The sequence below is a fragment of the Martes martes genome (assembly GCF_963455335.1).
Source record: "Martes martes genome assembly, chromosome: 5".
Taxonomy (NCBI): Eukaryota; Metazoa; Chordata; class Mammalia; order Carnivora; family Mustelidae; genus Martes; species Martes martes.
In genome coordinates, this window is record NC_137892.1 from 154683136 (window position 1) to 154971493 (window position 288358).

General features: G+C 40.8%; 1 protein-coding gene across 2 annotated transcripts; it reads left to right on the forward strand.

The window, feature by feature from the left end:
* Positions 1-2251: 2251 nt before the first annotated feature.
* DNAH5 (dynein axonemal heavy chain 5) lies at positions 2252-218168 on the forward strand (the record flags this gene model as incomplete). 2 transcript variants are annotated; one of them, XM_080804575.1, is made up of 79 exons in its annotated part: positions 2252-2308; positions 12984-13118; positions 15915-15999; positions 19040-19200; positions 20349-20570; positions 22986-23123; positions 23896-24072; positions 25024-25137; positions 26181-26288; positions 28801-28923; positions 29470-29685; positions 32724-32831; positions 38371-38456; positions 39258-39579; positions 40741-40947; positions 46340-46511; positions 48274-48419; positions 53452-53617; positions 54245-54484; positions 55693-55883; positions 55980-56067; positions 58961-59094; positions 63362-63563; positions 64117-64352; positions 67104-67322; positions 68334-68396; positions 68896-69134; positions 69870-70110; positions 72258-72457; positions 75217-75370; positions 77093-77256; positions 80261-80417; positions 84300-84512; positions 85271-85495; positions 86882-87054; positions 94699-94877; positions 95253-95440; positions 95772-95966; positions 100082-100216; positions 101045-101152; positions 103250-103403; positions 108759-108905; positions 111322-111563; positions 114691-114867; positions 115274-115475; positions 116705-116847; positions 117795-117929; positions 126961-127083; positions 127274-127487; positions 129214-129437; positions 131212-131410; positions 134005-134177; positions 138715-138845; positions 142914-143067; positions 145111-145378; positions 156608-156839; positions 157981-158095; positions 158364-158540; positions 162219-162422; positions 167931-168110; positions 171480-171617; positions 175353-175488; positions 176041-176357; positions 176934-177089; positions 178039-178221; positions 184718-184961; positions 185944-186058; positions 186546-186736; positions 190896-191017; positions 192782-192931; positions 196476-196721; positions 200323-200542; positions 202039-202244; positions 202851-203054; positions 205290-205505; positions 207100-207312; positions 209462-209614; positions 210034-210265; positions 218017-218168. In XM_080804575.1, 79 exons carry the CDS (start codon positions 2252-2254, stop codon positions 218166-218168), a joined length of 13875 nt encoding a protein of 4624 aa, XP_080660701.1. The 2 variants fall into 2 exon arrangements, with proteins under 2 accessions (XP_080660701.1, XP_080660702.1); XM_080804576.1 differs by having other exon boundaries at positions 53452-53611.
* Between the last annotated feature and the right edge of the window lie 70190 nt (positions 218169-288358).

Here is a 288358-nt window from a genome sequence, read left to right on the forward strand (position 1 = left end):
ACACAGCCAGAGAGGGAACACAAGCAGGGGGAGTGGGGGAGGGAGAAGCAGGCTCCCCCACCCAGCAGGGAGCCCGATGTGGGGCTCCATCCCAGGGCCCTAAGATCCTGACCTGACCTGGGCCGAAGGCAGCCGCTTAATGGCTGAGACCCAGGCACCCTGAAAGTGGAACTTCAAACCTTGCCTGAAGGTATTTGGATTTCTGGATGAAGTCTCCTGCCTCTGTGAGGCCCACTGTCCACTCTCATTTTCTCATCATGTCTGATTTAAGATCTGTTTATAGCCCGTGTTCTCAGCCTGGAAGACTGCCTTGTCCACCCAGCTAGGGCTGGAGAGACCGTGGCCTAGGAGTTCCTGTAGGAGGAGTCTTGCCCACTGCTGCCTGGTGGAAACTACTCATACGGAAACCCTTGAGTCTCCCTCCAAGTAATGTTGGGTAACTCTTCTCCGGAAATCAATTTTGTTTCAGGCCAGCAGTGAAGGGGCAGATGGTCAGATGGAGATTCAGGCTGGTGCTTTGCCTTGTTTGTGCTGCTAATGACAATTCTCAGGGAGCCTCCTTCATTGGAGGGAAGCCCTTAAGACACCTGTCTCTGCCGTGCCCAAGGGGGTTGGAATTGAGCCACAGAGGTTGGAAGACTTTGCAGTTTACCACGAAGCCTCGAGAGAGCCTGCCAAACACAAAATGAATGCCATCAGCCATGTGTGGAAATTTTTCCAGAAAGTAACTCTCCCCGAAGAGTTACTGTTGTAAATGGGCTGTTGGAATGAGGACGGAGCCTGACATCCCATTAGGGAAGTGCCATGTAATGTACCTAACGTAAGGTAAGCGGACACATAAGGAAGTACGACCACCGTCCAGAGGTCACACGGTGACTGAGGATTCTTGGGACTAAGATGCTGAGCCAGGGGGATGGGAAAATGCTGTTATTTGCCGGTGACCTTCTAACACGACGCAGAGGAGAATGACTTGTAGTCTGGATACCATTTCATTCACGATTAGAACAGGGAATAGACGCTCATCAACACCCAGAGGCTGATTTTTTAAAATGTCCCATAAACAAACTCACCTTCTTATGCTCTAGTTTTTTGCTTACCAAATGCTCTTCAGGTTTGAGTCCTGTCTCTCGTGTTAACCCTACATGTGGAGGCTGCTCCCGAGTGGCTGGTGGTGATGTTGATGAGGTGAATCTCCCAAGGTCAAGTACCAAACCAGTCTCCAAATTAGCAGTAGGTGTTTTAAAACCAAATTAGCATCTTCGCTTTCCTGTTAGTCTTATAAGGTTAGTTAGCGGCGTATTAGCAGGATGAGTCCCCTATTTCCTGATTGTCCTTGGGATTTGAGTTCCCGAAACTTGAACTCCAGGGTCTAAATCCTAGATTTGACATGCCTAACCTTAAGTGTTCTGCCTTGTGTTCTTCTCGATGACAGAAACCATCCATATTGGATCTCTCAAATCACGCCGGCTGTGGTTTCCCATCCCTGTCCTCCCAGTAAGGATGATCAAGATGTTTAGTCACACAGAATAAATTACCTCGGTTTATTTGTATGTGCAACTGGGTGAGCAAAAGTAATTTATGGACATCATTTGCTATTTGCATATGAAAGAGGCTTCCGTTCTTTATGGAGAGAAAATGGCTCCTTTGGGTCACAATTAGCCTATCTGACAATTAGTCACAATTAGTCACAATGCTGGCAGTTAATCGTGCACACAAAGTTGTTGAGGCAAAGTACTCCTGAATTTCTTGACTTGAGCAATTTATTCAGAGTGGCGTTCTCTGCTTTGTATTTTGATACGGTTTAAAGTTTCTCAGTGTTCAAAGAAATTATTCAAATATCTCTATTGACTCCAAGCTTACTGTTAGGCAGCATCTAGAATTAAAGGAACCTCGAGAGTGTTGTAACCGAGCAGTTCAGATGCTTTGATTGGCTTATAAACACACCTGAGAGTCACGGTCAACCTGCACGGCTGTCAACAGTATCTCCCTAACAACACAGGCTTTGGAACCGAGGGGAGGCCCCGGGGGAGAGACTCTAGAAGGAGACCTTGACTAGTATAGGTGTGCTCGGAATTTTTATTCTGTGCGTACGGCGAGCGGTACATGCAGAGTGGAAAGGGGAGGCTGAATTTCTGGTCCTTCAGAGAAGCTTGCGCTCGAAAGCCTGTTGGACGAGGAGTAGGCTTCCCTGAGTTAGAGCATCCCTTCAGGAAGAGCTCTGGCCCCCGCGTGCCCTGAACAGACCTAGGTGATGTTTCGGATCGGTAGGAGACAGCTCTGGAAGCAGAGCGTCACCCGCATTTTATCGGTAAGGAGCGGTGGTCCTTAGACTTGCAAGGGGGTCTCGGAGGATCATATTTCGCGCCCCAGGGGGGAGGGGAATACCTAAAAACAATTCAAAGTCATGTTCCCATGAATTTGTGAGAAACGGGTTTGTTTACTAGTTTTTGGATAGTTCATAATGCCACGGGGTGACATTTCAAATACAGAAAAAAAGGGGACTGTGTCTTTCGGTTCTCGTGCACGTTGCCGCCCCAACGGTAACTACTTGTAGGGATGCCCGCTACTTCTTTGGGGCCGATGCTCCTCCAGAGGCTCCAGACACCTTCAGGACACGTTGGTGACTTTGCATTCTTTCACACTTGGAAGGTTTTGTTGGTAATTGGAGATAGTTAAGGCCGATTCTGGGCGGCAAGTCTTCTAGGCTCTTTGGAATCATTCCCCCTTTTCTGTAGGTCTGGAAATGAGGTCACAGACCGTGAGAGAGGCAAGGCTGTGCCTTTGGAATCACATTGAAGAATGAGCTTCCCTGGCGAAGGGCTCAGCTCAGCAGTTTTTATTATGCAAATGCAGAGGGGGATTTGGAACCTCTTCGCTGCCAATTGATGTCCAGAGAAAGTGGAGGTTGCTCTAAGACTCTGTTCTCGACATTAACCCATGCTTCCTGAGGGCAGGATCTCTGGGTCTGCTGTGCAGCCCCAGGAGCCCCAGATGGTTCTGGCCAGCCTTGCAACCTCCTCTTTCACCACCAGACAGCAGGGATTCGGTCTCTGATTGTTCAGCAGTCCGCCACCAGCCGCCCTCCACTTCCCCGGCCCCCCCCCCCCCCCTCGCCCATTCTGGTACATCCTTGCCAAGGTCAACATCTTCCAGCTGAGCTCTGGAACTTGTTCGCCTGCGCTCATTCTTTAAGACCAAATGCCAGCGGTGCCTCCTCTGAGAAGCCCGCCCAGCACTTTGCTTCTGCATCTGCCAGTGCCCTTGTCCTATCACTGCAGGGAAGTGACATTGGTCTACATATCCCCTTCTCTCACTAGACTGTGAGTTCCTGGAGGATAGCGGTGACGGGCTTTCCAGTTTTAGATAGCCTTCCCCAGCACAGAGCCTGCACTGATAAGTCTTAATTTTATGCTCAGTTAATAAAGTGAACGAGTTAAACTTCTTACATGTCTGAATCCTTTTCCTGTATCTTACTACCAAGTTGTAAACATTAAAATTGATGATTTTGTATCTTGACTATATATGGTTTAAAGAATTATATTCTTTGGCACGAGCTACTATTTTATTTGGGAGCAAGCTTTTGGGGGGTCTTTTATATATAAAGACTTTATTTATTTGACAGAGAGAGACACAGCAAGAGAGGGAACAGAAGCAGGGGGAGTGGGAGAGGGAGAAGCAGGCTTCCCACCGAGCAGGGAGCCCGATGGGGGGCTCGATCTCAGGACCCTGGGATCATGACCTGAGCTGAAGGCAGACACTTAACGACTGAGCCACCCAGGTGCCCCTCATTTATATATTTTGGGTGCTGTTCTGTTCTCCACACTGACGAATGAGATTAATAGAATTACCTCAAATAAGGTTGCAGTGTATTTTGTAAATAATTACACATTTTCTATATAGTGCACTGGTATGACAATTTATTAAATTATAACTTTGTGACCTAAAATAATCAATGACCAAGATTCCAAGACTACTTAACATGAAAACTATAAATCTCTATGTTCAGAACCTTGGTCTGGAACTATTACTGCAATGATGCTATCTTATAACAAGGGTATTGTAATATAATAACTGACTTTATCCAGATTATACATACAAATAACAACAAAAGGTACCAAAAGCTCCTTGGTTTAGAAAAGTGAAGCCATACATCCTTTCTGTTGTATGATAAACGCAAATGCTCTCCATGAAAAAAACCTGAAGTAATTCTGTATAGATTCACTCATTTACAAAAATATGGCCCAGATAGTCTGCCTTCTTTCTGCCTTTCTCATAGATGAACAGTGTTCAGTACAAACTTACAAGTGTACAATGGGCATGAGCTCCAGACTTTTGGATTCTGTTTTCTTTCCTTCTTTAAAATGAAACTGAAATATGTAATTTTGCTGGCTGGCTTTGTTGACTTTTAGAAGAAAACTCGAAAGATTTGTGATGGTCCTCTTGACTTAAATTCACCTGCTTGCAAGGCTGATTTAAAATGGAAAGGAGTTCTCTCCTATCTGCAAGGATGTGTATCATTCATGTTTTGCCCTGTATGCACTTGTGTGAGGGAATACTGTTGCTTATCGAATTTCAGATTGCTAGGCTTCTCCAAACAGTGATTCTCTGTCGTAGAGACTTGGGGGGGTGTGGGGAAGAGCAGGGGCAGCCCCTGGGGGAGGCACAGTGCCTTCCCCTGCTGAGAAACTCTGCAGGTGGGGGCCATCTCTGTTCCCTTGGGAGTGCGTGGGTAGAAACCAAGACAGAAAAGCTTTGCGCTCATATATCTTTTGAAAGCTCAAAGGGTGTGGGTTTTGTTATCCTCTGGCAAAACAGCCAAACAGGTCTCAGTGTCCTCTGTTCGTCAGGCCCAGACATGTTTGGCTGGTGAACCCATTTCACACATACAATACGGTATACAATATGAAAACAATTCTCTTGCAGCTGGGGGAGGTAAACGGCTCTAGGATTCAGCTGGGGAGGGGGGAGGGGACAGGTGCCGCTTGCTAATACTCGAGCCTGAAGGAGTGAATGCTCAAGATGCCCACATCTTCACGATGCCATAGCTAGACCCTGGGAAGGTGCGGCCGAGTGGAAAATCCATCCATTCCACAAACACCTGTTGATGCCTACTTTGTGCCAGTGCTGCTGTGCTCCATAAACCAGCCTGAAGTTCAGAGCTGAAACTAGCGCTAATGATCCGTGTGGGCATCATGCCAGTAACGAAGAAGGGAGAAAACTCGGTCTAGAGTTGGTGAGATTCCAAGTTAGTGCTCCTGGACTTTCTCTGTTAAGGTCCTACCTCAAGTGAGAACCTGGTCATACTCATCGATCATGATCAATTCATAAAATGATTTCCTTTGGAGCAGTGTTCTCAGGCTGAGCTGTGGGTTAGAATTGCTTGAGAGATACCAGTGCTCAGGCCCCCCTTGGGACAAGGCCAAGAGTTTTGGGGTAAAGGCAGGCATCAGTAGTTTAAAGCTACCCATGATTCTAATGAGCAGCCAGCTCTAAGTACTCTAGTGTATTGCGATACAAAAGGGAATTTTTGAATTTTGTTCCTGTGCCATAGGTAAAGTGAATGGCGGCATCATATATATTTTAGCTTGTGGGTGAAATTACGTGGCTACTTGAATTATATGGCCCCTGCAGGCAGAGGGAACTCTTGGAATTTCACAAGAGAGGTATTCCTGATTCAGAGTAAAACCACTGTGGGATGGGAGGGAAGATAGAATCTGTGGCCTTGTGCAGGTCCACGAAGGACCTTTGATCAGATCCCAAAGTGTAGTGTACAGAAAACAGACTAAGAGTGTGGATGATGGAATGTTGGCGGCAGAGATGGTTGTGGATCCCTCCAGCAGGTTTTGGGTCGATTTGGGTGAAAACTCCACATATAGTAAAAGGTAAAGAGGGGATCTTTTTTTTTTTTTTTAAGATTTTATTTATTTATTTGACATACAGAGATCACAAGTAGGCAGAGAGGCAGGCAGAGAGAGAGGAGGAAGCAGGCTCCCCGTTGAGCAGAGAGCCCGATGCGGGACTCGATCCCAGGACCCTGGGATCATGACCTGGGCTGAAGTAAGAGGCTTTAACCCACTGAGCTACCCAGGCATCCCAAGAGGAGATCTTTTACTGGCCTGGAAAGAATGATAGATAAGGGAATGAGTAAATGGGAGCAAAAATAGACAAGATTCCAGAACTTACTTTTAGGACAAGAAGATCGATGGGATCTTCTCAGTTTAAGTGCGGTCTCTTGGCAGTGGAGTGGAGCGCGGCTCTCGCTGAATAGAAGACTTCACTGTAGCACCTGCTGTGAGTGGAATTAACCACTGTGGAGTGTCTTTCCTTCCAGAAACCACTTTGCTGGAGTGCTCTTCGTGTGGGAAGGCTGTGCTGCCCTTCCTCTGCGCGCGTGGCCCTTCAGCAGGAGAGATGAGAGGAAGGGGTAAGAGAAGGCAGGACGTGAAAAGCACAGTTAGGAGTGGGGCGTTCCTGGGCCCTGGGTCTCCCAGCCAGTTAACGATCAGGTTTGGATGCTCCAGGAATCACCACGGAGTAGCCGCTCCCGGAGGAAATAGGGCCCTGTGGGTCAAAAAGAAAATGCTGGAAAAGAGGAAGGCTTTTCTTTGTTGGGAGACGTGGAAAGTGGGTTGACTTTGTAGAAAGATCTCTACATGGAAGTAAGCAGGAGGACCACTGCCTCCGTTTTCATCACTCAACACTTTGAAGTAGGCTGTAGGCAAAGTGAGCTTAGTAATATTTGCTGTAAACTGAGGGAGAGCATAATCCACACTCATGGTGGGGTTTTGTGCAGTGGTTTATACCCGGGACACAATAGCATTGAAGACCTAGGATCTCATTCACTGAATTCCGAGCCTGCAATCACGGGCTCAGACTGCACTAGAATAAAGTGTTCCAGCTCTTAATTACTTGAGAGTGGCTTGTAAATGATTGATTTGGTTAATTTATCCTCTCATTAGACATCAGTTGACGCTCTACTATGTGCCAGGGACCATTCTAGGCACCAGGGATATCGCAAAAATTAAAATAGAAAACATCCCACTTTGTGGAGCTGCTACTCTTACGAGAATGATGAAATTCAGTTGATATTTATTTTATTTTAACCCTCAAGAGCTAAGATGGAACAAGTTATACACGTGGCAGATTACCAATAATGAGGCGTTTCAGCTGGGCTACGCTTCGAATAATTTCTTCATCTCTTCATGGATTTGCCCTGATTCATCCACAGTTGGGGGAAGATGATAGAAAGCGAAGCTAACTGGCCTGAGATGATCAAATCCATGTTCTTGGCCTCCTTAGTACTGTTTCATCAAGGGATTAATTATCTGTGGACTTGAGGTTGATATTGAGAGCCAAAGCAGAACCAGTCTCAGAGGTACTTACTTTGTGATTTAAGATGAGGGGTTTCACTTGTAATTCCTGGACTCACCTTCTTTGCAGTTATCTCCAGTGAGGATTTTGATCTAGTTTTTATGCTCCTTTACCATATTTGTTACATTGCTGCATGCGTCTGTATACATCAAAGAACAAAACACCCAAATCAAGAAAGTAGAAATACATTCATTCAAAAGTATGCAACTGACTTTCAGTAAAACAGATCTCTTTCTCACGTTCAGACTTGCGACAAGGCTGATCATGTCACCTGGAAAAACTTTTTCTTTTTTAAACAAATATTTTTTTTGGCTGCAGAATCCATTCTGTTGCCCATACATTTCTCTGTGCAATGACATCCTATGAAGACCTGGGATATATAGGATGGCATAGATAAGAGTGAAGTTGTTCAGACAAAACCAGCAACAGCAGGGAAAGCATAGAGTCCAGCCTACTGGCCGCCCAAGCAGGGAGCCCACCTTAGAGTGTAGACACTCTTAGGAGTTGAGGATGGAGGTTACCATTTGTTTGGACACAGGAGGGCAATGGGAGAGCTGGACTCAGGGCATACCAGCTGGAAGCCAACTGGAACCAGTCTATAGTGGCACTAAATGTCTCTGGTGTAACTCAGAAAATGGTGCCAGTTAACCCCAGTTTACATGCACACAGCTCCTTCTCTAATCCATGCAATGTATATGGGGACCCCCCCCCAAGAGTGCTGTAGATAATCCTTGAGTGGAAATTTAAAGAAATAATGTTTATGGAATAGCAGTTTGAATGGATGCAAAACTCTAAGTTGCCTGGGACAACCATGTATTGGCTTGGTCCTGCAAACACGACAGAGCTTGGTTTCCCAGCCCTGCCCCTTACTGAGCTGTGTGCTCTTGAGAAATTGGTAATGGTCTGTAGTCTCAGTTTCCTTGTGTGGAGATAGGAATGTCTGCTTCATAGGGCTTTTGTGACAATGAAATCAAACCACAGTACGTGAATGATGACTAGCAGAGCCATAGTTAGCAGTGTCACCAGGGCAAACAGAGCAAAATGTACTCTGACATTGTCAGGAGGGGTGGGGAAAAGGCTGTCACTGCTCAGCCACAAGGGGGCTCCTAGACCTGACATTCGCTTCCGTCTGCCAATGATGTCAGTGGGATAGATCTGAGTCTGAGATATACCTGCCAATGGATCTGGGCTTTCTAAGGGTGGAGGGAGTTTAAACATTTGTATAATTAAGACATCATTATTGAAACAATTTCTTCCTCCTGAATTTTGATGTCCAGGGTCAATGCCTTGGTCATACCATTTTGATTCAAGTGCTGGTTGACTTAATATTATCTCAAGACTGCTCCCAATTTAATCTTCACAGTTACCTTTCAGGTTTGGACCTGTATCTTCATTTTACTACGTATAGTTGGAAATTGTCAACCTGGAGCCAAAATGAAATGTGTGTGGTCTATATACAGGCACGCAGACTTATGCTTAACTGTAGAGTCAAAGGCAAAAGTCAGTATATTAAAAAAATTGAATGGGTAGGTTTGTCATGAAAAAATATCATAGAGCTTTGTTATGGAAGTTTGGGTCTTTGTTGGGATTTATATTTTAAAATCTCAAGTCTCTTGTCTGTGTTAACTTTTGATCCAATGAGAAGGAGCTCATGGTAGATGGTGGATCGTGGAGAAGGATTGGTGCTTAGTTGTCAGCTCGTCTAATGCTTGGAGTCTAGAGTTAAGGAAATGGAAGTCTAGAGGTGTTGACTGACAGATGCAAGTGGCATAGCTGGGACTGGAACCTGGGACTCTTCTGACAACCAGGACTCATTGGTCCACATGAAGTCGGTGGCCTTAAAGCTGTGCTTGTTTCCTGTGAGCTAGTGTATTAGCTACCTTTTTCTTCTAGGCTGGCCACAACATACCTTGTCACCAAATGGCAGAAATGTTTGACTACTTTCTAGATTTCTTTGGACATCAATCAGATAGGTTTCTGGGCTCCTCCCTGCCTCTATCCACTGGTGCTTGCTTACACAACACGGAACAATTTTAATGTGATTCTTGAAAAAAAAAAAATTCCATCATCTACCTCTTGCTGTTTTCATCCCCCCTCCACCCTCCCACTCCAAGTGTCCTCCATGTTGAAACATGGCGGCCGACAGGATAGTCACCTCCAGATAGCCAATCACCTGACTGCCGGTTGCTGCCATACCCTAGTAGCCAGAGAGCTGCAGGCTCAAGTGTATGGGCTGGCAGTGCTCCCATCTGGCCACTCAATACTCGTTCGATGTTACTGACTTCTTGTGGTAGGAAAACCCCAATTCCCTCATTGTACCAGGATACCTTAGGATACGGCAATGAGAGTTGAGATCAACAGACATGTGGTCTTTCCTCTCCATGGCTCCGGGGGCTTGCTTTCATGTTACTTGTCTTTAGAGAGACAACAGTCATTTTATGCAAGAACATACTTGTTGCTTAACATGCTTTTTAGTGTAGCTCTGAGAAATTTACTTTAAGAACACATTGATAATTTTCTTTGTACACATGACACTTCTCTGGAATTTTTCTTCCTGTGGGATACTTAAGTAAAAATAGAATAATTAGCGTTTTGTTTTAGGGAGCAATCTCTCCTTTCCGCCACTAGAATATATATACTTTTTTTTCCTTTGGAGTCTTATAAAACCAGGTCATAGAGAATGTGTTGTCATGGTAGAGTCTTATTTCAGTTTCTCTATTCTTCGGAAGCCTTCAGTTACTTCACATCCAGACTCTTCTAGTTCTCCAGTTCTTTTCTTTCTTTGTCGCTACCCAGCATTGGCCATCTTGTTTTGATGCCTGATTCCCAGCTCCCCTGGTTGCCCACCATGTTCTCAAGCCGCTGAAGCCATTTAGTACAAACCCTGAGAGTTCACTTTGAAAAGCATTTTATTTCTCCCTGCCAAGATGGAAGAAAACAGTTGAAACAACAGGACATCGTCCTTGTTTTAGCCACATTTGAAAAGAGATTTAGAATTCTTTCTGTTTGATATTTATGGAATGTGTACTTTGTGTCAGGACCTGTGTTGGTTCCTTTAGGGAGAAATAGCAAGAAAATAGGTTTATTGTTTATTATTTTTTAAACTTAATCCCTCCCCCCTCCCCAGTTCTTCTTTGGAGCAGTCCCTTCAGGTTCTGAAAGGCAAATGTTAATTGCGTGGGTCCAGGGATGGCCTTTCAATGCCTCTGAAATCCCCAACTTTTTCTCATCACTGTTTTTTAAATTCCTTTTTGTGTGTTAAAAATTTCTTTCTTTTTTTTTTTTTTATTTTAAGAAAGAGAGAGAGAAAGAGAGAGAGAGTGTACATGCAAATTGGGGAGGAGGGGCAGAGACAGAAGGGGAGAAAGAGAATCTTTTTTTTTTTTTTTTTAAGATTTTATTTATTTAGGTGTGCCTGGGTGGCTCACTGGGCTAAGCCTCTGCCTTTGGCTCAGGTCACAATCTCAGGGTCTTGCAATCAAGCCCCGAATCAGGCTCTCTGCTCAGCAGGGAGCCTGCTTCCCCCACCCCCCTCTGCCTGCCTCTCTGCCTACTTGTGATCTCTCTCTCTCTCTTTATCTCTCTGTCAAATAAATAAATAAAAAAAATCTTTAAATATTCTATTTATTTATCTGACAGAGAGAGAGCTTGGGGGTGGGGGGGAGGATCAGAGGGAGAAGCTTGCTTCCTGCCGAGCAGGGAGCCGGATGCGGGACTCAATCCTGGGACTCCAGGATCATTACTGAAGCCGAAGGCAGTTGCTCAACCAACTGAGCCACCCAGGCACCCAGAGGAAGAGAATCTTTTTTTTTTTTTTTAAATAAATTTTTTTATTTTAATAAACATATAATGTATTTTTATCCCCAGGGGTACAGGTCTGTGAATCGTCAGGTTTACACATTTCACAGCACTCATCATAGCCCATACCCTCCCCAATGTCCATTTCCCCACCACCCTCTCCCGTCCCCCCTCCCCCCCGCAACCCTCAGTCTGTTTCTTGAGATTGAGTCTTTTATGGTTTGTCTCCCTCCCAATCCCATCTTTTCATTTTTTCTTTGAGGAAGAGAATCTTAAGCAGGCTCCATATCAGTGCAGAGCCTGATGGGGGGATCCATCTCATGAACCTGAGATCATGACCTGAATTCTTTCTTGACTGTAAATTCCTCTCTATCTACTAGTGCCACACCTCTTTCCTTTATTGTCAAGCTTCTGGAAAGAATAGTTTATATTCAGTATCTTTGTACTTCTCTTTTCTCAATTATCTTTTCTCAAGCCTACATCCATTTGCTTTCTGTCCAATCAGTGAAATTATTCTACAAGGATTACTCTGTTATGCTACTTCTGCATAACAAACCACACCAGAACATAATGGCTCACAGTAGCAACCACAATCTATTATTATCTCTCTTGAGTATGTGGGTGATTGGGCTCAACTGGGTGGTGGTTCTGCTTCACATGGTGTTGGGCTGGGTTGCAGTCATTTGCAGACTTGACTAGGTTGGAATGTCTAAGATAGCTTATTCACCCCAGAACCAAGAAAGTTGGTTCTGGGGTGTTGGCTAGGTTGGCTGGGGCTGTTGGCCAGAACACCTTGGTTTTTTCTTCCCTGTGGTCTCCCCATGTGACTTGGACTTCTCACAGCATGGTAGCTGGGTTCCCAGGGGGGAATTCCCAAGCACAAAGGCAGAAACTGAAGATCTAAGGATCAGCCTAGACAGGTGTGTAGTCTGCACTTTATTTATTTATTTATTTATTTATTTATTTTTGGTGAAAACTGATCATAGGGCAGCCAAATTCAAGAGGAGGGGAGGTTCATGTCATGGTCATATTGCCAAAGAGCTGTGGGATGCTGCAGCTACAAACACAGTTAGTTACTAAGGATGTCCTAACTGGTGTATCCATATTGTTGAATATTTTGCAGCTATCACACAGATAGGAATAACCTATATTCAAGTAGAAAAAGGTCTGTGGTGTATTATTAAAAGAAAATACACGACAAATTTTAATAGTGGACTATAGAGATGTGTGTATACATCTGCATATGTGAGTATGAGCATGGTGCAAATGGAAGGATATGCTTCAAACTGCCCACATTGGTTCTATTGAATATGCCTTAATATTATAATGACTAATCAGTTTAAAGATAAGCAGTGGTACTCAGAAATCGATTTCAAGACCAGATAAAATCTGTAGACAAACAATAAAGGTAGGAGGTAATGTAGGAGAATATTACTTTAAAGGCTTAGGGAGTGTTTATAAAAAATAGGGATCCCTTTTTGTATGTCTGTTGAATGTTTATATATGCATGGAAATAAATCTGTAAAGATTTAGAACAAAATAATTGGCACAATAATTTCTGGATGACAGATGATTTTTTTTCCTTTTAGCTTCTCTGTATTATACAATTTTAAAGACAATGAGCACATTTTATTTTCATGATAGAATAACAGTATTTCTGAAAATGGAAGATAGTACAGAAAAACTGGTACCATTCAGGGGTCTGTTATCCAAATACTTAAGACTTGAAAAAGCAATAGTGACATGAAATTATCATAAAATGAATCCATTGAGAACAGCAGTTGTCATGTAACATTTTTGGTCCTTTCTTACAGCAAAGACTGAGGGAAGAGAAGGAAGCCAGACGGGCACGTTTGGATGGTAGGCACGCCTACTTATTTGCAATTGTAGCTTCCTGCATAGACCTGGACAAAACTGAAGTGGAAGATGCCATTCTTGAGGGGAATCAGGTGAGATGCATTTGAGTTCTCACTGACTTAATTATGGAGGGCACAGAGAGTCTATGGACTCAGTCCTATGGCATGATCTGTGCTGGGCTGTGGGGGGGGGTGTCTGTTCTAAATGGGCAGGACTCCATTCTGATGGTAACAGGTGATGGCAGATTGACTTTATTGAAGTCCCATGGTTCTGACAGCAATTCTGCATATTTCTGAATCCAGTGAAGCTGGGTTCAAGTGCCATCTTGGAACCTGAATTTGGAGAATAGAATCTTCTCTCCGCTTCTGATTCATCATGTTTTGCATTTATCCTGTTCTAACCTGGGTGGTTGAATTGTGCCATAGTTCCTTGGCTTTGACTTTGGTTTGGCAGCTGACTCCGGTTTCTTTTGTTCCTGAACTTAACTTCCATTTTCTACCATGATTTCTTTCCAAAATCTGGGGTATAATTTGATTTTGGAGAGGGAAGATCAAAATATGGGAGGATATAATTTCCTGAGCACCAAGGAAGGCATATCAGGAGCCCTGTAATAGTTGCTGAATGTTTTTATTGTTGTTTTTGTTTGTTTGTTTTTTAGGCACAAAAATAGAGAGGGTGAGTCCTTTCTGTTGATAGAGATGTCACAGTATTGATAATGTTATTTTGGTGGTACGCTTTTAAATGTTTAACAACCAGCTTTGAGCAAGAGGGTAGAGGGAAGCACCATTTTGAGTGTTTGCTGATTTCTGTGGTGTTAATACTTCCACCATGGCTGATTCCAGACTATCAACACGATGTTACTAAAGGCCTAGTTGGAAAGAGCTGTGATCAGTTGGCTGTCAGGACGAGTATGAGCTGGCCCCAGCACTCCGCTGGCTGTGTTCCTTCCTGCCATGTCACTTTGGTGGGGTCACTAGGAGTCAGTGGAACAGTTAGGGGTGGTGAGCACTAAACAGCCCCCCAAAATGGAGGCATAAAAGGAGACAGAGTCTACCTAATTCAATCTTGAAGAGATTGTTCCATGGGTGCAACGCTTAACTCTGCCCCACTCCCCAATTCAGACATCTGGATTTGGGATTATGCAACTGGAATGAATGAGTAGAAGTTCTGAACTGTAAGAAGCCCAGTTTAAGCTGCTGTGTCATATTTAGGACCAGGAAGGTCAAAACCTGGGGACTGAAATAAAACATCCCGGCTTGGGCTCACAAGCAACGTAGAGGGGCAGAAGTTTCAATTGGAAGTACCTCCTTCACATTCTTGGCTTGGAAGTTCATCTCAATGAGGACCTCCGACTTGGCCCCAAAGCATCCTCTATCAAGGAAGTCTAATGAAGGAAACAGGGCAGCTTGCTCTTCCTTATTTATTATAGTTTTGTCTATAATATGGTAGAAATCGAAGGGGGCTTATTTATTTCCACAGTAAAATTTTCAGGCTAGAGTTTTTCATTTGGAAACATTTTATTTTAAATTGTGATAATGCCATAGGATATAGAATTTACCATCTTAAACTTTTTTTTTTTTTTAAGTAGGCTCCACACCCTTTAACACTGAGATTAAGACCTGAGCTGAAATCAAGAGTCAGATGCTTAACCGACTGAGTCACCCAGGTGCCCCATTAATCATTTCTAAGTACACAGTTCAGTAGGGTGAAGTATGTTCACATCGTTGGGTAACGAATCTTCAGAACTCTTTGTCTTGTGAAATTGAAACTCGATATCATCAAAAAACCCATTTCCCTAGCCCCTGAATACCACTATTCTATTTTCTGTCTCTATGAATTTGACTACTTTAGATACCTCCTATAAGTATAATCATACAGTATTTGTCTTTTTGTGACTGGCTTGTTTTATTTAGCAAAATGTCCTCAAGGTTCATCTGTGTTGTAGCATGGGTCAGAATTTCCTTCATTTTTAAAGGCTGAATAATATTCCATCATTGAATATGCCACATTTTGCTTATCCATTCATCTGTTAATGAACAAGTTGGTCGCTTTTGCCTGCTGTGGATAATGCTGGGGTCAGCAAGGTAAACAAATATCTCTGCAAGACCCTGTTTTCAGTCCTTTTGGGTGTATACCCAAGAGTGGAGTTTCTGGATCATAGAGTAAGTCCATTAATATTTTGAGAAATCACCATACTGTTTTCTATAGTGACTGTACCATTTTTACAGTCTCACCAAAAGTGTACAAGGGTTCCAATTTCTCCACATCCTTGACAACATTTATTTTCTAGGTTTTTTTTTTTTTCTAACAGTAGCCATCCTAATGGACATGTAGATTTTTATCCTTTTTCATCTAATATGAATTTAAAACTGTGCCATTGGTAGTAGGCCATCTGGCAGACTTCTAGTTGTACGGCGAAGCTCACGGAAAGTTCCGGACTGCTCTTGGATGGCGTGTAATCATGTGTGTTCTTCTGGCATTTATCAGTGATTACTACAATTTAATATTAATTGTCTCTAGTGCATTATACTGGGTTTTAAAAGGTGTTCTCTCTTTCTGATCTGCAATTGAGTGAAAACAAAGCACCTCTATATCTGCTTTCAACAGCTTAGCACTTTCAGAAATTAGCAAAACTGGAGAGACAGTCTCTTTTCAAATGTGTATATGTAGCAAATATTTTCATGATTAATTGAATTCCTTCATTGAATTACATTTTTACTATGGTGAGGCACTTACTCTCTTTATTTTTATGTTGCAAAAAATATGCCTTCTCTATGGCTTGCATTAGATGTAGTTTTATCTGAGAAAGGAGGATGACAGCCACTGCTGATTCAAGTGTGGTTTCTAATTCAGCACCAAGTTGCGACCTTGCCTTTTCTTTTTCGCAGATTGAAAGAATCGATCAGCTTTTCACTGCTGGAGGTCTTCGTCACCTCATATTTTATTATCAGGACGTGGATGTGGCAGAAACAGGTATCCAGACTTGGTGTTATGTTACCCACAAATGTGTTGCTAGGTTCATCCAAGGATGGCATGAAGCCGAAGGCCACCCTTGGAGGTGACATTTCCACCTTGACCCATGGGACGAATGGGCCACCTACACTTCCACCTACATTTCCACCTTGGCCCATGGGACAAATGGGCCTCTGTGAGGTGAGGCCCGGGTTCCATTTTCCCTTGAAGGAGAAGGGACAGAGAATGATAGGTATGTAGCCTGGTTGTTCTAACTTTATTTGAGATATTTGGTTTCCCGTTTCAGGTTGTGCTGATGACTGAGGAATAACGAAGTACTTTACATTTTGAGGCTTCTTTTCTGTCCATGCTAGTCCTTCTATGCAGTTATGTTCTAGAACTTTTTATGGGCATCTGCTTCTTTTCTATATAGACACCATTTATTTTTAACATAAGAATTGTTGCCAATGAGCATAATGAGTTTTCTGGTTAAATACCACATTATGTTTATTTTCTACTGTCGATGATTCAAACGAGTAATATGGAATGACAAGTTTAGTTATTTTCACTTAAGAAAAATTTGCAAATCTTTGTGTGGATTCAACTGGCATAACCCATTCCACTTTTATGTGAATTCATATAATTTTAAAGCCAAACTAGGGACATAAACAAAAATATTATTATATTAAAGTATTATATTCATCCTTTTATGACCTTTTTGAAGAAAGGGAAAGTAGTTATTGCTGTTGGCATATAGTAAGGTTAATGCTTTTTTGTTTAAAAACTGAGAAAATTATGAATATATACTCAAAGTGATTGGCATTTTTCTAGAATTATTCATCTGAAATTTTGTGGTCAGAAAGTTTATGGCACTTTGAGTGAAAAGTCGAAATACGGACGTTTCGAATTCTATCCCAGATTGCAAAACATAAAGTCAAATGAAATGTTGAGTTTGTCCGTGAAATGTGTGGTGGGTGAAGTAGGCCTTTGTGATTATGCTGAGTGAAGTAAGTCAAGCAGAGAGAGTCAATTATCATATGGTTTCACTTATTTGTGGAGCATAACAAATAACATGGAGGACATGGGGAGATGGAGAGGAGAAGGGAGTTGAGGGAAATTGGAAGGGGAGGTGAACCATGAGAGACTATGGACTCTGAAAAACAACCTGAGGGTTTTGAAGGGGCGGGGGATGGGAGGTTGGGGGAGCCAGGTGTGGGTATTAAGGAGGGCACGTATTGCATGGAGCACCGGGTGTGGTGCAAAAACAATGAATTCTGTTACGCTGAAAAGAAATTAAAAAAAAAAAAAGAGAGAAAAAAAAAAGTAGGCCTTTGTGTATAAATATGACATTGAACAAGAAGGGTTCATAGGATGTAGACACGATGCAAGCTTATTTTCGTTTCCCACTCTCCCTCTAAATGTTTTTGGTGGGACTGTCTTTAATCTTTTGACCTTGGGTTAGAATTCAGACCATTCCATGACTTTCCTGGATATTCTTGGGTACGAAAAATTCCTATTGTTGCTTCCTGTTGTAAGTACTATCTCAATTCGGAAACTAAAAAAAAAATCCAGTTGATCAAAATTAATTGGTCTAAAGTTCAGTCTTCTTCACTCCTGGTCCTCTCCCTTCCTTCCACCCCGGCAGGGATCTGAGAAGGTCAGTATTTGCTGCAGGAGAGAAGCATTTGGTCCTCTTCTGCTTCTTCAGCTTATCCTTCTGGAAACTCCTGTCCACACTGTGTAAACCGCAGTTGCTGACTGTGTCGAGCTTGAAGTAGGGCAGGGACAAGAGCGGACAGGTGGCAGGAGAGCTTTGACTTGACTGACATTGTCACTGTCACAGTTGGCCGAACTTGATTCTCTGGATCTTTGCTCTTGTGGGCAGTAGGTGGATTCTCCAGAGATGGTCACTTGTGGCTGTGCATCCCATGGTGATATCCTCTGGTTATCTTTATTGGACATGTTCACCGTCAAAGCCTCAGTCCAAGTCCCCAGCCCAGTGCTGTTGGGGGAGAGCCTAGGAAAGGGTTCCTCTAAGAGGTTCTAATCTGAGGGTTTTAGGATTCAACTTCCAGTCCATGTCCTTCCCCAGATCTCTCCCTTTGGCACTGTCCTCCTCCTGCCCCAGTAATCTTGCTTGAGCTATTGCATCAGATGAAGAGCTAAAACTTTTGTGGGCAGATAAGAGCACAGCGGACTAGCTCTGCATACTTAAATGGTCCACTCAATGAGCTGCGTGCTTAGATGACCAAAAATGAATTTTAAAATAACAATAATGAAAATACTTAGTGAGCAACGATTTTTATGTCCTTTTCTAAGGTCTTCACACGTATTAACTCCTTTAATCCAGATGCTGGGATCTAGTATTAGTATTTGAATTTTTCAGATGAGAAAACTGAGGCACAGAAAGATTAAGTAACTTGCCCAAGGTCACATGGCTGGGAACTGCAGCCCAAGACTCAAACCTTGGGAGTCTGGCTCCATTCATCACGACGTTCTCCTGGGTTAACAGTGTCCTGACTCTAGCGCCATACTGACGGGGCAGCAGGGGTCTGGAGTTTTACAGTCAGAGCTGGTTTCTGATCTTGGCTCTGCCACCTGTTGGCTGGGACTCAGAGCAGGTCACAGCTGCCTTTAGGGTTGTACTGACTTCAGTAACGTCGTCAGGGTACCAAGTAGGGGAACTGACACACAGCACGTGCAGTAGATGCTGTCCCCTCCCTTACCCCTTCTCAATGGCTCTACTGTGTGACCTGTTGTGGGTGGAAATGACTTTTGTAGCTTTGGCAAGAATCTACTACGGACCAAATTCTCACTTCTGGACCTCTCATTCCTGTTTTTTGCTAGAGCAATAATTTTGAAATAAACCTGTGATCTGGAATCACTTAGCTCCTTTTAGATCCCTTCAGGCCTTCGGCTAGAGATTGTCCAAGCAGTGGACCTTCCAGGGCACATGGATGAGTCAGCATGACAACATTTTCATGAGGAGGCTTCATTCTAAGAGGCAGGCATGTGGACTATAGATAGTATTGGTGAAACTAAAATTCTTCTGCCCTTGTAGGACAGCTTGGCGCTCCAGGGGGAGTAAATCCTCTTTCTGAGAAGATTAAAAAACCCAAGGTGTTTGTGACCGAGGGAAAAGATGTTGCTCTTACCGGAGTATGTGTGTTCTTCATCAGGACTGACCCTTCCAGAGCCATCACCCCTGAGAACATCCATCAGGTAAGGGCAAGAGCAGTCCTTTACCCCAAATAGCCAAAACTCACATAAATTCTGCAAAAAAAAAAAAAAAATCCCTCCCTAGAGAGTTAACCACTGTGTTCATCAGCTATCTAAAACTACTTTCAAAGAAGTCTTTCTAAAAGCCTTCACAGCAAACAAGAGGATGTTTCCTTTAAATCTGTTGAGTCAGAGGACTTCATGTTATTATCAAAAATGGATATAATATTATATGTATGCCTGTGCATGCATGTGTGTATGTGTGAGTAAAACAGGGGAGTCTTGCCTTTTAAACATAATTTCCCATACATTACTTACTTAATGGCAAATTTCACACATTTAAAATAAGATTTACAATGATGGATATATAATTTTATTTTTTGTGCGAAGTAAAGTGTAAATCTCCTCTGCCCACATTGGGTGCATTACCAGTTTGGAGCAAATGAGCTGGTAACATCTCGGGTTCTGTTTAGTTTGTGATTTTATTTTGAGGATTGCAATTTAGAATCGTATAAAGCTTACATCTTAACCACGGTATCAGAAAAGTAATTTCCTGGACTTAGAGACTGAATCTACACACAATTCAAGGCCAGTCCGTGTAGAAGACAGAATGTTGACCTCCAGCTGGCAGCAACCTGCCCAGAAACCAAACCCCTTCTCTAGGAAACAGCCCGGGTAGCCGGCCTGCAGTGTGAGACTTGCAGGAGGCCAGCGGGAAGGCAAGCGATAGTCGCGCTAACGATGGGCCAGCACGGTCAGGACCTGGTTCATGACTGCCAGCCTCCTTCCCTAGGTCCGTATTCCCAGCATACTTCCCTGGGGCCATCCAGAGATGCGCCCCTCACCCATCCCACAGGATGGCCCGCTTCTCGGAGCTGCCTCCAGCTCCCCCACAGCTGAAGCTGTCCCTTTCCACCACCAGGAGGCTTTCCCGCTCCCCTGCCTGCCTCTGAGCGTCTGCGGACGGACATGCCCGAGATGGTCACCAACTCTTGCTGTGACCGGCTCAGAGCTTTTGCTCTTCTCTTCCGGTCCATCTTCATTTACTTCTGCAGAGAGGGGATGAATGAACAGCATTCAGAAACGACTCAGGAGCCCTGCTGCCGTTGCAGGTGATTGTGACAGCAGAGGGTCTCCTAACTGTTTTGCAGGAGGTGAGCTTTAATATGCTGGACACCGCGGATGGGGGCCTGCTTAACAGCATGAGGCGTTTGCTGTCCGAGATCTTCATTCCCGCTCTCAGGGCCACGAGCCAGAGCTGGGGCGAGCTCGAGGGTCTTCAGGAAGTAGCCAGCATCCGGCAGGAGTTCTTGAGCTCTCTGGAAGGCTTTGTGAGCGTCCTGTCAGGCGCCCAGGAGAGCTTGAAGGAGAAGGTGAGAGGGAATAAGTTATTCCTTCAAAAGTTATCAGATGGTGAAGAAATCAGCATGTAAGTATGTAATGCATCCCTTAGGTAGTCTTAATTCCGTTGCCCAGCAAATCTGGAAAAACATTTTGTGGGCGTTTTTATTGCCCCTTCAAGAGGTGGTGGTGACTCGATTTAAGGGATTAATGCATTAGGGGGTCCCTTAGAAGGGTTGGCCATGATGGAGGGTTTTATTCAGTAATATCAAACATTTGACTACAAAGAGGAGCATATGAAATGCTTGTGGCATCGCTCTGCATCCTAGAAGGAAAGGAATTTGGAACCAGGGTGTGTGGCATGTGTCTGTGTGTGTCCATGTGTATGCACGTGTGTGTGGGGTGAGTGGTGGATGGTGGGTTGGGATGGAGGAAATCCCGAAGATGAGACAGAAAGGAGAGAGGAGTTGACACAACTGGAGGGAGCGGATTGGGTCCTGTGGTTCAACCTGTGACCAAAAGGGCCTTTAAGAATAAGTTTGGCAAAGGTCAGGTTTAGCTTCCATAAAATTTGTGTGATCTAAGGTAAGCCTGTGTTACCGGTTCCTTGGGGAAGAAGGTGTTAGATGCAAAACCATGGCGACAACAGCCCAGATCAGGCATGTATGGGAGACAGAGAAATGCAGCCTATGATACCAATGACAATGTATTTTTTTAAAGTTTTTTTTTTTTTTTTTTTTTTTTTTTTTTTTTTTTTTTTTTTTGAGAGAGAGAGAACGAGCAAGGGGAGGGGCAGAGGGAGAAGCAGACTCCTTGCTGAGCAGTTTGTCCAACGTGGGGTTCATTCTAGAACCCTGAGGTCATGACCTGAGCCAAAGGCAGATGCTTAACTGGCTGAGCCACCCAGGCGGCCCCACCAATGTATTACTCACTTTTCTCCAGAGAATACTGAGAGTTTTGGACTTAGTGAAATAGTGGGTAAGGGAGGCATTGGGCTTTCCGAAGGATGTGGAATGCGGAAGGGGAGTTACTTTCATCCAGACAGGAGTGGGATGATTCCTTGTAATACCCGAGTTCTGTCTGCAGTGAATGCTGATGCAGGCCACAGTGAGATGCAAGTTGAAGCGAGTTAAATTGCTATTCTACCTAAAAAAGCAGTGCTTTCATAGGGTTCCACCTCCTCCTGTAGAGATCTTCGAAAGGGTGGGTGGATCGCCACCTAGTGGGGAGATTGTGCCACTTCATGAAGTATGGAGCCCGCCCCTAGGAAACCAAGGATCACTCCTGGAGATGCTGCACGTGGCAGGTGCTGAGCGGGAGAGGTCAGGGATGGAGGCGTGCTGGGGAGGTTCTTCCAGACTGGGGGCAGTGTGAGCACAAGCCCAGGGGAGTGGGGGCAGGTGCCTGCCCTGGTGGGTTTTCAGAACTCTGCTGGAGTGAAGCCAAGTGAAAAACACAGAGTGGGGAGGCTAGGTTCTGGGAGAACAGAGTGGTGTCTCTGAGCCCCACGTAGATGGGACAGACATAGAGCTTCTGAGCATGGGAGCCAGGGCTGGAGGCCATCAGATAAGGTTAGAGCTGGCAGGGCTGTAGTAGGAAGCAAGTGAAGGAAATGGGAAAACTCTGGTTCTGCCTTGGTTACCAACAAGCCCTTAGGGCCTAGGCTTTGTCATGTGGCTCCTTGGCCATATTGGCATTTGAGGGTGACAAACAACCACATGCCTTCCTGCTGGTTCTGAACCAGTTGAGAGAAATGTACTTGTTCTGTGGTTGGTAAAAGCCAATTGGGCCTGACACCTGTATTTAGGCATTTCCAGTGGCAGGTGCACCTTTGCCAGAAGGAAATGCCCTTCTCAAATACTGATGTCCATTTATGTGTGCTGGAAAATGCACCAGGTTTCTTTGTGAAGTCAAAACCTAACACACCTCCTTCCCTAACCTCACCCTCCTCCCTCCCGTGAAACGAACCCATGTACTTGCCATTGAACTTGCTAACTATAAGGATGTTAATGGGTAAGGACACGAGAGTCTTTTCATCTGGTTAGTGTCAAAAAAGAATGTAATGGATTAGAAATTACTCCCCCTCCAGTCAATTTCCTTGAAGCTCTCTCTCCCGTAATTCTTTGGTTTTGTGAGTTGACTCTTTAATTTCTAAGTAATTTCCAAGTTCCTTGTTAATTCCCAAATTTTGTGATGTTATGATGATTCTCTCTTTCTCTAGTACATCCCCCCCCCTTTTTTTGGACCCAGAGTCTGCTCTCTGTCATCTTGAGTGGCACGTCAGTTCGTAAAGGAGGATTGACCTGCCAAGGGAACAGGGTAGTTTAGAGAAAACCTTGAGACCTTTCTAAGCCTAGGGGTCGACGAAAGAGTGTGTGTGTGTGTGTGTGTGTGTGTGTGTTTTAAAATTAACATCATCTTATTATTTAACTTTCATTCTAAATTAGGTGAACCTTCAAAAGTGTGACATATTTGAACTGAAAACCCTGAAGGAACCAAAAGACTATATGACTCTAGCTAATAATCCTGAGACTTTGGAGAAAATAGAAGGTTATGTGAGAATATGGATCAAACAGACAGAACAGGTAATTTCCAGAAACCAGAAAGAACAGGTAATTTCCAAAAAATCATCAGTTTCAGATGCCACACTACTGAAGTAGTCAATGGAAGAGCATATCGTATGCTCTTCCCTTTTTCTTGAGTATTTAACCTCAAGCCCCTAAAAAGGTGAGTTCAATGTAATTTAATTTATAGTCATTAGTTAAGAAGATAAGAGTAAGAATTTGAAGAGATGAAAGCAAATGGCTTTAAATACTTATGTCCAAGAAGACTGCACTTTGCCAGTTGTTTTCTCAAGGTGTATTTTACTTGAGATAGGACCTCTGTAGAAGAACAAGGAGTTTTCCAAACACTGTGCCCTCTGAAAGGGAGCTTGAGAATTAACTTAAAAAAAAATTTTTTTTCAGAAAAATCCTTAGTGAAGGTGGACATTGAACTGGAAAGTAAGCACAATGAAAATTAACCAACTTAGAGCATGGGGGCTTTCCAAGGTTCTCTTGCTCCAAGATTAAACAGTATGGGGATAGTCAAGGAAACTTTGTGAAGTCAGGTCCTGCAAAAGTTCATTCAACCTTTTTAAGTAAGTAGTTTTCAGTTAGAACAAGTCAAGTAAATTTTTGTCAAAGCATTAAAAATGGATACAAGTAGAAGGCTGTCATTTGAAGCATGCACGTGAATGAAAATATATCGTGATTCCAATAGCATAATTGACTTATTTCCTTATTTTTCTTTGTCTACGTGTAACTTTCGTACTGCCAGTCCTAGTCAGAGGTCCAAGGCTCTGCTGTGTCTTTTCAGGTCCTTGCGGAAAACAACCAGCTGCGGAAGGAAGCGGATGACCTTGGGCCCCGAGCAGAGCTGGAGCACTGGAAAAGAAGACTGTCCAAATTTAACTACCTCTTGGATCAGTTAAAAAGCCCGGATGTGAGGGGTGTGTTGGTCGTGCTTGCTGCCGCCAGGTCGAAGCTCCTGAAGGTTGTCAGCCATTTCTTTTTGCTTTGTGCCACGGGAGTGAAAGCTCTGTGTGCGTTTTCATGTTGTAGAGTAACTAGGCACAGGAAAATGTTATTATACCTTTAGGAACAAACTTTAAGATTGGATAATGTTGCCCTTTTATAATTCTGTGGAAATAGCCTTTAAACCAACGGTATCTGTTGGCCGCCGTCCATGTAAGTATACGTATTATTAGAGGGCATTGCATGTAATTAAGATGTAGCACAATATCACGATTATATATTTTTTTTGAATTTGGACCAAGCAGGAGTAGTAAAATAAGAACTTAACTTGAATTTGGGTTTTAAAAAAAAAATTTTTTTTTTTTTTTGCCCTAGAGTATTGCTTTTCTATCCCTGTGTAACAAATTACCCTACAACTTAGCGACTTAACACTGCAGACATATATTATGTCACAGTCTGTGGGTCAGGAGTTGGGATACAGCTCAGATGGCTGCCTATGACTCAGCATCTCCCCTGAGATTGTGGTCAGGGTATCGTCTCATCTGAGGCTCGCCCGGGGAAGGACCTGCCTCCACGTTGCTCGTGGGCATCTTGCTGGACTCTGTTCCTTGCTGGCTCTTGGCTGTTACCATAGAAAATGTGGGAGTGAGGCGCAAAATGGATCCAGGAGCTGGGGGAGGAGAGGAGGAGTGGATTCAAATGGGGCGCTGCCCTCTTGATGCTGTTCTAGTTACTGAGGAGATTTTGCAAGAGAAGGCCGTGAGGAGATCCCTTTAAAACTTCAGTCAAAAAATCTACTTTGCTCTTCAATGTGGCAATACCCCTCGGTCCTGTGGCTTCAGCTTCCTGCAGGGTACAGAGGATAAACTGGATGTCTGACACAGGGGACTTGTGGTGACCTTTAGCAGCTGTCCTGTTGGAAGTTCCTCTGTAATCAATGCATTAACAGTGCTTTCCTGTCTTGCCTCAGACGTGGCGGGAGATGGATATTCGAGTCACTGATGCAGCGAATGAAGCCAAGGACAATGTCAAATACCTGTACACACTTGAAAAATGCTGCGACCCCTTGTACGGTAGTGACCCTGTGAGTTAAAGGTCTCTACTTGCTTAGTCTGCTGGTGGCCCTTTTGCCCTGGCTGATTTGAGTGTGGAGTTTGGTTCATTAATATTACAGTCTGTTGGAAAAGTCTTTGAAACCTCTTTTTACTCTGAAGAAAATTATATATGTATACAGTTGACCCTCGAGCAACACTGGTTTGGACTTTGCAGGTCCACTTATGTGTGGATTTTTTTTCAATAAACACAGTATAGGGCTGTAAATATAGTTTATCTTTCTTAACTATTTTCTTTTCTCTGGTGTACCTTATTGTAAGAATATAGTATATAATACACATAAAAAACAAAATATGTGTTAATGAACTTTTTATGTTATTGGTAGGACTTCTGGTCGACAGTAGGCTATTAGTAGTTAAGTTTTTGGGGAGTCAGAAGTTATGCCTGGATTTTCAACTACATGGGGGCTGGTGCCCCTAACCCCTGTGTTGTTCAGGGGTCAGCTGTACTCATGTCTATCTAGATCTGTCTGTCTGTCTGTCTGTCTATGATGGATAAGAAATATTATATTTTAAAAACTTTTATTGTATATTCCAGTTTCCATTAAGTATTGTAATTGATATTCTGGATGATATTCAAAGAAGTGTGGGAAGCGTTTTTGGCTGGTGTTTTATCTTTTAACTTTAGGGAGTGCCTGTTTTTATTTATTCCAAATTCACCATTAACCTTATCATTAACAGAAAGTTAATGTTTCTTGCATTGAAACAAAAGTTGATTAACTGCATCTGACTAAATAATACAAATAAAACTACCCTTGAATACATTTATGTGAAATGTCGCTTAATATGTTAGTGGGAGTGTTAATAGTGTTGTTAGTTGTTTGTTAGTAAGTGGCTCATTAGTAAGTGTTTAATAGTAGTTCGTTAGTAACTAGTTAGTAGTGTTAGTTAATATTTTAAAAATTAAAAAAGCCTCTTAGCTGATTTTATTCTAATGAAGATTGAATGGTTAGAGTATTAGAATTTTGCTGAATTTGATACTTGTTTCTTTGAAAACTTTTGTGGTGTCTTCCAGATATCCATGATTGATGCTATTCCTACACTTATAAATGCAATTAAAATGATCTATAGTATCTCTCATTACTATAACACCTCTGAGAAGATCACATCTCTGTTTGTGAAGGTGAGTGGATGGCATAGAGTCTGTCCGTGATAACATACATATTTTTGGCAATGGCTAATTTTTTAATAATTAGAAGTTACTACATTGGCATAATTCAGCGTGTATGTATCCTACAATGAAAGAAAAAATTTTAATCTCTCAATAGAGATACAATTTAAGTGTATTTGCAAGGCTGACTCTCACAAATCATAAAGCATTATTTCCAAAGATAATAAATATGGTGTTATTTATATAATAAAATGAAAAAATAAAGATTCTCTTTGAATTTCTTTCCCTATGTTATTTAGCAACATTATTTATTCCTATTGGGTAAATTTTAATTAAGAAAAACTATATTTAACTGGATTTCTCCTGCTTTTTATTTTATGTGCCACTTTTCCAAATTTATCTGATGCCACAGTTGTTTACTTGGTGTTATTAGAACAGTAATCATGATAATAAAAGCCACTTGCAACGTTTCAGTAATCCATAAAGCAATTATAATGATTCTGCCAAAAAACATAATGATCTTTAAACCTTATGTCCTAACTCATAACTGTTTATGGTGAGCACTGTTGTTTTTCCCATTTTGAACAGTCTCTAAGAAGTAAATGACTTTCATTCCCAAGGTGAAATTTTTTTTTTAAAGGTGAGTAGCAATTTTTTAAAAAAGATTTTATTTATTTATTTGACAGACAGAGATCACAAGTAGGCAGGGAGGCAGATAGAGGGAGGGGGGAAGCAAGCTCCCCGCTGAGCAGAGAGCCCGATGTGGGGCTTGATCCCAGGGTCCTGGGATCATGACCTGAGCTGAAGGCAGAGGCTTTAACCCACTGAGCCACCCAGGTGCCCCACCCCCAAGGTGAAAATTTTAAGTGTTGTATTAAGACAGAGGCATTTTCGCCTCATCTGGGCTTGTGTTGCGAATGTTAACATAGTAGGAGGCACAGGTCTTGCTGGGAAAGGGGGACGTCCCCTCCAAGAGCTGGACGGGAGACTCCCTTTCTTCTGTTCTCAGTCAGGCACTTGGGTAGAAAAAGGAGGGAAATCCACGAGCTTCTTGCCGCACTTCCTTCCACGTTAAAAGGACTTGTTAGGGTCATGAGGGATATTCCCTGGAGTAGGAAACTCAAAAGTCAGTTTGTGTCATCACGCCAGGCTTCATGCATCTTATCCACAAGGCCTATTTTTGAACAAAATTGTGAAATCATTTATCTAATTTTGAAAAACCTTTCCCTATGTAAATTTTGAGGCAGGTACAAAAGGAAAGAGAATGGTACACCAAACCCCCAGGTACTGGTCCCCCAGGTTCTGCCCACACGCCGTCCATCCTGTTTCATGCGCACTCCTGACCTTTGCACTACACGTCGCAGACGTCATGTCTTTCTACATATACTGTGTGGTCATCTGATTTCCCTTTTAATCTGTTAAAAAAATTCACAAGAAAATTCTGAAGAAGTTTTTTACAGTTTGGAGGGATGGATAAAATGTGAGTGGAAGCGGGTGTCAGCTTGACTCTCTGCTGCTTCTCCTTTTGACATTTCTGCTCCAGCTCCTGGTGTCATGAAATGACCAGGGTGGACGGTCCTTCTCATGGCACTTGGAGACTGTGAGTGACATGTTCTAGCAGGCCACCTAAGGAGACTGGGGGAACCCGTAACAGATAGGAAGTGAATCCCTTCCTGGCTGGTTAAGGTGTTCACCCTGTACCCATGAGGGGGCCCGAACTGTTGATCTGCCGTAGTGCTTCCAACTCTGTGATTCGATAAATGATTTCGACAGTACATACTGGAATCTAACAAAGTCAAACAAATAGAAGCAGCGAGTAGAAGGATAGTGACCAGGGGCCAGAGAGTGTGGGAAGTGGGGAGATACTGGTCAAAAGGTACAACTTTCAGTTATAAGATGAATAAGTTCTGGGATGCCTGGGTGGCTCAGTGGGTTAAAGCCTCTGCCTTCAGCTCAGGTCATGATCCCAGGGTCCTGGGATCGAGCCCTGCTTCGGGCCCCATGCTCAGTGGGGAGCCTGCTTCCTCCTCTCTCTCTGCCTGCCTCTCTGCCTACTTGTGATCTCTGTCTGTCAAATAAATAAATAAAATCTTTAAAAAAAATTAAAAAAAAGATGAATAAGTTCTGGGGGTCTAATGCACAGCATGGTGACTATAGTTAATAATACTGTATTGTGTACTCAGCAGTCACTAAGAGAGCAGATCTTAAGTCTTTTCAACACACAGTAACTGTGAAGGGGTAGATGTGTTAACTTGACTGTGGGAATCATTTCACTCTGTCAATGAATATCAGGCATCGTGTTGTGAATCTTAAATATATACCATTTTTGTTTGTCATTTATACCTCCAAAAGGCTGGGGCAAAAAAATGTTGGTGCTGGATCATAGTTGTGGTGGAAAAAAGTAAACCTGATGTCAAGTTCACAGACTACACTCGGAGACGTAGAGGAGTCAAGGACCCTCTAGCCCAGCTGGTGACTGATCACTGTTTTATGTACTTAACGCCATTTTATTGGGACATTCCAGGTGACTAATCAGATGATATCTGCATGTAAAGCCTATATTACCAACAATGGAACTGCTTCCATCTGGAGCCAGCCACAGGATGTCGTGGTGGAGAAAATACTATCCGCAATTAAGCTTAAGGAGGTAATGGTCAGCTTAATAACATATTTAGGCAACGTTTTATCACTTGTGTGTTGTTTTTGCTGATCACTTGGCAGTTACCATATTATTGGTTGCTCAAGAGTCATTCTTTTCGTAAAAACAGTAATTCTTTATTGTTAAGAAAACTGGATGTTAGCAAATCTGCTCTCACAATTTATTCACTTACTCTACTGTTTTGGGGGCCTGTTATGTCCCGACGCCATACTCGGTAGGAGAGATGCAAAGATGCGGTAGTATCTTCAGTTTCTTAGGACGAAGGGGGAGCTAGGCATGGAGTGAGGCTACTGTTGGCTGGGGTGACCAAGTGGAAAGGTTCTGCCATTGAGTTAAATCATGAATAATTAGGAATTTGTTAGATTGGGATTTGGGAAACGATGACATTCCCAGCTGAGAAATGGGTACACACAAAGGCATGAAACTTGAAGGGTTTGCAATTCTGCTCTAAATTTGTGGCTGTCTCCACTTAAGAGAATAAGGTTGATACCTCCGTTATGTTTCCTGCCTAATATTTTGATTTTTGATTTTAAGGAATACCAGCACTGCTTTCACAAGACGAAACAAAAGCTTAAACAAGACCCAAGTGAAAAGCAATTTGAATTTAGTGAGATGTATATTTTTGGAAAATTTGAAACTTTTCACCGACGTCTCGCCAAGATAATAGACATCTTTACAACCTTCCGGACATATTCAGTCCTGCAAGATTCTAAAATTGAAGGGCTGGAAGACATGGTCACTAAATACCAGGTTCTAGTCTTTCTTTCTTTTTTATTATTTTTTTTTAAGATTTTATTTTTTATTTTTATTTTTAAAAATTTTTTTATTTACTTGAGAGAGAAAGAGTGGGAGAGGAGCAGAGGGAGAGGGAGAAGCAGACTCCTTGCTGAGCAGGGAGCCCTGATCTGGGGCTTGATCCCAGGACCCTGGGATCATGACCTGAGCTGATGGCAGATGCTTAATCAACTGAGCCACCCAGGTGCCCTAAAGATTTTGTTTTTTTTTAAAGTCATCTCTACACCCAGCATGAGACTGAACTTAACGACCCAGAGATCAAGAGTCCTGTACTCCACCAACTGAACCAGTCAGGGCTCCCCACCTCACCACCCCACCCTGCCCAGGTTCTCTACCTTAAACTAAATTTGCTACCCTCAACCATAACTAAATCTTTAATATTTTGTGCAAATATCTATATTTAGAATGACTCAAATAATCCATCTGTAATGTTAGATGGAAGCTCATGGCCCTTGAACAATAAAGAAATTAAATCTATTTGAGAATTGTGTAATGGTGCTAATATGTTCTTTTCAGGTATGTGATTTTGAGAATGACCTCTCAATACTCTAAAATTAATCATCATTAGTAAGAGCATTTTCATTAGTAGCACAAGAAAAATGTTTGACTATAACTTATTATTTCATTTATTCATGCAAGAAATATTTAATGAAGCATATACTGTGTGTCAGGCACTAACTAACACCAGGCTCTGAGTGTATCTAATTGTGGCCACACTTAGCATTTTATTTGGAACTATGTCAACCAAATAAAGGGACCAGATTTTAATTTAGCTCGACCGCTCCCAATTATTTTGATTTTTAACTGCTTTATCATATAAAGGTCTATCTTAGTTTTTAAAGTGGGCACAGTGATCTAATACTGTTTTGAAGATTAAAAAAAAAACAATTTACAAACAAAATGGGTTTTAGATTCTTAGTCTAGATATAGTCAAGTCTCTCTTGTTTGGGGACGGGAATATGAAAAGCTCAGTGTTTTTTTTGTACTTGCATTTGAAAAGGATCATAACATTTACTGTCGCGCATTGGTTTTTGTCCTCTAACTGTTTAGGCTAATATCAGGAATCTTTTTCATTTCCTGAGTAGACCAGATTTTAGGAAAAGAAGAAAATAGACCTTTGTTATATAGCAGGAAACGTTTTAGGTGGGTTGGGTGTTATCTGCCGGGTGGGTAATCTGTATCGGAAACGACAGTTTTTCAAGACAAAGACAGAATGTGTTCATTTACTTTTCAGTTTGGAATTTATTTATTTTCTATTCTTAATGAAAAAATAACTTTGGAGCATATGTCAAAGTTTATTTTTGAGGGAGAAGTTGAACTATACATCTAAATGCAGATAAAGACTGTTCTAACTTGATAAAAATACTGGGAAGAGAAATAGTTTTGAAACTCTGAAGTGATATATGGAGAAAAGGATGTTCCAGAGGGTAGTGACATAAAATGCAGACGGTGTATGAAAGCATCAGGTGAGATTTTTGTGTTGGGACCAGTGTCAGAAGTTCAAAATGGTCACCATGGAGGTGAAACTCAGGCTCCTTGCCTACCTATTAGGGTCCTGTCCACGCCTCCCACCTTCTTGCCTGCCTCTGTACTTTGATGTTCTCCAGACACAGGTCAGTTCAGTTCAGTCACGCTAGGACTTATAGAACTTTTTTTTTCTGGAAAGCTCTGCCTCTGGATCTTCACATGGTTATTCCTTCTTGGCTTCTAGATTTTCATTTAAACGACCCTCTGAGTAGAGTTTTCCTTGATCTCTGTTCCTCTCAATCACTCCATGTCGCATTGCTCATTTTATCACGGTGTGAAATTATCATGGTATGAAATTATTTGTGCTTTACATAGCTCTGCCGCCAAGGATGGACATCCTCTGAGGGCAGAGTTGTTTGTTCCGTTCCTTCCTGTGTCTTTAGCGTTCACTAGTGTATGATAGGGGTGCACTAAGTATCCGCCAAGTAAATGATTAAGTAGATCGAGTTTGATGAGTTGGTTTTAGGTCATGATTAATCAGTTTATTAACTTAATACTCTCAAGTGACCATTTATGTACAGGGCACATAACATGATGGGCGGCATTATATGGATGCAGTGTCTTCATGGAACTAATTTTGTAGCTATACAGCGCGGGAAGTGTAGGTTCTAATTAATAAACTCGATTCAAGAAGTTACGCAGTTTATATACTTTTGTCTACTGAGAGATTTGAATTGATGTTTAAATGGAAATGACTTTGAAGAAGAGATGATGGAAAGAGGCTCAACTTTCTTCATAAAAATTATATGCCTGTGTCAACAATGTGGGCACCTGAGTTTGGGAATGGCTTAGTACTTGGTTAAGAATGATCATAGAGCACGATAGCTCATTATTCTGAGCAAACAAAACGTAGGATAATAGTATTCTCAAGGAGATGAGCTGCCAGATTTGTACTTTTGTCGTCACAGACTGTGGCTTTGCAGGGTGGGAGGAAGCAGCAGTTAATTCTGGAAAGTCTTTAAATGGCAGGTTGTGGTTTGATGTTTTATTTAAGGCATGTGAGGCCCGGAAGATAGTTTTTCATCTCTAGATATCACAAGTATTTTCTTCCTAGGCTGTTTGGGTTCTGTTTATGTTATTTATTTTCTGAGAAGACTTAAACTTTTCAATGAAAAATGTTTTAGTAAATTCTACTCTGGGCTTTTAAAAAATGTTTAGATGTCATTAGTAAGAAATTTTTAGAGAAAACATCTCTCCTACTTTTCAGATGTGGTTTTACTCTCTATTTTTCTTTAGGAATACGTAAAACCTCATGAAAATGCTTTCGAAATGATTTCTTTGAATGCACTAGGCAACATTATATTGCCTCTGATAAGCATGAAGCAATGCAAATAATTAAAGAAATAAGGCTCCTTTTAAGTTGATTTTTGGGGAATGATTATACAGGTTCTACATTTAAAGGTTGTATTTAATTAAATAATGCAAGAATATTGAAATATTGTCTTATTTCTCTCATAACATTTCAGAGTATGGTTGCTACCATAAAGAAAAAGGATTATAATTTCTTAGACCAGAGGAAGATGGATTTTGACCAGGATTATGAAGAGTTTTGCAAGCAGACTAATGACCTTCATGTAAGTCATGTAATAAAATTCCTGTTGACAGTTGTGTGTTTATTTTTTCCATTCTGTGTAATGCTGCTAATCATTAACCATTCAGAAGGGAGAGGCATCTTTGTCACAGAGGTGACCGATTGTAACCTCAGTCTGCATTTTGTGATTTCACATTAATAATTGAAGGCTCTTTTTCATGGATTAAAGGGTCATAAATATAGCTTTGGATAATGATCTGTAATCACAGACTTCTGCATGTCTTCCATCTTAGTTCTTAGAAAATTAACTTTCATCTTCTGTTGAAATGTGGGCTTATTAGAATATAGAAATTTGTTTCCATTTGTTTGTTACTTTATAGCTATGATTCTGACCAGCTGTCTGGTAGATTGCAAAGGCCGGGTTGCAGCTGGCCTTAGAAACAGTGATACCAGGACCCACTCAGTGGTACCAGGACCCCACCTGGGTCCCTCTAGGTCTGGAGCCTCTTTCTCTTTTCCTTCTCCCCCCAGCCCCCACCCCTACTCAGCACAGACCAGCCATCTTTACTTCCAGTCCATATGGGCAATGAATGCCCATTAGCAACTTCTGAGAATTTATGTCAGGACCAGCCGCAGCTTCAAATCCCCAAGGAATGGGTTGGGTTGGCCAGTTCTAGTGGAGTGTCTAGCCCTGGACCTGTCACCTGTGGGTTCTGTGGTAAAAGTAGGGGGTTGGGACCCCTGGGTGGGGAGGGGGAGAGGTTGGGAATGCTTGTCATTGGAGGAGGAGAATCAAGGAGGGTGAAGGGGAGATGACCCCGTAGCTGCCTATCATAGTTCATATTCAAACTTCTTTTCATCCTAGTGAAGTGCTAAGTGTATGCCTTTCTGATTATAAAAGGAATATGGCCATTCTGTTACTTCTTTCCCAAAATTTTTGATTTGAAGTCAATTTCTGCACTTGAAGAAAAAAGAGCTCTGAGGGGGTGGTTTCAGTGGTAAAAGGAATTATAATAGAATGAGCTAATTCTGTATGTTAGGTATTGTCCTAGCACTTTATGGGTGTTGACCATGTAATATTCACAATAATCCTATAAAGTGGGTGCTGTTATTACCCTCATGCGCAGAAGAAGAGAAAGGCATGAGAGGTTACATGACTTGCCCAAAGTCATAGGGATAACAATTGGGAGAGTCAGAATTAAACCCAGGGAGTCTGGCTCAAGGATTCAAGTTTTTAACTATTATGTTGGAAGACATCTTTCAGTTGATGGGGAGATACAGTGCCTATGATAACTTATGCAGTCACCTCTTTTGGGGCCTGATTCAGACATTAGGATATTGAATCTTTTTTTTTTTTTTTAAAGATTTTATTTATTTATTTGACAGAGAGAGAGCGAGAGCGAGCGTAAGAGAGAGTGAGAGTGCACAAGCAGGTGGAGGGGCAGAGGGACGGGGAGAAGCAGATTCCCTGCTGAGCAGGGAGCTCAATGTGGGGCTTGATCCCAGGACCCTGGAATCATGACCTGAACCAAAGGCAGAGGCTTAACCCCAGCTGAGCCACCCAAGGGCCCAAGGACAGTGGAACTTGATCTCTTTGGAAAATGATGGGCAGTGGCAGTCTTGATTCTCTGTTCCCTCTGCACTTCCCAGCAGTTTGGGATCACGTGGTAGTTCATCCAGTGCCTTGTATGTGGGATAGAGGAGGACGGTGAACACCTTGAGGGCAGAAATTGTCTTCATTCCTGTTTCTGTCTCCAGGGCACCTCACATAACTGGAGAGCAAAGAATGTTTGCCAAATTATTGTGTGAGTCATGAATTAATAGCAACTAGATCTGCTGCAATTAAACAAGTATTTACTGCATATCAGTTAGGCATTGTGCTTCTATGCTGTGGGTTACGAGGACAGAAATAAGTTATGTAGATTTGCCCTCAGAGCTCGCAGACAGAGGCAGCCATGTGACATGACTAAAACGTACATATATGTTTCAACAATGAGCACGTCATTTTAAAAAGGGTGAATAGTGGCTAAAATAGGGTGAATAGTGGCTAACATGACCAACTATAACTGTATAATATTCTGATCTTGTCCTGAAAGTGAAGACTCAAAGATAAAAGGACATATTCCAAAGAAGTCCCAAGGAAGCTTTCAGGGAGGACAAGCTGTAACACAGGATAGGATCATTGCAACAGCAGGTGACGGTAGGATGGGAGCCTAGTCTACCCTCTGCTTGGCTGGGATTAGTAAAGGCTTCGGAAAGGAGGCTATCCCTGATGCTAGAACAATACGTTGTCCAAGTGCAAGGATGGGGGTTGTGAGAGGAGTGGGGAGAACTTTTCAAGACTGTGCCCACTTTGTATAATACCAAGAATACAACTTTATACATGCCCTACAGCCTGGTTTTAAGACATTAGTTACAGATGCTAGTTCCTATTCTCACTAATCTTTTATTTTTTTAATTCAGCCCTATTGTTTATCTCATCTTACACCTCAAACATGGCCACCATGTCTCTTTGGTTGGATAACCAATGTTCCTTTGACTTCTTTGTCGCTTTCTCCATTCTCTCTCTCTCTCTCTCTCTCTCTCTCTTTTTCTTTTAAGATTTATTCAGTTATTTGAGAGAGAGAGTACACAAACTGGGGGGAGGGACAGAGGGAGAGAGAGAGAGAAGCAGACTCCCTGCTGAGCACGGAGCCCAATGCAGGGCTTGATCTCATGACCCCAAGATTATGACCTGAGTCAAAATCAAGAGTACAGTGCTTAACCTTCTGAGGCTCCCATGTGCTGCTTCTGCTGCTGCTGCTGCTGCTTCTGCTTCTTTTTAAAAGATTTTTATTTTTAGGTAATCTCTACACCCAATGTGGGGCTTGAACTCACAACCCTGAGATCAAGAGTCATACGCTCCACTGACTGCAACAGTCAGGTGCCCCTCCATTCTCTTTCTCTTAATCAGCCCCTTTCTCCTTTAAATTACTCACCCACTCTCATGAATTCAGCCCTTGTCTCTCTAAAATCAGGGTGAAAATACTGATCTTTCCATAGCTCTGGTTGGTGTTCAGGGCAGAGGTGGTGAAACTTGGAGACAAGGGATGGAGGGAACCGGTAACTGTGGTGTCTCCAAGACAGAGACTGGAGGGCTTGGGGGTGGGGTAGGGGTAGATGAGTGGTTTGGATCAGGGCTGTGTCCAGCACTCTACTGTCCAGGGGATCAGAACCAGGAATCCTATCCAGGTTGAGGGTTCCTGCTGGTGCTGATTGGTCAAAGAGAGGGAGTGCCTTGGAACTAGGAGAGTGCTGGAAGTCTAGAAGCATACTTACTCCAGAAGGCAGATAAGGCAGTATGTGGTAAAGTATGAGCTGTTGAGATGTCAAGCTGAGAGGAGAAAAAACTGAGTAGGATCTGAGAGCCCAGAACTTATAAGAGGAGTAGTATGAAGATTCCAAGACCAGACTCAAGACTAAAACAGGACCTAAGGATGAGGGAAAAGAAGACGAATTCAGTGTCTTAGACGTTCATACAGAGCTTAGCACAGGCCTTTGTGAAGCCACAAGGTAGAATAACAAGGAAAACCAGGTACAAGTGTTAGGGTTCAATAAAGTTGCTGGTGTCTGAAGTTTGAGGGAGGGAATGGAAACATTGCATATGTTCTAGTTGTGCATAGTTTATACACAATTTTTTTCTGTGAATGTGGTGGCAACATTCGAGTGTTTATTTAGGTAGGGTAACTCTACTGTCCTTTAATGCAAGACAATTTCTGAGTCTTAGGATGTGGTCTTTGCAGAAATAACATCAATCAGCCAATATATACATATTTATACATTTCATATATATAGTTTCAGCGGGAATAGTGAGAATCAAAAGTGTATTGTTATAAGTATAGTGATCCTTCAACTTTGGGGCTCTGCTGAATGGGGCAGGGACCATTCCTACTTCCCCCGGGTAGCAATGTCTCTTCAAATGTTGAGTGTTTCCAGTGGTGTCCTGGATATTTCTAACTGGTTGTCTTGCCAAATTACTTGTGTACTATATGCTCATCTTGGTACTAATTTTCACTGCATATGAAACTGGCTTTCTGGTTTTATCACTACGTAAGTTAATGCTTCCTTTAGAATAGTAGAGGCTCAAAACTTTTGTGTGGTAAAATTGACAAAAAAAAAAAAAAGGATTGATTGGAACTTTATAATGTTCCAGAAAATAATGAAATAATTTTTCTGTCTCTGATTAACTCAGTTTAGATTTTTTAAAAAAGATTTTATTTATTTATTTGACAGACAGAGATCACAAGTAGGCAGAGAGGCAGGCAGAGAGAGGGGGAAGCAGGCTCCCCCTTGAACAGAGATCCTGATGTGGGGCTCGATCCCAGGACCCTGAGATCATGACCTGAGCTGAAGGTATAGGCTTAACCCACTGAGCCACCCAGGTGCCCCCTCAGTTTAGATTTTAATGACAACTGTACTAAGTCTTACAGTGAACAAAGAAGTAATCACATGCTTCATTTTTTGGGTGCAATTTTATTTTTGGACAATTTTATTTTTGGAAAATTGATTTGAGGGTTGTATGAAAGAGGTATTTCTTAAAACTTTGATATATTATTTAAGTCATTTCTTCTGAAATTCTCAGGAGTTATTTACCGGTTTTTCTGTACTGGTCTTACGGTCCTGGCTATGGATGTGTTTCCATAGATTAGCTTTCTTTTCCTTCTGCTGGGGCCTCAGTGCTTTTGGCACTCCAGACTACCTGTTAAATTAATTTCTTAGGTTAGACCCTCCCATCTCATGCATAGTCTAAACTCAGACTCCTCTCCCAGCTACGGCACAGACACAGGATTTCATTTGCTCTAGGGCAGAGGTCAGCAAACTATGCCCAAGGGCCAAATCTTGCTCTGTGTCTTTTTTATGGATTGTCTGTGGCTGCCTCTGCATATAGTGAGTAGTTGTGAAAGGTACCTGCTGCACAAAGCTGAAAATAGTGGCTGCATGGCCCTTTCTGTTTCATCCATTCACAGCTCTGGGCAGTTGGCAAGCCCCCTCGCTGCTTTCCCCACCTTGTGGGCAGAATCACTGCTTGGGCTGGGCTGCCTTTAAAGGGCCCTGGCTTTCTGCAGGGATCTCTCGAGAGTGTTAAGACCCCACAGCTTCTCTGCCTACCCTGTGATAAAACCCCAGTGCGTGGTGCCAGCTCCGGCTCCCGTGACTCCTCTGGCTTTCAAGTCCCTCTTTGTTCTGGCTTCTGGGCATTTATCTTTCAAGCTCAGGTGACTATTAAATTTCCTGTTGTATTTTGTCCTATATTGTATGTGTTCATAGAGCATGGGGGAGCTCTTTTGTCTTGCTGCTCAATAAGACTTTTTTCTCCATAATATTGTAATAATTTATGGTGACAGATGGTGACTACACTTATGTGGTGAGCACTGAGGAATGTGTAGAGTTGTCACATCAACGTGTTGTACCTGAAACTGACGTGACATTGGATGTCAATTTCACTTTGATATAAAAGGCATACTCTAAAATTTTTTTTTTTTAAATAGGGCATTTCTCAATGCAGATTCACTATTTACAATCAGACTTTATTCTATTTTTAGAATGAGTTACAGAAGTTCATGGATGTTACATTTGAAACAATTCAAAACACAAATCAAGCTCTAAGTATGTTAAAGAAATTCGAAAGGTAAAAATTTGAAACAAATTCTGTTCTGTCTTCTAAAATGGGGGTCATATGAGCATAGTTTAGTTTATTTCATTATTATTATTTTTTCATATTCTAACGGAAAGAAAATCCTTTCTTGTCGTTCTGCATAACAAGGTCTCAGTTTTTAAGTTCTTAAGATGATTAAGAATTTGTTTTATTTCCTGTTAGCTTTGAAGTACCTTGTGACTGCTTATCATATTAATGTTTAAGTAATTTGAAAGAATTCTTACTGGGTTAATGGTTTTGCCTAGATTTTAAGGATTGACACTATTTTTTTTTTTTTTTTTTTTTTTTTAAGTAAGCTCTATGCCTAACATGGGGCTTGGAACTCACAACTCTGAGATCAAGAGTCACATACTCTACTGCCTGAGCCAGTCAGGCACCCCAATCCTACTTTTTAAAACCACTTTATTGAGATATAATGGATGGATTGATGCTCTTTTGGTTTTTTAAAAATGCCAAATAAATACTTCATTCTTTTCCACTACCTTATATTTTTTAAAGGTTTTATTTATTTGAGAGAGAACGAGAGTGAGTGAGTGGGGGGAAGGAATAGAGGGAGAGGAACAACAGACTCCATGCTGAGTGTGGAGCCCAGAGCAGGGCTTGATCTCGTGACCTTGATCATGACCTGAGCCGGAACCAGGAAGTCAGACACTTAACCAACTGTGCCACCCAGGCGCCCCTCCATTACCATAAGTTTTAAAATAACTCTTAATAAAGAAGGTTGCTAGGTATCTGCTCATTAATTCAAAACATTCACTTTTAAAAAAATATCAGATTGAACATACCTAATCTTGGTATCGAAGACAAATACCGGCGTATTCTTGAGAACTATGGGGCTGACATTGACATGATCTCCAAGCTGTATACAAAGCAGAAATGTGATCCTCCTTTGGCTCGAGATCAGCCTCCCATCGCCGGGAAGATTCTGTGGGCCCGCCAGCTCTTCCATAGGATTCAGCAACCAATGCAGCTTTTCCAGCAGCACCCGACTGTGCTCCAGACGCCTGAAGCCAAGCCCGTGATTCGTAGTTACAACAGGGTAGCCCGAGTGCTCCTGGAGTTCGAGGTTCTGTACCACAGGGCATGGCTTCAGCAGGTGAGTCTCTCCATGTGTGCTCTTCCGAGACGTCTTCACTGTCAAAGGTGGGGACTCCTCTGCTAGCACTGGACAGTTTCATTCCTGTAGGAAGTTGGATTTGTGGGTAGATCCTAAGGCAGGTTTGATTGAATGTAGATAAAGAGTATAATATGTCCATGAAGAAAAATAAGGATCAATTTTGAGAAAATAATTATAAGCCAGATAACAGAAACTCATTTTTTTTTTTTTTTTTTTTTTTTTTTTTTTTAAAGATTTTATTTATTTATTTAACAGAGAGAGAGAGAGATCACAAGTAGGCAGAGAGGCAGGCAGAGAGAGAGGGGGAAGCAGGCTCCCCGCTGAGCAGAGAGCCTGATGCGGGACTTGATCCCAGGACCCTGAGATCATGACCTGAGCTGAAGGCAGAGGCTTAACCCACTGAGCCACCCAGGCGCCCCAGAAACTCATTTTTATTTAACTTGCAGCCTCCTAAGGGAGAAAGAAGATCCTGTTTATTGGTTCTTTTACCTAGTTGATTAGGTTTTCTGACTTTTTTCTATCCATTAGATTCTGTAATGTGTCAGTGAATACTAGTATGTCCCTGTTAAGTGAAGTCTTAAGTTTTCTTTGGTTATACTAGGTTCGTCAAATTGTATTTCATACCCTCCCAACAATCTCTTTGTAGATTGGCAGGAAGTATTTTGGAGGATAAAATTCAGACCGACAAGGCCTCTAAAATGGTGTCTCATTTTCCTGGTTCAGCTTTTGGTGCCTGAGCCTATAACAGACATGTCTCCGTAGTGGTATTCACTGTTTTTCTAGATAACTGAAAACGGAGGTTAGTAGATTTTATGAGGAAAAATAACTGAGTAGGCATGAAGGTACCACAGAGCTAAATGGCTTTTGAGAAGCCGTCACTATTTCCGTGTCTACTTACCTGTTGGGTGTGAGAGGGTCACAGCCCAGCTGTTCTGTCAGATTGACTGCGTGGCCTCACTGCCAAGAGCTTGAAGGCCCTTTTCTGAAAGTGACCTTAGAAGAAGAGTGTTGTCTTTAATTTGAGAAGAATTCATCCATGAAACAATACTTACTGGTCAATGTTCCCAGAAATGGCTGAGCTAGATACCCTGTGTAGGCATTGAACTTTCTACTAGTAAAAATGTTGATCTCTTCACACAGATTGAGGAAATTCACAGAGGACTCAAGGCGTCTTTATTGGTGAAGGCTCCACGTACAGGGGAATTGTTCGTAAACTTTGACCCTCAGATATTAACCTTGCTTAGAGAAACAGAGTGTATGTCACAGATGGGTCTAGAAGTTTCACCATTTGCAGCCGCCCTGTTCCAGAAACGAGATGTATACAAAAAGAACTTCAGTAACATGAAGGTATGGTACTTTAATTTTTTCCCCTCCTTTCTGGCTAGCCCCAGTTTGTAATAAAAACAAAAATGTGGGGGCGCTTGGGTGGCTCAGTGGGTTAAGCCTCTGCCTTTGGCTCAGGTCATGATCTCAGGGTTCTGGGATCGAGCCCCACATCGGTCTCTCTGCTCGGCGGGGAGCCTGCTTCCCCCTCTCTCTCTGCCTGCCTCTGTGCCTACTTGTGATCTCTGTCTGTCAAATAAATAAATAAAATCTTTAAAAAAAAAATGTGGTGGTGTGTCGCTGTTGAGGGGCAGCAAGTACCCAGGATGGCCGGACTGGAGACTGAGAGGAAATGAGATGGTATGGTCGACAAGGGCCAGGTCGTCACCGATCTCATAAACCCAGGGTGTAAGTCTGAATGCACCAGGAAGCCATTGTAGGAATTGAAGCAGGAGAAAGAGGGAGGCTGCTTTTTTTTTTTTTTTTTTTTTTTAAAGTAATAAAATTTGTTCTTGTTCCTGGTAGAGAATAGATGTTAGGGGGACAAGAGTGTCAGAGTGAAGGTGGCGTGCAGGCTGATGTAGTGGCTCAGGTTGGAGATGAAGGTGGATTAAAATAGGGTGGCAGCTGAGTAGATCAGCAGGTCGGAGAATAATGCCAATAGCAGGTTATGAGGGAACTCAAGGATAATTCCTTTGTTTTTGGTGTGAGCGATTCAACGGATTTACTAAAGTAGGGTGATTATGTATTACTGTGTAGGTCATTTTTCTGTACAATGTGCAGTGGCCCAGAATGAAAGTTCCATTTACAGAGATGGCAAAGACTGGGTCTACTGTATTTTGGAAGACAGGAGGGAATCAGTAATTTCCATCTGAAGCATAAGATGATGTTTAGAGCTGCCTGGTGTTATCCAGGCAGATAGATATGTTAAGTCTGGAGTTGAGTGGAGAAGTCAAAGTGGAAGGCATAGTTTGAGAGTTTAATTTTATTTTTTATTTTTAAGATTTTATTTATTCGAGGGGGAGGGCAGAGGCAGAGGGAGAAGCAAACTCCCTGCTGAGCAGGGAGCCTGATGCGGGACTTGATCCCAGGACTCTGGGATCATGACTTGAGCCTAATGCAGACACTTGACCATCTGAGCCACCCAGGCGCCCCAGTTTGAGGGTTTTAAAAATATAGTTGGTATTTAGGGGTACCTGCCTGGCTCAGTCAGAAGATTGTGCAACTCTCTCTCTCTCTTTTTAAGATTATTTATTTGAGACAGAGAAGGAGAGAGAGAGAGAGCATGAGAGGGGGAAAGGGCTGAGGAAGAGAACATCCAAACAGACTCCTGCTGAGCACGGAGCCTGATGTGGGACCCGAATCTGTGACCCAGGAGTTCAGGACCTGGCCTGAAGGCAAGAGTCAGATGCTCAACCAACTGAGCCACCCAGACATCCCATGAGCATACAACTCTTGATCGTGGGGTCATGAGTTTGAGCCTCACATTGGGTACAGAGATTACTAAAAAAAATAAACTTGGAACATACTTGGTATTTAGTCATGGTCCTGGGTGAAATCACCAAAGAAGGAAATAGAGGTAAGGAAGAGTAGAGGGTCTCGGCAAAACTCGGGGTTGTCTCAGTATTAACAAGTCTGATAGAGGAGGATGATTACGCTAACAAAGTTAAGGATTGGTCATTGAGGTGGGAGGAAAGGGTAAGAAAATCCTCGTGCAGGAGGGGATGATCACCAGGGACAAAGGCAGCTTGAAGGATGGCAAGATGAGTGCAGAGATGCCACTGTGATATTTGACGTGGAAACCCTCGTTACCATCTTATAGTGGATAACCTCATAGCATAAGACCAGTGAAGCCATGCCTTTGCGTAACACTTTACATTTTAACTATTCGTTATTCCATGTGATCTTATCCATAGCCATGGTAGGTAATTGAGATAGAATACTATTATATTATCTTATGACAAAACCATGACTCAGAGTAGTTAAATGACTTAGCCAGGGTTTTATATCTAATAACTGGCAGAAGTAAAACCTGAACCAGACCTGGAGTCTATTGTTTTCCACTCCTTCATGTTATATTAAAAAACTAATATTGCCAGTGGACCAACATTCCTCAAATGTGGCACCATCAAATACAGGTCAGCATGTTGAGATTCCCCTTTAGTCTTTTCTTGCCTGTTAGGAAAACCACTTAGTCAACTTACAGATTTGCAAAGAAACTAGTATTTTTTACTAAGAAATAATATTTATCAGAATATAAAGTTGCTAAAAATAATTTGGTACATAGAATGATTATTTCAGTGTTCTGTTGCAGGTGACAGCCAACCTCAAAATATAGTGCCTTAAAACAACCATTTCATTAGATTTCATAATTTTGTGGATAAAGAATTAAGCAAGCCTTGACTAGGTGATTCTTCTGTTCCTTGTGGCATTGACTAAGGTTATTTAGTTTGGCTTGCAGGTGTGTGATCTGGAAGGTCCAAAGTGACCTCATTCTCATGTCTAGTTCTTTGGTGGGTACAACTGGAAGTTTCACTCAGTTGGGATTAAGGACGGGAGCATCTTTGTGTGGTCTTTCAGGATGGAGGTCTCAGGGTAGTAGAATTTCTTATGTGTTCATTCAGGGTCCTAAGAGAGGGCATTGCAGTAAACACAGAGGAAGGTGCATGGCTTTTAGGAGAGCCTCATAGGTCTTAGCATCACTTCTGTTGTAATCAGATGGGCTCCATAAGTCGACCCAGATTCAAGGAGAGGACATAGATCCTATACCATGAGGGAAGGAGGGTCAAAAAAATGTTTTAAAATGTTAAAATGTCATATAAATGATAATTTGAGCAAGTAAATTGTCATCTGATTGACATTTATTATATCTTGGAGGTTGAAAGAGTGAACGGTCCCTACCCAACATGAGTGGCTGATAAGAACAGATCTTTTGGCACGTTTGGGGGACCACCTCCCATGTTGCAGAATTATTGTGTGGACTATTTAACAGAACTGTCAGGCTCCCGCAGATATACCAAAGTAGCTGAGAGATTGTTTTCTTCATCTTTTCCTTGGAATGTAGTTCAAAAAGCAATGAGCCTGCCTAGACTAATAGTTACGAGTATACATTCTACAGCCAAATTGAACTGGATACAAACCATTATCTTTGGGCAAATTATTTTACTCTTCTAAGCCTCAGTTTCTCATCTATAAAATGAAAAATATCTCATGGGGTTAAAAAGGATTAAGGGGAGAAGTAGAAGGCCTGCTGATATGCTTCCCAGGTAGAATAAGTGATGGACATTGAAAAAAGCTAAGCCGTGGATAAACGCTTCAGCACGTGTGTCAGTAGGTGCTCATAGAACCACCCAACGTAGGCTTTTCCAAAGTGGCTTTCATGGAAATTGAAAGCATATAGAGAAATTGTGGAAAAGAATTGTATGAGGAAAGGATTATGTGGTCCATCTGGGAAATATTGGGTTTAATAAAACTCACAAACATCCACTGGGCTTCTTACTTCCTTCTTGCAGTTTTCTGAGAATCATTAATATCAATTGTGATTGCCAAAGAAGGGAGATAGTGTATACAGTGCTTTTCCCAAACTTTCCCATCCAGGGACCGTTTTTCTTGTAGAATCTCTTAGGGCTAGTATTTCAGGGAAAACGCTTGGCTAACCATTGATTTAATGACAAAGTAATATCAACATGCGCATTACAAATATAAACTTAAAAAGAATTGTATTTGAGAAGTGTGTTAAAGTTACTTTCTTATAATTAATTATTATTAATATGAACATTACCAAAAAAGGTAGGCTGGAAGTGCTTTTAGTCTTATTTAAAATGATAACATATGAAAAAAATACTGACACAGTTCAATATTATACAACCCGTAAATTTCAGTGTAGGAAGAGAATCCATGAGTTTCTAATCACAAATGCTCCTGATAACAGTTAATTAATAAATGAGGGAAATATTGATTGATCATCTCCTGTGTGCCAGGTACTGTTTGAGGCACATTGAACAAAACACACAAAATTCTTGTTCTTACAGAAACTCTTATTCTTATATTCTAGTTGGCTAAGATAGCAAATAAACCATGAACATTGCAAATATGTAAGTTACATAGTCTATTAGAAACTGATAAGTATACGGAAAAAATAGAACAGAGCAAAGAGGATAGATAGAGTGTGTAGGTGGTTTTTGGTGATGGTTTACAAACTTACAAACTTAAATAGATATTCAGGATAGGCCTAATTGAGAAGAAGGCATTTGAGTAATTGTTTGAAGGGGATGCAAAGTCCCTGAAGCTAGGGACCAGCAAGGAAGATGGTAGGGCAGGAGTAGGTAAGGGATGAGAAGAGTGATTACAGATGAGATCAGAGACGTAATAGGGACCAGATCTTTGCAGCCTCACAGAAGAACTTGTAGCCCTAAACGTGATGGGAAGGCATATGGCCATGTAAGCAATGGGGTTAATAGTCTGATTTACATTTTGAAAGGATCCCTCTTACCGCTAAATTGAGCATAGACTGTAGGGGGCATTGAAGGAAGCAGGGAGACAATGGTAGACCATTAAAATAATTAAAATAATTTAGAGGAAAGTTGTTGGTGAGAGCAGTGCATATGGTAAGCAGGTCAGATACAGATCTCTTGAATATGGAGCAAACAAGATATCCTGATGGATTGCCTGTGGGTGTGAAAGACAGGAGCCACCAGTGGATGGGATGGAGAGTGCTGTGGGCAGAGAAGGTTTGGAGATGCTAAGTTTGAAATGTCTTTTATATTCAGTCGGAGATACTAAATACTCTTTCACCATATATGAATCTAGACTTTAGGAGTGAGATATGGGCTGAGACGTGAATTTGGTTGTCTTTGGCGTATGCATGATACCTAAAGCCATGACATTTGCTGACCTCAGCGCTGGCTCCTGACTCCTTTTATGCTTTGGGTCTTACATCAAAACTTGGCCTTCGATTTCAGCAGTAGCTGAGGTGGACTTCTGGTGACCCCAACACTTCAGGTGATGAGTATGGTCCCAGGAAGTGCCCAGAGGAGCAGGCAGGGCATGGTGCCCGCGTGCAAAGCTGAATGAATGAGCCTCGTAATGCACAGGCTAAGGCACTGGTAACTTGGTGTAGAAAACTCACTTGACCTTAGAACTTTTCTCCCCTTTTGGACTGGGTAAGGGGTGAGAAACTCCTACTCTTAAGTTCTTTTTTTCCTCTTCTTCAACTGTATTTTATTGGATTAGAAATTTATGTTTAGGGAGCGATTTCTCGTCTTCTATTCTTGTTTTGTTTTTGCCCTTGTAGCTGCCAGGCTGCTCTTGGAGCCCTATAGCTGGACCCTAAATAGAGGCCATCTTTTTGGACTAAAAAACCCAAGATATTAAAAGTGTGACATTAATTGATCATTTAACCTCCATTTCATTACAGATGATGCTGGCTGAATATCAGAGAGTGAAGTCAAAAATGCCTCCCACCGTAGAGCCACTGATGGCCCCTCATTTGGCTAAAGTGGACGAAGCTCTCCGGCCTGGCCTGGCTGCCCTTACCTGGACCTCACTGAACATTGAGATGTACTTAAAAAACACTTTTGCAAAGATCAGTAAGTCTGTCTGAATGGTAATTATTTCTCATTTTGAAAGGCTGAGTTCTTAATGTCTACTGTATAATTTCTTCTAGAGAACTGTGATGTAAATAATACAATGGGAGGGTTATTCTTAAAGTGTTCCCAAGGGAATTTTATCAAAATACATGAATTTGTTGATTTCCTGGAAACTATGTATATTCACCATTTAATTTTATCCCCAGAGATAAACTACATTTAAAAATTATTATTATTGGACAATGGACTTTAAATAAGATGGGCAATTTAAAGGTGGAAAACTGTGATCTAGAGATGCTGAGTGACTTCTGATGTGACAGAGATGTAAGCAGAAAGGATGAGTTTAGAACCCAGCTCTCTTGCCTCTAAACCAATAGTCTTCCCAAAATACATCTCCCTGGGAACTAAAACAGGAGGAAATAGGCTAACATTCTAGAAGGAGGTATTTATGAAAGGCATAAAAACTTCATAGAGAGAGTTTTCCAAACCAGATTAGAATAGGCTACCAAGGTAGACTTCAGTAACTATTCTCCCTAGAGAATATTAGGATTAGAATGTTTACACTTGGATGTTTTATTATAATGTTAGTTGGAGACAGGAGCTAGTTTCTAAAGTTCTCCTTAGTTCTCTGATTTTGTTTTCTTTTTGTGATTTAAGTGAAAGATCCAAGATGGAGGTCAGAAGTCCAAAATGACTCTTTGGGAGTTAAAAATTAAGGTGTCAGCAGAGATAGTTCCTTCTGGGGGCTCTAGAGGAGAATCTTTTCCAGTGTCCAGAGGCCGTCTACATCCTCTGGACTCATGGTCACTCCATCCTCAAAGCTAGCAACATATTATCCTCAAATCTCTTTCTCTCTGTTTCTTTGCTTTCACGGGGAAATTGTCTTCTGTCTGACTCCAACTCTTCTACCTCTCTTACAAGGACGCTTTTGGCTGCAGTGGCCCCACCTAGTGTAGATAATTCCCACCTAGATAATTAAGCATGGTCTCTACATCTCACATCTGCAAAGTCCCCTTTGCCATATCAGGTAGCATTTGCGGGGGATTAGGATGTGGACATCTTGCGGGGGTGTGGTGGGTCACAGATGTCCTTGAAGGAGCTTTTAAGAATCAGAAGAGTGAAGAATTATGTTGAGCACACATGCTCGCATAGAAGTCTGGCTCTCTTTTAGTAGGAAATAAGCTTACCAGGCAGAACTTTTTGGTATCTTGGTATTAGCTTAGAGATGACTGAAAACTTTTAGGGCCTTATTCTTTAGGAAGCAAAGGTATTTATTTAAGGGAGTGTTTTATGCCTTTGATACATTATGAGTATATAACATGGATTCAATTTTAACTTCATTCTCCAGACAAAAGCCGTATCAGAATGAAAGAGAACTCACTCTATGGTATCTGTTGAAATGGTATCATCCCTTAGCTGGAGCTTTATTAACCATCATTCCGACCTTTGATGTAAAAGTGTTAATTTCCTCTAGAATTGACCTTTCTGTCCATGGAACTTAGTGTTCAGTATTACTTCAGCACAATTCTAAAAAAGGTACCTTACGATAGTAACTGTAAAGGAAAAATTGAAGAAATTTCACTTCAATAGTATCTCAAGCAGAGCCTGGTGCGGGGCTTGATCTCATGACCCTGAGATCACCACCTGAACTAAAACCAAAAAGAAGGCTTAACCAACTGCCTCCCAGGCCCCCCAGTTGTGTGCATTTTTTTTTTTAAACAAAATGCTTAATCTCCTTTATTCACTTTTATTTTTTCCAAAGAGGACCTGGAATTGCTGCTTGACAGGGTCAACGATCTGATGGAGTTCCGCATTGATGCTGTTCTGGAAGAAATGAGCAGCATGCCGCTTTGCCAGCTCCCCCAGGAGGAGCCACTTACCTGTGCAGAGTTCCTCCAAATGACAAAGGTTATTAGGAAATTGATGTTTTTGTTAATTTTTTTTTTTTTTTGAGAGAGTGAGAGGTGGGGGAGGGGCAGAGGGAGAGGGAGAGAGAGAATCTTGAGCAGGATCCACACCTAGCATGGAGCCATGACCTGAGCCAAAATCAAGAGTTGGAAGCTTAACCAACCCAGGCACCCCTTTATTAAAATTTTTTAAATAAAGGGCATTTTTCGATGCATAAATTACATTTTTTTCTGTCTGTGATTGGTTTGTGATAGATGTGATCAAACGCTGAGCCTTCTGACAGTAATTTGAAACTGAAGAGGAACGTATCTAAGGCATCACCTAGACATGAGGAACAGACCGTTTCTTTTCACTCAGTAGGAGAGAAATTGCCATGAGACACATTTCTCGTTTTTCCATATTTTTTGAAGAATTGAGCTATTTTGTTGAATTTTCCAGTAAGCTAGTGTTAATTAATAAGACATTTGTTTTTAATCTCTTCGGGACAGCATTTCTTCTTTAAATATTTCTGGAGAACACCACTTCCCAAACTGGTGTTCTGCGGTACACAGTCCTGCAGCCACTGCCAGGAGACCAGGAAGACTGGGTCTGTGTTCAAACTGCTCAGGGTAAAGGCTGGACCCTCCTTTCCCCTTGCAGAGTCTTTACATATTAACAGTTAAAATAAAGGCCGTCAGAAAGTCTCTTATGTAAGAGCCCATTTAACTTTCTTTGGCCCACTATTTCTCAAACTTTTTTTGCAAAACAAACCCTTTCTCCCCTATGCTGGGATTAAGATCCTAGAAACCATGCTCTCTCCATGAAGCAGCCTTTTGGGAATGTCATTTTGGCATCATCATTTGCAGTGTTCCTGATGGGCATCCTGAGTATAAGAATTCATCAGGGATGATTTTAATATGGCATGTCAGGAGTCCCCAAGACAATCACCACTAGAAGGATAATTTATGAGAATGGTAGATTAAGATTTAAGATAACATTTTTTTAAAAAAGATTTTATTTATTTACCCGACAGATCACAAGTAGGTAGAGAGGCAGGCAGAGAGAGAGAGGAGGAAGCAGGCTTCCTGCTGAGCAGAGAGCCCGATGCGGGGCTTGATCCCAGGACCCTGGGATCATGACCTGAGCCGACGGCAGAGGCTTTAACCCACTGAGCCACCTAGGTACCCCTAAGATAACATTTAATCTTAGATTAATCTTTAAGATAATCTTTAAGGTAACATTTAATCTTAAGACACAAGATTTGTAAGAAAGACTCCTGGAACTCAGCATTTAGTTGCACTGAGGATTGAGATTTACTACAGGGCTGTGGTAAAGATACTCAGTCAGACCCTAAGAGAAAAGAGGTGGGAGTTTGGAGGACTGCTTATGTAAGCTTCCTTATGCTGTCTCGCTATCATGAGGGGCCACAGAGAGTTTACTCTCACCCCAGCAACAAAAATGCAGCAACGTGTTTGCAACATTTCTGCACAGGGAAGCCCATGGGAAACTCAGTGCTGGGGGTTTCTAATGGGTCTGGCCACATAGGCACCCTCTGCCTAGGATGGACCCAAATTCCAGATACCCAGAAGGAAGACAGGTGGGCAGCATTAGCCGCACTGTTTGCACAGGCTGCGTGAGGCAGAGTGGGAACCTTCATGACATCCAGGCCCCCAGATACCAGCCAGAGACCAACCTGGCATGCAGAGTTTCAGTCACAGGCCTGTCCTGATAACCCTTTTCTGGATATGCAGTAATCTTCAGTTTACATTAAATTACTGTTAGATAATCAAAATTAAATGTCTACATTTTAGAAATTCCCATTTCCTCCTTTATTCAGATTTACAAACTCTGTCCCGACCCCCAAATCCCCATCTCCCCTGCTCATTTGTCATGATCTTGCCCTCTGGGCAAAACTTGGGTCCATGGTTTTAATATTACCCCTATTCTTAGTATTATTTTAGAAAAATGTTCCTTTTCAATGTAAGCCCAAGTTTTAGAATATTTTTAAAAATGGAAAGAAGTAGGATTTTTTTTTTATCAGTTAGACCGCCACTGTTGTAATTTTGGTGTATTGCCTATTTATATGCCTCTTAATAAAGTTGCAAAAAGTGTTTTTCTCTTCCACTTAACATCTTTTCAAGAAATATTTTTCATGTTGCTATGTGGCTTTTTGTAGTCAACCTTTTCAGTGATGCCTTCAGAATATTCTATTGAGCTTATGTACCTTAATTTACTTACTCGTTCCTCATTGCTGGACATTTGGATGGTTTCCAGAGTTTTGCTGTTTTTGCCAAGAGCTATAATGAATATATTTATATGTACCATGTTTTTCCCCTCTGGGAGTATTTCCTTCTTCAAAGTAAAATTATTGCATCAAAGAATGTGGGTTCATATAATAGCTCTTAATATTTGTAGCCAAATTGCTTTTCAAAAGGATGGCATCAACTTACAATGCCATCAGCAATATGATAGTACCTATTTCACTATCTTCTAACAGATACTGTTTTATTGTAATTGTAATAAATTGTAATAAAGATTGTTTAATGAGGTATATAAGAAAACAACAAATTTGTTATAAACTATAGTAAATTTATTGTAATAAATAATCAGAAATTCTAATTTATTAATTTTAGTTTAAGTAGCAAAATCATAGAACCTAATTTTAATTTGCATTTTGATTACCAAAATCAGTGATTACCGATTAAGTGACTGCTTTCCCTTGAATTTGTTTACTTTTTATAATTCATTTATTCTTCAACAATTTTTATGGTGCTTCTATGCAAACCACTGCTTGGGGATACAGCTGTGAACAAAACAGATGAAATTCCTGCTTTCACGGAGCCCTTTTCAAGTGCAGCAAACAGAAGAGCAAATAAACAAAAATGGCAAAAAACCAACAATAAGTCAGGTGGTAATAAGCTCAATGGAGAAAAATTAAGAGGGTAATGAAGAAAAGACATAACTGACAGAGAGTTGTGATTTATGTTGATGGACAGGGATGACTTCTGTGATTACATTTGAGCAGAGGAAGTGAAGAAGCAAGCCATGTGAATAACTTTGGGGAAGAGAATTCCAGGCAAAGGGAACAGTAAGTGCAAAGGCCCTGAGGCAGAAACTTGTTATGATAGTTGGAGGAAGAGGGAGATGTTGCGTTGAAGTTCATCTAGTATGTTCTTATGCTGAGGGGGAAGGAGAAAAGGAATGGTTAGTAAGCATGGTATTTGGGGAAGTAGAGGAGTCCCTGATTTAGAACTCAGGTTATGTGATAATTCTTAAAGAGAAGGGGAAATACTGCATTCACTGAAAAGGGGTTAATGATAGAAGCCAGTTTGTCTTCAGGGTGAGGGCATGGGGTCAGGGAGTTGGGTGAGTCCCTGCGTCATTTGCTTTGTGCTGTAGAAATCAAGGCTATTAGCTGAGTATGTGGAAGAGGATGGTGTAAAGATTTGAGGATACAAGGATTTGAGGATACAGCTGATATGGGGCCTAGTAGAGGAACGTGACTGTAGTCATGTAGAATCATTCTGGGGTAGTGTTGGGGGCCTGACTGAATTTGGGGAGCACGAATTCCCAGTACAACACCTGCATTGCCTTGACTTGTGTATGCAGGTGGAGAGGGTTGATTATCTGGTTCATGTGGTTTGGGCTTCTCCTGAGTGGGGTAGTGGAAGGCTGAGGGAGTGATAGAAGTAAGGATATTTGCAAAAGAATGGTTGAACTGAGAAACCAAGTCATTAGGAAACAGTGTGTAGAGTGAGGGATTTGTGATACAGATTTTAAAAAATATAGAGCGACTCTCAGAGGACAAGGAACTGGTTTCTGTGGCACGAGATGAACAAACCTGGGCAAATGTAGGTCTTGTGATTATGTATAATTTGCTGACAAAACAAATACTTTCTGACTACTTACCAGTCTCTGTTCTAGTATTTTATGTACATTATCTTATGGAATATTCCCAACAACTTAGGTAGGTTCTACCATAGTCACCACTTTTCAGATTGGGAACCAAGGATTTCCCAAATCATGCAGAGCTAGGATTTGAACCCAGGAATTTTGGTGCCAGAGTCTATACTTATTACTGGATGGTGCTAACTCTATCCCATGTCTTACCCAGTCTCCAACCCACCTTTTTTTCATGATGGTCTCAAGGCTAGGGATGGAGTTTGGTAGTTGGGTGAAGTTCTGAGTTGGGAGTAAAGTTCTTATTTTATATTTTATTTAATGATGAAGTTTAATAGTTTATTTCAGGACACATCAGAATGTTCCTATGTCAGTGGTATCAAAATGCCATGTGCCCTGCAGTAGTAGAGTGGAGGTGTAAGTCATTGGTGATGAGGAGGTAAATGCGCCATGAAGTTGACGTTTGGAGTAGATGGTCCATGAGCACATTATAAGAGTCTCAAGATGAGTGATGGTGGGGCTTGGAAAGGAACTGGGGGCTGTGACCAACTAACAGAATCTATTCTTGCATGGGCTTATTGTCCAGCCAGGTGGTAAATTGCTGACTGTCTGTATCATCTGTCTCTATCTCCATCCACCCGTCCATCCGTCCATCCATTATTTATCTGTCTATCTGTCTGTACAGATTTGATTCCAGTCCCCCAGTCATATTAGTTTATATTTGTTAAATATCATTCTTGAAAAAAATGGACTCTCCGGGAGGGGAGAGGAATCTGAAATTAATTAGGGGCTGATTGTGGCTTGTTGCCAAAGGTAAGGAGAGAAGGAAGGCTGGTTAGAGCAGACTGATGTGAAATAAAGGACACTTCATGGAAAAAGAGGCTGCTGATAAACTTTCAGAGGTATTTCCCCCACTGTTGGAGAAGTAAGTGTAATTTTGGTCTGTCTGTGCTGTTCAGTTGGTTCCCTATCTTTGATGTGTTCCTTTACAGGATGCCTGGCCCAGGTTCATATGAGGGGTGTGATCAAGCATCATTGGAGGCCAAAATCCCATCTAGAAGCTGAATCTGTGACATTACTATTGTTACTGTTGTGGTCTCAAGAGGTAGACAGATATGACACCATGTTCTTTTTTTTTTTTTTTTTTTGATAGGACCTTTGTGTAAAGGGTGCTCAGATACTAAATTTTAAAAGCTCATTAGTGGAGGAAGCAGTGAATGAGCTAATAAATATGTTGCTGGATGTAGAAGTTCTATCCAAAGAAGAAAGTGACGTAGTGTCTAATATGAATAGTGCTGACTCAAAAAACGAAAGTTCAGGTAAGAGATGGGGTCATGGAAGGGTCTTATTTTTCTAGGACATTACTGAAAACTAAAATTTCACTTTCTATGTAGTGATTAATTTCACCCTTCTGTAAACACTCTCCTAATTTTATAAGGATATTTATAAATCTGAAATTATGATTCTGGGCATATTGTCATTCATCCCATTATTTTTGGTTAAACTACACACATGTACCTTATCAATAGAGTAGGATGATTGATGGGTTGGAATTACCATCGGAGTACCTCTGCCTATACTAAAGCAGAACTTCTGTAGGACAGATGAGGACACTGAGAGGCAGGGAAGGAAAGTGATTCTCCCAAGGCTTTATGGCTATTGATGGGGGAGAGAGAGCATCAGTACGCAGGTCCCTGAGGTCTGGCCTTGCCTTTACAGCCATAGCTCCTGTCTCTCCTCTGTTTCCTCACACCAAGTAGGAGAGGCCTTCATCAGCCCATCACGTGCCCCAATTTCTTCTTCCTATTCTTTGGGCTCACCTTCTAGGAAACCTGACATTTAAGTATTATTCAACTTGCATATAATTATCTTAGTTTTCTTCTCTTTAATTACAGTAGATGGTTCTCTCTTTCTCCATCTCTCTCAATCTTCTCATCTCGTAATAGCAAAGAGAGAAGAAGGAAGGTCAGACACCTCGGCACCATCCTGCGAGGCCCTGGCAGGCCTCCTGCCTTTGGCGACAATCCTGAGGAAGAAGAAGGAGACTGAGCTGTTAGAGGAGGAAGCCTGTGGGTTGCTTTCCCATTTCAACCACCAGAACATGGATGCGCTTCTGAAAGTTACAAGGAACACACTAGAGGCCATCCGGAGGCGTATTCATTCTTCCAACACGACCAACTTCCGGGGTAATAATTCCGCACAGTTTGCCTACTGGCAGCCCAGGTTGCTGCTTGTGTGTGTGTGTGTGTGTGTGTGTGTGTGTGTGTGTTCCTGTTATTTTTAAATAATTTTAAAAATCCACCATTTATTGAGAGCCTCCTTGTAAGTTTATACTTTATGAACTTTGATTATCCCAACACTTCTGTGAAGTAGATCTTATTAATCCGTACCCTCCAAAGCAGAACATTTCTTTACTACTTTTGTGTCAATTTAGTACTTTCCAGCTGGTTTGTTCCTTCTTAATACAATCATTTTCTCGACAGCAAAATTCAGAAATGGGTGTTGCGTCTCCCAGATGAGCCACAAAAATCCATCAAATCTAGAGACATTCTGAAATTAAATTTTCAATTAAAAATGAAAATACATTATTAATTCAAATTGCAAAATGATAGGGTAATAAACCCTATTTATTTTGAATATTGGCATTTAAGGGGAAGTGTCCCTAATATTTAATTAAAAGTAGAATAAAAGTGGATACATTGAAGAGATTTTTGATTGGTGGCATGGAATAGAAGATAGTGCTTTTATCTAACAAAGGGATATTATTAGAACTTGTCAAACATTGGTTGATGTGCTGAATATTAAATCACACGTCTTTCCCAACTTTATATATTGCAGGTATTTTCAACTATATAAAGTTACACGCACATGCATGCATGTGGACAGACACACACACACACACATTTATGTATTTATGCCTATACCAATAGTTAAACCTATATGCAACTTGAAAAGCCCCTTGGATGTAGATGGTGAGTTACCTTTATTTCATCTTCACTCTTTAACTGCTCCCAGTTTGGGTTATAGACACTGTGGTAGAAAAGTCTTATGTTTTATGTGAAACTCCAAACTGGTCCTTATTCTGACAACTCTTGTTGTTCTTCACACCTCGCTTCCTTACTCCACATGTAACTAATTCGTTGGGAGGCTGGTGCGTGGACAGTCTCATTTGAGGTGTTTTAGATCAGCAGAAACTCTGTCGAGTTCCCCTGAACTGCGTTACATTGAACAAAATGAGATTCCTCTGTAGCTTTCATTCATCCCCCAAATATTTGTCTGATAATGTATGTCCTATGTGTTGTTCCAAGTGCTTTAATTTTCCTGGCTTAAAAGGAAATAAACCCCATTTTAAATAAAAAAAATTGTAAGCCTTCCCTCTTTTGTGTTAACCCAGACAGTAAGAGTGCATCTAGGCTGAAGCAGAACAGCCTGCCCATTTTCCGGGCAGGCATCACTCTGGCCATCCCCAACATCGCCATGGTCCCTGCCCTGGAGGACATACAGCAGACACTGAACAAAGCCGTGGACTGCATCGTCAGTGTCACCAAGGGGGTTAGACAGTGGAGCAGTGAGCTGCTGTCCAAGGTGGGTGTGGGGTGAAGGCATCATTGCATATGGAAGGTGCCGCTTTTATGGATGGGACCGAGCTGAAAAATATAAAAATATCCTTTTACTTTGTAGAAAAAGATGCAGGAGAGAAAAATGGCTGCTTTGCAGAATAATGAAGACAGTGATTCTGATGTTGAAATGGGAGAAAACGAACCTCAAGGTGAATGTTCCTTTGGCTCTTTTGAGCCATTCATTGAAAACCAACATTGAAGGAGCTCAAATGGATTTTTCCCTCCATGCAATTCTTAAATCAGTGTTGATTGGAATATTAATTTACGAGCCAATTTTAAGTTAATGTAATATAAAAATCCGTGTGTTTTAATGACTCCATTATAAATTGTGTTTCTGTAGTGTGTATGTCCCAGATGTGGCTGCCTCACTGACTTCTGGTCCAATGTAATGCTCGGAACAGGGGGATAAGAAGGACTTTAGTCTCACAGTTTTAAGAGAAACTTGTCATCCTCACAATGAATATTTTCTGAGATTTAAGACACATTTTGTATCTTAACCCATTATGTGTCCTGTTGTGCTGACATGTTGTGATTTTTGTTGTATATCTCACGGTTTTCATTTGTAGTCTGTAGAATTAGAGAACATATGCTATCCAAGTCGCTGATGACATTAGATGTTGCCCTTAGTCCTGCAAACTCTAAGGCAACCCTGCAAAAGGCAGACCCCGTGTAATTTTCCATTTTTGTTTATCTCCCTGTATGATAAATCAACGAACCATGAGAAGAAACTGAAGCAGGTTTCTCTTTAAAATTGTCTGTTACTGAGGAGGATGAAAATAGGTCAAAGCAACTTTGCCCACAACTTATGGAATTATTTATTTAACCCAAAAAAGCATATGTTATTGTGTTCATTTCAATTTTTATATTATTTGGAAACATAGCTTTATGTCCTAGAATAGTTTAAAATTCAGAATTTTCTAAGCTCAAACTATGCTCAGTCATGAGTTATATCTGAGATTACAAAGAAAAAATATTTAATGAGACTCTGTATGTATATTTTTGTCATGACAAAAGAGAGTTAAAAAGAGAAATTGTCAAAATTTATGAAATGCAGTTAAAGCAGCACTTAGCGGGAAATTTATAACGTTAAGCATGGAAATCACAAAAGAGGAAATACCTCAAATCGATAATTTCATCTTCTATCTTAAATTATCTTCAAGGTTACTAATTTTTTTTTTCTAGTGACAAATCTGTTGAGGTCCTCTCGAGAATTCCATTTATGTTCTCCACCTCAGAATTTGCAGTTGACTCTTGTTTTTCTGTTTCATTACCAGTATTCTCTATTTTGTGAGACACAATTCTCACACTCTCCTTTAATTCTTTAGAATGGGTTTTCATTCATTCTCTGAACATTTTATAAAAGCTGATATAAATTTTGTCTAGTAATTCCCATAGTTGGGTTTTCTCATGTATAGTTTTATTGAATGCTGCTGTTACGTGTGGGCACTGCTTTTCTTTATCTTTGCATGGCTTACTGGTTTTATTTTTGTTGAAAACTTGATATTTATTTATAAGGATTTTATTTATTTGTGTGTGTGAGAGAGAGAGAGAGAGAGAAGGCACACAGGAGCAGGGAGAGTAGCAGAGGGAGAGGGAGAAGCAGACTTCCCACCGAGCAGGGAGCCCAATGTGGGGCTCCATCCCAGGACCCCAAGATCATGACCAGAGCTGAAGGCAGATGCTTAACCGATGGAGCCACTTAGGTGCCCCCCAAATTTGGTATTTTTTAAGAAGATTTTATTTATTTATTTATTTGACAGAGATCACAAATAGTCAGAGAGGCAGGCAGAGAGAGAAGGGGAAGCAGGCTCCCCGCTGAGTAGAGAGCCCAACATGGGGTTCGATCCCAGGACCCTGAGATCATGACCCGAGCTGAAGGTAGAGGCTTTAACCCACTGAGCCACACAGGTGCCCCCCAGATTTGGTATTTTAAAGAATATAATGTGGCAGCTCTGAAAATCTGCTTGTATATAGCACCACCCCCCCCCAACCCCACCCCGCCCCAAGAGTCTGTTGTTACTGTTTCGTTACTGACTGTATTGACTTTCCTGGCCTAGTTCTGTAAGACTGGTCTTTCTTGTGGTGTGCACTACTGTAGACTCTGGCTGGTTCGTTTGAAGATCAGCTAATGATTGCGCAGAGACTTCCTAATCCTTTCAGCTGCTAAGGCTTACACCCTTTGCCTGGAAACTGTATGGGTGCTGGAGCACCCTGAAAACTCAGTAAGTTTTCAACACTGCCTTAGCTTCTATTTACTTGATTGTGAAAGGCCCAAGTAAAAGACTGGGGCATTTTAGGGCTTTCCTGGGCATGTGGATAGCTCTGTACAAGAGGCATGACTTTCTAGAGCCCCAGGAGATAAGTCAAGGCTTTCCAGTGCCCTCTGTGGATCTCTCATTCCCCAGATCTTTAATTTTTTTGGTCAGCCTCTTCTTTGGCTCAGCTAATATCAATGTCACAGTCGTCTGTGAAGTTAATTGTTGCTGATGTTTTCTAACAAATGCCTTGGTGATAGGGATTCTTTCCCACCCCCCCCCCCCTTACTCAGTGAGTTCTGAGTCAGGTCAAGTAACAATAAACTCTGAATGGGTCTTTTCCAGAGAACCTCCCAGTGGGTCAAAGAGTGACAATTCTCCCAATGCAGTCTGGCCCCTCCGGTGACTGCTAGGTTGTCTAGGTTGTGGCTGTGTTTCTCAAGCCTACCACATTGCCAGGGAGGGGGCTGTGGGCCTAAGGAAGTTAAAACACCTCAAAACTCGCCATTGTTACTCCGATTTTAGCATTTTTTTCTTGAATAAAGAAGCACCACTTGGCTTGTTGCCAGCTTTGGTTAATGTCCAGAGTTCTGAAAAACTGATATTGACAAATGTTCCCCATTTTCAGTTGCTTTTGCAAAGAAACGGACTGTCAGAGGTCCTTCCTTTACGGAAGTGTCTTCCTTTCAGAAATCCCCTCACTGTTTTAAAGCATATTCTCTTTGCTGTTGAGATAAACTTTTCTCTTTCTCTCTCTCTTTCTCTTTTGCTTTTTTTTTGCTTTTAGATACCTTTGAGGTAGCTTCTGTAAACTTACCCATTCCTGTACAAACCAGGAACTATTATAAGAATGTGTCCGACAACAAAGAGATTGTGAAATTAGTCTCCGTGCTGAGCACAATCATCAACTCCACCAAAAAGGTATGTCAAGAGGGCTTGACGTCAGAGCCCTGTGCTTTACAATGTGTGCCTGTGTGCGGTCAAAGGTCACAGGCTTGTCCTACACACAGCCTGGGGATTAACCACTATGCCTTCAGGGCCGGCAGTGGGGGAAGCTACGGAACCTGGGATGTGGTCAGCGAATGTTCGTTTTAACTTAAGATTTTTCCTCCTAGATTGCAAACCGAAAAAGAGCGATTATTCCTACATTTCACATTGTGTTCTGTCTCATGCTGTAAACCTATGTATTCACTGATTTAGTACACATAGACCTAATTGTTAAACAATTTGGTATGTTTCAAAGCAAACTGGTGTTGCAATTCACTTTCAGAGAATCAGTGATACCAGCAGTGACTAGTATCATTTGAAACCTAGTAAGATTTATAGTCAGTTTTTCAGATGTGTATAGTCAGGTGAATCTCATAAGCCATCAGCTGAAAATTAATGTGTGTTTCCACGTGGAAATAAGATAATACAGAGGACAGAGCAAATAGTAGTGCTGTCGGTACAAACTTAGACTCAACAGGGGTGTAAATTCAGGTTAACTTTCTTCCATCCTGCTCTTCTCCCAGCTGCCCTGTTTTTATTCAGGCGAATCAGTTCTTGTCAGAAGGGTTCAAAACCCTGAAGTCAATTTCCACTTAAAAACAATCTATATTCACATTACCCCCAAGACCTGTTGACTCTTTAAAAATGTCTCTCAGCATTGAGGGAATGGTTGTCAGTCAGCAAATACATCTTTTCTGTTAGTCAGTTCGGAGAGAATGAGCTTCGTTTGTTTGGAAACATTTTGAAAAGCTGCCGTTGCTGTAACCATGTGAAGAAATATTATTAAGTTTAATTTTAATGTGTTCCTGAGGGAACTGGAAGCTTTTACATGTATGCATTTTCAATTTTCCCTTCTTAATATATCGTTGATCCTTATATTTAATTTTGCCCTAGGGACAGTGTTCACATAATTCAATTTAACAAATATTTATCTAGCATTTACTTTGTCAAGCTCCACAGAAATGATAAAAGTAAGTAGTCTGTGATGATAAGAAACTTTCAGATATATTTTCGAATGTTGCAGCAATCATGGAAAATACAATAAAATAAATCAATAATGAAGCTCATTACTTTCACTGAATATAAGCAGCCATATTATGAAAGTCGCAGGGTAAGTCAAAGCAGTTGAAATTAGCGTACTGCTGGCAACAAAATGGTTATCTTTGTGTTATTTCTGTTGTGTTGGCTTTTCTATTATATAAAGGAAGTGCAAATCGTAAGCACTTGGAATAACTCGAAGGACTTTTTCTGGATTGACGAGATGGATGAATTGCTTCCGGAAGAGTAAATACACATTTAGTCATCGTACTAGACGTGGCCGTTCCCCGGCAGCCAAGGACCCTTCTGGGTGATTCTGCCTCAACTGGGAAAATCCCATGATCCCAGCCCTTTACTTCTTGCCACAGCTGATTGGATCAGAATGTAAATCTGATCTACTTTCAGCAGATCCATAAGCTAGCCATCAACTTACAACCCTGCCTGCCTTGAAAGGATGAGCAGGACTGAACCATCGAAATAACCTTGGCAGGAAAAATAAGCAGAACAGCCGTACACATGCAGTGCAGGCAATTCTTCCTTATAGTGCCAGGTTACCTCCACTTTATTTTATTTTTTATTTTTTTAGAACTTTGGAAATTAAGTTTTTATTTTAATTCCCGTATTGTTAACATAGAGTGGGTTACTGCCACTTTAAAAACTTCTGATTTAATAACGAGTGACTCTGTGAGAAAAGATAAGTGAGAGTCTAAAACTTATTTAGTTAGGGTATATTCTTAATATTGTAAAGATTATAGAATGTTGAAAGAAGTCTGGGTTCTGGAATTTCTACTCATATTCAGGCATCTTTGATAATCTGTAATTCATTCGCCAAGACATCATATGGTTGTGAAGTCCCCGTGCTGTGGTACTTCTTCCTGGGTATGCATGTCAACATCTCAGCCCGTGCTGGGGGACTGGTTTGGTGGCGATATGTAGTGGCAGGCTTAGCTTTGTGTATTTCCATGAGTGGGGAGTCTCAGTAGTGGTTAAACCTGAAGCTGACATTTTAGCGGCCTTTGGGGAGTGGTGGGGTGAAGCTGCTTGGTTTTCTTACAGGTTGGTAAAATTTGCTGAAGTGATTGGGCCATTGAGAATGCTGTTGGTTATGTCATGTTTTTTTCCAAATAATGACATTTAAAAAAAAAGATTTTATTTATTTATTTGACAGAGAGAGAGAGCACAAGCAGGGGGAGCAGGAAAGAGATGGGGAGACTCCTCTGCTGAGCAGGGAGCCTGATGCGGGGATCGAACCCAGGGCTCTGGGATTGTGACCTGAGCTGAAGGCAGACGCTTAACTGAGTGAGCCACCCAGGTGTCCCAGTAATGGCATTTTTAATTCCATCTCAGTTTAGAAAATTTTTTCTCATGTAGATGTAATTCTGAAATTTTAAGTCAGTAGGAAAAGTTGACTCCCAACAGGTATAAACAGTAGCAATGAGGAGCCAAATCTTTAATTATTTATAGATAATGATTTTCTGTTATGTAAATCTGCGAGGCTAATCTGAAAAAAAAATATGGCTCAATGAGAGTTAAGTTAGCTGTTAATTGAAATTATAGGCATTTCTGCTGTAATACAATGAGCGTATTCCTGAAAATCCTCTTTTGCAAGGTTGCACGTTTAATTTAACGGGATTATGAGAAAAACAGGCTTGAGGCAGACCGTCGAAACCAGGAAATTTTGTTTATCACTGTTGGTACAAAACTATGACAATCACAGTAAAATAGCCACCCATTTAATAAGGGTAAAATAAGTAAAGAACTTCATTATCAGAAAGTGAAAGAAACTTGGTGAATGGGTGGGTTTGAGAAAGGTTGAAGCTGCTGTTATAGAAACAAGGATATGATATAGAAAGACCATGTTGGACTGTGCAAAGGATATTGTTGAAATGAAGTCGTGACCAAATTGGCCTCAAAGGAAAACGTGGTGTAAGACTGTGGCTCACAAGATTGTGCCCCTCCTTGGCTGCTGCTTTGGCTGGTACAGAACAAAGTGCTGGGAAAAATAGCATTTGATGTGACCTCTTCATTACGTCGGCCTCTTCTCTGGTTACCAAATGTGAGTGAGCCGGTTCATCTCACAGAGGCACACTTTATAGCAAAGAGGACTGTTTATTAAAAAATGAATTTTTGGGGTGCCTGGGTGGCTCAGTGGGTTAAAGCCTCTGCCTTCGGCTCGGGTCATGATCTCAGGGTCCTGGGATCGAGCCCCGCATCGGGCTCTCTGCTCAGCGGGGAGCCTGCTTCCCCTCCACTCTGTGCCTGCCTCTCTGCCTACTTGTGATCTCTGTCTGTCAAATAAATAAATAAAATCTTTAAAAAAAATAAAAATAAAAAACGAATTTTTAAAACTTATATGCCATCCATAGTCAGTTATAAAAATAGTGGAAAAAGCTCCTGTTTGCAATAATTATTTCATTGAAAAATACCTAGGAACATACCTGATAAAGAGTATGTGAAGTCTCTATGAAGATTCCTGTAACAGTTAACAAGTATTAAAAAAAATAGAATATTTGGAAATATATACTATGTTCCTGGATGGGAAGATTTAATATTGTACAGATGCCAGTCCTAATCCAATGGGTGTATACATTTTATGTGATTCCATGCAAACTTCCAGTGGAATTTGATGCTGGATATATTCTGTTTGCCTCTCCAGACCTTATCTCTGCTCTCTGACCTTGGGGAACAGATTCATAGATTTCCATTGAGGCTTCCGGTAGACTTGACCAATGAGAGAGTCATGGTCTGATGCTGGTGGTGGTATGGAGGAAGAGGGAGTGGAAAAGAGTGACCTCAGGGTGATTTTTCCCATAGCACCCTTGGTGTGGCATGATTTCCAACTGTGGTTTCTGAACAGAAGGCCAGCTCCAATCAAGAGGCTCTTATCCAAAAGAGTCTTCATGGACTCTCTTTTTCTAGTTTCTAGAAACGATCCCCCTCTCCTTTCGGCTAGGAAACCTAATAGTTCTGTCATTGCTGCTCTTGACTTACTGTGTCCTTGATGTACCTAGTTCCAGTTCCGTGGCATTTCTAACTACTCACACAGCTCACTAATTAAGGATTGCAACAGACCTGTGGGAGCCAACAGCAGTTGACCAACATTCATGTATATGTCCATTTCCACATCTTTTCTCTCAACACAAATCTGTTATTTGTATTCTAGGAAGTTATTACATCTATGGATTGCTTTAAATGCTACAATCATATTTGGCAAAAAGAGAAAGAAGAAATGGTTATGATGTTTATTACGAAAAACCCCTTGCTCTCTGAATTTGAATCTCAGATTCTCTATTTCCAAAAGCTAGAGCAGGAAATTAATGCTGAGCCAGAGTGCATCTGTGTGGGTGCTGTTGCTCTGTACACAGGTTGGTTCATTTTCTCTCATAAAAATTCAACAGTATTGTTGTCTCTTTACCTAGATTAGTATTCCAGAGAGTTCTAGCTATCTTTAAGATTGACTTTCCTTTTATGGGCTTTAAGTTTAAGACCAATTTGTAGATTTGTTTTTAATTCCCTTCTGCATAATTATATATTCTGCACTATTTTGAACACATTGCTGCTAAACCTTGAAAATAAATGCTAATTCAGAGAAAGAGGGTGTGCATGTTGTATTTGGAATCAAAATTTACCCTTCCTTTAATAAATAATTATAAACATTTGAGGCTTATCTCCAGTGGTTTTGATAATGTACTTTTTTCTTTAGCATTTCAAAATATGTTCCGAATTGTTGTAAGACAAGATTTATAAAATGAATGAATACGTAATGAGTGGAAAAATCTGATTTTTTTTTTCAGTTTGATTTTCTTATGTACTACAAGGTAAATTGCAAAGTATTTGTTATTGGTGAACAACAGCACTCTGTCTTTTCTTACTGGTTTAAATTTTTCAAACTGATCTGTGGACATTTGGGTTTTGCAGCTGACTTGAAGTTCACTCTGACTACCGAGACAAAGGCCTGGATGGTTTTCATTGGCCGTCACTGTAACAAAAAATACAGGAGTGAGATGGAAAACATTTTTACACTTGTTGAAGAATTCAATAAGAAACTGAATCGTCAGATTAAAGACCTAGATGATATTCGGATTACTATGGCGGCACTGAAAGAAATCAGGGAGCAGCAAATCTCCATTGACTTTGAAGTGGGACCTATTGAGGTAACTGATAATCATTTGCTCATTTTGGAAATATCTTCACATGTTGAGTGATATTAGCTGAAGTATTGTCTAGGTCTGGACTATAGTTACAAACAGAAGTCTAACTGAAGACAGTTTCAGTAATGATGATATCGAACTTTATAGGGTACCTTCTGTGGGTCAGTTCTGGTCCTTTATGTGACATCTAAGCTTCCTAAGTGCAGAGCCTGGGATGGGGACTTCTGCACAAGTAATCTGTTGATGAGCGCTCACAGGAAAAGGGGGTGAGAGAAACAGGAATGATGAGGTTGGGTGAGGGGTGGGGTAGCTAAGTGAGAGTGTGATATTAGCTGTAGACTGATTTCTGCTTGATCCCATGGGGTGCTCTAGAGCATGAGTTCTATCACACAGTCCTACCTTGAGGGAAGGAAGGCTGCCTTTATACCCATAAGTCAATTCATCATTGACCATAATTTTCCCCTGAGGAGGCTCCCATTTAGTGGAGAACAATTTTGCAGGGAAAGAGGCAGCTATGATCTCCACAGACAGCACTCCTAGCAGCTGTGATAGGAATACCAGCTGGTTAACAGGACCTGGATGCAGCTGGTGGGGAGGAAAAATTCATCCTCTACCCTTCATGGTGTTCTAGCTGATTTTAGAATTAAATTGAATGAGATATCATCAGGAGAAAAACCAAAGTTTTATTATTTATATGCAGAGGCACAATAATGAAATTATTAGTAATGAAATTACTTAAAAAAGTAAGCAAGACAGGCAGTTTTTATGCTTTTTAGGCAAAGAGACAATAAATCTGTGAGGAATTGACAGATCAAAGAAAACTTCACTTTGGGAGCTTCAGTTAGTAAGGAATTCTAAATGGAATTTGGTCTGTGGTAGTAAACCAGTAAGAAGTAACAAGGGTTGTTTACATAGTTTTTTCAGCTCTAACTGTCCTATTTTGGTGATTAGGATGTCTCTTTACCTCCTGGTTCAGAGAGGGTACCTTTCACACAGAAGAGTGATTTTCTGCTTTCTGGAGACAAATTGGGACAGGGGTTAGAGTGTTCTTTTTGGATTAGCTGATTCTTAAGTGATTCCTCTTTAAAATAATAAATGTGGCAAAGTGGCACATTTTGGGGTAGCCTGCTCTTGGTCCCTACAGGTGCTAACAGTGTCTGTTCATGTATTTATTTTGTATAGTCTCATTTAATCCCTACCGAACACCTTTAACATAATTCCCTTTAACATTAATCCCTACCGAACACCTTTAACATAAGGAAACTGAGGGTCAAAGAAGTGATGCAGATTAGTGTTACACATTACTTTGGTAGTTTTACTGTATCATATTTTCTCTTCTGTATGAATATGTTTGCTCAGGAATGGTTACTGTGTTATTCTTTTTAAAGGAGACCAATATGATTGTAGCATTAAAATAATTCCAGAAAAAAATATCTCTTTATCACACCATAACTTAAATGTCTGGACTTAAATTCTGGTGGTGAGGATTGTATACTAGTCTCACATTTTCTGCATCCCTCTTTGAATTTTGGAAAATTTCAAATTAGTATGAAAATGAGTCAGATGACCATGTGTTTGCACCATTGCTGTGTTGGGTCAGGAAAATCATATGGTCCACTGTGCCCTTTTTGGGAATTGAAACATAAGGTAAAGGATCCCTGCTTTGGGTAGAACCAGGAGCATTGCTGGGGGTTTGAAGGGGAGGCAAAGTAACTGACACCCCTGTTTGCCCCTCTCTGTGAATTTAGACAAAACTATAGTCAAGTCAAGATCAAACAAACACCTAACTGTCATCAAGATCAAAATACAACCTTTATTCCTGATAGAATTATTTGGAAGAAGATGTGACTTAGTGTATAACTCCCATATTCCCATTACCACCCAAATCCACACACATGCACGATGGGCTTATGAACACTATATACCAGAATTGTTGAAGAAACTCCCACGTCGGAGGCAGAATTGGAAAGCTGCAGGCCCCTCTGTTACCCTGCTTTACTTTAAGGGTCCTAGGGTGCAGACCGTGGGGATGCATTCAAGGAAGAAGAAGAAAGAGGGAGAAAGGCACTGGGCTAGGTTTGTCCAAATCAACAGTCTCTTCCCCAAATTAATGATTAGCTATTCATTCCACCTCTATAGTGAGAACTAATGGTGGGAGAGTAGGGCAGGGAGATTTAGGGAAAACCCTTTCTCATGAAAACCAGTTTTAATCTTTTGCCAAGAGAGTAGTTTAGTGTTTTGCATCTTGAGGGCAATGACTTGGCTCAGGCTTTGATGCACAAGTTCCTTCTTGTGTCTTAATATTGGAACCTCTTGCCAACACAATGAAATGGGATAGAGTTAAAACCCTGATTTATTTTATTATCCTCATATTAGCAGTTGGATTAATTTATATTTTTTATTTACTTGATATAATTTTGAAATCTTGAAATACAATTTAGGGGCCTAAGTAAACATACCCTTTATTTGTATAATGATTTATAGTTTTTATAGTGTTTGAAATTCATTTAAAATGCTGTTTTTTGATATTTGCAAAAATCCTGTGAAGCAGTCAGGGAATTCTCCCATTTTACAGATGAGGAAACTGAAGCTTAGGGGCTCAGTTGCTCATTTAAGCTTTTATCGTTTGCAAGAGGAATTGAAGAACTTTTGGGGCAGTTTCCCAAGCACTCTGGTCTTTTCCATTTTAATGTTTTAAATGAGTGTGTGTGCGCATCTGACTGGTAGAAATTAAATTTTCCTTCTTTTTTGTAGGAATCCTATGCCCTGCTTAACAAATACGGGCTTCTGATAGAAAAGGAAGAGATGGACAAAGTTGATACTCTGCGTTATTCTTGGGAGAAGCTTCTGGCTCGTGCCAGAGAAGTTCAGAATGAGTTAGTCTCACTGCAGCCTGGTTTCAGGAAGGAACTTATCAGCACCGTGGAGGTCTTCCTCCAGGACTGTCACCAGTTCTACTTGGACTATGATTTGGTACAACTCCAGCTTTTTCTGTTTGTATTTTTGGGGAAGAGCGAACAGAGCATGCAAAATGTTCAAAGATTTATGTCAAGTTTAATGAAATTCCCTAGGAGTGGGAATTTTATTTTAATGAGAGCAATCTAAGAAATGAGAATTTAAAAAGTGCTGTCCATGTTATATCATTGGTCTGTTCCTGAGGTTGTCTGATAACTTTCTAAACTTGTGTAGACAAATGCTATTCACATATAGTTAAAACAGACCTATAGCTTTCCTTGGTTCTACAAATACTGCAGAGTTCCACGCATGTGCCAGGCACTGTCCTTGGTGCTGAAGACAGTGCACAAGACAGATGGAGTTCATGTTTTAGTCATTCAAGAGTTTCAGTGCCAACTCTCCTACTGGGAATATGCTGTATAATAAGACACGTTTCTAGCCAATTATAATATACTACAGAAAGGAAATATGTAGAGTAAAGGGTACAGTTTGTGCCCACTATATAGGAAAAACACACCAAACCACAGTTTGTGGAGTTATGAGATTGGATCCATGGACTAACTTCATGGATGAAGAAATGCAGAAATCCATTGTAGGTGTTTAATGTAGGAAAACCTGTTGGGAATGTTAAGGTTATAGGTCACTTTGCAAATAGATATGAGAATGGTTAAAACACATTAGGGTTTTAGTTGAAAACCAGACATCTGGCCTTCTTATCAAGTGCTTATTGACATTTCTTTGCCTGTGTCACCTAAGAAATGAATAGTACTAGTTTTTAATTTTCAAAATTTCTTGAAATTTAGAAGTTGTGGTATTTGTCGTGGTATTATTTAGAAGTTGTGATTTTTTTAGACTTGAAAATATTTCCAAATGAGACACTTTCCTGAGTCCTTTTCTACAATTAAAAAATGAAGTTTTCTGTCATTGATGTGACATGCATGAAAGCTAACTTTGATGCACAAATACTTTGAGCTCATAAAACCCATAGGCAACACTTCATTCTATTTTATATTTAACTTTTTGTTTCAGAATGGTCCAATGGCCAGTGGCTTGAAACCCCAGGAAGCCAGTGATAGGCTTATCATGTTTCAGGTAATCTTTTTAGTTTCTATGCCCTTCTAAACAACCAAAACCTTAAGGTGTTTTGGACACATACATTTCCCCCCTTAATATAGAAAGGCCTATTGTGGCATATTTTTAAAAATGTGATTTGGGGGGCGCCTGGGTGGCTCAGTGGGTTAAGCCGCTGCCTTCGGCTCAGGTCATGATCTCAGGGTCCTGGGTTCGAGTCCCGCATTGAGCTCTCTGCTCAGCAGGGAGCCTGCTTCCCTCTCTCCCTCTCTCTCCGCCTGCCTCTCTGTCTACTGTGATCTCTCTCTGTCAAATAAATAAATAAAATCTTTTAAAAAAATGTGATTTGGGATGATTATAATTGGAGTTAGTTTCTATGTAATTAGCTATAGTTATTTACTATTCTTACTTGTCTGTGCTCAGAGATCATACATGTTTGCTTCTTTGACAAGCTTTTGAAATTTACATGTTTATTCATGTGTCAGTCTTCTCGATGAGTTTCCTCTTATGTTTTCTTTAGAATCAATTTGATAATATCTATCGGAAATACATCACCTATACTGGAGGAGAGGAGCTTTTTGGGCTGCCGGTTACTCAGTATCCTCAGCTTCTTGAAATAAAGAAGCAATTAAATCTTCTACAGAAAATATATACTCTATACAACACTGTCATAGAAACTGTAAATAGCTATCATGATATCCTTTGGTCAGAAGTGAATATTGAAAAAATCAACAGTGAACTTTCAGAGTTCCAGAACAGGTGAGAAATTAAATGTTTAGCACGCCCAGAGCTATTGAATCTCAAATGCTTTCTTTTTTGATAGGCTGTCAAGTTCTCTTCTCACCCCCAGATGTTTTGCAAGCACATCTCGTGCTGCCTTGCTGTTGTCTGTTGACATCACCCCTGTCAGACACTATTTATTAATTACTCCTGTGTGTGCGTGGTGAGACAAGCACATCCTTTAAACCTGGGTGAATCTGGTCAAGGGCTTTTCTGCATCTTGGAGGGAGATGATCTCTATTTATGTTACACTTACCAACATTTGAAGTTTATGTGAGATGACTTCCTGTAATAAAAACAGGAGCCCTCTGATTTTTCTTTATTCTTTTAAGTGTTGAACCCAATGAAAATAGAGGGTCATTTGTTACATTTTTTTGGTTGACAGCCCGATACACTCTGTTGTGCTTTGTACTTAGAATACCTGTTAGTAGAATTGAGTTGAATTGGGAGGTACCTCTATCCTTTAAAACAATGCCTTTTTTTTCTAGTTAATTTTTATGAGGAAGTTGAAGAAAATCTTTCCTCATTGGGAGGAGCAATCTTCTATAAGGTATAAGTTTGTTATATTAACAGATATCCTCTCAGTCATGAGATTTAAAAATGCGGTAAATATTCAAAATGGCTGTTTTTGATAGAAATGCTAGGAGAGAGTCTTGGATGAGATACAGCCAGGCTCATCTTTGAATAACTGCTCATGGTGACTTCACTTCGCAGGTGTCGGAAGCTGCCCCGAGCCTTGAAAGACTGGCAGGCTTTCTTGGATCTGAAGAAGACCATTGATGATTTCAGTGAATGTTGCCCACTCCTGGAGCACATGGCCAGTAAGGCTATGATGGAGAGGCACTGGAAAAGGATAGCTGCTCTCACTGGGCATAGTCTGGATGTGGGGAATGAAGCCTTTAAATTAAGAAATATCATGGAGGCACCGCTTCTGAAATACAAGGAGGAAATAGAGGTACAGTTGATAGAAAGCATGATGCAGTGGGGGGATTGGAAGGTCCCATAGGATTTATTTTGATAGTATTCCTACATTACAGAATGTTGGATCAGTAAACCATATTAAGTCAATTAAAATGCTTTTCAGTGCATTCAGCTCTTCATTCCTTCAACAAATGTTTACATGACAGGTTCTGTGTTAAGTGCTGGGAACATAAGGATGCATTCCTGCATTCATAGATCATTAAATAATTTGTGTAGTGAAATAATTATCCAAATAAAGGTATAGTTACAAGATGTGGTAAATACCATTGAAGTAAAAGTATCTGCACTAGGACAGCCTATAATAATAAGCGTAACCTCTTTGGGGGTGGGGGGTGTTAAAGTAGTGAATGCTGGGGTGCATATCCATGACTGCTGGGGAGTACATGTCCACGTGCTTGCTTGGTAGGGCAGGGAGAGGTTTGGAAAGTGCCAGAAGTCAGTGTCAGGCAGGTGAGGCAGCATGTGTAAAAGGTCTGAAGTATGTTTGGGAAACCAGAGGAAAACCAGCATAATGAAGGTGTGTTACCAATTTTGGTCTTTGGACCAATGGGGAGCCATCTGAGAGACATATTTTGAACAGAGATGACATGGTTGGGTTTGCATTTTGTAAAGATCGTTGTGGTAAATGCATGGAGAAAGGATTGGGGGAGGGCCAGTGGGAATGATGGGACAGTCAACTGAGGGTTATAAGAATATCTCAGACAAGAGATAATGGTATCTTGGATGAGAGGGCAGGTAGTGAAGCTGGAGAGGAGAGAGAAGATTGAGAAGATCTTTAGAAGGCAAAGCTGGGTAGAATTTGGTGAGCGGGGGAACATGGTAGGAGAAAAAAGGGGAAGGGTTAAGGAGGAGCCCTAGATTTCCTGCTGAGAAATCTCAGTGGATGAACATGCTAATCAGTGAGATAGGGAATTATTGGAAGGGAATCAGTTGGATGACAAGGTGCAAAGAACTTAGGGCATGAATTTGATATTTTACAGACCGTGTTTGGGATTCTCTTGATAGATCCAAGTACAGAGGCCCAGTTGGCAAATGGATATGGGTCTTATATGGAGACACAAAAGGTTACAGGCTATGGGCATAGATGAGTTCACCCAGAGAGGGAGTGCATTATGAGAGGAGAAGAGGGCAAGGACAGGGCTTGACTCATAGTCCAGAAATAAATGTGGCTGCAGAGGAGCCTGGGATAGTCAGGTTTCTGTTGATTCCTCCTCTCATACTGCATTGATTTGGCTCTAGAGTTAAATCAGATACACAGTAAACTTTGAGTCTTTGATTAGAGTTTCAGAATTTAAAAGGTTAAAATTAAAGGTTAAAATTAAAGGTTAAAATTTAAAAACATGATCTGTTTTTATCCAAATGGAGATATAATTGACATATAACATCATTTAAGTTTAAGGTATATAATGTATTGAGTGGATACACTGATACTGCTGCATGATTGTCACTGTGGTGTTAGCTAACACCTCTGCTGGCCACATAGTTACCATTTCGTCTAGCAGTGGTAGCAGTTAAGCTCTAGTCTATTAGGAAGTTTAATATTTGCAATATAGTTTTGTTCTCTATAATCCCTATTGTATGTATTGGATCTCCAGGCCTTATTCATCTACTGGTTGCAAGTATGTACCCTTAAACATCTGTCCTATTGCCCCTCTCCCAGCCTCTGGTAACTACCATTCCCCTTGGTTCTTTTTTGAGTTTGGTGTTTTCGGATTCCACATGTAAGGGATATCATAGAGTATTTGTCTCTGTCTGACTTGTCTCACCCTAATGCCCTCAAGTTCTGTCCATGTTGTTGCCAGTGGCAGGATGTCCTTTCTCATGGCTGAATAGCATTCCATTGTGGCATGTCTTTTCTGTCGTCTTTCTTTCTGGTAGAGTTTGGTGGGAAGTTTTCCAACTTAAGGTTCTGTTATTTAGTAATAGCTCCACCTTCGTCTCTTTCCCTAATTGTATATCTTCATACACATGCGCCATTTCTTATATTGCCTTTTATAGCTGGAAAAAATGTAGAGGAACGTATGAGGCAAATAGTGAGGTCAGGACCTTTGCTGAATCTGGACTGTTGACGAAGGATGTGTGACTTTCGTGTGATCCAACGAGAGCTTGCAATTTTAATAGGACATCTGCATCAGTGCAGTGAAAGAGAAGGACATTGAGCAGAAGCTGAAGCAGGTGACGAACGAGTGGGACAGCAAAGCATTCACCTTTGGCAGCTTTAAAGCCCGGGGAGAGCTCCTCTTACGGGGAGACAGCACCTCCGAAATCATCGCCAGCATGGAGGACAGCTTGATGCTGCTGGGCTCCCTACTGAGCAACAGGTAAGAAGTCCATCCGTCTCTCCCCTGAGATTCGGGAAACATGATAATGAACATTTTTAAGGGAAATTCATTTTTAAGATGCAGCAGTAGCCCCCATATCATTTAAATGTTAAAAATCCTTGTTGTAATTTTCGCCTCTGCCACAGCACGTATAATCCTGTTTTTATTTCATTATCCCCTGTTTGTGGGATGTGTCTGAGACCATCAACTGGACAAAATAACACAACATGTAATTAGCCACTCGGATCTTGCGGAACGTTTCAGCTTTGCTGCTGACAAGCCTCGCCACACAGCTGACAGCTCGACCGGCTCCGGAGTCCAGGGGAAATTAGGCTGAGTTTCAGAATAATCATCTACTTGGGAAATCATTGTGCCAACTTATGTGGACTAGAAACTCTTAGTTGTGTCCATACTTTAATGAGATGACAGATTAAGATGGAGAAGAAATTTAATTCATAAAGAAAAGTAAAACAGCGCAGTCAGATACTAGTCTAACACCTCTACCTGACACTTCCCAGCAAAGCCTTCACGCTTTGGACACAGGAGCGTTAGACTCATGAACTGAACGTTTCCTTGGTTGATTGCTTGCTTTGGCTCCTTCGGAAATAATTTATTGTTCTCCAGCATCTTCTCAAATATTTGGTGATAGGGTAACAAGTGGGTATCATTGAGATATGAGTTTTTTGCATTCTGTCTTTCAAATATCACTCTACTCTGTGTACATATGTGTTTCAGTAATTTTCGTGTAAGGATTAATAACCCCTTAATACTGTTTGCATAAAAATTTATCTCCTTCATATTTACTTGGTTCACTTGAGTGTTTGAAGTGAGTAATCTGGAATATACAATTAGATCTTAGAGATTTAGACCATTGGTAATCTTGACTCTGAACTGCTCAGGATTTGAGAGTTTTAATGAATTTGGTTGTGATTCATACCCAAGTAGGGTAAAGGATAGATGGAAAATAACACTCCTTAGGGAGGTAGAAAATGTAGACTTATAAATTAAGTAAAAATTGTTTATGTTAAGGATCGGTCAACTCTCCTTACAATGACATTGAATTCACAGACAGGAGTTGTGTGAGGAACACATATTCAGTACAAATTTGTTGAACATCTACTATGTGCCCTGTGCTCTTCTAGGTGCTATGGAAAGAAGAGTGAATAAATCAAAGACCTCCGTTGCTGTAGAACTGCATTCTAGTGAAAAACATAAATAACCCCCCCTGTAAATGTGCAATATTAAAACAGTTTATTAACAATTAAGACTATGGGAATGAAAATTTCATTCACAAATATGACTCATATTTGAGAAGACTTCAAGTCCATAGTCTGTTGGAATAGGGGTGTCAATAGGGAGAAGAAGAAGAGGCAGTACTGTAACAGGCAATGGAATCATTTAGAATTTTATCTGTGAATAATAGAGGCACCACATACAACATTGTGTGCATCAGACTGAGGTTTGCATGTCTCTCACATAAAGGAATCTCTAAGGTTGATGAGAAGCGCCACCTCATCATCAGGGATCTAGGCCTTGTCTGGCTTCCTTTTCTGTCTCGTCCAAGTGTGGTCCTCTACCGTAATTCCCCTTCTGTCCCGTGCTGCTACTGCTCATCCAGGAGAGTGGTTCTCAGAGTTGGCTATAAGCTGGACACACCTAGGGAACTTACATCCCAGTGCCTGGGCCACATCTCAGACCGGTCGAATCAGAGTCTCTTGGAGGTGGGGTCCGGGAGGGCATGAGTAGTTTTTAAGGTCTGCGGGATGATCCCAGACTGCAGCCAAGGTTAAGAACTACTGATGTGGAACTTAGTCCTGGGACTGCACGCTGCTGCAGAGGGGGCTGGGAAATTCTTTACTGTAACTGGGCAGCTCTGTGTCCAGGGAGAAATGGAGTTCTCTATCCAAAGAGAAGGAGAAAAGACGTTGCAAGACCACGCCAGTTTCTGTCCCAAGGAAGAAAAAGGGAAGCTATAGGTTAACTATAAAAAGTGGCTTTCAGAGTGTACACGTACAGATGTATAAGCCTTAACACATGCATACTTGTGTGTGCGCACGCACACACACACACACGCACACACACAATCATGAGTGGGTGGATATGAGTGAGTGGGAAGTTGGAAAGAGACCCAGAAAAGGGGAGGCTAGAGAGATCGCAGAGGTTGTCATATTTGAAAATTGAATTAGTTGTTTGGTCTCCACCAGTGTCTCTGTAATTACTCCATTTTATATGAAAACCCAGAGAGTTCCTGGAATAAGCACAGAAGGTCAGCAGAAAGAATGTGATGCTCTTGGTTGTAGCAACACTGACTCGGATTTTTATTTCTCTAGAAGTTGGGTGGAGTCAAGTCTAAGTTGCTAACAAGTTGAGCAATGTCCAATAAATAGTGATGAATTCATCCCTTAGTAGCATCATTTTAAAAGCCAGGAACAGGGGGCAGCTGGCTGGCTCAGTCTGAAGAGCATGTGACTCTTGATCTCAGGGTTGTGAGTTCAAGCCCCACGTTGGATGTAGAGATCACTTAAATAAAACTTAAAAAAAAAAAAAAGCCAGCAACATAAAGTCCTAAAGATCACTTAAATAAAACTTAAAAAAAAAAAAAAAACAAAGCCAGCAACATAAAGTCCTAAAGAAATGGGTAAAAATTAGGTTAAAAAAATCTTTCAGTTTGAAAACAACAACAATAAAAAGAAAACACTAAAAAAACAACAACAACAACAACAAACCCACCCAAATGCTGAACATATTTTCCATTTTAGGTACAATATGCCATTCAAGGCCCAGATTCAAAAGTGGGTGCAATGCCTTTCCAACTCAACAGACATCATTGAGAACTGGATGATGGTACAGAACTTGTGGATTTACCTAGAAGCTGTCTTTGTCGGAGGAGATATTGCTAAGCAGCTGCCCAAGGTTTGAATATTGTCCTTAGGAATTCATCAGAGGTTTAGCTTAGAAAATTGTCCAATAATTGTCCAATTGTCAATCTTTTTGTCGCCTTTGAACTGTTTTTTAAAGAGTAATTGTGGAGAAGAAGGGATGCGATTGCTAGAGAACTGGGCCATTTTGTAGGAAGCGGAGGGTTAAGAAAACAAAGGACAGATGCCTGCATAATTGATACATTTCTTCAGGTAATTTGAAGGTAGAATTTGGAACAGTGTGGAACTATGGAATTGTTATCTCAACAATGGTAGGATAATTTCTTCTGCTATTACTGACAGTTTTAAACAACCATGCTGAACGGTATACCCAATTATATCTGCACTGGAAAACTGGGGGTTGGAAACAGGCAGGAAAAATCTCCAGAACAAAAAAAGGACTTCTCAGGATTGTGGATCATGTTTCTGTCACCAGATTAAATCATCTCACGGGGAAGATGGAGGGTAGTATTTTGAGATTTTTATAAAAAAACGTTTCTACCAAATCTCAAGGATTCTTATTCAATTACCTTAAATTGTTTGCAAAATTGCGATGTTTTAACAATATGCTTGGGTTTTAGAAGCATGATTATGTTGAGCGCTCTCTGTGCTCGGCCTTCCAACCTTTCCGCGTGACAAGTTTTCAGTGTCGTTATAGAGGACGGATCTGTTGGCCTATGTATTTTTTACCTACCACTGAAATGTTTCCACACACTGAAATTTTAAGTATTTATATTTATTTTTGCTTTTATATTTGGGCATGAGTTTCTTCTTGCTGGGTGGAGGTGAATCTCAAATTGGACTTAATAGTGGAAACTTGTCACATACAATATTGAAGGAGCTGGGTGGGGTGTCTGGGTCTCCTATTTGATATTACATGCTTATTGGTAAATTATAGAAAGTTTAAGGGAAGAAAACAAAAATTATTTCTACTCTCTCAAAGTAATCTCTGTATTTTCCACTTTTTTCTTCTGAAAAAAAATCTATGTTTAAAAATTTTATAGCATTAGGGTTATACTGTAATTAATTTTGTTTTATTTATTTATTAAAGATTTATTTATTTGAGAGAGTGCACACATGTGGGGAGGGGCAGAGGGAATCTTTTTTTTTTTTTTTTAAAGACTTTATTTATTTGAGAGAGAGCAAGAGCGGGGTTAGGGGTAGAGGAAGATGGAGAGGCAGACTCCCTGCTAAACAGGGAGACTGATGTGGGGCTCGATGTGAGGCTCGATGTGGGGCTTGATCCTAGGACTCTGAAATCATGACCTGAGCTGAAACCAAGAGTCAGATGCTTGACTGACTAAGCCATCCAGGCATCCCCTAATTTTGTATCTTATTTTAAATGTTTGCCTTGTTTCCTAGATATAAAAACAATTCAGTGCTCAGAATAGAAAACTTGAAAAACATAAAATTCACTTTATTTAGAGATAACTGTAAAAAATGCCTGGGAGTGCTCTTCCCTCCCAGGCTGTCTCATATTGTATTTTCATTTCTGTATCTGTCTTCTTTTAGTTAACATAATGGGGGTATCTTCTTTAAGGAAGGGGGTGGGATAGTGCAGAAGGAGAGTTGAAATAGAACACTTGTGACATTTCAGGCATGTACACTTGGGGTATCGAGACTGGTCAGAAATCTGGTCTCAGTGGAAGGTCTGTGAGATGCTCTGACTTTGAGATCACAGATGTGTCCAAGTGTGTGTTGTTACCTCATTCTGTAGGAAGCCAAGCGCTTTTCCAATATCGATAAATCTTGGGTGAAGATTATGACTCGGGCCCACGAAATGCCAAATGTCATTCAGTGTTGTGTTGGGGATGAGACCATGGGGCAGCTGTTACCACACTTGCTGGACCAGTTGGAGATGTGCCAGAAATCCCTCACTGGGTAAGTTAATTGGCCCTGGGAAACCTGCCTTAGCATCCTAGAGATGAATGGGACCAGAGGGACTAGACAGCATTAGGAACATTGATTTTCTTTTGCTGAAACTTAGTTCATGTCTGATGTTGTTGTACAGATAAAACTGGTAGCTCAGCACCTCATGTTTTGGAATATTGGGACTTAGGGCTTCTTCCATTACTGGGACAAGATCTTGCAAACATTCTCATGAAGCTTTTGCTTTTTAAAATTAATGCACCTACTTTTCCAGTTTCCTTCTTAGAAAAACATCTAAAGAGACAAAATATTTCATTATATGCAACCAAGAACAATATGAACAGTGTAATGTACACACATAGTCAAGATTATATAGAAATGAGGCTTTATACATCTGAGGTGTGTACACACACACACACACACACACACGTATAGGAAGCAGGTTGGGTGAATTCCAGGAGCAACAGATATTTTTCTTTTCTTTTCCTTTGGCTAGTCAAGATCAAGTCATGTGAGCAGAAATATTTTAAATAGTAATATTGTAAAAACAGTTAACTACACATACTTTCATTTATAATTTATTCTTACTGAAGTGTAATTGACATACAACATTATACTAGTTTTAATATACAACAAAACTACTTGCAAGCAGATCCTCCAAAATAGATTTTTAGAAAAAATAGACTCTCAGGTATGAATGATTTGATACATTTTATAAAATTGTTGAATGAAAGCAAGTGACTGTTGAAGGACATTTGACGAAAGGACTTTTGTTTTCGAATAGTTGATCACGTGCCATTCTTTTTAACCATAATGATTAGCACGACCAGCCATGTTGCAGCGCCTCTAAAGGTTCTTGGCTGGAGACCTAGCTTGATGGCCGTATAGTCTACCACCAGACTCAAGCCAGAGGGAAAGAAGAAAAGGATTAGAAAGCTTGCATGCTCTCAGAGCTCTTCATGTTGGAAAGGCTGAGGGGCACGAATCACTAGGACATCATGCAGGACTCAGTTGCCCCTGAGCAGCTTGCTGAGGAATCATGTCACTGGTCTTTCTGCAGCTGAATTTGTTGCTTTTCTTTGCTTCCTCCTCTCCCACCCTCCACTGCACATACACACTCATGCATGCAAACACACTCCTTTTTCCCTCTTTACTTTTTCATTCTTTTTTTTATCATGCTCTATCTCTTTGACGTTGTTTTGTAACTCCTTGGAGGAATAAGTCTACTCTGAAATTATTCATAGTTTTTACTGAGGTTTTCATGACTTTTGGTTCCCTAAGGGTTATGGGCCAAAGCACATAGTCCTGGTATAAACACTGGAGTATTAATGTTTACACAGAAGAACACTCTTCCCAGATGATGAGGGTCTGCAGCAATCAGAAGGGACTTACGACAGGTCCGGAATAAACTGTCTTGTCTACTCTGTCACAGCGGTTTGGTCGTCACGTTCCACGTGCCTCCTTTCAGCCTTGTCTCACTGGAGAGACAACATTACCTGATTCCTCATCAGAATCAGACTAGGTTACTGTGAAGGGGACAACAAGTAAGGGGGACAAATTGGCAAGAATGTTTTTACTCTTACCAATAAGAATAAAGAATAAGGAATTTCCTATTCTCAATAAAGAGTAAAGATTAAGCTTCTACAAATAAGATAGATTGGGATATTTAAAATAAAATTCACCTTTTTAGAGTAAGGAAAGAAAAGCTAAAACAAACAACATAAAAAACTCTGAGCATAAAAGTAAGACTTCAGGGAAATGAGGAGGATGGAAACAGAAACTCTGGGCAGTCTTATTCTGCCCCCTCTCTGAGGCCAGACTTTGTATTTTTTTTCACATGCCCAAAGTGAATAAATCCAAATTGCCAAAACGATCTCTTGTAGAGTGTATTTTACTGAGTATTTCATGAGCGTTGAGGAGGAAGATGACATCGCAGCAAAGCTTGTTCATTTCTGTAGCTTTAGAGGCACCTCACTTCCACAGTCTACCCTTCTGTCTCCTTCTTTTCTTTGCTTCTTTCAGTCTCTGAAAAAAGTCCTCTCTTTTGTCTTAAGAAGTTTGGCTCCTGCCCTCATGCCGGGCCTCCCACGCAATGACACACATGTCTAGCATTAGACTAAGTGTGGCCAGCCAAGTGTGGTCTAGAGGGTGCAGCTGGCTTGGCTTCGGGTCTACACCGTCCTTAGTAAAAACTCTACCTTCCTATGAAGAGACTCTGCCTGTATGCACTAAGAACATTTCCCCCATGATTTTACACAGGAATGAAACAATAATACACATGACCAGGAAGGAACAGAAATTTTTTAAAAAGGTAAAAGTTTAAAAAGGATTTCTGGTAAGATTTTACAATGTAAGGAATAACAATGAAAACAACAATAATTTTATGGAAGTATGCAAGAAAATAAAGTTACAGTGGTACAGATAGGAAAATAACAGAAAAATTATATCCATAGCATAAAGGGTCGCTGTAAAATAAATAGAGAAATGAAAGCACAGTTGAAAGCAGGGCAATGACGGAAACATTCCCCGGGTTTCAGAACATCCTGGAGCAGAGAGCAGCACCAGAACCTCTTCACACGGTTTATTCAGAGCTGGATTTTACTTCTGCTTTGGTGATGGATTCATTGTGTTCTTTAAGATGCAATCCAAGAATGAGATGCAGCCTTTCGCTGACACAGCACTGTGCTTGCAAACAAATCTACACCCCCCCCCAAACTCACGGTGTATAATTGCTCCCGTCTTCCACCAAGAAAGTACAGTTTTCCAAATGAAGTCAAATGTATACCTTACCCTTGTGAAAACTGAAGAAATTCACCTATCAATCCTGTAAAAAAACCATTTCTCGTCCAAATATGGAATGTTACTTGGCAAGAGGAGGAATAAAACAAAACAAGACGTTGAACAGTATATGGGAAAATGAGATTGTCTCAAGATCTTTCCCCAGCCAGATTAATTTATTTCTGGAAAGGCCTGCTCTGTGTGCTTATACAGTATCTCTTTGCCTCTCCCCACACAGGTACTTGGAGAAAAAACGGCTGTGCTTTCCTCGGTTCTTCTTCGTCTCAGACCCTGCGCTCTTGGAGATCCTGGGGCAGGCGTCAGACACACACACTATACAGGCCCATTTGCTGAACGTGTTCGACAACATCAAAACCGTCAAGTTCCACGAAAAGGTTTGCCTACTTCGAACTGCTGGCCAGCACTTGCCATCTCTTAAACTTCCACTGTCTTTATGAAGTAGCTCTGGTCGGTACAAAGGGTGACTTCCCTGTCTGTTCGCGCTCTCAGCCCGTGATGAAAAGCGAACTTCTGGGCCCCATTTGCCTTTAGAACTGTGTGATTTCTTAATCTCCAAAGTGTAAATTTGAGTAACAACTAATTTAAACATGATTAGGAGTGCACTGTGTGTAGCATTCGTGGTTTTGCGTGCCAAGCTAGGTGTTTAGAAATTCGACAAACCAAAGAAAGCAACTGTTCAGAAAATAATGCCTTCGCTAAACAGAATTACCTCAGCGATTGGATTGTTTTAATCAGCTTTCAGACATTTTTGGCATGATCGTAATCCCTGTTTCTCATCATGCTTGATTGAAACCTTTTTTTTAAAAACACTTCCAAGAAGTTTCTAGAATCATGGAGTTGCAGGGAACCTAAGAGAAGCCATTCAACGTGAGGATGTTGCCATTTGCGCAGCTGCCAGGGGGTGCTGCCTGATCCATCCCGCCGCCCACAATTCCCGGAGACAGTGACCCTCTAGTTTGACAGTGTGTTCTGTCGTCCCCTGGGGCTTCCTGTAATCCCTCATTTATTCATCCTGGCGTGTGGTTTGCTCTTACTGAGCAGCCTCCGTGTGCCAGACGGCATGCATAACACGGGAATACAGAGGCCTCGGGGAGCTGTGCTCGGGTGGGGTCTTTCTAGAGCGCAGTCGCTGCGCTGGTGGGCCCGTCGCATCACAAACAGTCGAAAGCCGGTCCTGTAAGTTCACGCCCCTGGGTACGTGCCAGGCATGGTGCTCGTCCTGCGGTTCCAAGGAAGAATTGATCATAATCAGCACTGAAGGCGTTTTTATGCAATACAGCATTCATCAGACATTTGGCAACTTAACGGTTGATAATTATCGATTGGCTGCACTTGTGTTGTGCACAGAAAGCATGGGGATGCTGTTGGGGGCCTTCTCCTGGTAGTGTAAGGGAAGGCTTCCTGCAAAGAACGTGGTACTTGAACTGATGATTTGAAGTGAAACACAGCCGGGCAGTGGGGAAGCGGAACACGGACCGTTCAGAAGGAAGGGCAGGCGCAGGGGTCTGAAGGTGGGGGCAACCGGGGTGTCAGAACTGGGAGGAACTGTACTAGTTTGCTAGGGTTGCTCTGGATTGACAACAGAAATGTATTCTCTCACAGTTCTGCAGGCTGGAAGTCTGATCTAAGGTGCCAGTGGGGTTGGTTCCTACTGGAGGCTCTGTAGGAGAATTTATTCCATGCTTCTCTCCTACGTTCTGGTGGCACTTGACAACCCTGGATGTTCCTTCACTTAGACACTTGTCACGTTGACATCTGCTTTTGTCTTCCCATGATGTTTTCCTTGTGTGTCTGTGTCTTAGTTTCCTTCCACTTGTAAGAACACCAGTTCCTGGAGTAGGGCTACATTCATCTTACATGATGACTTCTACAAAGACCCTATTTCCAGATAAGGTCCCATTCACAGGTACTGGGGCTTAGGACTTAAACATTTATTTTTGGGGTACACACTTTAACCCAGAAGAGGCAGTGATGAGCAAGGGGAAAAGGTGAGAAGGAGATATGGACCAGATTCCAAAAGGCCAAGTGTACCACACTACGGAATTCCATTTCATCCCGAACGTGACAGAAGGCACGGGAGGTTTTCACATAGGGAAGTGACCTGATCTATATTTCAGAAAGATTCTCTGGATCAGTGTCATGGGGCAAATAGAAGGGGGGACATGGAAACTAGTATCAGAAACAATAGCACAGTAAGGATGGAAAAGACTGAGCTGCTACGACAAAGCCTTGAGAAGGAGGGCGGCCAGAGAGGAAGGGAGGACAGGGTGGACTTAGTGGTTGAAAATCACATTTTTTTGTAGATTTGCTGGATGTGTGTGTTTAAAGATGTACTGAATTACACAGGAATTTCTCCCTGATGTTTTGCTCAAATCCTCTTGGGCGAGGACTTCAAGGTTACAGAGGGAAGCTTCTCATGGTCTCATTGTACAGTGAGGCCAAATTAAATTCCCTCATTTTTAGCCACCGTTCATAGAAATTACTTCTTAAAATAAGTAGCATTGCTTTAAAAATTTTTTAAATTAACATATAATGTATTATTAGCCCAAGGGGTACAGGTCTGTGAATTGTTAGACTTATATACTTTGCAGCACTCACCATAGCACATACCCTCCCCAATGTCCGTAACCCAACAACCCTCTCCCTACCCCCCTTCCCCGGCAACCCTCAGTTTGTTTTGTGAGATTAAGAGTCTCTTATGGTTTGTCTCCCTCCTGATCCCATCTTGTTTCATTTTTTCCTCCCTACCCCACAAACCCCCCACTTTGCCTCTCAAATTCTTCATATCAGGGAGACCATATGATAATTATCTTTCTCTGATTGGCTTATTTAGCTCAGCATAATACCTTCTAGTTCCATCCATGTCGTTGCAAATGGCAAGATTTCATTTCTTTTGATGGCTGCATAGTATTCCATTGTATATATACATACCACATCTTCTTTATCCATTCATCTGTTGGTGGACATCTAGGTTCTTTCCATAGTTTAGCTATTGTGGACACTGCTGCTATAAACATTTGGGTGCACGTGCCCCTTTGGATCACTACATTTGTATCCTTAGGGTAAGTACGCAGTAGTGCAATTGCTGTGTTGTAGGGTAGCTCTATCTTCAACTTTTGGAGGAACCTCCATGCTGTTTTCCAGAGCGGCTGCACCAGTTTGCATTCCCACCAGTAGTGTAGGAGGGTTCCCCTTTCTCTGCATCCTCGCCAGCATCTGTTGTTTCCTGACTTAATAGCATTGCTTTTTTTGTCCTTTGTTCTTAACCATAATGTATCTACAAGCAGGGGCAGATCCCGTTTTTGTAGGTCCTCACTCTTATAAAATGACAAATACAAATTTATATTCAGGACTTGGAAAGGGACTGTTTAAATGACAGGCATGGAACTTCTGTCTTATGAGCTTCTTGGTAGATCACGTCTATTTACAACTAGGGAGGGTTCATTAATATGGTCCTAACTCAGAGCTCAAGGGAGTGATATTCCACTTAGCGAAGAATGATAGTGACAACAAACATTCGTATTTACTCGATAGTTTGCTGTATTTGATGTACTCGTCATCAGCCTGTGAAGTGGGTGGGGAAGCAGGACAGGCATGGTTTTTATTGGACTAGTTATAAGTGGGAATTAGTCTCAGAATTGTGTCCCCCATCATTGCATGGTCAACGAGTGGCAGAACACCATTTGAGCCCATATTTTAGTAGACAGGATTCTATTCTCAAGAGGCCATACTGCGTGGGGGCTGGTGTGAGACCAGTCGAGGAGCTGGGTTTGAATCAGAAAATGTTCTGTGCTGCCGGGAGCTCTCGTAAGGAGCACAGCATTTCCTACAGGGTTGGGCTTACCTGGTAAGGTGTTTGCATGGATCATACTGACCCCGACATTGCCAGTATCGACTTGGTAAGCTTGTGGTGTGGATGACAGGCTCTTACGGTGTCCCGTCTCATTTGGGGAAACTAGATGTCTTTTGGTCATCACCTTCGTACTGAGTATTTCTCTTAGAAAACAAGCTTTCCCCTCTCAGGTATAGACTGTTTGGAACTGATTTAGTATTCCCTTCTAGATTTCATGGGCAACTTCTTTTTGTTGGCTTGAAATTGATTTTATATCATCTTTTGCCTTTTATTTTATAATCCATAGCTTAACTTCCTTCGGGACGGATAACATTGCCAAGAGAGCAGCAGAGGTATTCATTCTTTATATGAATATAGCTGGTTATTTATTTTTTATTTTTTATTTTTTTGGCTTCTACCATAGATCTATGATCGCATTCTGTCAATCTCCTCTCGAGAGGGTGAGACCATTGAATTGGATAAACCTGTGATGGCAGAGGGTAATGTGGAAGTTTGGCTTAATTCTCTCCTGGAGGAGTCTCAGGCCTCTTTGCATCTTGTGATTCGCCAGGCAGCTGCAAATATTCAAGAAACAGGTTTCCAGCTGATTGAATTTCTTTCTTCCTTCCCCGCTCAGGTCAGTGTATTGAAATTGGAAAGTATTTTCTACAGAATAGTCATTTGAGATCTCATACATTGTCTATTGTAAGCTACACAACTGGCTATAATTTAAGATTGGACCAGAATTAAGATTTTCATAAGGATTTTTTTAATGTGGATAAGCTTAAAGATTTCAGCTACAGATTATTTGGTTATATATATGTCATATGTACAAACACATACATTGTCTTACATATGTTTTTTATATATGGTTTCTTTATTTTTTTTTAACTTAAAAGGTTTTTTTTCTTGCTGAATGTCTTTAATAAGTAAATCACAAAAAAGTACTGAGTGTATGGTTTACTGGAAAGACAAGAAATGGATTTTAGCATTAAAATGGAGAAAATGTTTTCTTAGCCATTATGATCAGTAAAGATTTTGTGAGTATTCACCATGTGTAGACCTTGTGTTAGTTCAAGGAAAACAGGTTTAAGACATATTCTTTCCCTTCTAGTAACTTGAAGTGTACCTAGCAAGGAAATAGGACTTTAACAGTAAATGATTTAAAATTATAAGGAAAACATTGTGGACATCTCATGGGTCTCTATGTATGTAATCACCAGGTGGATGGTATTAATAGAATTTCCATAGGTTTCCAAACCATGAATCAAGTTGATGTAATCAAGGATGGCCTTATATTTGCATACTAATCACCATTATCCACGGTATTGTAACTTCTATTTAAATATATTAATATGTCATACACACTCATAAAGCCTTTTTTGTTCCCAAAAGGTTGGACTGTTGGGAATTCAAATGATATGGACACGGGATTCAGAAGAAGCCCTCAGAAATGCCAAGTTTGATAAAAGAATCATGCAGAAAACCAATCAGTCTTTTCTGGAGCTCCTGAACACATTGATCGGCATCACAACAAAGGATCTGAGTTCCATGGAACGGGTCAAATATGAGACTTTGATTACTATTCACGTGCACCAAAGGGATATCTTTGATGGCCTGGTAAATGCTTGTTATAAATGCTATGGCATATACAGAAAAGCAAATACTAGGTATTATCTGTGTTTACTCGTGGGAATTGGTTTGAATGAATTCAAAGAAAAGGTCAGGCAAACAAAAGAGTCAGGCAAAGGGTCACCGTCATGATGAGACATCATTGCTCAGATTTTCTTTTTCAGTCCCATTTTGATGATCTCTGTGAAGATGTTATTGAGCAATTCAACTTTCTTTTTAAAATTCTTTATGTGATCACTGTTAACACTAAACTGCCAGGTAGCATCCCGGAAAGCCTTTCATTTGTCTTATGCTCCTATAGTTAGTAGGTAAGGATTACCAATTTCTTGTTATAGAAAAATGAGTAACACTGCTAGTAGAGTGGCTTTGTGCTTTCTCCAAGGCTTTTGATAAATCGGATCTTGAACAAGTTTTGTTACCTTTTATGTCATTGATTGCCAGTGGCCTTTCCTAATATGGTTGGTGACATTCAGGTGACACGCAGAGTTTTATCTTTAAGGAGAGGACAGAGGGGCAAACAGAGCTTAGTAGCTATAGAAAATAGGAAGTGTGAAAAGAAATGAAATTTGTCCTCTACTCTAAAATAGAACACTAGATAAGAGGCAAGAAGCTCTTATTTTCATAGTAATTTGCTGGATCGTGTCTCACCCCATTATGTAAAAAAGATCATAAAAGATTGATTCGGATGTACTGGGAAGAAGCTCTTTCAAGCTGCTGTGGTCTAATCTCCTCTCTTAACAGTTAAGCACAGCATTTGCTTCTCTGAGAAATAAAGGGGTCCGGATAATTTTGGATTTATTATTTGTCAAAGAAAACAATTAAAAGGGCCTAAAATTTTGGTTAAAAAATTCAGGCAAAAGCATTGCTGGACAATAGCCTACCATTTAGACGTTAGACCTTTTGGCCTGCTGCAAATCCTAGGAAAAATAATGAACGGATTAGGGAAAAAACCCAACAGTGTACTTTGTCATAATCATAAGAGATGCCTTTTTCCCAATGAGATTGTTTGATTGTATGCCAAAACATGGTTTTTGTAGATTGTACCTTTTATGGCTATGTAGGGCTGCAGTAAGGGCATTGCAGAAACGTGCAATGTGAGAAATGAGTATCTTACTATGAAAATACATCCTGCTACTTAAATTGGTGGGCACAATTAGGGATTTCTCTTGAATTTTTCTATTCCCGTAACTTCTAAAGTGTCCTTTCTGCTGATCAGTGAATGAACGGGTTGGTTGGTGATGTAGTTGACATCTCCGAACCAGTGGGGCTGTCTCTGAGTTCCATTTGCATCCCATTAGGATCTACAGAATGCTAACGTGCATACTTTATACGCGGTTCTCATCTCAGCGTTAACGTGTATCTTTTGCATTTCAGTGTCACATGCATATCAAGAGCCCTACAGACTTCGAGTGGCTGAAACAGTGCAGATTTTATTTTAACGAAGATTCTGACAAGATGATGATCCACATCACAGATGTGGCTTTCATATACCAGAATGAATTTTTAGGCTGCACTGACAGGCTTGTCATAACTCCACTCACAGACAGGTGATGGAAGTATTCTGTGATTCCACAACCTCTCTCCCTCCGCCCCCTCCCTGACATTTTTATTCTCGTGAGTTCCTCCAGGGACTTCTGCTTAATGTCTCTTTAGGGTTTAGAGGCTCTTTGATACCAGAGTCTTTGAAATTCAGTATTTTTAGCTGTGCCCACAGATCTTTGCTTGGGATTTAGGTTTGTGACTGAAATGCTTTGCTTCCTTTACCTTCAGTCTTAGAGGGTCCACGTTTAAAGGACCTCAGTGGACATCAGATGGGCAAGGAAAGGAATTAATTGCCACATGTCAATAGGTACAAATCACAGATGGCCGCGAGGGCTGCTTTGGGGACGGTGGCACCTACTGTTATTACAAAGAATTAAGAGGGTGTTTTAGCAGGAATGAAATTGAGTATCAGTGCAGGTGAAAAGTGACGGGGAGGATGGTGGCCTGGACATCTGGCGCTCTTCTCTGTCCTCTGCCTGTTATGTTAGCAGCCGTGCTAGCCAGAGATGCCTCACACCTTTCCGTGACTCAGTGTCCTTATCTGTGAGCTGAACTAGGCTGCCTGCGAGAGTCCTTCCACGGCTCTGTAACTCCCTAGTCCCTTTCAAACTTCAGGGCATCCGCTAATTGTGCAGACACTGTGCTCAGGGAGGCTGAGGATACCTGTTCTGGACAAAATGGCTGAGTGCTCAAATCAAATCAGGATTTGGCCCAAGTAGAAGCTGAAGCTGAATCTCATTCATTTTCATGAAGTGACTCTCTGGGCCATTAGGTGAAAAGTATCAGAGCAAATGTAAACGTTTGACGTAATACCCTCTTCCTCCCTAGCTGCTTGTTCCTCCTGCTCGTTTGTGATGCTAAGAGTGATGCTGCCTTTCAACGGAGAGATTTTATCTTCACTCTCCTCTCAGTCCTCTTTCTAGTCCTGTGTATGCCTGCATTGAAGATGGTTTATACTGGATGTGCTTGGATGTCCTTTGGGAGTGTTTGTCTCTGTTTTGAAGCGCAGAGGTGGTGAATCACCGAATGTGGAAAATCCCTTGAACCATCTGTGGCTCGGGCAGTGATTTCCCACCTTTTGCCTCCTCAGACCCCCAGCGCTCCCCTCCCTCCCTCTCTGGTGAAGACCACTTTTCCTGTCTGAGGGGGAAGGTGCTGTCCCAGGAGAGACCGTGCCCTTACTCCCCTCTCGTGCATCTGCTGACCAAGGCGTCTGCCCTTGTGCAGTCAGCTCTCCAGGTGGACGTTCTGTGCCATCCTCCAAAGCCAACCTCTCCACCAACAGTGGTTTTCTCTCTGGGAACATTAATCGGTTTTCATTTCCAGCTGGATCGTTCTCATCATCGTACAAATCTGCTGTAATTGCTATCAGAAAGAAAATCCTACAGCGAACCCTCGGGGTTTCTTCCCATTTCTGTGCTCCCGTCGAAACTCCTCAGAAACACCTGTTCCTCTTCACCTATTTTATTTTGAATTCACTCCAGTTTGGCTCTCTGTCATTTTCCATTGATCCCATAATGGCTCACCACAAATTTGGAAGGTGGAACAACACAAATGGATGATTCAATGGTCTGCGTGTTACAAGTCTGTCATGCGTCTTTCTGGGCTGACATCAGGTATCCGCAGGGCTGTGCTCCCTCCTGGTGTCTGTAAGGCAGAACCCACTTCCTTGCTTTTAGGTCATTGACAGAATTCCTTTCTGGGCAGTGGAGGGCCCCGGCCGGGTTTTCTTGCTGACCGTCAGCTGAGGGCCGTTCCCAGCTTTGGGAGTCTCCAGCGTTCCTTGGTTCACGACCCTGTGCTCCATCTTCACAGTCAGCAGCGGTGGGTTGAGACCAGTTTGTGCATCGACTTTCTCTCTGGCTTCAGTCCTGTGTCTGACCCAGTCTTCTGCCTCCCACCTCACCTCTGAAGGACTCATGAGATTAGATTGGGCCCAACAGGTAGTCCAGGATAATCACTCAGGAGGCTTTGACATTATAGCTGCAAAGTCCCTGAGTCTTTCGAAGGACCCTATTACAGGCTTCAGGGATTAGAACGTGGATCTCTCTGCTGGGGGGAGGTTATGCTGCCTCTCACGCTCTCTCCCCTCTCTGGGCAGACGCCACGCAGATCTTCAGGTTGCTCCATGCACTGGTCATTACTCATTCTCATCTTTCCCGGCCCGTCAGAAAACACAGGTTTGCCCAGGTGAGCACTCTCTTTCTGATCCACTTTCTCCAGACACTTCTAGGACACCACACTCTCCTGGCTCTGCGTGCTCTTCCGGTTGTCCGCACTCTTCCGGTTGTCCCTTCCTACTCTTCCGGTTGTCCGCACTTTAGCGGTTGTCCGCACTCCTCCGGTTGTCCGCACTCTTCCGGTTGTCCCTTCCTGCTCTTCCGGTTGTCCGCACTCTTCCGGTTGTCCCTTCCTGCTCTTCCGGTTGTCCGCACTCTTCCGGTTGTCCGCACTCTTCCGGTTGTCCCAACTTTTCCGGTTGTCCGCACTCTTCCGGTTGTCCCTTCCTACTCTTCCAGTTGTCTGCACTCTTCCGGTTGTCCCTTCCTGCTCTTCCGGTTGTCTGCACTCTTCCGGTTGTCCCTTCCTACCCCTTCTTCTGGTTCCTCTTTATCTTCCTGGTCTAAATGTAGAACATGCCAGGACTCTGTCCATCTGTGTTCACTGCTCAGGTGATCTCATGTGGCTTTAGGTGTCATGCAGATGTGGACTCCCCAGTCTGCACCCAACCAGGGCCTCTCGCCTGAACTCCAGACACATATATCCACTTGCCTGTGCAATGTGTTCACTTGGGTAGGTGCGGGGAATTTACACTTACCACGTCTGATCGTCCGCCTGCAAACCCGCCTTCCTGTAGCCTTCCCCATCTTAACAAAGGAGGAGTCCATCCTTCGGTCGCTCAAGCCAAAATCCTTGGAGCATCCTTGGTGCCTTCCTTTTTCTCTTGCTTCCTCATCCCATCGATCATCAAGCTCGCTCAGTGCCATTTCCAGAAGTCATCCAGGATGTGACCCCTTCTCACCTCTTTGCTGTTGTCATGCTGTTCCAAGCCACCATAATGTCCAGCCGGGATTATTGCCGTAGGCTTTTAACTGGTCTCCCTGCTTCTGCCATCCCCCCACCTCCTCAGATTCTGTTCTCAAGTCAGACACCGGGACATAAGTCATATTCTGTCCCCTCTTTGCTTCGGTCCCCCCACCGTCTTTCTCTCTCACCCAGAATGAACGCCAGTGTCCCCATGTTGGTCCGCAGGGTCTGGCATGAGCTGACTCTGGCTGCTTTTCTGTTTCTTTTTCCTCGTTCAGCTTCAGCCGCTTGCTCCTTGGCTGTTCCTCGAGCAGCGCACCCTTGCCCCAGAGCCCTTGCCCTTGCTGTCCCCTTGACCTGAATTCTTTCTCTCGTCAGTCCCGGCAGAGCTTGTGTCCTCACCGCCTCCCGGGCTCTGCTCACATGTCGTCCCGGAGGTGTCTTCATACCTTCTTCCTGAAGCAGTGATCCCCACATCCCTCGTCCTCCCGGCCAGCTTTATTGTTTCTGTTTCCTATTTTGAAATAACTTGTCTCCTTCCTTTAGGACGTCCGCTGAAGAGCCAGCATGGACTTCCCGTGATTTATTTACTATTCCTAGAATAGTGCTGTCACCTTACAGGTGCTGAAGAAGCATTTCCTGAATCAATGCAAGAAATGTTTATTTTCAGAGTCACATCTTTGTGGTGAAAAATTTAAATAGGACAGAAGAACATACAATTGAAAGTATGAGAGTAAAATTTCCCGTTTTTTAAAAACAGTTTATTTCCTTTCTTCCTGGAAATGTCTAATGCTTGTATGTTAAAATTCTTTTTTAATTTTCACATATAAGTATCAGACTATACAAACTTCTCTGCACCTTCATTCTTTCACTGTGTTCACTGTATCAAAAAACCTGGATTGGGGTGCCTGAGTGGCTCAGTGGATTAAGCCTCTGCCTTCAAATCATGTTATGATCCCAGGGTCCTGGGATCGAGCCCCACATCGGGCTCTCTGCTCAGCAGGGAGCCTGCTTCTTCCTCTCTCTCTCTCTGCCTGCCTCTCTGCCTACTTGTGATCTCTGTCTGTCAAGGAAATAAATAAAATCTTTAAAAAAAAAAACAAAAAAAAAACACCTGGATAACTTTAAAAGCAAAGTAGGTATCTGTAAGTTTGCCTCAGCCTGTCTCCCCCTAACTGTTCATTTGCTTATTTTTCTTTATCTTGATTATGGGAGAAGTGAGTCACCATTTTATTGTTGTTGTTGTTGAGCCCTGGGATTCCACGGCACTATTTGATGCCCTTTTACAGAAAAACCCCTCACTAAAATTAATACTTACAAAATCAAAGACCAGAGGCATTGATCTACTTGTCGGTCTTTCCCTGATTGCCCTGTGGCAGTTCAACAGTGTTGGCAGCTTTAGTCTCTGGGAAGTTCACCATCAGATGGATGGAGCTGCTGATACTCCAGATGATAAAATAGTTGTTCTAATTTGCTAAGAGCATACAGCGCCTTTCTCTGAAAGCTCATGGCGTTTTTCATGACTAGTCCTTCCTTGCACTCTGGGCACAAGCAGAGAAGACGAAAGTCATCTTGGCTGCCCCTGTCACTCAGGCAGAGGGCAGCAGAAATCAAATGCTGGTAGAAGCTTCTCGTCTGCTTGATAAGAAATGTAGATAGGTCTAAGCAACCTGCGCCTTCGTCTCAAGTATTCTCACGGCTCCTGTGAGTCACACTCTCATGTTGAGCCCTGGACTCTGCCCTCCGCAGCTGTGTGGTCTTGGCCAAGACACCTAACCTCTCTGATTCCCTCCTTTTGGAATCACCGTGTGGACTAGAGGTGATGGATGTAGGTACCCAGGCCTGGCACCCAGTAAACGTTAGTCATTATCGTTGTTGCTATGACTATGGTTTCTTTTAATCGTCAATAACACGTTCTTTATCAATGTTTCCTTTTGTTTCTCCTTAAGCATGTTCTATAATCAGAGTCTATAACCAAACCAAAGAAAAGGAACAAAGAAAAATAAGTTCCTGATGTCTGTCTCCTTGCCTTAGGAAGTTTTTAGCATTTGGGAATCAATACTGTTTAAGAATAGGAGCTGAAAACACTATGAATGTTGGTTTTTGTGGTAGGATTTGGTTAAATTGAATTCCATCATAAGACCTGGATCATGGGCTGGCCATTGTTGGTTTAACATGTTAGTCAAATTCTACATCTCTCTCTCTCTTTTTTCTTAAATTTCTTGATAGATAGGAAGGAATGCAACTATAGTTGCATTCTTTATTTTATTTATAAATAAAGAATATTCTTTAGAATATTTATTCTTTATTCTAAATATTCTAAAGAATATTCTTTAGAATATTTATTCTTTATTTATTCTATTTATTCTTTATTTATTAAAAAATATAAAAGAATATTTGTTAAAGAATATTTATTATAAAGATATTAAAGAATATTTATTCTTTATTTTATTTTATTTATTTTTTAAAAGTAGGCTGCATGCCTAACTTGGGGCTTGAACTCACAACCCTGAGATCAAGAGGCACATGCTCTATCAACTGAGTAAACCGGGTGCCCCCACGTTGTGCATCTCTAATTCCAGTAGCTGTTGGGAGAGGAGGAACCAGTTAAGACTGTACAGCTGGGCTGGCACAAGACATTTATTTAATAAGAGTTCGTAGAGTACTAGGTGCCAGGTTTAGGGAAGTAGTTGAAGGTACAAGTATGAACTAGACCCCGTTCCTGAGAGCAGAGAGCTTAGGGCAGTCTTCTGGGGAGATAGAAAGCTGCAGAAAACCACTAAGCACATAACAGTCCAAATCCTGTTCCTGAATGATGACATTTTTTAAATCAGCCAAGAGACTGGAAAGGAAAGTAGGAAAGAGGAGGAGAGGTGCACATACATCTAGAATACTTGTGAACATCACATGAATGTGGACATGAAGATCCATGCTTGTCTCTGAAAGGCAAGTCCTAGAGGAGTCTGGGGGCCAGCCTAGCAGCTGGGCTGAAGCCTCACCCAGTGGAGGAAGGAAGGGATCAAGCACCTGGCTTGCCCACTTATTTTTCGTGTAAGTAGGATGCCTTTAAGGCACCTTAACAACTTGCCGGTACTTCAGTTCAAATATAGACCCAAATGATCCCAGCTGTACAGGAGGGTTTGCAGGACAGAGTAGTGGGTGGCCAGAGTTCTTGGAGATTTATTCTTTACCTGGCCGGGTGGACATGTTCTAGAACTCGGCGGTGTCAGGGCTTGTCGCCAGACAGGTAAGCTCGAGTCTCAGCTCTGCTGCCACAGTTCCCGAGGAAAGGAATCCCATCTCTGGGAACCTTTCCCCTCGTCTGCAAAATGGGAAAAACAACAGTAGTTTCCCTGCAGGGTTCTCCGCTCTGGGCTTACGTGAGATCTTGTAGGTGGAGCCCATCACGTGAACTATTATTACAGAGACGGCTCTGCCAGGAATAATGGAAGGGCAAGACGAGAAAGAAAACCTTGAATTAAAAGGCAAAATCAAAGTGAGCTTGGCAGTCCTCCTGAGTTTACATTGTCTTCTCCCTCTCTGGACTCTGTGTACTTTCAGGGCTCAGCCATTTACTAGCCTTTTTTAGGAGCCCACTTCTGATAAGATACAGACTCTAGAGGACCTCCAGTTGGTGTGCTCACTGTTTATTTCCACCCTTCATTCTGGACAATCACTTTGTATCCTTTGAAATATTTTTCGAGTCCAGATGAATGCTTTACAGAGTTCAGCCACAAGAAAGCCCTAAACTGCATCACTTTATAGACTTCCTTTGACAACACAGTGGGATGCTGGGGAATCGAGTAATTCATCAGCGAGTTATCAGGTTAGTTTTCTCCTTCCCAGGCACTCTTGTATTTTCTTCCAGAATCTTCTGTTAATATCATGCAGTAAGAGACAGTAGAAGGTATGTGTAGGGACAGTAGTTGTTCCCAGAAATAGATCAAAGATGTGATTATTTAGCAATGTGTGATTCAGATATCAAATATCATGCCCCCAATACATCAAATTATTCATTAGATTCAAAAGGGGATTAATCTTTTTTTTTTTTTTTTAAAGATTATTTGAAGCGGGAAGGGGCAGAGGGAGAGGGCAAGAGAGAATCCCAAGCAGACTCCACGATGAACACAGAGCCCCGTGCAGGGCTCCATCTCACGAACCTGAGATCATGACCTGAGCCAAAACCAAGAGTCAAATGCTTAACTGACTGTACCACCCAAAAGGCAATTAATCTAATGGTGTCCAATCCGTTCTATAGAATATTATTCTTTAACGTTTGGTAGGTTTTTGTGAAAAAGTTGCCGAGTAAGTTTTGGAAATGCTACGTACTATTTTTCATGCTTGGAGAATCTCACTATACATTATCCTGAGAAAGCCCATTGGACCTTTTTAAGAATTTTCAAACTTACTTGGCCATAGGCCATCCCCTCCTTTTTCCTCTACACATGTTTATATCTGTAAGAAAAGCGTATGTTAAGATACAGTTTGGGAAATGTTATGTAGGGACAGTGGCTTGAGTTTTCCCTTTTTAGATCTGGTGCAGGTTTCATTTTACTGTGGCGTCTCAGAAGTGTCTTTTGGGTGCTGGCGGAATGGTTCTAGTGATGTCTCTTTTCCTCAAGGTGTTACATCACGTTGGCTCAGGCTCTGGGGATGAGCATGGGAGGAGCTCCCGCCGGACCTGCGGGAACCGGGAAAACAGAAACGACGAAAGATATGGGACGATGTCTTGGGAAATATGTTGTGGTGTTCAATTGTTCTGACCAGATGGATTTCCGAGGCCTTGGACGGATTTTTAAAGGTGATGGTTATAGTTTTTACCGGATGAAAAATTTAACCTAAGGTGGAATATCTTGTTAAGATTTACTTTTTTCAACCACTGGCTACATTGTAGTGTCATTTTTCAACTTTGTGCAGCTTTTTGGAAACTGAACCTCGCGGTGTTGTGGGGATCAAATGTCCTCCTCACTCGCCTTCATCCCCGCAGGTTGGCCGTTTCCAGATAAAGTACCACATGGCGACTCATTTTGGGGGCACCCTGTGCATAGTCTGTTTGTTCACGTTTATTTTTGAACAGACTTATCTCTGGCTTGTCTCGGCAGCTGCAAAATGCCCTTTTCCCTGGCTTTTCGAAATTATATACTAATTGGATTTTCTATTTAATTTCCCTTTGAAGGACTGGCACAGTCTGGATCCTGGGGTTGTTTTGATGAATTTAACCGTATCGATTTACCAGTTCTGTCCGTGGCAGCCCAGCAAATTTCCATTATTCTGACATGTAAAAAGGAGCGGAAAAAGTCTTTTATTTTTACCGATGGAGATAATGTGACTATGAACCCTGAATTTGGACTTTTCCTGACCATGGTAAGGAGCCCCAGGAAGAGCTGCTGAATGTCAGTCGTCTCATCGCAGCTTTCATGCCTTGCCCGGGTCTTAGGGCCCGTCGTTTCCATGGACGGAAATTGGGACGGTATTTTTAACTCCTGTGTGAAAGCCTTCGGTGTTAAACAAAGCTCATCGTAATAACCCGTGCTGTCGTCTCTCCGGTTAAAAGGAGAGTACGATATGTAAATGCGTTCTCCAGTGATCAGTCCAGATTCGTTGCATGTGCTGGATGAATCTGTTTCTGGCACGCTGGTGGGTGTGGGCTGCCCGTGACCGTGTCGTTCACCCGTGGTGTTTATTTCCCGTGTAGAATCCTGGCTATGCTGGGCGGCAGGAGCTCCCTGAGAACCTGAAGATCAACTTCCGCTCTGTGGCCATGATGGTGCCCGACCGGCAGATTATCATAAGGGTGAAGCTGGCTAGTTGTGGCTTCATTGACAACGTTGTGCTGGCCAGGAAGTTTTTCACACTCTACAAGCTGTGCGAGGAGCAGCTTTCTAAGCAGGTGTGAGGCGCTGGGAGGCTCTCCGAACGTAGGCCCGCTTAGTTCTTCTCTTCTGTGAAATTTGCTCATTTTGAAAAATTGTAGACTGGGGCTGTCGGCAGATTACGTTAGTGATAAGAAGTTGAAAGTCATATCATTACAAAATTAATTTTATATGCATAGTTTTTTTAAGTGCATTTAAATAAATTAATATTTGCGGCGTAAGAAATGAAGTAAGTACTTTTAGAACTGATTGAAGAGCCAAAGAATTATAAATATGAATATTTGCTCTTGATCCCACTTGTACATTAATCACAATATGTGCTGCGTGTACTCACGGTTTTCAGGAACCTCTCAGTCATTGCTCTTCTCACTTCTGAGCCCCTCATGTAGTGGCCACGCCTTGCTAATAAGAGCAGCAGGAGAAGCAGGCTCCTGGTTGAGTAGGAACCCTGACAGGGAGCTGCAGCCTGGGACCCTGGGATCATGACCTGGGCTGAAGGCAGACACTTAACTGACTGAGCCACCCAGGTGCCCTCCTGCACTGTTTAGAGTAGCAGTTTCTGACATCATGGAGCTTTTCAATTAAGAGGCATGAAATTAATCTTCTATTACTTTTGTAGGAGTTATCTGTTGCTGGTTGAAAATAGTCCCATAAATTTACCAGCTTAAAACAAGACATAATTTATTATGTCCTGGTACATCTTGGCTGGGTCCTCTGCTTAGAGTGTGACAAGGCTTCAATCAAGTCTTGGCCCTGTTCTTGACTGGGGGAGGACTTACTTTTACGCTCACTCCAATTGTTGGCAGAATTGTGTTCTTGAGGTTGGAAGACTGGGGGATTCGGTTTCTTGCCCGCTGTCAGCTGGACACGGCCACACCATCAGTTCCCACAGGCTGCATGCTGTTGTCTGCCACATGGCTGCTTGCCTTCTCAACGTCCGCGAGGGAAAGAGGTTCCAGCAAGATGGCTGCAATAGTCTTGTATTGGGATTCTCCGGAGAAAGAACCAATATGATCCATTCATATATACCTATAAAGAAATTCATTATAAGGTATTGGGTCACACACTTATGTAGGTAGAGAGGTCCCGTGATCTACTGTCTGTACGCTGGAAACCAGGAAAGCTGGGGGTGTAGTTTGAAGGCATGATGGTGTAGATTCTAGTCAAGTTTGAAGGCCAGACAGCCGGGAGCACTGAGGACGGGAGAAGGTTGATATCCCAGCCCAGCAGCAGGGCAGAGAGAGTGAATCCAACCCCTTCTGCCTTTTTGTTCTATTCAGGTCTTCATCGTCGGGATGGTGCCCACCCACACTGGGGAGGGCCATCTTCTTTACTCAACCCACCAGTTCAATGCTAATGTCTTCCAGAAACTCATTTAGAGACACATTCACAGATAATGTTTGATCAGCTATCTGGACCTCCTGTGGCCCACTCCAATTGACACATAAAATCAGCCATCACAAATCTTAAGTAATGTGACCACAGAATCACATATACACAATCACATATGACCTGTCACCTTTGCTGTATTGTATTGGTTAAAACAAATCGCAGGTCCTACCACACTCAAGGGGAAAAGATCACACCAGGAAGTTGCACAGATTGTTAGGACATATAAATAGAAATTACCAAAAGCACACGCTAAATAATAAAACACTAAAATAAGCATAAAACTCTAACACAAATAAAATTTCTTAACATACCTAACTTCGATCCTTCTCTTCACTCTCCTCCATTCCCAACTTCTTTGACTATTTTTTATATCCCCAGCCTCCATTAAATTACATTTTCACTGAAGATATCCTTGGTTTCTTCTGCTTCTTGCAGCCTTTACTCACCCATTCTTCTTCCTCTGTCAAGTATTCTTCTACACTGTTTCTTGCATGTAGAAAACTCCCACATCACCGACTCCGGTCTTCTCTACTATCTCCTTTCTCTTTCCTTCATGCCCTCTGCCCACGGGGTCATTGTCCGACAAAATGAGTCAACGCACCCAAAACAGTTGGCCCCGTGCTGATCTCTGGGTGAACATCCTGTGAATCTCACCTCATGCCCACAAATTAACGGAATCCAGTTCTGGGAAGTTTTCCTTAATTAATTCCACACGCCAGCACTTTCAAGTCATTGTTATATTTTGGTGAATTTGCTTACATTTTTATCATGTTACCTCTATTAGAATTTAAACTGCTTGAAAGTAGGAACTCCATCTGAATATTTTTCTGGGCTCCGTCCCCCCACTGGTGAGTATGAAGTGATGCATACAACTCCAGTCACCTTAGCAAGTAATTGTTGTTTTTTTTCACATGATAAAACATATATAACATTAACTTTACCACCTTAACCATCTTTAAGTGTACAATTCAGTAGTGTTAAGTGTATTTACAATGTGGGACACCTGAGTGGCTCAGTCGGTTAAGCCTCTGCCTTCGGCTCAGGTCATGATCCCAGGGTCCTGGGATGGAGCCCAGCATCAGGCTCCTTACTCGGCGGGGAGCCACCTTCTTCCCTCTCCCTGCCACTCCCCCTACTTGTGCATTCTCTCTCTCTGTCTCTGACAAATAAAATCTTTTTTTTTAAAAGATTTTTATTTATTTATTTGACAGATAGAGTTCACAAGTAGGCAGAGTGGTAGGCAGAGAGAGAGGAAAGGAAGCAGGCTCCCCACCGAGCAGACAGCCCAATGCAGGGCTCAATCCCGGGAGCCTGGGATCATGACCTGAGCTGAAGGCAGAAGCTTAACCCACAGAGCCACCCAGGCGCCCTAAATAAATAAAATCTTAGAAAAAGGTATATTCATGATGCTATGAAACTGATCTCCATAACTTTTTCCTTTTGCAAAACTGAAACTCTAAACCTGTTAAACAGCGATTCCTTTCTTATTCTTACCCTCAGCCCCAGATACCCCCCCCTTCACTTCTTGTTTTTATGTATTTTACTGCTTTGTGTTTTACATGAGATACCTCACGTAAGGGGGATCATACAGCATTTGTCTCTTTTTGACTGGCTTATTTGCTTAGCATGAGCCTCAAGGTTCATCCATGGTATCGGGGGTGACAGGGCTTGGGTTCCTTTTTATGACTGAATAACATTCCACTGTGTGGATATGCCACATTTTTTCTTCCATTCATCCATCCATGGACATTCGAGTTGCTTCCCCTTTTTGGCTACTGTGACTGCTACTGCTATGAACGTGGGTGTGCAAATATCTCTTTGAGCTCCTGCTTTCAATTACTTGGATATATACCTGGAAGCAGGATTTCTGGATCATATGGTAGTTCTATTTTCAATTTTTTGAGCAACTGCCGTACTGTCTTCTATGGTAGTTGGTAATATGAGACACCAGGGTGAGCCACTTGATTGAGGGTCTGACTCTTGATTTCAGCTCAGGTCATGATCTCAGGGTCATGGGATCAAGCCCTGCATCAAGCTTTGTGCTCAGCTTGGAGTCAGCTGGAGATTCTCTCTCTTCCTCTCCCTCTGGCCCTCTCCCCGCTCATAAAAGCTCTCTAAATAAATAAATAAGTAAATAAAATATTTTAAGAAATTTATAGTGGTTGGATAATTGGGGTTTAATTATTCACTTTATATGTGATGAAATTTGGTGTTATTGAGCTTTTATAAATATATATTAAGGGAATAACCAAGCTGGGGGCTTGGCTTTCTGATTCGTCCTTATTTCCCAGTTATATGTAATCCTAGAATGTAGCTACTTTTCTTCTTCCTCAATACCTTTGTCTTTTTCCTATCATATATAAATATATGTACTCCTGGTTCAGAATTTTAGCTTTAGAGATATGAGGAAATTTTTCTATGGATGACTGATTAAGAAGAGACTCAGGGGGACGCGTATACTCCAAGAGGAAATTTGTTCCTTTCTCCCTGTCAAGATATATTTATTAGTTCTGACCTAAGAGCTTAAATTAATGGTCATATATGAGGGGACTCTTTTGGATATTCTCTGTTTGCTCCAAAAATATATTGATAAAAATTTATTGCTCCACTAGCTGTACAATTTTTTTCTAAAGGAGAATTACAGTTTATTCATTATTGTGAATAGGTCTTTTGTCAAATGTATAGTTTTCATGCATAAGTGAATATTGAAAATAAGGCCTGTGTACCTCACGTGCTTCAGGTACATTATGATTTTGGTCTGCGGAACATTCTGTCAGTTCTGCGAACACTGGGAGCAGCCAAAAGAGCCAACCCCACAGATACGGAATCAACGATCGTCATGCGCGTTCTACGAGACATGAATCTTTCCAAACTGGTAAGATTCACAGATGGAAATGTTCCACCCACTTAAATATCAGCTAACTAAGCACAAATGAGATTTAGAAATGTTTATTTAAAATACTTATTTAAAATGCTTAATTATCAGCTAAAAGTGCTGGAGAGCATAACTTTAAATTAGACTTTTTTGGAAGTTATTTTTGCGGTAACTCATATTTGGTATAACATACGCCTATTTCCATAGAATTGAAATGGATTTTTAAAAATCCACATGTTAAGTTTCCAAATACCTTGAAATACTTTTGGATTTTAGAGCTAAAATCTCACCTTCTTTAAAGTCTGTAGAGCCCAGCAGGAAATTATATGTAAATTTAACAAGTGTGTAATAATTTCACACTCTTTCATTTCACAGTAGAGTCTGAAAATCCTTTGTTCAATATCAGCAAATTTATGAACAGGGTGACAGAATGATATATTTTTATTTCAAAATAAAAGTGTGAGGCAAATTCCAATTCATGAATTTGTTACTATCTCTTATTTAAATTACTTTTTAAAATTCAAATTAGAAACTTGTAGGTTATATAGTAACTTCCCAAACTGGTTATTTTATGGGGAGGTTGTTCTGTAGGCAAATTTTTCCTTTCATCTACTTCCTTCCATTTTCCTCTTCCTCATTTTCCCCTCCCCCCTTTCTATAAATAACTAACTTATGGGTAATGTGAGAAAATATTCCTCAACTTCAGCGAAGGTGGTATTTTATTTATTAACAGTTACGATAAAATAATTTGGTATGTTCAGCATTTTTAGTTTATCTGTACATCATGCCAAGATAGTTGGTCCGGTTTCCGTTTCTTTTCTCTTTTAGATTGATGAGGATGAACCCTTATTTTTGAGTTTGATTGAAGATCTCTTCCCAAATATTCTTCTGGACAAAGCAGGTTACCCTGAACTGGAAATGGCGATTAGTAGACAGGTAATACATTTCTCAGGGCATCCAGGCCTATGTCCCTCCCATCGGCTTTTCATGGGCGTCAGGTGGCGCTGATATATTCCAGCTCTATGGGTTCCAAGAACAGCCCCCAGGGCTGTGGCCAGTGTTTCAGGACAGGCTTTTACTCACCACTGACAGAGCTCCTCCAGCCAGGGAGTCCCCCACCATCCCAGAGCCACATGTTTAGTTGGCCATGTGCGCAGGGTCCCATTATTGATGGAAACTGTTCCACACCAGTTTCCAAAAGAAATATGATAAGTGAGCGGGAGGAGTGGGGCTCAGTTGGCTGCCTTGCCTGGTGGCCCTGGTGTTTCCACATGGCCTTGATCTCTGACTTCTGCCCCTGAGTGTCATACACAATGATCTCATGAGGCTCCTCACCTGTCATTCTTTTCTCCCAGGCTCAGGATCACTTGCAATTTCTTCCTGGGGTCCTGGGGGATCTACCACGTTATATGTATCACTACGGGTCTGGATTTCCCATGACACTTGGTAGAACTTTTCTTTCTTATAGTTTTCCTAGGAGTGAAAATGAACCATGTAAACCTTATGCTTCTGTATCTTTTCCTACAAGGAAGAGTTTGGGAAAAAAAAAGTTTTATAGAAGTGGCGATTAGCTCATGTTTATAAAATACATTTTAATTCTTTGAAGGTATTTGTTAACAAAAATCGAATATGGTAGAATTTAATGGGTATTTTCCTTTTAAAAATCAGTTATAAAAATCTTTATCTCCAGAGCCCGTGAGTGGCTCAGTGAGTTAAGCGTCTGACTCTTGATTTTGGCTCAGGTTGTGATCTCAGGGTCCTGAGATAGAGCCCTGCATGGGCCTGTGTTCAGGAGGAGTCTGCTTGAGATTCTGTCTTTCCTTTACCCTCTGATCACCCCCTAAAATAAATAAATAAAATCATAAAAAAAAATCTTAATCTCCTGATTAGGTAAGAGTGATAATTCATTTTGCAAATGGTTTCTTCATCATATGGCTGAATTAATTGTAGCATTGTCTTAAAAAACTTAGTATAAAGTAATTTATAGGGTGACTAGCAGCATAATTTGTAGCATATGAAAAATTTGAAAAGCATAGATATATAGCATAGAATGATTCATGATTATTATCCAACAATTATTTAAGTAAAAATAAAAGCATCGTTTATAGTGTGTTTAAGCATAGCACGATAGTTTAGAGTATGGACCACAGAGCTGAGTTTCCTGGGCTCACATCGCCACCCTAACTTTATAAGTAATAATCTTGGGGAAATTGCTTGGTCCCTCTGTGCCTCAGTTTCCTTCTCTGTAAAAGAAAGATATCGATAGGACTAATCTTACAGTGTTGTCATGAATATTGAACTTAGAGTAGTGTTTGGCATGTTAACTTTCATGCATGTGTTGTACAGATTAAAACTACCCAGTAGATAATAGACAGTTGGAATTTTCTATGGAATATCAGTCAACTCGGTGTGCTGCAAAGTTTTTCAGTTACCAAATATCACATTTTAAATTAAAGATTCAAAATGCATATTGACATTTGAGTCTTTATTCTTAAGTTGTTCCTAGGCATATATTCAGGGGTATATTAATATAAATGTATTCAGTTCTCGAAGGCAAATGCAGATGTTTCTTATTGGCTCGGGAAAACATTTTGAGTGTTCAACTTGTTCTTTGTCTTTGTATACATATATTTTTATGCAATATGTATGGAAATCTTCTATTTTAAATAAAGTCTGTGCCACACTTAGGGGTCGAACTGACAAACCTGAGATCAGACGTTACACTGACTGAGCCTTCCAGGGACCCAGCAATATATCTTTTTTTGTGGTAAAATCCATAACACAAAATTTACCATTTAACCATTTTTAAATGTATTTTTCAGTGGCATTAAGTACATTCACATTATTGTGCAAACATCATCACCATCCATCTTCAGAACTTTTTCCACCTTCCCAAACTGAAACTCCATGCCCATTAAACAATAACCCCCACTCCTCTCCCCACCCCCACTCAGTGTCTGTGCTTATTTTGAGCACAATGGTAAGTCCCAGTTGCTGTTGGTGTGGCCCAATGTGGGGCTTTTATGTTTTCAGGTTGAAGAAGCTGGTTTAATCAACCATCCTCCTTGGAAACTCAAAGTCATCCAGCTGTTTGAGACACAGAGAGTTCGGCATGGGATGATGGCCCTGGGGCCCAGTGGAGCTGGGAAGACCACCTGCATCCACACCTTGATGAAAGCCATGGCCGGTAAGGGGGTGGCCACGCCCCATTGCTCTGGGCAACACATTTAAATAGTTGTGACCCATTTGAATATTCCAAGAGGGACACAAAAGTCAGACACATTAATATATTTGTATAGGAGAGAATGCTGCTTTACTGATTATTGGGTACATTTTAGAGATAACATAATAATGAACTAGAAGGGAAAAGTCTTTTTCAGCTTTATTGAGATATAATTGACATATAACATCATATTTAGTGTGTACAGTGTGTTGACTTGGAACATATGTATGTTGCAAATGATTACCACCATGAGATTTGACCCCCATCTTATCACATAGGACCATTTCTTTTTTGTGGTAAGAACATTTAAGATCTACTCTTCTAGCAATATTCAAGTATATGATACAGTATAATTAGCTATTATCACTCTACTACAGTAGGCTATAATGTACATTAGACCCCCATACCTATTGATCCTTTAGCTGGAAGTTTGTACCCATTGCCCAATATCTCCCCATTTCCCTACACCTCAAATAGTGGTAACCACCATTCTACAATCTGTTTCTCAGAGTTTGATTTTTTTAGATTGCATATATAAGTGATACCACGAAGTATTTGTCTTTCCCTGTCTGACTTAATTCATTTAGCATGATGTTCTCAAGGTCCATCCATGTCATTGCAAGTGGCAGGATGTCCTTCTTGCTCATGATTGAGTAATAAATAAATAAATATACATATATGAAAATAAATATGCATATATATGTACACACACACACCACATTTTCTTAATCCATTCACCTATTAATAGACATTTAAATTGTTTCCATATCTTGGCTTCTGGGAATAATGTTGTGTGAAAAAATTCCTGAACAGTGACTTTATGTATCGTGTTGTATGTTTTACTCATGTCATTTAATTTTCACAATGATCTTGAGATGTGGCTATTACCATCCCATTTTGTACAAAAATTCAAGGCTCAAATTCAGAAATGCTCCGTGTTGCAAAGATGGTAAGTGGTAGGATTTGGAATTAATGTCAGGGTCCACTAATGAAAAGCCTAGACTTTTCCCATTATAATTTGGCACACTTTCCAGTACGACTTAATACAACCTCCCAGGACATAAAAAATCATTGCAATTTCAATTCCTAAAATCATCCTAATCACAAACTAATTTCCTACCTAGAATCAGATGTTTTTCTGGTGAAGTTAAATGAAGGCATTTAATTTCCAGATCTCCCTAAGCCTTAGGTAGCTAAGTTCCTACCTAGCGCTAGGTCATCTAAAGATAACAGGCATTGCCACATTTGTGATTATTCTTCTCTTTCCTGATTGGACATTGATGTCTCTCATACTGAAAGTACCGTGTCGGCAGCTCTTGGCCATGGCAGATTTGGGTTCCAAAATTGCACAGAACTCTGGCCATTGGAATGTGCAGACATGGTCCCACAGGGAAAAGGTGCCTGGCTGGGTTTCCAGGCAGCCCATGCAGCCCCAGTGCACCGATCTAGAGTTGGTGGTTGTGGAGACTGTTCTATATTGCTCTAGGGTCCTGCACACATTGGACGTAGTCTAGGTATCCTCAGCGATGGGGCCCAGTGAATTCTGTACATCAACACTCCACCAGAGAGTCTCCACACTGAGAAAGAACTGTGCTTCCAGCTATCACTCACTTGCCAAAACTGAGAACTCACACCTGCAAGACTTATCATGTGCTTTTCACATGCCATTAAGATTGTGGCTGGGGATTTTTATAGTGCTTTGAAATGATGTGTTCTCTCAAATTATGCCTAATAATACTTTCTTGTTGGTATGTAGCTGCCTTCTGTTTACAATAAAGTACAAATGCACCTGGTAAAATAGCTTGAACAAAGGAGTACTAAATATTAAATAATAGTGATACATTATGTATAATATGTCTAAATTATGTAACCCATATGGTATCACTGGTTTTGGAGAAGTTCTTTGCAAAGATGAATTAATCATTAGCTGTTGATTAACCTATTCTTGGTTTTAATATGTAGGGAAAATAGTCATTATTTTAAGCAATGCATTGTTTCTTGCTGAAATGATTTATTATCCCAAAGATCAAGAAGGTAATTGGGTTGAACCTATACTAGACCCACATATATTTGTTTCCTGATTCATCAAATTTCTCTAACTTTTGAGGTCCTGTTAGTTTCGGTAGCAGAAATGGGAAAGCAGGCATGAAAGCAAAAGGCTGTGTCTTCAAGGAACTTAGAGCTTAGTGGAGTAACACAGATAGTTATTAGTCAACATGGAATTGCTATGAGGAGGTTTGGACAATTACGTTGTGAGCAGAGGCAAAGGAGATCAGAAGCTTTTCTAAGGAATTATAGGAAGGCTTACGGAGCACGTACTAGGTTAAGTAGCATTTGGATAAAAGGCCTTCTTAGCAGAATGAATGTAGCCCATGCATGTAGGGGGAACTGGAGAGAGCATGGCATACCCAGAAATTGCTTTGGTATGGATAAATGTAATTTGTGTGTGGGTGGGAGTAGGGGAGGTGTAACAGAAGCTACTGGAACCCAGCGCCTCATCCCTTTGGCCTTCTCCTGGTATAGGTGCGGCTATTGGACAGCTTCTCCCACAAATGCCAGTGGTGTGCCCTCTACCCACAGTTTGGTAACTGTGGACATTGTGCTATGAACATTGGGTACATATGGCCCTTCTTTTCACTACATCTCTATCTGTGGGGTAAATGCCCAGTAGTGCAATTGCTGGGGCATAGGGTAGCTCTATTTTTAATTTTTTGAGGAACCTCCACATTGTTTTCCAGAGTGACTGCCCCAGTTTGCATTCCCACCAACAGTGTAAGGGGTTCCCCTTTCTCCACAGCCTCTCCAACATTTGTTGTTTCTTGCTTTGTCAACTTTTTGCCATTCTAACTGGTGTAAGGTGGTATCTCAATCTGGTTTTGATTTGAATCTCCCTGGTGGCTAATGATGATGAACATTTTTTCATGTGTCTGTCAGCCATTTGTATGTCTTCTTTGGAGAAGTGTCTGTTCATGTCTTCTGCCCATTTTTGATGTGATTATCTGTTTTGTGTGTGTTGAGTTTGAGAAGTTCTTTATAGATCTTGGATATCAGCCCTTTGTCTGTAGTGTCACTTGAAAATATCTTTTCCCATTCCTTGGATTGCCTCTTTGTTTTGTTGACTATTTCCTTTGCTGTGCAGAAGCTTTTTTTCTTGATGAAGTCCCCAAAGTTCATTTTCGTTTTTGTTTCCCTTGCCTTTGGAGACATGGCTTGAAAGAAGTTGCTGTGGCCAATGTCGAATAGGTTATTGCCTATGTTCTCCTTTAGGATTTTGACGGATTCCTGTTCACATTGAGGTCTTTCATCCGTTTTGAGTTTATCTTTGTGTATGGCGTAAGAAAATGGTCGAGTTTCATTTTTCTGTATATAGCTGTCTAGTTTTCTCAGCACCGTTTATGGAACAGACTGTCTTATTTCCATTGGATATTTTAAATTAAAATGATGCAATTCTACCTACTACCATAATGAAATAATTTTTGACAGTTTTTCTTATATGGGCAACAGACCAAATCCAGTTTTAACCTATGACACTGTCATACTGTTTGAGAGTTTGCTGGCCTTTTATAAAGTGTGATTAGCTTAAAAAACAGTTTTGCCTGTCTTATGGATATCATTTATTGAAAAAGCTGAATTGTGACTCAGTTTAACTTCAACATCATAAAGTATTGCAGATAATTACTCTGAGTCCTTTTGTGATTTCAAAAAGGAGAACTAGGGGTGCCTGGGTGGCTCAGTGGGTTAAAGCCTCTGCCTTCGGCTCAGGTCTTGGTCTCAGAGTCGTGGGATCAAGCCCTGCATTGAATTCTCTGCTCAGCAGGGAACCTGCTTCCTCCTCTCTCTCTGCCTGCTTCTCTATATACTTGCGATCTCTGTCAAATAAATAAATAAAAACTAAAAAAAAAAAAAAGGAGAACTAAAGTGGTGCCTGAGTGGCTCAATTGGTTTAGCATCTGCCATCAGCTCAGGTCATGATCCCAGGGTCCTGGGATCAAGTCCCACATCCAGCTCAGCTCCTTGCTCATCAGGGAGCCTGCCTCTCTTTCTCCCTCTGCCTTTCCCCTGCTTGTGTACTTTCTCTCCCTCTCTGTCAAATAAATAAATAGAAATCTTTAAAAAAATAAAAAAGGAGAACTATGGTTTAATTTTCTAAATAGGTTTAAATATTATTTATTTATTAAAAGATTTTCTTTATTTATTTGACAGAGAGAGAGAGAGAGAGATCACAAGCAGGCAGAGAGGCAGGCAGAGAGAGAGGGAAGCAGGATCCCTGCTGAGCAGAGATCCTGATGTGGGGCTTGATCCCAGGACCCTGAGACCATGACCTTAGCTGAAAGCAGAGGCTTAACCCACTGAGACACCCAGGCACCCTGGTTTTAATATTTTTTAAAGATTTATTTGTTTATTTAAGAGAGCGAGAGTGAGGATGAGAGAGTGAGAGAGCAGGGTAGGGGGCAGGAGGTGGGGATGGAGCAGAGGGAGAGAAGCAGACTCCCCGCTGAGCAGGTAACCCCATCGAGCTCATGTGGGACTTGATCTCCTGACCCTGACATCATGATCTGAGCTGAAATCAAGAGCTGAACGCTTAACTGGCTGAGCCACCCTGGTGCCCCAGTTTTAAAGGGTTTGAACACCTTTTTCAGAGTGCATGGGTATGTATGCTTGCCTGTGTTCATCAATCTTTCACACAATATGTAATATTTTAGCATCCATTTTTATGATTTTGTACTTTAAACCTTATTCTTCACCTTCCTGCTTATTAACCACAGTCCCTTATGTACAGCTGGTGCATTCAGAGTAGTTTTAGTGTTCGAAGGATCAAAGACATTTTTCTGAGGTCGGCCACAAAGAAGTCCTCGATTCTTGCAGGATTAGTTTAATGGACTTTTTCCAAATGAACAAGAACACATCTCAGCAAATCGAAGCTGGTAATGGAAAGAATGAGGCATCTTCTGGGTGACATTTCCGGGACCAGACTTAATCTGGTATACTATAAATCAGAAGATTTCTGAGCTGTGAAATTTGAAAGATTTCCAGGTCATATTAATTTGTTCATTAGTACCAACGTGGTATCTTTCCCCCCTTATGTTTCCTGTAATTTTCTTCTACAGAAGGATAAAAACAAAATTATGTTAGTCCATAAAATATGACAGTGTTAATTATGATAACTTGGAATGCAGTAAGACATATATTCTCCATGGAATTTTGCCTTTTTCGTATTTTGAACACCCGCTGATGGTACATTGCAAATTAGTTCAGTGTTACCTAAGGATGGTTCATTCTACATGTGAGTCATTTAAAATCTGGATTTACTTGGTACAGATTGTGGAAAGCCACACCGGGAACTGAGGATGAATCCCAAAGCGATTACGGCCCCACAGATGTTTGGTCGGCTTGACGTGGCCACGAACGACTGGACTGATGGGATATTTTCAACCCTTTGGAGGAAAACACTGAGGGCTAAGAAAGGTAGAAGATGAAGTATTATTTTTGACATGTCCCTCTAAATAAAATCCTTGGTGCCTATTTAGAATTAGTAGAACATGTTCTCCGTATAATATCTGAGCCAAGACTAAGAAGTCCTAAATCGGTATATTTGATTAGGGTATTTTAAATCCCCCTCTCCCACCTTCTTTCTTTGTTGTTGTTACAAAGGGAATTATTTTCCTTTTGAATAAATATTTCTGTTTCCCTGTGGTATCTTAGAATGAAAGAGAAAGAAAGAGCTGTTAAGGAAAATTGATGGTGTTGAATAAAGTGATTTTACTATAACTATTTCACTGAATCTTTTAAAAATGTTACTTTTATTTAAGTTTAGGCTATTTTTAGAAGACTGATTCTCCTATAAAATCACAGGAGGAAATGGTCTTCTTTGGGAAGAAGATTACGTATACCAAAAATGAAGTTTATATTAAACTAAGAAATTACTCTGTTTAGGTATACCCTGGTGTTTGGTTGTCCTGTGAACCAACTTGTTAAGGGCTATTGGTTCACTCTGAATTTTCGCTTACTTATGGAGTCTGGAAATTGAGCCCATTGTTCCTAGAATATAAGCTCAGATGGAAGAGGTGACATTAACTCTGCTCTCATCATGCTTTCTCACTCCCGAATAAGGAGGAGAAAGGCATAGTGAATGCACTTGAAGAGAGAAAGAAGGATCCAGGAGAAGGACAAGATACTGGGGCTATTTCTTCAGGAGTCTGCTTTGGAACACTTTCTACTGATAAATGTTTAATGTGATGACATCCAAGTTCTCAGGGAATGGAGCTCATCAACCTAAAATCAGTTGTAGAAGAGACATGAAAACTTGGGATTTCAAAAGTGTGTTCATATTTGGAATTATTGCTTTACTGGAAATCAAATTTTGTTTCCGACCTTGTTTCAATAGTCCCATGTAAACACAGATCCAGTGCCCAGTGCTCCCAAGAATGGGAGCTCAGAGAGGTGGTTTTTTCCCTCCTTAAAGAGGGCAGCATGATTTTTCTAAGTGACCTTGGTGTTTAGGTCATCATTTTACTTAAATTCAAGTCAAATGAGCATAATGAAGATTTTCAAAGCAGTTGATTTGGCATTGAATATATTATAGGTGTTACACAGTAAATAAAAACTAGAGTTGCAAACTTGGTCATTGTGTCAATAAAGAGAAACTAGAGACTAGGTGATTAAGAGGAACTATTAAACCAAATACCTCAATTTATCATGGCCTTGTGGTTGACCATTCTGCTGATGCTTGTCACTTTCTTGATTTCCAAATATCTCCATACATGACTCCCATTAGGTTTTGTCCCCAGTGGTCCTCCAAAATGACTCTTTCAAGGCCACTCAGATATAAATGGTCAGTTCTCAGGCTAGTTCTCAGGCTACTATGAATAGCCAGTTCTCTGGCTCTCATAGTACCTGGCACGGTTGATCACTTCCCTTCTTGAAACTCTTCCCTTGCTTGGCTTCAGGGAAACTTCACCTGTTGGCTCTCCTTCTTCTTCTGCCTCGTGAGGGGTCTGCCAGGGAGAGAAGCCAGCAAAGGAGACACTACCAGAAGTCTGAACATCGAAGTGGCTCTGTCCTTAGACCTCCTGTTTCTGTCTACTTTCACTATCTAGAAAAAAAAAACATACCCAGTCTATGGTTTTAAATGTCATCTCTAAGTTGGTGGCTTCTACATGTTCATCTTCAACCCTGACCTCTCCCTTGAACCTCTAGCTCAGTGACACTATGGGATGTCTGTGGGACATCTCCGATGTAAGACATGCAAGCAAGAGTTGATTCTGTGGTCCTGCCAGTCCTTCTGACTGTACTCACATTCTACTCCTTCATCTCTTCTTGCTTACAAGGTTCAACTTCTTGCTCTTCCTGGGGCACCCTATGCTTGCACTCACTTTGAGACCTTTGCACTTGCTATTCCTACGACCTGGAAGATTCTACCTCTAGATCTTTCCATCAATTCATTCTCCTGAAATATTTTATTGACGACCTTATCTAAGGCAATGCCCCATTCTCTTATCCTTCTTAGTTTTTCTTATCTTGCATATTTTTTTGCTTATTGGTTTGATTATCATCTCTATCCCTTAGAATATAAGCTTTGTGAAAGCAAGACATTGTCTTATTTACCACGATATCCCCAGACTCTAGAACAGTGCTGATATATAGAAAGTGCTCAAAGAATATTTGTTCAATGAACAAATAACTGTTTGCTTTGATTATGTGCTTTAACAATTGGTATATAAAGAACTGGAAAAGTCCTACGGGATAAAATAAGATAATCATGTCTATCAAAGTTTAATGACAATTACATCAAATTATAGTACTTCTTCAAGTATAATAGTTATGGGTCTATGTATATATGTGTATGTATGCTTTTCTCCCCACCTTTGGTGGAATATTCTAGGCGAGCATATCTGGATAGTTCTTGATGGTCCAGTTGATGCCATTTGGATTGAAAATCTGAATTCTGTTTTGGATGATAACAAAACTCTAACCCTTGCCAATGGCGATCGGATTCCCATGGCTCCCAACTGCAAGATCATTTTTGAACCCCATAACATTGACAATGCTTCACCTGCTACTGTCTCAAGAAATGGAATGGTTTTCATGAGTTCGTCTCTCCTCGATTGGAGTCCCATTCTTGAGGTATGAGTGGAGTCTGTCTTTTGTGCACTGAGAGAGGAAAACGGATCTTTAGCATTCGTGTAGAGCACGTTCCTGTAGAGTATATTTCTGTAGAGCACGTGCTAGTTTTTCTGCAGATCTGTGGTGTTGTTGCATCTCATCGCTGTTGTTTATGGCAGCTCCTTGCCTGCTCCAGGACGTTGGAACCCTGACTGTCCCTTATAGCTTCCTTTAGCATTCTGGTGTCTGCAGGGATCTTCTCATCTCTGCAGACCTGTGATTTCCACTGTGGGTTGTGGAGTAATTGCCAGCCATTGCTGAATCAATAATCCCACCAAACTGTGAATAAGTAAAATTTAATTTGATCACTTTGGGACTTCATGACATTTTAAAAAATACTCAGTCATGTAAAGTTTGGGAGCGATCATCTTAGAATATCAGCTTGAAGAAAACAACTTATTAAAATTCCATCTAAGGGAAAAATTACATACAAGCAACTTCTTTGAGATCTAGTAGTCATTGGTTTTAGGTTTGTTCTTGGAAATAATATTTTGGATAATATCTTCAGTTCATGAAAAGGTATATTATTTTCTTATCACCAATACATTCTAGAGTATATTGATTATAATCAGATTATAGCTAAATGCCTTGCACACTTAGATATTTTACTAAGTAAATGTTATGAGGCAAAATGCTTATTAGATAAGCCAGATGTGAAATCTTTTTTGACATTGTTGGTGAAATTTATTATTTTATTTACACAGTGTTTTTTGGAGAAGATTTTGATTGAAAACTTACAAAATCATAATTTAATTGAGTAGATGTTTGCTTTATATTGTCATTGTTTTGTGCTTCTCTTTCTCTATGAATATGTACTAGCTTTTAATAATATCTGCTCAGAATTTACAGAAACCTGGGTTGCAAAACAGTTTAGGTTTGGTAAAATGTGAAGATATGAGAAAAGAGGGGATTATAGAGAAAAATGACACTTATATATAATCGGATATGTCACTAAACATGCTTCTAAAGATTTCAGATTTCACAATCAAATTATCTGCCCATTAAGGAGAATACAGGTCAAGGGTTCTGAACCCTGGCTTTGCAAGAATAATCATCATCGACATTCTTTAAAATACACATGAAGGGGTCATACCCCAGTTCTACCAAATTAGAATCTCGGGGTGGGGGAATGTGGTGGGGGGAGGTTTAGGAATTGGTTTGTTTTTGCTTTTGTTTTTAAAAGCACCATAATAGGTCCAGATTTGGTAACTACAGCTATAGCAGCAAGCTCCAAGTAGAAAAGTATTTCTGTGATTTTCCCCAAATACTTCACATTCACAAAGGCTTTTAAAGAATACTTGTATATGAGTAGCTAGCTAATGAATATTTAGACTTTGCTATTTATGAAATAAGCTTCTATTATGTTCTATGTTGAGGCTGAATAAGGTTCCTACATTAAAGCTACACTTACTGGGGGCACCTGGGTGGCTCAGTGGGTTGGGCCTCTGCCTTCGGCTCAGGTCATGATCTCAGCGTCCTGAGATTGAGCCCAGCATCGGGCTCTCAGCTCAGTGGGGAGTCTGCTTCCCCCTCTCTGCCTGCCTCTCTGCTTACTTGTGATCTCTGTCTGTCAAATAAATAAAATCTTAAAAAAAAAAAAGCTACATTTACTGAAGTGGATTTTTTTGTTTTGTTTTGTTTGTTTTTAAAGTAGGCTCCATACCCAGCATGGAGCCCAACATGGGGCTTGAACTCACATCCCTGAGATCAAAACCTGAGCTGAGATCAACAGTCAGACACTCAACTGACTAAACCACCCACGTGCCCCTTACCTAATTTTTTACATGTATTTATTTATTTATTTATTTTTTTGTGGCTCCAATTTTGAAAGTTTATTTTGCTTTTTTTTTTTTTGATGAAGTGTTCAATGATTCATTATTTGCTTATAACACCCAGTGCTCACCTTAAATAACGCAGTTTCTTTTCACGAACGCTTAGCAAGAAACATGACTGACAAAGAATCAGACTGAAAGTGTTGAGAGCAGTCTAAGGCAGCTCCAAGGAAGTTATTAGAGACAGACGGGTGGGAATTTGTCTGTTCCTGGGAGCCAAGCTGATAACTTGACCCTGTGTTATGACATTGTTTTTGGTTCCATCAACTTGAAAGTACTACTTTCTGTTTTTGTGGCTGTGGCACCCTGGTAAATTCATGAACTGATGAACAATTTGGAATCAACATTTTATTGCTTCTGTGTCTTATAATGAGCCGATCTCTCTCTCTTTTTTTTTTTTTTTAAGATTTTATTTATTTGACAGAGAGATCACAAGTAGGCAGAGAGGCAGGCAGAGAGAGAGGGAAGCAGGCTCCCTGCTGAGCAGAGAGCCCGATGCGGGGCTTGATCCCAGGACGCTGAGATCCGGACCTGAGCTGAAAGCAGAGGCTTAACCCACTGAGCCACCCAGGTGCCCCAGAGCCGATCTCTTGAGGCTGAAGGAACTTGCCTCAGCTTCAGAGAATATTTTGTGTCAGTGGTATTTTGTTAGAAATCACACACACCTGTCTAATAGTGGGTTCACTAAATGACTCATTTCTCCATTTTCTGGAGTATTCTTGGATATTTTTCTACACCGGTTATAAAGTTAGAAGGCATAAAAGGAAACAACTAACTTGATAAATCCTTCTCCCCACTTAAAACAATGTGGGTGTGGATTTCCTTTGTTCTTTTATTCCTTTTTCTTTTCTTAAATTATTTCCCTATAAATGCCTCCTTATTTTGTTCTAGAATATTTTAATTAAGAGCTTAAGACTTTTTCTCCCTCTCCACGTAAGCACACGTATAGGGAGGTAACAGAACGTGTGTGTCTGAATGCTGGCTTTGGCACCCACCAGCTATGGGATCCTGGATGCATTACTTCAACTTTCTGGGCCTGGGTTTTCTCATCTGTAAAAAGAAGATAAGAGTAATGCCTACCTCATAGCGTTATCTTGAGCATTAAACAATTTAATGAATGAAAGCACGGTTAGCGAGGCCTGATATCCTGTATGCCCCATTATCGTTAATTAATATTTAAAAAATTATTGTTCCAAAATGGACATTCTCTTGGTGTGCTAATAAACTTATTAATGCATTAATCTGTAAATGAACAGGGTTTCCTTAAGAAACGTTCACCTCAAGAAGCTGAAATTCTTCGTCAGCTCTACAGCAAGTCTTTTCCTGACCTCTATCGCTTCAGTATCCAGAACTTAGAATACAAGATGGAGATACTTGAAGCTTTTGTAATCATGCAGAGCATTAACATGCTTCAAGGGCTGATTCCTCCAAAGGTAAATTGTTCAACTTTCTAGAAGTTTCTCTCTTAGAGCCATGTTGTGCTGAGAGTACAGTGTTTGAAATTGGATCTGTTAGACCCGTGGTTGGGGGATGTTTTAAACGTGCACATGCATCTTTTGCATTTTTCGCATTTCTTTTTTTACTAAGGAAGCCATTGCTCTGTAATTTAGTGGCAAGTTCACTGTCATCCAATAAGCATCCAGATTTATTTTGGAGACTGGCTTGGTATTCCTCGAGATCCATTCTGTATTTGTCCCCAGTTTCATTCATCTTTCCCTTGTTCTTATCTTGGAGAAAACTGTTGTCCATTTTACATATTTGTTATTTTCATTGAGACCTCAGAGTAAAATGTTAGTTGGAGAATCGAGCATTAAAACAAAGTGTTTCTTTCATGCTCAGGAGCAAGGTGTAGAGGTTACCCCCGAGCACCTGGGGAGACTGTACGTCTTTTCCCTGATGTGGAGCATCGGTGCCCTGCTGGAGCCGGAGGGCCGGCGCCGGGTGGAGCACTGGCTGCGCTCTCAGGAAGGGCTGACCTTGGATTTGCCACCTCTGCAGGGGACGGAGGACACCATGTTTGACTATTACGTGTCATCCACTGGTGAGGGTCCTTGCTTCCATGGCCTCGTACACAACACATGGGAACAGTTTTTTTTTGTTTTCCACTGGCTAATATTTACAGAAATTTTATTTTTCTAAATGGCAGTTAAAACACTTGGCTATAAAATTAAAATGGAAATTTTCACGTGTGAAGAAACCTAATTGTTTCTTTTTTGAAACTGTATTTCACTTGTGTTCCAAAAGCACATCTTCCCCTTGTTAAGTATGTTGTTTACTGAACTTTTAATGAAGTAAAAATGAACTAAAGGGGTGCCTGGGTGGCTCTGTGGGTTAAGCATCTGCCTCTTGATTTCAGCTCAGGTCATGATCTCAGGGTCCTGGGATTAGCCCCTAGCTCGCTCCTCGCTCAGCGGGAAGTCTGCTTGAGGATTCTTTCTCTCCCTATCCCTCTGCCCTATCCCCCCACTCATGCTAACTCTCTCTTTCTAAAATGAATAAATCAATGTAAAAAAAAAAAAACAAATTAGAGAAAAATCTCTAAATCAGATCTGTTTCAGTCATGTATATAATCGGCAGTTACATAAAAATTACAAAATGTGAAGTATATTTTTACCAAATATGTGTGTTATCTATACATGCATATCTATTCGTATATTCTTCTAGTTTATTTAATGTGCCTACATATATGAAGTATATACTACTAAATGTACACACACACACACACACACTATTTATGTATCTTCTATTTTTGGTTTATAATTAAGAAAGTGTGTAATGTAAAAAAACAAAAAAAGTGGATAATGCGGGGCACCTGGGTGGCTCAGTCATTAAGTGTCTGCCTTTGGCTCAGGTCCTGATCCCAGGACCCTGCTCGGCAGGGAGCCTGTCTCTCCCTCTCTGTCAAATAAATAAAATCTTTTAAAAAAAATGTAATGGAAACTTGTGAGATTAGATATTTTAAATGGCTTTAGGTACTACTACCACTGCATTCTTCGTTTTTATATAGACATTATTGAAGACTGACATATTTAAAAAGAAAATTCCAGGATTCTTCTGAATATTTCCTAATAATACCACTTTGGAATTGTTCCTTGGGAAATTTTGACTTGGCTAACACATTTAACTACCACTTAGACCTGTGGTTCTGATGATCTTCATTTTATGGAGAGTTTTTGAAACCTTCATGAGACGTCAGGGACGTCTGCCTGCTCCAGTCAGAATTCAGGTGTTCACAGGCATGAAGATGTGCGTGTTCTCTGCTCGTCGCAGGTGAATGGAGGCACTGGAGCACGTGTACTGAGGAGTACGTGTATCCGTCTGACGTCACCCCAGAATATGGCTCCATCCTGGTGCCCAATGTTGACAACGTGAGGACCGACTTTCTAATTAAAACCATCGCCAAACAGGGCAAGGTGCGGCTCTTTAACTTTCACTGACAGTAGCATATTTTAAAATGTCACTTGAGGGGCGCCTGGGTGGCTCAGTGGGTTGGGCCTCTGCCTTCAGCTCGGATCTTGGTCTCGGGGTCCTGGGATCGAGCCCCGCATCGGGCTCTCTGCTCAGCAGGGAGCCTGCTTCCTCTTCTCTCTCTGCCTGCCTCTCTGCCTACTTGTGATCTCTGCTTGTCAAATAAATAAATAAAATCTTAAAAAAAAAAATGTCACTTGAAAACACCAGGCCTCTCGCCTTTATCTTGGAATGTTTGGTTTGCTGTTCAAGTAAGTGCAAGTATTACTCAAATTAGTATATTCTTTTATTATTCTCCAGTAACAGTGTTAAGAGTGGAATAGTTCCGACGCATGATCAAATAATTATTTCTCACATACTGGTTGAGAGAAAGCCAACTTTGACTTGTTTTTACCAAGGAGAAATACTTCTCTTCTGATGACTGTGTTAGTTTGCTGGGGCCGCCATAACGAACCACCACAGGCTGAGTGGTTTGAACAGCAGGCATTCCTTTCCCCCCAGGGCTGGGAGGTCTGGAGTCTAAGATGGAAGGTGCTGGCAGGTTTGATTTCTGCTGTGGCCTCTGTCCTTGGCTTGCAGGTGGCTGTTTTCTCACTGTGTCCTCCCATACTCTTTACCTGTGTGACTCCCCCCGTGCTGTTTCTTTGTGTGTGTGTATCCAGATTTCCTCCTCTTCCACGGATCCCAGTTAGATTGAACGAGGGCCCACCCGAATGGCCTCATGGTCGCCTGATCATCTCTTGGAAGATCCTGTTTCCAGATACAGTCACATTCTGAAGTACCGGGTGTTAGGGCCTCAACATGGGGATTTGGGGCGTTGGGGGGAGCCCACAGTTGAGCTCATACTCATTGTATTGCATTCCTTGGATTTCTTTCTCAATGTCTCTTTTAGGCTGTGCTGCTGATTGGTGAACAAGGAACAGCCAAAACAGTCATTATCAAAGGATTTATGTCAAAGTATGATTCTGAAAGTCACATGATCAAGAGCCTGAATTTTTCTTCTGCAACCACCCCATTGATGTTTCAGGTACTGGCTCTTTGGTGCCACCATGAAGACCGAATGTGTGATCAGCTGTGGTAGCTCAGCTCTCCTCACTATTCTGCGTGTGCCCGTGAGCTTCATCTGCACTTTCCCGGTGGTGATAAATCCCCTGCGTATACCTTCCATTATTCACCTGCAGTAGAATATCTCCTTCGTCAGATTATACTATATAATCGTAAATTGTGGAGGCATAAGAAGCTTATCTAGGGTGTTAAAAGCCTCAGTAGTGTTTAAGATATCTAGCAAAGCCTGTGAACATGTAAAATCCCCAACTGAAAGGAATATAATTTGTTCCTGCATCCAAACCTGCCTGCTCTCCCTACTATCTGCTTTTCTGTGGGCGTTAGTAGTATTCTAGGCTTTAGGCTAGACACATGGGTCATCTTTGATGGGTCTCTCTTGAATCACGGGCTGTTGGTGTGGCTAAAGAAACACTTTCCACATCTCCTTTCTTCTCTTCATTCTCCTTGCAGACCTCTACATAATTTACGTCCTCATGTTCCACACCAGGGAAGTAGCCTAGAAAGCCCCCCAGCTGGTCCAGTCTAATTCTCTTCCAGTCTTGCTTTCATTCCTCTTCCAATCTCTGGTTCTGGTATTGCCAATTCATCTTGTTGTTCCCTCACTGAACATTTGACAAACGTTCCTATCAGCAGTTGCAGGAATAAATCTTAGCGTTATTGCATTGACAGTTTTACCCCATCATATCATGGGGGAGTAACAGAAAAAAATTCCCACAAATTTCCTTTGCTTTTGTCAATGGAACTGCCAAGAATGACCTGGGTTTGCAGTGGTGGTCTGGTTGTTTGCTCTTATTTCCAAGTTGTCTAAGACCCTCCTGACTCTGGGGAGGGAATCCTGTGTGTCCCCTTATGCTTCTGTTGTTTTCAAATCATCTCTCATATCTGCTAGAACATTAATAACACATTTATAAAAAGGACACATTTCATAACATTGAAAATGGAAGGGAAATTTTTTTTTTTTTTGGCTGTTAAGCATCCGATTTTTTTTTTAATTTTTTATTTCTTTTCAGTGTAACAGTATTCATTGTTTTTTTCACCACACCCAGTGCTCCATGCAATCCGTGCCCTCCCTAGTACCCACCACCTGGTTCCCCCAACCTCCCATCCCCCGCCCCTTCGAAACCCTCAGGTTGTTTTTCAGAATGGAAGGGAAATTTTTAGGCGAATCCCAACCCAAAGAACTTGGCTCTTGTCTAACTTTGTTGTTCTTTAGCTGTTGGAATTAAAATATCAAAGAGCTGTGAAAATTGTTGATGGCATGGCTAAATCATGACTTTGTATCTCTTAATGTAATTGGTGACTGCGGAGTGCCAAAAAACTAAGGCCATTGATTAAGTTTCTAAATAAGACTGTCAACTATATTATGCTCCTCTGTTAGAGATGGAATTTCCAATACCGGCTGGCCTTCTAGCAGATGAATGCCATTGACAGTGTGGTGATGGGAAGGAAGGTGTGAATGGAAGGTCAGCCGCAGATTGCAAAGACTCAGCTGTGGTATTTTTGTGTTTGGGGAATAGCACATTAAATTACCCTAAGCTGGCAGGATGCTAACATTTTACACATTCCTTTGTTACTAACATTAACCACTTTCCCTCAATATTGTTTTACATTAAAAGAACTTTTGTTAGTCTTACTTTAGGAGAACATCCTCTTAAGGTTATAATTTTAACTTTATTGGTCAATGCAGGTTTTAAAACCTTAAATCGAAGTGTGACTTTTTCCCCCCATTATGTGGGGGTGATTATCTAGCTGTGCACGCTTCTTGAGACTGGATTACGTGTCTAGCATTGTAATGCAATCCTGGCAGTAACTGCCTGGACCTACTGAAGACTTCACAGGTGAGGGGTTCAGCCCCCACAATCCTTCTCTCACTTCAGATATCTGTCACGTGTCTGGGTTTCCAGGCCACTGGCACTTGGAAGAACTGGCTAGAGATTCAGGGATTCCTATGACTCTTTCTCAGCTTCCATAATTCACCAGAATGACCCTCAGAATTTAGGAAAGTGCTGTGCTAATGATTATGGTTTTATTACAAAAGATATGAATCAGGATCAGGCAAAAGAAGAGGTGCAGCAAGTCAGTGGTTGGCAGGGTCCCAACTGTAACCGTTCTGTGTCCTCAGAATGCATTGTCCTCCAGGCCCATCGGTGTGTGTCCCCAACCAGGAGGCTCACCTGAACCACAATCTCCAGAGTCCTTACTGGGTTTCATTACATAGGCATGATTGATTGAATCATTGGCCATGTGACTGAACTCAGTCCCCCAAGCCCCCTCCCTTCCTAAAAGGTCAGCTGATAGCATGTGGTTCAAATCCCCAACCCCCCAGTCACTTGGTTGGTCTTTCTGGCAAGAGCAGTTTGAGAAACCCGCCATGAATAACAAAGAAAATCCTGTTACTTAAGAAATTGCTGGTGTTTAAAGGTTCCCTCCTGGGAACCAGGGACAAAGGCCAGCCAAATTATTTAGTGCATAACAAGACCCTGTCACTGTATTTTTTATTAGTAACTCTGGTATTGTTTACTCCGTTAAGGTGGTGAAGATCTGTAGGCTGTATCTCTTTAACATGAGACATTTATTAATTTCCTGGAAAAAGGTATATTTTATGTAGAAAGCAATTTGTTTGTTGATATAAAAACTCATAAACTATATAATAAATTTCTAGAAGTCATACCACATTGAAGTATAATAATTGGACAATAATAAAGCAGGCTTTCAAAACACAAACATCTGTGTTCTTTAGGATCCCATTATCTGATTCGAAAGTACGTTCCCTTCGATGTGGTGTGAAGGGGGCATTGACAGTTCTGCTCGGAAACATCGTAGGATCGTGTACTCTGTTTCATGCCTCTTTGGACTGCTGAGTAGCCAAGCTTTCTACTAAGCTAGACTCATTAATTTTAGAGAGCTTCCAATTAGCCAAATTGCTGAAATTAACTTTCTCGCTGTAGCTTTCAGCCGTTCATGCTGGGGTGAGTTCTGATAGACACAAGCATTTGTCTCGAGATCTCCCACTTATCTGGATTCAAATGAAACTGAGATTGTAGATGAGAAGACAGATACTGGATGTCCCGGCATGTCTGTGGTACCATGATGGCCTGTAGTCCAGTCAAGGCCACACATCTGTTTTTCGACAGTTGTTTTCATTTGGGTTTCTTTTGTTTTCCTACGGGGTCACGTTCACATCTGTCATCAGTATGATGATTGACTGTATGTCCCTTTTTGTCTGGGAAAGTCTAGCTTACTTCCATTGTCTTGGACTAATAATGGCATCCCCGTCACTATCAAAAGTGAGCAGTTTGGGCAAAAATTGTACGGTCACCTTATTGTTTTGGCTGAGGGAATTCAATTGGTCTTTTAAGAGAGAGAGCTCAATTTTTTCCAAAACAAATATCATTTTAAGAGTTTTCCTCCTATTTTTGAAAGTAATCTATACATATCTTTAAAAATGTAAACAATACAGAAAGGTAAGAAGAAAGCTTCTTTACAGAATTTCTGAAAAGGTTTATCTTTTCTAAAAATAATCTTAAAGTGTTTTGAACAGAACCATTTTATAAATGGTTGCATAGCATTAGGTTTTGTTTGCAAAAAAACGAGAATCATAGAACCTCAAAAGAAATTCCACATTTTTTTCCTTAGAACCACTTCTCCAAATGAAATTTTATGCGGAAGACTAAGCTATAAAACCGATAACCATAGATTTGCTTTGGTGGCGTTGGATCTAGGCTCCTGAAATCCTTCCCAGCTTTATCCTCGCTTCCTTCAGGGGCCCCTGTGATTGCATAGAATTCTTTTGACTCCTTAGAGCATAGTTTGAAGACTAGTTTCCAAGGAAGAGTCATAAGAGATTATACGTGAAATTATTTTTCCAGGGTAAAGCTCTCTAAAAAAATGTCAGGTTCTACTGTTACTGTTACTGCAGTCAGGTGGAGGGAGATCAAGTCCTTCTTGGTGTTCACACAGTTAGCTGGCACCAGACCCTGGCGAGAAACGGGTTCCCATATGTTTTACTGTGCTTTTCCAGTTCACCCCTATGTCTCCTTCCAATGGCTCTTCCTTATCCACATTAATATTCAGAAAACACTGATTTATCACTTAGTGCTCTTGTTTTATTTTTAGCTTCTATTTATGTGTTATTATATTTTCATGTTGTTTTAGATATTTTACTTTTTTAACAACGTGCTGTTGAGCATTTTAAACTTTATTAATGGAAGACTGTTTTCATTTGGTTTTAGTAACTTATGATACAAGGGGAAGATCTTACTTAGGCAGTAGATGTCTTAATAAAGAACACAAGCTCTCAGTTTTTATCTTTTAGCTAAATAGCAGATACACAGAAGCCTAAAATTGAGCATACTTTATTTTTATTTACTTATTTAAGAGCAGATGGAAACTTTTATTATTCTCAGAGTTCTAAGGTATTATAAACGTGAAATAAAAACAGGGTTTATTAAAAAAAACATAGAATACCAAAAAGAAGTTATACAAATGTCCGGTATTTTCTTATAATATCTTTCTAGCTTACTTTTTACATTTGTATCTCAAAATATTTCAATTTAATTGGGTGTATATGTATGAAAATGACTTAAATGCTGATATATAGAGATACCTAAAATAATAATAAAATACCTTTCATTTTTATAATTCATTAAGCTCATCGAGTGCTTTCACATATATCATTTATGGATAATACTCTCTTGTGCATACACACACACACACACACACACAAGTATTTGTTACTTAAATATTTTTATACACACTCCCACTTGTGACCATGCAGGTTATACAGATCTGTGATATATCTTATTCACAGAGATAGTGGTGTGAATGGTAAACCCCCAAACTGGGCAGTGTACAACCTCCACAACTGCACATGGCCCGTCAATATCCCTTCCAATGCAGTGTTCCTCCTTCTGTGTGGTTGGGGAAACAGACATATATATAATCAAGTATAACTGATGTGATAAATTCTAGTTATGGTATAATCTAAGTATTGTAGAGCCCAGAGGGGGAAAGGAGTAGTTCCTTTAGAGGATTACAGAAATCAATGTAATGAAAGAGTTGACATTTCTTGAAGAAATTCCATATTTATATTATATCAATATGATATATTTTTTAAGGAATTATAGAGGCTGAATTGTCTACCAAGAAATTAACTCAGAAAATTGGTTATCTCTGGTTTTAGGGAGGCCCAGCTTAGAGTGGACAAGGGCAGCTTGCCTTATCTGCCTTCCCGAGTCTGTCTGGATTTCTAACCCTCTAGTTTTTATTTCTTAAATGCCACTGTCACTACTTGGGTTAAGCTGGATATGCTGGTGAGTGTGAGACAGATAGACAAGAAGATCAGAATCTTTTCTAGGTTCCATAGATTTGCTTAAGATGGTATCACGTGGACTACCAGTCCCTGATTGCAGAGTAAGGTTTTTGTGTACTCCCAGGGAAGAGCATAAACCGCCCTTAGTTCAGGTCCTTGCTAGAGATCTCAATTTTATTAGTCAATAGCTGGGTTGAGAGAAACGACATTTATGGACCATCGTTCATCCGAATCAATGTTTGACAAATTGTGTTTGGCTGAGGCTAATCGTGAGAGATTTTTTGGCCTAGAAATGACTACTCTAGGAATATGTAAATAAGGATCTCTTAATCTGAATGTACATTAGCCGGTGAGCTGAGCATCACTTTATGGTGTGTGTCTTATTGTTAACTGAATATGAATGAATGAAGACTACAAGGAGCCAGGACAAAGAGACTGAGGAGGGTTTAGAGGTGAGACTGGACGCGTAAGTGGGGACATCATGGAGTTCCTTGTAAGTCACTCCTGGGGAACCAGTGGAGTTGCATGGAGTCACACTGCCCTTCAGAAGGTTCATTCTGGCTGCAGAGTGGAGGAAAAGATGGAAGAGAGATGGGTGTCCTTGGAGAGACCCAGGAGGAGAGGAAGGATGGGCTGGACCAAGTAACAAAGGGCAGAATGGAACCAGCATGAGGATGAATTCAAGTTGTGATCAGGAAGCACAACCATTGTGGGCTGGGAACATGTGGTTAAAAGAGGGACAGAAGAGAGAGAAGGAGGTCACAGATGGCCCCCGGGTTTCTTTTCCTCATTTACTATGTATCAAATACATGGTTTTAAAGATTTATTTATTTCAGAGAGGGAGAGAGAAAGAGAAAGAGAGAGGGTGTGCGAGCAGGGGCAAGTGCAGAGAGAGAATCTCAAGCAGACTCTGCACTGAGCATGGAGCCTGACTCGGGGCTTGATATCATGACCCTGAGATCATGACCTGAACCAAAACCAGAGTCGGACACTTCTCTGAGTGAGCCTCCCTGTATCAGATATTTATAAATCGGTACAGTGTGCCAGATACCTTTCTAGACATGGAGGATGCAATGATAAGCGAGATAAACAAGGTGCCCTCCCTTTTCACATTCTAGTGGGAGAGACAGACAATACTCAGATAAACAAATATACCTATTTTTGTTGACTGGACTGCGGTTATCTCACCAAAACAGTGGTTGGTGGTTTCCCCCAAATGAAGGAGATCAGAGAGAACACTACAAAGATTAGCAGTGGTTCTTTAGATGGATTTTTTGGGGGAGGGGAGACAGAAAATTCTGGGCAAAATTGTAAATCACACAATATAGACAGTGTATATGTTTTTTTAAGAAGTTTCCAGGACTTATTGGAGGAGGCACCACTGGGGGGAGGGCCGCTTAAGAGGTTGTGACATTAATTCCCATGAATTCCCAGGATAAGTAACAGTCCTCAGGCATATCACTGTTCAGGGAGGAGATACATTCAATGGCAATATTGAAATTATAAGAGAAGGGATATATTGATGTTGGATGGAGAAATCTTCAGATGGGGCATTTGGGTTGTTGGTGCCATTCCCTCAAACGAACACTTAGCAGGGAGTGCAGATTTTCGGGTAGGAGGCATTTATGTTTAGATATATTGCTTTGTGACTAAATAAATCTTAAAAAATAAAAAAAAATATGTTGATTTTGTGATGGTGTGGATCATTCATGTGGGGAAGTTCAGCTGGAGAGACCAGTCACTTAATGTGGTTTTCCTGAACATTTCCCAGCAGATAAATGATGGAGTAGAAGCCGCAGTTACTGTATTTCAGGCCTTTAGGAGGTGTCCCCAAACTTCAAATTACACATTAACGGGTAGCAGTTCTAAAAAGAGAAAGGTCTCAATTCCAGGGTCACAAGGCTATTTCATTTCACCCCTCCTTTGTTTTTGCTTTCGTCAGCTCAGCTCTTTTATGACATATATAGCTTACTAGTAATTTCCCTCTTATTTGGAAAAAGAAATAGGGTTACAATGAAGGGAAAGCAAGTGCACGTATGGGGCTATTACTCCATATTATCCCACCTATGGCCTTTTAGCTCTTAGATGGTCCCTGAGACATAAAATCGTCATGTGCCTGTGAGTTCTCATTAACAGACAAGGGAATGTCTGGAAGGCTCTGGCTTGCCATAGGGAGGTGTCAGGAGATTATTAATTGCCTTATGCATTTAAGTTCATTGAAAAGCAGAGCTAAATTTAGCCTAGTACATTACTTTAAACAGTTTGCTTTTATGTCAGGGGAATAGGAAATTCTTTTTGCCATTGCACTGTTGTCATGAGAGATTTATTTTGTAATTGAATGAGTTGTGATATATTTATATATCTTTATATTTGGAAATGGTGAAAAACTTTTATGTCTCTGGCCATTATTCATTGAAATGGTGATGGAAAATTACAACTTCAAATTACCAACTGCAAAGATTTCCAAGGACAAATATATAGATTTTTGCTTATATGTTGGCCTTCTTTTGTGGTTGCATCTTGGATTATTAAAGTCATTCTTAGCTGATTTGCTCTTTACCATGAAATAACTAAACTTTTTTTTTGGATAGGAGGAGAATGTATTTTATTGCAATAAACCCCTGCTTTCTCCTACATTTATACATCACCTTTAACAGGACTTAAAATTGTGAATCAGGAGATTACTACAGTAGTAGGAATGGAATGAGGCCTTTAAGACTGAGTTTCTAGAGCATGAGAACTGTGAAGTCTTTTCTGTTTTCTTTGTGGTCCTAGCTCTGGTTACTTAGTTCATGCATTTTGAATGATGGTTGATTTCCAAGCCACATGGTTTTCTTATGGAAATGATCATACCGTGATCAATAGTCTGGATCAATCAATGAATGGGGAGATCAGGTATATTGATTTTATCTCCCCATCTTCCCCCTTACCTCTCCCAACACTCCTTCCGTCAGTTTTTCTTTAAATTGAGGAATAGTTGACTTGTAACGTTACATTAGTTCAATCAATTGTCAAGTTCTTTTTCATATTGTTAGGGAAGATTTGTTTTTGTTTTTAATAGAGCACAGTGTAGTCTTCTGTACCACCTAAGCTGAGAATGGAGCAATGAGAGAGACACACATGGCGTGGTTTGCAGTTTTGTCTCAGGGGCTGAGAGGGGAGGGGATTCACTGTGATTCCGTCTGCCCTAAAACACTGAATCGGGGTTGTGTTTGGCCACAGAAGCCACTGGCAGCCTTCTCAATGGAGAGCAAGCAGTCTTGCAGTGGGGGGGGGGGGGCTGTCTGGCTCAGAGCACAGACAGAGAAGCTTCTTGGGCAGTGCAGGGAAACTTGTGGAAGGGCTAAATTAGTCTTTGAATAATGGGGTCGGGGGATACAGTGTCATCCACACAGGAACAATAAAGTAAAAATCTGTAGCAATGGGACCAATGAGTCCCATCCCGCTAAAATATACACTAGTTAGAATTCCATTAACTCCTAAATTAAAGCAGATTTTCAAAGGTTAACATTATGGCAAGATAATTTAGGTACTTCATGTCCTCATTTTCAGAACTAAAAAGAGTTTTGGGTTGTTTGTGAGTAATTCACATCAATTCCAGTGTCCCTAGATTTTAAAAATCATTTACTGTGCCTTAGAGGATATTTTCACAGATCTTTCTGTTGGCTTTCTTGTTTCACAGAAGACAATGGAGAGCTATGTGGATAAACGCATGGGTACAACATATGGCCCTCCTGCAGGAAAGAAGATGACTGTTTTTATTGATGATGTGAATATGCCAATAATCAATGAGTGGGGAGATCAGGTATATTGATTCTATCACGTGGTTCATTTCAATTCAACATTGATTTATGCCTTGAGGAGTAAATATTTTCCCACTTTTTCAATATGCAGTTCCTCAATTCCGATAAATTCCATTATCAGGAAACACTCAAGCAGTTAGTTTCTGGGATGTAAGGGAGTGACCTTTTAATTCTGAAAGTTGTCTTTCGTAGGTTACTAATGAGATAGTACGACAGCTGATGGAACAGAATGGATTTTATAACCTAGAGAAGCCTGGGGAGTTTACCAGCATCGTGGACATCCAGTTTTTGGCAGCCATGATCCATCCTGGGGGTGGACGCAATGATATACCACAAAGACTCAAGAGGCACTTCTCTATATTTAACTGCACGTTGCCTTCTGATGCTTCCATGGACAAGATCTTTGGTAAAATGGTGTCAGGGGGACTTGGGGAAGCAAGAACATCTGCTTGCATTCCAATCAGAAAATATGTACCCAGAGGTTAACACAGAAGGGGCATTGGGTGGCTCCTTAGTCTTTACCCTTATCACTCACCAGTTGTGTTTATTTTTATTTTTAATTTTTTAAAGATTTTATTTATTTATTTGACAGAGAAAGAGAGAGAGAGAGAGAGAGATCACAAGTAGGCAGAGAGGCAGGCAGAGGGGGGTGGGGGAAGCAGGCTCCCTGCTGAGTGGAGAGCCTGATGTGGGGCTCGATCCCAGGATGCTGAGATCATGACCTGAGCCGAAGGCAGAGGCTTTAACCCACTGAGCCACCCAGGTGCCCTATCAGTTGTGTTTATATCAGGATTTTGTTTCTATAAGGATTTATTATATCCTGAATTGGGTGCCTAGGCAGATCTTTTCTACCTTTGTTCTTCTTAAAGTAACTGTTGCTGGCTTAGGCAAGGAAGTGAAACATTAAATGAACAAGGAGATGATGAGATTGTTTCCTCATGGATATACCTATATGAGGTCCGGATTGATGGAATACCGTTCCAAAAGTTTGTGTACTTTAACCAACCCACATAATGATTTTGGCCAAAGAAATAATTTTGCCTATAGCAGAGATTAGCCAGAGTTTGATCTCAGAGTAATTCATAGGATTGAAATCAGGTTATTGGTTGATTAACTAGGTAGTATTTCAGAAATAATACCATTGAAGAAACACTGACCCAGTAGATAACTATGATAGTTTAAGAAATGAAAAGAGTTTATAGGGGCGCCTAGGTAGCTCAGTGGGTTAAGCCTCTGCCTTTGGCTCAGGTCATGATCTCAGATTCCTGGGGTCAATCTCAGATTCCTGGGGTCGAGCCCCGCATTGGGCTCTCTGCTCAGCAGGGAGCCTGCTTCGCTCTCTCTCTGCTTGCTTCTCTGCCTACTTGTGATCTCTCTCTCTGTCAAATAAATAAAAGAAAAAGCAAAGAGTTTATAGTTGATTTTGTAGTTAACTCTTCGCAGAAAAAGAGTGTAAAATTAGGTACACATGGTGTTAGGTATTAATTTACCACTTCTGAAACTGCTGCTGAGAGAAAACTTATTAGGATTACCCTAATTAATTTCTGGCAGACTAAAATGTCATCTCAGCACCCCGAGCTACTGGAGTGTGGAAGTATCTGCCTTCGATTGCGGCAGTGGGCAAAAGTTTGGAAACCAAATGATAGGTGAATGATCTAAACCTGGGAAAAGTACAACGGACCAGAAAATATGACTATTATCAATTTTAATTATTCTTCTTTTTGCCTAGAAAGTTTTACATATAAAGTAAATTAAAATATTTTATAATGCATGGAAAGGCAACAACAGAATGGAGAAATCTTAGGGTTCATGAGACCTCCCTGTCTCTTATGTCTTTGTAAAGCGACTTTATATATTTATCCTCACTCACTTGATAATATTGAATTTGTTCAGCTAGAGCTTGCAGTGGTAATTCTTAATCAACCTGCCAGTAGTCAAATGCTAACTGACTTGCACCTGTATCTATTTTTTAGATTAAAAAAAGAGAACATTAATATAAATTTCTTTGCTATGTGGCCATCTATTAAAATGTGTATAATATTTGTGCTAACTCTACATTATAATGGTTTTCATTTTAATTTCACTGTCTTGAACCATCACTCAAAATGTTAATGACTTTGTTCCTCTTTCAGGTGTTATTGGGAGAGGCTACTACTGTGCTCAGAGGGGTTTCTCGGAAGAAGTGAGAGATTTAGTGATGAAATTGGTTCCCCTGACACGCCGACTGTGGCAGATGACCAAGATTAAAATGCTCCCTACACCAGCAAAATTCCATTATGTATTTAACCTTCGAGATCTTTCCAGGATCTGGCAGGGTATGCTGAACACCACCTCGGAGGTTATCAAGGAACCAGATGTGAGTGATACATAGGGAAACAAATGGCATTGTTATTTATTCTGTGCCCCAAATATTATTCATAATGTAATTTTTGTGGAATGATGAGATATTTTGGGATGTTTTAGCATGGATATTAATTTTTTGGGTTGTTTTTCAACTGATGTAAATAAGGGAAAAGTATGTCAGAATTTCTTTAGAAAAATCCATTAAATTAATTTATATTTAAGGAAATAGCATACACAGTTTCTAATGAATGGAATAAAAGAAGCAATTGATCTTATTTTCCCATTATAAGCTATTCTCCTTATACTAAATAACAGAAAGAACCACTATTGATTTTATTATGTAATAGCCTTCATATTTTAAACTTGACATTTTTAACTTTAAAAAAGTAGCTGTCTTTATAAACGTTCGAAGTTGAAGAGACCATTTTATTGTTCATCATCCTTGATCTTTCCTTTCTAAGTAACTAAATGCACTAAAAGAATTACATTCTCCTGGTATAACTGAAAAGAGGCAGAAAAGTAGAAAGTTCATTTGGCTGAAAAATGAGCATTTATACACACACTTGAATATAAAAGTTCCTAGCATTAAAAGAATTCTCTTCAAACTCGGAAACTTATGGAAAAATCCAGTATTTTTTCTCCCCCCCAAAGCATGGCCGGTGTGCGCAGGCATAGGTAATGTTGGCTTCTCTTATAGCTTTTCATAGAATGGAGGAGGTGGTTAAACAAGTAGGTTTTAGGGCTTTGTCCACATAAACACACAGGGAGAGTTGAGATATACACCATACTGTCACTAGGCATATCAAATAGTGACTATAAAAAAAAAACAAACAACCCCAACTTTGCTCCAGGTGCTCACAAAGTAGGTAATGACAGTGGCTGACTCCAAGGCAAGACATTCCAGGGAAAACTCATGCTCCTTGTTACAGAGAACAGAGTCATTTTACCAGCAGGGAATATTTTATCTTGATTTTTCCCCCTCAAATTTGTTAACAAATTAATGGTAATGCAGAATGCATGTCCCCAATATTTTCTTGAGTAGCCATTTTTTGATGCTTACTTTAAATTACCATAAATAGTTCCAGCAATCATTGAATATATTTTACTAAGTTCCTTTTATATTTTGGTAACCAAATAACACTTTATCATTAGTAATCAAAAGGCTTAAAAAACCTCCTAACTTGCAAAGTGCTAGCAAGTTAAGGAATTTCTACCAGTCTTTCAACTCCAATGAGCTTGCCATACAAACAGGTGGGTAGAGCAATTAATTTCCTCAACTTCCAGTTAACTTTGAAGCTTAGATTATGGAGAGTAGGTGGTTGCCTTGTTCAGCTGATCCAGATTTTTGCCACAAATTTCCTTCACATCGTGTTAAGTAAATATACCTTTGTAATATCTCCATTGTGTACATGAGAGTTGTTTATATACTATATCTTATATTATGCTCTGGCCACATGAATATAGGTGTCTTATCCAAACAGACTCATTTATCACAGACTTAAGACTTTCACATAAAATATTACCCTGTTGGTTAATCAGAGTGGTTTTAGTATTTTGTCAAGGGACGTTTTCATTTTAATTTAAAGACTGAAAATGAATAGACATTACTCTCTATTTGATAGACTTGAATGAGACCAATATGAAATGAAGTTAAGTATGTTTTAACCTCAGGTTTTTAAAATATAACGTCTTAGATCAGGAAGGATGGTGCTCTGTAATTCTGTCAACTTGATTCCCAACTGTGGCAAATAGAAGCGAGTAACACATTTTAATTATGCTTTCGACAGGAACTGTTACATCTGTGGAAGCACGAGTGTAAACGTGTTATAGCTGATCGTTTCACGGTGTCCAAAGACGTGACCTGGTTTGATAAGGCGTTAGCCGGTCTGGTGGAGGAGGAGTTTGGTGAAGAGAAAAAACTCTTGGTGGATTGTGGAACGGATGCTTATTTTGTGAATTTCTTGAGGGACGCACCTGAAGCTACAGGTAAACTATTGACTGGAATTTGAAATTCCCCAAAGGGATACCTGAAGACAGAAGGTTCAGTTTAGGCGTGTTGAATTTCTGTCTAGTAAGCTTCACTGAAACAAGCCAGGGACATAGTACGCGCTCAGTAGATAGAGACCGAGTGGATACTTACTGAGTTCAGAGGTTAACTATTTTTTATGCGTATTAGTCTTTCCTGTTAAGGTAGATTTGGGAGACAAGACAGGGCAGGAGAAAGTGCCCAGGACTTAGAGCAGTCACACAGTGGTAGGTTTGAGGAAGGGATCTACCACATAGTAACTGGGCGAGCCTCTGAACTTTGTTGAACCTCATTCTCCTCATTTATGAAAATGCAAATATTAATATATGCACCCTGGGGCACTGTGGGCAATAAATGAAATGTTATCTGGAGAGTGGCTTAGCAGTCTGCCAAATGAAAGGTAGCAAAAATAATGATAATTATTATTCGGGTCATCCTGACTGTTTGAAAATAGATAAACCTCAGCTATCTGAGAAGACCATTGGCTATAATTGGAAAGAGGCCATGTGGACAGAAGCTTCCGTGGTTATGGTTCTATGAAAAACGAAGATGTATATTACTTTTCTTCTTAGGAAAAGAAGTAGTGCTCCAGTTATTTCTTTCCCTCAGAAATAACTGAGCTTAAGTAGACTATTTTCTTTCATTTAATTACCACTTTTATTACTGAGGGTGAATTTTAAGTTCATTTCCATGTTTAAAAAGGCGTATTTAAATATATGCTATTGATATCTTGTATATGGTTGAAAATGATCAGCAGCGCCTTTCTAGTTTGGTAGGGATGTATGTGATTTATCAAAAGTTTCCGAGCAACTGTTGCGAAAGGAGGATTCCTGCTGGCTGTGCTGTTGGAGGGATCCTTCTACAGAAAGAAGCTGACACATTTTATTTTAAACGAGGTCACACACATACAAAAATCCTGTAAGTGTAAGAGCATTTAAAATTAGAATTTATGTATCTCATTTCCTCTAATTCACAAGGATAAAAAATTAGAATTTATGTATTTTATTTCCTTTAATTCAGAAGGCTAAATAATTAGATGATGGTTTTCGAGGAGCAAAGCACAAGTGCTTTTTTGTGGGGCAGTTGCATTGGAGGCAAACACATAACCTTTTTTGACTTCCAAGCACTTTGTTTCTCGAAGCTTGAGTTGAATATTTATGAAACACTGAAGTGACTATTGAAATTCAATTAGAGAGAGCTTTGCAAATAAGCCAATCTTCATGATTATGTTAAATCAGTTTTCTTGCTTTGTCATAATAAGGTTAATATGCTATTATATCAGGACAGGGTCAATGGAAAATAATTATGTACTGTGAGGTTTGGAAGAGCCACTCCCTCTTCTAGTACCCAGTGAATTCCTAAGCTGTTATTGGCATATGAATCACTTTTTTCCTGTTACTAATGTTCACTGCTGGTGAACTTCTCTATGCCCAGTTTAGCTTTCCTTTTGGCATTATGCTTTGTAGTCAAAGATGGAAGAACATTACACTGGTATATTAGGTGTTTCTAATTTTTTTTAGAAAAGCATATTGATTTTGGGGCAGCTGGGTGGCTCAGTTGGTTAAGCCGCTGCCTTCAGCTCAGGTCATGATCCCAGGGTCCTTGGATGGAGCCCTGGATCAGGATCCCTGCTCAGCGGGAAGCCTGGTTCTTCCTCTCCCATACCCCCTGCTTATGTTCCCTTCCTCGCTGTGTCTCTCTCTGTCAAATAAATAAATAAAAACCTTAAAAAAAGTATATTGATTTTAATACATCTTACCCCAGTGACATAATTCACTATGTTTATTTAGGAAATCACTATTCTGTTTTCTCTCAGTCCTCTACCTCCATTCCCCAAATTCACTTTTGTCTTCACCACTAGCCTTAAATTCCTGATTCATAAGAATTTCCTAAGTAAAGGCAATGACCTTTTTCTTTTTTTCTTATTGAAAAATCTTTTAAGTCTTGACCTCTTTAGCTGATTTTTGACATTAAATCCCTACTTTTTCGATCTTCATTTTGACCACTAAGCGAATACCTCTGGAAACTTCCTTGAAATGCCAATATTCAAATATAGATTTGGATTAAATTCAATATATATAACATTATTTGAAATTGGCCCTTTCTAGACCGTAAAGAACTAAGACTAGGTAGGATCACAAGAAATCCAATGCTTTTACTGTTGTTTGCTTTCTTTCTTTCTTTTTTTTAAAAAAAAATTATTTATTTGAGGGAGAGGGAAGGAGGGAGGGAGGAGGGCATGCAAGTGGGGGGAAGGCAGAGGGAGAGAGAGAATCTCAAGCAGACTTCCCACTGAGCACGGAGCCCACTGGGGCTCTGTCCCAGGACCTTGAGATCCTGACCTGAGCCGAAATCAAGAGTCAAACGCTCAACTGACTGAGCCACCTAGGTGCCCCTGCTTTCTTTTCTTTTCTAAAAACATATAATATGGCATTCAGATGAAATCGGTATCATTGAGTGTGAAAATGTTGAGTTGTGAGTATATTAATTTAGGTTGAAGGAACTAGTAAAGCCCAGTGATTTGAAGAAAGCAAATTGTTTTGCCCCAACCTAGGTGAAACGTCCGAGGAGGCCGATACTGAAATGCCCAAAATTTATGAGCCAATTGAGTCTTTCGATCACCTGAAAGAGCGTTTGAATATGTTCCTGCAGCTGTATAATGAGAGCGTCCGTGGCATGGGCATGGATTTGGTCTTCTTCCAGGATGCCATGGTTCACTTAGTCAAGGTCAGTGGCCACACCCAGTAACCCCTCCCCAAAGTGATGGATGCTTGGCTTCATACCAGAGGTTTTTTCCTCTCCCCTTCCTTTCATCTCCTGGAAGAATATTCAGTTTGCAATTAAACTCAATGCCACATTCCAATTTCCAAATGGAATGCACCATGTCACACCTGTGGGCTGAAAATCAGCTCTAATATCAGAGCATGGATACTTTCCACGTGTGATATAATTTTATTCAGTGTTGCTGTATGGCTTCCGGCTCAGTATTTTCACCACATTGAATGAATGCAGTTGACATCTGAGTTCAAAGCACAGGCAAAAAGTCCACTTATTTTTTTGCATTATGCAAAAGAGAGCTGTAAAAAATAGTGTATGAACTTTGAAGACATTATGCTCAGTGAAAGAAGCCAGTCACAAAAGGATAAATACTGTTATGATACTGTTATAAAATCATAGAGACAGGGGCGCCTGGGTGGCTCAGTGGGTTAAAGCCTCTGCCTTCGGCTCGGGTCATGATCCCAGGGTCCTGGGATCGAGCCCCGCATCGGGCTCTCTGCTCAGCAGGGAGCCTGCTTCCTCCCCTCTCTCTCTCTGCCTGCCTCTCTGCCTACTTGTGATCTATGTCTGTCAAATAAAGAAATAAAATCTTTAAAAAAAAAAAAAAAAATCATAGAGACAGCAAGTAGAGTGGTGATTGCCAGGGGCTTGGAGGTAGGGAGAATGGGGAATGTTTATGGTCCAGTGTTTCATTTTTGCAAGATGAAAAGAGTTCTGGAGATGGTTGGTAGTGGTGGTCACACAGCATTGTAAATGTGCTTAATCCCATAATCTCACTGAACTATGCACTTAGTAGTTAAGACAGTAAATTTTATGTTATATATATTTTACCACAGTTAGAAATGATAATTTAAAAAAGAATACATAAACGATTGAGTTTGAGTTGGATGAAAATTGTGTTAGAATGAAGTCTACCAGGAAAGTACATTTTCCTTTCTACTTTGTCACAGGAGTCATTCCAGTATCTATTCATAGGATAGTTGACTCTCAAAGGTTGGAAGTAAAATATATTATTTATTTGCTAACTTATGTGACCTAATTTATCTGTGGATAATGCCATTTTAAATCTGTTGTTGATATTCTCACTCTCTTGATGTCAGTTACTTTCTCAGGCTATATCCTTTTAGTTAGAAAGAGGGTAGCTCAAGGCTGTCTTCCATTAGTTGGGTCTATCCATAAGGAAAAAATCTCATAATTACAAAGTGTCACCTCTGATAATTACTGAAGCTAAAGTTCATCTAGTTGATCCTCACTCTGAAAGTAGAATAGGGTGGGGAAGGCTGGAGTATGTCAGGGAGAGAGAGGAAGACAAAGTGACTGTTGTAGATTGCGTCTCCCCCACGAGAGCATATAGCTTGGACATTCTAAATTCTCAGAGCCTGAAACATCTCTACTGAATTGTGAGCACAAATGTTCTTCCAAATATAAATAATGATTGTCATATTTAATGATTAAGAGGAAGAAGAAAGAAAAGAAAAGAAATAATACCAAAGGCAACTTTATAACTAATGTCTTTTGGAGACAAATCTGATTGGCCTAGGATTTCATAATTGCTCAGATTAAAGATGAGACATTATGTTAGTCCTATGTTTGAGGAAGTTCTCTAGAACTCTCTTGTTTCTGTGTTTCATGAACAGACCATGAAGTGATGACCATTTCTTCACAACATGGGGACATGACATTTGAGGCACATATGACTTAGCATAGGGTCTTTGACTGCTTTCCCTCAACTTCCCTCTTAGCCTCTTGTGTCTGCTCTGGAATTGGGTGAGGAATTCATGACTGGAGTTTTTGAGTAATGTATTGATTGCATTCCTCATGGTCTCCTAGGCTGATCCTCTCTTCTATTCTTCTGTTTCCTGGGATTGTACATCCCAACTGTGTTGTGTGAATGTGAACCTTGAAATGTGTGACTTAGTCGTAAGACATGACAGAAGCCAAGAGACAGAATTAAGATGAAAACTGCAGCAATACAGGGTGTGATATGAGACCAGACATATTTCTTGGTTCCTTTCTTCATTAAAATAAAGATTTTCTTTCAAAACACAGAGTACCTCTGTGATAGCTCTTTTACGTCTTTGGTAAAGATTCAAACCATGGTGCATGTGGCTTTTCATGGTCTAGCCCCTGGCCAGTGGCTTGTACTCTGCTTAGCGTGTAATCCAGAAAACTCAGCTATCTCTGATGAAGCACACCCTGTTTCCAGAGCACTTCACCCATATGCTGACTTGTGTGAAATTTGTCAGGGTATGTGTTTGTCTTCCTCACTGGGCAATAAGCGCTGTGAGCTTGGGCACCCAATTTTTTCACCTCAGTATTCACAAGATGGAGAATAGGCACCCTTGATAGATTGGTTTGGAATTTAACCCCACCCCCGGTGTGGCCCTAAAGCAGCCTTTGCTGCCTCGTCTCCTGATACTTCTGTACCTAGTACTGGAGTTCCATTTCTATGGGGACACCTCAGCCCTTTTGCTGATTCTGAGACTTTCTGTAGCCCATCTCTTCTTCTTAAAATGTAGCTCGGCTCCTGCCTGGCATACCCTCTTCTTGACTTCAAGTTATTCCAAGATCCAGATCACTCTCCAGCTCCACACCCAAGACTTGCCTCTACCCAGCAGCACTGTTTCCGTCACTACCGTTCTTACCTGTTTCCACATTCACCGTGGACGGTGCCTCCTCACTTTTCTCTTAATAGATCTCTCTCCTCCGCTAGCATGTGAGCACCTGTGGGGCAGGCTGGGCATTATTAATTTTTAAAATATTTGCTAAAAGAATTGAAGAATATTTCTATCTCACAATCTGTATAGAGTAAGACGAAAGAGTCCCATTTCAAGGTTTTACTCAATTGTGTTTTCTCACTTAATTTTAGTCTGTAATTAGATTATGAGATTTGAGTCTCTTTTAAACCCTTCTATTTGTTTGTTCACACCTATGTTCATTTGTCATAGAGGGTTTAAGCATTTACTGTGTGCTAGAGAGTGGGAATGGAAAATTTTAATATAAGACCTAGGCCTAGTTTCGGGAAAAGATGTGGGGTGACGGTTCCCAGTACCTAATTAATTAACAACAATTATTTAATCCCTTCCTATAGTCACCAACACCAATGAAAGGAAACGGTTATGACAAAAACTTTATATTTTGAAAAATGTTAATTAAGGAAAGACACAGAAGATTCTCATGTGGTTTTCGATAACTCCTTCCCTGCCATATCTGTGCCTCTTGAAGGAATACCAGGGAAATAATATGAACAGACATCGGCAAAATCATTCTTGCCAGTACCGTTCCTCCCCTGCCTGCAACAACTTTACAGAGAATCACAAGGGCATGCCGAGTAGGAATGCCACGGGTGCATCCCCCACCTAGTCCACAGGCTCTCAGGTCCACAGCAGAGACAAGAAAATGGTCTCCATTTCCCATGCTCACACTAAGCTGGGGGAAATAATCTAAAAGACAAGCACAGCCCCGACATTTTATTAAACCTCAATAAGAAGAAAATAGGAGACGTCCCCAAAAGAGGAAAGTATAGCCCCTCCCAGAGGAGGTAATCCTGAGAAAGGATGTTTAGCAATCCACTGGCAGAATACAGAGCCCGGGTTACCCCAGGGAGTTTCCACCAGCTGCAGAGAAGTGACCTTTCTCAGCCCTGTCTCACGCTCTGTCATCAGTTTGCAGACAAAGGGGTAGCTCGGTAATTCCCCAGGCTCAAACTGCAGTTAGGAGGGGAAGAGAAATAGTTATCATGTATGGGGTATGGAGAAGCAAGCATCAAGGAGAATCCTATACTGAATCCCCTCTAGGTGGGCGTTAGAAGCTGGGTGGTAGAAGAAGTTCATCAATAAGAATAAAGGGAAAGAAACATGGACTTCTGCCACGAGGGGAACTTGAGCTAGTCTGGGGCTACTGACTCGCCCACCCATATTCACTTCTGGAGCAATTCCTTGGGTCTCACTGTGTGTGCCAAATAATGGGATGGTGTTTATGCCTGTTTTCTTCCTGTTCCTCCTCCTCTTCATTTAAAAAATTCCATCACCTATGCCACACTTTGGGAACTGTCTTCCCTTCAATTTGAGCTCTTTGCCATTTTTCAAATGTTGAGGATAGTCTCATCAACTGTGTGTTCTGTATTCCAAGAATACACATTGCCTTGAAATTTCAGTCTCTTTCCTGTCCCACTGCATTAGGTTGGGAGACTAAAAGGAAACCTCCATGTCCTCTTTATTTCTCTCCTTTAAAACCCGGAACAGGCCATAGGGGTAGCTTGGATTGACTTTTCAGTACTGGTCTCCTCTAGTTTCCCAAAGACACCCCCCCCAAACACACCCTCTTCAAACAGCATTCTCTTTCAGAACTAGCCTCCTTCGTCCATCCAATGTATCTCTCCATGCCGATCCTGAGACACTTACATCTTCCCAAATGCTTATATAGGAAAAAATGGAATATTTGCACATTGAACAATGATATGTCCCTTTTCTATTGCACATTCTAGATCTCACGTGTCATTGGCACACCCCGGGGAAACGCCCTCTTGGTCGGAGTGGGCGGATCAGGGAAGCAGAGCCTGACAAGGTTGGCTTCGTTCATTGCCGGCTATACCTCCTTCCAGATCACTCTGACAAGGTAACATACTTTCACTTTAATTAACCTGAAATGGACTTTGATAGCAGGTTTTCAGAAGCCACTTGAACTAAAGAATGCATCTTTCTTATACATGAGGAATCAATCACGTTCCTTCCTAAATGTTGACTTATCATCATCCCCTTTCAACTTTTATTATAGATCATGAAATTTTCACATTAATAATTTGCTTTTGAAGTATTTCAACCTCTCTCATTGTAATGAATAGGTGCCTCCTTGTTTTTATGTTATGCATGACATGAATATTATGTGTGTTCCTTGTGGTGTATTTCAGAAGAAATTTATCCCTACTAAATGTTACTTCAGATTTCAAGAATGTTAATAAACTAGAAAAGTAGATGGAAAATTTATATCGATTCACTCATTCACGTATTTAGAAATAGTTATTGGACACCAGCCATGTGTCAGGCACCGGCTAGGTGCTGGGGAGTTCATGGTGACCAAGGTAAACCTGGCTTGTGTCATCACGGAGCTTCTAATAGTCAAGGGGGTCAGGCAGCGGAGCAGTTCATTCAGGAAGGTGTCATACATGGATGCTGTCTACTGGAAGAGAATAAATGAAGACCAACCAGCTCCTGCTGTAACATGGGGGAGGGACTCCTAACTTAGTCTGGGGGATGGTCAGAAAAGGCTTCCTGGAGGAAAAGATGTTTAAACTGAGACCCAAGTATGAATAGGAATTATCTCAGAGAAGAGGTGAGGTGCAGAGTGTCCCCGGCAAAAGGGTCAGCACACGTGAAGTCACATTGAGGCCCTGGAAGATGTTAAATATGGTGGGGTGTGCAGCGTGAGATAGCAAGTGGGAAAGGGATAGAAATGGAGGCTATTGAAGGTAGGATAAGGGATAGGAACTTTATCCTAAAGCAACAGGGAACCATTAATGAATTACTCTTAGGAAGGGCCTGTGGGTTTGTAGGTACAGAATACGGATGGAAGGAGCGAGATGGAAAGAGTTACAAGGCTGTCTCGGGGATCGAGGCAAGAGATGATGGGTCAGGAGAGGGAACAGTGAGAACGGAGCAAAAAGGACAGACTCAGGATTACTGGGAAGTTGAACTTTTGAACTTGATCCATCCTAGTTCTGGCTTGGGAAGCTAGCTGACTGATGCTTACAACTCATCAAGGTAAGGAACCCTGGTGGTTGTGTGTGTGGGGGGGGTTGTCCTTGGTCATATGTGTGTAGTGTGGGTGGAACTAGAAAGTGAATCTCTCTCAGCATGGAGAGATACACAGGGGTGACCCACAGGGGCTGAACAGAATTTCAGGATTAATCAGGATGGGAGGCAAGAAGCCAGTTTGGAAAGCTTAGTTGGGCTGAGAATTATTAGAGATTAACTTGTGGGTGGGAGCAGGCAGTCTTGCCTCTTGGCTGTGCTGTAGAGCTTTGGCTTGGCCCTCCATCTGTTCCTGATGGAGGCGCATAGATACCCGCTAGGACAATTGGTAACTATTAACACCACATTTAAGATCCCGTTTTTTGGGTTGTTACACTTTTCATTTGGTCCGAATTATAGGTTTCTGCTTGGAGAATAAATCCAAAAGGTTGCTCTTTGTTTTTCAAGTACTAGGACAGAGAGACATAATTCTCATTGCCTTGTGTATAATCCTGCGAGTTTGTGGATAGCAGTTGAGTTAGGTAAAAGATAACTCATGCAGGAAAGAGACTGGACTCTGACATTTTTGTTCCTAATAGTTATATAAAGCCTTACAGTTTTCAAACTTTTATATGCATAGGCTAGTTTGGTCTTGAAGGAACTTTGTCAGTTAGCAAGGCATATAGTAATATTAGCCTATCTGACAACCGAGACTCAGAGGCTATCACTTATCTGAAATCCCAGATCTGCCTGGGAATTGATCACAGTATTTCTGGTTTCTGGTCTGGCTTGACCTTCACCGTACCATACTGTCTCAGGAAAAATGTCTTACGACTCCTCTCTCAGTGATCAGTTAGTTTCTCTGCATGTCACCACCATGACTGAGGAGGAGGAGGGCCAACTCCTTTGCCTTCTCACACCTTCAAGAGACCCTCTTACTGCCCAAGCCCACGCATCGCTACGTGGCCAAGAATCAGGAAGCAAGAACCTCCCATTTGGGAAGCACAGCCATGTGTTAGAGGGCTGAGGCCATTATTTGAGCCAGTGGGCCCTTGATCCAGGGACTGGGTTGAAAGTTTTCCCAAGTCAGGACGAGCTGAGGTGAGGTCTTTTCCATTCTCTCTCTCTAATGGGGGAATGCATCTTTGAAATTCTTTTCTAATCTCTCAGATCGCACTTCTGCAGACCTTTTCTTAAAATATTGATGCATTGTGAGGGTTTTCTGGTTCTAGGATTTAGGTTTTAGATGATCAAAAAGCACAGAGTATAGAGTTAAATAGTTGGTAGCTTTAAAAAAAATAAGAAGGCCGTTTGCTCTTGTGCTCTGAACTCTGAGTTTATTTAATGACAGAAAATTCAAATAATGTTTCAGTAAGTCTGAATCTCCAGGATTGGAATATCTTTATTTTTACTTTTGGTGGTAATGAGCTACTCTGTTTTGGGACCTCTCTCATATTTCAGTTCTGCAGGCTGATTTCCACTAAAGTATTGCTTTTGACAGTGAAAGAAGATTTAGAGTGGGATGTTTCATGTTTCCAGCTGTTGTATTACAGTAGACTGATTGCTCAGAAAATTCTTACAGGGAACTCAAAGATGCAATGAAATTGTTTTGGGGGATGGGAGGCCACCATTTTTAAAAAAGATTTTATTTTATTTTATTTTACTTTTTAAAAAGATTTTATCTCATTTATTTTTTTAAAGATTTTATTTATTTATTTGGCAGAGAGAGAGATTACAAGTAGGCAGAGAGAGAGGAAAGGAAACAGGTTCCCTGCTGAGCAGAGAGCCCGATGCGGGACTTGATGCGGGACTTAATCCCAGGACCCTGGGATCATGACTGGAGCCGAAGGCAGAGGCTTTAACCCACTGAATCACCCAGGCGCCCTAAAAGGTTTTATTTTTAAGTAACCTCTATACCTAGCGTGGGGCTCGAACTTACAACCCTGAAATCTAGAGTCATACGCTCTTCCGACTGAGCCAGCCAGGCGCCCCAAGAGGGCATCATTTGAATTAGAGCATCTTCCTCAGCCTATATAATTAAGGCCTGATATGATTTAATTTAGATTAGCTTATGAGGTATCTTCTAAAATACCAGTTGCAGGGACACCCGGGTGGCTCAGTCGGGTAAGCATCTGCCTTCAGATCAGGTCGTGATCCCAGGTTCTGGGATCGAGTCTCGCATTGGACTCCTTGCTCAGCAGGAACCCTGCTTCTGTCTCCTCTGCCTGCCACTCCCACTGCTTTTGCTCTCTCTCTGTCTCTCTGACAAATTAAAAAAGAAAATCTTAAAAAAGAAATACCAGCTGCAGACGGGTGCGTAATAAACGTTCCAATTTGGCTCTTGTGTTAGCCTTACCAACAAATATTTTCAAAATGAAACATACCCATTCGGATGACATTTAGTTGTGGCAAAAATGATATTTTGGTTTCAGGTTGACTTTTCACTCTAGATTTTTATTTTGCATGTAAAAAATTTATTATAACAGTTAATGAAATCTGGAGTTAAAAGCCAGTTTCATATTTGCAGGTACATATAAAGTTACTTGACTTGTTGTTAGCCAGACTTATTTGTGATCATTTTGCAATATATACAAGTTTGGAAATACTATGTTGTGTACCTGAAACTAAGATAATGTTATATGTCAGGTATGCCTCAATGGAAAAAATAGCTCTTAACTTTTGTGAATGGTGAAGTACTCAAAATTTTACCGAGATGTATCTCTATTACTCTCAAAGGAATGACTGTTAGAAAATGAAAGAAATTTTTTAAAAATCAATTTCATCTTTGTAAGGAAATATAATGGACTAGTAACATTCACATACAGTAAAATTCTTATCTGATGAAACAACATCCATATTTCTTTTGATTAACCAAATGGCATAAAGCATTGTTGTGAGGATCTTTCCTCCCCATCAGAATAGTTTAGCTAATGACACAATGACAATATCTCTTTAGATCATACAACACATCAAATCTGGTGGAAGACTTGAAGATTTTGTATAGAACGGCAGGGCAGCAAGGCAAAGGAATCACTTTCATCTTTACAGACAATGAGATTAAGGATGAGTCATTTTTGGAATATATGAACAACGTTTTATCGTCGGGTGAGGTAGGAGCTCATTTATCTTCATGCATTTTGACTCTTCAGATTCTCTCCAACTTTAGAGCTATTTCCTTCCATTATTAGGGTTTAGGAAATCAGTAGTAGGAAGAATTACTTTTTCTATTGGGGTTTAGAGAATAAAACAGCTGATTGGATTTTTGATATGTCCATTTACCCCTTTAAAAATCCATGGCAATGATAGAATCATTTGTGTATCATTTGTGTATTTAAAATATGGGGTATCTTATCTTGAGGACTTTGGTTAATCTTTTTTAAAAATGATGTGCAAAAGCTTGTTATTTTGTTGTAGTCCCCAGAGTTTATTTTTGCTTTTGTTTCCCTTGCCTGAGAAGACAGACACATCTAGAAAAAAATGTTTCCATGGCTGTCATGTTTCTTCTAGGAGTTTTATGGTTTCAGGCCTTACATTTAGGTCTTTAATCCATTTTTAGTTTATTTTTGTGTATGGTATGAGATAGTGATCCACTTTCATTCTTTTGCATGTAGCTGTTCAGTTTTTTCAGCACCATTTATTAAAGAGATGGTCTTTTCCCCATTATAAATTCTCGATTCCTCTGTCATAGATTAATTGAACATGTAAGTGTGGGTTTATCTCTGTGCCCTATTCTGTTCTATTCTATTCTGTTCCATTGATCTGTAGATCTGTTTTTGTGTCAGCACCATACTGTTTTGATTCTTATAGCTCTGTAGTAAACCTTAAAATATGGGATTGTGGTATCTCCAGCTTTGTTCTTCTTTTTCAAGATTGCTTTGGTTATTTGGGGGTCTTTTGTGGTTCCATACAAATTTTAGGATAATTTGTTTTAGTTCTGCGAAGAATACTGTGGTATTTTGATAGGGATTGCATTGAATCTATACCCCACTTTGGGAAGGATGGAATTTTTTTTAAAATTTCTTTTCAACGTAACAGTATTCATTGTTTTTGCACCACACCCAGTGCTCCATGCAATCCGTGCCTTCCCCAATACCCATCACCTGCTTCCAACTTCCCACTCCCCACCTCTTCAAAACCCTCAGGTTGTTTTTCAGTGTCCATAGCCTCTCATGGTTCACCTCCCCTTCCAATCAATAAGAGAAGAGACAGGAACCACATGGTCCTCTCAATTGATGCAGAAAAAGCATTTGACAAAATTCAGCATCCGTTCCTGATTAAACCGTTTCAAAGTATAGGGATAGAGGGAACATTCCTGAACTTCATAAAATCTATCTATGAAAGACCCACAGCAAATATCATCCTCAATGGGAAAAAGCTCGCAGCCTTCCTGCTGAGATCAGGAACACGACAAGGATGCCCACTCTCACCACTGTTGTTCAACATAGTATTAGAAGTCCTAGCAACAGCAATCAGACAACAAAGAGAAATAAAAGGTATCCAAATTGGCAATGAAGAAGTCAAACTCTCTCTCTTCGCAGATGACATGATTCTTTATATGGAAAACCCAAAAGACTCCACCCCCAAACTTCTAGAACTCATGCAGCAATTCAGTAACGTGGCAGGATACAAAGTCAATGTACAGAAATCAGTGGCTTTCTTATACACTAATAATGAAAATACAGAAAGGGAAATTAGAGAATAGATTCCATTTACTATAACACCAAGAACCATAAGATACCTGGGAATAAACAACCAAAGAGGTAAAGGATCTGTACTCGAGGAACCACAGAACACTCATGAAAGAAATTGAAGAAGACACAAAAAGATGGAAGAGCATTCCATGCTCTTGGATCGGAAGAATAAACATTGTCAAAATGTCTATACTGCCTAGAGCAATCTATACTTTTAATGCCATTCTGATAAAAATTCCACCAGTATTTTTCAAAGGATGGACATTTTAACAGTATTAATTCTTTTAATCTATGAGTGTGGAATACCTTTCCATTTGTTTGTATCATGAAGACTTTGGTTAATTTTCTAAAGGTGAGTTTAAGAACATAAATGGAGGAAAGATACCATATGTACTAAGCTATGTATTTTGATCTCTTTTCATCTGTCTGTCCTGAATTTGAATGTCTACTTTTCTTTTGAAGGTCTCCAACCTATTTGCTCGTGATGAAATTGATGAAATTCATAGTGATCTCCTATCCATCATGAAAAAAGAATACCCCAGGCGCCCTCCTACCAACGAGAACCTGCATGACTACTTCATGAGTCGGGTCCGACAGAACCTTCATATTGTGCTTTGCTTTTCACCTGTGGGGGAGAAATTTCGAAATCGAGCGTTGAAGTTCCCTGCCCTTATTTCAGGATGCACTATTGACTGGTTCAGCCGGTGGCCTAAGGATGCCTTAATTGCTGGTTAGTGTGGTGGAAACTTTTGTTAGAGTTTTTGGTTAACTGTGTGTGTGTGTGTGTGTGTGTGTGTGTGTGTATGCGTGCACATGCGTGAATTTACTTTCTATGCTATTATCTGGAGTGAGCCCACATTCACTTTGTCCAGTATGTGAGGATTTTTGAAAGATGGTGCTCTTTTTCCAAAGGTGCAAAAATGAGGTAGCTAATTTTTCCCAGAGTGCGGTTATCAGACACTGGTCTTTTTTTTTTTTTTTCCCAGACACTGGTCTTCAATCTCGTACTCCCTTGAGTTAACTTCCAGTGACTGTAGTCTTTTCAGGGATGCTGGAAGGCTTGTCTCAGTTGGATACTCAGACATGATCCAGGATGTCCCAGGAAGGCACTGAAGTTTTAACTATGATAGAATTTGTGTTCTTTTCAGAGTGGGTTGGTCAACCTCAGAGTAGTTAAAGCCGATTGTCTCTTGGACATTTTGCTCTTGTGGCTGCAGGGCTGGACCTCAAAGAAGAACACCTAACCCGGCAATGCTCTTGCTGGCTTCTGTCCTTGAAAGGGGATGTTAGACTGTTCTGTGACTTGGGTCCTTGACTGCTTCCAGATCTGTCCATGATCATCCATCCTGCGGAACACGAATGTCTCTCTCACACTAGATGAAATTGAACATAGATGTGGTAGAGGAGATGTTAGAGATCATTTAGTTTATGGTTTTCAGCTTTCAGTGAGAAGTTACTTGTGGGTATTTTAGATGGCAGGGATGTTTAGGAGTCTCCCCTGACCAATTGTATCAGACCCTCAGGGGGCGCCCTGGTTCATGGCAGTGGTTTTCAAACTTTTTGTCTCATTATGTTTTAATAATAATTAGGGTCCCATTTCTCAGTAAAACCTTACAGTGGCCCTAATAGGTAAAACAAGGAAAAGTGGAGGTGAGGAAGAGTTCTGGAGCTTGCCCCCTTAACCCACATCTGTGCCATGTCCGCATCTGGCTCTCCAGGTCCATGGAACCCACCATGAGAACAACTGATTAGCCCATCTCCTGCCTTTGGTAGATGGAGACATTGGGGACAGTGAAGGTGAGGAGATTGTCAGAGATGTAAGAAGCCGTAAGGATCAATACTGGGGCCAGAACCCGGGTCTATTATGTATATGGATCTATTCTTAGCCTCCAGAGACATTCTCTTCTCTACATACTGCTATTGACAATCATGGTCTTCTAATCTGTGGCTTTTAAACACAGAATATTTAAACATATTTGAAATACACATATATAGTTTTCTCTTTTGTCTTACAAAGTTTGAGAAAAGGCCAGTGACTTATAATTTTAAGTCCTATTAAAATGTGAACACAACTAAAGGTAAAACTTAAAAATTCTTTGAAATAGGATATAAATGCAGAGCACAAAATGACAGAATTTCAGAGCTATATTAAAATTAACTATGAACGATGATAATTAGTGTAGAAGTACTTTGTGGAGTATCATGTAAGGCATTATTACAAACAATAAAATAACAATTTCAGGTGACAAACATTGTAATACACCATAATTAAGATGATTTAATTTACATACGGAGCCCTTCCTGTGAGGTCTCTATTTCAATCATCTCTTCTATTACAAGACAAAGGCCTTATTGATCTTCTCTTCATTAATTTCTCACAGATCTACCCCTTTCTTTAAAATTTCATTGTAAAAAATAAAATAAAATAAAAATAAAATAAAATAAAATGAAATCTCATTGTATCAACCCAAGCCAGGATGACATGGAGGTCAGGGAGACTTTCATTTCTATGTCCTTGTTTCCTAGCAAGTGTCCTGACTTTCATGGGTACCTCTCCCTGTTTGTTTATTGAGATCGTATTTATTGAGCTCCGTGCTATTTCTGGAACCAGGCACAGGGAGGGCAAGGCAGACTCCTTTCTTCACTCCAGTCTTCTTCCCAGGCGAGCTCATCCTCAACCTCCTGGATGATAGGCCCCATCAGCTTTTCCCTCCAGTCTGGCCTGTCTTTTGGCTCGAAATCTGTGCACTTGGCTGGTCCTGCTTGATACATTCTCAGGGGAGTTTCACAGACTGCTACTCCAAGTGCCTGACACCGAACTTCCTCTCCTCTGGTCCTTTGCCCAGGATCCTGCCATCATCCACTAAACTACACAATCAGAGAGCTTTGTCTTGAACATCTGGGCTTCCTTCAGCTCTCAAGTTTGCTTGATGTCCAAGTCTCATTGACCCTATCTTTTACATATTGGGGGATTGTCTCTAGCGCTTTCCCTCTCTCAGGCAGACTTCCTAGGCCAAGCTGTCATTGTCGCTTACCTGGAAAACCGCAATAGCTTTCTGATGACCTCTCTTCCAGTTTCAGCTGTTGCCATCCAGCTCACATTGCTGACAGAAGAACAACGAAAACACAGACCCAACCACACTGTTTTCTACTTCTATGACCATCCGTTGCTCCTGGGAAAAAGGCCATGGTCTCTAGCCTGGCCTTAAGGCTGGGAAGAGTGGCCTGGCCCACCTTTCCAGCTTCCCTTGAGGTTGTTTTTTTCCCCCTGCTCTGTTCTTCCCAATCCTTGAACAGGCTGCTTTTTCTTCCCATGTGATGTCCTCCTCCTCCATCTGACTGGGACCCTCCTCCCTTTGTTTGGATGATCCTGGCTCAGTCAAACATCCCTTCCTCAGGGGAGCCATCCCGTTTCCCTTTCTTCCTATGGAGCCTGTTTCCATGATAACACTTCCTAGCACTCTGTGCTCTTCCTTCCTGGGACTAACCACAGTTTGCTGTTTAGATACTTAGTTGTGTGTGTATTTGATTAATGCTGATTTGTCTGGCTCAACTGAAATGTCCATGAGGTCAAGGACTACCGATTTTTCATTCACAATCTTGGCTGCTACCAGTGTCTGATGGTTGTAGTGTTGAATGAATGAGTCAGTCTGTTGAAATTCATTGTCCTTCTTTTTTTTTTTTTTTTTTAAAGATTTTATTTATTTATTTGAAAGAGATCACAAGTAGTCAGAAAGGCAGAGAGAGAGAGAGAGAGAGAGAGAGAGAGGAGGAAACAGGCTCCCTGCCAAGCAGAGGGCCCGATGCGGGGCTCGATCCCGGGACTCTGGGATCATGACCTGAGCCGAAGGCAGAGGCTTTAACCCACTGAGCCACCCAGGCACCCCTCATCGTCCTTCTATAGTATGGCCATGACTTACTTCCTGTCTTCTCTAACCAAACGTAAACCCTCCCTCTCTTTTCCCCCAAGATATACCTCTTTTGTTTCTGCTCTGAACCTGCCCTCTTTTCCTCCCTCCCTCCCTATTATCTTTCTTTTTTTCTTTCAGAGAGAGAGAGAGAGAGAGAGAGAGTGCAGTGGGGAGGGACAGAGGGGGAGAGAGAGAGAATCTTAAGCAGACTCCACACCCACTGCAGAGCCTGAACAGGGCTGGATCTCAAAACCCTGAGATCATGACCTGAGCTAAAATCAAGAGTTGGATTCTTAACTGACTGAGCCTCCCAGGTGACCCTGAACACACTTAAATCATCCTTATCCTCCAAACATTAACCCACTTAGATAGAGAATATTCTCTTCCATCTCCTTTGTTTATCTACATTCCAAAGCTTAATCAGAACTCATCACATCCTTCACTCTTTCTTTGTTTCCTTAGGAATATTTGGTTCCCCCCCACTGGCCCCTTCATGGACCTCCTGTATCTATAGTATTTTATATCATGCATCTGGGTTTTGAAATGTTCTTAAACCTTCGATAACCTTTAATCTTTGGTGGTTACATCTCCAGTCTAATCTGATAAATGTTTACTGTGCTAGTCACAGTAGTGGGTGAAATAATTATAAGATATGAAACATAGCTCCTTTATGCAAGAAATATAAAATCTATACATCTATATACCTAACATTAACCTGGAACCTGGCTAACGTTATTTTGAATGGATACGATCTGTGGGTATTGGATATACTTAATATACTTAGGGATTTAAGTGTTATTTATTCTTTTTGGAAAATTAGTAACAACGTTCTAGAACCAACCTTACTTAAGTTGTCTTCGGGATGCTGATTCTTAAGTAAATTATTATATTCAGCCATATCAGTAAAGGAAATTTTGTTTGTGTTAGTATATTTAGATTCTACTGAATATTTCCCATAAAAGTACTAAATTATTATAAATTTCTAAAATTAATAATATTAATTAAGTTATAATTTAAGATTTTAGTTTTTTAAAAACCAGCTTATTAGGGTATGAATGATATACAAAATAGCATATATAATTACAATACACAACTTGATGAGTTTTGAAGTAAGTGTGTACCCATGGGGCCCTCGTCGTAATCTAGGCCATAAACATATCCATCACCTCCAAAAGTTTCCTCCTGACTTCTTTAATTATTATTGTTATTATTTTGTGATAAGAACACAGCCTAAGATCTCTTATAGCTAATTTTAAGTTTACAAACAGTATTGTTAGCTATAGACATCTTGCTTTACACTAGACCTCTAGAACTTACTCATTTTGTGTGACTGAAACATTGTATTTTTGACTTTCTGACTGGGAGGAGAGGAAAGTGGTACCTCCTCCCCTTCCCCGTGGCAGTCAGAGGTCTACTTTCTGTTTCTATGCGTCTGACAGTTTCAGATTCCTCCTGTAAGTGGTACCACGTAGTATTTGCCCTTCTGTGTCTTGCTTACTTCACCTTGTGTAATGCCTTCCAGGTTCATCCTTGTTGTTGCAAATGGCAGGGTTTCCTTCTTTTTTTTTTAAAAAAGTCAAATAATATTCCATTGCACGTATATCCAGTTGTATATCAACAAACATTTAGGTTGTTCCCATGTCTTGGCAACTGTAAATAATGCTGTAGTGAACGGGAAAGTGCAGACATCTGTTTGAGATAGTGATATTATTTCCTTTGGATATGTGCTTGGAAGTGAGATTGTTGGATCCTATGGTAATTCTATTTTTTATTTTATTTTTTAATTAAAAAAATTTTTTTAAAGATTTTATTTAGTTATTTGGAGCGGGGGTGGGTGGAGAGAGAGCATGCACATGCATGGGAGCAGGGAGTGGGGCAGAGACAGAGGGTGAGGGAGGGAGAATTTCGAGCAGACTCCATGCTGAGAGCCCCATACAGGGCTTGATCCCACAACTGTGAGATCATGACCGGAGCCAAAATCAGGAGTTGGATGCTTAACTGACGGAGTCACCTGGCGCCCCACCTACTTTTTTTTTTTTTTTTTTAAGATTTATTTATTTATTTGAGAGAGGGTGGGGAGGAGCAGAGGGAGAGAGAAACTCCAGCAGTCTCTGTGCTGAGTGGGGAGCCGATGCAGGGCTCAGTCTCACGACCCTGAGATCACGACTGGAGCCAAAACCAAGTTGGATGCTTAACTGGCTGTACCACCCAGGTGCCCCTCTATTTTTAAGTTTTTGAGGAATGTCCACACTGTTTTCCATGTGGCTCCAACAGTTTGCATTCCCACTAATAGTGCATCTGGGTTCCCCTTTCCCCACACTCTGGCCAACACGTGTTATCTTTTGGGGTTTTTTGTTTGTTATTGATAACGTTCGTTCTAACTGGTGTGAAATGTTATCTCACTGTAATTTTGAGTTGCATCTCCCTGATAATTAGTGATAATTAGTGATGTTAAGCACTTTTTCATATACCTGTTGGCCATTTGTATCCTCCGGAAAAATCTCTTTTCAGTTCCTTCACCCATTTTAATCAGGTTACCTATTTTTTGCTATTGAGTTGTAGGAGTTCTTTATTTTGCATGTTAACCTTTTATTAGAGGTATGGTTTGCAAATATTTTCTCCTGTTCCATAAGTTATTTATTCGTTTGTTAATTGTTTCCTTTGCCATGCAGAAGATTTTTTTAGTTTGATGTAGTCCCATTTGTTTTTGTTTTTGTTACCTGTGCTTTGGTGTCCTATCCAAAAGTCATTGCCAAGATTGATGTCAGGGAGTGTTTACCCGTTGTGGTTTTTTTCTAGGAGTTTTATGGCTTCAGGTTTTATGTTTAGGTCGTTAACTGATTTTTGAGTTGACTTTTGTATATGGTGTTGGACAAGAGCCCAATTTCATTCTTTTGTCTATAGATACCCAGGTGCCCCCAGCACCATTTTTTTTTTTTTAAGATTTTATTTATTTATTTGACAGAGAGATCACAAGTAGGCAGAGAGGCAGGCAGAGAGAGAGGAGGAAGCAGGCTCCCTGTTGAGCAGAGAGCCTGATGTGGGGCTGGATCCCAGGACCCCGAGATCATGACCTGAGCTGAAGGCAGAGGCTTTAACCCACTGAGCCACCCAGGTGCCCCCAGCACCATTTATTGAAGAGATTGTCCTTTCCGCATTGTATGTATTCTTGGCAGCCTTGTTACAAATCAGTTGCCCACATATATATGGGTTTATTTCTGGATTTTCTTCTGTTCCATTTGTCTATAGGTCTATTTTTAATGCCAGTATCATACTGTTTTGATTAGTGGAACCTTGTAAGATATTTTGAAGTCAGGAAATGTGATGCCTCCAGCTTTGTTCTTGCTCAAAATTGCTTTGACTATTTGGGGTTTTCTGTTGTTCCATATGAATTTTAGGATTGTTTTCTATATTTCTGTAAAAAATGTCATTGGAATTTTGATAGGGATTGTACTGAATCTGTAGATTGTTTTGGACAGTATGGATATTTAAAAAATTATAATTCTAAATATGTGATATCTTTCCATATGTTTGTGTTTAGTCTCTTTCATTAGTATTTTATAGTTCTATGTACAGGTCTTTCATCTTCTTTGGTGGAGTTTATTCCTACGTATTTTATTCTTTTTGATGCAATTCTAAACTAGATTGTTTTCTTAATTTCTTGTTTGGATTGTTGTTATTGTATAGAGTATTTTTTTCATTTAAAGATGCTAAGGGGGTTTCTGGGTGGCTCAGTCAGTTAAGAGTCTGCCTTTGGCTCAGGTCATGATCCCAGGCAACTGGGCTTCCTGCTAAGCAGGGAGTCTGCTTCTCACTCTGCCGCTGCCCCGTCCCCATGTCCCCTCACTTATGCTCTCTCACTCTCTCTCAAATAAATAAAATCTTAAAAAAAATAAAGATGCTCAGAAAGTTAATCCTAGAGTTTGTAGTATTTAGTAACTAAATTGCTGTTGGAAAAAAATGTAAGGTTTTTATATATGTGGATTTAAATTGACTAAGTCTCTTGATGAAGCATTTAAAGAAAAATATGCTTTGTTTAATGTTGTAAAATCATGTCTTTTCCATCACTTAATAATCTCCATTTTGGCAAACCTTTTTTTTTTTTTTAAAAGCTATACATGGAGTTGTTTTGAATTAATTATTTCTAAGTGTCTTCTTTTCTTCATTCTGGTGGTCCTGTCTTGTAATTCTTCTCCACCCCCCTTCTTTGTCCCTTCCTTGGTTACTTTTATTATAGTCTTCATTTCTTTTTTTCTTTTTTTTTTAAGATTTTATTTATTTATTTGACAGAGAAATCACAAGTAGGCAGAGAGGCAGGCAGGGGGTGGCAGGAAGCAGGCTCCCTGCTGAGCAGAGAATGGGATATGGGGCTCAATTCCAGGACCCTGAGATCATGACCTGAGCCGAAGGCAGAGGCTTAACCCACTGAGCCACCCAGGTGCCCCATATTTTAGTCTTCATTTCTAAGCTGGTTTTGTCTTTTACTTGAGTTTAATCGATTCTTTTTGCATTTCTTCTTGGCACTTTATTTGGCCAGTTTCTTTTTAATTTTGAATTTCCTTTTTTTTAAGATTTTATTTATTTGTCAGAGAGAGCACAAGCAGGGGGAGAGCAGGCAGACAGAGAAGCAGGCTCCCTGCTGAGCAAGGAGCCTGATGTGGGTCTCGATTCCAGGACCTTGGGATCATTACCTGAGCCGAAGGCAGACTCTTAACTGTCTGAGCCACCCCAGCATCCCTAATTTTGAATTTCTGATTTAAAGCAGTTTCTCCTCTTTCAGAGGCTTTTTTGAGGATATTGGCATCAATTTGTAGTGTTGTACTACATTTTAATTTTTTTTTTTTTTTTTTGGAGACTGAAGGGCAGAGGTTTCTATCAGCTGAGGCATTTTGATCTCCTTTTGTATTTCATTTTTTATTAGGTTTTGTCTTTTAATTCCAGCATTGTTAAGATGATAGTCCTGTATTTCTTAACGATATTCTGTGATTCTAATGTTACTACTAAATCCATGAACTTCATTTAGATTTCTCTAAGGTAAAAGACAATTTTTAATGTTCTTCTAGATTACATTTTAAACCTGTCCATTGTTATGAAAATAGGTCATCTTCACTTGAAAATGAAGTCTCAAGCAAAATCAATAACACTTATATGGCATATTTTTTTCAAGGTAGGCCATTTTAATTATGTAAATAAAATGGCCCTCTTTGAAGATTATTACTTGATAAATAATATACAAGATTTTGGTCTTATGAGTTAGCCTTCCCTGCTTCTGCCCCTGCTGGCCACTAGCGAGACAGCGTAAAAGAGGCAAGGACATCTAATATACTCCTCAAAAAGTAACACCAACCACAATAGTACCCATGGTTTCCCAGAAAAATTAGCACATTTTATTTATGAAGCACAGTAGTCAATAAATGTTTTTGAACTTTTAATTGGCTGCAACTAAACATCTTTCCTTAGACTACATAGTTTGGTTCTCCTTAAATTTCTCTTTGAATTTCTGCATCAAGGTGACATGGACTTCGGAGTCCCTCACCTTGGGTTAGAATCGCACATCTGCCATCTGCAAGTAAACTTCTCTAAGCCTCATTATTCTTATCTACAAGAGGTACATATTAAAATTCATCACTTAGGGATGTTGCAAGGATTAACTGATATGGTTCTGTGATTTAGGATTTGCCAAGATTAGACTTGCTTGCGCTCTGACTATAATGGTTAAGATGTGTTTGGCTGTAAGAGAAAACCAGAGAAGTCATTGCTCAAACAAGTCTTTTTTTTTTTTTTTGCCTCCCCCTTTTTCTTGCCACCAAGAGAATGCAGAGCTGTGCAGTCCAGGATGGTGCCTTTGGGGGACTCTTACTCCTTCCACCTCACTGTCACCCTCGGGATGTGGTTCTTACTCTTACAGGCACAAAGTGGCTGCCGCATCCCCGAGCATCATGTTTGTCAATGCCGTGTGAAGTTCACCTTTTGTTTCAGGACAACGTTCTTCCTCAAGAACTTCTGTCTGCATGTCATTGGCCTGAACTGAGTCACCCCTTCCTATAAGAGAGTCCAGGGAATTGAAGAATTTTAGTTGGGCAGATTGTTACCCCGAGCAAAAAAGAGATTCTTCTGGTAGCAAAGAGAGGGGATGGCTATTTGAAAGGCAACCAATGTGCGTTTTTCACTTTGTGACTTTAGTTCTTCTAATCTAAATGAAGTAGAAATCTGAGGACACCAAAATTCAGTGATGGAGCCCAGCATTCTCTTCTCTATCCCATTCATACCCTACTGCATTCCCATCAGGTGATATGAACATATATTACCAAATACAACCCACACCAACCTCAAGCATCAGTCTGAAGGTGAGCCCCTGAAACTGGCATTGCTGCTTTGGTGATTGGATAATGAAGATGACCTTGGAAAGGTTTTCCAAGGCCTCTTGCTTGAGTCTTAGCAGGTGTGGGCCACTCTAAATGGAAGTCTGAAAGTCTGAAATCTGATTCTTTTCGTAACCTTTCTTGCACCATACTTTGAATGGAAACATACTTTGAATTTGAAACATACTTTGAATCCACCCTATTTTTATTCTCTTTGGCTGTTTGGAGAGATAAAAAGAATATTTGCTATATAAAGAAATAAGTTACCGCTAATGATATCCTCTGTTCATATAAAAAGGAAAAAAATCATTACATGGTAAATACAAGGGAGATTTCAGAAAGTGGGAACTTCGCTGAGGATACAGCATAATGCCAAGTAAAGCACTTAGTATCATGTGGAGTACATGGTGAATATTGCAGCTGTTGGACTGAATACCTACAAAAATGACATCATAAGCAAGGATTGTTCCGATGTTTCCAGTGTCTAGACTTAAACCTCCTGGAATTTAAAATATTCTTTGTAGAGGCTGCTTTTAACTCATGAGAAAATATGACTTCTGAGTCTTGATTTATTGCCTTTCACTGTATATGATAAACTATGTTTATAACCAAGCTGGTAGAGGGTACCCATTATTTACATAGATGTAAATACTGCTCCATGATGACTGCATTAATAAATTAATTTAGCGAGCGATTACTGATCATTTTTTATATCTTCGCCAACTCTCACCTGATAGGTTTACTTGGTTCCTTCTCTTTCCTTCCCTTTTTATTGGTCATCTTTCTCTCTGCAACCCTTATGTACGTTATTTAATACTCTAAGTACTTTTCAAGTAAATCCATAGGCGAATTTTTCCAAGCTATGTCAAGATGGTTATAGCAATTCTTAACTGCATCATGCATAACTTTCATCAGTTCTTTAGGGTTGAGACCAAGCTTCATACTAGAGTCTCACGTCATGGCCCATCACGAGGTGACAGGGCAGCAGATGCTGATGTGTATGTGGTGATTGATGAGCCTATTCCTATAATATGGCCTATTCCTATAATAGGAAATGCTGCCTTAGAGTTGGTCCCATGATTGGTGCTGTTGGGAAGATAAAGGTCTCCAACAGGAGGTTTTTACCCAAACAATTTTAAAGGGCACCATAAATTAGGATTGACTGCAGGTGGCTAGCTGCCACTTTTGAGAACAAGATGGCCCAGGCATATAAAAATTTAGTGACAAACATTCCACATACCAAATGCAGTCACGGCCTGGGGGAATTAAGGGTATGACAGGTTCTGCATTTAAAAATGAATGGGTTTGTTAAATATGAGTACCCAGTGGGCACTGATTTCTGAGTTATTTGTACCCTTTGGCCCTTCTGTATAGAACAGCATAGAATAGTCTGGCTACTGGGCAGAACCCGCAGCCAGGGAGAAGAGACTTCTTTGCATACGTACCAGAAAACAAAGACTAATGACAGGCTTGAGTGCCGTGATAGTTTTGCATGTGAAAGGGAAAATAAAATTGTTGAAGGCGTAGGCCTGGGGCCAAAAATGTCGACGGATACCTACATAGCTGGAGCTACCAAAATGGTCTGCAGTCCCAAGAAATGTCTAAATCTTTCAAACATAATTAGTTAACTTTTAAAATGGTGATTCACGTTCATATTTCACACGCTGCCATTGTTATTCTTTCTAGTGTCCGAACACTTCCTGTCCTCCTATGACATTGACTGCGGTTCGGAAACCAAGAAGGAAGTGGTCCAGTGCATGGGCTCCTTCCAGGATGGGGTAGCTGAGAAGTGTGTTGACTATTTCCAGAGATTCCGACGCTCTACTCACGTGACTCCCAAGTCGTACCTCTCCTTTATTCAGGGATATAAGTGCACATACAGAGAAAAGCACGTGGAAGTGCAGACTCTGGCCAATAGGTAAGTGTGAAGGTCAGATACAAGGTGATTTTACAACAGTGCCTCTCGACGGGGGGCACATTTGCTCCTAGTGAGCATTTTGCAATGACTAGAAGCATTTGTGTTTGTTACAGCTTAGGCGATAGGGGCTGGGAAGGGGTGCTACTGGCGTCAAATGAGGGGAGGTCAGGGATATTGCTAAACATCCTATGGTACACGGGACAGCCCTCCACAGCAAAGAATCGGCCAGCCCCAAATGCCAATTGTGCTGAGGCCGAGACATCTGCTCCTCAGGCCTATTCAAAGGATTATTCCATGATTGCTAGGAGCTTTATGCTTGCCCGGTGTTTATGTGGCCTACCATTTTTTATAACACCGAGTGACATATGGTAGCGATGCTTCCTGCCTCCCTCCTCTCATCCTTCTCTTCCCGTCCTTTCTGGTGTCTAGGATAGGAGAGTCTGGCTGATGCTGACGTCCACTGCATATTCACCACACTGAATACCCTACTTCACTGAAGCCTGTTCTAGGTTTCACTGGTCTGCCTGCTTTTTTCTGAACACTTCTAGCTTCTTCTGTGTATGGCCAGGACCAGCCAGAGCTGCTCCATAAGGCACCCCAGGTGGGAGATTGGACTGGCTGACTCTGAGAGCTCTGGTCTTTGAGGGACCGTTATCTCAGGTCCAGACAGTGAGCGGTCCCTTCACAGGCTTGTTCCAATGACTTCAGATTGGTTTCTTCCTTGATCCCAAATCTTTCTTCTTTTAATTTAATTTGTCTTTTAAAAAATATATATATAAATTATTTATTTTCCTTCTTCTGTGATAGGGCTTCAAGCATTTGAAATCTATTGCCATTTAATTAAACTTCATTAAGCATATATCCTTCATGATACAGCTTCTGGACCCAGTCTTTACGTTCTGCAGGGTTGTAATGAGTTCATGCTCCCACACGCGGTCTGTGAAAAAACATACACATGGGCTCAGTCCAGCATCAACCCTGGGTGCCTATTCTTTTTGTCAAGCCCTCTGGGATTTGTTGTTTGTGCATATACTTATTCTTCAAATATGACCATTACTCTCCATATTAATGGATCAGTGCTTGGAAAATGTGGCCAAATATCACACATTTTAACATGGCTTGCTTGGATGTTTAATCCTAGAATGAATACTGGATTGGAAAAGCTAAAAGAAGCCTCAGAGTCTGTTGCAGCCCTGAGCAAAGAACTGGAAGTGAAAGAAAAGGAGCTCCAAGTGGCCAATGCGAAAGCTGACACGGTGTGTGGGCCCTGCTGCTTGGACCATACTGCAAGGTGTATTACCAGGTTTATATTCCTGGTAGTAAATATTAACGATGTACACATCTTCACTACATTGTATCCACGAAAGGATACATTATTTCCAGCAGAACACAGTACTCTTCATTTTCCATGAAATTTCCTAGAAGTGGGCAAAATCAACAGATCAAGGGAAAATGTACATTTTCGGCTTGACGAGGTATGTTTGACAAGACTTTTTTGTTTTGTTTTGTTTTATATTGAATTAGGTCTTAAAAGACGTGACAATGAAGGCGCAGGCTGCCGAAAAGGTCAAGGCTGAGGTGCAGAAGGTGAAGGACAAAGCCCAGGCCATCGTGGACGGCATCTCTAAAGATAAGGCCGTTGCCGAAGAGAAACTGGAAGCGGCGAAACCAGCTTTAGAAGAAGCAGAAGCAGCCTTGCAGGTAAGTCTGTGCCACGTGGCAGATGTCACGTGTAGTGCCTGGGACGAGGGACGAGGACAAAGAAAAGATGCGCAACAGCAAGGAAATGCTCAACGGCTTCAGACCCACTGAAACCATTCCAAGGAGTGTTTTCTGCAGGGAGGTGTTATTAGCCCTTTAGAGACTTTTCGCTTGCTACTTCCCGTCTCATTTTCTTCACTCATGAATGCTGGGCTATGTTGTCCTACGTTGATGGTCAGGAGTCCCGGGTTCTCGCTTCCACTCTGTCAACAACAAGCCATGTGACATCGGGAACATCCCGTGAAATTTCTAAGATAACGTTTCCCTCCTCATTCATTGAGGACACTGGAGCAGGTCTGTGAGATGCAGTGTGTCCTGAATTTATCTGTGAATTATCCAAATGCAGAACTGCGGATGCAGGGGAACTCGTGAATGGCGGGTTTTGAACGGCCTCTGACAATTATTCAGCGCAGTTGTGCAGCAGGAACAGAAATGGGGAAATTAGAGAAGGTTGGATCCTGAGAAAATATGATGAGTTTGGTGAAATGGGCCACACCTTAAGGGGCTGGTTGAGGGTTGAAGACTCAATGTAAGATTTCTTGGGACTCAATTTAAGATTGCTTTTACTTCAGTCTTAATCCTCTGTGGCTCTCTGTTATTGGTTCCAGGAGACAGCTGGAGACGTGAAGCCTGCTGATCTGTCCACTGCTAATTCAGGTTCTAGAACCTCAACTGTGCATCCCTCATTACTTGATAATGCAATCTTTTTAACCCCTTCCTGATCTCACTGCCTGAAACACTTCTCAGTCTTTTTGACCCACGTTGAGTCTTTAAGTTTCCTGAGCAATAGACAAACATGAATTTCTACTCTTTTGAGACAATGAAGATAACCCTCTCCTGTATCTCTCCAACTTTCCACACTACTCTTACCGGGTACCTCTTCACTTATTGATCCTCTGTCCTCGCGCTGGCTAAACTGGGCTTCTTGACCCCCGGAGCTCTGGGGGGTCTGCAGTCTCTCAGGTTGGTGCCTGCCTCATCTCCCCCTGCCCCATTTTTGAGACCAATTTATCAACATATGATTGGTGTGTAAAAAGCTGGACACGTATAGTGTATACACCTCGGGGAGTTTGGGAATAAGTGTGTACCTGTGAAAACATCCCCACCTTCAAATCCACTGACATGTCCACTACTTCCCAAAGTTTCCCCCTGCTCTCTTTAATGTTGCTATTATTTTATGTGCTAAAGACATTTAGCATTAATATCTAAAATCTACTCGCTTGACAGATTTGAAATATATAATACAGTATGAACCCTAGGCACTGTGCTCTGTAGTAGATATCCAGAAATTTTTCATTTTGAATAACTGAGAATCTGTACCCTTTGACCATCAGCTTCCCTTTTCGTCTTCCCACTAGGCCCTGACCACTGCCATTCTGCTCTCTGCTTCTATGAATCTTGACTGTTTTATATTCCATACAAATGGGATCATACAGTATTTGTTTTTCTGTATTTAGTTTAACTTACTTGGCAAAATGGCCCTAGGTCTATCCTTGTCTCAAATGGCAGGACTTTCTTTTCTTTTCTTTCTTTCTTTCTTTTTTTTAAAGACTGAATAATATTCCATTGTACACAGGCACTCACACACACGCACGTGCACATACACACGCACACACATACTGTGCATATATATGTGTCTCACATTTTTTTATCCACTCACCCACCAATGATCCTTAGCTTGCTTCTAGGTCTTGGTTATTATAAATAATCCTGCAGTGAACATGGGAGTGCAGATATCTCTTCAAGATCCTGATCCCCATCCACTCCCCTTTTTGGGGCATCTTGGCTTTAGACTGAGAGAGAGTCTCTGATCAACAGAGAGAATATATTGATAGTGTAAAGAAATTTCCATACCTAATGGCATTATAGAAACAGAGCATATGGCTGCTTAGATCATGCTTAAAGGTATACATTTTCCCAGGATTTAAAAAACTTGTCATCCTTTTGATATTATAAAATATGTTCCTTTATCCTCCTAATTTCATGTTCTCAACCACTAAGATATTCTGCAGTATATAATTAATTTTCAATGCTGAAATGGGTGGAAACAGGGGTGACATGATGAGGTGTACTGGAGAGATTTCCTTTATGGGTTCTGCCTCCATTTTATTGCTTCTTTGTGAGCTTTTGAAATCTTAAAATATGGTACTACTGACATATTCTAAGAAGTTCCAGACCCAGTCAAAGTAACTTTTTGGCATCAGGTCACATAAATCTGTACAACAAATAAGGTAATAGCAAAGATTGTTTCTCATCCTATCTCAAAGCTAATCTGACTCCATGCAATCATACAAAAATACCTCCAGATGTTAAATAACTATTATATTGCAAGGATATCTAGGAAATTCTGTGGCAGTCATATTGCTTTGCCTGCAGAGTAAAAGCAGAGTCCAATACTTAGCTGAAATAGGTTGGACTTTAGATATGCCTTTTGTTCCAGCTCCTTTTATCTGGGCATCCAACATAATTGAGCCCAATTCTGTTTGAGAATGCTCCCTTTTAAAGCTAAAGTAAAATAAGCATGTCCAGCTCTTACAGCTTATACAACATTTATTCGACCCTACTTTCTCCGCTGGCTGCTGTATCTCTCTCCTTTCTTTTCTAGGCACACATCTCCTATCAATATCTATCTGCCATTGCCAGCTCTTGAACACAAATTCTCCTCCACTTCCAGTCGTCTTGTGTTCACAAAGACTGAGCCTGAAACAAACATTTTCAAAGTAGTTACATTTCTAATTAACAAGTTCAGTGGTTTTCGTCTTCATTTTTTTTCTTAATCCTCAGAGAAAAGATTAGTAGCTTTGATAAGAAGGTCATTGGTCACCTTCATTTGATGGGGGGGGGTAGGCACACTCAAATAAGATCTGGAAGGAATGAGTGTACACTATTCATTCTAGAAATAAGACTATATCAGATTCTCATAGTTCATATTTTTCCAATACTTATTCCATAAAGAGGCTAAGAGATAGCGCAGTTATTAATAATCACAATCATTCCATGTGACTATTAAATAATTTACTCTTTTAGAATCTCCATACTAGAAATGGGACAGGACTTTTCTGACTTAGTGAAACTCGTATTGCTTCAGTTCCGTAAGTTAAAGGTCATTTCCCAGCTCAGAAACCTCTAATTATTCAATCTGTCAGCCCCGGGGCTACCTGCGAGGGTTAGTCCACCGTGACAAGTCTGGGTTGCTAAAGAGCGAGGCAGATTCTTGACCTACATAACTAATGAGTAAAAAGCACTGCACCAGCCTCGAGTTTTCCTGGTTGAGGATTCCTCATAGCTCCTTAAGTGCTGAGTATTCTTTTTCTTTCAGATTATACTCATTTTTTTCTGACACAAAGTGGTCTGTATAATTTTAGGGAAGTCACAGCTCCTTAGCTGCTCACTGACATTTCCCTCGCTGTCTCTCCTCTTGCTGCCAGTTGAATTGTAAGAGTTTGAACTTTTGGGGACATGGCATTTCTTGGGGTTTAACTATGCATTTAAGCCTTATGACTTGGCATCTAACTCAAAAAATGCTTGCTTTCCTCCGCCCAAGTAGCATTTAAAGATGAAAAGTTGGTCCACACTGTCTTATCTGAGGTGGCATGGTGACCTCCTGTCGTCCCGCAGACCATCAAGCCTTCAGACATCGCCACTGTCCGCACGTTGGGCCGACCCCCTCACCTCATCATGAGGATCATGGACTGTGTGCTGCTCCTGTTTCAAAGGAAAGTCAATGCAGTGAAAATTGACCTGGAAAAAAGCTGTACAATTCCGTCGTGGCAGGAATCTTTAAAACTCATGACTGCAGGAAACTTCTTACAGAACTTGCAGGTTGGTAGTTCAGTAACGATGGGCTGAGTGAGAGGGGACTGAGACTTCATTAGAGTGTCTGAGTCTTTTAGTAGAACAAATTTCAGAAAAAATTTTACAGATTTTTACTTTTTTTTTTTTTTTTACTTTTACTAAAAATATTAACATATTTTTACTTACTCAGTTTTTTGCTATCTTTCTTGAAGTATAATGACATATAAAAGTTTACTATAGTGATCTAGTAACTTATTTTACAAATATATACAACAAAGTTTCCAAACTTACATACACAAGGTTCACCTGTGTGTCTCTTAGCCACCTCTGCCCTCCACACTGCTAATCCCCAGTCCTTAACTTTGGTACAGCCGCTGGGTTGGCATTAGTGATTGGCTACCTCCAAAATTCTCTTAAAGAGTTTGACAGAGAATATAGATATATATAACATGTATAAAAGTTTTCTGAATGGCAGGATTTCCTGGGTGGCTCAGTTGGTTAAGTGTTGGACTCCTGATTTCGGCTCAGGTCATGATCTGAGGGCTGTGGAGCCTGCTTGGGATTCTCTCTCCTTCTTCCTCTGCCCCTCCCTCACCACCCCTGCTCACTCATGCGCTCTCTCTCTCAAAAAAAAAAAAAAAAAAAAGAAAAAAGAAAAAGAAAAAATTCTCTATATAAAGGTGTACAACTTGTTATTTAGAGATTTGTATATATTGTGAAATCATTGCCAGCTGAGGTTTCCATGACCTCACGGTCGCCATTTTCTTATTTCGTGGTGAGAACACTTAGAAAATTTGGATTATACGATGTTGTTAACTGTATTCATATTGCCATGCGTGAGGTCTCCAGGACTTACTCTTCTTGTAACTTGATACTTTCTAACCCCTTGACCAACATCTTCCCATTTCCCCTTCCCTCACCATTGGCAACCACCATTCTACTCCTCTCTAGGAGTCTGACTATTTTAGATTCTATATATAAGTGAGACATTGTAGGATTTGTCTCTCTGTGTCTTGATTACTTTGTTTTGCATAATGTCCTCCGCAAATGGCAGGATTTCCTTCTTTTTCAAGCCTGAATAATATTCTACATACATATACTGAACACATACTTAAGTATTTTTGCAGAATAGAATTTTCTCTTTCAAAACCAAGACTTTAAAGCTTTAAAAACAAGCAGTAGAGCCTTGTCTGACATATTTTAGGCATATTAAAGCATCATCAGTGATATATTTCAATAAAAGTTTAAAAAATCATATTAAGGGGTGCCTGGGTGGCTCAGTTGGTTAAGTGACTGACTTCAGCTCGGTCATGATCCTAGAGTCCCGGGATAGAGTCCCACATCGGGCTCCCTGCTCTGCAGGGAGTCTGCTTCTCCCGCTGACCTCTCTCCTCTCATGCTCTCTTCCTCTCTCATCCTCTCTCTCTCGCAAGTAAATAAAATCTTAAAAAAAAAATCATATTGAGAAAGCAATGTATATGTGCATATATTATATGCATATGAATACAAATGTATGCATATTTATATGTTGCAAGTCTCAATAGTGATTTTTTTGGGGTAATTTGTACATTTTTAATTTTAATGTAGAATTTACATATGATAAAATGTACATATTTTAAGTATATGGATTAATAAATATTTACATATGTTTATACCTGTTAATGAGCCCTGAAATCAAGATTTGTATTTCCAGGCCCCAGAAATATCTCTTCTGTCCCAAACCAGTCAATAACTTCCCCTAAGATAACCATTATTCTGATCTTTATCCTGATAATTAATTTTGTTCATTTTGAAATTTATAGATATGAAATCATGTCATGTGACCTATTTTGTTTTGATCCCTTTTATTCAACAAGTCTTTGAGATTCATTCTTATTTTTCAAGGATAGTATTTCATTCTTTTTTCATTGCTGTATGGCTGTTCAGTATCTGAAGTGGTAGTATGTGGTAATTATTTAAAACAACTGTTTCTCGGGGGAGGAAAAAGAAAAAAAAAGAGTAAAAAGTCTGATTTGTAGTGTTTGCTAATTTCCATGGTGTAAATATGCCCACAATGGCCAATTTCAAGCTACCAAAATGATCTTGTTGAATGGAGAGCTGGGGAGAGGTACATAGTAGAATAGTAGCAATGTACCCCCATTATAGGTACGATAGATATAAATGACCTGAAAACAGAGGGAGTAAAATGCAGTAAAATGATAGACGGTGATTACTTTGACTATGCATTTGAAAATGCATTTTATATTAAATGAAATTTGTTTAAGTGTAAGTATATATATTTTTAATAACTGTTCTATTTAACATGCAGTTTATAAAATTCCTGAGAATTTAGGAATGGTTCCTCATGAGTTTGTATGAACCAGCACAGTGTGAAATGCTATCATATGTTTTAGTTTATTTGTCCATTGTACTGTTGATGCATTTCTGGGTTGGTACTGGTTTGGGGCTATTATAAATAAAGCTACTATGAATATTGACCTGTAGGTCATTCAGTGGGTGTATCTGCATTTCAGTTGGCTTTGTACTCAGGAATGGAATTTCTGGATCTTAGCTTATACATTCTTTAATCCTATAAATTTTTTTTGATTGAAGTATCGTCGACACACAATGTTAACATGAATTTCAGGTGTACGAAATACTGATTGGACAACTCTGTACATTGTGGTATGCTCGCCACAGTGTAGCTACCATTTGTATACGTTTAAGCAGCTTCATAGATAGTGCCAAAGAATTTTCAAAAGTAGCTGTGTCAGTTTACACATCTGTGAGCAGAGTTTAAGTTGTTCTATGCCTTTAAAAAAAATTTTTTTTTGTTAAATTCTATTTAGTTAACATATAGTATATTATTAGTTTCAGGGGTAGAAGTCAATGCTTCATCAGTTTCACCTAACACCAGTCCTCATCACATCACGTGCCCTCCTTAATGTCCGTCACCCAGTTCTCCCAGCCCTCGCCCCCTTCAGCAACCATCAGTTGTTTCCTAGAGTTAAGACTCTCTTATGGTCTATCTCCTTCTCCGTTTTCATCTTATTTTATTTTTCCTTCCCTTTCCCTATGTTCAGGTGTTTTATTTCTTATATTCCACATATAAGTGAAATCATATGATTTTTGTCTTTCTCTGATTGCTTAGCATAATACCTTCTAGTTCTACCCATATCATTTCAAATGGTAAGATTTCACTCTTTAAAAAAATTTTTTTTAAAAAATTTTATTTATTTGAGAGAGAGCAAGCACAAACAGGGGAGAGGCAGAGGGAGAGAGAAAGGGAGAAGCAGACTCTCCACTGATCAGGAAGCCTCATGTGGGGCTTGATCCCAGGCCCCTGGTGACATGAGCTGAAGGCAGACACTCACCGACTGAGCCACCCAGCTACCCCAAGATTTCGTTCTTTTCGATGGTTGAGTAATATTCCATTGTGTATATACATACCACATCTTCTTTATCCACTAATCTGTCAGTGGACATCTGGGCTCTTTCCATAGTTTGGCTATTGTAGACACTGGGGCTATAAACATTGGGGTGCAGGTGCCCCTTTGAATCACTATGTTTGTATTCTTCAGATAAATACCTAGTCATGCAATTGCTGGGTCATAGGGTAGCTCTATTTTTAGCTTTTTGAGGAACCTCCATACTGTTTTCCAGAGTGGATATACTGGTTTGCATTCCTACCAATAGTGTAAGAGGGTTCCCCTTTCTCCACACCTCGCCAACATCTGTTGTTTCCTGACTTGTTGATTTTAGGCTATTCTAAGTTGTTCTACATCTTAACTGTTTTTTTGTTTTTCTCTATTCTGACGGGCTTGTAATAATGTCTTATTGTTGTGCATTTAGTTTGCATTTCCCTGGGGAGTAATGACGTTGAGAATCTCTTATCAGTTCCTGAGCCTTTTGGGAATTCTTTCGTTAAGTGCCTGTTTAGGTCTCTTGTCCACTTAAATTTTTTATTAATGGGTAGAATTACTTTCTATAAAACATGAGTAACTTGCAAATACCTTGTTGCACTTTCTCCCTTAGTTGTTAAAGATGTCCTTTGGTTCACAGACATTCTTAAGTTTAGCATAATCTGGTTTTTCACTGTTTTCCTTAGTCGTGCTTTCTGTGTTGTGTTGGGGAAATCTTTGCCTCTAAGGAAGAATGAATGGTTCTGTGTTTTCTTCTAGAAGTGTTATTGTTTTATCTTCCATACTTGGATCTTGCCATAGCTACCTGTGAATACCAAAGTCACTTCTATTTCCCAAGCAATGACCTTAGCACTGCCTTTCACTCAATTTTCAATGCCATGTTGCCCAAGTGCTGTGTGGCTGGGCCGTCTTGTGTGGTACCTTCCAGCAGCCGCGGTGGTGAGCAGCTTACGAACTGGTGGCCTTGCAGGCCTGCCCCAGATAATTAAAATATGGGGCTCTGGGATGTCAGTAGCACCAAGAAGGAATAACACGCTGTTTGTATGGAGGGAAGGTTGCGATGAACTCTGACTGAGGGAGCTAGGTGACAGAGGAGACTTAAGAAGCTTTCACAGAAAAATGTGACAATGGAATTGGACTGCACAGAGGATCCTGGCAGGTGACTCGAGGCTCCTGGGCTATGTACCTGGTGGCAGGGCCCCTGGTCTTGGAAGCTCCCTTGCCATTTGCCATCACCACTGCCTTCCATGGCTCCCAAATATTCTTCTGGCTCTTCTTTTGGCTTCACTATCTCTCAAGTGTCATCAAAGAAACTTGTAGAGGAAGATGTCTGAATGAGAGTGTGGGTTGCACCCTACTTCATGGATGTTCTGTGAAAGCTTTTATGTAGGCACTGCCTTCCTCTCTACTTGGAGAAGATCCAGTCATCTTCTTTGAGAGGCACAAATACCTCTTGAGAAAGGTCCAGGTTCATTGGTTGGGCAGTTGTCTCTTGACGTAAGAAAGCATTCGTAATCCACTTCTGCTACTGTTTTTCAGTTTTATCCCTTCAGAAGATACCAGTTCTCCCACATTCTGGATAATTTTATGATTAAAAATTAATTCATTGCCCTCAAGACCTAATGTCCAGGTTGTTACTTTGTAATTCAGATGAGTTTAATAGAATCTCTCTTTGAATGTATTAAGCATTTAGTTGCTGCTAAATGCTAAATAGATTTTATCCTTAGGCTGAGTATATCTGACTGTATTTGTTTTCCATTATTGATTTTATGGGCTTACAATTCACCTATTTAGGATTAATGACATGAAAATGTTATTGCTTTGGAAATTTTAGTAACCATATTAGTATTCATCACCTAAATAATTTACTCTTTCCCTGGATCCCAGAACATTTACTGGGGCTTGGTATCTCTTGTTCACAGAAGCTGAAGTTTGCCCTGATTTCTTCGCTGTCACTGCTCGCTCTTGTTTTCACTCTCAGGACTTCGGCCCCATATCTTGAGATATCAACAGAATATGATGTCATTCATCCCTTCTTGGTTGTTCAATAATTGCAGTTGCATTATAAGCATCATGGGAGTACGACTTCATGGAAACAAGTATTTTGACTTAATTTTACTCTTTTCTTTCATAGCAATTCCCCAAAGACACGATCAATGAAGAAGTGATAGAATTTCTGAATCCTTACTTTGAAATGACAGACTACAACATTGAAACTGCTAAGCGTGTGTGTGGGAACGTAGCTGGTCTCTGTTCCTGGACCAAAGCCATGGCTTCCTTCTTTTCTATCAACAGAGAAGTCTTGCCTCTGAAGGTGAGCCTCCTACGTAGAACCACATGTTACGTGCCTGTGAGAGCCCTTGAGGTCAGCTGGTCTTGTCTTTCCATGTAGCACAGGAGCCTTTGGCCTCTGGTGTGGTTGCATTCAAGTCCATGGGGAGAGCCAGTGACAGAAAGGCCGAGCACAGTCTGTTTCTCTTCTCCGTAATAACCACTCCAGTCTGAGTTGTGCAGCCTTTAAGCATGGACTCTCAACAAGGATGCCAAGTCCACTGTGGGCTGCTGGATATTCTCCCTCCACAGTGTCAACTTGGAAAAAAGACATAGAAAACGATAGCATAGAATCCCCCGATAACATCCCAGATCTCCTGCCAGGGAATCTTATGACTGAGGCAGATCAGCACACAGCTGGTGGCTGGTCTTGGTTGTAAGGTATGACACAGTACTCCCACTCTTCTCTTTTCCCCCTCAGGAAGGAAATTGAATGTCATCTGTTCTTTAATGTAATTGGAGAGTAGGCCTGTTTCCCTTTGAGTAATTGCATTTCTAGGCTTCATATGCACACCCGTGCCCTGCCCCCTGCCATCAGTGACCATCTTCAGCGGACAGAGAGGCAAATACTTGCTTTGAAAATGGAATACCGATGTCTCAAGGAGCGCACGTGTGGCCTGTTTGATTATTTTGCTTTTGTAGGAGTCCGATCTCTCTCAAGCATCAACTGAAATCCACTAATGCTTGTAAACTATGTGAGGAACTTAATAATCATGATACAAATAATTTAGAGTGGAAAGAAGATAGGGATCGACTTGCAAGTCCCATTTCGTTTTCTATTTCCATACCAGGGTCATTTATTCAGTGGCTAAAGCCCCTTGCGGTCTTAAAGCAACTTAAAGACCAAAGACTCATTTGGTTTAGGGAATTTCAGAACCAATGATTGATGTCATGCTGTCAACATTATGAATTTTGGGACCATTGGAGACTCCAGCATAGCTCCAAAATGGGCCTTCTGATACTGGCTGAATTGGAACAGCTTTATCAAATGAAACATGCAGGACCTCCTTCGTAAACTTTTTCAGTGAGTGAACATACAGTGTTTTTAAGGGAATTACTGTTGAATTCATGATGGACAGCTTTTATGTCACTATAACTATTCTAAATAAAATGAGCCAAAATCGATACTAAATAATGGCCATTCTGAACAAGGTTTACATAAGAACAAGGAAATCCCCTTCCCTATTCTATGACATTTTGGCCTCCACCTGGTCCTAGGACACCCTTGATCCTGTGGTAGGAAGTGAAGGGAACACCGTCAGAAGGGGGAATGTTTTATCTGCTCCTAGCACCTCTGTTTCTCTTTCTGAGAAGTTAGTCCCGGAAGTGACCTCCTAATGTCTTATGAGCTCCCAGGCCCTGGGAGCCTTGAGTGTATCAGGTCCTTCTGAATGTTCTGTCATGAACAGAAGTGCAGTTAGAGCCTACACAGTCACTGCTTCGGAGAAGGCAAAGATGGAGGGAGTGCGGGTTATCGCTGGGCAACTCTGCTAATGTATGCAACAACCCTGACCAACGCCTCTGATTTTGCGTGTTCCCAGAGGGGCTTCCCTGCTTCTGAGTGAAGACAAATTAAGGACACTCCTTCCACTCCAGCTGGAACCTCCTCAACACTAAGCAGTGACGAGGACCCTGAGGGGCTCTTCTCCTTTGTCTGGAGAACACCCCTGTCAATGGACCAAGTGACGTCTAGTAGAGAATGAACTTAAACACCAACTAATAGCAATTTAGACTCCGTTCCAGTTGATTATAATGAGATTTCTCCTTGAAAACCATGAAAACCAGTAAATATCCATTCACAGAAACAGGATGTTTATAACAATAGAGCCTTAAATACTCAACTCGGACAACAACATCTGTTATTTATTGGAATCTTGCTCTATGCCAAACACCAGCGGTGGGTGTTTACATGCATTATCTTATTTAATCCTCTCACACACATTGTAGGAGGTAGATCTTCAGCATCGTCATGGATAAACCGAATCTTACAGAATGTAAGCTATCTGCATGGAGGCCCACAGCTCCCAAGGCGAGCCGCTAGACTTGAAGGATTCTATGCCTTTTGGTTGGCAACTTTTGAGAGCTTCATGAAAAATTTTCTCAATTTATTTTTTTCTGAGGAAAATTCTAGAAAATATTCAAAATCTCTGGAGCTGTGATGGTTTGACATTAGTGTGTTGCTTTAGGGAGTTGTTGGGCATTGTTACCTTGCTTTTATGTTTACGCCACAGCCACAGGTGTGGTTTACAGCAGACCAGAGAAGAAAATGTCCCAAGAGTTAGATCCTCTTTAAAGTGTAGTTGTTAAGCTACGCTTTTGCCTGTCATTGGTCCTAGTAAGTCATAGAACTTGGGCTTTCCCTTAAAGAGTTATTCTTCCAAAATTTGGGATCCTGAGCTTTTCAGACAGGAAAATAATTTATTTCAAAAATTTTTTTTCAAGATAATCTTTTCTTCTGAAACACCCCAGAGAGAACGTGGCCCTAATAGTGGATTATCCCCCATGAAAGTCAATTTTAACATCTTAGAGACTTAAAAAGGAAAAATTTGATTCCAAAAAATTGTTTAAAGCATCTAAATTCCTGTAAGCAAGAACTGATTTCTGTATCTCCTCTTTTGCTAATATTGCTTTTGAATATGGCTTTTGAGTCAAATTTAGGAGCTTCCTTAAAAATAAATATTTTTAATTAGTCACAGCTCAAGGTACCAATTCTTTTATGGATGGCAAGCAATATAGGAAGACTACAAGAATGACATCAAGATCACCACGGCTGAGAAAATCTATATTTTACATTCAGTGAATAATTAGGTTCCATTTTTTATCTAGTTTTAACATCCTCATCAATAGTGATGAGTCTTACTAGGCAGATGGTTCTCAATATTCATTTTTTTCTTTTTCTACAATAATCTTACAATGTTCTGTAAAGTACCTATGTGCTTTTATTACCACAATGCTCTGATCTAAGCACTGGCAAACTCCGGCCCGCAGGCCAAATCTAGCTCACAACCTCTATGTGTACAGCTTGTGAAATAAGAAGAATTTTTACATTTTTAAATGGTTTTTAAGTAAGTGCCTGAGTAATAGCCTCAATTTTGCCCCTCGGCCCAAGACATCTAAACTGTTTATTATCTGGCACTTGACAGAAAAAATGTGCTGACTTCGAATGAATTACAATTTTCTGCTTATAAACATTTATGTCAAGTCCACACTGAAATTTGGTCTTGACTTAATGCCAAGACTCTAGGGGTAGAGCAGAGAACAGGTATGAGCATGGCTGAGATCTCAGATGAAATGCCAGCTGTTTGGTTGGCTGTGCCTGGTCCCTCATTCACCCCGGGTATGTCCTGTGCAGGCCAACTTGGTGGTACAGGAGAATCGTTACGTCTTGGCCATGCAAGATCTGCAGAAGGCCCAGGCTGAGCTGGATGACAAGCGTGCAGAGCTCGACGTGGTGCAGGCTGAGTATGAACAGGCCATGACCGAGAAGCAGGTAACTCCTCGGCACGGAAGGGACGGTCATACACCAATATGGCTACTGTAAACCCTTCTTTTGCTCCCTTCTTTCTCCAAGGGTTTGGTTCCCAGCAGGGATTGATTCAATGTATACATAGTACATAAACAACACCTCATCCCTCACTAAGCCCTGAGGACCTTGGTGAGAGGTCGGGATGGTCAGCCAATATGGGAGTCAGTTCTGGAACATAAACATTCTGAGTCCCCTCATGGATGGTGGTGAAAACAGCCCCTTGTGGAGCACTTTCTGTTTTTCAAATCATGTCTTCCCTCTTCATCTCATTTAAGCTTTAATGTAATCTTGCAAGATAAGCAAGATGGCTTTTTTAATTGTCATTTTGGAGAAAGGAGCTGAGGTCCAGAGGATGGCTCCTGGTCATAGGGCTGGACGGTCAGAAGTAGATCTTGGTCTTCTGCTGTCCACTTCAGGCTTCTCTGCTCGAGCAGTGTCCTGGCCACATGGTTGCATCCGATGACAATGACCGTCTGTGGTCTTTTCAACCTAGGCTGCAAATAACAGCTGTAGAACCTTTCAGAATCTGGGTTCAGACACTTCTGATTCACTGGGCAATAGGTTCTTATCTTATTTCTATTAATTCCAGCTCCATAGGGACTTCTTTCCTCTGGAAATTCAGGCAGCTTTAACACACAACTAATGTAGCTTAAGCTTCAGAGCTTCTCATGTGCGCAGGGTCCTAGGTGCTGCGGATCCTGGGAGTTGTAGGGTGAGAGAGAGACCAGGTTATGGTTGGCCAGTATTTGCATATAAGCATTTGGATAAAATGTCTAGAAATTTCAGATGAAAGGTAGCCAAGTTTCTAAGACACCAAGACTTTTTTTTTTTTTAAAGATTTTATTTATTTATTTGACAGAGATCACAAGTAGATAGAGAAGCAGGCAGAGAGAGAGGGGAAAGCAGGCTCCCTGCTGAGCAGAGAGCCCGATGCGGGGCTCGATCCCAGGACCCCGGGATCATGACCTGAGTCCAAGGCAGAGGCTTTAACCCACTGAGCCACCCGGGCGCCCTGACACCAAGACTTTGTAGTGTTTTTTTCCCCCTCTCAGTCTAAACACACATTCACCTGGGTGTTTTGTATTTATGAATCTCTAATGATTTTCTTGAAGCGGACAGATTATGTTAGCTTCTGGCCCCACAAAGTCTGTATCTGGCTCTGGTAAATCCCGTGTTTGGTAAATAAGAGATAGAGAAAGATTCTGTTCTTTCCTCCATGGTTTTGTGGAGTTTCCTCCTGCCGGCTCTCAGTCGTCACTGGTCAGTATTGTGGTTCCCGCTCTGATAGTCCAGTCTCTTACCGGAGTCCCAACAAGAGAACTTAGATGAATGCTTAAATTTTACTATGTAAGAATGTGTGATACTTCCACTCCTGAAAGCAAAAGAAGAGCCTTTTAGAAATTTTAGAGAAGTAATTGTACATCACCTATTTGGATTTGTTAATTATGCTCTTTGGGATTCACCTATCATCACATAAAGAGAAAATCAGCCTTGCAATTTGAAAGAATCTACTTCAGGAACTATGGTGAAGGTGTGATCATTATTTGCCACGGGGGACACTCCCATCCATTTGGAGGCGCTACTGAATACACTGGAGATATTTTAGGTCCCATGTTGTTCTGTTTCAGTTGGAACATTTTTGCATCAGTCCATTCAATATGTTTTTTGGTTTTGAGCGTCTCCTGCGTGTGAGGACCACACAAGAAGTGCTACTGTGAAGGCATGGCTCTGACTTTAAAACTTGTTTTGACAAATGTCAAGTTTTTTTTAATTAAAAAACACAAAATCTGGCTGTGCGTCCACCTGCCTCCCACATGCTGGAGTGAAGATGACCTTTAGTCGTTCTGTGGCTCCTTCCCCCTCCATGAGCGCCATGCAAGTCCCCGGTGCTTATGGACTTACAGAAGGTCGGAGGGGGGGCAGGGGCCTTGAATCCACAGTTCACCGTGGTGGGACCCATAACCTCCTGCCCCAGGTCTGTGCTGTCCGTTGAAGGAGTGTGTGCCCCGCTCCTCTCTGCACAGGGTGGTGCCTTTGTGGGGCCCACTTCCCTAGGCCTTTTGGATGGCTGGTTACCCCCTGGGAGCATCAACAGAGAGTGGACCGGGACCGCGCCTGAGGAACCCAGGGAAGTCCGGTCATCGCCCCAGCCAGGCTTGGAGGGAAGAGCTGCTCCTGCCTTCTGTACTCTCCGATGTCCGCTCCTCTCCCTTCTTGGCAAATTCCCATCCCCTAAATGAGTGTGGGCTCCCAGAAAAAAAAAAAAAAAATGCCGGAGAGGACAGTCCTGGCCATTTTCTTATTTGGCTAGTTGGGAGTGGGATGGGGAATTTTGGGAAGACAACTTAATCTTAAGGATATCTTTTACATGAAAAGTTAGTTTCAAAGGTAGGCAGAAATAAGTGATTTGTAGGATCACACTTCCTAGCTGGCATCTTTCTTCTTGGGGAGAAACAAATAAACAAATATGGGCAACGTAGATGTGAGGGTACACCTCACTGGGCTTTTAGGTTTCCTGCATTAACTCTGGGGGGAAAGGAAATGGTAGAATAGAATCTCAGAGAACAAACTAGAATAAGTATCTTGCTTTTGAGAAACACTGTGTTGTGTTATTATTACAAAAGCAACTCATGTTCTTTATGGAATATACGCAGAGAGAATCCTGGAAATGAACACTTAAAGTATTTGCTCTTTTTCATTTCTTATCTGAATATCTTCCTTGATTTACATATATTTTAAAAATGTATGTAAAATATAACATTTTAAATACATAACATAATTCAATGCATACTGTTTATAAATTAAAATTTTAACTTAGTAATATGAATATTTTCTTGGTTATAAAAATCTTTATAAGATAATTTTAATGTCTTGAGTATTTTTATTCATGGGTACACCATAATTTATTTAAATGTTTCTCTATCATTAGACATTTAGCATATATAACACAATTATATATTATGTGTAACATACATATATGTTATAAATGAATTTCCAGTGACTGGTCCTGTAGCTAAATCTTTATCTGTCCCCACTGTTATTTCATACATACACATTTTTACAAGTAGCATTAGCAGTTGTCTTAAGAAGGAGGAGGACCATTTGTTTTTAAGAATGGAGACTTGAGTGGCAACAGCGTGTGGAATTCTGGTTCAAGGTCTTTTACTGATGCACAGAGCACCACAGAGGGGCCTGCTGAGTCAGGTGTCACCGGGATCTGTGAGCGAACCTCGGAATAGCACAGTCTGAAGATAATATAAAGTTTCACTTCTAGTCAAAGGAGATGTGCACTTACATGAAGCATTAATGATGCGAGAACTTTAACAGGAGAAATATTCCCGATTTTCAAGTAGGATATGTATTTTACTTTTTCTTGTGCTATGTATTAGTAAGTATGCTTGTATTTTGTCTCTATTTTTCTTTATAGGGAAGTCATAAATGACGCAAATTTCTATTATCTCTTACTTATTAACACCCGGGGAGAGTGTGACCCGTGGGCTCAGGACCCCATGTAAAGGTTTAAGAGCTGGGCTTTGGCTAACGCAGGCACACAGGAATTGAATTTTATGCTTCCTGTGAGATAAATGGCTCACAGGTCTCAGAAGGGCAGATAATATATAATGGTTTAAAATTATATTCCTCAGCCAGAGGCCGTATTTTTCTGAACAGAGTTTTCTTCTGATTCTGGCCTTTTTAAAGACCCTGCTTGAGGACGCAGAGCGCTGCAGGCGCAAGATGCAGACGGCCTCCGCGCTGATCGGGGGCTTGGCGGGAGAAAAAGAAAGATGGACAGAACAAAGCAAAGAGTTTGCTGCACAAACAAAAAGACTTGTAGGTATGTAAATTCCTGTATTAATCAGATTATGTGTTGACTCTGTTAGGGAGTTAGGAAACTGAAACTTTTATCAGAATACAAACCAACCCTCCAGTCCTTCAAATTCCTGTGTGTGTGTCCAGATATTTCAGAAGGATGAATACCGGTCGGGCATCTCTGCAGCCCTTATTACATAGATGTGCTATTGACCTTCAAAGGGTCACTTTTGAATTTTCCGGTGAGTGAATGGTCTTATTGATCAAGGTCACTTGGAATGGAGGCTCTGTCTTCTCAGGATTTGCATCCCTTAAGCTCCAAAGTCATACTCTCACATCCAGCAAGAGTCAAAATAACCTCATTGTTGGTGCCTGGCAGGTGTTACTTGGTGGACCGTTTGGACCCTGTTTAACGATGATCTACTGCTTATTCACCAAGACACAGCAACGCGTGGTCACGGTCTGGTTTCTGGAAGTTAGTTTAAAAGAGTGGTTGCCTTTAGAAAATGTTTAATATTCTGCACAATTACAAGGCTGATTATAAAGCATTTCAGTGGCTTTTTGTTTTCTGTTTTAGGGGATGTATTGTTGGCTACAGCTTTTCTATCTTATTCTGGTCCATTTAACCAAGAGTTTCGCAGTCTGCTGCTCAATGACTGGCAGAGGGAAATGAAAGCCCGGGAAATCCCATTTGGAGACAACCTAAATCTCAACGAGATGTTGATTGATGCTCCCACTATTAGTGAATGGAACCTCCAAGGTCTGCCAAATGATGACCTGTCCATTCAGAACGGAATCATTGTCACAAAGGCATCTCGCTATCCTTTGTTAATTGACCCACAGACTCAAGGGAAGATCTGGATTAAAAACAAAGAAAGCCAGAATGAACTCCAGGTAACTTGTGTTTGAGTCCATTCATGCTACTGAGAAGTTTTATTGCCACAGATGAACAAGAGTCTGAGAAGAAAGAAATATTTGAAAATAGTAGCGATTGTAATCCTTGATAGAGCAGTAACAGATGCAAGCCTAAACTCTAATATTAAAATCTTTTCTAAAAATTGTGTTTACATTTGTATGAATCTCTACTAATGCCATCTTTCGAAGGTTTCAGATTCCCCTGTTAGAGCCTAAATCCTTCCTTGATGAACAGAGCAGGGTGGAGTTGTACCACACCATGTGTGTAGCACCATACTAGGACGCTTCGTGATTATTCCATTATTATTTGTCACAAAAGTGGTGGTGCTGAGGAGAAGACAGGTTGCACTGGGGAATGACAGTTTGTGAAGGGAAAGAATGGAAACAGTTTAAGCTTGCTGTACAATCTCACCCACTGTGGGTTCCAGATAAGGTTCTCTAAAGATCTCCGTATTTGTGTCCCATGACAGAATGCTCAGGCGCCATTTAATGTCCGTTCTCTGTGTGCGTGACATCGTGATATTGTCAACAGCAACCTTTGGGTCTTGTTTCTAGATCACATCTCTCAACCACAAGTATTTCAGAAACCATCTGGAGGACAGTCTTTCTCTTGGAAGGCCCTTGCTTATTGAAGATGTTGGGGAGGAACTAGATCCAGCGCTGGATAATGTTTTGGAGAGGAACTTCATTAAGACTGGGTCTACCTTTAAGGTAGGTTAAACCTATTGATAATAATTTGTGGAACCATTAGTACGAGGCCAGGTAAATGTGACATAGACATAGATGAAATTTTCTCCTTAGACAACAACTGAAATTTGAGTCATTGGAAGAGACATTTGTTTTTCTTTTCTACACTTCCTGAGTTGGGATTAAAGTTTTTAAGAACAGTCCTTTTAGAAATATCTACTTCAAAAAAAAAAAAAAAAAAAAAAGAAAGAAAGAAATATCTACTTCTTTTGTGTGATAGAATCTGACTCCATTTTGATGATTGACTGTGGGGACATCTTTCAAAACCCATCATGACCTTCACCCTCCTCTCCTGTCTCAAATCTGGGCAAGCTGATAAGAAAATGTGGGGCTTTTGCCTTTGACAATGGTGGGAAAATCAAACCATACAATCCTCTATTGATGCCCTGTGTGAGAACCTTTATCCCAGCCCAACCTCCTAATCACCATAAAACCCGAAAACAGCTACTTTTCCTTACTCTCTCAATCAGTTTTAGGGACTGGTTGGGGACATATAACTTTAATCTCTCCAGAAATATCATTATGTGAGTAATAAACATTTTTATACCCTTTTGGTACATATGTGATGTCATCAGTCTTGATCTCTGAACCAAATTTTGGATGGGTTATCCATCTCACTTCTGTGGTATGATCACACCAATTTTGGTGCTAAATTCTAATTTGTGGTATATCCTGGCATACATTGAACTTCCTCCCTCCTTCCCTCCCTCCCTCCCTCCCTCCTTTCCACCCACCTTTCTTCCTTTCATCCTAGCGGTTTGAAGCCCTGTGAATGCCTAATGATGAATTCTTTTTCGGTATAAAGATCTCCAGTTATATAATTACTTAAAGCAGTGCTTGATCCTGTGCAGAAAAGGACACAGTAAGGTGTATACCTGTTTTATTACTTTTGAGTTTATTTTTTACAATAAAGGTGAAAGTTGGTGATAAGGAAGTAGATGTGATGGATGGCTTCAGACTCTACATCACCACCAAACTGCCCAACCCAGCCTACACCCCCGAAATAAGTGCTCGGACCTCCATCATTGACTTCACTGTCACCATGAAAGGTCTGGAAGATCAGTTACTGGGGAGAGTCATCCTCACAGAGAAGCAGGTGAGTGAAGTGTGACCACCTCCTTTTCGGCATAGTGTTGGGATTCTTCCATTGATGAAAATAATATGATAAAAGTTTTAATAGGATTAAGGCCCCCCTGCCTTTTATTCCTGTGTTTTTTTCCCCATTATTCATTCCCAGGTGTCTTGGGTAATTACTAACCGATTACCCTCTATGTTTCATCTGTCTCATAAATCACATATATCCATTGATTTTGTGGAGCCTAATGACGGGACTATGAGAATATCAGTCTCATGCCTGGCATCATTATTCTGGTGTTACATTGCTTCATTTTTCTGAAGAGTTTGCATGATTGTGAGTTCTGTTTGCCTGTTGACTTTTAGGTTTCTAGGATACAGCTAGGTTTTTCTTTCATTCAATTCATTATTATGCTTCCGGAGTATAAAATTAAGACTAGTGACTTCAGACCACTGGGATTAAAAACAGCTAACAGACAACATTCTCAAGTCTTATTTGTTGCCTACGAGAGAGCTCCGCGTATGTTGTGACGGGACAGACATTTGTGACTCTGGAACCTCCCTGAGCACCTTCTGGAGGCTCTGGCTTGGTCATGTATCTGTTTTCTCTACTTCTATTTGGTGGAATAACTTAATGATCGATAAAAAATAGCCAATAATTTATAAACCTCCTTGTTTTGAGTCACCGTTTCCTCTAGGGAACATGTGAGTCTTAAAGAAATCTAGAGGATTTTAATAAGACTGTTTTGGTAGAACTGCCTGAACTCTAAGAGTTGCTATTGATTTTCTCCAGGAGCAACGAGGAGTCTACTTTATTTTATAGCCCCCTTTTAGACTGACTTCAAGATTTACTTAGGTTAAAACCTTTGGCAAAATCTTTGGAATTTGTCCTTCCCATGATTTTGAAAAAAACATTTTTTGTGTGTGTGCTTCATGCTTGGTCTTGGGAGTCCTTCCCTATGTTTATCTCTTGCTTCTTCGCTACTTCCCCCCCCTCCCTCCTTTCCTTTTTTATGGATAGTCTCTTTTTATTTTTTAGTTTATAGTGCATGAATCATAGAGCCCTATGGTTGGAAGTTTTATTAGGAGCATTAAATCTGACTTTGTAGATTCACGTAGTTAGCGACCTCAGAATGCCAGGAACTAAGGCCAGAGTTCCTACCACAGACTTGCTGCTGAAGTAATAGCAGCCTTCAGGATACGCGCTTCTTTATTTTGTGAGTCTGAGTCAAGCTGGTTGAGGAAGCCTAGCACTTAGGAAGGACTTACTTAGGAAGGACGGGGATTCTTCATTCGCCACATGCAATGTTGAGCAGGGAATCCCCGAGAGTCTTTGGGGCAGCGGCCTTTACCTGTGTGTTAGGCTCTGCTTTCACCTGTGGTGTTGGCTGGTAAGGAGTCCCAGCAGCAGTTTGAAACATAGGCTTGTCTTTGGTTTTCTTACATTCAGCTGAGATGAGTATAGTTTCCTTGGAAGAAATAATTTGTTCTGACAGATTTTATTTGCAGCAAAACAGCTCCAGCACTGAAGCCATAATTGTTCAAACAGAAGTTTAAGAGGATGCGAGGGGCACTTTAAACTCCTTTGAAAAGGCTTTCAACGGCCTTGAAAAGCCAATATGGATCCCAGGCTGGGCTTTTTCTTACCCCCTGGAAAAGTGCCTTGAGTGTCTTGAGAAAACTACTCCTTTACTGTTGTCTCATGATCAGAATCCATTCCAGGCTCCGAGTAGATAATTCTTGGGAAAAGTATGGCCATATGAATGGTACCCTCACTCTCATAGAGTATTAGAGGGTCCTCTTACCTTGAAGCACATGATTAGACAACACGTAACCTGTATTTTCTTCCAACACAAGGTCTCATGCGTGAAGTGAGCTGTTGAACTTAATTTTGAAGGCTTTTCAGTAATATACATCCTGCAAGCCGCCTTTTCTTTTGTAGCATCTTGTCTTCCCACCACACTCCTGAATTCACTCATGTTGCTAAATCGCCTTAGCCTGGGTGGTGGCAAGTGGGTCTGAGTTGATCTTTGGTGCTTTCTGGAAATTGTGTAACTCATTTGAAAAGAGTCTACAGGTTCAAAAAGTGTTCCTTTGACTTCCGTGACAATGCAGTCTCTCTGACTATGATCTCTTCTTAGGTGATTACTGTGTATACTCCATCAGTATAACATGCTGTTCAGAGCCAAGGGTGGGTATTGAAAGCAGGGAAGACCCCGCGTAAGAAGCTGGTATTGGAAAGCATCTAAGAAATTCCCCAACGCGTGAGCTGAAACCAGGTGTGGGTTCTCTGCAGTCAGGATGAATCCAGCCTTTACCGACCGGTCTGTCGATTCTTTTTCTGAAAGGTGGCTGGGAACAATGACTTATGATGCCAGGGAAAGGCTGTTCTTCTCTGAATCCATAAATTCACCAGCTGTCCAGTGTCTTGGAGATAGTGGCAGTGAGGAGCCTTGTTATCACATGGGATCTGGTCTCATCGGTGCTCTGCTGTATAAACTGCTGGCTCTCGGGGTTTGTTTCCTTTCAGAAACAGATGCAAACCTCAGAGCACAGGAATGCAGGGAAGGCAGATTTTTAATGATTCTACATTTTCTGTGTGCTGCAAAGCAGTCATTTTAAATGTATGAGCTGTTCAAGGTCACATCAAGGCCATATTCAATTGTTGACCTGATGTACCTGTGAGTAGATGTAGGCAGCCTGCTGTTGTCACCAAAAGGCGAGGTATCAAGACCATTTTAAACAGGCAGCAAACCAGTAGTTCTCCAACAACTATCCTTAAAAAATTTTTTTTCTTAGGTTCACTCTTACCTTGATCCCAGAGAATAAGATAGAAACTCAAAGAGAGCTATATACTATTAGGAAAAAAATACTAACCTAGATTAACAGCTTCTATTGATCACACAACACAAGGCCTCAGGGGTCACCTTGTTCAAAATCCCAGAGGAGCCAACAGATGTGTGATTTTCTTTGGGGGTGGAAGCACCCAAACTTGGTGGATCCAACAGAAGAAATAATTTAATGAGGATCCTTAAACAGATGTCGTTATCACCAGCTCGTCGGTATAGAGAAAAAATAAATCTGAATGCTATTGTTTAATCTTTCTATTTTAATTGCCATGTAAGGTACAAAAGGGAAGGATCCTTGGATGAAAGCCTGGGTGATCTCTTAGAACTGAGAATTCTGAAAGGCTGTCACCTGTTTCTTTTTACTGATTTCAAAACCGTAGTGACAGATGCAGTTTAGGTACACAAATAGTTTTAGTTGTCATTTGCATCTTTGTTGAGCTACTTAATTTTCGATCACTTGATTAATGAATAGTATGTTTCCTGAAATTGTCCTGAATCACTACTGTACTTTCTTACCCACTTTGGGGCTATTTTTCATATTATCACAGTTTCTATAAAAAATTTACATGGCAGCCTTAGTAAATAGAATACGTAGCACAAATGTTTACGTGTGTGTGTGTTGAGGTAATCCCTTTGATGGGAAAATGCTTATAGACAAAATGATTTTGATTAATTTTGCTCCTTATTATTAATTTCAAAAAGAACTATCTTCTTATAGTTTGGGGGACCTAAAGTCATAGTTCAACAGAACCATGTTTAAATCAGCCATACACGTGAGCATACACCGAAAACCTTATCCCAAAATAGGTTTTCTGTTTTAAAACCCTGAATGAAAAGGAAGTTTCAGGGGTGCATGGGTGGCTCAGTTGGTTAAGCATTGGCCTTCTGCTCAGGTGGTGATCCCAGGGTCCTCAGATCCTAGGATCGAGCCCTAAGCCTTGCTTGGGGCTCCCTGCTCAGTGGGGTGTGAGCTTCTCCCTCCCCCCACTGTTCCTACCCTCTGCTCATGCTCTATCTCTGTCAAGTAAACAAAATCTTTCAAAAAAAAAAAAAAAAAAAGAAAAGGAAAAGAGAAGCAAATAGTAGCTGTTCTGTTTTCCTTCAGAGAGAACTTTCTTTTTTTCCATAACTCTTGTCCCATTGTAGTGATTGGCGATTTACCCACTATTTAGTATACAGATTGCTTTCATAATTCCCAATTGCTTTAAATTATACTGTTTACTTTAGGGGATATTATTTTATCAGTTTCAGACTTTTGGGAGAAATGTACTTCTTAGCCTCATGTTAATCCTTTAGGAATACAGGCAGTTACTTTAATTCACAGATTTGTTGGCGTTAACAATGATATTGAATTGACTCCAACCATCTCAATAGTGTTCATGCTTTTACTTGCTATTTTTAAAATCAGGAACTGGATGATTTGCCCCTTTGTATACATTATATTAACTGTTTATTTTGTGAATAACAGTTTTTGTGAGTAACATGGGGCTGTGATTTTAGGACTGATTCTGTAGTTCTCAGGCGGAGATGAGATTGGAAGTGTAGGTTGTAATGAGTCTTGTAAACTATGTTGAGAATGTTGGACCTTTCAAAACAGCTGAGAGAGATACCCAAAGGTCTAGGATCAGGAAAGGGGGTGATAACAGAGAAGAGGGTCAGCAGGGAGACCAGTTGTAGTTAGACTAGTCCATGAGGAATAACTAAAGGCTAAACCAGGGCCCTGGCTATGGGTTTGGAACACATAGATGGAGGAAAAACTATGGTGCTGGAAGAATCCGTAAGACTCGGTACAGTTTGGGATTTGACAGCCCATGTTCTCGTCCCAGCAGACACGAGACCATGCATCCTTAACATAAGTACAATATTGGAAAGTTCTCTTTTGTCCCATTTCAGCCACTTTATTAGGCTATTGTAATGATTTGTGAAATTCTGAAGTAGGGTTTATTTTGTGCCAACCTATAATTTTATTTTCCAAACTGCTTATTTCCCCAATAACTATTATAATGCTTCTGAAAAAAATCCATGTTTAGAATGAGTCAAAAAAGGGGGGAAAAGGGAGAGAGACGTCTTTTGAGCAGTTACCATGATTCAGTTTCTGTTGTATCTGCTTTACTAGTTATATCCTGACGATCGCTGTCTGAGCTGTTTCTATATCTATCTCACACATAAGGAAACTGAGGCTCTAGGGTTCTATAACATGGCCAACACCATGCAGCTGATAGATCCCGGGGGCTGCGATTCAAACACATGTCTTCCTGACGTCAAAACCATCATTCTCTCCATGGCTTTACGTTCTTTCCCTTACCAGTCTTCTTCAAGAGGTGAGGATATTTAGACCGATACTTAGGATATTTAGTTAGATATTTAGGAACTCAGACATGATAGTGATAGTGTGGGAAGTGTGGGAATATGACAATAAAAAATACTTGAATTTTTCCCTTGAACTTTATTACTTTATTTCTTAGTGTAACTGTAGCGTAAGTTCTCTTTTTTAACAGCAGCTTATGGAGAGGAATTTTGCAGGTGTCTTAGATGTCACTTTCTGTACTCGTTTTTTTGTTGGTTTATTTGTTTTTTACATTTTCTCAAATATGAGATTCTTATCTGGTGAATAAGTGAAATGAAAATAACCATGAAAGAAGCTTTTCAATGTAACCCAGTAAAAGGAAACAAAGGCGATAAAGGCAGGTTGTGCTAGAGTTGCTTTGTCTCCAAGAGTTAAGCAAGTTCTGAGATTTTGCTCAAAGCCTGGTAGGGTTCTACCCATCATGTTGGGTCAACGGTGGTTGGTTGGCTAGAACATAACACAGTGGCCAGTGGCCTTTGTTCTTTGTCTTCATGCAGTTTTGTTACTACCACCTTTATTTTAGATCTGTGGATTTCAGTTACAGCCACTGGGCTTTGTGTTGCCTTTGGCTTGTTCTGCGTCATGGCCGTACCCTCTTTCTCCACCCTCCCCAGTTCCATCCTTTTTTTCCTTCTGTTCCACAGACTCTCCCTCTCCAAACCACCATGAGGAAGAAGTAGCCAGTAAGGACAATAACCATCCAAAACCGTTCTTTCCCCAGCTGTTTAAAAAGATCTTTCAGGAAAGATCTAGAACTTTCCTTCTTTTGGAGAGAATAGCACCTTTTCAGGCCAAAAACAGTTTCCCATTTAAAGACACTTGCAGCAGCCATATGGATTGTTTGCCTAAGTTTTTTGGACACTTGCTTTTCAGGGGATTGGATACCATTTCAACCAGCAAGTTGACAACAATCACGTTCAGACAACAACAGAGCTCTTATAAACAAAAACTAAACAGAAGAAAATGTATTTAATCCAAGAGATCGATATACGTCTTCAAATATATTCCAATATAGTCTCAACTATTTTTCACCTTCAAAACAAGCTTACATATAGTCCCAGAAGTCACTTAAAATGATTTGACTTTAGGAAATAGATAGATGGTCCAGGGATGTTGGTCGTGTTCTTAGCAAATTTCTTGTTATTTGCCATCCATTCTTCCTTCTTCCATTCATTCTCCTCCTCTTCTTAATTTGATGTGTTTTCAGCAGTCCAGTATGATAACTACAGGGGAGGAGGGCAGCCCCCTAGGTTAACTTTTTCAGGAATGGCCAAACAATAGTTGTTAATTAAGGAGGAAAATATCTTTATGCAAATTAACAGGAATTGGAGAAAGAGAGAACTCATCTCATGGAGGAGGTAACTGCAAACAAAAGACGGATGAAAGAGCTAGAAGATAATTTGCTTTACCGGCTGACGAGTACGCAGGGGTCCCTGGTGGAAGACGAGAGTCTCATTGTTGTGCTGAGTAACACAAAAAAGACCGCGGAAGAGGTGACACAGAAGCTGGAAATTTCGGCCGAGACAGAAATTCAAATTAACTCAGCCCGGGAGGAATACAGACCTGGTAAGTTTGGTAATGAAAGACAAATGTCACAGGAAAATGAAGTGAGAAAAAAACCCGAACATCACAGAAATTAAAGGAACGAAGGACATTAATGAAAATGGCAGCACGAGGCGGGGTGGCCATTCACGTTTTGTGGCATCACTTTGGGACGCATTCGGTAAAACTGAGGTGAAAAAAATTTGCAGTGGTATACATTTTCTAGGTGCTTATCGTTCCTGTGAGTTGGCAAATTCTTTACACTTAGAAAGTAAAGAGGGAGGATTTTAAAGAACGTCTGACAACCGTTTTGAAATCTGAGGAGTTAGTGTGGCATTTACGGGCTGTTCACAAGTTTTTTATCATTTGGTAGCAATCAGCCAGTATTCCGTTTGCAGTCTTTGTATTAGGAAAGTAGCTCCTTGGTCTCACCGGAGTGCTTGAGTCTTACCCATAAATTTGCAAATCAGTGTTGTTTACGGGTTACAAGAGGGACCTGCTGAAAGCATTGTTTCCTTTAGAAATATATCATTCTTCTTGGAGAAATAATCAAAGCGGTATCGTGTGCTGGTGGAGAGTCAGAAACATCATTGTTGCCATGCCTCGTTTTGCCAACCTGAGGCCACACATGATTGGGGCTTCCTCATGGAGCGTAGGCGTGAGGTCCATAAGATGCCTACACAATTTGCCGGGTGTTACAGTTTTTGCTTTCCCATCGATTGCCTTTTCTGCCAATGAAAAGATAGAGTAAAGTATGTTTATAGGGGATCTGGAAGTTCTACCATGGAAAATTCCACTTGATAAACACCAACAACAGACTGCTTACACAAAGCTTATGAATAAGAATTAATTTCTACATCATGAGCCTTGCTCTAGACTCCCAGTGCTGGTAGATAGTCATGGATAAAACAAAAATAAGACCTGTTTTCATTTAGAGTTTAAGCTGGTCTGTGCACGGGTCATTCTCTGTCCAACCCCAGCACATGCAACCTTCTTTGTTTTTCAGTGGCGACGCGAGGCAGCATTCTGTATTTCCTCATCACTGAGATGCGCTTGGTCAATGAAATGTATCAGACCTCGCTCGGCCAGTTTCTCGGCTTGTTTGACCTTTCCTTAGCCAGGTACGTCTGTACTCAGGAAACCAGGCTGAATTTTCTCTCTGAGGGCTCCAATGACGACCTTATAACTTCTTTTCCTTTTGCTACTGAGTCTTTTTTTTTTTTTTTTAAATCTAAGCCGAGTGTAATTACCAGCATGTTAACACATCATTCTCATAAATCCTCTTACGCTCAGAGACGGCTCTACCAACTCTCCATCCATGGATTGATTCCTTGGGTTTCATCTATTTCTGTTAAACAAGAGAATTCCCAAGACCTTGTTGTGAGTGATAATACCCTGCGGGTAAAATTGATTTAGACAACATTGCAGATTCTGTTGTGTTATTTTATGTTGAGAGAATGCTTGTTATTTTCGATTTAGGATGCTTATTCTTATGCGTAAAAAAGAACTGGCCCTCCAGAGTTACCTGTTCTCCGCTAAAGACGTTTTTATGGGCAATGGAAAAGGGGAGTGGAATAAGCCTGATTTAAGTCTGGTTCTCTCCACCAGGTCTGTCAAAAGCCCAATTACGAGCAAGAGGATTGCTAATATCATTGAGCATATGACCTATGAGGTTCATAAGTATGCGGCCCGGGGCTTGTATGAAGAACACAAGTTCCTGTTCACCTTGCTGCTTACCCTGAAGATCGACATCCAGAGGAACCGAGTCAAGCATGAAGAGTTTCTCACCCTTGTTAAAGGTCAGTATAACAGTGGAAAGGTCCAGATGTAGGAGTTACTTGAAGGTGCAGAGCAGCATTTTTTTTTGGCTCTAACAGTTATCTTGCATTTCACTGAAGGTTGCATATATGTGCAGTATTTTATTTGTTCATTTATTGCATAAATATTTATTGAGAGCCTCCTGTGTGCTGAGTCACAGACTAGACACTAGGCACATCATGAAACAGTAAATTATGTGGTATGTGGGAAGCTAGTAGGCACGATGGGGAAAAGAAACAGAGCTCGATAAGGGAGATGGGGAGTAAACAGTGTATACAGAGTTGGTGGGGGCAGTTCAATTATTAAATGGAGTATTTAGTGGGATACCTAACGGGGTAGGCCTCCCTGAGAGATGGACAGGTGAACAAAGTCCTGAAGGGGGAGGGGGCGCTGGCCCTGGTGACAGGGAGAGGGAGAGTGTCAAAGGGAGAGGAAAGGGCATCAAGGTGCCGGTGGGGGCAAGCCTGGTGTGACAGAGGCAGAAGCCGCGGGCGGGGCAGTTGTTTAAAAAACATCCTGTGGGTGTTTTTTCTGTATCTGTTGAAGAATTGCTCACAGGCAGGTCCCTTGTGCCACTGCACACTACAGCCAAGGGAAGGCTAGGAAACACCTTTGCTGTCACATTCTTGAATGTCTGGACGAAAAACTAGTGGAAATGTTGCTGGGTCTAAATGGCTTTATTTACTGTGTCTTTCTAAGCAAAGGTTTATCTTTACAGAGGAGACATAGTTTTCTCTACAGCGGGTGGGGAGAGATTTGCACGTTCACCTGGAGAGTCGACTTGCAGAGGAACTTGAAGGCGACCCTGAAGGGGCAGGAGGGAAGGGGGGTGGCTCTGCACCTGTTGTGCCCTGGGCGGCGTAGGTCTATGTCCAATGTGAACAAACGCGTATTCGTGTTTGTATAAATATACATTTGCATACATATCTTATAGAAACAACCAAGACTCATTTGGTTAAACTTGAACTCAGGAATGTATGATTTACAGACAATTTTTCTTTTTCTCTATTCTTTGTCTCCAGCTCTTGAGCTCTGGCTCCTTAGATCTCTTTATTTTCCAGATTTTCTAAATCAGAGCACGTGGATGATGAATGAACTGGGGAGGCATTCCTTAGGGAGATGTGTAGGTGTAGGGGTTGACTTCTTCACTGAGCCCTTCAAATAGCTGACTCGTGGTGTCATTGACTGCTCCTCCAGCTGATGGAGGTTTCCTGTGGCAGGTTGTCCCCGACATCTCAATCCAGGCACGAAGTGCATTTCCTCACAAAATGCATCCAAGTCTGGTTGAAATACTGGGAAATGTATTGCCATTTGATGTAATGATAGCAGACGTGGGATTTAGGGTTAGGATGACTCTAAGTGAAAAGAGTGGCTTTGCTTATTTCTCGATGAGTGTCTCAAGCACATTCTTCAAACTTTTCAGGCTCCAGCCTCCCCTATAAAACAAGGGTGGTCAAGTCTACACCAGCAGATTATTGAGAAGTCACACAATTTGTGTAAACGACGGCACGTAGGATATGTTCAGCAAACGATAGGCATTGTTATATTATCTGTAGCATTTTATTTTATTTTTTTATTAATCTGAGGCTCACATAGGCTGGACTGGTTTTTGCGGGGTTTTGGCATTCAACAGTTTTGCGACCCCGCTTTATGAAACAGAGTCGGAGGATGCTTTGCGAGGCAGCTATGTCACAAGATTGCTCAGTGAGGTGCTGAGATGTTGGTGAGAAGGACCCAGTGGGGGAACTTCCTCTGCAAGGACTTTAAAATCATTTGTTTGAAAATGTTATTTAGAGAGCGACAGTGTTGGGATACTGGTCTTTTAATTTTCCCATCTCTAAGGTGGAACAGGATCAGCCCAGATGACTTTCTAAATCTGCCTTACCTGTACCACTTTATGATTGTGCGATAGCACTGGTAGAAATTTTTTGTTGTAAGAACATATCACGTTTTTTTTTTTACAAAGTGTGATGGTATACATCCAAACTTACTTCTTCCCAGAGTAAGGGTTCACAGAATGAAGGCAACGGCATAACTCTCCATCACCTGGAGAATTTATTTTGAATTAAACCTGTTCCAATTGTTCATTCATCAGAAGTACATTTAATCTGGTGCCATATCATCCAGGAATATGTCTGCCCCCAACCCCATACCATCATCCTCTGTGGCCCACTGTACACTTTTGAGGCAGGAAAACTATTCATGCCACAGTTACCCTCTGCTAAGCCGTGAATAATGCTTTGGTTGCAAGGACCACCCTTTCCCTCCTGCAAATGGCTTCTCCCTAACTCTCTGATGACTGTCTTATTCTTTTGAGTTTGTTGGAAAATGGACAGTTTCCATGGAAATTGGTACGACATATTTCAACACAAGGCCATTGTCCTCAGGTCTTTAACTGCTCTCTGCTATTGAAGCAATCTGTTTTGATTTGGTGATTTAATAATCTTATCAAAATTGCTTCAAGGCCATACTTTTACCTTGTTGGAAATATACTAAGATGGATTTGGCCAAAAGATAGTAATTTAGTGGGGTCCGTGGCACCTGGATAAAGTGGAGATTGGTTCAATAAATATCCGGAGTGTTATTATTTGTTCTTGACCTGCTGTGTTCAAAAAAGGATTTTAACGTTAGCCAAATGAATTGGTTATATCCTTTTAAGAATTATACTTAGAGCATGTTTTCCTTGAAATATTTTAATAGATGGTGAAATATTTTAATAGATGGTGTTTATTAAACAATATATTTCATCCTATAATACTTCTTTGACTTAAAATATGATTGTTTACACATTTAGTTCTTCTGAGATGGGCAACAATAACATTTTAAGGTGTCGTTTATTTTATGGTGTCGTGGGACTTATATGAGTTACGTGAGCTTAGGTAAGCCAGCAGCAGCGAAGTAGGAGTCATTACCCAGTGGAAATGTTTGCTGTGGTTAGAGTGACAAAAAATAAGTGACACAGCTCAGGATCCTTGGGTATGCTCAAATGGATATAAATAATATACTGATTCATAGATGAGAACCCTTTAAACACGTGGGTGCTGCTGACATTTCTAGATAAACTCTCTCCTTGAAAGAGCTTGTTCCAATGTTGACAACAGCTGCTCATTTAGTGACCCTCTGCTGTGGTCTTGGTCCTGTTTCAAGTGCTTTACATACACATTTTCTCTCATTCTGTCACCATCACAACACCCAGGCCTCTTTAATCCTTGTGTACCTATTTGGAAACAGAAACCCAGGTGATGAGCTGCCTTGTCCTAGACCTTGACCACACAGAGCTAGGACAGAATCCAGCAGCCCCCTGGTCCATACCTGTATTTCTGATTCTTAAATGTGTTCTTCTAAAATCATTGATTCCTTTATTTGATTTTAAAGCTTGTTCATTACTATGACATATTTCTGAGCCTAAAAAATGACAAGGTAATGCGGTGCCTGGGAGGCTCAGTTGGTTAAGTGTTGGACTTTTTTTTTTTTTTTTTTAAAGATTTTATTTCTTTGTTTGAGAGAGAGAGAGAGAGAACGTGCAAGCAGAGGGAGCTCCAGGCAGATGGAGAAGCAGGCTCCCCACGGAGGAAGGAGCCCGCACGGGACTCGATCCCAGGATGCTGGGATCATGACCTGAGCAGAAGGCAGATGCTTAACAGACTGAGCCACTCCAGCATCCCTAAGTGTCGGACTTAGAGTCAGGTCATGATTGCAGGGTCCTGGGATCCAGCCCTGTGTCGAGCTCTCTGCTTAGTGTGGAGTCTGCTTCTCCCTCTGCCCCTCCCCCTGCTCATGCACACACTCTCTCTCTCAGAATAATAAAACCTTTAAAAAATGTCAAGGTGGTAAATAATTAAAATTAGAAGTGTAAGAAAAAGTTGGGGTGCCTGCGTGGCTCAGTGGGTTAAAGCCTCTGCCTCTGTCATGATCTCAGGGTCCTGGGATGGAGCCCCACATCGGGCTATCTGCTCAGCGGGGAGCCTGCTTCCTCCTCTCTCCCTCTCTGCCTGCCTCTCTGCCTACTTGTGATCTCTGTGTGTCAAATAAATAAATAAAATATTTTTAAAAAGTTTCAGAAAAAGTTTTTGTATATAAATAGGTTGTTTTAGAGTAAAGAAAGAACAATCTAGTAACTTTCTATGTTTGATTTTAAAGGAGGTGCCTCCTTGGACCTTAAAGCTTGTCCTCCTAAACCAGCTAAATGGATCCTGGACATGACCTGGCTGAATCTGGTGGAACTCAGCAAACTCAGGCAGTTCTCAGACATCCTTGATCAGGTAACTTGTGCTTTGAATAAGTTTACAGCAGTGTCGCAGGGAGCAGCTCCCCGATTCATCACTAGCTGCGGTACTTGTGGAAGAGAGAAGTTGTTTAATGTTGTCCCTCTTGCCTTGGTGCCTGACCTTCCTCCCACCCACTCGCACTCTGATGAAGCAAACTCCATCACGTCGAAATGGTGCCGTCCAGTGCCCTATGTCAGTATCACCAACTGGAGAGCCATAAGTGGGAACACTGAGATTTAATGAAATCGCTCGACATGTTTAAGGGGTTTTGCCATCTTCCTGGAGATTAATGAAAAGAAACATGAACAGCCTACCTCTAAATGCTGGAGATGATCTTCTCGCCTCTTGTTCTTCTCTTCTTCCTCCTCTCTTGTGCTCCCATGATATGGCCTTAGCCAGGTGTCTGGGCATAAATCTGCTGCCAGTCCTGGGCCCCTTTTACAAGTCATTATCCTGTCATAACCAGCCAGTTCCTGGTGAATTGTCTACGTGCTGGGATCACGGAAGTTGGGTCTGGAGAGCTGAATTGGGACAAATCTGATTCTTGAGAATCAGATGAGCAGAGAGAAGTCACACTGAGAGCAAGGTGGCTTTATGCAGCCACAAGCTGTAGGCTTTTTATGACCAGAAAACGTGCTAATATTGGTTCCTGACTTTCCTGGTTTCAGTTGACCAGAAATTTGCTGTTTAGCTCTATCTGTATGTGTTGGCTTTATGCCTGGTGATCTGCATTATTTCTGTCATACAATTTGATCCATTCTTTTGTGTTAAATAACTTTCATTTGGGAGGTTTTAATGCACTCGAGTGTGTTCCCCTATGAGATGACTCCTAGTGACCTTTCTCCGACTGGTGTCTGTTCCTGAGGTTGGCGTCTTCTAGAGGTTGTCTTATGCCCGAAGTCCCTCCACATCATGTCATCTTTCACGACAGAGGGAGGTTATTACTTTTTATTCTTACACAATACTTTCTAATGTGGACCTGGCATGTTTTTCCCTTTGATTAGTTCTCCAAGAGCTATATCTGGGGCTTTAATCAAGGGGAATATACCAGAGAACATTGGATTATATTTATCTGCAGACGTTATTTGTTTGTTCTGTGTTTTAGAGATGAATGCCCGTGGAATACTGTCTCTGATTTTAAGTCCCAAAGGATAATGGACTGTGTTCTCTTCCTCTTTATCAATTGCCTAAAGGAAGCATGTGTGTCGTTACTCATTTGATATGATATTAAGTCGTATATTTCAAATTGCTCTAGATTAATGGAGTATTGACCAAAAAGCTTTTCGCTCAATAATAAACATATATTAAATGTCTTCTTTTGTGCCAGGAGTGGCCCTGGGAAATGAGGAAACATACGTGAATAATGAGTGAATGGGTTCCTGATCATGAAAGGATTTCATGGAGCAAATCAGATTTCCTTAAAATAATGAAAATGAGTTTTCATTGATTTCTTTATTCCTCATAAATTTGTTAGCACAAAGGTATGAGAAGAAATTAAACAACCCAAGACCCTCCCTACTTCAAAAGCTACTGTACGCTGGCATTAATACGGACTGACTTTAGAGAAAATCACATTTGATTTTAGACTGTCACACTTTTTGGTAGTGGAATATAAAATTAAAAAAAAAAAAAGCAAAACAAGGGCTATCATTCACACGTGTCTGGAATAGTCAGAACATTTGATGAAAAATATCCGTGAACTATTACTGAAAGGTTTTTCTGTGCTCTGATGCAATTCTTATCCCCTGGTGTTTTCAGATATCAAGAAATGAGAAAATGTGGAAAATTTGGTTTGATAAGGAAAACCCTGAGGAGGAGCCCCTTCCAAATGCCTATGATAAATCTCTTGACTGCTTTAGACGTCTTCTCCTTATTAGATCCTGGTGTCCTGACAGAACCATTGCTCAGGTAAAAAGTTTGTATTAGAAAAAAAAAGAATATGTTTTAAAGATGTTTTTATTATGTTTAAATAATCTCTACACCCATTGTGGGGCTTGAACGTACTGCAACTCTGAGATCAAGAGTCACATGCACCACCAACTGAGCCAGCCAGGTGCCCCCAGGAGAATATTTTTAAGGAGAATTTCCATTTAAATTTAAAGAAATATTGACTATTTTAATCCCAGTCAGAATTGGAGGCTTCTATGGAATTTTCTGGCAATATCCATGTGACAAATGGAAAAGTAAACAAATGTAGCGAGGTGTGCATTTGGGCTAAGTGATTTAATAATCTTCTTTGGTCTAAATGGTACAAGAGTGAATGAGAAAGCCGTGTTTTTCAGGTCAGTGTATAGGTGTGACGTAAAGGGAATGTATTGCTCCTCCATACCATTTTTATATTACCTCAAAAATGATACGGCTGCTCCGTTCTGTTAGTAGTAAAAGGTAGGAAGGATGTGGAATCCTGGGAGGAGAGGTAGATAAGAGGGAGGCACAGTATTCCCAAATCTACAGTTATAACCCCAGAAAGTCTCAGCAACCTTGATGCAAGAACTGGCCTAAAGAACTAAAGAACTAAAAGTCTTTGAATTTTACATACGGTTTAAATGTGAATCCTGCCTCCAGAAGATCCATTTTCTCAAAGACCTTTAATCTGCTGGCCTCCTGTCATGGAAATGTCACTGCTAATACGACTTTTGCGTCCTGCCTTCACGATGAAAAGTTTAGCTTGAGTATTCAGCTCAGGTGGACTCCTTCAGGCCCTCCGCAAACAAGCCGTAGAGTAACATAGGCTGGGTTTATAATAGAGTGTGGGACGCGCTCCCCTCCGCTCTCCAGAGGGAGTGTTAAAAACAGGGAATAACCAAGTCCAAGTCCAGGTAGGTACCAAGGAATCATGAACACAACTTGATTCGATGATTTATTGAGAAAAGAAAAATGAGTTTTGCAATGCAGGGCACCTGAGATCACCCTTCCTTCAGTTTTTCTTCTCAACTTCATTATGTTTATCCTGCCCGAAAGAATTGTCCAACTGTTGCCTTAAGGACAGTGTGGAAGTTTGAAGCAGTCCTTTCTTTCTTCCTTTCTTTCTTTCTTTCTTTCTTTCTTTCTTTCTTTTCCTTCCATCCATCTTTCTTTCCTTCCTTCCTTCCTCCCTCCCTTCCTTTCTCTTTCATTTCTTTCCTCCTTCCCTCTTTCCCTCCCTTACCTACCTTTCTTTCTTTCTTTTTCTTGTTCTTTCTTCCTTCCTTCCTTTCTTCCTTCCTCTCCCTCTCCTCCCCTCTCCTCTCCTCTCTCTCCCCTCTTTCTCTCTCCCTCTACTCTCTTCCTTCCTTCCTTTTTCCCTTATGTAACACTTTATTTGGTTCAATACTGAATTTAAGTCCACAAAGCTCCTTTGTAACTTTGTCATCTCCACCCTAGTTTCTGTGGTCTATAGATCAACTATAGCCATGGCTTCCCAACTGGGGTCTCCTCTTGTTCCTTCTTGCCCACTCTAGTTGATCCTGTATACTCTAAAAGGAATGGAAATATGATTATGCTATTCCTTGCTTTTTGAAGACTCAGTGCCTTCCCAAGGCCATTAAAACACCCAACTCGTAAGATCTGCAAGGCTCCTCTGGGAAAATGCCCTCTCCTCTGAAATTCTTATGCTCACATTACATTCCTTTTGTGCTTTTCAACCAGACACCTTCTTGGGAAGCATATTTGAAGGTCTACAGCGTGGGTATATGCAGTCCCCATTCCCCATAAGCAGCATCAGGCTTGTTCTCAGTATTTTGGCCGAGCGTGACTGCCCATGTCAGGGGAATTTCCGCTGCCTGGTTGTAAAAACAGAGCACCCTCAGAGGTTATCTCACGTCTCATACACATGTGTGTCTCAAAAACAATGAAGAGGGTCAGAACAGGTACAGAGGTTTACTTGTTGATTGTTTACCCAGACTCAACATTTGAGTCTGTTTCGCTGAAATCAGATACTGAGAAAAAAATGTTCTTCATAGGTGTGTGAAGAGTAAGTTGTGACAATGTGGCACTCTATTTCCATTCATGCCAATGAGGTATGCAGAAGCCTGGATGTCCCACAGCTGAATCTTACATGAGTTATACTGGATGTCCTTCTGGCCCTTCTCGGTGACTTGCTCTTTTCTGTTTCAAGTTCTGTGTGTGTGTCCTCTCTGCGTGGAATGCTCACCACGCTAGCTCTCCTGCCTGTCCTCTTTATCTAGATAAATCCCGCTCGTCACCCAAAGATCTGGATGAATCTCTTATTGTGGCTACTACCTTCCCACTCTAACCTGCAGCAGGCAGACATGAGTGGGGACATCATCCCAATTTTAAAGCCCAGAGACCTGGGAGGTGACAATTACTTTGAGAATGCGTAGTGCATAGCTGGATATTCAAAATGGAGGAAGAGCCTATATTACTGACTGAAATCAAACTTCGGGTGTTTTTAAGTCAAAGAAAATAGTTTAACCAGCACTACTCTCACTTTGGCCCAAGTCTTTCTCAGGTCTCTCTGACTTAAGGAAAACCCTGACTACAACTGTTTTGTGTGTCTCCAGAAATGGAAGTGGGATCCCGCCAAGGCCCACCTCAGCAAGGCTCACCTTACCCAGTCCCTGGAAAGGTTAAAGGTCATGTTGTACCCGTAGCTGGGCTCTGATTATTATGTGAGAGAGATTCTTCTGGGGAATCTCACTGGGTAGAGAAATTTGGGTTTTACTCCCATGGGGTAGGAGAAGAAAACAGAATAGGAAATTTTTCTTTGAGGGAATCCAGTTTTTACCAGAGGGAGACCATAGACGAAAGATCATACTCACAATAGTATTTTATTGATTAATTATTTTACTTTGTTGGAAAAGGGGCTATGTTTTTACTTGAAATATTTTATATGGTTGATAATATAGTTGACAAAGTCTGTGATATTGTACGCATGTATTTCAGTCAAAACGAAATTAATGGTAAAGGAGATGAGCCAAAAATGGAAAGGGATTCTAAGAATGATTAGGAGAATAACTATGGACTAAATCTTTAAAATATTAACTAACTTATTCAGTAAATATCTAATATATTTTACTTAATTAGAAGTTATTCAGTAATTATCCATTGATAAGTATCCATTAAATCCCAGGCATTGTGCAGCTTATTTGATTATTAGAATGCATATGCATTTCCCTTAAAGCATCTTGAATAATACAGCTTCCTAATATTTTAAATTTCTTATGTACCAAGAAGTAGCCGGCGTATAGAAACCGGTTCCAGACAACTGATCAGCCAACTTGGGTTCTGGTCCTGAACTGTGTGATTGTGTGTTGGCAAAGAACACACAGCCTCTCTGGTATTTATAGAGTAGAGATACAATAAGGAAAATGTCTCTGTCCTACTTCCCTGGCAGAGTTACTGTGAACATCATTGAGACAATCTACCAAAATGAATTTGGGAAGTCACCCTGCATCATAACACATGGAGGAGTCAGGATCCGTTTTGGTGACTCCTGTACTGTTTTTGGCAGGCCCGCAAGTACATCGTGGACTCCATGGGAGAACGCTACGCAGAAGGAGTTATCCTGGACTTGGAAAAAACGTGGGAGGAATCTGATCCACGGACACCGCTCATCTGTCTCCTGTCTATGGGCTCAGATCCCACGGATTCCATCATTGCCTTGGGGAAGAGATTAAAAATAGAAACCCGTTATGTGTCCATGGGCCAAGGCCAGGAGGTCCACGCACGCAAGCTCTTACAGCAGACCATGGCGAATGTGAGGCCAAATGTCTACTTTTAGGTTATGTTGTTATTACAGGTTGTAGAACAGCAATGCGGAAAATAACTTATGAATCATTAAGAGTTTAAGTTTACGTGCTTTGTGATGTTCACCAAACAGGGGAAAGTTTAATATCCATTGGAAAAATTTTCATGGAAAAACATACAATTTTTTCTGCTGAGCCTTGACTTATGGAAAACTTACCCAACTAGAGCATCTTATTTCCCAACCAAGTTGCATAATTTTAAGCCCCACTCTAGATCCCAAACCCTCAGTGTAGGGGGGAGGTCTACAGCTCTACCCCCTGTACCATACACTCCAGGACCTCAGCCACGCTTCCAGCTCTGCTCTTATAATCCCCAACACTCCAGAACCCACCTCACCATGTCTTTCTTGAGTTCCAGAATGTATAATCTGTGCCCCTGGAGTCCCCTAGGCTTGGCCCAGACCCTAGAGGCCAGGAATCTGCTGTTACCATGTGGTGGTACCAGAGATTTTAGGAAACCTGGCTTATTGCCTTCCAGGCTGGGGCTCCTAGAACCCTTTGTGGCTTGCAAATTCTGTAGCATGTAGAACATGCCATGCTCAGGCCTCACCGGGGAGCTATAAAGTGCTGGAAACCACATGATAATCTTGCTAATAGGATAGTCAAGTCCAGAGCTGGGGCACTTCCAGGGACTTAAATTAACTGAATGCACAAGGCTTTCCATTTCTTCTCTAGAATTGCATCTCTAGGACAGGACACTCATGTGTTTACTCTGGTCTAGCCTTCTCTGGAGTGTCCAACTCTGTCTGGAGGAATCCTTGCCCCTGTTTCCCTCTTCCTCCACAGTTTGGCCAGGCAAAGGGGGCAGAATGACTTGGCTTCATATTCCTACTAGAGTCTTAATCTAGATGCCTTTCTGGCCTTTTTTTAAGATCGGACCCTATTCCTCCTTCCCTGAGTCTGAGCTCTCCCCCAACCATATCTCAAAACTCCTTCTGTGTCCCCCAGGGTATCTCCCTGCTGAGGACAGAACTAGCTGTCTTCACACCACTCTCAGCCTCCAACCACTAGGCCCACCACGAAACCACTGGGTTCTAGGTCCTGGCCACTGAATCTAGAACCTCACTATTGTGCTGCAGTCTAGTCTCTTTCCTCTGGTCTAGAACTGAGCCCATTGGGTTCTAGAACCTCTATATTTACCTAGCACCTCTTTTATCCCCAAGTACAATATGCCCCACCCCCAGTTTTCATGAATGTTGTAGGGAGGCTCCCATGTGTGTGCCTTGTCTGAGCACAGTTGGGAGGGTGGCAGGGGTGGACTGAAGTGTATCCAGAGATGAAAACATGCATCTATGCTTAAGAATGCCAGATTAGGAAGGGGCACCTGGGTGGCTCAGTTGATTAAGCAGCCCAACACTAGATTTTGGCTCAGGTCATGATCTCAGGGTCCTGGGATTGAACCCCATGTTGGGCTCTGTGGAGTCTGCTTGAATTCTCTCTACCCCGTCTCCCTCTGTCCTTCCTCCTGCTCATGCTCTCTCTCTCTATAAAATAAATAAATAAAATCTTAAAAAGAATGCCAGGTCTGGTCTGACATGAGGCTTAGTGGACTTCTACCCTGGCTTCTCCCTCCTTTTGGCCTCCTCCTTTTTCTCCCCTCCCCTCCTTCTTCTTGGCCTCCTCCTTTTTCTCCCCTCCCTCCTTTTCACTTCCTCTGTTTCTCCCTCTGCATGTTACTGTGCTTAGAACAAAGACACCAACAATAACAGGACACCTATTTAACTCTAATTTAAAATAAATAAGTGTTTAATAATTATAGTTTCAGGCAATTAAATTGAGTATAAATGGAATAATTTTAGCCTTCAGTTTATTCATGTTTTCTGTTTAGTAGTTTAGTAAATCAAGTAAAAGAAAAAAAAATCTTATTATTATCATGCTTACAACTTGTCAGAGATACTAGCTTTTTTTAAAGTTTTGTAGGAAAGATTGGAGGCAGGGCACCTGGCTGGCTCAGTCAGTAGAGCCGGCTACACTTGATCTTGGGGTTATGGGTTTGAGGCTCATGGTGGATGTAGAGAGTACTTAAAAAATAAAATCGTAATAAAAGAAAAAAAGGAAGGTTTGAGGCACTATGACAGAATGAACCGACTATCCAAGACTAGCAATATGGATGATCTCCTTAACACAAAACATTTAATACAGAATATGGTAACCACACAGAAACAGCCACAGATAACAGATTCCGGGGGAGGGTTGAAACAGCCCACTTCTCACCTCAGATTCCCCAGCATGCTGGGAGACAGAGAGTGGCTCAACCCTTTTTGTGGTTGTTATGTTTTATATCTAATTTTTTTTTGAGTTGTGAACGGTGCCAGTTGAATTTTTCAAGGGACAAAATATAGTTTACTTATTCAGCAGTGCTTATATACTCCTCAAGAAAATAGAATGGGATATGTGAAATTTTCACAGTGATCCATTTTATACCAAGATTTTAAATTTGCTGCTTGGTTTGTTTCTCGGAAAGAGAAATAACTCGGACTGCACTAGTCAAATCTAAACCAGCCAAAGTTACAGAGTCAAGAAAACAACTCGAGATTATGATCTGGATATTATAGATCATTCTAGCAGAAATATTCTATAGATTAGGTATTGAGTAAATTATTACAACATGATCTAAAATATTCTCTATTGCTTTATACAAGGAACATTCTTAGGCTCATAACATGTGTTATACAAAAGATAAGGCTTATTATTGTCTAAGGCTCTTGCTCTTAGAGTATGTAGATTCTCCCACTTTCTAGATGGTGTACATCCTGCCCAGAGTTTTGGGAACTCCGTGGGAGAAGGGATGGGATAGGTCTCGAAATTGAGTAGGCAGCCTTTCTTTCACCTGTCTTCAGTGAGATTCCTAGACCCTCAATGTGCTGATGTCCTCCAGTCCAGGCCCCGTCCATTGTACCTTCCAAAGAAAATCAGCCTTCCCTCTTTCTTTAAGGGAGGCAGGAACATGTTGGGGGGCTGGGCTTTCGGTCTCTCATGTGAGCCTATCTTCTCCCCCACTTCCACAGGAACATCTCACCACCCGCTCTTGTGTGTTTGGGGTTATGTGGCGTAAATCAGGTGACTTCTCAGCGTTCCTTGAATGCCTGTTGAGGATGTAGCTTTCCTGAGTCTGTTTTAAACGTTACTGATACTGTCTTCACCCTCACTGTCCTTGTTCTTAAGAGCTCATGCCTTTAAAAATGTCCCTTCTTTCTACTTCTCATGGAACATGGGAGGAAGCTGAGGTTAAATGGACGTTTCACTCAACCATCTGTACAGGGCAGTGATGTTATCTCTTTTGACGCCAGCTCTGGTTATTTTCATGACTCCTACTATATATTATCAGTTGGCGTGCTAGTATGCTGTGGGACAAATGCATGGAACAAGAAAAAGATACACTTAACCTCAGCTCAACGTCATTGTATCTGTAGATTTGACCTGGACTAATTTAGTGGTTAGTGTGCTTCTCTGTTAAATTTGGATTACCTACTTTCTGAAGAATATGTTAACTTAAATCCCTGGGTGCAACAGGAAATAGTGTCTCATTTCCGTTTACTATTGTTGACTTAGGGAGGATGGGCACTTCTGCAGAACTGCCATCTGGGGCTCGATTTCATGGATGAGCTAATGGACATAATTGTAGAGACCGAGATGGTACATGATGCTTTCCGCCTGTGGATGACCACCGAAGTTCACAAGAACTTTCCCATTACGCTCCTTCAGATGGCCATTAAATTTGCCAACGAGCCTCCACAGGGCCTCCGGGCAGGCTTGAAAAGAACATATGGTGGTGAGTCGAGGGGACTTTTGTGCTTAAATTTGTTGTCTTAAAGAAATTGCAAAAGCCGTGAGTCACGATAGAGCTGTAGTGAACTATACTCTTATTTACCATGATAAGGAGAAGACGACACCTTGTTGTGCCCCACATGGAATACGTTCTGGTGACCTTAAGACATCAGAGCTCATGGTCATCCACCTTGAACTTTTCCCGTATTCCCCGGATTGCTCTGCCTTGGCCTGTGCTCTTCTCCAGCTAGACACATGCCTCTCTATGTTAACATTATTTTGCCATTTATGGTCCTTCATGCTCCCTACCTAAAGTTGGCCGATAGCCTCTTGCAAAAGCAGAGGCTGAATTCAAGTTATGACCTGCCTCCGTTTCAGGAGGCCATCTGAACAATCTACAGTTTTATTGAGTTGCTAACAAGGCGCAAATGTTTGTCAGGCTGTGAGGTAATGTGGGGATAAATAGATGGGGAAGGATGAGGGTGGTAAAAAAATTCTAAGTAAAAAATATACAGTTATATATATGTAATATAAATGCATAATAATTATAATAATAATTTTTTATTATGTTTTGTTAGTCACCATACAGTACATCATTAGTTTTTGATGTCATGTTCCATGATCCATTGTTTATGTATAACACCCACTCTCCATGGAATCCGTGCCCTCCTTGATACCCATCACCAGGCTCACCCATCCCCCCCAACCCCCTCCCCTCTAAAACCCTTAGTTTGTTTCTCAGAGTCCACAGTCTGTCATGGTTTGTCTCCCACTCCAGTTACCCCCCTTCATTTTTCCCTTCCTTCTCCTAATGTCCTCCATGCTATTCCTTATGTTCCACCAATAAGTGAAACCATATGATAATTGCCTTTCTCTGATTGACTTATTTCACTTAGCATAATTTGGGAGATATACTCAGGTGTGGTAGGCTTCTAGACACACTGTCTTAATTGGTATTAAATTGTGAGTAGTATATACTGAAGTTCATTGCAACTTGAGTACAGATTCCAAATAATAATGATAATAATAACAATAATAAATAATTAGTAGTACTAGTTGTTTTAGTAGTAGCATTTATAATACTAATAATAGTATTATATTAAATGATATATTATTAAGTTACTAGTAATAATAAATAATATTAATAATAGCATTTGAAATACTAGTATTTTAGTAATAGTATTCATTTTACTGCCATCCTTCTTCTACCTCTAGTTTTTCCCCACAATATCTTGTCAGACTGGCAGGAACTTGACCCATGTTAAGTTAAGTTAACCAGCCCCAAACCTCCTCGCCCAATCTCTTTGCAGATTTTTCAGCGAGAAACACCCTCTGGACACCCGAAAGTTAAATTATAATTGTCATATGAATGTGATAAAAATAATTCAAAATAAATGAATTTTACTATCAGAAATATACAAAAATAATAACTTATAAGTGTAATAAGAAGTCAAGGTGTGTGAGTGACGATACAGGTTTTTGCCCCACCGGCCGTGACAGGTGTGAGCCAGGACCTGCTGGATGTGAGCACCGCAGCCCAGTGGAAACCCATGCTCTATGCGGTGGCTTTCCTGCACTCCACGGTCCAGGAGAGGAGGAAGTTCGGTCCCCTGGGATGGAACATCCCCTATGAATTTAATCAGGCTGACTTTAATGCCACCGTGCAGTTCATCCAAAACCACCTAGATGATATGGATGTCAAAAAGGTACCGTGTGTGCGCCGCCCTGTGCTGCCAGTGCCTGTGGGCACAGGGCCTCCTATTCACATACCTGCCCAGCTTGGGGACTGATCCTGTGACAGTGATGGCCTTCTATGCTTGCATAGTCCTACCTTTAAGTCATGCCAGCTGGGTCACACTTGCCTCTGGATTTCAGATGAAAAAAAGGAACCAGTTTTGTTTATCTTTGTATTTCTCAAAGCTGAGCTGAAATTACATGCAAGGCAAAAGTTTGAATGGGGTGGGGTGAGAAAACTCGTTTTTTAGAATCTTAAACGAAAATGAAAGTCTAGGTCACTTTTGAAGCATGTGTTTTTTAAGGAGCTGCCTCGGTATTCTCCAAAGCTAGCTTTTTTTAAGTTGAAATTAAAATATGAAAGCATAGGAATTCACCAAAGGGGTTGATTTCAAATCATGTGCAGGAGCTTTGAGTAATCCTCAAGGTTTGTCTATGTCATTTTCTTCCTGCACTTTTAACATTACTGATGAAAAATGAATGAATGACTTTGGTGACCACAAATACACAGCTGTTGCTTGGTGGGGAAAACCAGGACGAACCGGTAATCAGTTCTCCACAACTGTCCATGTCCGCAGGGCGTCTCCTGGACCACTGTCTGCTACATGATAGGAGAGATTCAGTACGGGGGCAGAGTCACCGATGACTATGATAAGAGGTTGCTGAACACATTTGCTAAGGTCTGGTTCAGTGAAAATATGTTTGGATCCGATTTCAGCTTTTACCAAGGGTATAATATTCCAAAATGCAACACAGTGGATAACTATCTTCAATATATCCAGGTTTGTCCGCTTCAGAATTATATGCATAGAGCGCACGTCTATAGCCTAGTGACCATTTTGATATTTTATTTGCATTGCAAACACTGCTTTTAAAATAAATTTTAATGGTGATACATACTCTCACTGTAAGTGCTTTCTTCATATGTTTATATCGCCTAATGATTACAATGTTTGTATTTGTTCTGAGTGTGGGTTTTGTATGAATTCCCTCCCTTCCTTCCCTTTTATTCTTCCTGAGGAATATTCTTTGGGGATACGACAGACTGGACGGATTTTGAACTAGGGACGCTCCAAAAGTCCCCGGGAACACTCGAGATCTCAGCTCCTTGTGGTAACAGGGCGAAGGCCACCTCTGGACTCACCCTGAGACCTCTGGTTCTCAGTCCTGGCCGAATGGTTAGAATCTGAGGATCTTCAGGAACCTTCTTGGCCGTGGGGAGCTATCTTGTGTCAATGGGCTAGCAGCAACCCTGTCCTCTCCTCCCTAGATGTCAGCATCCCCCATCCAGTTGTGACAACCAAACATGTCTCCAGACATGCCAAATGTACCCGGGGGGCAAAATCGCCCCTGGCTGGGAAGTGTTGGTCTAAGAGGGAATATGGTAGATTTTGACAGGAAATTTGAGGAAAAGATCTGATTTGTGTTTCAGGGTAACTACATTTTCTGTCTCTATACCTTGAACTCGTTAGATCATTATTTAGAAACCTCTTTTGGGGGGTGCCTGGGTGGCTCAGTGGGTTAAAGCCTCTGCCTTCAGCTCAGGTCATGATCCCGGAGTCCTGGGATCGAGCCCCACATCGGGCTCTCTGCTCAGCGGGGAGCCTGCTTCCCCTTCTCTCTCTCTGCCTGCCTCTCTGTCTACTTGTAATCTCTGTCACATAAATAGATAAAATCTTTAAAAAAAAAAAAAAAGAAACCTCTTTTGGGACTCCTGGGTGGCTCAGTCAGTTAAGTGTCTGCCTTTGTCTTTTGTCATGATCCTGGGGTCCTGGGATCTGGCCCCACATGGGGCTCCCTGCTCAGCGGAGAACCTACTTCTCCCTGTCCCTCTGCTGCTCCCCCTGCTTGTGCTCTCTCGCTCTCTTGCTCTATCTGTCAAATAAATAAATAAAATCTTAAAAAACAAAAAGAAATCTCTTTTGCCTCTATCTGAGATTCATCTCAGAGTGAACAAACTAAAACCCAATGGCCCCAAAGGGCTCAATTTATCAGTACATTTAGAGGTTCTGTGATATATGAATGTAATGAGTTTATTGTACATTACCACCTCTACACTTGTATTAATTCAGATCAACAAATATATTTGTCTTAACTGCTCTATAGATGTCTTTAAATCATTAGCACTGAATACAAAAGTGCCTGCGAAGATATAAATTTAGATATGCCCGTACATGCATTTATTTACATATACTTCATTTCACAATGAACTTGAGGTTGTTCATGAGAAGACATTATGTAAAAAGGAATAAAATAAGGGAGGAGATTGCAGGAAAAATATGAGACAATAATGAAGTTTAGGATACAATTCACACATCGAAACCAATGTCAAATTTAGGTACATTTTTTTTCTTTCAAATAGCTGTGTTCTTCGCCTGCTGATGCTGCTTCTGATTGTCTCTTGCTGTCTGCTTTTCCCTCACACTTGGTCGCTCTCGGTGTTCCTCTTTTCCTAGCCTCCATCTTTCTCCCTGGGAGAGTACAGTTCCCACCTGTGCTCCTCTTTGGGCCATAGTTGCTAAAACTATCATATTCTGGTACCTTAAAACATAGAAACCATTAGTTATATCACATTTATTTAAAAGATTGGTTTAAATTAGATCTTTAGAAAACAAAGTACTAATCCATAGCTCCCTTTCTATTTCACATGTTCTAAAACAAGACAGTGTCTCTGATTAAATTTGCTGGAGGTGGAGATGGTAAGGACCCCTGACCTTACTGTGTTTCTCAGTGTTCATCCTCTTTCACACCAACTTTTGGCTCTCTTCTGGAGAAATTATTGAGATTGCAGCCTGACAGAAATAAGACATATCATGTAAATACTTATCTTTTTGGAGGTGGTGGGGATAGTATTTGATGCTATTTATTTATTTATTTATTCATTTAAAAATTCGAGTATAGTTGACACCCAATGTTACATGACTTATCTTAATAAAAACATTTCTTTCCTAAGACTGTATTATCTAAGGGGTGCTTATGTCAGCAATGTGGGCTAATGTGGGGTACTTGTTGTTCAGAGCTTGCCTACCTACGACAGCCCTGAGGTGTTCGGACTGCATCCCAATGCCGACATTACTTACCAGAGCAAGCTGGCCAAGGACGTGCTGGACACCATCCTCAGCATCCAACCCAAGGACAGCTCCGGGGGAGGGGATGAGACCCGGGAGGCTGTGGTGGCCCGGCTGGCCGACGATATGCTGGAAAAGCTGCCTCCCGACTACAGCCCATTTGAAGTGAGTTGATGACATTCTGATAGGATGTCAGCACTGGGATGCATCTGTTTGGTTGGTGGGAGTGAAGAGTAAGGAAGGAGGGCAAAAAATGATTTTTCTGAAACTAAAAAAAAATTCACGAACTCACTTCCCGAAGAACCAGGGAAAGAAGTTTTTAAATCTATAAATGTGATCATTTTGAAATAGAAACAACAAAGAACCCTGACAAGAATGTTCATGTTCGTGACTAGATTCTAAGTGTATACCGATGGATTAGGATTGCTTTTCTAGAACTTTTCTTTGAGGTTCTTCACATTGTCATTCGTTCAAAGGAAAGTCATGTATTTTGAAAATCAGGCACCTGGTCAATGAAAAAATATTGTGTAATTTAATGCACATCTTAAAATTCAGGCCATCCTAATTTCAGGAAGGTTATATCAGTAACTCTACAGCTTCATAGGTTTTGAAAATTGATTTGTCTTTTTAATATGTAAGTGACTTCTAAGCCAATTTTATGATTAGGAAAGTTCATTTTTTAGACAGTTTAGCAGATGTTAGTGAAAAGATTTACCCTGAACACATTTTAAAATCTTAGATAAAATCTCCAGTGACTGACTAACTTTCCACGTAGTCTTAGCAGATGCCCCGGACTGACCCTGTAACACTTCTGTCACAGGACCCCCTGGCCCCTTATATATTGCCCTTCTTTACCCGGTTTTCAAAAAAGAAACCTGCAGCATTTTGTTTCTTTAGCATCTTATTATTTTCCACAAAGCAGACCATTTTGGTTGCTGGTACTGTACACTGAACTCAAGGACCCATTACCAAGGGAATAATTTCCCCTTGAGAAAACTGATCACTTGCTGGGAGAAAATCAATACCATTATCAGCTTTCATAAGCACCTCTCGTTGTAGTATTGGGAAAGAGGTCGTTCATATCTAACAGTGGCTGAAATATTTATGAAGCAATAAAAATATCTAAAAATGGAATAGCTGTTACATAAATAAACGTGGTAAGTAATGGGGTTTAGGAGAGCTTCCTTCCTTTGTCTGTGTTGCCTTGGGATAAAGCAACTCAGCCCAGCAGGATAGCTGATCCATAGAAGACGCTCTCGATAAATACTTGTTGGGTGGAAACGGGTGGGTGGGTGGGGGGATGATCGGATGGATGCTCTGATGGAAAAAACAGGAAGCATTGAAAACAGGAGTCTAGTCTTTTGAAGCAGCCAGCAGGATGGTCGTGTGCATGTACACATCTGTTTTTTGTGTGTCTGCGTGTGTGTTTGCCAGTCTTAGGCCAGCAGGTACACGAACATTTCCCGGCGAGCGCCGCTGCTGTTCGGAAGGCTGCGTGGTTGTGGTCGTGTGTTCGTATTCTTCTGGGAATGAATGGCTGCCTGTTCTCTCCCACCTGGGACGGGAAGTCAGCTGGTCCACCCACAGATGTGTCCTTTTGTGTTTCTCCTTTGTTTTCTGGCAGTGAAAAAAAAAAAATTAAAAGCTTACCATTAGCAGAATTGGACAATCGGGGGCCTTTCAGCAGCCGCAGGGAACCGGTTACATAAATAGCCGTCGCCGTCACGTTTTTAACACGTGCTGAATGTCTCCACGGCAGGTGAAAGAGAGGCTGCAGAAGTTGGGGCCGTTCCAGCCGATGAACATTTTCCTCAGGCAGGAGATAGACAGAATGCAGAGGCTGCTCACCCTGGTCCGCAGCACCCTGACCGAGCTGAAACTCGCCATCGACGGCACCATCATCATGAGCGAAGATCTGGGAGATGCGCTGAACTGCATGTTTGATGCCAGAATTCCTGCTCGGTGGAAGAAAGTACGGTTAAGGCTGCTCCCGGTCTGCTTCCTCACTTTATTGTTGTCAGTAGTCGGGATTGGCGGGTGGAAAGCAGGAGAGCATCGTTTACTTAGAAGGGTTCTTTTTTTTAGGGACGGATCCCCTGGTAGGCCCGTAATTGTAGCTTTTAGTGCGGGAAGGAGACTACTTAGCATCTCCCACATATCAGGCACTCTACTAGGCCATTTACATGCATGATTTCGTTTAAATTTTTGCATTTTATAACCCTCATTTTGCAGGTGAGGGACTTGAGATTGGGAGACACTGAGTCTTTTCCCAGATCACACGCCTAAGGAGTCCAAGGGTCAGAAATTAAACCTGGGCTCTTGAGCCTCAAATCCCATGATTTTAGCTTTGTAGAAGGAAGTTTTCCTACACACACACACACACACACACACACACACAGCCAAAGTCACACCAAAGAGAAACATTTTTCATGGCTTTGCCTGTAGATATGTGAGTATGTATATCTTCAGGTAACAAGATAATGATTTAACAGTATGCTTACTGATCGTGTGCTGGTCCTTGTGCTAAATGGCAGATACGCTTTTGGCAAATGCTTGTCTACTTGGAGAAGTAAAGAGAGTACCAGAGTATCTTTGTCCAGAGTTCATGCATTGTGGGGGACGGTGAAGATCTGGGTGTATGGTGGGAGCCCTGGGGAGGATGGAAAGCTGGGGCCGGGCCAGGTGGGGGAATGTACAGGGAGGGCAGCATCAGGAGATGGGATTGGGTCATGCAGTGACTGGGGTCTTGGCCTTCTGGAAGCTACTCAGGTAAATGGGAAGGTGAGACATAATAGTGTTAGAACTGAAAGAGACTGTTGAGCATCGAGACTCTGGTATCTCACCCTGGGCTTTAGAAACCCAGATCAGCCTTGACCAGACTCCGTCCTCTCCTCACCTTCAGTGAATTCATTCCCAAGGCCGGAGAGTTTTCTATGTGGACTGACTGTCCTTGTTGCCAGTGGCAGAGGGAGAACCTACCTGGTCACTAGTCAGTAGCCTCTGCAGGTTCATTTCCCACCAAACCAGCTCACCCAGCTTGGTCAGCTCCTGGAAGGCTTTGGAGCAGGGATCCTTGTCAGGAGGGGCCCTCGCATTAATGGTTCCCTGTGCCCTCAGATCAAATGCAGTATAAACACATCTTTTTCAGTTAACACACCTATAAAGATAGGATAGAATGAGTTACCTAATTTTAAAATTATGATTTTTTTTTACAATTTTTTATTCTACTCAACTTATTGTCAGTCTTTGGAATCTCATTTTTTATAGACAAATTAATTCTTAAGAATTTGAAATTCAAGCAGTATATCTACACAGTTTGATCACTACATTCATTCATACATAAAGTATTCCAATTACAGTAAAATGATATAAAATATGGTTTGGAGATATCTACTGGTAGAGTTGCTGCTAACACTAATGACATACCCATGCCAATTGTAATAATAGAAGTTCCACGTGTGAATTCAGGCAGAATACTAAAGGCAATGAACACAATTAATTTGTTGGTGGTAAGGGACCTGTGTTTCCATTTCTGCTCCTTCATCAGAGGAATAGAAGAAGTTCATTCTCAGGGACAAGAACTTCAGAAAATAACTGTTGTTTGCCTCATTAAAAATGAGAAGTGGAGGAAGGCTTCTATCATTTTTCATCAACAGGATATATTTTATTTTTTTAATAATATATTTTAAAGAGACCATGAGCACATTTATGTAAATGGAAACCCTGTTTTATGGTGTAGCTGTTAAAAATGTAACCTAAGGAGAAAAAAATGTAAACTAAGGAAAAATAGTTGAGACCTATTAAATTTAATTCAATTAACTATTTTAGCTGCTTTATAGTGGAATTGGTAGTGAATATATTTGAACTTGAAGAGCATACTGAGTGCTAGATTGTTCTGGAATTCATGTGATGATCAGCTGATTCTAGCATATCTTAATATCAGGAGGAGGAAGAATAATTTGAAAACTTAAATGTCAGAACCCAAGGGAAATTCATGTCTCAGGGACTTTTAAGTTCTAAAAGTGAATTTGGTATTTCATCATTTTTTTCCTGTGCACATAGCTAGTCACCCAGCAGAATGAAGCCTGTATTAATGAATTATTTCAATGTATGCATTTCAGGCATCATGGATTTCTAGTACGTTGGGTTTCTGGTTTACTGAACTTCTAGAAAGAAACTGCCAGTTTACCTCCTGGGTTTTCAACGGCCGACCCCACTGCTTCTGGATGACTGGCTTTTTTAACCCCCAAGGATTTTTAACTGCAATGCGCCAGGTAATAGTTTCGACTTACACCTGTTGTGTTATTATGATTTTCTTTTACAAGGTTTTCTTCTGTCAGTATAGTTTTAAGACTATAACGAGACAGAGAATGGCTGTCCCTTTGTGCCACCAGCAATTACTTGTCCTGAAAGGAAATCCAGCAGCTTGTTCTCAGGCTGCTAACTTGACTTTCAAAGAATTTATTTGTTATCTTTATATTTGATATAATTTGATTTTTTTTGGTAAAATACAGTGGTTGAATTAGGAGTGGGTACTGTTTATGAGAGAATCTTTTTAACTGTGAAAGTACAATTCTACTTCCTCCGAATTAGGGTAATTGGGGGTTACCCTTTCATCACTGTTACACTCTTTATGTTAAGATAAACCTCTAATCACTTCTTCATCTTTTGCTCTTGTTCTTGTCCTGAGCAGGAAATAACGCGGGCCAACAAAGGCTGGGCCTTGGACAATATGGTGCTTTGCAATGAAGTTACCAAGTGGATGAAGGATGACATTTCTGCCCCTCCCACCGAGGGTGTCTACGTCTATGGCTTGTATCTTGAAGGTGCTGGTTGGGACAAGAGGAACATGAAGCTCATTGAATCCAAACCGAAAGTGCTCTTTGAGCTGATGCCTGTCATAAGGATTTATGCGGAAAACAACAGTAAGTTGTCTTGTGCATTTAGAGATGGTTGGCATCAGATTGGATAATGTTATAAACACAAGATCTCATATATTTGTTATCATGGCATGAGGATTTTACTATTTTATCAGCACTCACATTCAGACCCATGTTTAATGAGTGCTTGTTGATTGCTAGGTACTTTTTTGGGTGTTGGGGGGAGGCCATGAATCTAGATCATTCTTGCCTATTTACAAAAGCAGGTCAAATATCTAGGGATACCCATGAAAGGTTAGGTGATGAGATAAGAAGAAAGTGTTTGGAATAGTTAACAGAGGATGGGAAAGGAGGGGAGATGGGAGTGGGAAGAAGTGGTCAGGGGCTGGGTCTTAGTTGCAGAGCCTGGACAGGGCCCGGAAGGTTTGATAAGATGAGGTGGGATGAGTGGTGGAAGGGAGGCTTTCTAGGCAGGACAGTGTAGGACCCCCTGGAGGTGATGACTCTACCAGCTTGGAGATTTAAGCCACGGTGTGAAAGCCAGATTGAATTCATGGCCATTTGGCTTAATCCAGTAGCTAACAGTAAAAACCTGGGTTCATATTCCAGCCTACGAACATAATATTATGTCTGTGAAGCAAACGTTATTGCACTTTGACAAAGTTCTGTGTGGTAAGACTAAAAATATCTAGACTGGTTTCCACCATTGGCCTGATGTGTTCTGAAGGCTTTTGTTATTACATTTCACTCAGCTAATATCTCCTCAGCAATAACCACCTTTCAGCACACCTGGGACTTCCCTGTTCATCTCATTTTTTAAAAATTTATTTTATCTTTTTAATAAAAATTGCATATACTTAAGGTGTACAACATGATGATTTGATGTACACATACATATATGTGGTGAGATGATTGTTGTAAGCCATGCACTCTGGTGATGGCCGTGATAGTGGATTTCAAGGAAAAACTGATTTTATGACAGAAACACAATAGGTTTTTCTTTAAACAAGTAAGGAATAGACCATCTCTTTTTGAAAGACAGCTTCTAGGATCCCCATCTCTTAAATAAATATCACATTTGGGAACATGGGTCCAGGGAAGAGAGTTTATAAACCATGAATATTTATTTTTTAAGCAAATATTTGCTGGATGCCTGTTATGGGCCAGCCACTGTCTTAGGTGCAGAGGACACAAAGATAATGATGAACCAGATCAAGCCCAGAAGGGATTCCCTCTAGTTAGGGAGACTGCCAAGTAAATCAATAATTGAAATGGAATTTGATACATCTTAAGATAGAGATACACTCAGAATGCCCAGGGAGCCGAGAAGCACTTCATAACGAGGTGTGCTTTGACGCTAAGAATGAGTGTGAGAGGACTGGGTGATAGAATTTTCTTAGCAGAGGGAAATACATTAGCTCAGTCGGTCATCCAGTATCTGTCTGGTATTGACCACCCGTGTGCTCTGCTCTGGTGCTGGGGACGCAACAGGGAAGAAAGACGAGGCAGAATCCCCATTCTTACGGAACCCAGTGTCAAGGAGGGACAGGCAGGAAAAAGCAAGCAGATAGAGCTGGTCCTTGTTACTCACGGATTCTGCACTTCAGAATTCACCTGTACTCTACAGTCTGTCTCTACCCCTGAATCCATGCATGAGACACAGCCATTTGCAGGCAGAAGAAGGCTGTGACGTGCCTTATGGAGAAAATAACGTGTCTAACACAGGCTTCACTGAAGCGTGAGTTAAAGTGCCATGAGTTCAATACTCATGAATCAACAATATATGTTAAAAAGGTGTCTTTAAACAAAAACACACCTACAATAAGATTATGTATTGAGTGGTTGATGAACATATTGGGACCAGAGGCTTGTAGGAAACCTGCCCTCTGTTTGGAAGCCCTTGGAACAGTGGTTCAGTAGTTGCTAATTCCCTGTTCCTAGAGATTTTACGTACTGAAGTCCCATGATAATGAGAATTGACTCTAATGAAAATACTGGTTCCAGATAGTTCTTTTCTATGAAGGAAACATACTCGTGTCATGCTAGGGAACGGGTAGTTTAGGGGTTCGGGAAGAGGCTCGCTGAGGAGAGAACATTGAGCTGAGATCCAGGTGACGGAAGGCAGCTCTGCGAATATCCAGGAGCAAAGGTGAGAGTGCAAAGGCGCGAGGTAGTGGTGGATATGCTGTGAGTGAGGAACAGAAAGAAGGTGTGTGAAGGGAGAGGAGCCTGTGAAGAGAGGACGGCATCAGAAAATAAACAGGAAGGTGCACCACATACCCCAAGGGAATCTGACAGGATAAATGTGTCTGGCTGAGCCTAGGCAAGCGAGCCACCTGTGGCTTCAGATTTATTGGTTCTTAGGGTGGTGTGAAGACCTGGGGCAGTGGTTACTTTGTAGAAATAATCATTAAGTGTTCTTTTAACCAAGATAATATTTTAGAAATTTTGCTTGATATATCATTGCGCCCAGTCAACACGTTGCAAAAATGTTTCCCTTATAAAGTAAAAATAAAATAGAATCTTCCTCACATTCAGTTAGGTGTTACTTTTATATATCTTATGACTAAACTATAAAAATCCATTGCAACATGATTTTGAACATCTCAGCGTGGTATCAATAAAGTAATAATTTCATAATACAGGCCGTTCTTTATTATTTAAGAACACATTTTTATAGAAGAACTGTACTCACCCTGCTGGGAATTAGTCAGCGGTGATGCTCATTAGCAGCAGGTTAGGGAGCAAATAGAATAAGCAAAGGAAAAAGTGACTAATTTCAAAGCACTGAAAAAAAAAAAAGAAAAGCTTTCATTCTTTTTTTCTTTTTCTTTCTCTCATTTTTTTTTTTAATTTCAGTAGCAGTTGGTGGAAACTTGTTTTGCCAAATAGCTTTGTTGTCAGAGTAGTGTTTTTTAGTGGTGAAAAGCTAAAATTCCATTGCTGTTTTCATACTATAAACTTAATTTTCATTTAATTTTGATAACTGAATAGGGCTCTAATTGAGCTAAAGAGGTATAGCCTTGTTAATAAAGCTTTAAAGTTCAAGGTTAAAATTCTTATAGTAAATTGTTTTTATGTTGACATGAAGGGTAACTTTTAGTTTAATAGTTTAAATAATTCACCATTGAATTTTCCATATAAGACTGGTTTGTTTCAAAAAAGATGTCTAAATATTTATTGTAACTTTAAAAAATTGCATAATGTGTCCCCAAATGCTTAGGACATCATAAGAACGTCACCCAAATAGTATGAAGTTCACCAAAAGGGCAAAGCCTCCCATATCAACTCTAGCTCCTTTGCTCTCAAAGGAAGTTGCAAAGAGGCAGACATAGGAAATTTCTATCTCCCTATAGATTATATACAGATAGAGTAATGCTTCCCCATGAACTTCAGTGCTATAGGCAATGTGATGGGAAAATGCTAATTGGAACCTTTGGGGGGGACAAAGCAAGACTTAATATGTACCTTTGGGCACTCAGTAGGGTGAGAAGGATCTCAGGGTCTCTACAGCTAATGAGGAAGAAAGTGTTTCTAGAACACCCTGTGAGGCACCCTGACCCAACACTGTGCAGACATGGGGCTGGGGGTGGGAATAACCCCATGCCGGGACCAGGAGCTGGGGGCCTCCTGACTCTTGAGCCCCATGGAATTTAAGCCACCTTCAGTTTGTAAACCCGGGACTCGTTTAGAATCATGGGGAAGGTGAATCTGGGGAATTTTTTTCAGTAAAAAGATAAAGGTGGGTGTAGATTTGTGCATGCATGTGTGTGTGTGTGTGTGTGTGTGTGTGTGTGTGTGTGTGCATGTGTGTGTGAGGAGAGAGAGAAAGGAGAAGTCTAACACACCTTGGGCATCTGCCACATTTCAAGTATTATGCTAGGCTTGGGGGGTCATTCCCATGTATTAATTTGTTTAATCTTTACAACAACTCAGTAAGCTATATCATCCTTGTTTTGCAGATGGGAAAGTTAAGGGGTAGAGATGTATGAAATTGGCCTAGGGTTTCCAGCTACCAAAGCTGGTATCAGAATGTGGGATGAATGCAGACCTCTGGGAATTCCTGTGTTCTACTTAAGACTATGCATTTAGGGGGTCTCTCTGGTGTCTGGGTTGAAGCTTCAAATCAAAGCCCGAATTACAAATGAGGACAGCTTCTTTGCATTTTGAAGTCATGAGTTTATTTTTCTCAGGTACATGGTGAAGTAGATACAGAGTCGGCCCGTCTGGATGAGTGCTCTCACTTCCTGTGGCCTCCTTCTCTGCAGGCTGCGGGCTAAAGGGCTAAATGTGGTCACCTCCCCTGCCAGGTGGCAAGGGTTGGAGGGGTGGGGGGCACGGGGCACACGGGCTCAGGTAAAAGGCAGTGAGCCAGGAGCCTGGATATTTGAGTTGTACTTCTGATTTTATCACTCCAGTAATCAGTCATGTGGCTTTTAAAAAATTTTTTTAAAGACTTTTTATTTATGTATTTGATAGAGAGAGAGGGATCACAAGTAGGCAGAGAGGCAGGCAGAGAGAGAAGGGGAAGCAGGCTCCCCGCCAAGCAGAGAGCCCAATGCGGGGCTCGATCCCAGGACCCTGAGATCATGACCTGAGCCGAAGGCCGAGGCCCAACCCACTGAGCCACCCAGGCGCCCCAGTCATGTGGCTTTGAAGGAGTCTCAAATATGCTCTAAGTTGAAGTCAGACATCTAATTGTTATCTCCAGTTCATTTTCACCTCCTCCTGCTAAGACGTAGAGGCCCACACACTTACAACGTTCTGATTATTGCTGAGATTAAGGGCATAGGTTCTCGACCCATTCTGGCCAGGTTTGGTTCCTATCACAGCTTTATGACCTTGGATGAATAGCTCACCTTGCTGTGCTCCAGTTTTCTCGTCTGCAAAATGGATTTCGTAATGGTATCCATCACATAGGGCTGTTAAGAGCATTAAACTGACAGAGGGCTAGCACCCAGTTAGCATACAATAAATCACGTTGTTATTATTGCTGTTATTAATATGCGAACTCACATGTTTGTTGGAAGATTAAAATAAACATTTAAGAGTCCCCTTTTAATCACTTCAATGTTATTCACAAAGAGGAGTTAAACAAAGGAATGATTTAAAGGTTATATAGGGAATCTCTATGTAACTTGGTTGTTTTGGCTATTGGAAGGAACGTATGATGTAGTGATATGCTAGCACTTGGATGAAAAGTGTAGGCTAGAGAGGGAAGTGACATAGTTAGAAAGTGAAACTCCCTCAAGGTGTTTAAACCTTTCAGATCTGAAACCATGGTCTCTCCCCGATTTAGACAGCCTCTTGTCTCGGCTCCTCCTTCTGGGACCCTAAGGCTTTCGACATGATTAACCGATTTGCTTTCCCTACCTAGCATGTTTATTTTTGTCTTCAAAGTTACTTGTCTAACTAGGGCTAATAGCTTTGAATCATCTGTTGATGTGGTTGTTTAGCGTCTGTCGGCACTTTGACCATGAAATGACACTTTCAGCAGCTTCTAATCCTGTTGCGGAAGTTGGCTGCCTGTTGTGGTATGGCTTGGGCACCGTCAGTTCTGCAACAATTACAAATAAACAGAATTGGATAAATATCTCAGAGAATTGTTCTTTACCTGTCTATTGAAAAGAATGTGATTTCCCACCCTACCCCCCAATTTGTCTTTGCTTTTGGGATTAAAATCCAAGTAGTCCTATACTTCCCAAGGTGTAATTATTACAATTACGTATATTTATTATTACATACATACTATAATTACATTTGCGCCAAATGCGAGACTACACTGGGTTCCTTCAAGATTTATAACGTTAGTCAAATTTGCCTCAAGAAGAACAGTATTTAACACTTATTATATATTTACAGATCCCAGGATTAAAGGATTTGATGATATCAGTCAATACTGTTAGTATTAACTACACTCCATGAATTCACTGCGATTCATTTGTTTAATCAGAATTTTTGATATATTTGCCTAATAATTATTATGAGTGATATTCTCATGGTAATTTAAAAAATAACACCCAGATTTAAAAATTAGGTGTTAAATTAATTTAGATTTGCTCTCATGATTAATTTCATGGGATTAAGCAAACCCATAGTTTTAAAGTAGTGTAAAGTACCTATGAGTTTGTTTTAGAACAGGGTTCCCTGACCTTGATATTATTGATACCCTTAGGGAGGGTGCGGGGGAGTGCTGTCCTGTCCATTATAGTACATTGATGGCATCTTTAGCCTCGGCCCACTAGATGCCAGTAGTGGTCTCACAGCTGTGGTAACCAAAAATATCTCCAGATAGTCACAAATATCCCCCACGAGTGAAATCATCCTTGGTTAAGAATCACTGCTTTAGAATACTTACTTTATATTGAAACCTAATGTATAATATCATCATATTCAAGTGTTTAATTTCTTCCAATAAATTAATTACAGTGGGGGTATAAAAACACATGGCGAAGCAGGTAGGAGATTTTACTGGTTCAGAAAATGAGATTTTAACTTTTGAGAGTGACTTGCTTTTGGAATTTGGTAGAAAAAGATAAATTATCATGCAAGTTAGTTTTGCGACATAAATTCAGCAATAAATTCAACATCTCACGTAGAGCGCTAAGAGTTACTGTTTCCAAGTTTCATGTGTGTGCATCATACGAATTCACCGAAGCAATGTTCTCCTCTTCATTAAACCTGCTTTGGTCTGAATGTTTATGTGAGAGTCATGTACAATGTTGGCCTTCCAGAGGGGCACAAGGATGGGTGCAGACACCACGTTTGTGCGGAAACAGTTTAGGAAGAGAAGAGAAAATAATGTACTGCTTCCTGAGATGGACGTGAGGAGACGTGCAGACGTGCCGGCGGTGTAGAGTGAAGGAGAAGCTGATGAAGTTCATGTTCCAAGCTGTTCCATGCAGAGGCTCCTCCCAAAGCCTAATTTAGTATTTGTAGATTTTTACTCGTTTTCTTAAAGCCTTGTGCCACCTGTAAGACCTGGATCTGTCCCTGATCTTGGGGTTTCTAAGACTGGAGAGAACGTGAAACTTTGGTTAGGGATGAATATATTAGCAAGGGTCTTTGAAAGATGGACATGTGTAAGTTGTCTTTGTTGCAAAAGTAGTTTGGAAACTCCATGTGTACATCTACTCAAAAGTGGTAGATTGCATCTCAGGGAGATGAACTGTGCCAGGGCTGTCTGTTTCCCAGCCACTTCTCTTCCTCTGTACACTTGGAGAACTCACAACCCCTGATAAGGGCGGGGAACATCCCCTGTCCTGTGATTTCGAATATCCTTTAGACTATGGCACAGAGGGTCAAAGGCAAAGATTTGAAATCATAATCTTAGTATAATGAAATACTAGTGAGCCTTGGTGCTGGGCATCTGATTAAAAGTGACAGGTGCCTTGTGTCAAAGGCAAACCCTGAGAGAAAAATGGAAAGGGTGTCCATACACAAGATCTGGTGAGAAAGTAGAGGAGAAAGAGTTGAGGGGCCCTGTTGAACTGCCGGGTGGAAAGGAAGCAGTAGGAGGTCCATTGTCATTTCACGTGGGCAGGGATTATCGTCAAGGACAGGGGACGAGGGGCCAGCGGGATAAACCTGAAGATGTCTGGGTGTTTTGTCATACTCCCTTGAAACCTGCGGTTACGTCTGCCTCACATCTAGGGATGGACTGACCTCAGGAAGAATCTCTCTCATTCTACCCAAACTTTGGAATGATCTTTAAAATGCACAGATTTGACTCTGCAGGCTGTTGGGGCTGCTTAATTTTGAAATTCACCAAGTTTTTTTATGGATTTTTTTTGTAGCTTTAAGAGATCCTCGGTTTTATTCCTGCCCCATTTACAAGAAGCCAGTACGAACGGACTTGAACTACATCGCCACTGTGGACCTCAGGACAGCCCAGGTCCCTGAACACTGGGTGCTCCGTGGGGTTGCCCTCCTCTGTGATGTCAAGTAGCCTGGGGTGTGTCCCTACCGAAAACTTCAGAAAATGCAGGGTCTGAATTACCCTAACCTTTATTTGTCTGTGAGTGCTGAACAATGTTGATCACGCAGGTTGATCATGCAGCTAATGAGCTGTGTAGGTTTTCCCTACTCCTTTGTTGGACGCTTAATCACTTTTAACCTGCTTCATCCTAATGACCAACCCTTGTGTTTATTGAAAAGTTATTTGGTGATTTAAAAGCAAAACTTAACAACTTCCTAATGAAGTGTGGCCTGAAAATCCACAGTAATGCATTCAGGTCTAAAGACAGGGTAGGTCAAGCAGACATTTCCTTGAATGGATTATTCTTCCGCTAATGTGGTTCTGGAAACAGCCCTGTTCACTAAGGTAACAGGCAGGTTTGTGCTGATTTTGCTTCTATGGCCTTTTGCATTTAGGTCAGGTTAAGAGATTTGTTTTCATAGCTCAAGCAGCCATTTGGGAAGACCTTTTAAAACAATGGAAGGAAGTAGATGATTGGGTTAAGAATGTGAATCGATGAATAGACAATTCATTTAATCCTAGAGAATAAACATATAGAATGATATTCAACCCCACTGATAATTAATAATGAGATACTGATATTTGTTATAATAAAAAATATGAAGGCTGGAAGTGATTTGTGGTGAGGTCTTTGTAAAAGTGATATGCTTAGAGATTCCTAGAGGGATGGAAATCAACCTGTTCTTTTTGTAAAATAATTAAATATCCAAGCACAGAAAGAGCCATAAAAATGTTCATATGCTTTGAGTCTTATCTTCTCTCCTGGAAATCTATACCAAGAAAACAATTGAAGAGGCTGAAGTAATTTATATATCAAAATGTATTTAATAACAGAAAACAGTGGGAGCGCCCTACGTGTTCAACACTAAGTCTATAGTTACGGAAGTTAAGGGATGTGAGGCAGCCACGATAAACAGGATCAAAGCTTTCTTAGCATGGAAATGGTAAACATGTAGTATGAGGTGAAAGATACACCTCAGAAAATATCGGGTTGACTTGAAATGGTGTAATGACTGGAAGACCAGGCAAAGAATAGAAGTCAGTTGGTGTGGGGGCCTCTTATTAATAAAGAAAATACTATCTGTGGAACTCTTCATATGTTTTTATTTCAAATCCTGTTTGTGAATTATAAACTGCTTCATCTATAACTTATTGACTAGAAAACCTGGTCAGAATTAAATTAGAGCTGTGGTCTACAAATGATTGCTTAAATTCGCGTCTAACTTTGTGTTTCTGGTGATAAACCATTTTATAGGAAGGAAGGGCTGCAAGGAAGCAGGTGTGGGTCCCTCTCATTTTATGTTAATTATGGTCAGAGCTAGGTCTGGGGGGGGGTTCATGGGACCCCACCCATCTTGGACAATACTCTTTTCATTTGAGCAGCTTCTGCTGGTCTGAATTACTATATACTAGTTGATTGTGGGAATTGTGGTAAGGCAATCATTTTATTTTGAAGAACAAATAATAAGATGTAGAAATGACGTGAATTAATAAAGAGCTGTTGATGAATGTCAAAGTTATAACTGCTATTTCCCAGCCAGGGAGCAAGTGCCATTGAGTATCCAGAAATAAGCTTTCAAAACGAGGTTTCTTATCAAGTTAACTTGTGGAAAATGCATAATTCATCTAATTTTGTGAAACGAAATTGTTGGTATGTACATACAAGTCTTTGAGACCCAAAGTGGGAAAGGACACCATGGAGACAACTAGAAATTTTTAGGGACAAATTCAATAAGGAATGTCACTGAAGAAGTGAAGAGCCAACGATGCCCCTTTCCACACCACCTCCAGCTCTCACCCTGCAGCTCCCACCCGCAGAAGGTTCTCGGCTTCTACTGAATTGGGTGTGGGGCAAGAGAGGACCAACTCATTGACTCTTCCAGGTGATGGGAAGAGTCGCCAACTGCTTGCGTGAGGAGAAAACAACACCCAGTGAGGGTATGGGTGTCATTGCCGAGTCTTTGTCATCATCTCAGTAGTGATTTCCTTAAAAAATTACTTCAGTGTGTCTGATTCCTGTGTGTCAGGAACAACGGTGGGAAAAAAAATGCCTGCATTCCCTGACTTTAAGGACTTCATATAAGAGGACTAGACACAGAAAATTAGCCACTATTCAGGTGTGTAACTTCACATGATCTCAACATATGAATGTATAGTATGACACATGTATGAGATTCATAGAGGGACATACAGAGATTGGAGTTCTCCACTCCAAAGGAAAATGCCGGGTGCTAGGAGCGAGGGAGACCACAGCCATTCAGGTGTCACGGATTAGTAGGCAGAAGCCACACTACAGCATCCCTGCTTAACAGAAGACACCAAGTGTACCAGCAGCAAGGAACTCCCCTGAGCCAAAGCAGCTACTTGTGGAGGCCGAGAAAATTAAGGCAATCCCACCTCGAGTTTAGCATTAGCACAAGTACAGCCATCTTAGCTTTGGCAGCCATCTCAGGCCCTTGTGACCAAGGGCTGAACTTTCCCCTACTTTACTTTAGTTCCAGGGACCCCCACCCTGCTTTAGTTCCAGGGACCCCACCCTGCTTTAGGTACAGGAATACCTAACCCTGTAAACACTTCCAAGAAAGTACCTGACCCTGTAAAGAGCCTGGCAACAGCTAATCAGCTTACTACAGAAAAGTCTGAAACTTCTCCTCCCCCACCCCCAGCCTCTTGTAAGACCCACAAAAACCCCTGCCTTAACTAGCATCGGGGTCCAAGTCCCTACTCTGCTGCGTCGGGTATACTTGGGCCCAAGCTTAAGCTTGTCAAATAAACCCTCATGTGATTGCATCGGTGTTGGCTCCTTGGTGGTCTCTTGGACATGAAAACTTGGGCATTACACTGCTGTCTGGCTTTTCCTGGTCCCCTGGTTCTCCTGGGCAGGGGGCAGGTATTGGCGACTCTCTTGATGCAAACGAAGTCCTCCCAGAATTGAGACAAAAGAAAACACTTTGCCACATCAGAACTGTCCTGATGTGTGGGGCTTTCCACTTACCTCTGTCTCCTCTGAGCTTTAAGGGAGCAGTGGCAAGCGTCGACCCATTCAGCAGCAGCAAGGCCAGGTCCCCATCAGGGGACGTGGCAAAGCCACAGCCCAGGCGTTCTTGAGCAACCTCTCTACCATGGGTGGTTTCCCTATGGAGACCTCATGTGACTGGGCCCTAAGGAAGGGCAGCTCTGGAGAGGTGACATCTACGTTTAGATCTGAAGGACAAGGGAAAACCTCTCCCACCTGCCAGTACTAGGGAGCCTTCTCTTGCTTCCTAATGAGAGGAAGTGAGCACAGGAAGGGTGACAGGAAACCCAGCCTGGAGTGGGAGGGCGGAGGAGGGCTGCTTCCTAAATGGAATTTCAAACCTTGTTTGACTGCTGCCAGCTACAGAGCAGTGGCCTGTGGAAATCCTGTGTTCCCAAGTCACTCGAGTGAGAAGCACTTCTTAGTGTTAAATGCTATTTGTGATGGAAAAGTCTTGTCAAGAATTCGACAGTAGGAGACAGGATGAGGCAAATCACGAGTGTTATGTAGTTAAATGGCTTGCAGGAGTCTCCAGTGCAGACAAAGTGCACGGCATCGGCAATATCTTTATTAGTGATAAATTTGCGCTCAAAGGTGCAAAATTACAAAAAAATTTGATATGTTGCCGTATACTGATAATGTAGTTGACAGATTTTTTGCAGCATAGAAATCTTTAGTAATGATAAGGGTAATAAAATATATACATGAGCAGTTTTCTCTTAAAAGATGTAATTTCCACTCCCACTCAGATCTGCAACGTATTTTTTCCTATGTCAGACCCCGCTGAAGTGCACAATTGCTTTTACATTTTATTTTATTCATTTTTTAAATTAAATTTAATTTTTTTTCAGTGTTCCAGAATTCATTGTTTATGCACCACACCCAATGCTCCATGCAAAATGTGCCCTCCTTAATACCCACCACCAGGCTCAACCCCCCCAAAACCCCTCAGTTTGTTTCTCCGAGTCCACAGTCTCTCGTGGTTTGTCTCCCCCTCCAATTTCCCCCAACTCCCTTCTCCTCTCCATCTCCCAATGCTTTTACATTTTAAATACTTTTCTCTTGCAAGTGCTCAGAGTGATTTTTAAAAATTATATTGTGTAACTGATGACGTTGATGGGAAGCCCGCAGCAGCCCATCAAAATAATACCTCTTAAGGGTAAACAAATGGTCTACTTCTATTCACAATATGGTCCTCCAGATTGGGCGAATGCTTTGGAAGACCAATAAACAAATCAGTAGCTTGTGAAAACACAAGGACATCTAATAGTTTCGGCTGGTAATTTTTGTGGCTTTTAGTTTTAGTAATTTTTGCAGTTTATGCATTCTAGTCAATTGACTGACATCTGTCGTATCCAGAACGTGCATTTGAAGAATCCGCATATACCACCACGTTGAAGAAGAAGAGAAAATTCGAGGTCAGCTTTAGAATCAGAGAGGAACTTGGCTAAGACCCTGAACCCATGAACGCATTCTTATTTATCTTAAATGGTGAGTTCCATTCCGTGTCGCATGTGAAACCCAATGAACTTGACCTAGGCAAGAGCAGAATGTGGTGTTGACCCAGTCTGCACCCGAGGGCCTTTCTTGGTTCTGTTCATCAGGCTGGAAAAGCCATAGAGCAGAGCAGCCCGACAGACAGTACTTATGGGCTGGATCCTACTCTCACCTGGATGAGAAGACATGAAAAAATAGAGATTCAGTGCGAAGGAAGGAACCCGGGGGGTGGGAAGAAGTATCCTGAGTGGGGCAGGGGTGGGAGGTGGATAAGAAGGCGGGTCAGGTTTGTTTACAGACACTGTTAGAATGCAATTTATTAGCAGTAATTCTGGTGATCAAGACAATGAACGAGTAAATGGCCCTTTAAAAATTTGCTTTTTTTATCCCTTGGATCTCAAAGGTTTCGTTACAAAATGCCAGTGGTATTATGTTCTAACGTTAGAATTTCAGGGCCTCAAAGGGTAGACTCTGAGATTTTATAAAAGTCCTATCAGCTCCCACCTCTTAGGAACACTCATCAAACCACTGTGTGAATTTGGCTAATGAGTCTTCTTCCTAGCCTTCTTTGTACCTTCTCTGATTTAAGACTCCATTTAGTTTCCCAAGGCTCCAGATTTATAGGCAAGCTTAGTTGTTTCCAAGTTTGAGCTTATGTTGGGCGCATATGGGGCCAAGATCGGGAGCCTTGTTCTGTCTTTAATTTCTATGCCAAACGCCATTTTTCACTGGGCTCTACATTATTGTTCCTTGCTGTGTGTCGTGTGGATAGAGCCAAGACATATTGTGCAGTGCGAAGCTCTGCCCCTGCTCTGGTAAGGTCTTATGATTACTGTTAATACCTTTCTTCATGTATTTCTTCACTTAGGCTAATACGCGTAACATTCATATCAAATGTAATCACAAACAGAGTTGCCTGGAAAGCCAATTAGGTTTTCCCCACGACTTGTGCAAGAGTCAGTTTTAATAAGGCCACATACAGTGTTCATGGGTACTTGAGAAGGGAGAAAGATTAAATGTGATGAAAGACGCCCACGAGATTGCCTGGAAAGTCACACGATGGGGAGAGTGGGAAAGGATTAAGAAGCAAAACCTGTGTTCTGGGTGGTTGTGAGCACTCCCCTTGACTGTGGTCGCACTTTCAAATTCGTTCTGTGGTGCTTCCTTTCCCTCCCCTCAGTCTGCCAGGGTGTATCCACTTATAATTTATTTATGCAAATACTTAAAGCAAGTCCCTGGAGACTTGTAGAAAAAGAGCTTATAAAACATTTTTGTGTTTTATCATTTGAAAAGTGATCATTTGCATGCCCCTATGAAACTTTTTGCTATTCTAGCGAATAGTGAAAATGTTCTCAATGTCTCAGGAATACAATAAATCACTATTGTTCACATCTTAAATCCCCTGATACATTATACCTCTGATTTTGAAGATTTATTCAAGTACAAATGAGGGTCGTTATAAAAGACGGACACTGTAAGCTGAATTATATTCTTGCAAAACAAAAATCTAGGTATTTTGATTGTAGTAGGAAACAGGCAACTGTGCATTAATTGGAATATAGTTAATGCATATGTCTGCTGTGCTTTCCCCTACTTTGGTTTATTTTTGTTTGTTGTTTGTTTTCCTAATCGGTTTCCCCCATGCTAACTGTCTACTACAGTCTTAAGTGAAAAACAAAACAAAACAAAACAAAACAAAACAACAGAATACATTATTTGGCCCATATTGATACCATGGAAGGATGGGGAATTTACAGGTAAATCTGGGCTGTGCATAAAACAGACAACTTTTCCAAGTTGATATTGAAGGTGTGGAATCATTGCACGTTTAATTATTTTGATCCCTGCTAACACTAACATTCACTCTAGATGTAAGTATACTACTACTTACACAAATATGTGTTATGTACAATACATAGAACAAATATGAAAGGTTCTAAGATCATTGTCTTGTCTGTGAATGAAAGTCAACTAGCTGGTTTCATGAAAGTTTATATCCCTCTTTTATAGTGTATGACTGAGTCTTTAGGTGAATGGTAAAAGAGAATGAGGAATCATCTGGGAATTAAATAAACCTTAGCAATCTCAGTTCACACCAGCCTCTTCCTGATCAGTAACAATACGTCTTATGGGGAAAGAAGACACCAGACAGAGCCCGTCGTACTGCTGCGTCGTGTGGGTTTGTATCTTGATGTGGTGATGCCCTCCTGGTTCTACTGGGGCACAGCCCCCAGCGCCCAGTGTGTGCTCTAGGGAAGCTCGTATGGGGAGTTTTGGCATTGCAGGATCTACAACCTCTTACACAAATCCCAAGGTGGTTTATAGTCTTCTGTTGACTGGGACAAACCTTGGCCAAGCTGTGAAACCTTCAGATTGTGTCTTGGCAGAAAGACCTTTTCCTCTACCCCATGGCCACCTTCAGTTACATCCTTGGCTCTCAGCAGCTTGAACTGCTAATGACTTAAGATGAGCCGCCCTGGGAGGAACTCTTCCATTTAGGCAGAGACCCGGACTTAAAGACACTTTTGCATGGGATGCCTCACCAGCCTAGACTGTTCTTTCCCCCTCCAGCCAAAGTTTTCATGGAGTCATCTTTACAATGTGGGGGGGCATGGTTGACCCCTGGTTATGACAGGTTGTCTTTCAAATTTAGCCTCATGTTAAAAGGACAACTCTGCATCTCATACACGGAGACCATAAACAGAAGCTGGGGGTTCAAACCTATCCTGGCCTATTTCAGTAGAATTACTATTACTGCTATTTTGTTCTAAAATGAGAAGTTCAGGAATGTCACAACCAAATGGCACCCCAGGATAATAGTTGTAAACCTGAAATCTCCTGGTCTACTCAATCACTCCATTTGGTCATATTCTTTAGGCTCTAAGTACTTCACTAAAGGAGGCTATGTTAACAAGGAGCATCTTTATTTAAATTCATTTAGCCAACATATGGTACATCATTAGTTTCAGATGTAGAGTTCAGTGATTTACCTGTTGTATATAACACCTAGGACTCATCACATCGCATGCCTTCCTTAATAGCCATCACCCAGTTACCCCATCCCCCTACCCATCTCCCCTTTTGTAACCCTCGGTTTCTTTCCCATAGTGAAGAGTCTTTCATGGTTTGTCTCCCTTTCTGATTTCTTCCTATTCCGTTTTCCCTCCCTTCCCCTATGGTCCTCTGTGCTGTTTCTTATATACCTCATATGATAAAACCGTCTGATAATTATCTTTCATGAGCATCTTTATACATAATCATGACACTAATCAAAGGCACAGAGCCTACACTGTGACAAAACGTTCACAGGAAGAAGTCAGAGTTCTAAGTGAGGACGCTAATACCCGTACCTCCATATCAAGCCCTTACTTCCAGCTCTGCTCAGCAGAAGCTTCTAGTTTTCCTACCTTTACCATCTACTTGCCCGGTTCAAATCACCTGGTGGTGGCTGTCATCATCTGGGGCACAATAGGAACAGGAGTGTGAATAACTAGGCTCTGGAGGTCCTGCCTGGAACACTTCCTCTTGAGACACTCCCTGTCCCCAGCTGGCTGCCTGGGCATGCTCTTTCTTGACCACTCAGATGCCTGGAAGATGGCGGGGTGATCAGAGAAAGAGGAACATTCGGCACTCACAGACTGGCTCAGACTCACAGATGAAATCTACCATCTGCTGGCTGCGTAAATTTGTTGGAGTTGATTAGCATTTCTGAGACATTGTTTTCTCATCTGCAAAATGGGTATGTAGTACCTTTCATGGGAGGCTGTTGTGAGGGACAATAGTGACAGACAACAAGAAAGTGCACAAAACAGGAGTGCTCAGCAAAGGAGAGTTCCTCTCCTCTACCTGTTATAGGTCAATTCACACAAGGAAGAGTGGGGCGGGCGGCCACCACCTGGCCTGAGGACATTCTAAGGAGATGACGCTGATGTCAACATCCTTCTATATAAGCCATTACCCCCTTTCGCTCCCTCAATGCCATTCCCTTTGTTTTCAGATTATAAGAGAACTGATTTCTTGGGTTTCTTTCATCCTTACTGTTTTGCTGTGAGTGTGTTTGAAGGTCAATTCCAAACCAAAGCTTTGCAATCTACAATTTTTCTCTGCATGGTATGTCATAAATATACTAAGTGTGTATACTAATATGCCATTGGATGCTGATGTCTGATGCTGTTACTCACGCTGTTGTTGTCAAGCGATACCGCTCGTTCTTTGCCATTGTCCAGACTAGTGCAACAGATTCTTTATTTCATTCACCAACCAGTTGTGAAATGACAAAAGGAAGAAGTAAAATGAACAATAGATACTGGGTTGAAATCAAAGTTACTAATTGTGTGTGTGTGTGTGTGTGTGTTTTAAGAAACCTCAATTTGTGGGGCACCTGGAGGGCTCAGTTGTTTGAGTGTCTGCCTCTTGATTTCGGCTCAGATTGTGATCTTAGGGGTGGGAGATCAAGCGTCCCTGTCAGACTCTGTGCTGGGCGTGGAACCTGCTTAAGATTCTTTCTCTCCCTCTGCCTCCCCCCACAGGTGTGCATGCACACTCATGCCGTTTCTTTCTCTCAAAAAACCCACAAAACCCTTAATTTGTTAAAGTATTTTTTTTTTAACCCTGGGTGTACAGCAGAGTCATCTGGGGACCTTTAAAAACCTGTTGTTGCCAGGGCTTCACTACAGTCTACTAAAATAAAAATATCTAAGGGAAGGGCCAGGGCCTCCTGTTAAAGCAGCTTGGATCCAGAACCACTAGTTGAAGGAGTGAATGATTGCAGACTACTAACGCTCATCAATAAAGTAATGAGGAAACTTATGTTTGTGGTTCAAACAGCTTAGAGCAATTATGTAACTGGAGAGTTGCAATGCTAAAAGTACCTTTAAAATATGATATTAGAATGTTTCTCATTTTTTTTAATGTTTCCCCTATTTTAAAAATTTTTTTATTTTTAGTTTATTTCAGAGAGACAGAGAGAGAGAGCGCACGCACCAGCATGAATGGGGGAGGGACAGAGGGAGAGGCAGACTCCCTGCTAAACAGGGAGCCTGACATGGGACCTGATCCCTGGGCTCTGGGATCAGGACCTGAGCCAAAGTCAGATGCTTAACCCACTGAGCCACCCAGGCATCTCCTATGTTTCTCCTATTAATACTCTCTTTTAGTCTCCAACTTTCAAATCTTTATTATAAAACATTGTTGCTGAATTCTGTATCCTCTATGAACCCAAGAAGCAAAAAGATTCTTTTCTAAAAAATTTAAAGAAATTGTAATTATTTGACTGAATTGTTTATAGGTTTATTAAATGGTTTTATTTATATTTATTAGAGAGTTTGTGGCAGAATGTATGTTTTAATTGACTGTTTTCAGCTTTGTTGAGGACTAATTGACAATTAAAAATTGTGTCTCTTTAAGGTGTAAAACTTAATGAGTTGGTATTTGTACACATTGGGAAAAATCACCACAATCAAGTTAGTCAACGTGTCCATCCCCTCACAGAGTTAGCCTCTTTTTTGTGCCTGTGGGAAGAACTGCTATGAAAATATACCACCTGAGCATTTATTCTTTATTAGAAGTGTGGCACGAGGCTATCCGCGTTCTTAGACTTTATGCACTCAAGTCACGTGGGGATCTTGTTACCAATGTAGATTAGAATCTGTGGGGCTGGGAAGGGGCCCGAGGCTCTGCATGTCTAGCAAGCTCCCCGATGGTACCAACGCCGCCTACATGACAGCATGTATCTCTAAGTGGATTTTGAAGCTGTTTTTAATACATATGACTTTACTTATAAGCTAGCTTGTAATTCGACTGGCCGCGAGCATGGCAGCGAGTGGAATCCCGTAAGAGGAGCTCGGCTTCAGCCCACGTATGCCACAGTCCTTGACCATAAGGGAACTCTTTCTGTCATCCAAACCTCCCTTGGCACGTGAATTCAGTTCTCCCTGGGGCACAGCCCTTCTGTTGGCTCAAAGTTCATGTTAGGTCTTCAACCTTTGCTGTATTCAGATCCATTTGGGATTGAGTCTACTTTTTCAGCCATCCTTGTTGAAAGCGGACCCAGTGATCCAATGTCAGCGCTCTGTCGTGTAAACTGCTCCTTCTTCTCGTGTTTCTATAAAGGGCTTCTGTCTGGACTGGACCCTGTTCTCACACATATAGGTGATGCTGCTGCAGACAATTAGGACCTTTCCACCTTGTGTTCTATATTAAGGCATTGCCCTCAGCATCACCCAAGTGTATGTTATTTGGGGTTTAACACACGCTGATTCATACTAATAAATATTGTAAGTCCCCCCCACCAAAAAGATACATACTCATTTAGGACCACTGTGTCTTTGCAGTGAGTTGACTCCATGATTACGTAATGTTTTTCTTTAATGTGGGTAATATTCCTTCTCCTGATGTTTCTTTGTTTGGTACTAATATTCCCACTCAGACTTATTTGGATTATGTTTTTCTACCCTTTCTTTTTGACCTATCTATGCCTTTACCATTTTCTCATGGTAAGAACAGGGACAACTTTCTTTAAAACTTACTACATTTTACGTAAGAGCGGAATATAGGGTTTTTCTGATTTCTTAAGGTAAAATCTCAGTGTTAATATGCCCTCAGTCTCTTTATGCTTTTGGCGAGGGTCAGGACCCTTCTTTCTGCAAAGACAAAGTAATTTGCTGTGTTAAAATGCTTAGTTTTCAAGGTGTTTGCAACCTCGCTTGTATATATATTAACATTTTACTTAAAACCAGTTACTTTCATTTCCCATGAAGGCCGAAACAAATTACTACAAATGTGGTGGCTTAAAACAAAGGAAATATATTCCCTACCGTTCTGTAGGCCAGAAGTCCAAACTCCGCGTGCCAGCAGGGCTGTGCTCCCGGTGCAAGCTCTAGGGGAGGATCCGTGTTTGCCTTTTCCAGCCTTTGGTGGCTTCTAGCTTCCCTCGGCTTCTGGCCGCCTTACTCCCCTCCCTGCCTCTTTTTTTTTTTTTTTTTTAAGATTTCTTTATTTGAGAGAGAGAGACAGAGCAGGGGGAAGGGCAAAGGGAGAGGAAGAGAGAAAATCCCAACCAGACTCTCCACTGAGCCAACACAGGGCTTGATCGTAGGACCCTGAGATCATGACTTAAGCCGAAATCGAGTCAGATGCTTAACTGACTGAGCCACCCAGACACCCCGCTCTGCCTCTGTCTTACCTTTTCCTCTGTGTGTCTCATCGCTCTCAGTCGTTTCCTTATAAGGACACTCACCGTGGCATTGACAGCTCACCCAGATAATCCACGGTAATCTCATTTTAGAATTCTAAATGGACTCAAAGGCCCCTTTGCTTTATGAAAGTATATCTCAAAGACCTTTTTTCCTTATAAAGTAATATTTACAGGTTCCAAGTCTTAGGACGTAATGTCTTTGGGTGGGAATATTCAGCCTACTGCCCAGTGTTATTTTACTTTAAGAGTATACAAACTTTTCTTGAACATCACTGTTCCTGAGGGTTAATGGTTCCAGAGGCATTCCATAGTCGAAAGGAAGGTCAGTATGCAGGGTTCTTTGGTATGGGGTTTTTAACCGATAAAAATCATCAGAATAAAGTGAAAACTTATTGAATATTTACAGCGTGCCAAGCCAGATACAACATCTTTAAAGACTAGCTACTAGAAAGATCGTGGTAGTGCCAGCAGCACTCAAATACCTGGGAGCCTGGTAGGAATGCATGATCACATCTGCTCGGTCAGAATCTGCATTTTAGCAAGATTCCTATTGATTTGCTTGAACATGAAGGTTTGACAAAGTTCTTTTCTGTATTAGTGCCTTTAACACTCATCATTATTGTAGGCATTATTGTCAGCACCTGTTTCACAGACAATGAACACAAGACTTAGAAAGTTTGGGTAACTTGCTCAAAGCCACTGAGTCAGCAGGGGTGGACCCTATAATCTCGGCCAGATCTGCCTTTTGCACCTGGTACCATTAACCCTGCCTGATGTCCTGCCTCTTCATACAGCAAACAATGGCTGTTGACTCATTAGAAACACAGGGAAAGCTACTTTCTGGCAGCTCTTTAAGTCCCAAGAGTTTCTAGTGTACGCCAGGCTTTTCCACGCTAGTCAGTTACTCAATACCGTCCTACTGGGTTCCCTGAGAAAAGCATTTCTGGATAGTATCATCTTAGATAAATTCTATAAATCTGCTAAAAGGAGCAGTTAGTCATTGCTTGCATGTTGATTAATGAAATGACTTTTATTTTGTAGGAAATGAAAATGCCATTTAGAATCGGAACAGGAGCGGAACCCTTGCCATCTACTTCCTGCTCATTTGTGTAGAAAAGAAAGAGGACAGGCAGGCACTGCACAGAAGAGAGTGGGATCTTGCCAGTGGTCTATGAACATACTCATAAGGGCTTTGGGGCACTTTCTGTCTCTCAGCAACTTTGCACCGACTGATTTAAATTAATCACTTCTCAGGAAGTGATATTAGGTGGGATGCTTCTCAGATGACATGAGTGTTCCCTTCACTGTCCTTTGAGCATCAAAAATCGTTTTCCTTGCAGACCTCCTTCCATCATAAATTGCGGTCATGAATTCTCCACATCGTGTTTATTAACAAAAACACTGTTCTTCAAACAAATATTCATGAAGAATTATCAATCCTTATTTGTAAACATTGCATTGTAGACTTATTTTATTCATTGGGATGACAGTAGGGTAAAAACTCACTCTGCCAAGTCACCCTATAGGTGTTTTACCCACAGTGTCTCATTTAAGCCCAGACAACCCTCTGAGGTTAAAAAGTAATATCTTCCTTTTACATAAGAGAAAATGAAGAGGCCAAGGACCTCACTTTGCCGCAGGCCAAGATGACACGTCCAGTAAATGGTGGAGTGCTCCTGGCTCTCGAGCTCATGGACTTTCCCTGGGAGCTCAGGATTCAGTCCCATAGCTCCTTCATTAATCTGAGCTAGTCCTCATCAGCTTGCCCTGAAAGTCAGCTTGGACACAAATGCTTCTCTGTTGGTTACTCCTTGACCTTCATGTTCACTCAGGGTCAAAGAGCCTACACGGCTCATTTCTTAGACGTGCTTTGGCCTTGCGGAGTCTCAGCCACAGGTTGCTTGTTAACTCTAGGAGAAGTAATCTTAGGATCACTCACTCAAGGAAAAGGCTGTTTTTACATTGTGATAGAGGAAAAGAAGACAGTTGCAATGGTACATGTCATTAAAAACATAAAATCCCTGATGATGAAACTCTTCAGTTGTAGACACTCCCATGAGTTCAGCTCACTCCTCATTCACGTGCAGCTGTTTATTGTTCAGAGTTTTCTCAGATCGGAGATGCACAGAGTCCTCATTCAAGAGTGCTTATCTTTTATACAAAGGGTTCACATTGAACAAAATGAGTACACAATTTTTGGAGGCATTGCTGGTGATGAGAATGACAGGTCCCTTCTGGAATGGCTCCATGCTGGGGTAGAGCTGAGGCTTTGATGTATTATGAAGTGAGCCCACAGCCAAGCAGTTTGGAATCCTTCCCCACTGGAGAAGATTCATATTAAAGATGGGGAAGTGATCTTACAGCAGAAATTCACAGTTAAAAGTTCACCTTACTCGTATTCCCCTAGGTATGCAAAAATGTGATGTGAATTAAATCACCCTGAAAGGAAAAAGAACTCACACATTTATCTGAGGCAAGCAATATGAATCTATATGCTCTATAACTCATTGTTTAGACATATTTTGAAGCCATGTAACAAGTCAAGAAAATGCAACTAAGACCAAGTTCTTTTGCCATTAACCTTTTAGTACAATTTGGGCAATAATTGTATTATCTGTTTTTGAATTTATAATAAGAATTGCAACCCAAATGGTTTTACCTTGTCCCTGAAGATTCAGTTAAAACTGGCTTAAATTTCATCTTACTTGCAGTGTGAAGCCCAACCTTTCTTGCAATTTATTGGATGATTCTTGGCTGCTTATGGCTCAGTCAACTCTGGCTTTGATTTCTTGATCTTCTGTTTCGTACCTGTACCCAGTGCTTTCTTCTCCATCTCCGTAGTTTTTTCCTTAATTTTTCCAGCACTGATGGCTTATGGTTGCTGTGTACAGTAGATTTTTGCTGATGAGTTGGGTTATATGGTGGTAGAATAACAAAGTACAGCATATGTTAGAAATTAAAATCAAACAGATATTGCTGCTATAAACATGTTTTAGCCACATTTCTATCATACCTACTTTCCTGCCTCCCACCTGTGTTCTCACTCACCACTCCAACCCTCTAATTCTTATTGATTTCTGACATTATTTCTTTGAATATATTTCTCCTCTCCTTTTGGTACTTCCATTGTGCAAATGTTGGCCTGTTTGCTAATGCCCACCTTTCTCTGAGGCTCTGTTCATTTTTCCTATTTCTTTTTTCTCTTTGTTCTTCATATTTCACCATCTCTATTGATCTGTTTTCAAGTTTCTGGATTCTTCCATCAGAGCAATTTGTTTTTGTACTCTGTTAAAGGTTGAATTGTGTGTATAAAGTCCTAAACCTCCAGTAGCAAAGAGTGTGAACTTATTTGGAAATAGGCTTGTTGCAGATGTCATTAATTAAGATGAGGTCATGGTATGATAGGGTGGGTCCTTAACCAATATGTATGGTGTCCTTATAAAGAGGGGACATTTGAACATAGATACATGCCACAGGGAGAACACCATGTGAAAGTGAAGGCAGGGACTGAGGTGATGCAGGAGAAGTAAAGGAACAGATTGCCAGCCAAACACCAGCCAACCACCAGAATCTAGGAGAGAAGCGTGGAGCAGAGTTCTCCTTCATAACCCTCAGAAGAAACCAACTCTGTTGACACATTGACCTCAGACTTCTAATCTCTAGAACGGTGGGACAATAACTTCCATTGTTTAAGTTTCTCAGTTTTTGATATCCTGTTTTTTTTTTTTAAGATTTTATTTATTCATTTGAGAGAGAGACAGAGTACAAGCAGGGGGAGAGGCAGAGGGAGAGGGAGAAGCAGGGACATCTTGTTAAGGAAGCCCTAGCAAATGAATGCACACTCTTTTAGTAATTTCCCCCCCCTCATTTCAGCATTGTGCTTTTCAACTCCGTAATTTCTGTTTGATTCTTTAAATAATTTCTGTCTTTTTATTAGTATTCTCTACTCAATGAATTTCTTAATGAATTTTTATACCTTGCTTTAATTGTTTAAATGGGGTTTTCTTTATTGATTTAACATATTTTCAATAGCTGCTTTGAAGGCTTTGCTTTTAAAGACCAACATCTGGATCCCCTCAAAGGCAATTTCTATTGTTTGCTTTTTTCTTCTGGGTATTAGTTAAATTTCCTGGTTTTTTTGCATGCCTTATAATATTTTTCTTGAAAACCAGACAGTTTTAGATAATAAATTGTGGCAAATCTTGGTACAGACTCCACCTCTCCCCCATAGAACTTATTTTTGTTGTTTGTCTTGTCACTTGTTTATTTGTTTAGAGACTTGGCTGAATGCATGCTGTGCAGTCTATTTGCTCAGGAGCATGTAGGCTCTGAAGTCCCTGCTTAGGTTTTTTTTTTTTTTCCTCCTTGTTTTTGTCTTTGAGTGTAGCTATCTAGGGTAGTTCCTGAGCCAGCTCCTGAGTCATTGGATGAAGGCTGGGCTTGAGCTCCTCAGCCAGTTAGAATTTCCTGATTGTATGTGTATGTAAGGCTTTATCATTGCGTGTCTGTGTGGCTTGGAGGCAGCGTTCACAGTTTAGGGATTTTATAGTTTTGTTCCACATTCAGTCAGGGTCTAGACATTTGCAACCTCCCTCTCTAGTCACCTCTGAGAGGGTTCAGTTTTGAGCATGCACACAGTTTTCCAGATCACCCGGAAGGAGTGCCATTTAGTTTTAATTTAAGCTTCCTAAATTTTGTCTCTGGGTCAAAAGAGCTTATTTTTTAATAAGTGTTTGGTCAGATGTAGAACCTTGTAAGCCTCTTGAACAACTAAGGCTTCTGCCCTTCACTGATGGTTTTCTGTGTGGATTAGGGAATACTTTATCCCACATTCTGCTCTGATTGCCCCCTGAGTGGTTGCAATCTCTTCTGTCCATACAGTTTTTCCAACACCCAGAGCTGAGATCCTTGCATTCTCCTTCGCTGTATCTTTCCTTGGCTTTGTTAACCTTCTGTGCTCTTCCATTTTATTTGTTTTACTACCATGGAACTACAAGTTCTTCTTAAGTACTTACCACCAATATCTGCATTGCTTTTTACACTTTGGTATGCAATTCTTCATGTTCTGTTCCAAATAAATACCTTAATATATCTATATCTAGATTTATATCTATATCTGTATGTATGTATGTATAAAGTAATAGGTATATTAGCTCATTTAATCCTTAAGCAACCATATGATACTGGTATTTAAGCTTTTCCATTTTATACACGGGTCACTGAGACTTTTTCAAGGTCATGTGAATGGCATATGAAATACCGTGAGTCTGGCTGCCATACTGCCTCTCATGATGTGTGAGTGGGCCCAAGCCATCTTGAAAGAACCCACTCAAGAAAGAAGCTTCCTGAGATGAGGGAGCTGTAGGCTGTGAGGAAGGAGAGCTGAATAGGTATATCACAGAGGTCAGGAAGGAGGGCATTGCCTAGTGAGTAGAGAAGAGTGAAAGAATGAACCACACTCTTTAGCCCACTGGAGGCTTGTGGATAATGGGTCAGGCCTGAGTAAAGAAAGAGGAGAGGTTTTGAATTAAATATAGTATTAGACCCTAACTCTAATGACGAAATAATTGGGATTTAAGAAGGCAGCACTGAATTTCTCTCCTTATCTGATTTCTGCCTGCATCAACTGATGGATTGATTCAAAAATTGGACTGAGGGAAATTTAAAATACATCGTTTCAACTTTTTGCAAATAAAACTGGTTGGAGAATGAGGCTTCTGTTGTGCCCCCACGGAGCTTTGCCAAATGTTATCCCAGAATCAACTCCCCCACTTAGTCACAGGCAGTATTGGACAATAGCTCTGCTATTCAAGAAGTAATGAGGGCAGCAGGAGAGACAAGCGAGGGCTTCCTTCAATGGATGTTCTTCCTCCTGGGCATGAGAAGAGTGCAGAATGAGTGCCCTTAATAGCTACCCAAATGAAGTTGTTAAAACAAAATGACTAAAAAATGATGGATTCTTCCACAAATACTAGCAAAAGGCGGGGACACAAATGTGGACAGAGTATCTTTGAGGACAGTGGTTTGTTGGTGTAAAATAAAGCATTCCCTGTAACAGAAGCTCAGCCCATTCCACATTTCAGGGGATATTTTCACATGAGATCCTTTGTACCCTTCTCTTATATGAAGGGAGGACACACAGCACTAACTTGTTTCTATAGTTTCCTTCTCATTTATTTATTTCACTTCATTATTTATTTATACTATTTATGCTTTCCCCCATTCCAGTTCTCCTACTGATTGCAATGCTATTCAAGTTAATCTTCATAAATAAATTATTCCAACAATGGATTAAGTAGAAATTAGTTGACATAATTGTGCATCTGTTTTGGTAACTACAGAATGTGATGTTAAGTATTTTATGCTAACATAAGCTCGCAGTTTCTCTGATCATTAAAATTCTCTAAATAGTAATAAATCACATCCTCCACATTATCCTTAAGGTTCCATTAAAGTCCATGAATTTCAATAGAGAGTGATGAAGGGAAATGAAGAGTTCTTAGCGAGACTCCTGTATTGGATACAACAAAATGGAAAACACACACACTCAGCTTCCTTTCTTAATGAAAGTATTTTTCATTCCCATCAGTAGGCCATTTTTCTGCTTTAATTTTGACAGACTTCCCAATACAGCAAAATTGGATATAGCCATTTAAAGCAATTCAACCCTTGAAAATTGGTAACTCCCTTCTGTTCTATAATTCAAAATAATTTTTGGGTTCAAATACCATCTCAAGGCTAAAACAATTTATTTCAAAGATTTGTTGCATGGGAAGGATTCTTGATCATTGCCTTTCCCTTTTTCTCTCTCATCTTTCATTTTCTTCCTTATCTTTCCTGCTGTCTTTCCTGCTTGAACTCTTCTCCCCTCCCCCTCTCCCTTCACCCCTTTAGCAGATTCGGGCTTACAAGATCTTCAGTTCCCAAGACCCTGAAGAGGGAGTCTTTTCTCCCAAGAATTCCAACAAAGCCTTTGGAAGACTTTGTCTGGGCTGACTCAGGTTACATGCCCATGAATGTAAAGTGATGTGAAGGACGTGGCTCTGATGGGCCAGGTTTGGTTTTGATCTAGAACTGGAAGGTAGGGTGGTGAGTCATGCGCACTGAGCAATAGGAAAAAATGGTGCCTGAAAGCCTCGGAAGTTTTCTCTTACTAAAAAAAGGAAGGAAGGATCACTGACAAGAAAGAACAATAGAATATCTCTACAGTTTGTGTGCTTGTGTGTGTGTATCCCTGCACTGTTTACCTAAGGATATGCTAAGAAAGCCTTTTCATGATACAAGTGTGTAATATTTTTTCTGTTTTTATAGTTATATTTAATATGATAAGAACTTGTTTTTGGAGTGAAATAGAGCTATCTTTTGAACCTATTTCCCAGAAACTGTTGAGTAATTTATCATTCCTCAACTGATTTTAATGGATATTATTTTTGAAATCTAAACTGCCATTTGTACACACAGAGCAAATAGAGGACAGATCTCTCCACTATTTGTTACAATGCACCCCATGTCATGAGAGTTCTACAGCTTCTCTAGGTAACCCCCTGGATTGGCTCTCATAGCCCCTAAGGAATCAGTCTATGGATCCCAGTAGCCAAGAGCTCAACTTGAAATCTCCTGTCCCAGCAGACCAGTGTCATGGCCACATTTGGATAGCCAAGGACCTTTTGTTTTTTATGTATTCATTTTTTTAAGTCCATGAGTTATTTTTAAAAAATGTGTAATTGTGCAGCACACACTCACATTCTTCAACTTAAAATAGGTGTATGTATAAGCTTTTTGACCAACTCCAGCAAATCATATCTGTTGGAAGCAAAGATATTTCCTTTAGATCTTTTAGGACATAAGAAATTAATTTAAAATACAAATATTAGGTAGATATTTTATGATGGAAATAGCACTAGGTATAAAGTCAGAGAACTCCTACTCATTATCTGCCTGACCTTGGCCTGGTTACCTAACTTCTAAGCATTGGTTTCCTCATCTATAAAGTAAGGGTAATACTGTGACTTACAAGGTTATTTGGAAATTAAATGAGACTTATTGAATACCCATTACCAATCTGGCAGTATTCTAACATGGCTGAGTCAATGCTTAATTAGTTGTAACTCATCTTTAGAGCCTGCAAAATTGCTTTCACATATTGCTATAGCCAAAGTCTCTCAATATAGGAAACAACCGCGCATTGCTTCGTTGTGTTAATAAAACATTCCCTGCATCTGTTCTAGTGCTGTCTATGGTGCTAGTCAAATCCAAGCCCATGAATTCCAAGATTTAATGGAGGACAAATAAGTTGACAAAATTGTAAATGCCTGCCTCATAGTAGAAGCTTCTCAAATGTATGTTATTTTAAAATGCAATCAAGACAATTGAAATAGGTGTTGAAAAATGTGCTATACTTGGTATATTTGGCTGTACTTCCTATGGAAGAATTAGTTTTAAAACTCACAACAGTCATGTGTCTGTAGGGTTTATGCAAAGAGGTTTATTTTATTTTGTTCTCTTTTTTTTCCTCCTATTTTGTAGCTGTTTTGAAACAAGATTTCCTCTTCCATATCTATCATCTCTCCCTGAAGAACATTCACAACCCCATTTTAGTGACAGGAGTATTCTTGGGGCTTTTGATGGTTTCTGGCCAGTGGTCCCTTTACTCTGGGACCCTTCACTGGAGCTGTTTCATTTGTAGAAGGGTAAAAGCAGCACTACTTAAGTGTTGTTTTATATTCCGTTAGACACACACTCACATTTTCAAGGCAAAATTATACATATGGGTGTTTTTCTGTTTTAAAATGCAAGGTGGATATAAATGTGAGTTTTGGTATTTTTAAATCTCTTTTGTGGGGTCAAGATTCTAGGGTGGCACCCAAGATCCCTGCCTCCTGGTGTTCTCTTTTATGTAGTTAGGACACATTCTTTGATTCCAATCAATGGAATGTGGCAAAGGAGATGGGATGTTTGTGATTACATGAGCACCACATATTCTGTGGTGTTCTTACATAAAACTATAGCACTGTCTTGTGGAGTCTTGCTGGCTTTGAAGAAGCAAGCTTCCATGGAGTGAGCTACCTTGTTAGGGAAATCCACATGACAAGGAACTCGAGGAAGTCATTAGAAGCTGAGAGCACTTTCTTTCCTATAAAATAAGAAAATGAGGCCTTTGGTCCTACAGCTACAAGGAAATGAACTCTACCAACAGCCTGAGAGATTGTGGAAGCAGATCCTTCCCCAGTTGAACTCTGGTGAGACCATAGCCAGCCAACATCTTGACTTTAATCTCAGGAGATCCTGAGTCAGAAGACCTAGCTAAGTTGTGTTTTGACTCCTGACCTCAGAGAATATCTATAGAAACTATAGACAGTACGTGTTGTTTTAAGCTACTAAATTTGTGGTTATTGATTATGCATCAACACATCTTTCCCCAAATTTGTCACCAGATCATATCTCCATTGTTAGCATCTAATCAATGAGTTGAAGTTAGGAATGGTGTTGATCCATAATATAATGCAAATTGTTGCTCTCACAGGATAAATAGTAAGCCCACATTTAACGACAAGGGATAGAGTAGATACTGCATGAAGCACTGGCTTGGGATTCAGGTTCTGGGTTCTAGGCACAACTCTGATGTTTCTTGTAATTCCAGTTCCTTGACTCTCCCCCTACTATCTGTACAACTAAAAAATTAAATGTTTAAATAAATTTTAAGTTTTGTTGTGGCTACACATTTATTAACAACTTTAAAATTTTAGCCCTAGGAATTACAGCTTTATTACCTCTATTAACTATTAAATGAAACTCTTGTTTGCTTTGGAATTCCAAATGCTCATAAATGTTTGGGATTCAAAAGGCCTTATTAAATGACTTAAGAGAGCACATTAACTTCTGATTGGAAATCAGTGGATTAATTTCAAAATATTTTTTTGTCTCATCTGTTTTGTTAACCTGGAAGATCTACCAGCTATGACAATTTAGATATAGCTTGTTAAGTACTGATTTTCTCAATACACTATTGTATTAAAGAAAAGTGATACCATTTCTTTCCAAGCTGAAAAGCCGGAAATGTTTGACCTTTATCCATTCCCTGTCGAAAGAAAGAAAGAAAGAAGAGGAAAGAAAAGGAAAGGAAAGAGGAGAGGAGAGGGGAAGGGAGGGGAGGGCAGGGGAGAGGAGAGGAGAGAAGAGAGGAGAGGAGAGGAAAAGAAAGGAAAGAAAAAGGAATAAAAAATTTAACTTGGATCCATACAAGGACTTTAAAAATTAGTTAATCCCATCCATTTTATTCTTTGAAAAAATAGTTCATTTATCATAATTAGAATAGGGAATCTTTATTGCCTTGTGTTATATGTTTGTGTAAGAGATCTTGTCCAGTAGGTGTCAGCAAAGCAATCTTAAAAATAATCATGGGGGCTGGGGCGCCTGGGTGGCTCAATGGGTTAAAGCCTCTGCCTTCCGCTCAGGTCATGATCCCAGGGTCTTGGGATAGAGCCCCACAGCGGGCTCTCTGCTCAGCGGGGGGCCTGCTTCCTCCTCTCTCTCTGCCTGCTTCTCTGCCTATTTGTGATCCTTGTCAAATAAAAAAATAAAATCTTTAAAAAAAATAATCATGGGGGCTTCTTATATTAGCTTCTAACTACTTTTAGGTAAGTTATAAGAACTTTTCTCTGTGCAGAGGAAGGTGTTATTTCAGAGTATCTACAACTAGAAAAAAAGAAAAGGAAAGAAAGGAAAAGGAAAGAGAGAAAGAAAGAAACAAAAGACACTTTTGATTAAAAAAAAATACTACTCTTATCTCCCCCATGCAATAAAAAGCCCATTCTGAAATATCAAACTTAAAAAAATGGAAAAGTTCTGAAACAAACAACACAACCCTGTATCAACATCATTTTGAAGTATACAGCATATGAGAGGAAAATAGACCTAATGTGTCTAAATCTAAATGTGTCTAATCTAAAGTGAACCACAGTAAGGGCTGTGGGAAAGTCCAGCAGAGCCAGAGGGGTTTCCTGTGGGAAGTGGGAGGGTGGGTGTAGGAGATGAAAGCTGCTTTCTCAGGGGATAGTGTAGACTCCAAGGGCATCCACATTCTGGGGGAGGGTTTCGGTAAAAGCCAGCGTGTCCACCAGTTCACAGGGCTAGGAGGTGGAGCAGGGCAGAGGGGAGGTGGAACACAAAAACAGGAAGATGAAGGGAAGAGAGGCAGAGTGGGAATGGGAAATTCATGTCTTTTTTTTACTTTTTGTGAGTTTATGTTAAATAAAATATATAGGTCAAGAAAGTATACATGTTGTAACTGAGGAACCCAATGAATATATATGCAAATATTAATATGTAGTATATAAATATATAGCAATAAAGATAGAATTTGCCCTGCTGGCAGCTAGACTGTAAAGGGAATATTGAGATTTGAAGGAGAAAAATCAGTTTTTCAAAAGGTGTTGCACTGTAACTTGCGAAAATAGATAAATTGGACCAAACCAAGTCAAGCCAAACTCTGAGCTCCATCATAGACCAAATTCAAATTCCTTCCTCCAGTTCATTGAAATCTTTGCGTCCAACATAAGACTACAGATACCGCTTGAATAGTTACTCCAAAAGGACTCCTGTGATCTACAGATAAGATGCCTGTCTGATCCAGAAATTCCTGCTTTAGTGATTCTGTCAGGGTTTGGAAGTATCTACTTGTGGATTTACTTTGCATTTCCCTGATGATCAATGATGTTGAGCATCACTGCACACATTTATTACCCTATTGGATTTTTTTTGGTTGGGGGCAAAGTGCCTCTTTAGCCTTTTGTCCATTATTCCATGGGTTGTCTATATTTTCCTAATAGGTTTGTGGGAGGGATTTGAAATCTAGTTTTCAGTTAGATCTATACTTGAAACCTGGCTTTGTTAATTGCAAACTGTGTGTTATTAGACTGGGTAGACCACCAGTCTACCACAGGGGAGCTTAAGAGAACACATGTTTTAAATAGTCTTATGTACCATTTCAATGCTGATATGAAACATCATTCTTTGTTATGAACAAAGCAAGTTCCAAAAAAATATCTGTCTGGCAGAGCTCCATGAGATTTTTCTTCACTGAACCCTGAACACATTTGTTACAAATATTTGCTCCCTAACAATCTGTAGAAGTTTCTGATGCTCTGTGAGGTTGTTGTAGCTCCTGTCCTTCTCCCCAGGTCTATCTTCCTCCTAACTTCTGCTGATCAAGAAACTGAGGTTAAGAGAGGTGGAACAATTTGTCTGAGGTCCACCATTACTAGTAACTACTAAGTTGAATAACCCAGTCCTGCTAGGTCCAAAGGCAGCAGACTGGCAATGTGCTAAACCATGCTGCCTCTTGATGAAGTCTTAAGGTTTGAGTTAGAAAAGGATGTCGTTGAGCTACTGCTAAGTTTGAGACACATTGAGGCCTTGAAAGAACATGCTGTGGCCTCTAGTCCTTATGCCAAGTCTTCTTTCCTAAAATTTGCATTATAGAAATACTAAAAATCACATGTGTGCTGATTGACTACTATGGGTGTGAGGGATACAGTGATGAGTAAGACAGACATAATTCCTGCCTGCATGGAGTTCACTATACACAGCTATTGCAAAGGAGCTTGACAAGGCTCAAAGATCAGTGATACGATAGATGTATACCTGTGATTTTGGGGGGCATGAATACAAAACCAAGGACTGATGAGCTCAGGTTCCTATCCCTTCTTACCTCTTCAGAGACCTTACTCAATTGATTGTTCCAAATAATTCTTTCCTATCTACTGGCTCCTTCTCATCAGAATTTAAACACCCAACCCTTTCCTCTCTTTAGATGAACATGGTACCAAGAGAAAACCTCCTTCCATGACTTAGAATCCTCCTTCAGCTCCCAATCAAGTCACTTCCCCTCAAGAGCACACTTTCCTCCCCCTTCCTCATCTTCATCCCCTTTTCAGCATACTCACTGTGCTGTTGCTACTGGCTTCCTGAAACAGTGGTGGTGGTTCTGCGTTTGAAGAATGCTTCTCAGGCTTCGGCTTTGTCATTTCTTAGCATTGACGATGGCTGCCTCTATTTTTCTTGATGATTTTCCTTCCCCCATTCTTCCCATGACTTCTGAGTCTCCCTGGGGGTACTATGTCTTCTGGTTGTCTCCCAGAGAATTGTCCTAGAGGTCCTCTCTCCATATACTCTCCCTAGGCATCTCACTCCATGACGACACCACCTGAGTCTATCTCTAGCATAGACGACTCACAACTGAAATCCAGATTCACATATCCAACTGGCCATTTGACATCTCCGTGTAGACAGTGGACTGGGCATCTCAGAGTCCACATATCTCAAGTTAAATTAATTATCCCCACCCTGTTCTGCTTCTCTGTTCCCAAAGCGGTGAGTGGCACCCACATCCCAAGAAACTGAGCCATCCTGAATCCTCCTCCCTCATTTCCCACATGCGGCCAGTCACAAATTTTACCTCCTCCACCTCTCACATCTTTCCACCCCTTGTTATTTCTTGCCTTCTTTACAGATATTAACTCCTGAATGGTCTTCTGACCATCAATATTGTTCCCAACCAAACTGCTTTTCCTCATAGCGGATGGAGTTATCTTTCTGAAGGGCAAGTTGATCACATCCCTGCTCTGTTTAGAACAGAGTTCTAAAGAGTTCAGTGGCTGCCCATAATCCTCAGGAGCAGTTGCAGGCTCTTTAACCTGACTCGTGAAATCATTTGTCTGCCCCCTGACTTCCCTCTCCTTCTAATATCTCACCGCTCTGCTCCTTTGGACTCTGCACTGCAACCATAGTAACCTGATTTCTGCTTCCCAGCTCTGCTCTTCTTTCTCTTGCCCTTGGGTTTTTCTCTCTTGTCACACTCGTCTCTTCTCCCACGCTTTATCATCTTGCTGACTCCTGTTCACTCCAGTTCTCCCTCGACTCCCACTTCCCCTAGAAGTGCTCCGCCTCTTCCCCAGCCGGCTGGAGTGAAGTGACTCATCCCTTTGTCTTTACAGCTCCTGAACCTCTTCAGCCCACAGCAACCTTGCTGCGAATTACACCTGTGAGATTAGCCAGGAGGACACGAAGAGACGCTTGTGTCGGACCCACCGTTTCCCACCTAGCATCTAGCACAATGTAGAAAGCATGCCAAAGAATGACAGTCACATTAAAACTGGTCAGATATTTCCGTAAAAACTTTTCTCGAATCAAACGTAAGTGTTCCTTAAGCTGGGAGGAAGTGCTTCCGTGTAGTGGTGTTGCCCCAACATGACCGCCTTCTGGCTTCTGCCATCCCCCTCCTTTGAGGCTCTTCTCTACCCTTGGTCTTCTCCAAGTCGTTCACCGTTAGAAATACGTGTGACCAACTACAGCACAAACGAATTAGTGTATTTTTACATTCTCAGAAGCAAATGGGAGGGAGACAGTATTCTCTATCATCAGAATTTCACATGAGCAGCGTGGAAGTGCCAGTCATCAGCAAAATCCCAGCTGCATTTCATCTCTCTCCGTTGCTGGGGGTTTGGAGACCCTTTGGTTTCTCTTTTGAGAAAAATCATTCCATAAAGGATGAGGTACCAAAAATGTTGTAAGATCTGGTCTCTGATGGTGACACCAAGGTTTGTGTTGTGGACAAGTTCCCTGTACGTGTGCGTGTGCACATATGTGGTGTCACATAATTGCATTACTGCACTGGCACTTAAATCTCCAGAATTTGATCTTTAACAGTGAGGAACAAGGTTTCTCTCCTTAACTTGAACTTCCTTGTAATTCCTAGTCGTGACTGTTCACATTTTTCCTCAGATCAGAACTTCCCAAAGAATTTTCTATGGAAACTAGTCCCTTAATACTAGGCTGTTACACTAGACAAGCGCCTTCATCTAGACCCCATGTGTGAATGAAGGTCCTGTATTTAATATGCTTGGGGGCTGCTTGTTTGCTTTTCTTTTGGAGAGTCGCAACCCACATCCGCCTAACACAGGCTCTGTGAAGTTCATAGGTATCTGTTTAACTCAGCATTTCTTATTCATATTAACCACAGAAGCCCTTGTCCTTAAATTTATTAATTTTGTGCAGAGTGCAGTTTGAGAAATATTGGTTGGACCCCTTTGGTCTTTTAATTTCTGATGTCCAGTGCCTCTTGCACTAATTTGGTCTCTATATTAATTAGAAATTATATAAAGCAATGATAGCAAAAATAATTAACACTTACTGAATGTTACTACATCCCAGGAATTATTCTAGATGTTTTATAAGTATTAGCTCATTAATATTTCCACAAATTTTATGAAATAGATATCGCTCTCCATACCATATATATAGAACTCAGGCACAGAGAAGTGAAGTATCTTGTCCAAGGTCACACAGCTGGTGAGCAGTGGAACTGGGATCTGAGCCCAGGCAGGTTCTCAAGAGTCTGGGATCAGTACCATTCTTGGTGGCTTCCCTAGTTTACCTTTTACTGAATCTCCTGAGACTGGCCCGGAACAGTGCCTGGCAAAGGATAGGATTTTAGGAATGTTTGATGCTACAGGAACCATCTAGCATTGTGTATTTCATAAGCAGGCCAACTGTTGTCTCATCTATATCATGCCTAACAATGTAGCTGCCTAGAATGGGCTGAAACAGTGACACCCCCCTCCCCCCACCCCGCCCCTACTCTCTCCAAGGGCCAACTCCGCTGGCTCGTTAGGGAAACAGAGCAGGAATTATATTGTAGTGCGAAGCCAGCACATGGTGGGCATCTTCAAACAATGTGCCAGAACACAGCTTGAAAAACATGCTACAGTCCTGGGTCACAAAACAAACACAGACATCACAAAACAGACTGCCAGAGGATGACAAACATTTGAATATAAATTAAAAGAAGCTTTGCAGACACAGCATAACAAAAAGCCCAATTAACAAAACCAACCATATGCTCCTACCAGAATGGTTGGACACAGTGTAAAACACACACGCACATTAAATGCAAAGAAATCTCAGATGAAACAGCTTCATCAGACAAGCTGGAACCGGTGCCAACCGGAGATGCTGCAGTGATAAAAGAGACTCTCCAGAGTCACTCTAAATGTCCCCCAATAAACTAGCTATCTAAGGTATACACACCCTGGAGCACTGAACAGTCGTAGAAACTAAAGCAGAACAATACACTTTTGGATCTGTTTTATTTTTTTCTTCCACATTGAATTACTGCAGACCTTGATTTATTTAGCAACATTTTTAAGGGTATTATAAAGTCGTGGGGAAGAGCATGAACTTTAGAATCAGACAGGCTGGGCTTAAATCCTGGCTGTGTGAAATGCTAAAGGTGTGAATTTTGCAGGATAGTTTCATGTCAGTTACAGCATATGCAAATGGGGATAGGAGTACTCACTTCTTCCTCCTTTTGTCAGGCTCAAAACTGATGATGTATGTAGGAAGTATAACACAGTGTTTGGCCCAGCGTGAACCTGGACTCTATAAATAAGAGCCATTATTATAAGAGTCATTATTATTTATTATTTAAAGTTATACATATGCCAGGACGTAAAATTGGAATCTACAATTTAACTTGTGTATTGTCGACTTTAGCAAATAGAAGAGAATTCTATCTTGGGCCATTCTCTTCTAGGCATTATATTCTTGCAATCACAATGACAATGATGGGTCATAAAACATTCATTTATTCCCTTGCTCGTCCATTTGTTTATTCTTTTATTCCTTCATTCAACAGTCCCCGAACGTCCTTTAGGCTCAGGTGAATGGTCCTAGGCGCCAAAGATATAAATCTGATGGAGAAACGACATCCACCTTTAAGACTCTCCTAGACTGGTTGGGGAGACAGCCAGAAAGAGAAATAATTATAATAAATATGGAAGGTACTAAAATAGATTCCTGTTTTGAACATATGAGAAGGCTATTGATTTTGTCTGGGGACTTCACTAGAGAGTCATTTGAACTTAGATATTGAAGGATCAATAGTGATTTTAAGAGGAAATAGGGATTTGGAGATGTATTAATCTGCTTATTTCACTTATTGAAAATATATTGGGAGAATGATAGACAATTGTTCTGTAGGACTATTCACCTAACTTCTAATTGCTCTACACAGGAAGGAAGAAGTTTCCAATTTTCTTTGGCTTATTCCTCCCCTCACCCTCCAAGCTACACAGAGCACGGTTTTAGAAATGCAGATATTTAAAAAAGAACATGATCTTTGGGGTTTTCTAGAGCTGAGTCTGAATTTCACTGATCCTTTCTAGATGTGGGACTTAAGGAAGTCCTTTAACTTCTTTGAGCTTCTATATTCATCAGTAAATTTGGAGATTATGCGTACTTCATTAAGTAGCATTTCATATGTGGCTATGATTAGGTAAGCCTCAAGAAACTGGGAAGTGAGGTGATAAAAACTGTTCTTGGAGAATTATGAAACTAATATGTAATATTTTGGAACAACATCCCATTTAAAAACCAAAGCAGGGATGTTTGACAGGGAGTAGTCCCACCCAGCACGCATTTCAGAACTATATGGTGGTAGTGGTGGTGAAAATTTCTGAGTGAAAGAAATAATGCGTGCATTGGTCATGGGAGGTGGCCAGTCACGGATTCATAGAAAAAATGCGAGTCATTAGATCAAATACGAGCAGTGCTTCCCTAGTCATGTTCGGTAGTGCTCCCGTATTTATATGAAAATCCAGTCCGCTTTCCTGTGACGTTCACTGCAGTGAATCATATGTTCTTGTTATTACGTTCGTCTCTTACGAGGGAGCAGACCCAGTCTGATGAGCTGTGGAGCATCGAGCCAGTCCCATTTCAGAACTATCAAGATGGAAGGCGAGGAAGCTGCGCCATGGAAAATTCAGCCGGGCGGGTGCCACGTGCCGGTTTCCGCCTGGACAATCATGCGGTCTTTCCACGTCGCCTGCAATTTGTCCATGCTTACCCTGACATCTCCACGGGGATGTCAAGTGGACATATCAAATAAAATATGTCTGAAGGCAAACTCTTCGTTCTCCACTCCTCCAACAAACCGTCCACCCTATCTTTTCTATTTTAGTATACATGAAAGCTCCCATCCTTCCAGTTGCTTGGACAAAAAATGTGAAGTCATTCAGGCCTCCTCTTTTTCTCTTATACTTTCTCGGTTGGGGGGGGGGGGAGAAGACATATCCTGGGGTGTCCCCCATGACTTCTGCTCCTTCGTATGCACACCCTGGTGCACTCTCCTCCCTTTGTGAGTGGTCCTGATGACGTACGTGCTTCTATGCTATAGAAGATGGCATAGTGTATGGGACATAAATTCCGTGATTATGTTATGTTATGTGGTAGAAGTAAAAAGAGAAGATCCCTTGTAAGTCCACTTTAGGTTGGTCAAAGGGGGAGAGTATCCTGGGTGGCCCTGACCTTGTCAGGTGAGTCTGTTATTAAAGGACCGAGACATTTCCTGAAGTCCGAGAATTTAAATAGCTGAGATTTCTGGCTGTGGTGCCTTTGGCGAAGCAGGCTGCGGCGAATTCGACAGCTGCGAGGAAAGTGATTCTGCTGACAATGTGAGGAGGCTCTAATGTGGGTCCTTCCTTCGTTGAGCCTTGAGATGGGAATGCAGCCTGCTGGAACCTTGATTTCGGCTTTGTGCCATCCTGAAGACAGGGCTCATCCGAGCCCCGCCTGGCGTCCCCACGCGCGGAAACTGAGAGGTAAGAAATGACTGTCGTTTTAAGGTGCTAATTGTGTGGTCATCCCTTGTGCAGCAACAGAAGACGAATGCACGTGTCACGTTCAGTCCATCAGCAAATCCTGACGGCCACCTCCTAAACACATCCAGAATCTCATGCCTTCTCTGCCCTCTGACCGCCTTCTTCTCATACTGGGGCTGCCAGCATTTACTGCTTGGATAATTACAGCAGAGACTGCTGGTGGGTCTTCCTTCTTCTACTGCCACATTCCAACTGTCGGTTTATTTATTTATTTTTTTTATTTTCCTGCGAATAATAGCCAGGGTTATCCTTCTAAAACAGGCCACATTATGCCCTTCCCCTGTTCAAATCCTGCAAACTGTGGCCACGTTGCTGGCTTTACCACGGTCCTCACCACATCCTACAAGGCTCTGTATGATTTGGCCACCAGCCACCACTCTGACCTTCTCCTCTTGTCTCTGTCTGTAACACCACACGGAGCCCCTGTTTCCTAACCACAGCAAGCGTGCTCGCATTGGGCCCAAGTGTGGTTCTTTACGAATCTGCTTCCGGAAATAATCTCTTTGTATTGACTCTGGCTTCCAAAGGAAAAATATTTAAGGACACATGCATGTGAAAATACATTAAGGAATTTTCGCTGGGCATTTTTTTAAAAGGCTTCAAGAAACCTATGTAGATGTTCCATGTTATTTCAACATGTATGTTAGATTGGGTCTTCAGATTTTGTTATAATGCTATAGGGAGAAGCAAATCAAACATGAACAGCTACACTGACAAACCTCAGGGGACTGATGTTGAACGAATTACTTAGAATTACTGTCCTTCAGTTTCTTCCTCTATAAAATGAAGATCATTCCATTACCAGCCGATTGAGCTGTTGTGGGGAATAAAATGGTTTAATTCACGTGGAGGGCTCAGACCAGTGTCTGGTAGAAGAAAAACACTCAATCTCCCCCTGCTATTAGCTTAGGAAATGATTATTAATTAGGGTTAGAAGTAGGATCGAGAAAACAGCCCCTCTGAGAACAGCACGGGGACGAGGTGCTTGCTGCGGCAAAGCTCACACAGATGTAGGAAGAGCCGAGGAAGGGAAGGTCTGGAACAGGGGAGTCGAACAGCGAGAGAGTCGGCGAAGGGACTGGTACAAAGGGTAAACTTCAGCCGGCATTTTCCAGGTAGTTTCGGAGGAGTGGAAAGAGTAGCTTTTCCTGCTGACTTTGGCGAGGTCCACCTGGGGGACAAAGCAGGCAGCTTTAGCCTCAGACGCAGGTGTCTGCTCTTGGGCGCTGCCGCCTGCGTGGGAGCCCCCGGGACTGAGGACTGCGAAATAGAGGCTGCGCACAGCCCTCTTGCCCTGTAGAAGCTGACCTGGTTTCTGATCAATTGGGGCCACCTGCTACCCTCTCGGCCCTTACCCAGGCACAGGCAGGAGGCACCCAGCCAGAGGGAAGGACACAGGCTGCTGGCTCTAGGGACTGGGATATTTGTGGCCCCCCCGGGGTCATAGGCATTTATCTTGTCCTGTGGTCACTATGTCGACTCATGCTTTCACTCTCTGCCTCTCCTACCAGTTCTGCTGCCACAGCCCAACTCCTTGCCTTTTGCTCCTGCTTACCTGTGTGTTCTGTTGCTTCACGTCCCTTTGCTGCATTTCCCCACGGATGTGTCATGGAGCTTCTGCCCCAGACATCACTGGATTCTGTTCATCCGTCTCCTTCTTGACCAAGAGGATTTTTTTCCCCCTTGGTTCAGTTAATTACAGTCCTATCTGTAGAGCAAAGATTTTGCAGCGGGCTACCTTGCGCGCCTCTCATCAGCCCACAGATCAACTAACTGTTCTTGCACTAGGCTCCCTGCTCTGGTCAAATGCACCTTGGCCTGGGTTCAAATCATGGGATCCATGGGAAAATGACTCTTCAGAAGGGGCCTGAGTGAGTGGTAGCTGTTAAGCTTCCCATAGGACAAGTGTGGTCAGCATTTTCTATATACTATGCACCTACAGAAAACATGGGAAGTGCCAGGCACTGCACAAAATACCTAATATGCATCATTTAATGTGATACGCCACACAACTTTGTGATTTTATTGAAGTGTGCATTTTTTTTTTCTTCAGGGAGAACTGAGACTTCTAGAGGTTGAGGTCACGTATCTGGCATGTGCTGCCACTGGAAATATGATACTTTGCAATTGACCTCTGTGCTTCACACACTCTGCCAGCCCGGCCATCCATCCTAGGAGCATGGTCGTGATTGTCTTTTATATCTTGTGTCATGAGATATCTGAGATGGCTGTGTTGTTGGAGTGGCCGGAAACAAGCTAGGGAAAATCACACCTTTAATAAAGTCCTTCACTGGGGCAAATAAAACACTCGGGGCTATCGATTATTCTAGCCTGCAATGCATGAACTCAAAAAAAAAAAAAAAAAGTCCACTAAAATTGAACCATAGCTTCCCTGGCACACCTAAGTAAATATCTTTACTTCTTATTCTTAATTCTAATTTGAAAGTCTGAAAAAAAAAAGTAGTGTAACCTCTCAGAAACCTCTTGCCTGAGGTAATTTTAAAAACAGCTCAATTTCTCCTTCACCGGGAAATGGCGATTGTATTGCAAATATGAAATGACTGAACGGAAATCCTCTGCGCAGGTCCCACTGAGTATCACAGGGCTTCCCTCCAGAGGGCAGCGCTGCGCGGCAGCTCTGATGGGGTTAGGCAGCGCGGTGGGGGTGCGGAGGGCTGCTAATGACAAAAAAGACAATGTCCTACTATTTACTAGGCATGTAAATCCCATTTGTTTTCTTTTCCCCTGTAAAAAAAAATATATTTTCCTTGTCTTTCTTCCATGAGCTCCCAGTCCTTCAGGCTGTCACTTGTTATACATGACTTGAATTATTTTACCGAAGAGGGAATGCTTTATCACTTTCAGAAAACCCAATGTTAGAAAAGACCTTCTTTCATTGCTATTTGGATGTACTTATCATTCAATAATTAGCCACCCTTCCAGACAAGGAATTCAAAATGGGAGTTATGATTTGCCTGGGCATCTCACAGTTCCAGCCATTAGTGTTCTCCCAGCTGAAACTGGGAGACTAAAAATAATCCAATTAAATAACAACAGTGTATTTTGAATCAGTGCTGAACAGATGGCAAAGTATCCTCCATTCATCATTAATTAATGTTCATTTAGCGCCCACAGAGAATGACTCTGGGTTTACTGCTTCCTGAAGACAGAAAAGAAACTTCCCCTGCTCTGGAAGGTTGTACTGTCTTAGTGAAAACCACCTTCCAGGATTGGAAAGAGTTTTATAAAATACATTAACCCAGAAATGGGAGCAACGAGGGCTTCAGTGGATTTTATGACCTCAACAGAGGATCTCAGGAATAAGGAGCCTAGAAAGGATGAGTTTTTTTGGTTAAGGAAGTACTTAAAGTGAAAAATATCTCTCTTTCCTTCCTCTACTCAACATGCCCGCAGAGATACTGAATGACTTTCTCTTAATATTGCCTCTACATTTTAATTTTATGAACACTTAGTTTACCTCTTGTATCTATTTTTTCCTCTTGAGCTCTGTTTTTATCACCCCACAAATGTGTAACATTTAAGTTGGCAGAATGATATTCAAGCATCGTAATCTCTGCTGAGGATTTCTGGACACCAGTGTTTCAGAGGATACCAGTTGGGTCCGCATTTTGTGGAATGGTTTCCCCATACCTAAAATATGTTTCTCTGCCATAGTAAGCATAGGGTAGATCCATGGCTTCTTGAGTGCCTCTTTGCTCATAATTATCTTGGAGAGTCATATTTTCAGTTATATTCCCACACCAAAAAAAGGGGGGGGGCGCTTTCCAAGTTTCCTTAGTATGTTTCCAGTGATGAAATACTCACTGAAATTGCTTCAAATATTGGTTTCCTTTCTTATTTTAAATAGTATTTTTGTTACATACCTTTATTTTGTGAATAAAGTAACTGCCAAATTCAGAATTCCACTTCTAAAAAATTTATCCAGCTTCTTCATTTTCCGATCGAAAGCTATAAAAATGTAACTATCTAGGGCAGCTAGTTGCCCACTCAAACCGCATTCTCCTCTCTCCCTTAATGAGCTCTTAATTTGGGGAGATGGCAATGTATTTAGCTAAAATTCAACACTTCCTAACCTCTCTTATAAAGTAGGGATGGCCAATGATATATCAGAACATGTCTTTGGAGGTTTCTGAGAATGCCTTTAAAAAGGGCTTATGAGTGGCCCTTGCTTGGGATGTAGGCATTGGCTGGAGTTCCCCCGTTCATTCTGTTACCATGAGGTAGTCTTGAATGTAGAAGTCACAAGCTAATGAAACCAGAACAAAAACATAAATGGAGCTTGGGTTCCTATGACTGCGACAGTCCTGGACTATTAGTCTCTGAACTGCATGATGTTATGTATGAGAAAACTAACCCACAATTTTGGGAATGCACTCTTTTCTTGGGTCAGCTCTCCATTCTAAAAGAAACAGACTTTCAGAGCCAAAGTGAGTCCTTACACTGATCTGTAGATCAATAGGGCCCTATTTGATGTGGTTTCCTCCTCCTCCTCCTATATCTTTGTAACCTTGTCTCCTGCATATACTATATTCCAGTCCCATGGTCTCTTCGTTATGCACATCAGGTACACTCCAAATTCCAAGGCTTTGCACTTGCTGCTCCCCCTACCCGAGCACTGCCTTAAATGTTTGCTAGCAAGTTCTTTTCCATCCTCCAGGCTCTTACTCAAAATCTCCTTCCCAGTGCTTCTTCCTTAGTCTCTCCATCACTTCAACCTCCTATCCCCTGATATTTTAGATCTCCTTTTCCTGATTTAGTTTTCTTCCATGCATGATCTAACATATGGTATATTTTACCATTTTTTTGGTCCATTTTATTGTCTGTTTCCCCCTATAGTGTAAGTGTCAAGAGACAGGTATTTATGCCTACTTTATTTACTAGAATAGAGCTGGATACTAGGAGTGCACATCCATATTTGTTGAATAAATGAATGTGATAAAGAATTGGTTGACTGAGGAAGACGTGGAGCAAAAATATTAAGGTTCAGATACAGAAAACCAGAAAGCTAGTAACCCTTATGTGGCTTAAGTAGCAGGAAATGGCCAAACTTGAAAGTTTTTTTTTTTTTTTTTTTGCTTTTTTTTTTTTTTTTATTTTAATAAACATATAATGTATTTTTATCCCCAGGGGTACAGGTCTGTGAATCGTCTGGTTTACACATTTCACAGCACTCATCATAGCACATACCCTCCCCAATGTCCATTTCCCCACCACCCTCTCCCATCCCCCTTCCCCCCCGCAACCCTCAGTCTGTTTCTTGAGATTGAGTCTTTTACGGTTTGTCTCCCTCCCAATCCCATCTTTTCATTTTTTCTTTTCCTACCTCCCCCCAAACCCCCCCACCTTGCATCTCCACTTCCTCATATCAAAGAGATCATATGATAGTTATATTTCTCCGATTGACTTATTTCGCTAAGCATGATACCCTCTAGTTCCATCCACGTCGTCGCAAATGGCAAGATTTCATGTCTTTTGATGGCTGCATAGTATTCCATTGTGTATATATACCACATCTTCTTTATCCATTCATCTGTTGATGGACATCTAGGCGCTTTCCACAGTTTGGCTATTGTGGACATTGCTGCTATAAACATTCGGGTGCACGTGCCCCTTCGGAGCACCACGTTTGTATCTTTAGGATATATACCCAGGAGTGCAATTGCTGGGTCGTAGGGTAGCTCTATTTTCAGTTTTTTGAGGAACCTCCACACTGTTTTCCAGAGTGGTTGCACCAGCTTGCATTCCCACCAACAGTGTAGGAGGGTTCCCCTCTCTCCGCATCCTCGCCAGCATCTGTCATTTCTTGACTTGTTAATTTTAGCCATTCTGACTGGTGTGAGGTGGTATCTCATTGTGGTTTTGATTTGTATTTCCCTGATGCCGAGTGATGTGGAGCATTTTTTCATGTGTCTGTTGGCCATCTGGATGTCTTCCTTGCAGAAATGTCTGTTCATGTCCTCTGCCCATTTCTTGACTGGATTATTTGTTCTTTGGGTATTGAGTTTGATAAGCTCTTTATAGATTCTGGATACGAGCCCTTTATCTGATATGTCGTTTGCAAATATCTTCTCCCATTCTGTCAGTTGTCTTTTGGTTTTGTTAACTGTTTCCTTTGCTGTGCAAAAGCTTTTGATCTTGATGAAATCCCAATAGTTCATTTTTGCCCTTGCTTCTGTCGCCTTTGGCGATGTTCCTAGGAAGAAGTTGCTGCGGTGGAGGTCAAAGAGGTTGCTGCCTGCATTCTCCTCAAGGATTTTGATAGATTCCTTTCGCACATTGAGGTCCTTCATCCACTTTGAGTCTATTTTCGTGTGTGGTGTAAGGAAATAGTCCAATTTCATTTTTCTGCATGTGGCTGTCCAATTTTCCCAGCACCATTTGTTGAAGAGGCTGTCTTTTTTCCATTGGATATTCTTTCCTGCTTTGTCGAAGATTAGTTGACCATAGAGTTGAGGGTCTATTTCTGGGCTCTCTATTCTGTTCCATTGGTCTATATGTCTGTTTTTGTGCCAGTACCATACTGTCTTGATGATGACAGCTTTGTAATAGAGCTTGAAGTCTGGAATTGTGATACCACCGACTTTGGCTTTCTTTTTCAATATTCCTTTGGCTATTCGAGGTCTTTTCTGGTTCCATATAAATTTTAGGATTATTTGTTCTATTTCTTTAAAAAAATAGATGGGATTTTGATAGGGATTGCATTAAATGTGTAGATTGCTTTAGGTAAAATAGACATTTTCACAATATTTGTTCTTCCAATCCATGAGCATGGAATATTTTTCCATTTCTTTGTGTCTTCCTCAATTTCTTTCATGAGTACTTTATAGTTTTCTGAGTATAGATTCTTTGCCTCTTTGGTTAGATTTATTCCTAGGTATCTTATGGTTTTGGGTACGATGGTAAATGGGACTGACTCCTCAATTTCTCTTTCTTCTGTCTTGTTGTTAGTGTAAAGAAATGCGACTGATTTCTGTGCATTGACTTTATATCCTGACACTTTACTGAATTCCTGTATAAGTTCTAGCAGTTTTGGAGTGGAGCCTTCTGGGTTTTCCACATATAGTATCATATCATCTGCAAAGAGTGATAGTTTGACTTCTTCTTTGCCGATTTGGATGCCTTTAATTTCTTTTTGTTGTCTGATTGCTGAGGCTAGGACTTCTAGTACTATATTGAACAGCAGTGGTGATAACGGACATCCCTGCCGTGTTCCTGACCTTAGCGGAAAAGCTTTCAGTTTTTCTCCATTGAGAATGATATTTGCGGTGGGTTTTTCATAGATGGCTTTGATGATGTTGAGGTATGTGCCTTCTATCCCTACACTTTGAAGAGTTTTAATCAGGAAGGGATGCTGCACTTTGTCAAACGCTTTTTCAGCATCTATTGAGAGTATCATATGGTTCTTACTCTTTCTTTTATTAATGTATTGTATCACATTGATGGATTTGCGGATGTTGAACCAACCTTGCAGCCCTGGAATAAATCCCACTTGGTCGTGGTGAATAATCCTTTTAATGTACTGTTGGATCCTATTGGCCAGTATTTTGGTGAGAATTTTCGCATCTGTGTTCATCAAGGATATTGGTCTGTAATTCTCTTTTTTGGTGGGATCCTTGTCTGGTTTTGGGATCAAGGTGATGCTGGCCTCATAGAATGAGTTTGGAAGTTTTCCTTCCATTTCTATTTTTTGGAACAGTTTCAGGAGAATAGGAATTAATTCTTCTTTAAATGTTTGGTAGAATTCCCCTGGGAAGCCGTCTGGTCCTGGACTTTTGTTTGTTTGGAGATTTTTGATGACTGTTTCAATCTCCTTACTGGTTATGGGTCTGTTCAGGTTATCTATTTCTTCCTGGTTCAGTTGTGGTAGTTTATACATCTCTAGAAATGTATCCATTTCTTCCAGGTTGTCAAATTTGTTGCCATAGAGTTGCTCGTAGTATGTTCTTATAATTGTTTGTATTTCTTTGGTGTTGGTTGTGATCTCTCCTCTTTCATTCATGATTTTATTTATTTGCATCCTTTCTCTTTTCTTTTTGATAAGTCTGGCCAGGGGCTTATCAATCTTATTAATTCTTTCAAAGAACCAGCTCCTAGTTTTGTTGATTTGTTCTATTGTTTTTTTAGTTTCGATTTCATTGATTTCTGCTCTGATCTTTATGATTTCTCTTCTCCTGCTGGGTTTGGGCTTTCTTTGTTGTTCTCTCTCCAGCTCCTTTAGGTGTAGGGTTAGGTTGTGTATTTGAGACCTTTCTTGTTTCTTGAGAAAGGCTTGCACTGCTATATATTTTCCTCTCAGGACTGCCTTTGTTGTGTCCCACAGATTTTGAACTGTTGTGTTTTCATTATCATTTGTTTCCATGAATTTTTTCAATTCTTCTTTAATTTCCTGGTTGACCCATTCATTTTTTAGAAGGATGCTGTTTAGTCTCCATGTATTTGCGTTCTTTCCAAATTTCCTCTTGTGATTGAGTTCGAGCTTCAGAGCATTGTGGTCTGAAAATATGCAGGGAATGATCTCGATCTTTTGGTACCGATTGAGACCTGATTTATGACCCAGGATGTGGTCTATTCTGGAGAATGTTCCATGTGCACTAGAGAAGAATGTATATTCTGTTGCTTTGGGATGGAATGTTCTGAATATATCTGTGATGTCCATTTGGTCCAGTGTGTCATTTAAGGCCTTTATTTCCTTGTTGATCTTTTGCTTAGATGATCTGTCCATTTCAGTGAGGGGAGTGTTAAAGTCCCCTGCTATTATTGTATTACTGTCGATGTATTTCTTTGATTTTGTTATTAATTGGTTTATATAGTTGGCTGCTCCCATGTTAGGGGCATAGATATTTAAGATTGTTAGATCTTCTTGTTGGACAGACCCTTTGAGTATGATATAGTGTCCTTCCTCATCTCTTATTATAGTCTTTGGCTTAAAATCTAATTGATTTGATATAAGGATTGCCACCCCAGCTTTCTTCTGATGTCCATTAGCATGGTACATTGTTTTCCACCCCCTCACTTTAAATCTGGAGGTGTCTTCGGGTCTAAAATGAGTTTCTTGTAGGCAGCATATGGATGGGTTTTGTTTTTTTATCCATTCTGATACCCTGTGTCTTTTGATTGGGGCATTTAGCCCATTAACATTCAGGGTAACTATTGAGAGATATGAATTGAGTGCCATTGTATTGCCTGTAAGATGATTGTTACTGTATATTGTTTCTGTTTCTTTCTGATCTACTACTTTTAGGGTCTCTCTTTGCTTAGAGGACCCCTTTCAATATTTCCTGTAGAGCTGGTTTGGTGTTTGCAAATTCTTTCAGCTTTTGTTTGTCCTGGAAGCTCTTTATCTCTCCTTCTATTTTCAATGATAGCCTAGCCGGATATAGTATTCTTGGCTGCATGTTTTTCTCGTTTAGTGCTCTGAATATATCATGCCAGTTCTTTCTGGCCTGCCAGGTCTCTGTGGATAGGTCCGCTGCCAATCTAATGTTTTTACCCTTGTATGTTACAGACTTCTTTTCCCGGGCTGCTTTCAGGATTTTCTCTTTGTCGCTAAGACTTGTAAATTTTACTATCAGGTGACGAGGTGTGGACCTATTTTTATTGATTTTGAGGGGCGTTCTTAGCATCTCCTGGATTTTGATGTTTGTTCCCTTTGCCATATTAGGGAAATTCTCTCCAATAATTGTCTCCAATATACCTTCTGCTCCCCTCTCTCTTTCTTCTTCTTCTGGAATCCCAATTATTCTAATGTTGTGTCGTCTTATGGTGTCACTTATCTCTCGAATCCTCTCCTCGTGTTCCAGTAGTTGTTTGTCTCTCTTTTGCTCAGCTTCTTTATTCTCTGTCATTTGGTCTTCTATGTCACTAATTCTTTCTTCTGCCTCATTTATCCTGGCAGTGAGAGCTTCCATTTTTGATTGCACCTCATGAATAGCTTTTTTGATTTCAACTTGGTTAGATTTTAGTTCTTTTATTTCTCCAGAAAGGGCTTTTATCTCTCCGGAGAGGGTTTCTCTAATATCTTCTATGCCTTTTTCGAGCCCGGCTAGAACCTTGAGAATTGTCATTCTGAACTCTAGATCTGTCATGCTACCTATGTCTGTATTGATTAGGTCTCCGGCCTTCGGTACGGCCTCTTGTTCTTTTTTTTGAGGTGAGTTTTTCCGCCTTGTCATTTTGTCCAGGTAGGATTTGCTTTCTCCTGCTGTGGAATTCCGCTGTTCTTGGTGACTGAAGTTGGTTTTGGATGGTTTCTTGTTGATCTTCTGGGGGAGGGGCCTGTTGTAGTGATTCTCAAGTGTCTTTGCCGCAGGCGGAATTGCACCGCCCTTGCCAGGGGCCGGGCTAAGTAATCCGCTCGGGTTCGCTTTCGGGAGCTTTTGTTCCCTGAGCGCTTTCCGTAGAGTTCCGGAGGACGGGAATGAAGATGGCGGCCTCCCAATCTCTCGGCCCGGAGGAGCCGAGAGCTTGGGGTTCCGCTCCTCAGTGCGCTCTCAGAGCAAAGCGCCCAATAGCCCCGCCTCCCTGGCTTGCGGTCGCGCCTCGAGGAAAGCAGTCAATTGTTGGAGCTGGAGAAAAGCGCCGGGTCGCTTTTGTCTCCGCGGCCTGCGGCCGCGCTCCGAGCCCACCCAGCCTGCGACCGGCACAAGGTAACCCCGGGCTTAGAGCTCACTCCTCGGCTTTGTCGCTATAGCCGGCTTCCCCGCTCTAATACCTGCGAGCTCTGCGGCACTCAGACACCCCCAGTCCTTCTGTGACCCCGCGGGTCCTGGGGTTATGCTGACCCCGCCTGGGTTTCCCCCCAGTTTAGCCTCTGGAGCGATGTCTCCCAGTGGAGCCGACTTTTAAAAGTCCCGGTTTTTTGCTCCGTCGCTCCGCCGCTTGCCTGGTGCCGGCCCCTCCCCCCGGGGTCTATCTTCCCGTCGCTTTGGATTCACTTCTCCACAGGTCCTACCTTTCAGAAAGTGATCGATTTTCTGTTTCTGGGATTGTTGCTCTTCTTCTCTTCGATTTCCCGTTGGATTTATAGGTGTTCACAATGGTTAGATAAGCTATCTAGCTGATCTCCTGCTACCCGATGTCGTCTCAGCCTGCTACTTCTCCGCCATCTTGACTCCTCTCCCAAACTTGAAAGTTTAAGTCAAGAGGGAGACAATACATATTTCCAAGGGCAAAGGGATAAAGAGTAAAGTAAGGAAATACAGAAAGATGATGGGCAAAGAGCTCAATTAGAGGTGACTATTGCAGTCAAAGGGATTGATGTACTTTTCTTGAAAGCAGGGACAAAAATACCTAGAGATTGAATGCCAGACAGATTTTGTGGTGGCTAGAATGGAAGTGGAGGAGACTCAATTTAGACAGCCTTAACCTTCTAAGAACAGGATGCAGGCAATCCACTGAATATGGAGGAGGAAGTAAAGGTGGAAGGATGGGGTGAGAGGGGAATGTTCTCTGACACCTGCCACTATGGGAAAGGGAAATAATGAGGAACTGAATGAAAACTGGTAGTGAGCATTTCTGAAACGGATAAATATCATGACCTTTTAAATAGGGATGAGAGAAATCTACTATAGTATATAGCATATATAGTAAATCTACTATAGTATATTATTCATATTATATAGATTGTATTCTTTTTTTAAAGATTTTATTTATTTGTGAGAGAGAGGGCAACATAAATCTGATTAATGAGATTAATCAAGCCAGTTGCCATGACTTTATTTTGTTTCTCATAATTCCTGGCAGCTCAGAAGTAGGAGTGGGAAATAAACAAGAACACGTGGTCAGCTTTCCTGGGGTCAGTAAATGGTAAGGTGGGCATGGTGGAAAGATGATGTGGTTGGTCGTGGTTGGGTAGGTTGTAAAGTGACTGAAAATGGCATTCAAGTTGGAGAAGGCAAGGGGAGCCAGAAGGAAGATAGTAGTTGGGTGAAGGCAGGACGTGCCCTAAAATCCCAGGGTGTTCCCTGACCATAGATTCCACCTTTTTATTCCTTGTGCCTATATCATACATAAAGTTTTTGTTCAAGAACTCAGAGCATTTTTAACTCCTGTGCCATTTGGTCTGATGTATAAATATGACACAGCAGAAAACCTCTAGGTCAAGGTTTGTGGTGCCTACCATCAGGTACTCATGCCAGGAAAGATGGACAAGTCATCAGTGGAACTTTAGTGTGCAGCTGCAGGAGAAATGCTGCCTGTTTCTGCTCGGTTCTAAGTGTGTGACCTTCACGTTGCTCCTGCTGCTCCCACCGCTTCTTTTTGTTCATGTCCTTCACACAATAGCAAGACAGAGAGGTTGGGAGTTGGGGGTGTGGGATCTGGAGTCTCTCATCGGGTATCCAGTTCAATTCTAGCACTACCTAGCTGTGTGGTCTAGAGCAAGGAACTTTACCTCTCTCCAAACTGATGTTTTCATCTGTGAAATGGGATTGATGTGAGCACATACCATGTAGGATTGTTATGAGGATTGGTGAATTATCTATAAATTAGCTAGAATGGAATCTGGCACATAGAACATGATTAATTAGCTATGATGGTGATGTTGGTGATGATTAATTCTATAACTATAAGAAGCTGATGAAAGTGCATAAGGAACACACCCATCATTTTTTTTGGAGGTGGAGTGAGTGGGACTTGTGTTCCCTGAGCATGAGAAGGGTATAGCTAGTTATTAGAATTATAAACTATACAGGTCTTTAATGAGTAGTACATCAATTAATGTTTGGCCTAAGGCTTTCAACATGGTACCTTCACATGAAACAAACATAAGCTTCTAAGAGACATCAAAATTGCCCAGTGGCCTTTAAAAATTTTCAGATAAAAAATATTGATTCTCAATTTGAATCATGGTAGTTTCATTGTAGAAAGCATGGGAAATAAATAAAGCAAAAATATGAAAATAAGAAGAACTGTAATTCTACTATCCACATATAATCATGAATAGTTACAAGTAACCAAGGATGTCTTGACCTTTGTGGGCCTTTTTCCATGTGTGTAAACCTCTCTCTTCCAATTTAAAGGAATTTATTGCAAATATTAAAATGTCTAGAAATCCAGGCCAGGGCAACTAAAAAGAAGCAAATGCTGTTGCTCGCACTCATTAAGAATTTGCACGTGGAGGGGAAAAAATATCAGATTCTTAAAAAATGCTGAATCCAGAGTGAACAGGAGAAGGGATGTTCAGCTCACACATAAATTTTCTTTATCATTCTTTTGTTTTTTGTCATGTCTGAAGATTTCTCGGACTGTATAGTTTATATGGTTTAGGACAGACTTTTAGGATGGATGTAAGATAACTTGGTGTTCAAAAAAAGAAATTATAAAGAGCCTCGTTGTAGTGGGCTCTGGTTTTCTCTTCAGCCTGTAATATAAATATCAACGCATTCAACCTGAATGGATAAATATCATGACCTTTTAAATAGGGATGAGAGAAATCTACTCTAGTATATGATTCATATTATATAGAAGTCACTATAACCAGAGATGTTAAATTCAGCATCTACAAATGATTTGCTGGAGCATCTACTTAGTTTTCTTTTTTTAAAGATTTTATTTATTTGTGAGAGAGAGGGCAAGAGAGCACAACCTAGGGGGAGAGGCAGAGGGAGATGCAGACTCTCTACTCAGCAGGGAGCCCAATGCAGGGCTCGATCTCAGAACCCTGAGATCATGACCTGAGCCAAAGGCAGACACTTAACCAGATGAACCACCCATGAGCCCCTCTACTTATTTCTAAATATGACATCATATGGTTCTGATTCTATGGGAGCTATGTTACAACTATTTGAGTTGCTGGTAACTGGAAGCAATGTGAAAGAATTCTTATCTGTACACATGGAAATGAATTGTAATTTTAACTCCTGAAACTGGTTGTGACACCTCTCCAGCTTCCTCATTAATAAGTTAAACAAAACCTATAACGTGTTCATTTTTACACCTGTATGAGAGCCACAATTTTACATTTTTCTTTCCTGAAAAATTATTTTTTGATCAGGTAATTTCTCTTTGCAGGAACAATTCAGGGTAGATGTTTGTCCTCAATGGTCTCTCTTCCTGATGTGGCCAGTGGTGGAAGAGGTTGACACTGTTTCTTACTCATAATCTCATTTTAACTGCATTACTTAAAAGTTATAGCTCCTTGACATTGCAATGTGGAATTAAAATGCCTCCTGACTTTTCCACAATGGTATACAATTTTCTCAGCCACTTTCTCTTTGTTGGTTTACTTCAGCAGAAAATTAGGATGATTGTGTCTTAGCTTGGGTTACTACTGGTATGGTAACAAAGTACCATAGACTGGGTGGCTTAAACAATAAATACTTATTTCTCCCAGTTTTGGAGGCTGAGAATGTGTGATCATGGTGGCAGCATGTCAGATTCTGGTGAGGGTCCTCTTCCCGGCTTGGAGACAGCCACGCTCTCATGGTGTTTGCGTAAGGTCAAGAGAGGGCTCTGGTCTCTTCATCTCTAATATGGGCACCGATCCCATCATGGGGTCCCATCTCCAAGACCTCTTTCAAATTCAGTTACCTCTCATAAGCCCCACTGCCAAATACTGCCACACTAGGGGGGCACATTCCGTGTGAAGCCACATACATCCATTTGGTGTATACCACATTCTCGAAGATCTCTGTAATTAGAGATGTAAATTTCCTCTTGGACCTAGGAATAGTTTAGGAGATTTTTGTTGTATTATAATCACTTACCTTTATTATTTTTGTCTCTTGAGTTTTCATACATATTTGTTCTTACATTACTAAAATTAATGCATTGTGAGTTAGAAATATTTCTGCTAATGGGAATGTACTGTGAATTCCTTTACAGTCACAAATATGATCATTTTAAGCAAAATTTTTTTTAGCCAGGTGAAAATAAATATGTCATCCATAAGTTATAAAATATATGGTTACATATTTTAAACATTTAAATATTTCTTAAATACCCCATCTCTACCTTACCAAATTAACCATTCCACATTATTCAGAGTTCTGCTCTTTCTTCTCTTTAAAGAATGATTGATTGATATATACTCAAAGGAATTGGCCTACATGATTGTGTAGTTGACAAGTTCAAAATCTATAGGGAAGACAGGTAGAATGGAAATTTGGGTTATGTTGTAGTCTTAAGTCCAAAATCTGCAGGGCCGGTTAGGAGTTTGGGAAGCCCAAGCAGAGTTTCCTTTTTTTTTTTTTTTTTCTTCCTTCCTTCCTTTTTAGAGATTTTATTTATTTATTTGAGATAGAGAGAGTGAGCAAGAAAGAGAGAGAGAGAGAGCATACAAAAGCTGGGGGAGAGGCAGAGGGAGAAGGAGAAGCAGATTCCCCACTGAGTAGGGAGCCTGGTATGGAGCTAGATCCCAGGATCCTGAGATCATGACCTGAGCTGAAGGCAGATGTTTCACTGACTGAGCCATCCAGGGGCCCCTTAAGCAGGGTTTCTATGTTGGAGGTTTGAGTCAGAATTCCTTCTTCTTGGGAAACTTCAGTTTTTGCACTTAGGGCCTTCAGTTGATTGGATGGGGCTCACTGCTTTCACACCAACTGACTATAAACGAAAATCATAGCTACAAAGTACATTCACAGCAACATCTAGACTATTTGACCAAAGAAGTGGGCATCCATGTATGGCCCAGTTGGTACATATAGTTACTCATCACACTTCCCCAACTAGGACAGAACCCTTATGGAATGATTTCTGGCTACTTTAATCTTCCCAATTAAGAGTCATTAATACATTAAAACATAACGAAAATGGCTTTAATTTTTAAAATGTGTATTACACATTTCTTTTTTTATGACTATTATTCTATGGTATTTCACGTGGGTAGAGCTTGTCTCTGCCTCCTTGGCAGCTCTTCTGTTATATTAGTAAGTGACTTGGGGTTCCCTTGGAGTCTATTATATTCCTTCTCCCTCCTGTGCTTCGCTGTGTCCATCACTGTGTCCATCACTGGGGACTCCACTGTGTCCATCACTGGGGACTCCACTGCAATCCAGGCAAGGAGGAAAGTCAAGGCCTTGTTAGGTTTCAGCCTGAGCTATGTGGGCTTCACCAGGAATTTTGCTTTGGAAGTGTTTTAGGCAGTGGCTAATATTAATAAGGTGCCTTTCATTTCCACTTTTCCTATCAATCATTGTTAGCCTTAGTGAAAAAGCCAAATAGGAGGATTCTTAGCTTCCTGGAATAAAATATCATCAAACGTCCCCAGACTGAACACAGATTCCTAATGACCCATTTCATTTTCTAACTCTATGTAAATCACTTGTATGTGCAACTGAATCGATTTTCTTTATTTCTAACTATAACAGGCATAAAGCCTTTAGGAAGTACTTAAAACACAGTTACCACTCAGTCAACTTCTTATAATTATTACTTCATCCTTAAATACAATAAATATTAGAATATCATTTAGTTCTTGAAAAAATTATATATTATAGCCTTTCAAATAATTACTGTTGTGTTGGAATCTGGTTCTGCAGTTTCTTCGATATTTCTAGTTTACCTGAGGTTTACCCACAAATGAAATTATTTAGCCAAGAACCAACACCCACCAGAGGATTTACAATTACGTACCTTTCATGGACCTTTCAATATTACCACATTGTATTGTTTGTCCTTTTGATTGAATACCATTAGACATTCCACAACTTGCCACACAAACTTCTTGCTTGTTAAAGTAATACTCAACAAAGTTTGAGTTACTTTGAGGACTTTAAGCAGGTTATAGCAAAAGAAAATAAAATGTCTAAAATATGACACAGTGTAAGGAATAAAACTATTTTGAAATCCATGAATGAATGTTTCATGGATGTCAAACTGTTTACAAGTTTGAAAGTAATAAAACTATGATGCTTTACATTGATATAGAACAATTTCTGACATTTATTTTGTTTTGTGACTTTAATATATCCATATAAATATTTAGCTATGTATCATACATTTCTATTTTTATGAATGTTATGCAATGATATTTTAGGTGGGTGTGGCTCATCTGCCACAATTACAAGTAAATGATGGAAAACAATTGGAGGGGCACCTGGGTGGCTCAGTGGGTTAAAGCCTCTGCCTTTGGCTCGGGTCATGATCCCAGGGTCCTGGGATCAAGTCCCGCATTGGGCTCTCTGCTTAGCGGAGAGCCTGCTTTCCTTCCTCTCTTTCTGCCTGCCTCTCTGCCTACTTGTGATCTCTGTCTGTCAAATAAATAAAATCTATTAAAAAAAATTGGAAATACCTCTTAAAGTACTGAAGTTAGAAGAAATAGTAATAAAAGTAAAAATTTGTGGTTGCTATGTTTCTTTATTGATAGAATAAACCTAAACTCAAGATTGAACAATTAGTTTTGGTCATTGCAGCACAGTTTTTCAAATGAATTAGAAAAAATTGATTTCAAATTTCTTAGGAAGTGACAGATAATATATGTTAAAGGTAACTTATATCTGACCTAAAATATGAAGTGAGTTAAAATAAAAATTTTATAGCCTGACCCAATATAATCTTACTCACAAAAGAGATTACTGCTTTCATGTATGATTTAATCAGACCATATTTTCAAGGCTTTATTTTGAAAATATTTTCAAGGCCTTATTTTACTCATAGTGAGATATAATGTCAGTAATAATGTTTTATGGTATTGTGAAACATGCAAAGTCTATCTTTTTTTCTCCCTTCCCATTTGACATCTCAAATCAGGCAACTTTTATTTTATTCTTATTCTTATTATTAATTTATTTTTTGAGACAGAGGGAGAGAGAACATGTGAGCAGGGAGAGGCAGAGGGAGAAGGAGACAGAAAATCTTAAGTAGGCTCCCTGCTCAGTGTGGAGCCCAGTGCAGGGCCTGACCTCATGACCCTGAGATCAGGACCTGAGCCAAAACCAAGAGTCAGATGCTTAACGGACTGAGCCACCCAGGTGCCCCTCAAATCAGGCAACTTAAGGGTGAAGATCTTGGGGTAATTTCATTCATAATAGCCCTGGATATTCACTTCATTACTCACTTAAATAAAAATGATAACTTACTTTTGCGTAATCCTTTAAAAGGTAATAAATGCTTCATGTAATTTGTCTGGTTTGGTCTGCAGAAGAATCCTAGGAGGTTGACTTGTTGATTACACAGGACGGTGCCACATGATGATCAATGGCACAAATGGTGCTGAAGTCCTTGGACTTGAACCTTCCAATGTCCTCCTCCCTTCCCTTGTGTGGATGGGCAAGTAGCTCAACTGCAGCTTCCTTACCTGTAATGGGAGGATGGCCGCCTCCAAGTGGTAAGGACTGAGTTGCTTGGAGCGCCCCCTGACGGCAGCAAGCACTACCCCAACAGGGCTGCTCTAGTTCTGCACAGGAGGAGCTCCATGCTCAGAGAAATTATGTGCTTTTTTCCAAAGTTCTTTTTTTCCTTTCCCTTTTGGAAAGTTAGCTCTTCATTGTGAAACAAAGAGAAAAGGGCTGATGAGTGCAACAAAGAACAATGAATAATTAAGGAACTGTGCTGAAGTTTAAGTCATTTTCAAGAATCTTTTGTGTAAGAAAACCCTTCTGTCTTACTTACTTCTGGAATAATTTGACTTTTTACATAGCCTTGGGAGGTGTACAATTACAAAAGAGCTAATACTTAAATGCACCAGCAAAAAAGAAAGCATATATCTATGATAGTAAAAGACTTTCCTTAATGATGGATTATTTCTTTGATAAGGGTATTTAATACACAGAGATACATTTCTAATGCTTTATTCTTAATTTGGTGACTGTAGTTGATGTGGATCATATAAACTATGCAGGTAGTTTTTTTTTTTTATTTTAATTCAAGTATATAATGTTTGTGTTGCCCCTAAATTCATATACTGGAATCCTAACCTCCAAGGTGGTTGGGACTTTGGGAGGTAAGTAGGTTCTAAGGGTGGAGCCCTCCCGATGGGATTAGTGTCTTTGTGAAAGAGATGCCATAGAGTTGCTAGGGCCTTCCACATCTGAGAACATAGGGGCACTTGCATCTGGGAATCAGGAATCAGGCTCTCACCAGACACTGAACCTGCTGGTCCCATGAGTTGGGATTTCCAACCTCCAGAACTGTGAGAAATTAATGTTGGTGGTTTAAGCCACCCTGTCTATGGTAGTTTGTTACAGCAGCCTGAATGGACTAATGCACAGTAATGAGACTTTCCCCTTCTTTTTGAGGGTTACTTTAAAATGGGATAGTTGGGTATTAGAAAATTTGAACTGCTAGTCAACTTTCTATAAGCCTTAAAATTGACTTGAGTCATACTCTGGGCCATTTATGGTGATCATAATAGCTTTTTGGGGAAATATAATAACAAGAGGCAGGGAAAGGTTGGAAGGCCGCAAGAGAGAGCGGTGTGTGGGGGGTACTTGTCCAGTTTTATTTAAACTCTTACCTTCTCAATTTCTAAATTCCTAAAGTTTGGCTCAACTTCTTACCTATTCTCAGCCTATGAGTCTGTTTTAGCTAAAATTTTTAGTATTTTTGCATCTTACATACTAATTAATAAATATTTGTCTATTAGACACATATACATATGCATACACTGATAAGCATATATACATAGACCCACCCTCTGATGTGGGCTTCGGTCAGTGTCTTGAGTGGCTCTCTGACCTGAGTGGCTTCACAACTACTCTGTTTCACAGCACCCCTATTTATGCCAGGATCTGCCTTTCTTCTCTGCTGATACTTGCTTCAGTAAACTGTTATCCCCGCTTTTCGAAAGTTTGTTTAGGTCACTTGTATTTTACCGAAGACCTGCATTAGGAGTCTCCCCGGATCTGGGGATTCGCCTCCGTCATTTCCGTTGCTTGCGGTCAACCGTGACCCGGAAGCAGATGAGCCTCCTGCGGCCGCAGCGTCCGAAGGTCAGTAGTAACCCACGCTCGGCGCCCGCGGCTCCGTCGCTGACCTCGCTGCATCTCCTGGCGGGGGCGTGTTCCAGTCTGCGTCGCCAGAAGAAGGGTGAGTCCAGCACGTTAAGCTTTTACTGCTGTTCATCTACTGTGCCCAACCTACAAGTTAAACTTGATCACAGCCGTCTGTCTGGGGAAAAATACGTACTATATAGGGGCTTCCGTCCCATCGGTGGCTTCGGGCGTTGACTGGGGTCTGTGAATGTATTCCCCGCGGTAAGGGGGACTACCGTGTACTGGTTTTGGGTAAGAAATCCGAAGAGGCTTGTCACGTAAGGTGAGAGGTGGAAGCGGCAAGGGCGTGCGGCTTTGGCCGGTTTTGCCGCGAGCCTTGCGGAGACAGTGCGCCGGCCTGCGAGCGAGCGGCCCCTTCCCCGGAGCGGCGCTCAGTGTCCCAGCCTCCAGCCTCAGGGCTTTGAACTGTGACTGCCAGCATCTGGGCTTTGGCTCCATTTATTTTGTGCGTCCCTTAGCACGATGTGACCGAAGGTATCAGAAAAACCTAAAGGAGGTTATTTTTGGGGTCTGAGAATGCTCAAACTTTTCCCATCTAAATTAATGGTAGTTGCTTCTTTCCTTATGCCATTTTGGTTTAGGAAAGGTTCATGAGAATGCTCCGCTTTCAGACAGCTGGGGAAACCTGTAGTTGTTCCCTCACCGGAATGCTTGTTCTCTCCGTGTCTTCCTCCTTTCCCGACCCTGTGCGTGGGGCTCCTGGTCTTCTCCTTTGGACTCCTGTATCAGTCCCTGCCTCGGATCTCATTTTGGGTTTGAGTTCTATAGGGCTTTCTACTTAACCATCTCAAACATACCCATCTTTCCCCTTCACTCACGCTAAAGACCAGGTCAGTGAAGACCACATACGTACCACTGCTATGTTAAGTGCTTAGTGATTATTACCTGAAAGAATAAATTTCATCCAGGCCATTTCAAATGATAATGCAAAGGAAATAACGTTGAATCAGGATAGTTTTAACCTGTAATCTATTAACCACAACCTATCTTTTGACTTTAACCTTCTAACCACCCCTCTACCTATCTTTTCTCCTATGCGTCTGAAAGGCACTGAAACTTCTCGTTTGACACCCTATGTAAAATCCCACATTCAGATGTACTCACGTTTATAACTACTTTTTTGGATATAATTCCTTACTTATTATCTAATTGTCCCATTGGACTATAGCTCCATAAAGTCAAATATAATAGGTGTTTTATTCACTACTGTGTTCCTCATATCTACCAGAACAAAGGAAAGAAGGAAGACAGGAAGGGAAGGCAAGCAAGCAGAAAGAAAAGAATGAGAAATCTTCAGTCTACCGCTAAAGCTTCAAAGGCTGTTAGTCCCCTTAGCTGTATGATTTGATTTTTCTTTGTAGACTGCACTAATATTTCCAAACAAAATTGCTTTTAAAATTTAACACCAAGAGCAATTTCCATTTCAAAATTGTGCCAGTTATTGAAAATGTCTTCAGTGGTGTTACAAATGGTCTTGAAGCTTCCCCGAATGTGCTAGGCATTTAGTAATGGGTGTCTGTGACTGTTTTCTAAAAATTGCTTATCTAGTTATCTCTAAACAAAAAAAAGGAAGGTGGGGGGGAAAAAAGCCCGGAGAAGTAATCATCATTCTGTGTGTAAAATAAGTGCAGCAAATAGCTCTATAAAATAATATTTTTCAAAGAGCCTTTTTGTTTTGTTTAATGTTCCAGAACTTTCCAACTGAGAATTAAAAGAAACTGCCATGGTGAGGAAAGTTGGGTAACATTATGTCAGGACCAAACCACAAATGCAGGAAAAAGAAATGGAGGAGATCCAAAGAAGTGTACAACCTAAACAAGGAAGTATGCATAGATACCAAACTCTTACTCTGGGCTAGAATGAGGCAGGTTCCTCCCAAGGCAATGGTCAAACAGAAGGCTTACCCAGGTCTGCTGGAAACAACTTTCCATGATCACGGTCCCCAGTATCCAGAAACATTTATTGTGTAATGTTTCTTCTAATACTTGTAATCTACGATATCAGACAGATTTCCTCACTTCTACTAAAGAAGTTTCCCTCCACTCCTCCATGCTGGGAGATGATTCAACTCTGCTAGTGTTTGTTCTGCCCACGAGATCTTGCAGGTAATCCTTTCAGCTGGGCCTCTCACCTTTGTGTGGGGAGCGCTTTAAAAATCAGAGTCAAAGCTTTACACCCTAGAGTGGGAGTCCAGGAATTTGTTTTTGTTTTGTTTTATTTTTAAGGTTCTATGAGTGATTCAGTTGGATCACCCCAGGTAAATCTTCTACGGAAAACATAGCACTGTGGTCCTTAGCCCTTGAGAGAAGTTGTTTAAACATAGGCTTCATTGGTCCAGTTATATCTGCAGAGACTTAACCATTTAGTATACTTGCTGTTTCTTCTTAGAGTTAAGAAAACAAAAACAAAAACAAAAAAAAACCCTTTCCTATTTTCTAGTATAGTCTTTCCTTCTCTCTGTCCCTCCCTGGAGCCCTGTGTCCTTTTATCTCACAGATCTCAGATATTTTAACTTTGCTAAGCAGTCTCATCACCTCAGTTCCTCTGATTTTGTTCTGCACGTTTCCTTCTGCATCTCATCTTGACATCTTTTCCCTTTCTGACAGCTTTCAGCCTCTGGTATGTCCCCCTTTTTCCTCAACTAATTTGCATCTAGGACCACCAGCCCTCATTGTCTGAGAGCCCCTGACTTCACAGTGTTTCTGTCCTTCATGGCATTGTCTTTACTTGAATTCATGTTTTCCTGCTTTTAAATCCATTTACATTTTCTCACTAGGGAGGACACTGTGAACTCTCTGTCACTGTGAACTCTCTATCACTTTGGGTTAGGTAGGGAAATGTGATAATGAAGGCTGATAGAGATATTTCCCTCTATATTTGCTAATAATCCTCCTAAAGCTATGTTTCCTACATCTGGTTATGATGGTTTCTCTGTGATGGTCTAATCAGAGGACAGAAGCCATTCTAGATGGTTAAACAAAAGGAGTTTAATTTAGGGAATTTGTTCTTGGGTAGTGGCCGATCTGAGAAGCCAAGTGGGGGTAGTTGATGCATTGAAAAGATTAGTGAAAGCGGAGATCTGTGCTCACTCATAAGACTGGAGAGACAGTGGGAGGCAGTGGTATGACCAGAACTTGGGACCCAGGCTCACCTTCAGGGAGAGAGAACCATGGCAGTGGCATGGTGAATCTGCAGTGACAAGAAAGACACAGCCTCTGCTGGGGGTGCTGCGTGAAGCGAGCCAGGGAGGGAGAGATTCCTGTGTTCTATCCTCCTGCCCTCTGGAATTTGGCCAGTGCCTCTTCCTGGCTGCAGTCATGTGGAATCCAGGTGCCAAGGGGAACTTGGGAGCGAAATTCCTTAGAGGAAGAGTGGAAAATGGATTTGACAGCCAGAGACGTACAACTGGCACAGTTCTGAGGATGTGCCAGTCAGAGGATGATATCCTACGATATATGAAGTCTCTCTTTTCTATCCAAATAATAGTTAGTTTCCATGTCACGGTACTTGATTTAATGCTAGTAGATGATAAATGAGGGACTAGAGAATAATAATACTGAAAAGTAACTGAAACGACACAAGAGGTTAGACACCTGTAGCTAAGTTCTTTCTTCCTCCTCTGCGATGCGTGGTAGAGGCCCATGTGTGTCCCTCTCTTCTCAGGGGCCCTGTCATCATCCTGCAGTAAGGGGAGCAGGCTGGGGGCTGTGGGGAGGGAGAGTGCGGTGGTGGCCACAGTTTTTTGACATCGAGATGGGGCAGCAGCTGGAGGGCTACGGGAGGCAAAGCAGGAAGCGGCAAACTCTGTCGGGAAACTGGAGACAGACAGTGAGTCCCTGTTCCCTGTTCCCTGGTCTCCAGCCCGGTCCTCCTGCTTCAAGCCTATGAGAAGGGAGCTGAGTGTGTAAATCCCAAGTGGCTGCAGAAACCAGAATGGTCCCCTAAAGACACTTAAGTGGGAACCAGCAGAGGGCACCCAGGAACGCCAGACTGCAGGAGGGACCAGACCTGCTGGGGCAATGCAGACCCCAGGAAGAGACAACAAGCTGTCACACACACAGCAACTGTATTTGATGCAGTTTACTTTTTCGACCCAACGTACTCATGCAGTATCACTCTTTCACACTAGTGACTCATCACCCTCTCTACTCTCTTGTCTGCCTTTCTGTTTTCAGCCGTTTGCGACTTGGCTTCGGTCAGTTCTGACTCTGAAAAAGTCCTCTCCGCATGACCTGCTCACTGCCAAATCCAGCGGTAACTTTTCTCCGGTCACTTATTTCTGTGGACAGTGGAGCAGCATTGAAACTGCTGAGCACATTCTCTCTCTTTGAAACTTTCCAACTTTCACTTGAGATAAGGTATGCTTTTGGTTTTCCTCCTAAATTTTGACTACTCTTCCCTCTTTTCTTTCTCTAATTCCTTGTTCATCCTAAATAGCTGTGTTCCCGGTGCTTCCAGAGCTGGGCTCTGATCTCCTCCCAACCCACTCCTCTCTTCTCTTGATATGCTCTCCCTGGATGTTCTCACGTATGCATTCAACTCTAGTCTGTATCCTTCCTACGCACATCTCCTTCTTTAGACTAGAAGTATTTCCTGAACATCAGGCCTGATTTTCCATTTGTCTGTACCTGGATGTTGTACCTCGAAGGCAGCATATCCCAAACCAAACCTCTTACTTTCCTTCCTTGAGCAAATTCATACCTCAAACAAGTTAATAGTAGCATGTTAACTAGAACATCTACTGATATCTCAGACTTCCTCCAAGTTGGATTAGCAACTGCCATCTGTGCTACCATAACATGAAATGTATTACTTTCATACTAAACTGCAGTGAATTCTGAATTCTGATTTGTCTCTTCTCTTCTTTTATCGGACTCTATCAAAAGCAGGGACTGTTTATTATTCATCTCTGAATCCCCAGGGCCCAACTCACTGCACAGCTGATTCTCATCATCTCCTTCTCAAATATCCTGATCACCCTCCAAAAGAAAATTACACAATTTGTACAATTTGTACAAAGAGTCACTTGTTCAGAGGATTTATGTTATTTTTCAACTTCTTAACTGTGTTTAGAGCAGTTGCTTATGTTTGCTAATTCATTTTAGAGAGTTTGGACATAGCTATTTTATCTCCAGCTGCCCGAGGATATGAATTCCAGCCACGTAAGAAAAGTGCAGGTTTTGGGCCCCAAGATATCAATTTGTCGAGACTATGAAGTTCATTGTAATGAGGATTGTGCATGTCACCTATACTCTAGTTCTATAATGTTGATGAAGAGAAATAACCTTTTACAATTTTTTGGTTGTTCACCCCAGTTTCAGAGATAGATCTTTGATTTTAGCTTTGTCAATTTTTTGAGAGTATTTATTAACACTGTTTGGAATGCTTGAAGGAAGATAGTTAATTATAAAAATTTCCAAGGATATTTCTTTAATTTAAGATTGGTGAGTTTGTGTATATATATATATATATATATATATATATATATATATATATATATATCCCAGTATTTCCCCAAGGACTTGACACACTTAATTTGAACTTACTCTTAGTTATATTTTAAGTCTGGAATTTGGATGAACAAAATAACTGGAAAATCAAGTTTAAATGAAACTTCATAGATTGAGGTTTAGCCTTGGTTTCTTAGAAAATAAGTCTGATGCAAGGATTTAAAGTATTCATGTATTACTTAGGAAGTGCAACACTGAGGCAGTGAGAGTGAGGGAAAAGTAAGCAAAGATGTGAAGGGATGCATCACCAGACCAGCTGCTGCATCACAAAATGCTGTGAGAAGAGACGGTTGGGCCCTGGAGGTGCATTTCCTCAGCACCAGAAGACAAAGAAGCCCATGGGAACAGAGCATGGAGTCCATGGTGGGGTAGGATTTGGTTTCCTCCTGCTTCCTTCTGACCATTGCTCAAAGTTGACTCAACGGAGAGTTAATTTCCTTGTACTTTGGGTTGCATTATTCAGCTCTGCCTGTGGCCATTAAGGATGTCAAAGTCCATCCTGTGAGATGGCATTCCTTTTATTTCCCTGTTTTGTACAAGCTATTTATACATCACCAGTAGTCTCATCTAAGCCATGTTGTTTGAATCCTGGAAGCACACAGGAGGTACACACTTCAACCAAGGCTGATGGGCCAAGCTGCTGTGGTAATAAAAGGCAAAGGCCTGGTTGGCCTGGTGGAGAGTCCAGGAGGCAAGAGATGCACACGTCACTTGAGGAAGTGGCTGAAGTTAGTGTCTAATGGAACTGCTGACTCAAAACTCTTGCCTTCCAAGTTTATAGAAAGGGAAGGGGAGTAGAATACTTCAGTACAGAAGTTGCATCAATCACGTACAAGTTGCCAGGAATAAGTCATCACAGATTTTTTTATTGAGATAAAATTGACATATGATATACTAGTTTTTGAACAACATAATGATTTGTTATATGTATATATAGTGAAATAATCATCACAATAAGCCTTGTTAACATCCATCAGCACAGAGTTAGTATGTGTGATGAGAACTTTTAAGATCTACTCTCATCATTATAAAAGATATAATACAGGATTATTAAGTATAGTCACCATCCTCACAGATATTTTGACCTGGGGAAAAAAGCAGTGAAAGCTACAGTGTCGTTATACACCACCTCCTCCCCCCACCCCTGTCTTTTTTTAAACTCTGGTTATTATGCTTGGAGAAGTCTGGGCCATCCTTTCCCAGGAGGTGACTCCATGGAATACCTGTGTGACTCTTTGGATGGAACTTTCTAGTGTGATATCCTTTTTCCAAAGTGTATTAAGAGACTCTGTGTATTTTGCCACTGGCTTTTACTCTAACGAGTACAGGAAACTGGAAAAATTATCAAACTGTAGTTTTTTAGTGGTAAGAGTCATGCATAGGAGAGCATTATTCTGAGGACTTCTGATTCTATTTTGCTGAGTTTGAAGTATTGTTTTTAGAGAAATGTAGTTCTGGCCCTGATTGAACTTCAGATTTTCTGTTTGTCTTTGGTTGGAAAACTAATAGGAGATGGTAGGAACTAATAGGAACTAATAGGAACTAATAGGAGATGTTATTTTCATGGACCTTTTAGAAACAGCGTCACCATGAGTATCTCGCCACCCAGCCACACATAGTCCGCTGGTTCATGTAGTACATTCACAAAGCTTTGGCTGGAACCACTCGACCAGCCCAGGGCTCCATGTTTGGGCTTTGGACACTGACTCCAAGCCTGACTAAGCCTGAGTCAAGGTGTTGGCACTTCTGACAATCCCCTTCTGCTGTGGTTAATGTTGCACCACTGGAATATATTTTTGAGAATCTTTCCACAAGGCCCAGGAATCCTCTCCCTCTTAACTTGAATTGTCTGATCTCTAAAGCAGTATAATCCTCATCTTCGAGTAGTAACTGAATTATCCTCTCTGAAGTACACTTCTGTTCTTTGACTTAAAGGAGTGGTATCTAACCGGAGTCTAAAACTGGACCGGGAGTGCTCCACACTGTGGGGTATCTGATGTCCCTCAGGCACTGCTCCCTGGCAGTTCCCACAGTGTTGCTGCCTTTCAGCAACTGCCTTTGGGAATCTCTTCCCCGGAATTCCAGATGATCATTTGTGAACAAGAATAGTTGCGTGGAGTTGGTTGATGGACTTTCTGTAGCATCCCAGTCTACTTAGAAATAGCCAGTAAGTGAGAGTTCTTTTTAGTCCCTCTTCGTATAAGATGTATCACTAGTGGCTTCAGCCATATGGCTTGAATCCTGATATGTACATCTCATCATTTTTAAAGTCAATGCAGAGAAATATTTTCCCAATATCTTGCTGACAAGAAAGAAGGCTTGATACAACAGCTTTCTTACCTTTCTTCCTGAAAGGGTAGACTAATGCTACAAATTTTTGTCCGGCTTGACAGAAATCAATAAAATCCATTACCAGATATTCACATTTTTACCCAACAATGTGAAAAAGCAAATAAATAAAAAGTCTATTCAATTGTGTAAGTGCCTTGCAAGCTCTGTTTTGGAAGAAAGATAAAAATAGGATGCCTTTGATGGTTTAAAATTCATTAGGATGTTTCAGTCCAGGTTAGTTCATGGTTTTGTCATGGAGATTTCAGTTACCTTTACAGTCAATAGCTGAAAATTGTACCATACTCATAGCATTTGTAAAAGAGTGAATAGTTTGGTTTTGTTGACATTCCTTTAATATTAGTCTGTTTTCTGGCAGGTATTTTGCCAAGTATTGTGGGGGAAAGAAGAACTTGCTATCTGCCTTATAGGAGTAGTAGTCAGTGTGGGAGAGGAAAGGTGGATGATACAAAGATGATAATGTGCCATTAGGGATGATTAGGCTTGGACACCACAACAATCATGAATGGACATGGCTTTGCCCAAATTTATTAATTTATTGTTTTCAGCTTTATTGAGATATAATTGACATATAACATTGTGTAAGTTTAAGGGGTAAAATGTGTATTTTGTGAAATAATTACCACCATAGTGCTAGCTAACATGTTCAGCACATCACATAGTTATTATATCTTTTTTGTAGGGAGAACCTTGAAGATCTACTCTCTTAGCAACTTTCAAGTATATAATACAATATTATTAACTATAATCACCATGTTGTACATTAAATCCCTAGAACTTACTCACTTTATAACCAGAAGTTTGTACCTTTTTACCAACATCTTCCCTTTATCTTCATTCCTCAGCCCCTGGTAACTAACATTCTACTCTGTTTTTATGAGTTCTCCTTTTCTAGGTTCTACATGTAAGTGATATCATACAGTATTTGTTGTTCTCTTTCAGATTTATTTCACTCAGCCTAATGCCCTCAAGTTTCATCCATGTTGTTGCAGATGGCAGGATTTCCTTCTCATGGCTGAATAATTTTTCTGTGTGTGTGTGTGTATAATACATGTATTATTATATTTCTTCCTATATGTTACAGAATATATATATTACAGAATTGTCTCTCTATACAGCACATGTTCTTTATCCTTTCACCTGACAGCACTTAAATTGTTTCCATATCTTGGCTGTTGTGAATAATGCAGTAAACATGAGAGTACAGATATCTATTCCAGATCCTGTTCTCATTTCCTTTGGATATATAAGCAGGAGTGGGATTGCAGGATCATGCATTGCTATAATTTACTTATTTATTTATTTCATTTTTTAGAGTTTTTTAAAATTTAATTTTATTTTTCCAGTGTTCCAAGATTCATTGTTTATGCACCACACCCGTGCATCATGCAATATGTGCCCATTTTTTAGAGTTTTTTTTCCCCTAGTACTTTTGCAAAGTTTATTCATTCATTTTTTAAAGGTATAATCTGATAGAATTCTTTTTTTTTGTTTTTAAAATTTTTTAAATTAACATATAATATATTTTTTAATGTTTTATTTATTTTCAGCATAACAGTATTCATTGTTTTTTCACCACACCCAGTGCTCCATGCAATCTCTGCCCTCCCTAATACCCACCACCTGGTTCCCCCAGCCTCCCACCCCCCGCCCCTTCAAAACCCTCAGGTTGTTTTTCAGAGCCCATAGTCTCTCATGGTTCACCTCCCCTTCCAATTTCCCTCAACTCCCTTCTCCTCTCCATCTACCCTTGTCCTCCATATTATTTGTTATGCTCCACAAATAAGTGAAACCATATGATACTTGACTCTCTCTGCTTGACTTATTTCACTCAGCATAATCTCTTCCAGTCCCATCCATGTTGCTACAAAAGTTGGGTATTCATCCTTTCTGATGGAGGCATAATACTCCATAGTGTATATGGACCACATCTTCCTTATCCATTCATCCGTTGAAGGGCATCTTGGTTCTTTCCACAGTTTGGCGACCGTGGCCATTGCTGCTATAAACATTGGGGTACAGATGGCCCTTCTTTTCACTACATCTGTATCTTTGGGGTAAATACCCAGTAGTGCAATTGCAGGGTCATAGGGAAGCTCTATTTTTAACTTCTTGAGGAATCTCCACACTGTTCTCTAAAGTGGCTGCACCAACTTGCATTCCCACCAACAGTGTAAGAGGGTTCCCCTTTCTCCACATCTTCTCCAACACACGTTGTTTCCTGTCTTGCTAATTTTGGCCATTCTTTTTTTTTTTTTTTAAAGATTTTATTCATTTATTTATTTGACAGACAGAGATCACAAGTAGGCAGAGAGGCAGGCAGAGAGAGAGAGGAGGAAGCAGGCTCCCTGCAGAGGAGAGAGCCCGATGCGGGACTCGATCCCAGGACCCTGGGATCATGACCTGAGCCGAAGACAGAGGCTTTAACCCACTGAGCCACCCAGGTGCCCCTAATTTTGGCCATTCTAACTGGTGTAAGGTGGTATCTCAATGTGGTTTTGATTTGACTCTCCCTGATGGCTAGTGATGATGAACATTTTTTCATGTGTCTGATAGCCATTTGTATGTCTTCACTGGAGAAGTGTCTGTTCATATCTTCTGCCCATTTTTTAATATGATTTTAATTTTAATATGATTGTCTGTTTTGTGTGTGTTGAGTTTTTATTTAAATTCCAGTTAGCTAACATACAGTGTAATGTTAGTTTCAGGAGTACAATATAGTGATTCAACATTTCCAAACAACACCCAGTGCTCACTGCATTGCCCTAAATTTAGATCTTGAAGGATTCTCCACCGATTGTCTCATTTGGCTAAAGTTGTACAGTAAAATAGTAAACTCTTGTCTTAATTAAAAGATAAGTGTTCTCAGAGCTATCTCATAAAGTAGTCATGTACTTGAAAACACAGAAATTACAATGAGTGAATAAATGACTAAGTCAACAAATAATTCTTTCTATTAAGATCGTGGCTTCTAAACTTTATCTAGATGTTTGAATGTTGGAAGACCCTCTTTAGGTCAATTCTTTTTCTATTCCTGCAAAATGCATTCATGTTTTCACAAGCAAACTTTATAGTTTTTGCTGTTGATTTAGTTTTATTAGCTTTTTTTCCCCTGTGGGAAATTTAGGGTCTGTGAGGGATTATTTATCGTCTTCTGTGAGCTCATAATATTTAAATATAGTTTGGCTTTCATCGGGTCATTTCCAGTTTATCCTAATTCATCCTTACTTTTTTTTACTTTGGCTCTATTCTTGACTCTATTGTCAGTTCCCCACATCTTCTCTTTTTTCACTTCTTTTGGTTTTTGGGTCTATGGTGGGAGGCGAAGTCGTCTTCTACTATCTATCTACTTCTTCTACTATCTATCTCTGGTACAAAAACAAATCCTGAGGTTTCCCCCTCCTCTCCAAAGAGTCTTTGCTGCTAGGAACTACACTGAAATCCTTAAAGGCAACAATTACTAATTAAGTGAAAGTTTAAAATTTCCTAGAGATAAAGCTCCTGCAGGAGCACCCCAGAGCTGGTTCATGAACTGGTACCACCCAGCCTGCTCTCCTGCCAGCCCTATATACTGGGGGTGCATGGAGAGGAATCAGAGTGACTTGGTGCTTCCAAGAACAGTGCGAAATTCCAGATTGAAGATGAAGCAAGAAGACAATTTGTAGGTTTAATGGACTAAATTGTTGCTGGCATTCATTGAATATAAATAGCTGGAGCTCCAGGTGATCTGGTAAAAACAATATTTTTTTTGGTAGAAACAATTATTGGAATGTATAAGACACTTTCAGGTGCACATAGTGGACGCTTTCGAGTGGCTGGTGTTATGGATGTTCTTTATTTTCTTTTTGTTAATCTGAATATTCTGTAATGAAATACACTGTTTTTATAGTAAGAGAAAGTAACACTGTAAATGACAAAAGTACTCAGTTTAATTTAAAATATAAATTTTGTCAGGTATGTCTGCTCGGCATTATTCAGCAGTTTGTGTAATTTTAGTTATAGAAGTTGGAGGATAATTAATGTTGTCAACCACTAGTTTGTGTTTCTTTTTCTATGACCTTTGTTTATACTGTTTGTCATCTTTTCATGTGGCTTATTATAATTTTATAAAATTAAGGTATTTCTAATACAAATTTCACAAAGAAGGAATAAGTGTGACTAGAAGTTGAAAAAAAAAGAGTGGGAAATAATGCTATGAAATGACATGAAGGGGGAAAAAAAAGAAATGACAGAAAGCATTAGAGAACTTGTCTATGATGCCCTAAGAATTTAGCAATTTATGGACAACAAGTTCTCAGGGAATGTACATTTTCTATAAAGCCATCATTTTGAACTATTCTCTTGATCTAATTTGTTCAACTCTTTTTTTAGGGTTATATATATGTGTGTGTGTGTGTGTGTGTGTGTGTGTGTGTATATATATATATATATATATATATATATTTAATTTGAGTATAGTTGACACAATTTTGCAATAGTTCCAGGTGTACAACTTTGTGTTTTAACAAGTTTGTGTATTATGCTATGGTCACCACAAGTATAGCCACCACCCATCCCATTACATTGCTATTACAATATCATTGACTGTATTCCTTACACTCTGGTTTTTATTCCTATGACTTACTCATTCCATAACTGGAGGCCTGAATCTCCTTCTCCCTTTCACACATTTTGCCCAACCCCCTACTCCCCTCCCCTCTGGCCACCATCAATTTGACTCTGTATTTATTTCTGATTCTGCTTTTTGTTCATTTATTCATTTTTTAAAAAGATTCTATTTACGAGTAGAGTCATATGGTATTTATCTTTCTCACTATAACTTATTTCACTTAGCATAATACCTTCTAAGTCCATTCATGTTGTTGCAAATGGCATTATCTAATCCCTTTTTATGGCCATATAATATTCCATTGTGTGTGTCTAAGGATAAATATATATGTCATACTTTCCTTATCTGTTTGTCCATTGATGAACACTCAAGTTGCTTCCATGCCTGGCTAGTGTAAATAATATTGCAGTAAACATAGGGGTGCCTGTCTTTTCAAGTTAGTGTTTTCCCAGGGTAAATACCCAATAGTGGAATTATTGTATTATACAGTACTTCTCTTTTTAATTTTTTTGAGGAATCTCCATACTGTTTTCCACAGTGGCTGTACCAGATTACAATCCCATGGTGCAGAAGGGTTCCTTTTTCTCCACAACTTCACCAATGCTTGCTGTTTCTTGACTTGATTTTAGTTGTTGTAACGGGTATGAGGTGGTATCTCATTCTGGTTTTGATTTGTGTTTCCTTGGTGATTAATGATGTTGAGCATCTTTTCATGTATCTGTTGGCCTTTTACGTATGTCATCTTTAGAAAAATGTCTGTTCAGGTCCTCTGCCCATTTTAAAATCAGATTGCTTTTTTTTTTTTTTTTTTTGGTGTTGAGTTGTATAGGTTCCTTATACATTTTGGATTTTAGCCCCTTATTAGTTATATCATTTGCAAATCTCTTCTCCCATTCATTAAGGTGTCTTTTTTTTTTTTGATGGTTTCCTTTGCTGTGCAAAAGTTTTTATATTGTTGTGATCTAATAGCTTATTTTTGCTTTTGTTTCCCTTGCCTTAGGAGATTTATCTTAAACATGTGGCTGGAGCTGATATCAGAGAAATTATTTCCTGTGTTCCCTTCTTGGATTTTTATAGCTTCAATTTTCACATTTAGATCTTTAATCCATTTTGAATTTATTTTTGTATATGATGTTAGAGAGTAGTCCAGTTTCATTCTTTTATAGGTAGCTGTCTAGTATTCTGACAGAAAAGACTGTCTTTTCCCCATAGTATATTCTTGCCTCCTTTGTCATAGATAAATTGACTATATGAATATGAGTTTATTTCTATGCTCTCTATTCTGTTCTGTTGATCTTTGTCTGTTTTTGAGCAAGTATCATATTGTTTTTGATTACTGCAGCTTTGTATTATATCTTGAAATCTGGAATTGTGATACCTCCAGCTTTGTTCTTTTTCAGGATTGCTCTGCCTATTCTAGGTCTTCTGTGGTTGCATACAAATTTTCGTATTATTCTACTTTTGAGAAAAATGCTGTTGGTATTTTGATAGGGATTGCATTGAATCTATGTATTGCTTTGGGTAATAGGGACATTTTGACAATATAAATTCTTCCAGCATGAAATATCTTTCCATTTGTTTGTGTCATCTTCAATTTCTTTCATCAGTGTTTTATATTTTTCAGAGTACAGATCTTACACCTCTTTAGTTAATTTATTCTTAGGTATTTTATTCTTTTTGTGCAGTTGTAAATTATATTGTTTTTAAAATTTCTCTTCCTACAACTTTGTTGTTAGTGAATAGAAATACTACCAATTTGGGGGTATCAATTTTGTATCCTGCCACTTTACTGGATTCATTTATTACTTCTAGTAGTTTTTTGGTGGAATCTTTAGGATTTTCTGTGTATAGTATTATGTCATCTGTGGATAGTAATGACTGTTTATTCTTCTTTACCGATATGGATACCTCTTACATCTTTTTCTTGTCTGATTGCTGTGGCTATAACTTCCAGTACTGTGTTGAATAAAAGTGATGAGAGTGGATATCCTTGTTTTGTTCCGGAACTTGATGGAAGGTTCTGTTTTTCACCATTGAGGATGATGTTAGCTCTGGGTTTTCTATATATGGCCTTTATTATGTTGAGGTATACTCCCTCCAATCCCATTTTATTGAGAGGTTTTATTGTGAATCGTTGTTGTATTTTATCATATTCTTTTTTGGCATCTATTGAGATGATCATATGACTTTAATCCTTCATTTTGATGTGGTGTATGACATTGATTGATTTGCAAATACTGAATCATCCTTCCATGTCGGGAATAAATCCCACCTGCCTGATCATGGTGAATGATCTTTTTCTTAAAATTTTTTTTTATAAACATATAATGTATTTTTAGCCCCAGGGGTACAGGTCTGTGAATTGCCAGGTTTATACACTTCACAGCACTCACCACAGCACACACCCCCCGCCAATGTCCATAACCCCACCACCCTCTCCCGACCCCCCTCCCCCCAGCAACCCTCAGTTTGTTTTGTGAGATTAAGAGTCTCTTATGGTTTGTCTCCCTCCCGATCCCATCTTGTTTCATTTATTCTTTTCCTACTCCCCAAAACCCCCACGTTGCATCTCCACTTCCTCATATCAGGGAGATCATATGATAGTTATCTTTCTCTGACTGACTTATTTAGCTCAGCATAATACCCTCTAGTTCCATCCACGTTGTTGCAAATGGCAAGATTTCATTTCTTCTGATGTCTGCATAGTATTCCATTGTATATATATATACCATATCTTCTTTATGCATTCATCTGTTGATGGACATCTAGGTTCTTTCCATAGTTTGGCTATTGTGGACATTGCTGCTATAAACATTTGGTTGCACGTGCCCCTTCGGATCACTACGTTTGTATCTTTAGGGTAAATCCCCAGTAGTGCGATTGCTGGGTTGTAGGGTAGCTCTGTTTTCAACTTTTTGAGGAACCTCCATGCTGTTTTCCAGGGTGGTTACACCAGCTTGCATTCCCACCAACAGTGTAGGAGGGTTCCCCTTTCTCCGCATCCTTGCCAGCATCTGTCATTTCCTGACTTGTTAATTTTAGCCAGGCGAATGATCTTTTTTTTTTTTTTTTTTTAAGATTTTATTTATTTATTTGACAGAGAGAGAACACAAGTAGACAGAGAGGCAGGCAGAGAGAGAGAGAGGAGGAAGCAGGCTCCCCGCCTAGCAGAGAGCCCGATGCGGGACTCGATCCCAGGACCCTGAGATCATGACCTGAGCCGAAGGCAGAGGTTAAACCCACTGAGCCACCCAGGCGCCCCGCGAATGATCTTTTTAATGTATTTGTTGTATACAGTTTGCCAATATTTTGTTGAGGATTTTTACACCTATGTTCATCAGGGATATAGGCCTGTAGTTCTCTTTTTTTGTACTGTCTTTGGTTTTGGTATCAGGGTAATGCTGGTTTTGTAGAAAGCATTTGGAAGGTTTTCTTCCTCTTTTGTTTTTGGGAATTGTTTAAGAAGAATAGGTATTAACTCTTTTTTAAGTGTCTGATGGAATTCATTAGTGAATTCATTTGGTCCTAGACTTTTTTTGGTAGTTTTTTGATTACTGATTCAATTTCATTGCTTGCAATTGGTCTGTTCAGATTTTCTGTTACTTCCTAGGTCAGTTTTGGAAGATTGTATGTGTTTAGAAATTTATCCATTTCTTTAGGTTGCCCAGTTTGTTGGCATATAATTTTTCAAAGTATGCTTTTATAAACCTTTGTGTTTCTGTGGTGTCAGTTGTTACTTCTCTCTTGTTTCTAATTTTATTTATTTGGATCTTTTCTCTTTTTCTCTTGATGAGTCTGATGAAAGATTTGTCAATTTTATCTTTTCAGAGGACTAACTCTTGGTTTCATTGATTCTTTTCTATTTTTTTATGTCTCTACATTATTTATTTTTGCTCTGGTCTTTATTATTTTCTTTCTTCTACTAATCTTGGGCTTTGTGTGTTCTTTCCTTTATTTAGGTGTAAGGTTTTATTGTTTATTGGAGTTTTTTATTGTTTCTTAGGGTAGGCCTATATAGCTACATATTTCCCTTTTAGAACTCTTTTCAGTGTGTCTCAGAGATTGGGGGTCATTGTGTTTTCATTTTCATTTATCTCCAATTTTTTCTTTGATTTCTTCATTGACCCATTGGTTGTTTAGTAACATGTTGTTTAGTCTCTACGTGTTTGTGTTTTTTTTCTAATTTTACCTTGTGATTTATTTCTAGTTCCATACCACTGTGGTTAGACAAGTTGTATGGTATGATTTCAGTCTTCTTAAATTCATTGAGCCATGTGTTTTGTCCCAGTATATGATCAATTCTGGAGAATATTCCATGTGCACTTGAAAAGACTATGAATTCTGTTGTTTTTGGATAAAATGTTCTGTATATATCTGTTATATCCATCCTATCCAGTGCGTCATTCAAAGATACTGTTTCCTTAGTGATTTTGTATTGGATGATCTGTCCATTGATGTGAGTAAAAAGTTAAAGTCCCCGCCAATTATTGTGTTACCATCAATTTCTCTCTTTTTGTCCATTAATACTTGCTTTATGCATTTAGATGTTCTGATTTTGGGTGTATAGATATTTACAAGTGTTATATCCTCTTGTTGGATTGATCCCTTTATCATTATGCAGTGCCCTTCTTTGTCTCTCATTACAGCCTTTTTTTTCTTTTTTTAAATTTATTTATTTGACAGAGATCACAAGTAGGCAGAGAGGCAGGCAGAGAGAGAGGAGAAAGCAGGCTCCCTGCTGAGCAGAGAGCCCGATGCGGGGCTCGATCCCAGGATACTGGGATCATGACCTGAGCTGAAGGCAGAGGCTTTAACCCACTGAGCCACCCAGGTGCCCTTACAGCCTTTTTTTAAAAGTCTATTTTGTCTGATATAAATATTGCTATACCAGCTTTTTTTCCTCTCTTCCATTTACGTGTTGAATGTTTTTCTATCCCTTTACATTCAGTCTGTATGCATCTTTAGGTCTGAGGTGAGTCTTTTGTAGGCAGCATGTAGATGGTTTTTTTTTTTTTTTTTTCCATTCCACCATTCTGTATTTTGATTGGAGCATTTAGGCCATTTACATTTCAAGTAATTATTGATAAGTATGTGTTACCATTTTAAAAATATGTTTTCTGGTTGTTTTTGTAGTTCTTTGTTCCTTTCTCCTTTTGTTCCCTTTCTTTGTGATCGATGAGTATCTGTAGTGTTTTACTTGTCTTTCTTTCTCTATTTTTTGTTTATCTAGCATAGGTTTTGGGTTTGTGTTTACCAAGAGGTTCACATGTAACATCTGAAGTAAATAGCCCTCCATATTTATTTGGTGGTCATTTACATTTAAACATATTAAAAAAAACAGAAAAAGAAAAAAATCTTCTTTTTCTTTTTTCCCTTCTCTTCCCTTTTTACCCCCTTTCCTACATTTTATGTATATGCTCTCGTATTTTGCATCTTTTTTAAAAGAAGATTTCTTTATGAGAGCGAGAGAGAGGAGGGAGGGGAATGGCAGAAGGAAAGAATCTCAAGGGACTCCCCTTTTAGCATGCAGCCCAATGAAGAGACCGATCCTGACCCTGAGATTGAGCCCCAAGCTGAAACCAAGAGTTGAATGCTCAACTGAGTGAGCTGCCCAGGTGCCCCACATTTTATATCTTTTTATTCATATTTTTCTTATGAACATTTCTTTTCCACTTAAATCTCTTTAACATTTATTGTAAGGCTGATTTAGTGGTGATAAACTCCTTTATCTTTTGTTTGTCTGAGAAACTCTTCATTTCTCCTTCAAATCTGAATGATAACTTTTCAGGGTAGAATCTTGTTTGTAGGTTTTTTCCCCTTCAGCACTTTGAATATATCATGCCATTTTCTTCTGGGCTGCAAAGTTTCTGCTGAAAAATCAGCAGAGACATGTAAGTTTTCCCTTGTAGGTAACTTTTGTTTCTCTCTTGTTGCTTTTAAGATTCTTTCTTTATCTTTAATCTTTGACATTTATTTATTATATGCCATGATGTGGACCTCCTTCATCTTGTTTGGAGCTCTCTGTGCTTTTTGGATTTGGATGTCTATTTCCCTCCAGGTTAGGGAAGTTTTCAGTTAGTATGTCTTAAAATAAGTGTTGTACACTTTTCCTTCTATCTTCTTCTTTTGAGACTCCTATAATGCAAGTGTTTGTTTACATGATGTCCAAGAGATCTCTTAATCTATTTTTATTTTTTAAAAATTCTTTTCTCTTTTTGCTGTTCAACTTGTGTGCTTTCCATTACTCAGTCTTCAAGATCACTGATACATTCTTCTGAATCCTCTAATCTACTGTTGATTCCTTCTAGAGTGTGTTTTTTTAAATTTAGTTATTGTATTCTTCAGTTCTGATTCGTTCTTTTTAATACGTAATATTTTCTATTTCTTTATTGAGGATCTCACTGCATTTTCCATTCTTTTCTCCAGCCCAGTATCTTTACATTAATTACTTTAAATTTTTATTAGGCATATTGCTTTTTCATTTAGTTCTTTTTCTGAGTTGTTGTTGTTGTTGTTCTTTCTTTTAGAGCATATTCCGCTGTCTCCCCATTTTGCTTGACCTACAGTTTTCCCTTTCGGCCAAATTAAATGCTACCAGTAGAGCTAGTTCCAATTTTTGTTTACTCCAGGTACTAGCAGTTCATCTTTAATTCTTACATTAAAGGAAAAACCAAACTTTATTAACCCCTGTGCATCTCTTTTAATCAAAGTTCTGTGCAGTGGTATGATTATTTCTCTGGTAAGGAAATATCCATTCCAAGCTATACCTCCTGCTTACCTCCCTTCTCTTCCTTTCCCCTCCCCTGCCATCCTACCTCTGGTCCTGCTCCATTTTCCCCTTCTCTCCTTTGTTCTCCTTTCCTGGCTCTATAGCTCTGTTACCATCTTTTCAGTGTCTTTTTCCTTTTTGTCCTTCCCTTTTCCTCTGTTTTCTTCTCTGCTCTACCTCCCTCTCCACTTCTCTACCCTCCTTGCTCATATCCCCTTCTCTTCCCTTTATTTTTAAAAAATAGAGCTGGAATTAAAACAAAATAAATGAAAATAAATACAAGTACTAATTATAGGCTTTTTCTACTGCTTATGAATGAATGGGAAGATTCAGTTACATCCTGAGGGAAACTTTTAACCATTTAACTCTTTCTAAACTTCATCCCTATGACAGAGATTAAATATCTCCAGGATGCTCATTGTCACATTTTGTCTTATTTGGCCAGGTTATGAGTTAATTGAACGTTATGTTAAAAAGTCAATATATGGCTTTAATTGTACATAATCCTATGTTAATAATTAATGGACTTTTGTGTCATATAAATTAA